This window comes from Diabrotica undecimpunctata, chromosome 3, assembly GCF_040954645.1.
Source record: "Diabrotica undecimpunctata isolate CICGRU chromosome 3, icDiaUnde3, whole genome shotgun sequence".
Classification (NCBI taxonomy): Eukaryota; Metazoa; Arthropoda; class Insecta; order Coleoptera; family Chrysomelidae; genus Diabrotica; species Diabrotica undecimpunctata.
The window spans coordinates 121602006-121890363 of NC_092805.1; the positions used below are offsets into that span (position 1 = coordinate 121602006).

The 288358-nt window shown below is 32.6% G+C and overlaps 6 protein-coding genes across 8 annotated transcripts; 4 read left to right on the forward strand and 2 right to left on the reverse strand.

The window, feature by feature from the left end:
• Positions 1-4292: 4292 nt before the first annotated feature.
• Positions 4293-91555, reverse strand: LOC140437334 (glutamate receptor ionotropic, kainate 2-like). The gene is made up of 17 exons (XM_072526808.1): positions 91362-91555; positions 87595-87741; positions 79828-80037; positions 78073-78241; positions 71110-71251; positions 66289-66456; positions 62163-62315; positions 54130-54344; positions 43681-43894; positions 38464-38548; positions 31646-31784; positions 31434-31571; positions 28009-28233; positions 24039-24247; positions 14986-15104; positions 7964-8110; positions 4293-4538 (listed from the first exon to the last, which is right to left on the reverse strand). The coding sequence occupies exons 1-17, from the start codon at positions 91450-91452 to the stop codon at positions 4338-4340; spliced, it is 2772 nt and encodes a 923-aa protein (XP_072382909.1). The 5' UTR covers positions 91453-91555; the 3' UTR covers positions 4293-4337.
• An 11618-nt stretch (positions 91556-103173) lies between these two features.
• LOC140437336 (chitin synthase chs-2-like) lies at positions 103174-184796 on the forward strand. 2 transcript variants are annotated; one of them, XM_072526810.1, is made up of 20 exons: positions 103249-103319; positions 109246-109279; positions 109977-110073; positions 120312-120547; positions 127387-127680; positions 131844-132244; positions 139946-140171; positions 142150-142470; positions 145030-145215; positions 146113-146407; positions 152436-152818; positions 157896-158122; positions 158422-158589; positions 162254-162562; positions 164140-164456; positions 170460-170706; positions 173364-173540; positions 174358-174599; positions 178276-178445; positions 184543-184796. In XM_072526810.1, the coding sequence occupies exons 3-20, from the start codon at positions 110021-110023 to the stop codon at positions 184707-184709; spliced, it is 4419 nt and encodes a 1472-aa protein (XP_072382911.1). In that variant the 5' UTR covers positions 103249-103319; positions 109246-109279; positions 109977-110020; the 3' UTR covers positions 184710-184796. The 2 variants fall into 2 exon arrangements, with proteins under 2 accessions (XP_072382910.1, XP_072382911.1); XM_072526809.1 differs by lacking the exon at positions 109246-109279 and having other exon boundaries at positions 103174-103319.
• Positions 184797-198150: 13354 nt separating this feature from the next.
• On the reverse strand, positions 198151-212659 carry LOC140437337 (BTB/POZ domain-containing adapter for CUL3-mediated RhoA degradation protein 3). The gene is made up of 4 exons (XM_072526811.1): positions 212233-212659; positions 211129-211586; positions 207020-207236; positions 198151-198322 (listed from the first exon to the last, which is right to left on the reverse strand). The coding sequence occupies exons 1-4, from the start codon at positions 212414-212416 to the stop codon at positions 198312-198314; spliced, it is 870 nt and encodes a 289-aa protein (XP_072382912.1). The 5' UTR covers positions 212417-212659; the 3' UTR covers positions 198151-198311.
• A 212-nt stretch (positions 212660-212871) lies between these two features.
• On the forward strand, positions 212872-214450 carry LOC140436154 (uncharacterized). Its single transcript, XM_072524862.1, has 2 exons — positions 212872-213114; positions 213171-214450. The coding sequence occupies exons 1-2, from the start codon at positions 212947-212949 to the stop codon at positions 214380-214382; spliced, it is 1380 nt and encodes a 459-aa protein (XP_072380963.1). The 5' UTR covers positions 212872-212946; the 3' UTR covers positions 214383-214450.
• A 9348-nt stretch (positions 214451-223798) lies between these two features.
• LOC140437338 (uncharacterized) lies at positions 223799-272146 on the forward strand. 2 transcript variants are annotated; one of them, XM_072526813.1, is made up of 5 exons: positions 223799-223974; positions 224090-224279; positions 232369-232468; positions 268529-268755; positions 271058-272146. In XM_072526813.1, exons 1-5 carry the CDS (start codon positions 223895-223897, stop codon positions 271871-271873), a joined length of 1413 nt encoding a protein of 470 aa, XP_072382914.1. In that variant the 5' UTR covers positions 223799-223894; the 3' UTR covers positions 271874-272146. The 2 variants fall into 2 exon arrangements, with proteins under 2 accessions (XP_072382914.1, XP_072382915.1); XM_072526814.1 differs by lacking the exons at positions 223799-223974; positions 224090-224279 and adding an exon at positions 229922-230104.
• Positions 272147-286668: 14522 nt separating this feature from the next.
• On the forward strand, positions 286669-287082 carry LOC140436036 (uncharacterized). Its single transcript, XM_072524748.1, has one exon. It carries the CDS (start codon positions 286669-286671, stop codon positions 287080-287082), a length of 414 nt encoding a protein of 137 aa, XP_072380849.1.
• The last annotated feature ends 1276 nt before the right edge of the window (positions 287083-288358 follow it).

A 288358-nucleotide genomic window follows, 5' to 3' on the forward strand; every position in this document is an offset into this window, starting at 1 on the left:
CATGTCCGAGATACTGTAGCTTTCTTTCTTTAATTGTAAGTTCAACTTCCTTCTCTTTAACTATTCTTCTCAGAACTTCATTGTTCATAACTCTATCTATCCAGGCAACCCTCACAATTCTTCTATAGGTCCACATTTCAAAGGCGTTAAGTCGTTTCATTGTGTCTAGATTTAACGTCCATGATTCCACTCCATAGTACACGTACACTATATACGTAACATTTTGTTAGGCGGCGTACTTTAAGAGCTAATGTTAAATCTTTGCCACATAGGACCTTTTTCATTTTCATAAAATTAGAACGTGCTTTTTCGATTCTGACTGATTTCTGCAGTGCAGTCATTATTTTCTGTTATAAGTGTTCCTAGGTAAGTGTACTTTTTTACTCTTTCGATCTGCTGGCCTTCTACTGTCAAGATTTCGTTAGTATTATGGTTGTTTTTACAAATTTTTCATAAACTTCGTCTTTTTGATATTCAGCGAGAGTCGGTACTCCCTACTACACATTACTATTTTACTTATGAGTCTTTCCAGGTCTTATAAACTATCGGCTATTATTACTGTATCATCTGCATATCTGATGTTGTTAACTAAGACTCCATTTACTCTTATGCCGACTGTTTCATCTTCCAGAGTTTCTCGAATTATCTCTTCAGAATAAGCGTTAAATAATAGAGGTGATAGTATGCAGCCTTACCTGACTCCTCTCTTTATTTCTATTTCTTCAGATGTCTCTTTTTCAATTCGTACTATTGCTCGCTGATTGTAATAAAGGTTTGGTATTAGCCTTAAATCTCTTTCATCTAGGTTTTTATTTTTTAGAATTTCCATGAGTCGGTCATGTTTTACTTTATCAAACGCTTTATTGTAGTCTATAAAAATGACGTAAAAGGGCGGTTAACATCCAAACATCTCTGCGTCAGCACGTTGAAGGAGAATAGTGCCTCTCTGGTACCCATACCATTGCGGAACCCATATTGTGTGTCACTAATATCCAGCTCCAGTTTAGTGTGAATTCTGGCGTGGATAATTTTCAAAAGAATTTTCAAGGTATGTGACATTAAGCTTATGGTTCGATAGTCACTGCACTCTTTGACATTCACTTTCTTTGGCAAACACACAAATGCTAATGTCAACATTTTTCTAGGGATGATTCCCGTAGTATAGATAGCGTTGAACAGTTCTAATATTATGTCTAGGTTTTTCTCGTTCACCAACTTTAATAGCTCGCTTGGTAATTTATCTGGACCAGCAGATTTATTGGTTTTCATTGACATTAATGCCTGACTAACCTCTAATTTGGTTATCTCTGGGCCTACATCTCCCGTTTGGCTCTCTACAGATGTACTAGCTTCTCTCTGGTCATGAAATAATTCCTCGATGTACTCTTTCCATCGTCGTAGTTTTTTTTCTGTCTCCAATATAATATTTCCATTTTTGTAGATTAAAGTTATCATATCTGTTTTGTAGTTCTTCTATTTCTTTACATTTTTCAGAGAAGTAGGTTTCTTTAGCCTCCCTAATTTTTCTTCTTATTTGGTTTTGAAGCTGTTTATAGAGGATCGTATTGATGGTTTTGTTTTTTCTTAGCAGTTGGCGCATAAATCTGAATTAAGTTCATTTTTCCATGGGTTGTTACTATCTGCAGCATTATAATTCTTTCGGACATCGGAACGAAGTCTGTTACTGATCTCGCTACTTTTTCATTGAGGATCATAGCAACTCCATATCTGTGTTGAGTGTCGCTGCTTCCAGAATAATTCGTCCATTGTCTGTATTGAGTTCGCCAGAGCTGATCCATCTTGTATCGCTTATTCAGAATATATCAATCTCCAGTCGCAACATCTCTTGCTGTATATTCCTCAGTTTCTCAGGTTCATACATACTTCTAACGTTCCATGTAGCGATTTTGCAAATGGATTTGTATATATTTAGTGAACAGGGATTTCGCTGGCTAACGGCCTGGGAAGCCCTGTCGTTACTGTTGTTTCTTCCCCTGCCGAATCTTGGCATCCGAGAACCATGATTAGTAGGTTGTTGATTGTCATTTTTATAAGCCATGACGATTCTAGGGATACTCCATGAGTCTTTAATGCAGTGGTTTCTCGTTGCCTTCTGCATTCTTCTGCCGTTGACCAATTTATTGGTTCTTCCGCCTTTGGAGTCGATTTCTCAGCTCCAGGATAAAAGAGTGTCCTACTATTTACCGACTCATCCGCCCGAAGCCGTTGGTCGGTAAGCAGGGGATTGCTTATACCGGCAATCATTCGGTGAATTACCTGTTGGTCCATGGCAGGTATTTTATTTCCCTCCTACCCACTGGTAAACCGGGTCGGGCATTTCCCTATCTGCCACCTGGGGATGCACTTTCTAGGACTTACAGGTTCTACTGAGAGATTCCTACCAGATAAGTACTCCGTATTTTCCCAAGAAACTAACTCTGGATACCTGTATTGATAGGTTAACTTTCATTATTGGCTCACTAATTGGTTACCAAGTTGTTATATAACCATATATTTTCTAAACCTTCGGTGTATGAAGATTGATACTAACTGCTGTGCTCTCTTTCCTTTAGTGAACCCCACTATAGAAGTGATAATATTTTCCCGAAACTTTCTGATTTTCTACCTTTTTCTTGGTTTCTATTATCACTGCAATATCAATATTTATCCTGTATTCCTCACTTAACACTTCATTTATTTTATTGAAGAGACTTTGTACATTCCATGTTTTACAATTCGTAATACTTTTCATAGCTTAGTTCGTCTTAAAGTGTCCTGTGTCGTCCGAGACTTTTTAATAGGTGTCTTAGCAAGATTTTTTTTACATAGGACACTGGGCTGGCCTGTCGCTATAACCTTCCTTTTTTATCCGGACTTGGAATCGATTTAAAATTTTACTTTTTTTAAAAATGGGATATTATTGAGATATGTAGATTGTTGCACATAATAAGAGTAGGAGGTGGTCAGTAGTTGGGTCATTTATATATGAGGTTGTTATGGCTGCTCAATGATGATCGAATACCAAGAGACGTAATACGTCACTGGTTGGGACATTGGGAACGGATTGCTTATTGGATCTTGGTTTGACTATAATGAATGTAACATCGCCGACGTACTTAAATTGTTATAAATAAGTAGGTTCTTATGGAAAACTTTCGGTAAACTGTTAAATATAGCATATTGGCAATATAATCTGCCAATTAAAACAAGTGTCAGCTTGCGAGTATGAAATCGGCCTTTTCCGACAAAAGCCACCCGCCTAATTTCTTTTTACAAACATTTCACTATTTAAAGTTATCATTTTATTTGTAGTGGTAACTCCATCTTCAAATAAACATTCCAAGGATTAAATCCCTTTCAGTAATTCCTACTAACACTAAATCATCAGCATACATTAAGCACCATAGAATGTCGTTTCCCTGTTCTTCATCATCATCATCATCATCATTAACTTGTATGGGTCCACTACTGGACATAGGTCTCCCTCAGCTCTTTCCATTTGTCCCTATTTTGTGCGGCTTGCTAACACGCTTCAGGTCGTCAGTCCATCTAGTTGGTGGGAGTCCTCTGCTTCGTAGTGCTTCTTGTCTTGGTCTCCACTCGACGATACGTTTTCTCCATCGGTTGTCTGATAATCTGGCGGCATGTCCTGTCCATTTCCATTTTAGTGGCGTGAGTTTTTTGATGACGTCTGTTGTTTTTGTTCTACGACGTATTTCTTCGTTTGGGATTCGGTCTCTCACAGAGATACCCAACATCTGGCGCGCCATAGACCTCTGAGTCACGCTAATCTTATTCACTAGGTACCTTTTGTGTGAGTGTTAATGTTTCCGCTCCATAAGTGAGTACAAGTAAAAGTTTCCCTGTCGGGAGTGAATAAATAAGGACTAAGCACTGAGCCCTGATGCAATCCTACTTTCACATGCATTTATCAGTATCTCCCAGTCCTGTTCTAAAACTATTTATTTTTCCCTCATACATGTCACAATCTTTACATACTCACCGGGAACTCCTTTCATATTGAGCGCTCACTTATTTATCTCTGGAATAGTTTAGACTGCTTTCAAAAAATTCTTTTTGGATTTCAAGTGGGGTAGATGACTTATCATAATTTTAGTTTGATTATCTATTTCCCTAACCCATTTTAACCTTTTAATTTTTAGTTATCAGTGTTAATATAAAATATATTATTTCTGTACACTTCTATTTTCATATAATAGTAATTATTTTGATCTGTCAATATCTGTTTTTTTTTATTAAAAATGTAGGAAATAAAAAATAAAACGAGAAAATACCTTTACAATAAAATTCATTTATTATGATAAAATTTAGCCATTTTAGGAACTATTTATATTTAGATTAGAACCAATACTTCGCAACATACTCTGGAACATGTTTTTGTTATCATTTTTTTCGTCACCTTTATCACTATTCTCAGAAGAATTATTTTCAGATAGTAGTGGTTTGACTCGTTTTCTTGTAATAAAGATATTACAAGCAAATTTTAATTCCACTTTTAACGCTTCCATATAAGGTATCTGCAAAATAAATAAAATTATTGCTGGTTAATAATAATATATTATACAAGTTGTATGCAAAGTAATCTGGAATGTTGAAGTGAGCGATTCGTCATTAAATTTTAAGAATAAAACTTTCTATAAATATATACGATAAGTATGTATAGAATTTTTAGCTCACACAATTTATTAGTCATGGTTGACAAAATTAATAAAAATAAATATGCTTCAAGCAATAAAACACTGAACACAAATTTTAATTATAAATAATTCACTACAGCTGTTTCAGCAGAGTGCATTTCTCAAGTGAGCTATTTTTGTTATGCGTCCAATACTTTATAGTCTGTAACTAAATAAGTTGAGGAGGGAAGAACTGTTTGTCTCAAGTTGGTCATTCAGAATTTTATCTGTATTTTTTAATTTATTAATTTCCATAGATGGGGGATAAAGGGGCAGAATGTAAAAACATGGAGTTGATTAAAGTATACTCCAATTAGCCTCTTCTATTCAAATCCGACTCTCATCTTCACGCTGGTGTCCCCTGTAAACCGAGCAACCCAACTGGATATCCGGTATCCAACCAAGGTGGAAAGTTGGGTCGGGAACTGACGAGAGCGGGTGAAATGGCCCTCCGAAAAGGAGGTTTGGCGTTGGGTTAACTACCCAACCCTGTAAAAAACCTTTTGTTATGAGAGCTACAAAGAAAGAAACCGGACTGTCGAACCTACGACGAACTTGCAAACGAAATAAGGATAATGATTTAAAAATTTGCATGTAGAGCGTAAGAAGCCTTTATCAGCCTGGAGCCAGGGCTCTGCTCATACAAGAAATGAATAAAGCCAAAGCAGATATCATTGCTTTACAGGAAATAAGGTGGACTAGCTTAGGTATCCTGGAAAAAAATAACTGCAATATTTACTACAGTGGACATCCTACCTCACACAAATTTGGTACCGGATTTATTGTAAGCAACAAGGTCAAACATAGTGTAATCGATTTCAAAGTTATTGATCATACGATCAATACGATCATACGATCAACACGAAAAAAAAAAAAAAAGAAAAATCTATCTCAAATAAAATCGGAGAAGATCAGGCGGGGTTCACGGCAGGAAGATCTTGCATAGACCACATATATACACTCCAACAATTAATTGAAAAAAAAAAATGGCAAAAAATAGATCAGTATACATGGCATTCATAGATTAAAAAAAGGCATATGACACGGTCCCCAGAAAACAACTATGGAACACGATGAAGGAAATCTCGGAATAACTCAGAGGTTACTAGAAGCCGTAAAAAACCTTTACAACAACAAGGTAAAAGTTAAAACCGGCAATAAATACTCCAACGAATTTAAGACCACAAAAGGCTTATTGCAGGGATGCTCTACATCTCCGACACTGTTCAAGATATTCCTCGAACAAATATTAAAACCACGGAAAAGGAAATGTGAAGGGATAGAAATACCAATCCGGGACAACTTCTGTACACATTAAGCTTTGCAGATGACCAAGTGGTAACGGCTCAAGATGAAGAAGCTCTGTGCTATATGCTCCGAAAATTAGAAAAGGAATACACAAAAAATGGACTGGAAATAAATCTAGAAAAGACCGAATATTTAACAACAGAGCAAGAACCAGTGAGAAACTTGGAAATGGACGATAATAGGGAAATTAACGGCACTGACAAATTCAAATAATTAGGATTCATACTCTCAAAAAATGGAACCACCGAGCAAGAGATAACCAGCAGATTAGCATAGACAAACACATGTATTAAACAAATGAATGGGGTACTGTGGGATAGACAGATTACCAGAAATACAAAGAAGAGAATTTATAACACCTTGGTACGCAGTATAATGACCTATGGAGCAGGCAGAGAATTGGGTAATAAATAAACGAAACAGGTCCAAAATCACAGCAACTGAAATGGACTTCATGAGAAGAAGCTGCAGAGTGACAAAAATGGATCGCATCAGAAATGAGGAGATAAAATGAAGAATAGCAGTAGAACAAAACATACTCAGCTACATCGAAGAAAAACGTTTAATTTGGTATGGACATGTGAAAAGAACAGATCATACAAGGTGGATAGCAAAGATTTCGGATTGGAGCCCAAAAGAAAGGAGGAAAAGAGGTAGACCTCGAAGGTCATGGAGGGATGAAGTGAACGAGGCCATGTAAAGACGAGACCTTAGAGATTAAGAATGGCAGAACAGAAAGGACTGGAGACGTTGGCTGAAAGAAGGAAGGCGGAGACAGCTGTAAAAATCCTTATATAGATAGATAGATGATCATACGATATGTTGAATAAGACTTAAAGGGAAGTTCGCTAATGTTAGCATTTTTAGCATCCATGCTACAACGAAAGAAAAAGAGGATGATGAAAAAGACATGTTCTATGAGGCACTAGACCGGGAGTATGATGAGTGCCTAAAAAATGACATCAAAATAATAGCAGGAGACTTTAATGCCAAATTCGGAAGAGAGAATATATTTTCGCCCACCATCGGAAAAGAGAGCTTATAAGTAGACTCTAATGATAACGGTCTATGAATTGTAAACTTTGCGATGTCTAAGAACATGGTAATAGCTGGGACACGATTTCCTCATAAAGGTATACATAAGGGAACTTGGAAATCTCCTGATAATGAAACGATTAACAAAATAGATCATATATTCATCGATGCAAGACACTGCTCTAACTTATTAGATGTGAGGTCTTTTTGAGGAACAAACATAGATAGTGATCAATCACTATTTAGTTAGAGCATGATATAAAGAAAAAATATCAAATTTAAAAGAGGAGATCGGGAGAAAGAGAGAAAAAATCAATATTAATAAACTAACAGATCCTAACATTGAAAACGTATACAGACAGCAAATAGAAGATCAAATAAAGAGAAAAAACTTAGAAGAAGAAGGAAGACATTAACCAACTATGGGCAAATATACCAGATAATTTTTAACAGAAATCGGTTGAAATATTGGGCAAAAACAAGTCAGAAAAAAGAAATCATTGGTTTGATCATGAGTGCGAAATGGCCACAAATAGAAAGAACGCAGCATATCAAAAAACCATCGATGCAGGTTGTACACGGAGAAAAAAGAAGAGTATGGACGTCTTAGAAGAGAGGAAAAACGTATCCATCGACGTAAGAAGAGGGAATACGAACAGAACACTCTCAATGAGATACAAAGTTCGACAAACCACCCCTAAGGTAAAAGCACACTTCGGCATAGTATAGATTTTGAAGTTAAGGGTAAATAGAGGTTAATTCCAAAATTTTATCAAAATCCATATTTTTACTGTGATACACTGGACTATTAGGAAATTGTGTGTTTTTTCTACAAGTATATTCTATATCTTGACTGTAAATTTATTTAATACGAAAATTTTAAAATTAAATAAAACATTTTAAGTTATTGTTCATATACTTACATGTTCTTCAACAGAAACATTTCTGCAGTTCCAAAGAAATTCTAGTACAGCAAATGTACACGACAGACCTATGCCAATTCCTAATACTAAGAACACACCGCCGACATTGGCTAGGCCCAACTTAAGACTGTCTCCCTCATCAGCTTGCTAAAAAAAATATAAATTTTCATCCACGATTTATTTTAAGGATAAACTTAAACAAAAATGAAGTTTGGTGCAAACATAAAAAGGAAACAACTATAACTGACTTTCAGAATACGTCCAGTTTTTTTACTATGTTTTAGTTACACTGCGTCTAACGACGTTTATAATTTTACAGTAATATTTTTTGTTTTTGGTTATTCTTTTTCTTGTAGTTTCTTCTCCAATTGGAGGTTGGCTATCATGACAGTTATCCGTAACTTATTGGCGGCTTCTCTGAAAAGATCTACTGAGCTGCAACTATACCACTCTCTTAGGTTTCTCAGCCAGGAAATTCTTCGTCTTCCTATGGATCTTTTACCCTTAATTTTACCTTGCAATATGAGCCTTAATATCTCATATTTCGCACCTCTGGTAATGTGGCCTAAATATTCCAGCTTTCTTGTTTTGATGTGCTTTATGACCTACTTCTATGACCTTTTCGCTTCTACAACGTTCATTTGTAGTCCATATTTTATACTGACTTGATGTAATCTATTTACTAAGCGTTGCAGTACTTCTAGACTGTCTGCAAAAACAACGGTGTCGTCTGCGAATCTTATATTGTTCGATTTTTCCGTTTATTGATACAACCTCTTGTTCCTCTAATATTACTTTCTTAAAAATAGCTCCGCTTTACAGATTGAATAACAATGGGGACATCACGCAACCCTGTCTAACACCTCTTTTGATTTCTATAGTTTCTGTATCGACATTTTCGATTCTAACCTTTGCTTTTTGATTGCAGTACAGATTGACAATAGCCCGTATATCTCGACTATCCACATTCTTTTCTTTTACCAGTCTTACGAGTTTCTGATGTCGTACTCTATCAAAAGCCTTTTGATAATCTATAAAGCAGAGATAGGGATCCTGGTTTATATCTAGTCGTCTTTGTGCGAGAATGTTAAAAGCGAACAGAGCCTCTCTCGTTCCTCTTCTTCCTCTGAATCCAAACTGGGTATCACGTATATATATTCTTCTATTTTTTTGTATAGTCTTCCATGTATTATTTTGAGAAATATCTTAAGTGTGTGGCTTATTAAGGAAATTGTTTTGTACTTGGAGCATTCTGTCGCATGTACTGACTTTGGTAGTGTTACAAACGTGGACAGCAACCAATCTTCGAGTATTACTCCTGTTGTATATACTTTGTTGAATAGATCTAAAAGTATATGCAGTGTTTCTTCGTCAATGCTTTTGATTAGCTCTGTGGGTATCTGATCTGGGCTTACTAATTTTGCGCTCTTTGCATTTCTAATTGCCTATTCTAATTCGCACATTATTATTTTCGGTCCTGTTTGTTACTGTGGGTCTTCTTGTATCATTCTATCATTGTCGAATAGTTTCATTATGTATTCTTGCGAAAATCTCAGTTTATCTTTGATGTCTGCAATGAGATTACCATTATCATCTTTGAGTATCCCATAGTGTGTTCGCTTTTTGGTATTTGTTAGTACTTTTATTTTTTTATATATATTAAAGCTGTGGTATTTTCTGTTATACTCTTCTATTTCTATGCATTGATCTGTTAACCACTTTTCCTTGGCCTTTTTTATCTCTATTTTAATTATACTTTGTAGTTCTTGATATTTTGGCTCATTTCTCCCTTTGGCTTTTCTCCTCTCTTCCATTAATGCTAGAATATCTGAAGTCATCCACTTCTGTTTTTTAATTGTCTTTTCAGGCTTTAAATTTTCTTCTGCAGCCTTTAGTAGTGCCTTCTGAATATTGCTCCACTTTTCATTGACATCTTCTGATATTAAGATTTCTTCTCCTACTTCTGTTAGATTTGAGTTAACTTGTTGGAATACTTTTTGATTATTACATTTTTGCAATTCTTGTTTTTAGCAACTTTGATCTAATAATTAAGCTTGCTTGAATCTTAGTATTTATTTCCTGATATATAGATCCGCATCCGGTCTAGCTTACATATGGAGGGGCTCTGAATCGAGTAGAGGCCTTTCAGTACTTTTTATAAGACATACTAGGCGGGGAACTCCGATACGGTATGTCCTAATGACTGATACGAAACATTCCTCTAGATACCCAGGACAAGTACGAATAAAGGTCTAGCCAAATAAGTATCTGTGGTTTAACTGAGGATGTGACATTAGGCAACAGGAATGTCAGTACTGAATTAAGGCTGTTGGGATGATCTTTAGTAGGCTTGGAATCAGACACTCACGGGCGACAATCACATATTGATTCACCTGGTCGTAACACTATGACGCGGAAAGCAATAAGACACTACCGCATTCATTCTTATTAAGACAAACACTGGTAGTGAAAACCAAAAACAAGGGATGTAAAGAATTTACCTGATACAAGTTAGTACCTACCCGAAAGTGAACACGTCCAAAACTATTAAGATCGAAACACGGAATGTTCAAAACTACTTAAAAAACGAAGCGAGAGTAGCAATAGCATCAAGCTCAACTTGATGCCAGGAAAGGTGAAGCCAATATATATAAAATAGCCAAATATAGATCAAAGAAAGCAAAAGATTTTAAACAGACTAGAGATGAAAATACTAAAATACTTTGACAGTTTATTAAATAAAGAATTTGACAGAAAGCTGTTATAAAAATAGCTATGATGTACAAAACAGAATTTTAGGCAGTTAAAATGAAAGAAGAAAAACCGAATGCATGTAGCGGAAATAAGAAAACTTAAATGGTTGAGGGGAGTAACAAAAAAGGATACAATCAAGAATAACGGCCTGTAATCTTAATGGGTTATAAATAAAGTTTATAGATTTGTTTAGTATTCGATGTCTTTTCATTGATCACTTTTTATTATAGATTTTTTAATTTTTATTCAAGATATTTGTACTGGAGTGAAATTACTTTTTGGTTATTATTCATTTTCAAATTTCAAGCATAACTAAGGATATAGATAAAGTAAAGGCCATGCATCAAGACCGGTTTCCCATTTAATTCTAATAACTTTATTACAAGTAGACTAAGTAAGCGAAGATAGATATTACATCTTTATGTATAACATTTTACTACTCGATTATGTCAATCGGCGCTGCTTAACAAGTTTTTGCTATGATACGGAATATAATATTATCGTAGTTACTTATACAGTGAATTTATTAACAAACACGTTTTAATGATTTTTTATTTAATTTCTTGTGGTGTATAGTGTAGGTTTACCAAATAATCAAAGTTATGCCATTACAAGAACATATTATTATTAAAAAAATAAGGTTACATCCGCATAAATACCATTAAAAAATGATTCATGATATCTAAAAACTATTATCTACAAAGAAATATGTAGTGCGTCGGCGATATCTGTGAAGATCATATTACCATCAAATTCATACTTGTCATCATATATTACATTTTTGTTGATGGTTAAAAATTAAATGATCTGGTATTATTTAATATCTTAGTGGGAATTACATACAGTGCAACGCGATTATCCAAGCTAATTGGGACCGCGCATATTTCGGATACCGAAAAACTCGGATAATCCGGGTATTTGCTTAAAATAACAAATATTCAACAGTTATGAAGTATGTAATTAGTTTATTATGTACATTTGAAGTATGTAAACCTGTATACAGAGTAGATAGTTAAAATATATAGATCGGAAAACATTTACGTACTGGATCATCTTCATGTTTTAAAAAAGTCTTAGATAGATTTCTGCGTTAAATTCTGCCCTCGTTTTGACGCTGAGATGTTGCGCGATCACTGAAGATGAAGGACGTCGGTAGGGGTTGACTCTTCCTGTTGCTCAATGTGGGCGGGGGCAGCTCAAATCTTCTTCAATCCTTCGGAGTGAGATATTTTCTCGATTATATCATCTGTATCATCCTCAGTCACATTGTGTGGGTTGATAACCATGTTGCATCATTAGTCAGTTCCATTTGCTAATCTTACACATAATCTACTCGTTGACGTCTTCGTAATTTATCAGCAGTTCCGTTGGTAACTGATTAGTGAGGTCTACTATTTCAGCAATACAGTTATTGTTATCTTTTCTATCACTTTTCGCTTCAATTTGAAAAAGCTTTCGCCACGACTGTTGCAAAGTTAATACTCTCACATTATCCCTTGCTGAAGTTATCCAGTAAGACACATTCTTAACGGTGATCTTTCTAAGGGCTGCTGTCACAGTCATTCGCTTATCCAACCAGGTCAACAACACATAAAGAAGTTTTCGACGATAGTTCCGTTGCATAGCCTCTAAAACTTCTTGGTCCAGAGGTTGAATAAGAGGTGTGACATTTGGTGACAAGACAATAGCTTTAATTTCACCACTAGCCAACGAGCTTGCATCTGGATGAGATGGCACGTTGTCCAAAAAAAGAATAACTTTTCTTGGTAGGTTTTTATTTTTTAAGCACGCCTCAACAATGCAAATGAACTCGTCAAAAACCAATCTTTAAAAATTTGGCAATCCACCGACGTACTATGTTCAATCCTGTACATGGTAGGTAGGCAGTGTACTTAAATATTTTTAAAAGCCCTTGGATTCTTTGATTTTACAATAAATAGAGGTCTTAATTTTAAGGATCCAGAAGAATTGCTATACATCAAAAGAGTTATTTCTTGTTCTTTGCTTTTTTGTATCCAGGCGCAGTTTTTTCACTTTGAGCTGCCAGTGTTTTGGCTGAAAGCATTTTGAAATTGAGACCGGTTTCGTCAAAATTTAAGATTTGGTCTGAACGTTGAGGCAATGCTCTAAAATGAGATCTCTCAATTTTAAATTAAACGGCTCAATTTCAGATGAATCGGCCTAAAGTTTTTTACCTGAAATATTCAGTTGTCAGATAAAATACCTCTTCTTCCATCTGTTGAGCCAACCATCATGTGCAGTAAAATTTTCTTTGCCTTCCTTAAACCGTTTGTGAAAATCCACAGCCTTAGCTTGAAGTATGTGGCTACTAATTGGACTTCCCAACCCTCGGAGATTGTAAAACCATAAAAATAAGGCTTCAAAAGTCTGTTCGTATTCTCCTTTCTTCCTAGTTTTCCGCAAAAAATCATTTCCACCCCTCACACTTTTATTAACCTATTGTTCAATATCGTTTCGTTTACGTCTCCAATGTCCCACAGTCAGTTCTCCATCACCTAGGTCACCAGCAATCTTCTTTACTGACTCACCCTGATCCAAGCGTCTTATAGCACTTAAGCTTGTTTCTAACGGTACGTTCATAACGGAGACCATCGCATCGTATCCTCGCCTAGATCATAGCACTGACAGCAAACGCTCGCATTTAAAATAATGCATTTATATTACTCGGCGATCGATACGATGGTCGGAGCGAGGGTCGGTGGTCGGCGCCTCGTAGTGTCGATCGTACAGTACTAGGGTCGAGGGTCGAAAAAATACTAAGCTCGAATACTATGGTCCGATACCTAGCGCTGGGCCTGGGCGATGCGCTTTGACAGTGAACGCTGGCATTTTTAAAATAATGCATTTATTTTACCTGGCAATGATAACATTATACCATCCTATAGTCCGAGCGAGGGTAGGCGCCACGTTATGAGCGCACACTAAAGAAACCACAACTCGTTTACGTTTTAAACTCATAGAAGACATTAATGAACTTGTAAGAGCTTACAGTGGGACTAGCCGAACAGCTAGCTGCGATGGCTCAAACTGACGGTTGGGGGAGCGGGTGGGGAGGCGGCCAGTAAAAGCTTAGTGGCTAGAACACTCGCTAGTGACTTATCTCTTCAGCGTACCAACAGCCAGCGCACACACTTTCACTTGATCTTGCTCTCCAAGCTAATTTATTACATAATTTGTTATTTTCTCCAAACTAAATTATTACATAATTGCTTGCGTCGTACGAAAAAGCACCAACGGACAGAGATAATCAGAGCACCGTACCGATATTATTTTAAGATAAATTTCTTGGTAATGAAAAGTACAAAACAAACTTAATAGACCTTCTCAAAACTGCAAAATCAGAAATAAGATTTAGTGTCGACCAGGCTGAATCTGATGCAGATACAGTTACCATCGGTTCTGCTCTTGCTGCATTCCAAGCCTATGACTTGTCCTTCTGTGACTGTCGTATTGTATTGTATTGTATTGTTCTGATGTCATTTTATTGTGAAATGACCAGAAAAAAAGTTAGAAGGCCCAAAAGAAAATTTATTCAAACATTTGTAGTTATTTTTGTCTATTACATTTTTATTTTCAATTTTACGAATAAAGTAATACATATAAAGTTGTAGAAAATTTTATTTCCTACAAATTATGTTTTATAAAATTTTCTGAATGGTTGCTAATTTACGAGATGCAGCGCTAAAACCCTTTGCCCCCTTTTCCCAAGATGGAAAAAATTATTGGATTATGAGAAAAAATACAGTTTTCGCCGCTTTACTGCTATATGCGTAATTTTTCTAAAAATAATAGCAGATTCGTATGCCTGGCGTCAAATGCTTTCATTAGAGTGGTTGGAAGGTAGGTTTATAAGAAAAAAACAGTTTTTGCCGCTTTATGCGTGATTTTTTTTCTAAAAAATAATCGCAGATTCGTATTCCTGGCGTCAAGACCTTTCATTAGAGTGGTTGGAAGGTAAGTTTATAAGAAAAAACAGCTTTTATACTAACCACCACCACACATCAAAAAATAAAATTGCGTCCTATCAAAAATGTAACTTGTCAATAAACTATTAGCGTAGTATAGTATAGTACACAGAATGATTACTATATTTAAAATGTCATTTTATAGGTCTTCATACACGACTTTTACTTTATGTACTTGTAGTAAAACTTGCTTTTAAAAAATTTTTAATATAGTATAAGAGTTTACATATTAAGTAACCAAATGCTTTCAGCAAGTTTAATATTTTTTATATTAATACTTACACCTTCGCAAGATGCTTCGTCTCTTTTTCTTTTCCACCATTTAGTTTTTAGTTCTCCAAGTTCCCCAGATTCCTGCATTTTTAAAACAGCTCTGTTTATAGCGCTTCTGTATGGAGAATCTATAATGAAAATAGGATAGAATAAATTGCAAATAAATAAAAATTTTATTTTTTATTTTAAATCAAAATAACCTAATACAGAGCACTAAAACAAGTGTTACCTCTCTTATTGCTTTAACTTTTTTTCAAACAGAAGCAAAGAGGGGTATATCAATTCTTAAAAACAGCTTTGTATGAATATGACATAAGAATTTCGAACCTTATGTGAGTGTCTCCGTGGACCAATTCATGTTCCTAGAAAAATTATTTAGGTAGGCCTTTACTATCCCTGGTGACATAGTGAGAGGAAACTCTGTCTTGCCGAAATATTACGATTTCATAAAATTCATGGGTCTTGCCTGTTTAAGCCAAATAGGCTGTCTGCCAAATACAAAATAAACATAGACAGACGCGCATTTACAACATGTTCAATTGGCAAATAAGCATCACAATTCACTCAACACGCGTTGAGATTTGTGATGTGACTACTGCTCTGTCCAAACCTGAAATATAACATTATTGTGCCCAGGGGATGCATAAAATAAGGACGAAGTTTTGGTTTAGATATAGCCATGCCACGGTATCGGCACACCATGTTTAGCATCTTAACTTATATATTAAATAGGCACGAGACAAAGAGATAACCAGGAAGAGGATGACTCAGAAATGAGACTCTTTTGAATGTACAAATAAAAATTTGAAGGGAAAGAGCAAAAGTCGTAAACCCTGTCCCAAAGAGATCTCAAAAACTAGAGAAAATTGTTAGAATAGAAAAGTTCAATGTCGTCTTGACACAAAATCTCTAATAGAATCTTATATATTCTCTATATAAAATATATAATATCTAAGGTATAATGAAAGATTTACGGAATTGGTAAATTAGGAATCGATACGAATAATTTACTATGGAATCACTAACAACACAAAAACGGGAGACTATTATTATCACTAACAACAGGAGAATTTTACTGTCATCATGGCATGTGGTTGTCTTTTTAAAGATGAATTACAAGATGATTTAATGTAATCGAATCTTAAAATAAAGTCGTCTCAGGTATAATATAGTAAAACGAATTGAATTATACCTTATGACGTTTACAAAGTAAAACAGTTCCCTTAAGTAAGCTTACAGAATTTTTACTGCTGTTAAAGTTTAGTGTTGTAAAGGTATTGTAAATTATTTAAACGATATTATGATTATGGGTAAAGATTTATAAAGATGTAATCTAGTTAGTGTATAATATCTCTGCTAATGGAATGTCAAAAATATAAAACAGAAGTGAGAGCATTCGTAGGAATATTAAAACACTATTCTAAATCTATGAAGACGACGACTTTGGCAACGGAATATGGAATTTATGCTGGGAACATGGAGTGTCAGAACGCTAAATAGACCAGGAACACAGAGGATCCTTCTACACGAACTGAAAAGATATAAAATAGGAATCACTGCAGTACAAGAAACTAAATGGTTGGGAAAAGGTATCCGGGACACTAAAACACACACTATACTGTATAGCGGTAAAGATGAAGGTAATAAAGAATTTGGAGTCGCCTTTATCATACATAATAAAATGAAGCACCTGATAACAGACTTTCAAGCTTTCAATGAAAGAATCTGCAAACTTAGGATAAAAACGCATTTCTTTAACATAACTCTTATAAATGTACACTGTCCCACAAAGAACAGGAGGAAGACACTAAGGTAGCTTTTTATCAAGATCTGGAACGAATCTATGACTCAATACCAAGAAATGACATGAAAATGGTGATAGGCGACACAAACGCCAATATCGGAAAAGAAGAAGAGTACATAGGGGTAATAGGGAAACATAGTTTGCATAGAGACACAAATGAGAATGGTCAGTTTCTAATAGATTTCGCAGCTGGAAAGAATATGATTATCAGTTCGACATGCTTCCCACATCGGGACATACATAAGGGCACATGGATATCACCTGACAGAAATACAATCAATCAAATAGACCATATAGTGGCTGAAAAAAGAATGGCGACAAGTATATTAGATGTAAAAAGCAGTCGTGGCGCAAGCTGTGACTCAGACCATCTGCTAGTACAGACACGGTTTAGATGCAAAATCAGTCGACAGGTAAAGGAAAAATATCCAAAACAAGAAAAACTAAACTTAGATAACCTAAAAGTGTCTGATTTACAAGAAAGATTTAAGAGAACAGTGGATGAAAAATTACTAGAAGAAAACAGAGCAGACTCCACAATAGAAAACCAATGGAACACCATAAGCAGTATCATACTCAACACAGCGAAAGAATTCCTAGGAACAAAGACATAACGGAGAGAAGAAACATGGTTCGATGAAGAATGCAAACAAGCTATACAGGAAAGAAATAAAGCACATAAGAATTACATACTCATACGTACTAGAGAGAGAAAAACAGAACTTGAGAACAAAATACGAAGAGCAGATAAACTGTGCAGGCAGAAAAAGAGAAAGTGCGAAAACCAACGGATACTAAACATAGAGAGGGAGTTTAGAGAAAACGAAACACGTAGTGCATACCAATTTATCAAACATCTAAGACAGAGATACAAACCGAAGACTAGCCTCTGCAAAAATAAGAAGGGTGAAATCATTAGCGATATGGACGAAATTAAGAGAACCTGGATGACATATTTTAAGGAATTACTAAACAAAGGGACACAACCACCATTACAACAACAGAGGCAGCAGCAGGCACGGCAGGAGGTAAAACAACAAGAACTGGGGGAAGATGGAGAAGAAAATGAATTAACTAGACCCCCAACGCTAAAGGAGGTCCAAACGGCAATCCACATACAAAAAAGCCATAAAGCGCCGGGAATAGGTAAAATACCGGCAGAACTACTCAAGCAAGGAATTTGACACAACAGATGTACAAGCTAATACGAGAGATATGGATAGAAGAAGAAATCCTCCAACAATCGAAGAAAAGTATAATCTGCCCTATTCATAAAAAAGGAGACAAACTGTTGTGTAAGAATTATAGAGAAATCTCTTTACTTTGTTCGGGATACAAAATACTCACAAACATCATTAATCGAAGACTCCAACCTCTCACGGAAAAAATCATCGGGGAATATCAAGCAGGGTTTAGGCAAAATAGATCTACCATTGACCAACTATTTACAGTTAAACAAATACTGGCCAAAGCATGGGAATATGACATGAACGTTTACAATCTCTTTGTAGATTTTAAACAAGCCTATGATTCAATAGATAGAACAATTCTACCTAATATATTGGAAGAATTTGGCATACCATCAAAATTAATACTACTAGTGCAAATGAAAATGACACAAACAGAAGCACAGGTATGTATTCAGGGACAGATCACTGATGCGTTTACGATAACGCAAGGACTGAAACAAGGCGACGGGCTGGCCCCAACGCTCTTTAATCTTGTTCTTGAATATGTAATTAGACGGTTGACGGTGAGCGGAAATAACATACTTACAAACAAATCTACCCAATTAGCAGCATACGCAGATGATATAAACATAATGAGCAGAACAGTGAATGCAGCGGAAGAAACCTACGTTGAGTTGAAACAAAGTGCAGAAGCAGTAGGGCTAGCAATAAATACAAGTAAAACATAACTACTCATACAAACCAGATCAAATAGACCGGCGCAACAACACTTTATTGACGATATAGAATATGTGAATAGATTCACATACCTAGGAATGGATCTGGTCGCAAGCAATGAAGAAGAACCGGAAATAAATAGAAGGCTTATGCTGGCAAATAAAGCGTATTTCGCGATGGGCCACATATTCAAATCGCGAGACGTACACCGGAAAACAAAACTCCGGGTCTATAAAACAATAATCAGGCCCATAGTAAGTTATGGTTGTGAAACATGGGTGGTGACACAGAAATCTGCCAATGCATTAGATGTGTTTGAAAGAAAAATATTACGTAGGATACTGGGCCCAATAAGTGAAAACAACAACTGGCGAATTAGGTATAATAGAGAAATATACGAGCAATATAGCGAACCAACTCTAGCACAATACACTAAACTGCAGAGATTACGGTGGGCAGGATACGTGGGCCGCATGCATGAGAATAGAATTCCCAGAAAATTACTAAATGCCAGAATGTAGGGAAAAGACCTGTTGGAAGACCTAACAAGTGATGTTAAGACGAAGTCGATGAGGATGCCATGAACTGCCTGGGAACGCGTTCATGGAAAAGAACAGCAGTAAATCGAAATGATTGGAGAAGCCTGTTGAAGGAGGCCAAGGCCCGATTTGGGCTGTAGTGCCATTGAATGGATGGATTCTAAATCTATCTCAAATTTGTCAATTCAACGAAACCGTTATACCTACACGTTACTAGAAAATGATAGATCTATCAAATATGCTACCGGCTAAATAGCTATGTGCTAAAGCCACACAAAAAAATCAAATGTGCCAAAGAGTGTGAAAAATTATTTGAATTTGCAAAGAAATGTTTTATCAGATTCTCTTCTTCTAAAGATGCCTATTTTCTAATGATGTTGGTGACCACATTGGCCCATCTCATTATATTCACAGCAGCTCGAAATAGATTAGTTGACGTTAGACCAGTCTATTTTCCAAGACTGACCAACCAGAATATACGTCTGCGTCCAGTCAACAAAGTCAGAATAGCCATGTTAGTGTCCAACATCCGTAACGGATAGGCATCATAAGAAGAAGTCCAGGGCCTCTCTTGCCCTCAATATTGCCATCTTGAGTTAACTGTAGAAGCCGTTATTTATTATTACGTATTATGTGCCCGAAGTAAGCCAATTTTCTGTTCTTTACGGTGTTAATAATTTCTTTGTCTTTTCATAGCCTCTGGAGAATAGCTATGTTAGTTGTATGGTGTATATATGAAAACCTTAACATACGTCACCCCATTTCAAATGGCTCTAACCGTTTTATGGCATCTTCTGTAAGACTCCAGCTTTCTACTCCGTAGATGAGGACACTAAAGACATAACATCTAAGGGTTCTTATGTGTATATTAATATTTAAAGACAAATTGCAGAGGATCTTCCTTAGACCAGTAAAAGAGCTTCTGGCTTTTTCAATACAAGTTTTTATTTTGTAGCTATGATCCCAGGTATGCTTAGTATTACAGCTCAGACAGCATATTTTCTCCACTCTTCACCACGTGTTATACTGTGCATAATACTTGTAATACCTGATGGTTTTGAAAGCCTACAAGCTTTGTTTCTCATTTTTTTTTTCTAAGCAATAAATAATTATAGCATGGTACAAAATAGTATTTTGTGACTAAGTTTTGCATACATTATTTGCTAATAATATAATAAAACTTTATTAAAAATGACAGCAGGTCGTTTAAAGATGTTCATTACTTTAAAGCAATTTTGACTATTAAATTCCATATTATCGTTGATTGAATATTATCCAAGCTAAGGAGAATTTTAAAATTATGCTTTATGCTTTAGATAAGTTTCAAAAAGTTTTGTTTAACAATAAAAAAATAATAAGGAAATATAAAAGTAAAAATAGTTAAAGCTATTGATACCTATAAAATTATATTAGAAACGAGAAGAAATCCAATTTTATATAAAATGATTGATTTTATTCAACATGGCTGTGATGATGATTTAAACCATATTTTGTTAAGAAATCAGATTATAATCTGGTGGTATAATAATTCCTTTTATGCTGTTAAGTCAAGTGTTATCTGGAGTACATAATACTCACGAAGTCATATATAAAAGAAAGTCTATCGTAGATCCTATTTCTGGCAGCCTTCTTTATGAGCTGAGGTACACGCAAATTATTTATATTTATTAACATTCCATGCTCATTTGGGTCCAATAAAAGACCAATAAAATTTGAGATATTTAGGACATGTTTTTCTTGTTTTGAAAAGTACCTAATTGATAGTTAGTAACAATGATAACAATGTGCCACAATTTTGCTCAGAAGAGTTTTCTTTGCTTTTAAGTCTTCGTGGAATTAGTCAGACCTCATTTAAGGATAATCGAGACAAAAATAATTTGGCTGACCTAAAATGCAGTTAAAATTTTAAGAACAGATTTTAAAGTCTTTTAAGGATATGGTTAAGAGATATCTTTCTTTTGAAACACTTATAATTAGAATTTTCTAGCATCATAGAAATTATGTACACAGCACGACTGGTGTTACAGCTAACAGTCGTCTAGTATAGTCTAAACGTCTAGTTTGAACGATGACATGAGAAATAGGTTTGGCTTACTTACTGAGCAAGACAAACTAATCATAATGATATCACGGTTATCGTAGTAATAGAGTCGAACTTCTCTTACTCTCGAAGGAGGGGGATATTGTGTTTAGATTCGAGAAATTCTAATCAAAAAGCCCTAGGAAAAAGACAATATGAATGGGGTTTTAGGAGGTAGAATTTATTTGTGTAAAATAACATTTGATATGGAAAAAGGGCATTAATTCAAGATAGCAATCTCTATCCAGTTGATATTCAGACTGACTCGATTTTGGATTACGTGTCTATTGATTGTGTCAAAAGTAGGCGGCATAGTTTACAGTATTTTTGGTTATATTTTTTTTACAAAAGCTATTTCGGTCTTTAATTATTTCGGTCTATAAGTTTCACCATTGAAGTTACAGTCAATAATTATTGCGCCTAAAATAGAGTAACATAGTACAGATTAGAGTTTACAAACTCCTCTAGCCCTATCCTCTTAATAAACTTTCAAAGCCTTGAGAGGGGCCCTTTCATATAGACTGATCCTTTTTCCTCTAGGAGTTCTAGATACTGCAGCCTTGTCACACTGACATAGTCGTACACAGCGGTTTCCTCTTTTTCTAGACAGAACCAACAAGTATCGTCTTCCGTCAAGCACATAATTACTATTTAAATGGGAATAAGCCACAATTAAAGGTTAAAATACGTTTATTGACGTTTCAATTTCTACTTCGGAAATCGTTCTCAAAATACAAACATTAGTAAATTAAACAAATTTTGTTCTTTTGTTACTTAGTGAAAAATTCTTCTAATAATTTAATTTTATCTGACTCATCTATATTGACAATTCAGACATACATTATACATTTTAAAGTAGACGACTTTAAAATGATATTGCCAATATTGTTGAGTTGCGTTCCTGGGACGACTTTACTTATAAGATAGTTCATTCGATTACATGAAATCAACTTTAACTTGAGAATATCCGTCAGAAAAGATCATAACATGTAATTCGTCTTTAAAAGACAAATACATGCCATGATGACAGTAAAATTCTCCTGTTAGTGATTCCATAGTAAATTATGAGGGAAAACCAGGAAAAAACCTCATAATACTATCATAATACATGGTAAGTATTTGATCGTGCATTTAGTTTACCTTCAATAAACACCAAATTCCGATTTTATATGTTTGTTATTTAAAAAACATAAATGATGTATTCTCTATACGAGGAATAATACGAGGAAAATAACAATACCATACATAAAAGGATTATCGGAAAAGCTTAAAAGGATAGGAAATAAATTCAACATTTCAACAAGATTCAAAACAACAAACACGTTGAGATCTATTTTGTCCAAAACCAAACCTAACAATGAACAAGAAAGGACAAAGAATTGCATTTATAAAATACCTTGTGAATGCGATCAGTTTTATTTAGGTGAAACATCAAGACCATTAAATGTTAGAATAAGTGAACATCAATCCTATATTAAAAATAGAGAATTTGATAGATCTCAAATATGTAAACACGCATGGGATAATGAACATCGGGTTCAATGGAATGATTCAAATATAGTCCTAAAAGAAACGGATGGTAAAAAGAGAAAAATCAAAGAAGCGGCTCTAATTATGCTAAATGAGACCAATTGTGTGGCGAATTCCTCGGCAGAATGTAGTAGGATCTGGTTACCCATATTGAAAGAGGAAGTTATTAAAAGGAAAATACCAGTATTGGTAAGCCAGTAACATATAGAGAATACATCATTTATGTTTTTTAAATAACAAACATATAAAATCGGAATTTGGTGTTTATTGAAGGTAAACTAAATGCACGATCAAATACTTACCATGTCGGGATAGTATTATGAGGTTTTTTCCTGGTTTTTTCCTCATAATTTACTATGGAATCACTAACAGGAGAATTTTACTGTCATCATGGCAAGTATTTGTCTTTTTAAAGACGAATTACATGTTATGATCTTTTCTGACGGATATTCTCAAGTTAAAGTTGATTTCATGTAATCGAATGAACTATGTTATAAGATAAGTAAAGTCGTCCCAGGAACGCAACTCAACAATATTGGCAATATCATTTTAAAGTCGTCTACTTTAAAATGTAAAATGTATGTCTGAATTGTCAATATAGATGAGTCAGATAAAATTAAATTATTAGAAGAATTTTTCACTAAGTAACAAAAAAACAAAATTTGTTTAATTTACTAATGTTTGTATTTTGAGAACGATTTCCGAAGTGGAAATTGAAACGTCAATAAACGTATTTTAACCTTTAATTGTGGCTTATTCCCATTTAAATAGTAATTAATTTAAAATGTCACAAGAAAATAGCTTCAGAACAATGTCAAGCACATACAACTCAAATGCTTATTGAGACTACAGTGTTCAGTCAGAAGTTCCACTATCACCATGACAGTGTTTCGATTGTGGGCCAGTAAGTCAATTGTGAATTTGGTTAAATGTTTCTTAGTGAATCCTTTACCATGTCTTTGTCCTGGTGCTTTTTTTTATCATTGCAATAACTTGAACCCATTTATCAATATCTGCTGTTTTATGTGTGTTTGAAACACCAAAGCAGGAATCCGGGACAATTAGCGCCGCACAAGCTCCTTCCCAAAACCAAAACTAAATATTGTGAATTTTATGTAAACTGAGTGTTTTGCATATAACAAATAAAATAAATACAAGTAAATATATATTTATAAATATGACGAAAGATACGGTTTACATACTCATAGGCATAGCAATTCCAAAACTTTTTGAATCCAGCGTTCCTCCAATTTGTTTTAAATCGCATTTAGTTTCAACCTCATACTCTATTTGAGTCGACTCCATTAGAAAAGCGTATAAATTATTCTTGGTAGTTCTTACTCGTTGTACTCCATCAGGATTTGTATCTTCAAATACGCTAGGCTTTGCTTGAATCATATTCAACCACATCCTGAAAATTAAGGTGTACAAAACTATGAAAACACATAAGCTTTATAAAAAGTACGAAATAGTAAGGTAAAAGAAAATAATTTATTAAAGGCTTAAAAAGTAAAAAATATTAAAACAGGACACAACTCTTAAATAACCAATTTAAGACACATAATTATCTTAAATCTCTTTGCCATCAATCCATAAATAGCTGTACCTACACATTAATGACACAGTTACTGATAAACAAAGCCAAAATAGTTAACTGTTTTTTTTTTTATTTAAAATTAATATGCTCGGCTACTAAGGCCACTTACACAAGGACGATTATAAAATAAATACGCTACAAACTACAAAATGTTATCGTACAATGAAATTATATTTTATAATACAGTTGAATGTCTTTTAAATATTTTCGTTCGGATTTTATTTGGTCAGTATTACTTATTAGGATAACTTAGGTTTGAGGCGGACGACCTCGCTATGCTGGCAGTGGCGCGGGACCTTATCTTTGGTGCACAGCCAGCGTACATGCAACCAAGTCGAGGAATGGATGAAAATGTATGAGCTAGAACTGGCTGCGGGTAAGACCGAGGCTATAATTCTCAAGCAACCAAGGAAAAGGGACGGGATATTTGAATGTACAGGAAAGAGGGTGGTTCCAAAGAAATACGTGAGGTATTTAGGGGTAACTCTGAGTCAAAACGAAAAGTGTAGGGAACACGTAAAAGCGGTGACTCAAAGAGCTGCGGTGGGATCCGCCGCATTGGGAGGGATCACGCCCAACATCAGAGGGCCCAAAACTGAGAGGAGGAGGGCCCTTTATTCTGTTGTGCAATCGATCGTCCTCTATGCTGTGCCTGTCTGGAGTTCTGCAGTTTTAACAAAGGCGTACAGAAAGCAGCTCACCCGGGCAAGTAGGAAGAGTCTATTGAGGGTGACGTGTGCATACAGAACAGTCTCTGTCGAGGCGTTAGGAGTTATCACCGGGTTTATTCCGATGTACGTGCTAGTGAAGGGAAGAGAAAGAATATACGAGAGAAGAAATGAAGACATAGCAACAGAACGTTTAAAAAAAGAAGAAAGGGAAAGGTCCATAATGGTGTGGCAAGAGGAAAGGAATGAGATGAGAAGGGTGGCGCAGTGGACGAAGTCGTTGATTCCTAATCTGAGAAGATGGATGGATTGTGGGCACCGGCGTTTGCATTATTTCCTGACGCAGATGCTCACAAGACATGGTTACTGTAGGCATAACTTTACAGATTTGGAAAGGCAGAAAATGACAAATGCCTGTATTGTGAAACATCGGACACTGTCTCACACACTCTAATGGTATGCGATAGATGGATAGATGAGAGGAGCCTGCTTGAGAGAGAGCTAGGAAGTAGGGTGCAATCAGTCACGGAACTGGTGGAGGAGATGCTTAGGTCGTCAGATCGGTGGAGAGCAGTTCAGAGATATGTGAGGAGAAAATTGCAAAGACATGAACAAGAAGAAAGGCGACCCGAAGGTAGGCAGGGTGCCCAGGACCAAGCAAAAAGATAAGAAGATATAAGAATGAGAAGGGGTGAGATTGAACATGAACAGGGAGGAATAGAGGAAGAGAATAATTCCGTCGTAGTGAGAAAATGCTATAAAGCGTGAGAATTGTGCGTGAATGAAAGATCGGGTGAATGCCGTGCCGATGTTGCGTCCCAATCAGAGCAAGTGTAGAGATTTTTGAATAATTTATTTTGCTTTTAAATTTTGTATCGAAGTGTTTTGCCAGGTTGTCGCCAATTTCTTTATTATCACCAATAATAATATTTTTTGAGATAAGAGTAGAGATTTTGGTGTTAGTATTGATTCCTTGGATTGGCCGTATTTTTTTTTTCTAGAGTTCAGTAGGATTTTCATTAATAGAAGATATATAGTTTCTCCAAGAAGATTTTTTACTTTGTTTTATACTGAACCGTGACTTCGCTCTAGCTTTTTTTTATTTTGTGAGATTTTGTGAGAAGTTATTTTTTCTACAATTTTTAAGTGCCACCTTATGTTGTTCTACAAAAGTTTGGCATGGGATATTCCTCCAAGGAACTTTTTTTTGTTTATGTGTCATAATACTTTTGCCAATGTGCAAATTGGCAGCTGAAAGTATGATGCCTGTGAATAATGTTATATTATTGTCAATATTGTCGGATAGTAAGATAGAAGGAAGGGCGATATCTGTTTCGGATGTGTAAGTATTTTCTGGACAGAGTTTGTTCAGTATTGGGAATATTAGATGATACTGTAAAGATAGGATAATGATTGCTGTCATAAAGGTCATCAGCGGCTTTCCAAGTTAATAAAGGTGAGTTAACTGTTTAAAGGAAGCCAAAGGAATAGTAAATATGAAATGAATCTAACCAGAACACATGGATGTATTAAACGACAAAATATGAATAAAAGAAATATATAAATGGAATGTTAAAGCTAAAGCCGATGACATCAATAAAATTTACATTTCGTGCGTGCGAATTTTGACACTATACTTTTTCTACGAGTGTACAGAGTGTTTTCACATTCTATATTGTCGTTGATTGAAATATTATAGGAGATTGAATATTTCAATATTTCCAATCCAATCCAATATTTCAATCAACGATATTATTCATTACAGATATACTTATACAACACAAAATTCGAAACAGTTATTTATTTTGAATAATATTAAAAGTACTGTTACAATTCACAAATAGGTATTGCCATTGACATTGTCATGTTTTTGTCGACTATTTTTCAGTGGTTAGAGTCTTTTAAGTGTTTTCAAAACGTATGTTTGAAGTAAACGGGGCATTTGCCCAATTATTATCTAAATTATTTTTCTCTTCTTTCTTATGCTGGAATGAGGTTTTACCAATATAACCACAAGAGCTCACAATCATAAAAAGAGCTCAGAAGAAGGCTACACAAAATGAGTTAAACAGTAACTAGTACTATTAAAAAAGAAAAAAAGATACTTTTTATCTTTCCACATGTTTCTCTTCTTGCTGTCTTCATTTATCGTACATCTTTTATTTTCTTTAATATTTAAAGAATATAATATTCTTTATCAAAATAATCACTTCTAGAATAAATAATAAATAACTACCACCAACCATAGAGTTACGAGACTTTCGGCCATGTTTCTGTAACAACTATCACTTTCCAACTTTAAAAACTTTAATAGAAAAGGCATTAGGAGACAACCGATTACTAGTGCTCGGTTTCGAGGTTTCCATTACAGAGCGGGTTCAGAAAAGGGGGTACAATATCACCCAAGCTCTTCACGAGGGTCTTAGATTATGCCTTTGAAAAAGTCAACTGGTTTTAAATAATAATTGACGAAAAATGATATTTTCTTCTTCTTCAGTGCCTTATCCGGTCCGGATGTTGGCGATCATCAAGGCTATCATGGTTTTGTTGACTGCTCTGCGAAACAGCTCCGCGGAGGTCATCCCAAACCGTTGTCGGAGGTTTTTCAACCACGAGATACGACGGCGTTCCGGTCCTCTCCTGTCAAATACTTTACCCAGCATAATGAGTTGAAGAATTCGATATTTTTCTTCGTTCCGCATCACGTGCCCGAGATACTCAAGCTTACGTTGTTTCGCTAAATTAAATGAAATGAAAGAGACTATTGAAAATGATGTGAGAAAAATTGATTAAAGTAGGTAGACTTTAACAATATTGTTTATCTAGTTTCACTCGAATAAAGTTATCTCTCATTTATAGAGCAATTCATAAATGTATTACGATTTATACTTTTTTGTAGCTACACACCTTTGGTATGTCGTAAAATTAGAATTTTTGAAGAAAGACTCTGTGGCTCCGCCAGCTAGACAACCATATTTGATTTTTGTTTGTTTGGCTAAAGCTTCTGCTCCGTCTATAGGTGGTTCCAGGTTGGCTTTTGTCAAAAAGGCGGCTAAATTGGCAGTATAAGAACTGGTCATAATAAGCGAGAAGAACCACCACATACCTACGGCCATTCTAGATGAAATTCCCCTGAAATATAGATGGTATTAAATTAATTATCATTTTAATGTAAATAAGCCATAATTAAAATTTAAAATAAGTTTATTGACGTTTCAATTTCTACTTCAGAAATCGTTCTCAAAATAGAAACATTAATAAATTAAACAAATTTTGTTTTTTGTCACTTGGTGAAAAATTTTTCTAATAATTTAATTTTATTTGACTCATTTGTATTAATAATTCAGACATACAGTGTGTCCATAAAGTATGGAATAAATTCGATATTTCCTAAACGAAAAGCCTTTTTAAAAAAATCTAAAACACGTTGATTTTTAAATTTAATGTTCTACATTTTACAAAAAACTTTCATTATACAAGGTGATACACATCAGTGATGGCGTCATCGGCTATTTTTTTAAATGTAATACCCTGTATTTTAGGACATTTTTCGATCGATCAAAAAGAGCTGATTTCAAAAAAGTATAATACTCGGGTCTAATGGATATAATTTAAAAGATACGCGCTTAGAAAATAAATTATTTATTATCAATTGCAAAAAGGTAGCCTACTTCTAGTTTTTGATAAACTGTAATTATTTTTAGTAAAGTTCAATAACAATTAAGTAGTACAATAATTGTATTAATTCGTGAATGTTGTGTATTATTGCTTAGAATTAATTATAAGTGGAAATAAATTTGAGTGTAAAGCAAAGAATTGAAATACTCATGATGATTGGGTATGGAGACAAATCGCGAACTCAGATGGAACTGTGTAATTTATTTAATGATAAATATCCAGAAAAACCCATCACGCAGTCAACAGTAAGTAAGATTGAAAAGAAATTTCGAGAAACTGGTACGGTTGAAAATGCACGCAAATCAGGTGGTCCGTCTGCAAATTATGTTACAACATTAGATGTTCTACTTGCTTTTGAAGAAGATGCGTACACTTCTGTTCGTAAGATTAGTAGTGATCTTGATGTTTGCAAAACAATGGTACACAAAGTACGTAAAAGTAAGTAAAGTAAGTAAAATGCACAGTTGTACAGGCATTAAACGAGGTTGATTCAGATAAAAGAATACAATTTTGCGAAATAATGATGGATAACAGCCACCGAAACCCTCTCTTGGTTCAAATTTATTTTTTCCAATGAGACTACATTCAAATTAAATGGCGAGGTCAACCGTCAGAATTGCAGATACTGGGAAAAAGAAAACTCCAACTGGATGCGAGAACATCATACACAATACCCGCAAAAGATAAACGTATGGATTGGCATTGTTAGAAATAAAATCATTGAACCCTCCTATTTCGAAGGTAATTTAAACGGGCCAGCATATCTTCAGTTTTTAAGTGGGTATCTCGTACCTACTTTAGTTAATTTATTCTCCAGTACAATTAATCTTGGAGGTTTTGATAAAAGTTTATGGTTTCAACAGGATGATGCGCCTCCGCATTATGCTTTAGATGTTCGAAGGTACCTAAACGACATTTTTCCGAACAGGTAGATTGAAAGACGTGGACATATTAAATGGCCAGCGAGGTCGACCTCAATCCTTTGGATTATTTTATGTGGGGTCATTTAAAGAATGATGTTTATAAAACAAAACCTGTAAATATTAGAGACTTAAAAACAAGAATTCGTAAAGAAATAAACAATATTTCTCAAGAAAGCATAAACAAGGTTCTACAAGAATTTGTACAACGTTTGGGTTCCTGTCAAATACAATAAGGGCTACAATTCAAACATTTAAGATTAAGTCATGTATTAATTACTGGATTACTCTCAAGTTATTTAATATAATTTATTTCTAATTTATTAATATTATAAATCAATAAAAATTAATTTTCTAAGCGCATATCTTTCAAATTATATTCGTTAGATCCCCCAGTATTATACTTTTTTGGAATCAGCTCATTTTTATCGATCTAAAAATGTCCTAAAATACAGGGTATTACATTTAAAAAAGAGCCGATGACGTCATCACTGTAATGTGTATCACCTTGTATAATGAAATTTTATTGTAAAATGTAGAACATTAAATTTAAAAATCGACGTGTTTTAGATTTTTTTTTAAAAGGCTTTTTATTTAGGAAATATCGAATTTATTCCATACTTTACGGACACACTGTATATTATACATTTTAAAGTATGACGACTTTAAAATGATATTGCCAATATTGTTGAGTTGCGTTCCTGGGACGACTTTATTGTAAGATAGTTTATTCGATTATATGAAATCAACTGTAACTTGAGAATATCCATCAGAAAAAAATAATAGTTCTCCTATTAGTGATTCCATAGTAAATCATGAGGAAAAAAACCAGGAAAAAAACCTCATAATACCATCCCGCCATGTTAAGCATTTGGTCTTACATTTTTACATTTTTTTTCCTGGTTTTTTCCTTATGATTAAGGAGTCCTTCTCGTTAATCGGAAAAGTTTTTCTGATATACCAAACTCACGCATTGATTGATATAGTACTGTTTTCTTGACACTGTCATATCTGGTCTTGAAATCTACGAATAGGTGATGGGTTTTCTCGAGGATTATTGAATAAATCTGGTAATTGTTGATTTTTCTGGAGTAAATTCGGCCTGTTATTTTCCAACTAGGCTCATTGTGTAAACTCGTAGCCTCACGTAGAGAATATTTGGTAGTGTTTTGTAAAAAGTTTTTAGTTGTTTTGTAGGGTTATACCTTTCTAGTTGTTACTATGAGTATTCGTTAAAGATAATTTTATGAATTATCATCCAATAAAGTCGGCCCAGAAACCTACCTCAAAATCATTGATAGTATTATTTTAAAGTCATCTACTTTAATATGTAAAATATATGTCTAAATTGTCAATATCAATTAGGCAGATAAAATTAAATTATTAGAAGATTTTTTACCAGATTAAAAGGTTACCAAGTAACAAAACAAAAAAAATTGTGTAATTTGTAATTTGACATCGAATTGGAAATCGAAACGTTAAAACATTCGTATTTTAAACTAAAATGTTTGTTAATTCCGAATAAAAACAGTAAATAATATAAAAATGCCACAAGAAAATAAGTTTAGAACAATATTAAAAATGGCTATAATAAAAACTCTTTAAATGAACGACTAACTCTCAGATTTTATCTACAGATGCAGTCAAATTAATTCTAATCTTCTAATACCTTCTGAAAATTATTTCAAATGTGTATCTGCACTATATTAAAAATTTTGGAATTATTATACTTACTTTGGTAGAATATCACATCCCTGAGTCATTATCGATCCGAGTGTAAGCCAAAGACAGTTTCGAATATCCCAAATATTTTCCAATTCTTCTGGATTGTCTTCACATGGATGGGGATTTTCCCAGTCACCGGGAGTCATTCTAAAATGAGTTGGATGTTAATGTCGTATATTAACAGCATTAATTCAGTTTTTCATTTAAATTAGGACGCTTACCTCGATATGAAAAATAGTACGATAGAAATAACCAAATATAGCGTAGCAGTGTATATCCATACGATGGGAGAGAAAGGGTCAAGAAATCCAAATATGCTGACGTCTTCTTTAGTAGGAGCTTTATGCATTATACTTATACCTAAAACATACATTTTTATGAAAGTTTAATTATATAAATTTTATGAGAAAACTTGTTTATTTCACCTATTTTTATCATCGATATTATAATTTGCTTATTCTGTCTGTCTCTAAGTAATGAAAACCCCACCGCCACCTATGCACAAAAACTACTACTATCTCCGTAGCAGGTTTTATAATGTTCATTATTCAGCCACGTCTTTTGCAATATAATTGTTAGTGTTTCTATATAAAATTAAATAAATATTAAATATTTGAAATAATGAAAAAATTGAGGATCGTTTGGAGATAGGGTTTTAAATATATTGACAATATATAATTTTCAGATAAATGGCGTATAATGTCTATTATACGTCATATGTGACTGGTTTATCATAAAGAAATATTTATTAAATCAATATTTTTTATCTAATAAAGAAATAACGTTGTTTAGAAAGAAATAAAGGCTTTGGAGATTTCGATTGTAAACTCGAACGTGATAATGTGTTATCGACCTATAAACAAAACTTCTCAGAATTTTTAAAGTAATTTAGTGAGGAACTCACTTTTGCTAGTCTGTAAGTACAGTTTTACTGTAAATTTCATCGGAAATATATAATTAGTACGTATTTAACATCATTGAAAATTTTCATATCCATATTTGCTTGACGATAAACAAAAACATTTAATTACCATTGACCTGTATTTCCGGCCGGTTTTTTTCTGGTGGCGGACAGGTCCGTCTTTAGAAATGTTTAAACATCAACGAATATGTCGCAAATCAATGAAATAAATTTACCAGGCAATTTTCAAATGGATAATTCTACACAAAGAAGTTACTATACCGCACTAACACAACAAAAATTTCCGTCAAAACGGCAAGCTATCATTTTTAGTTTCATTGAAGATGCGAAAATACAAGATTACCTCCTCCCCCTGGGAGAAATCATCCATCCAAAAAATATGCTATTCTGCTCTAGATTAATAAACAGTAAAATATGTTTATATTTATCATCTGAAAATATCGTAGAAAAATTCATGAATGAAAATTACGGCAAGATTGAAGTTAATAACCAGATTATACAAGCTCGACGGTATATAACTCCCTCCGAAAGAATCATTCTCTCTAATGTTTGTCCATCCATTCCTCATGATGTATTAATGAAAGAACTTGAATCCATGGGGCTTGTTATTCTATCTACAATGTCCCTTTTAAAAATTGGTGCACCATTACCCGAATTTAATCATATAATGAGCTTTAGGAGACAAATCTTTATCAGCCCAACAGATCTCACAATTCCAGAATCATTTTTAATTAATTACGATAATACTTCATATAGAATCTTTTTATCAAGCGGCAACCTAACGTGTTACAACTGTAAACAAAATGGGCAACTAACTGCAAAAACCCTATCAATCCAAACCCAAATCCTACTTCTCCAACCACAGTAAAAGAAATCTCAACATGTAGCCCTCCAGAAATATCAACCATCACACCGACATCTACTTCAAGTCAAACAGACACCCCAACTACAGAAAATCAACTAAATATAAAACAAACTGCGAACGAAACAACTACCTTACATATGAAAATTGAATCTCCACAGAACATATCAAAAAGAACTATTGACGATATTTTAAGTCCTTCTCCGCCTTCCAATGATACCACTAATAAACCGAAGTTTATCAGTCCAGCAGAAATACCATTTAATCCTAAGAAAAAACAAAATAAAGGTAAATCTCTAGAAGCATTCATAAACCAGCAGTCACCACTATTTATTTTTAGCTATGTTCAGATAAAAGACCTATTCGACAACATAAAGAATTCACCCGATCCACTTACTACCGTTGAAAATTATACAAACAACTTTACAGCTCTCATCGATATGTTAAGCAAAATATATCCCTATACTCACGACAGATCTACAAAGACACGAAATACCAAATTAAGAAAAATTCTTCTAAAACACTTACAGATGCAAATTCCACACGACCTAGTATCCGATACAGACTGTGACTGCTCACAAACCAATCATTAAATAAATTTATTTAATAAAATAGACTTCAATAAATTAATACAGTGGAATATCAACGGCTATTACAATAGGAGGTAATCTTTATTTGGATTCCATCACATAATGGTATTAGAGGTAATAAAGAAGCAGATAAGTGTACGCGTGAAGCCGTCAATTCAGTTGACTCTAGTACTGTGAAATACGTGATAGCTAGTGATGTTTCAAGTGTTATCAAATCGCGGATCCTAAGTGAGTGGCAAAACCGGTGGGAATTTTCAGTGTCCAATCTTCGGAATATTAAACCGGACATTAAACCATGGAGATGTTTCCCTACTAAAAGAAGGGATCAAGTGACAATAAGTCGTCTTAGATTAGGTCATAACAGTGCCACGCACAAGTTCTTAATTACTAAAGAATCCGAACCAAAATGTGAGCAGTGTAACGCTAAACTCTCGGTGAAACATGTTGTTGTAGACTGTCCAGTTTTCTCCACAGCAAGAATCAATTATGGTATCTCAATAAACTTAGAGAAAGCACTTGGTGCAAATTGTTCATTCACAAATATTTTAAACTACTTAAAAGCTATTAATTTTGTTAATATATAATATATTTAATATTGTAAATCCGATTCTCGCTAATAACTTTCGGGTTATAAAAAGGCTTTGGAAAATTTATAAAATAATGTGTATTGTCTTTAAATGATTTAGAGCGTGTATCACTCTTACATAATACATAACGACACCGCTTCGTTGTTTGTTTTCGGATAGGTATAATAATGATAACCGATTAAAAATATTAATTTTGTAATAATTAAGGCACGTTTTTGTTTATTTTCGTATTTATTATTTTTTTCTTTTTTAATAACTTTTTTTGGTATTTTTTATCCTAATTATGCGGTCACGTGCACTTTACTGTTATTTACATTACTAACCTACAATCGGTTCACAATTTGTCGATAGCTCACTACAAGTTTAACCCTAATTAGAGAACTGAAATACAGAGAGAATATGTAATACGATATAATAGTACAAACCAACCTGAAACTGACGGTTTAAGATGTTTTCGACTAACCCACCTTGTATCTGAAGGAATACAATACCTTACAATCCTATTACGAGGGTATTTTGAATGGTTACCGATGACCGACCAGTGTCGTAGAGTATATGAATGAAACATTTATTTGAACTAAATAAATATATTTTTTAAATTGTACTTATGTAAATTGTATTTTTTAATTAAACTTATTTATTTTATTCAAAAATAAAAAGTTTCTTGCTATTTGTAAAAGATACATTTTATTAATTAAGGGGGAAAGGCGCCAAATGTCGCCTGGCAAAATTTCCAATGTGTTTTAATGTATCCATTATTTTCGAATCCGGAGAAAACTAATAAATATTTTTGAAAAATTTAAACGCAGAATGAAAGATTACATTATTACTGAGGGAAGAAAGTCCCTGAAAACTTCTACAATGTTTATTTTAATGTGTTATGTAACAGGGGTGAAAACAAAAGAGAAAATATAGTATAATTTTTAATTGAAAATATTGCATGCAAAAGAAACTTTTTATTTATTCTAATAAATATTTCATTCTGCCTTTAAATTTTTTAAAAATGTTTTTTAGTTTTCTCAGGATTTGAAAAAAAAATGGATACATTTAAAACACATTGAACATTTTGGCAGGCGACATTTTGTGCCTTTTCCCTTTAATACCTTACGATTACAACTACTATTACTTACCTTATATAATTACGATTAGAAAACTATTCAAATTCAAAATAAATAGGATCAACTTCGGAATCCGAGTCGTCTTGAGGGTTAATAATTAGCGGTTGTGTCTCTACGGTCGCACCAATTATGTTATCAAGATCCCACATTTTTTGTTCTTCTTCTATTACATGTCTTTCTGGCCACATAACTTTTCATTTGTGCCCAAATGAGTTCAATTGGATTTATTTCGCAGTGGTAGGGTGGAAGTCTAAGGACTGTGATATTTCGCCTTTCCGCAATTTTGTCAACTACGTATTTCTTGAATTTAGATTTGTGTTGCCGGGCAATTTTTAAAAGTTCTGCTTTTACCATTCCATCTTCGTAAGGCAGATACTTAATCCGCAGCCAGTCAAGAATCAGTCAGTTTCTTCCACGCAGTCGTTGGAAGTCTACTAGTCGTGAATGATAAGGTGCATTATCTAATACTATAATTGAATTTGGTGGTATGTGTTCAATCATCTGCTCAAAATACTCTTCGAAAACATCAGCTGTCATCTCCCCGTGATAGTCTTTTGTGATTTTGGACTGAAATTCCAACAAAAAATGCTTAACAAATCCTTTTTCACTGCCAATGTGAGAAATTATTAATCTACTGCCTTTACCAGAAGGTGGGGAGATACCAGTAGACCAACCGTCCATAAAGGCTTGCCTGGAGCTTAATATATTTTTATCTGACCAAATTTTTGAGTATGACCTGAGTTTACCCACGTTTCATCCTGGTAGAAGATGGGCCTTCTTTCAGCCCGGAATTTTCGTATGGATCTTAGATCATTTATTCTCCAACATATTATCTCCTCCCGGTCAATCAAAAGTGATTTTCGGTCTGATTTCTCCCACCAGAAATTTAATTCTTTTAAAACTAGTCAGAACTAGCCACAATTTAGTCCGGGTCGTCTCTATCTTCTTGTAAAATTTTGTTTAGGTTTGGTATTTCTTTTTTGAAAAAAAATCGATGAATTTTCCTGCGAATATCATTTTTGGCAAATTCATCAATTTCAATAGGCTTTTTCCCTCTCTTTAACTGTTCGTTTGTGTTTGAGTTAGCTATACCGTGTTTTTTCTTTCTGATAGGAATCTATATATAGTTGACTCTCCTACGCCAGTCATGTTGGCACAACTTTCGACTATGTTGAGAACAGTGTTTGTGGGATTTTGAGAAACCAGAGCATCGTGAACATTCAGGACAATAGTCTTCTCTCTTGGTGAATAGATAGACTTACTTACTGTACGCAACAGTACCGGTGTAACACTTGATGATGTTGAAGCCATCACAAACAATCCAACAAAACGAGCACGAGCGAAAGGTACGTTTCAAAAAACGTACTAATCAAAAAAATTGTTTTCGTTCGTAATAACTTCACCCTTTCAAGTTAAGTTTCGAATATTAGCTGAACAAACGAGGCACGTGGCCAAAGCCGGCATATTTATACCCATTATATTATTAAAAATCTGGGAAATTCCATCCTAATTATCTTGCAACGAATGGTACCTTCGGATATGAATTCCAGGTTTTCTAATAAAGTGATTAAACGCGAAGATTAGTATTGAAATATCCAAAGAGATAAGGTATTCTTATTTACAAAATGGTTAATGGTTAAATTCTTATTTTTATTAATATAATATAATAACCAACATTAGCCGTGAAAGTTTTAATTGTTTTTTTTTGCTAAATATATTAGTTATTAAAATTTCGTGCCCTCAACGATTTGCACAACAATTTTTCGTGCACTACTGTGTAGTGCCCTTTTGGTAGTCGCCTTGTTTGTTTGTTATATCTTAATATATTCGCTATATCCGCCTCTTTTATTTGCTATGTCGCATGCTAGGATTCGATTAGTTGTTTATTTTGTACTCAACCAGAGACCTTCTCACACAAAGCCACACAGAACCTAAAAATATAAACTTTTTTATCTCATTATTCAGGGAATGATAAAAGGTAAACGTGATTCTCGTAGAAGAAGAGCATCATGGCTAAAAAACCTAAGACAATGGTACGGAAAATCGACTACATCATAATTTAGAGCAGCTGCCAGCAATAAAGTCACGGCAGCAAATATCGTAGTCAATATCATATCCAACGATTGATAACAGTCATGGAACTAGAAGAAGAAGAAGAAGAAGAGGAGGAGGCATATCTTAGCATTTATCATTCTTTACAATATTTGTTTGTTTGAAAAATCTAGCGGTCTCTATTTACAATTTTACCTAGCGACAGATTACGCAACTAATTCAAAGAACTCTTGACTGTTGAATATATACAAGATTTTTAGTTTATTTTACTTAATATTTAATTAGTGAAATTATTTTTCCCATTACTGTGTTAGTAATTAAATTTTATCGATCTCGAGGTGGTTAAGTATTTCTTTTATTCTGTTCAATATTATCATTATTAATCTATTTATAAGTTTGTCCGCTGATGAATGTAAGCCTCCCTTGAACGCTCCCATTCATCTCTATCGCGTGTACTTTGTGTCCAGTTTGTGTATACGCTGCAAATTATCGGTTGTTTAATATACTTTTTAAATTATTTAGTTTAATTTTTAATTTATACATTTATAAATTTTAATTTATAAATGTATTTTTGGTAAAGATCGATATATTTCAGATCTAAGCTGACTAGAAACAACGAAATAATTGGTTGTACAGAAAGTTTTTGTAGTAGTCACTATCTCAATCTGCTAGTATTTATATCTATTTTAAGGATAGCATAATAATCAGCAACGACAACAATTATATTACAATCGAATTGGAATAAAAAATTATACTGACAAATTTTTAATTCTTATCTCCACTTTTACATTTAAGTATATAGAACTATAACTTGATTTATAAAACAATAAATAATTTTACCTACTTATATTGACGTGTCAGAAATGCATTAAAAGACAACTTATTAGATCTTGAAAAAAAAAACTTACCTAAAGTCATAAAAGGCATGCTAAAATCTACTACTTCTCTTCTTTCTGGGGTAATAGTCAAATCGCATATTGCCAGATGCGCTCTCTATAAAAAACGCAATAGTTATCAATAGTATACAGTTAATTAAGTTGTTGTTTAAGTTTAATATTTCTTATTCAAAGTCAACTTTTTCCATTAAAATCGATTCATCAAACCTAAACGAACAGAATGTCGATTTTCACGGTCGGTATTTTGTAAATGTATATTGTTTTCCAGGCTTTAATTTCTGAAGTTATGGTCTGAAACATGGGCGTATAAACACAGATGGACTCAGTTATTTACATAAAAATGTGAAGCTAAAATTATTTGACTAGGTCACATTCTCAGCACCTTCAAATGTTGTCACATTTTTTTATTAAAATATCTTATTCACGTATCGCTGAAAATATTACTATATTTATTTTATACTCTACAGGTGCTATCAAACCAAAATAATAATTTATTACTTATATTAATATATTTAATTGTAATTAAAACATCAAGTGTGCACATAGTGTGCATATGATTTAATAATAGCGTATAACAGATATCAACCAATTATTTTATATGTAGAAGCACTGAAACCTATTTATTAATGGCAACGGTGTTTACATTTCTCTGTCTTATGGCTCTACGTCAAACTTCAAATGCTGTTCCATGCCATGTCCATGTTTGTTTACTTTTTACCCAAGATGAGGAAAAGTTGTTTTTCGATATTTTGGCTGTATTTTAAGTGATATTTGTAAATAGTGAAATAAACAAATTATAATAATGGTGCTACAGTTTTGCATTTGCAAAAAAAAAAAACGAAATATTTACATCCCAATGTCTCATTTAATTTGTAAGTACTGTTTGTTTACATTATTTAAGATGAGGAACTGAGGAAGCCTGTGTGTTTACATTTTAAAATATGTCTTTCATAGGCGTACCATTGGGTTTATTCATATTCATTAATGTATTGAACAAGATATTAGTTCATGAAATTAGTATAGACATTTTTAAATTGTAAGTAGACATCATCTGATTAAAAAGATCTGTTTAGTAGCTTTTTAATTTAATATTTCTCATGAATTCAAATAAATTAGTGAAATGAATAAAACTCATTTATTTTTCTATGTAGGTTTCCAAATAATATTGATTAATGATGAAACTTACTCCAAACTTCAACAGAGAAAACAGTATAAAAACCTTTCAAAAGCATCCTTTTTGGTTATTTAAACTTGTAAGGAAGCTGAAAAATATTTCAGATTTTTTAATAAAACTATAAATATCTACAACAGACTAGTTAAAAACCTTATTAATAAAAAAATACAAAATGTCCCAAAATCAATCTATGAGCATTTTGGTGACCATATGTATGATGAAGATGCAATCGATGGTCACTCTATGCAAGTTTTAAAATTGGTTCTTGAGAAATATTTTAAAATTGGAATTCATCATGAAACGAGGACTACTTTAGATGCTAACACCGTGCGCATAAGAAGCGTTCTTACTAAGACTGTTTTATTTCGCAATCAATAAAAATTTATTTCTATACCAACGTCTTCTATTATGTCTATTTACCATTTTTACTTTAATATTTCTGTTCGGTAAATAGCTTCCCAATAATTTATACATTTTCACGCCTACTTTTTAATAAGTAGGTATATTTGCAAATAATTTTATGTCAAATGCCAGCAAGAGCTTTGGAATGATCAATAAATAATTTTGTAGCAGAAACCCTTACTAAGAGGAATCTATTCATATTGTATTAAAACAAATTTGTCACAATTTGAAAAAATATGTTTTAACACATTATCAATAAATATAGGTATGTACTTAAATTTGACAAATGTATATTTTTTAATTGTTTTTTTATCGTAGGATTATTTGATACCTATTAAAAAATTAACTTGAGCTCAACTATATTTTATTGTATTAATTTTAAAGAAAATAAAATTGTATTTTATTTTTTCTATAAAAACGTGTTACTACTTCCAATTATTAACGTCTGAATAATTATCCCCGCGAGTAAAAATTCAAGCATGCCTATGCTCATTGAGGAAGTATCACAGTCTATCGATACCCGTTTTACTCCCCTTTACCCTCTCGTCCAGGAATATCGAAGCTTCAAAACAGTGTGTGTTTAAAGTATCTTATTGCTGGGTCCATCTATGTTTATACGTCCATGGTCTGAAATTTTTTACTGCTGGTATTCGTCGGCAACTGCGGCCAAAATGACCAAAAACAGTGCGGTAACGTAATTGTCGAAACTTTCTCTCTAGCTAACTAAGGAAGGTTTTCAAAAATATGTGCTGTATTTAAAGCCTTCATGTTCTCTCCATGTTATTCAAGTTGATATGAATCGGTATTAAAATTTGAGGTGCGTCTGGGAAGAAGCTTCGTATTTCGCAGATCTGATATCCACATCATGTTTAAATCCAGATCCTATTTTTTTCGGTTAAAGTTGATCGAATGTTTTTGGATTTAGTTAAATGAATATTTGCAGTATTTTTTTTTGTTCCAATATACACTGAACCACAACTACAGGGAGTAAGATAAATTCCATTGCGAGTCCTAGAATCGATAGAATCGAAATCAATAATTTAGAAATGTTGCATTTAATCCCCATCGAGCAGCATTTAATTACAATGTGGCAGTTGAATATATTTTACAGCAAATCGTTGCTATTGGACAAATAAACCTTGTGTGTCCACATTACATGGTATTTAATAGTAAAGGTGAAATTCCTGGATGGTGTTGCTACAGTTGCCATGTCAAATTGACGCCTTATGTAGATTTCCAGAAACGGACCTGATTCTGTTCATTTTTGTACTCATATATATCGTATGACTCGTATTGTAATACAATTATATCACATTATATAGTATAAATGGAATTGAATTAGAACGTGTACACGTTATTTAAGCTTTTACGAACGTAATTGTTTGTATAGAAATGAAATAAAAGATAGAAATAAGAAGAATGAATAATGTTTAGTCTGCTAATCACTTTACCCAAATTGGAAAGTTTATGAGTCATTGATATACCACGTTTTTATATTATCACTTATCACTGCATACAGTTGTGACCAAAAATAATGTGTGCTTCCTGTAGTGAACATTCTTTAATTAAAGACATTACGTAGGTAAATGGAGGATGAGGGGCGACTATGTGGAACGCAAGCGAAATATTAAATCTCTCTAACGATGTCAAAGATATAGTATGTCAAAAGTATGAAAAATGTGTATGAAGGACTGTGTTCTGAACTTACTGTACTCTGAACCATATAAGCCATTATAGGAGGAACATCTACATCAAGGAAAAAGAGAATAGATAGTGGCAAGTTCCGAAAAATAGAAAGTTACTTGATTCAACAAGTACAATAATATACAAAATGTATTCAGCCAACATTTCTTCCACGATTGAAACTCTTCGACAAGTAAGTTTTCACCTAACTCGAAAAGATATCGTTTCTTGTTAAGCAAACACACTTCACGTTTTTTTTAAAGCTAATAATTTTAAGTTTAAAACTATAGATAAACGTCACACACTCGTGGAAAGCAGCATAATTTCTTTGCGATACTAGAGTATTTGAAATATAATGGAGGATATAAACATAAAACGAAACAATATAGATTTTGATGAAACATGATACGATATGCATGACACCGTAGAAAAAGACTGAAAGACTTTTCACCGTAGGAAAAAACAATAAAAAATGTTTAGTTGCATTACCATCCAATAAAGGTAAAATAATTATTATTTTACACTGCGGTGTAGAAAAGGGATGGATCAACTACACACCATTACATTAATAATTATACGCCAAATACATTAAAGATGCGTCATTAGACTACCATGATAATATGGATAGTGGCCTTTTTGAGTAAACAAAACAGAGAAATTGTCATGGACAACACTTCATACCATTTCAGATTAATTAAAAAAATACCGAATTCTATCTGGAACAAATCCCAAATCAAAAAATTTCTATATGAGAAAGATTTGTATTTAGAAGAGACATATACGAAAAAGCAATTATTAGAGGTTACTCAAAGTGAGCAATTTCAAAAGAAATATGGAAATATGGGGATGGTGGGGTGTAAAAATAATTATGTCATAATGATTTTTTTGACCTGAAAAAGTTAAATACAAAAACAGCGACAATTTTCAATGAATATGCCCAAGGAAATACTTTTCATTTCAACGATATTTGTGAAATTCATGTAAAAAAAAAGCTCTGGTACTCACTACTATTTTTAAACTTCATTTGCACAAGAGGAGTATTAATAGATCAGTGATGGTGATACCACCAAGAAAAAAAAACAAGGAAAGGTTTAGAAAGCATGGATATTATAGAACTAGAAAAGGCTTACACTGACAGCCTGTCAATAAATGAAAAGAACAAAACATACCTTACTAGCCTTTGTGAAGACAAGAGTGTTCCACCAATTCAGCTGATTTCTACCGACATTTAAAGCACTGTTAATCATTACTTTTCCTTTTCCTATTATTATTAATATATACTTTTTTTTATTTCATTCTTATAGTTGTTAATACATTTTCTCGTTCAAGTAACTTGTAATATTCTTTATTAAACCTTTGTTCCAGTTGATAGGAATAACAAAAAAAATGCCAGTTTTGTCTTTGCCTTAATTAGTCTTGAAAGACAAAATATAGAAAAGATATGCAATATTGGCAAAACTCAAAAAGGGTTGTTTTTAAAAGTCTGTGTTACAAGTCATTAAAGGCTACCTAACGCTCTCCCAAATAAAACAAAATTAATTTTTTTCCAAAAACCCCAATCCATGTAGTAAAACAAATAAGACAAAATTATTGGGATACAAACTTTAAACCTGTTTTGAAAAATTACCAGTTTTTGTGTTGTGCCACTATTGCATACAGCCGACAACTTCACACTTCTTTACACATGTTACCAAACTAAATTTTGTTATTTTCGGTTTAAACACATTATCTAGCCGGATTCCGAGTCTACTATACAATTGTACCACGCCACTCTCTTACGTAAAATAGTCCATGTACTCAAACGGGAGTTAACCGGAATGCCGCGAATAAACTAAATATATACACTAAAGGTTAGGAGATTGTCCTTGTCCTATAAAAATAATTATACTACAGGAAATTAGTGTAAAAATTTATTTTTATAGAACTGTCTAAATACTATTATTTTACAAATATCTGGTATATACACTTACTTTCTCTATTATCTCCCCAACTAAACCATTCCATCTTTTTTCAGCCGCATCCCAATTTCCATATTTTTCAGTCAATTCAAACTGAAAGTTAAATCCAATGATCTTTGCAATTCCTGCTATTAAATCCATGGAATAACCTTCATATCTATTATTTCCTGTCAATACTTCTCCTTCGTAAGATACGTTTCTGTATCTTAAGTAGGGTTCTCCAATTCTACAACATTTCATAAATTAAAAATATTGTTAATCGGACGTCGATAAACGGACTTATTTCAGGTAAAAATAATCTTTCAGGTTTTATTTATTTGTTTCGAAAGATTTAGTGTGAATAACTTTCATACACAATATTTCAAATTTTAGTAAAATAAATCCAATAAGTGAAAACCTAAAAGTTCAATACAAGCTGATAGAACAACAAAAAAGGTTTTTCACGTTAAATTCTTCTTCTTAAACTACCCTGTTCATTTAGAGTCGGCTACCATCATGGCAATGCGAACCTTGAATGGTTGCTCCAAACCATTTTTCTTCTTCTTGGACCTCTCTTGCCATCATTCTTTTTCTGGAGTATAACCTGGAGTACCCCATAGTGTGTGCAAAACATTTTAGTTTTCGACATTTACTGTTATTAACAGGTTATATTAACAATTCGTTCTTCTGAGCACTTCTTTGGTGGTAATTCTTACGGCCCATAGAATTTTGTGAATTCGTATATCCACTTAACTGATTTAAATCTGCATTATTCATCGATGTGTTTTATTTTAGAAGATTTTCTAATGAACGACGTAAACATATTTGGTCAATCCGTTAGTGCAGGGTTTCTTAATCTTTTTGATAAATGGAACCCTTTTTAGTAGTCACTTTTATTATGGAACTCCTGGCACAGAAGAAATAACAATCAGAATGCCCACTCTCAGATGCCTCCTCATAACGGAAACACAGAATCAGATTGAGAAATTTGTGACAAGCTACGACAGAACTGTAATTTAAATCTTTAGAGATTAATAATTTGGTAAATTTGAAATAATTTAATCTATTCTTCAAGTAAAAGTACTAATAAAATATTGCATATTATGTCTATGGTTGCCGTAAATAAATTAAACCGGGTTAATTTTTCACTATGCACACCAGATAAAATTTCACTGAACAGCACTGATTCCGTTTAAACCATGGTTGATTCAGTCTGCGCGAACGAGAAGCGCTTAATTATCTTGACAAGCAGAGTGGGCATTCTGATTGTTTTATTATTCTGTACCCCTGGTTTGTCTCAATCTCTTTTCAATCCAATCCTGACCCCCCGGAGGGAGTGTAGTGGTTGACGTGATGTCGTGTATTGTCTATCTCCAAAGATCTCTGTCTCTGGTCATTTCTTTTAACTCATGTATAGTGTCTTTTGCATATTCCTGTAATTTGATCGATCCATCTTGTTGGGGATCTTCCTCGCTATTTGGGCCTTCCACCTTTCCTTGTATAATGAGTCTTTTCATGTTTTTTGTGTTTGCGCTCAAAAATGTCCAAAGTACTTTAATTGTTGGAGATGTACTTTACTGGAAAGTCTTTAGCTAAATTTTAGCTCTCTTAAAATTGAATTATTGACCTCAGCTACATGATGAAGAAACTACAAGAAGAATATACCAAGACTGGCCTAGATATTAACCTCGCAAAAACAGAGTACCTATCTACAAGTGAAGAAGACATAGAAGATCTACAGATTGATGACAACGTAACAATCAAAGGAAAGGATAAATTCAAATACCTGGGGTTTATAATCACGAAAAAGGTAACAACAGAGGAAGAAATTACACAAAGATTAGGACAAACGAGAACAGCAATCCGACAACTTAACTCAGTATGGTGGGATAGACACCTAAATATGAAGACAAAAACGCAGATTTATAAAACATTAGTGCGAAGTATTATGACATGTGGGACTGAAAATTGGATCATAAACAAGAAAAACAGCAATAAGATAGTAGCAACAGAGATGGAATGCCTGCAAAGATGCTGCAGAGTAACAAGAATGGATAGAAGTTATGACGAAATAAAGCAAAGAACATCAATAGAAACAGACATACTAACATACATAGAACAAAAAAGACTAAAGTGGTATGGACAGGTAAGAAGAACTAGTGACAGCAGATGGATAAAGAGAATAACCAAATGGAGCCCCATAGGAAGGAGGAAAAGAGGACGACCCCAAAAATCCTGGAGGAACGAAGTAGATGACGCCATGAGTAAGAGAGGCCTAAACGATGGAGAATGGGACAACAGAGAGAGATGGATACGGCTGAGCGAGGGAAGGTAGTGATATATATATATATATATATATATATATATATATATATATATATATATATATATATATATATATTTTCATTTTATAATAATCATAATTATTCATAATCATAATTCATTATTATATCATAATTATTCAATTTTATATATATATATATATATATATATATATATATATATATATATATATGAAAAATTGAATAATTTGTTTTACAGTCGGTCCAATCCAAGGAACCCGTAATATTTTTGCATTGCATCTTTCTATTAATTATATGCAACAAAAATGACAATTATTTAAAAAAATATTTATTTTCTTTAAAAAGTAATTAATTAACATCAAATTTCTTAAAAGAACTTAAATAAACATTTACAGGACTTTTAAATTTTAATTTTAATGGGATGAGTGATATTGCTTTTTATTACCACAAATATACTTAATGTTAGGCTTAATTGATGAAATTGAATTCTGGTATCAAGTTCGGCATCAAGTCTATTCCGGTATTTAGTTTTTGTCGACAAATAAGTTGAGAACCCCGTTTTGCACATATATGTGGTTACAAATGGTAAAAGCACCATCACTGCCTTTTGCGACAATTGAAGATATTCATCTTTTATACTGCACCAGAATTCCGTTAATGGCATTAATTTAAATTTATTTTGCAATCATGAATCAGATGTCGTTTCAATAAAGTTTCGTATTATCTCGTTGACGTGGTGGAAGGTCGTGCAATAAAAATAAATGGGTTTTTCATCCACAATTAAGTTTGATATTTAATCTGCTGTTCTTTTGGAAAATACTTATCGAAATCTTCACTCAATCCTTTCAGATGTTGAATAATTTCTTCAATAAATGCCTCTGACACTTCAACCCCTTCAAAACGATTTAAAGTGCCTTCTTTAAGCCACCTCTTCAAGTCTTCATCCTGCAACAAGAGATCAAAAATAGTTTTAAGACAAAAATAACAGCACCAGTTACTTTTTAAGAGGGAGTTCTCATTTTTTAAAGAAAAAGTTTTTTTTATTTTATTACCTTAATGTTATATGTTTCTAGAATCTAAAATAAATACTGAGTTACGTATACAAAATCTAAAAGCTCTAAAACCAAGTAACAGTTCTAAAAAAGTTTCAGCTTTATGTATCACTTGTATACAAACTGTATACATCACTTGTATAAAATTTTAGCAAATTTTCAAAAATTATGTTTTTGAAATCGGTAACAAGAATTTCTCAGGCGCTAATTGAACAATATAGATCTAAATCTTTTTGTAGTATACGGGTATACCTATCAAGAATTTTCAGAAAAGTGGATCAAGACATCACTGAAACCCAATTTGGATTTAGGAATGCCATGGGTACACGAGAGGCATTATTTGGATTTAACGTCCTCATGCAAAGATGTATGGATGTAAACCAACCACTCTATGTTTGTTTTATTGAATACAATAAGGCGTTCGATAAGGTCCGACACAACCGTCTTATACAGTTAGTTGAAGATAAACATATGGACAAAAAAGACTTAAAAATAATAACTCATCTCTACTTTAACCAAACAGCAAAAGTCAAAGTAGGCAAAGAACTTTCGAAGGAAGTAGAGATAAAAGGAAGCATAAGGCAAGTTTGCATACTCTCCCCCTTATTTTTTAATCTATATTCGGAAGAAATAATTAAAAAATCACTCGAAAATGTAACAATTGAAATAAAAGTCAACGGCAGACCTATCAACAATATCAGATATGCCGATGATACTATACTAATTGCAGAGAATATACAAGATCTACAGACACTTTTAGATAATTTAGTAAATGCTAGTGAGGAAAGAGGTCTAACGCTTAATGCTAATAAAACAAAATTTATGACAATTTCCAAAACACAACAACAAGACATTTTACACATAAGAGGGATTCCAATAGAAAAAGTAAAAAAATACAGATATCTTGGTACAATTATTAATGAAAATAACGAGTAAACAGAAGAAATAAAAATGAGAATTGGACAAGCTAGAGCAACATTTAATAAGATGAGAAAAGTATTATGCAGTAGAGACCTTAGTTTGCAATCAAAATAAGAATATTACGTTCATATGTTTTTTCGGTGCTGCTGTATAGGGTGGAGGCCTGGACCTTAAAGAAAGAGGTGAGCGATCGACTTGAAGCATTCGAGATGTGGACCTACCGAAGAATATTAAAAATAAGTTGAGTAGACCGAATAACAAATGTTGAGGTCCTCAGAAAGATGACAAAGGAAATGGAAATCATGAATACGATTAAGATAAAAATGTTACAATATCTCGGCCACGTTATGAGAGGGGATAAATATGTGTTGCTACAAACCATAATGCAGGGAAAAATACAGGGAAAACGAAGTATTGGGAGAAGACGCGTCTCCTGGCTCAACAATCTGAGAAAGTGGTATAATTGCAGTTCCGTCGACTTGTTCAGAGCTGTAATCTCAAAAGTGAAAATAGCTGTGATGATTACCAACCTCCTTAGAGGAGACGGTACTTAAAGAAGAAGAAGAAGACACCAATGGGCAACCTAGGACCTTTGATTAAAATGCTATATTTTAGTTTTAATTCCGCTTTTTCTAATCTAAAAAGGTCCTTTGTTCAAATTTTAAGTAAAATGCGCGCCATTCTTATAATTTTTAATTTTCTGAAAAGATCCTATTTTACTCAACAGAAGTAATATTTAACTCTCGTTTTTCGGGCATCAACTTTAACGCCCTCTGCTACAGAGGCAAATTAAAACACAGTTTGTTTTTGGAAAGATATTAGTAACGCTTTTAAAAAAAGTTTCAATATATAAAAAAACAATCCTCTTAAAAAAATATTTCTTCGTATTTCTATTTAAAAAATGAGAACTCCCCATTAAGACCGAATAAAGTTTAAAGGTTACTTACTTTGATATTATCTTTAACAGTGAACCATTAAACAGAAATAATTACAATTTCTAGGTTTTAACACTTTTTTTAGACAGTTTGGTTTTAAGCAATTGGTTTTAGACTGAACCAATAAAGTTCACTATCACTATCAATAAAATCACTATCAGTAACTTTAAATCAGTTTATTTATAAGGCATATACCGGCAAGTGACTAATAATATGTAAAATACTCCAATACTCACAGAATAATGATAAATATGTATTGTATATCAATAAAGAATTCATCCGGGGAATCCGATACCGAGATTTCCCGTAATTATATCACCAGGACGGCTGCTTTAAAAATACCAAAAATGATTGTGCTGATGGCGCCGTATAATTCGCGACGTCAGACTATCGCATTTGAACCGAATGAGAATATCCAGAATAGTAAGTGGAATTTAGTCGTGTTGTTAAATTTTAATTACTTTTTTTGTTATAGGGGAAGGTGAGGTAAAATGGGATACTTGGGTAAAACGGGATAGTGCCTCTAGCGGTCTACCAATGACGTCAGCCGCGGTGAAAAATACTTAAAACATTCGTCTAATGCGCCTTGGCTTGTAGTTCGAACGTGCCGTAGTTCAAACATCCGACCTCGTGGTCAGACCAAAATATGTGTTTTGACAGGTGCCTGACGTTTTAAGCTGTAACTTTTGTTTTAAACAAGTTTTTGAAATAATTTTTCAACTCAGATGATGTGTAGTGCCCTGCGCATAATGTGAATAAATTTTTTGAGTGAACCAACTCATATTGAGCATACAAGGTAAGTTTTTTTTTTTAAACAGCATCTGGGGTAAAACGGGAAATAACCGGGTGGGGTAAAATGGGATATCCCGTTTTACCCCTTATGTGAAAATTCTATAGTTAAAACACTTTTAAAAGCAAAATATATTCAAGTTTGTTTAGGGTAATATAAGAGTAAACTTAGAAGAATTGTTTTTGTTTCAGATGCCTAGAAATTACCAACGAAAGACTGAGCGTCAAAAATGGTCTGAAAAATCTATGGCCAGCGCTCTGGAAGCATTAGAAAAAGGAATTTGTGGATTTCTAAAAGCATCCAAAAATATGGAGTTCCAAAATCAACATTGAAAAGAAGGTTCAAAGGAAGAAATAAATCCGCAACCGGTCATTCTAAATTAATTAGGAGCCGACTGCCTACATTTCCTCTAGAGTTGGAGCAGCAATTGGTAACATATGCAAAGAATATGGAACCTATGATGTTCGGTCTTACAACTCGTTCCAACCGCTAGCTTGGCATATCAGATGGCAGAGAAAAACAACATTAAACATCATTTCAACAAAAACACCAAGTTGGCTGGGTGAGAATGGCTTCGCGCTTTTTTGAAACGGAATAAACTTTCGCTCCGTTTGCCTGAAGCAACATCAGCTGCACGTGCTCGAGGCTTTAACAAGGAAGCAGTTTCGTCATTTTTTGACATTTTGGAGCCTCTTCAAGAAAAAATGAACTTTCCACCCTCCCGTATTTTTAACGTTGACGAAACCGGGATTACAACAGTTCAAGGTCGTCCATCAAAAGTGATTGCTGTCAAGGGTAGAAAACAGGCACCCTAACATCTACAGAACGAGGGGAGCTTTCGGCTGTAATCTGCATGAGTGCCAGTGGAATATTTGTTCCTCCTATGATCATAATTCCCAGAGTTCGTATGAAGCCGCAGTTCTCAGAGGGTGCACTGCCAGGAACCTTAGTCGTTACTGATAAATCTGGTTGGATGCAGCTTAACTTGTTTGAACAATGGTTTGACCATTTTCTTTATCACACTCAATCATCAAAAAAAACTCATCTCTCTTAATCTTGGATGGCCATTAACTCAAAAATCAAGATTAAGTCACTAAAGCAGAAAACCGTAAAAAAAGAAAATACTTCTAAGAAGATTAAAAACAGTGACAGTAGTGCAGATGAGGAATGCTTCTATTGCAACAATAGATATTCTTCAGACAAAAAAGAAGAAGGCTGGATACAATGCTGCAATTGTAAAAGATGGGGACATGAGGCTTGTGCAGGAGCTGACAGCGATGATGATGTATTTATTTGCGAATATTGCAGATATGATTAAGTTGAGAAAAATGTTCGGCATTATTTTTCCTATTAATATTTAATCAAAATGATCGGTATTATTATTCCTATTAATATTTAAGCAAAATGTTCGGTATTATTATTCCTATTAATATTTAAGAAAAATGTTCGGTATTATTATTCCTATTAATATTTAAGAAAAATATTCGGTATTATTATTCCTATTACTATTGGATTTTTTGGGTTTAACCCATCGTTATTTCTTATTTAGTTAATTGCTCTTTTTCGTTCCTTTTGAATTTTTGAGTTTAAGTTGTTGTATTTTGCATAAAAATAAAAAAAATTAAACTTAAAAAAAAGAGAAAATTAATTAAAATAACATAAATCCTATCCCATTTTACCCCCACGGTGTATCCCGTTTTACCCACACAGTGGGGGTAAAATGGGAAATTGTATTAGTGTCAAATTTTTGCATATAACTTTTTTATACATTTATAAAAAAATCTTTTTTTGTGCTTTTGATACAAAAATAATGAGTTTTCACTGTGCCAAAATATGAGTAGCCTCCAATACATAGTTTCGGTGTTATACAGCCTCAAACGTTAAGTATCCCATTTTACCTCACCTTCCCCTATACTGCTTTGAATGTTATTTAAAAAGCACGTAGCTTTCGCGGAACCCTGGATTATCCCCACGGAACTCTGGGGTTCCACGGAACACAGTTTAAGAAACGCTGCGTTAGTGTATAGGAATCGGCAACCTATCTAGAAAATTGATCCATTTCGAGGGGGTTATGTTACAGTGTGGGGCGGAATAAGTTTTAATAAAATCGCAGACTAATTGCCAGACTAATTGGTTTTAAGTAGGAGTATATCCAGTATAGCAATAAGCAATGCACCTAAGGATACATGACAAGATCAACAGTTTGCAAGGACAAAAATGGGGCAATTATCAGCGAGACAGAGGAAATAATGAAAAGGTGGAAGGGAGCATTTTCAAGAGCTGTTAAACCCAGAAAAAGAACAAAACGAAGATGAAGAGATAATTCACCACACAGCAGAACAACTAGTTGAGCAACCAACATTGGAAGAAACGATAAACGTCATAAAACATCTAAAAAATAACAAAGAACCTGGCACAGATGGAATAACTGCAGAACTGATAAAGAATGGTGGACATGCGCTATGGAGGCGTATCCATAAACTAATCGACCGCATATGGACACTAGAAGTCATTCCAGAAGATTGGAAAGTAGGAATCATACTTCCTATGTACAAAGGGGGAGACAAACGACTCTGTAAAAATTATAGGGGCATAACAGTTTTAAATGTCGTCTACAAGATATTATCAGGAATTATATACAGCCGCCTGGAATCGTTTTCGGAGGAGATTATTGGTGAATACCAATGTGGCTTCAGACCAAAGAGGTCAACTATAGACCAAATACATATGTTAAGAGGTATACATGAAAAATGTGTTGAATATAACATACCTATTTACAACTTGTATATCGATTTCAAATAGGCGTTTGATGGAGTAGATCGACAAAAGAGGTTAAAGCAACTATCTATGTTAGGGATACCCAATAAGTTGGTTAAACTTATACGAATGACTCTGGAGGCTTCCAAAGCTATGGTGTGAATAGATGAAGATATGACGCAGGCCTTTGATATTGAAAATGGAGTTAGACAAGGTGATGCCTTATCAACAACACTTTTTAATCTAACTTTAGAAGCTGTTGTTAGAAAACTGGATATAAACGGCTGTATTAATACAAGATCAATGCAAATATGCGCATATGAGGATGATGTTGCCATAATAAGCCGCAACAAAAGAGTATTAAGTGAAAAAGTTATAGAACTGAAACAAGAAGCTGCTACGTTTGGTCTATATATAAATGAAAGCAAAACAAAATATATGGAGTGCACAAAATCAAATGAATATGAGAATCTGAAGGTAGACAACCATGCCTACAAATATGCCTCCACTTTTCCCTACCCAGGCTCAATAATAAATGACAACAACAACATCAGTCAAGAAATACAAGCACGGATTCTTAGCGGTAATAAGTGCTTTTATGCATACAAAGACTTAATGAAAAGTAAGTTACTGAATCGTGAGTCTAAGCTGAGAATCTACAAAACAGTAATTAGACCAGTGGTCACATATGGATGTGAAACGTGGACCCTCTCAACCACTGATGAAAATCAACTGAGAATATTTGAGCGCAAAATACTAAGGAAGATATTTGGACCAACCCAATGCAGCGATGGTTTGTGGAGAATTAAAATGAACCACGAGCTGGATGAACTAATGCAGAGCGCAGATATTGTCAGATTTGTAAAGTCACAAAGACTAAACTGGCTTGGTCACCTAGAATGAATGCCAGATAATCGAGCTGTAAAAGTAGTCCAGAGATGGAAGCCCCAAGAAAACAGAACAAGAGGAAGGCCCCGTAAAAGATGGATAGACGTCGTAGAGAGGGATCTTAAAACCATGAACATCAGGCAGTGGCGAAGGAAAATATCTCCGACAGGGCAGAATGGAAGAACAGTGTTAAGCAGGCCAAGACTCACAAAGGGTTGTAGCGCCATTAGAAGAAGAAGAATATCCAGTATACAAATGACGAAAAGGTTGCCAATGTGAGTCCATAATACTAGTATATGGAAAATTAGTCAATTCTCACAATATAAATTAGTTTTATAATAAAATTATAATAAAATCTGTGAAAGTGTTGAAAACAAAAGTTTTCGGTGTTTTATTGCTTGATTATTATTTCTAATTTACCATTACTCCCATACACAACATATAAGAACTATATAATGAAACTGTTTAGCAGTAAGGTATCCATTGTCTTTATTTTAAATACAAATCAGGCAAGGTGTGGTCTATTTAATGGAAAGTATACAAAGGGGTTACCAAGCAGTTATTAAAGTTCGTAAAATACTACGTTTTAAAGAAATTATTGTTTGATTTATAAAATGAATCGAATGTTCATGTCACTTTAAATTTTTGCATTTTTATGAATCTTCTTAGTTGTAGATTTGTAATATAAAGCAAATCATGTTAATTTATTTTAAAGTGAAAATTTTTTTCTCGTTTACAGTAGAAAACTAATTTTATTTGAACTCTTTTTAACACTAACCCTAACTTTTAACGAACAATTTGTTTTAACTAGACTAATATAAACTAGACTTCCTTACCTGGATGAGACGATTACTGTAATTTTTTGCAGATTTAAAATAGCAGCATCTATAGTCTGATTGTAGTCTCTCCCCAAAGACAGTGTTTCATTACTGGCAAACCACGTAGCAATAATGGAGTCATCTATTATATCTATCACTTGAATATTAAAATCGATCCGCTCACCTTCATCATTAAACTTTATTGGCCCGGTTAAAGTAAGTGACGGTTTGTTCTAGAACATAAGTGATTAATTTTGCAAAAATTGTACTCTAATGTTATATTTTCCCTGAATCATAACCATAAAACTACAAGTCAAAAGATAATTTATCTTTAAAAATATTTAAAAAAAATTGTATCTATCTATCTCAAACGTATGTATGTTCTATTGTGACATTGCATGAGGTGTAACTCATTGTTTTTGTTTCTTCATAATTGATTCTAAGACCAATCTAGTCCTTCTCTATCTAGTTCCAGAAGCATATTCTTTAACTCCTCTTCATCACTTTCTCTCGGGAAGATATCATCGGCGTATCGTAGATAGTTAACATATTCTCCATTTATTCTCCTTTCTCTTGCCAATTTAGTTTTTTGAACACATCTTATACGGCTTGGTTAAACAGCTTTGGTGATATTGTGTCACCTTGCCATATTCCTCTGTTAAGTGCTATTACTTCCTTGAGTTCATAGATCTTAACTCGTGTTTTTGCTTTCTGGTATATATTGTCAATAACTTAAGTATATCTGTAGTTTGCCCTACTGCTGCTTAGTAAACATTTTGTTGCCCAATGTTCCACACTGTCAAAAGCTTTGTTAATGTCTACAAAAGCTGCATACATAACATAAGGATATTATATTCATTTGCTTTTTCGATTAGAATTTTTACATTTAAACCTGAACTTGTGAGGTGGTGCCATAGACGACCCCACCTCTACCAAATATTGTTGATATCGCAAGGTTAGGGTTATCTATCGCCAGACTCGTTTAGGAATGCCTCGTTCAAGCAGTTTTATGAGAGCTGTTGCGAGAAGAGCGTCGTGTGAATTATTATTTTACTTTTATTTCATGTTAAATATTTTCTGCGGTACCTGAAGGCACCACATCACCGTAAGTGTAATTTTTTTATTTTGTAGATAATTATGTAATTACTGTTTTTTGTAGAAAAATGGCTAGTGAGTCATCAAAAAAAGTATCCTACAACGATCCCAACTTTGAGGAGACTGTTATGAAGTGGTTTAGCGATTTAGATGGCGATACAGAAGAGGAAACAAATAATGTAGCACAATTATACGATTCTAATTCCGACACAGAGCAAAGCGAAGGTATCAATGATGAGGATATAACGGTAATGGAACAGTCTTCTTCTGGGAGTAGTGAAGAATAACAAGCAACTAATGAAAGAAGAACCTTTTATGGGAGGAACAGATAAAAATGGGCAAGAGAACCTGCTCAGAGAACTCATACAAAAACTCCTGTTGCCAATCTATTCAGGCAACTTGCTAGTCTCAAAGGTAGTGCGAGGGCTTTAGAAAATCCAACACCACTAACTTTTTGGCAGTGTATCTTTACAGACGACGTTCTCTTTGAAATAATGAGAAGGACAAATGAAAAACTGGCACTTGCAAGAATAAAATACAAGGACAAACAAAAAACTGAATTAGTTGATGTTGGCATGGTAGAACTAAAAGCGTTCTTTGGCATTTTGTTTTTTTCATCTATTTTTAAATCAAACCACGAAGATCTTGATAGTCTTTAGGCCACAGACGGAACTGGGAGGGACATTCTTCGGTGTACAATTGCACAAAAGAGAAAGGAGACAACTAAGACAACAGCAATATCATGGATTTTCAGTAGAATTGTTGAAAACTCTAAAGAAAACTATTGCTTGAATGATTTGGCATATATTGACGAAATGCTTATTGGCTTTCGAGGCAGATGTAGATTTAAAGTGTATATGTCCAATAAGCCTAATAAATATGGCACAAAAGTATGGCCTTTTGTGACGCTCGTACATCATATCTATTCAACGCGTATATTTATTCGGGACGAGGTAGTGATATTAAAGAACTAACAATAGATGAAAAGCAATTATCAGTTCCAACTCAAGCTATTTTGCAGTTGTGTAAACCGATCTATGGTTCTAATCGAAATATAACTACAGATAACTGGTTCAGCTCCATTCAAGTTGTTGATAAATTATTAGAGAAAAAGTTAACTTACGTTTTAATGCTAAAAAAGAATAAAAGGGAGATAACTATTTAATTCCTGCCGTCAAAAAATAGAGCTGAAAACTCATCCTTATATGGATTTACATCTTATAAAATACTTTTGTCTTATGTTCCAAAAAAGAATAAGGCAGTTATAATGATTTCTTCTATGCATAGAAACAAGGCTACTGATGCTGACACTGGAAAAGAAGAAATAATTTTCTTTTATAACTCCACTAAAGATGAGGTTGATAGTCTGGACCAAAAATGTACGACTTTTTCGACAAGCAGACGAACTCGAAGGTGGCCGATGGCGATTTTTTTACAGCTCCTGAACATTTCTTCGGTGAATTCATATGTTTTATATACATGCACAAAAAATAGTGAAAACAAATCTAGATTTCAGTTTATCAAAGATCTTACATTTTCACTCGTAAAACCTCAACTTTTTAGAGGAATCGAGAACACACGGGTGTCACGAGAACTCCGAATTTCCATAGGAAAAATCTTTCAAATTCCGTTACCCATTGCTATGGATGAAAACATTTTAAACAAAAGAAAACGCAGTGAAGTGTCCCAGGTCTAAAGACAAGAAAATTATATTCTCTTGTAAATTTTGTAATACACCAATATGTGCGGAATGTACAGAAAAAGTATGCAAGGATTGTTGAGAACAATAAATTTGGTCCAATAAATCAAGTGTCATTTCTTAATAAATATTATTTTTTAGAAATGTTTTTACCTTTTTTTATAAGAATATACATTTATTTTTTAATTTTTGAAGTTCAACTTAAAATTTTCAACAAATTTGTTTTATTTACTAATAAAGTATATGTTTGTCAAAATAAAAGGTTTTATTCAGAATGTGTTAAATAATCATGTAATAAACAAGTTTGCTCTTTAAAATATAATATTTTTGTATTTGCAGTTTAAAGTAATATGTAAATACACAATATGTAATCAATTATTTAATTTAAAAAAAAATAATCCGATATACAATATTTTAAAAATGGGGTCCGCTAAGGCACCACGTCACCAAGTACGTAACATATTATGCACCTCACCAATTAAGGGTTAACAAGTGGTTTCTGGTGCTAAATCTCTTTCTGAATCCTGCATGTTATCGTGCCTGGTATCCGTCTCATTTTATTGTCAACCTGTTAGACAAAGAATTATTGTTTGAATTTTATAAGTTGTATGAGTAATGCTATTGGAAGATAATTTTTTAAATCACTTTTGTCGCCTTTTTTGTACAATAAAAGCGTTATTTTGAACAATAACAGCCGTCTGAGATGTTCTTTTCTCGTAATATTTTATTTACCAGAGGATGGAGTATAATTATAACGGTTTTTCTGTACTGTTAAGAAGTCCTTAATCATATTATTGTGTTTTTTTATTTATTAAAGGAACGATGCGCCTAATCCTATAATTAATCGGCATTTTATATTTAACCTAATCTGCAACTTTACTGTCCTAGGTATTACCAATGGTTCACCTTAGAATCTAAGAATTATTATTGCATACTTCACTGTTTGGTGCATTTTGAGGTCTTGATTATCTAGCACTTATAACATAAAACTATCCTATTTGTATGGTTAGGGAGTCGGTTTTCATGACCCTTGGCAATCTCTTTATTTCTTTTTTAATGACGTGAATACGAATAACGTAATAACTATACGTGAATATACCACGAAGCGTTCGTTGACTATGTTCCTTAGAATTTGGTTTTGGACTCTTTGAAGGTAAGCATAGTTACTCTCACTAGTACAGCCCCATATCTGTAGACCATAGGACCATACTGGTTTGAGCATTTGTTTGTAAACTAATACCTTGTTTCTCATTGTAAGTTGTGATTTTATACTTAATAACCAATATAACTTCTGGTATTTCATTTCCAGCTCTTTAGTTTTCTTCCTACTCCTTGTCATTTCTCTATTATTGTTCTTTATATTATTTATTTCTGATTTGCGTAGTGTAAGTCTCAGGCGTTTTAAGTTTCTATTTCCTTCTATTATGGTTTCGATTTGTTCCTCCTGATTCTTTTTTTTTGCTCTTTTATTAATTTTCTAATGATTTTATTCAGTTCTGTAATGTATTGTTATGTTTCTTCTTTCCCAACCAAAGAAAAATAAATAAAAAAATCCATCGAAATAAAATTTCAAGATATCAATATAAACAAATTGTATGTAGTAATTTAAGATAAGATTTAGTGTAGATAAGAGTAGAAATTTGTTTGGCAAACGACCTTTTCCGTTTCAAACAAAATTATCAAAAATCCTTTGTTTAGAAGGTTGGCGGGGACGTAAAAAAATTACACCCAGTAATTTTCATTAACAATTTAAAAAAGAAATTACGAAATATCGGTAAATTCGAAACAGCAAAGGAAACGATAAGGAACCATCTTAAAGATGAGGCAAGTTTATGGTTTGATAGCAAAGAAGAAGAATTACAAAATTGGCAAACATTTGAACAAAAATTTCTGAATTATTTCTGGGGGAAAATACAACAGATAGAGATAAACAAGGAATTACAAAATGGGAGATACCAGGATAGTATAGGTATATCAGAAAAAGTATATGCCCTACAACTATACAACAATGCAAGACACTTACATTACAACTATTCGTCCGAACAGCTAGTGGAACTAATAGCCAGACATTTTGAAGATACCTTAGAAGATCACATAACTCTACAAAACTACAAAGACATTAACAGTTTATGTCAATTCTTACAAATACGAGAAGCAAAATTAAGAGAAAGAAAAATGAGGAGAACGCAAGAAAATTATAGACAACGAGAAAATCAAGACTATAGAGATAGAGGACAAAACTTTAGGAGAGAGTACACAAGAAGAGAATTTGTCCCGAGGAGGGAAAACGAAAGTAGAGACAACGGAAGAGTAAATTATGAACAAAGAAATCGGCAATGGAACGAAAACAGATATCGAGAGAACCAGAATAGAAACAAAAATCGCACATATCAGGAAAACCGAAATAATAATAGAACGAATGAACCGGAAAATCGCGGAAACCGATACGGGTCCGAGAGACCAAGAGAAAATAAAAGAGCGGTCAACAACACACACATAGAGGAATGTGAGGATGGGAGACAAAGCGACAGAAGTAGAAGCGAACAAGAACAGCAAGCGTCCTTTTCACGAAGGCGCTCACTAAAGACAAAGAAACAAACAGGAATTTTTTGTCACCCGAAGGAATTTATTAAGTTGGCAGAAAATGAGGACAAAATAAGTGGAGCAAATCTGAAATTTATAGATGGTTTTATCAACGAGACACCGATTAAAATTATGATTGATACTGGATCGGAAATGACACTGATCAACAGAAAACTAATAGAGGAAGTTAATTTAACGAATTTGATCTACAAAATACCACGGGTAAATTTGGCGGGTGCAAATAAACGGACATTGGCAACGATAAATGAGGGAATACGAGTAAAAGTACGATTGGATAAGAAAATTTATGCACTACAATGTGTTGTGATGCCAAACATGTCGCATGATATGATCGTAGGAGTGGATGAATTGGCAGAAAAACATGTGGTGATAGATTTCAAAAATAACACGATGAAAATCACAGAGGAAAAAGAAGAAGAACAGGACAGTCAGGAAAATGAACATGGGAAAAAGAAAAATGATTTAGACAAAGAACAAACAGTGGAAATGAATTTGGCAACGAAGCGAGGACAAAGAAGAAAAGGAAGAAAACTTAAGAAAAGGATAAAAGAAGTCACTACCGGAGATTCCTCAAAAGAAGGGATAAGCCCAGAAGAAGAAAAAGAAATAGTGTCAACAAAGGAAAATGAAAAGAATATGATTGAAACAGTGGTATTTAAGGAAGAGATTGATGAAAAAGAGGAGAAAAAATGTGCGATAAATATGTGTCAAGAATGTGAGGAAAAAGAAAGAAAATTGATATGTGGAGAAGAAAAAGAAAATGAGGTGAGTCTGATGTTAAAAGAACACGAAACTTTAATAAATGAGGAAAACAGAGTGGAAAAAAAGCACCAACATTCCTTTGAGGTTAAAAACTTGGGAAACTTTCAATCGAAGACGTACCCGATCCCATATAAATATCGACAACAGGTGAAAGAAGAAATTAAAAAAATGTTGGAAGACTATTTTTTATTGTTTTTGCATAGAGAAAAATCCCTAAATAACTCAGTAATTTTTATCATATGCAAAGGCGGGGATTTGTTATGTTTCTTCTTTCCCAACCAAAGAAAAATAAATAAAAAAATCCATCGAAATAAAATTTCAAGATATCAATATAAACAAATTGTATATAGTAATTTAAGATAAGATTTAGTGTAGATAAGAGTAGAAATTTGTTTGGCAAACGACCTTTTCCGTTTCAAACAAAATTATCAAAAATCCTTTGTTTAGAATTCGAAGACATTTTACCTGAAGGTTAATCTCTTCATTGTTTGTAGAGTCGAGTATTAAATGACCATATTCTAATCTTTTGAAATATGTATAAATGATGTATTGAAAAAAACCAATTTTAAAGTAAGCTATTTAGTTTTCTCTGAAACCGAAATTAGGCTTTTCCAATATCATAGTAAACACAATTTAAGCTTTTTGATTGGATGGTCGTTTTTAAATGGGAATTTGGGAGTCGATGATGAGACAGGAGAAGTCAGTCATATTTTGGTCATCGAACGGAAACAGTCGTGTGTCTCAAGATAAGGTGTGGTTCGTGAGTTTGGATACCGGCGTAACGAAAAGAAGTGAATAGTTTGAAGGAGACATCAAGTAGATTAAAAGAGGTCCTTGTATCTACCGTGGGCATTTTATAAAGTATATGTGAAAGTATTCTTACGGCATCAAGTTGACAAAAGGAGGTCCTGGTGTCATAAATAAGTAGCGGAGTTTGGAGAAGTGAATCAGGTGTTTTTTGTGTAGTCTGAAGGAGGTTTGCAGAGACGTAAAGAAAGAGCCGAGGTGCCAAAGAGGGGAGATCACATCTTTGAGGAGACTGGACTTTTCTGGGTATGTTCCAACATACAACTCAAGAAGAAAATAAACTGTAATTGTTTGTACAATCGAATTTTATATCTGTGAAGGATCGTTTCGACATCATGGTCATTAGCATTCAAATTTAAGAACTGAGGTTTTGTTAGGCTAATCAAAAGTTTAAAGTTTTGTGGTTTCTTTTTTCAAGTAAAGAAAATTTTAAGTAAAATTGGTTTTTCACGTAATATAAATGTATGTAGTTTTATAATCTTATTATCATAATAATTTGATTTATTTTCTTGTATGCTGATTGATAAGATAACGACAGAATTTAATAATTGTTCTATTCGTTCATATAAAATAAAGAAACGTAAATCTTTGTAATATAATATATTGTATTATTATCCTTTCTTCTCTACCCGATAAAAGACAACTAGAAAATCTTTTGAATCCATCGAACACAGGTAATATAAGGATTATTTTACTTTTGATAACAGATAAGTTATAATTTTTTTATTGGCTCAATAAACTAAGTTTGAAATCAAAATAAACAATCATAACAGTATATATTTCCTTTCTCAACATTTTCGTTGTATTAGAAATGTAGTTTTCCCGAGGTTTATCTTTTCGTGATACTTTCTTTTAAAACGAGAATAAGAGATTTTTATAACATTCAGTAAAAATAAAATAATAACTAATCCTAAATGTTTCTGAAAATGGTTGAATACCTCAAAGAGCTGAGAGCATGGCCTCATATTAACGTAAGGTATTGTAAATTTTGTCATATTCTATTTTAAAATTTATTGTTAGGAATTTATGCTCAAAAAATGATTAGTATTCTAAATATAAATAAATATGTTAAGAATTTACTTGCGATTTGGGTATACTTTCTTAAAATAAATCCATGCTCTGAAATATCTGTACCATTACAAAGCAATGGCTTATTACTTATCCCAGGTTTTATAGTCAAAGCATTTATTGTATCCGTTAAAAGAAGTATTGCATCATGGAAGAGGACAGTTTCTGTCTAAATAGAAAAAAAACTTCTGATTACAAAACCTATGAACATTTAATTATAGTAATAGTTTAAGGGAAACAACAACATCTAATGTGATTTAAACCAAATCAGAAATATTAACAATATAATGTCGTCATATATAAATTTTTTTGTTCAAATATTGATATCAACTAAACAAAATTTAAATATTAGCGTCATATGTCATTTACACGAGACGTTAAGATTGGTACAATGGTAAACTGTCAATTATATTCACTTTTGGAAAAAAATAAATGTAGTCTTAATTGTATATTCAACTGGTGCGTTTCATCAAAACACATTCAACAACACACCGTTTGAAATGTGGACAGATAGTAATCCTGATGTTAGTGGCCTTCGAATATTTGGCAGCAAGGTGATGGTATACGTTCCACAAGAAAAAAATGTCAAAGTAGGAGAAAAAGACTATTTGGTACATTTTAGTAGGGTATGCTGAAAATATAAAAAGATACAGGGTGTACAATCCAACCACCAAAGAAATTATGGTAAGCAGAAATGTACAAATTATGGAAGACACAAAAAAGTTTGAAGTGATTCATTTTGATTTAAAAGATGATCATGAGGCAAAAGAAACTCTAGATTCAGTGGGGAACAAAACAGATATATTATTGAATCTGAGACCAAAGATAATCATCATCATCACGTAGCGCTACAACCCTGGGTGGGTCTTGGCTGACTGTACAGCTTTTTTACAATTTGTTCGGTCTTCCATCAACCTAGGGTCAAATGGAATGTTCATTTTCCGGAGATCTGCTTGGATGTTATCTCTCCATCGCATTATGGGACGTCCGAGTGGTCTTTTGCCTGTGGGAATCTCTTCCCATATTAGTTTTACAAGTCTATCGTTATGCAGTCTGTGCACGTGGCCTGCCCATCTTAGTCGCTGTGATTTAATTTCTTGGACAATATCGGCGTCATTGTAGAGTGCTTTTAATTCGATATTGGTTCTGATCTTATACTGGTTTGTGATGATGTCATGGTGAGGTCTGAAAATTTTTCTAAGTATTTTTCGTTCAAAGTGTCTGAGCTTTTCTTCGTTTACTTTGGTCATGGTCCACGTTTCGCATCCGTATGTTATTACAGGTCTGACGATGGATTTATAGATTTTGATCCTAAAGATAATGGTAATATTTTTAGTGACGAAGAATCGAGCTACTATAAAGAAGATAACTTAAGTGATAAATACTTTGAAGTGCCCAATTTACCTGAATCATTACAAGAAGTACACAGAAAGTTAGAACGAGTAAGAAAAGGAAAAGACTTTAGTGAATAAATCACGAAACTCGAAATCCGAAGATTTCTAATTGTCGAAACCAAATTCAGATTTTTGCTTTAATCTGTGCCTTCTAAGAATTGCAAGGCAAAACAATTCGCCAAGGATTTTTGCTTAGTTGTAGAGATATGTTGTGGAATGCAATTTTAGATTCCCCATGTCTCTAATTACATCTTTATCAACGTCTGTTTTGCCTTGCAATTCTTAGAAGGCACAGATTAAAGAAAAAATCTGAATTTGGTTTCGACAATTAAAAATCTTCGGTTTTCGAGTTTCGTCATTTATTATTAGATGTCGCTATTGCGTCCATATCGAAGCCATGTTAGTGTTGATTCTATTACGACAGGAAAGATTGTTTTCACGTTCAGAGCATCTGTAAATAGCCGCTCCGAAGATTCCTTTTAGGATGAAATACGTATAACCGGATATACAGAAACACTATACGTGAAATCAAATATTAACTGTCTTTCCTTTTACTTTAGTGAATATGTAACATATATGTGTGAGAAGAAAAGTGACCTAGATGATGTTCCGGTAACAGTCTCAGAGGCATTACAACGTCCTGATGGAGCAAAGTCGAGAGAAGCCATGATGGATGGAATCCAATCTTTCCGTGACAATGCATGGGATATGTGCCAGAAAATGGTAGTGTAATTGATAATAAGTAGATGTTTAAGTTAAAGTGTAATAGCGAAAATAATATTGCATATCGTGCAAAACTAGTGGCTAGGGGTTTTAATCAAAGATAATATACAGACCATACAGTAATAAGATATTATTCTTTAGGTTGCTTTTTTCACTTTCTATAAAATTAGGTATGGATATTACTCATTTAGATGTTAAAACAGCATTTATAAATAGTTATTTGAAAGAGAAAATATACATGCAATCACCAGAGAGTTTTGATTTAGCAGGTAACAAATGTTTAAAATTAAATAAGGCTATTTAATTTATGGGCTTAAACAGTCTTCTAGTCTGGAATTATGAAGTAAATAATATTTTGGAAAATATTAATTATAAGAAATCAAAACATGAACCTTGTATCTATATAAAAAGAGAAAATAATAAAATTACGGTTATAGCAGTATTCATTTGAAATGTGCAAGAAGAGTATTGAGGTATTATGAGGTATATTGAGGTAAAAGACACTATTAATTCTTCTCTGATTTACTCAATAGGCGATTCAGTGCAAGGTTTTGTAGATGCCTATTGGGCAAGCAATACATTAGATCGTAGATTTATTAAAAAACGGTAGCTTTAGGTATCTAGCTTGGAGACAGAATATATGGCCTTGTGAGAGGCTGCTAAAGAGGCTGTTTTTCTTAGAGGTGTGCTAAGTGATTTAATTGAAAACACTGAATACATTACTTTATTTATTGATAATGAAAGTGCATTAAACTTATGAGAAAATCCAATTTATCATAAAAGAAGTAAGCATATTGATGTAAGATATCATTTTTTTGACAGATTTAATATCTCACACAATCATTAATGTAAAATATATGCCTACTGATGTTATGCCAGCTGATGTGTTGACTAAAGGTCTAGTTGCTAAAAAGCTGCACAGATTATTGAAACTGTTAGGTATATGTAGCCTATAAATTTTGTTTTATTAATAAGTGGAGGTGTTAAAATATTGATATCAACTAAAAAAATTTAAATATTAGCGCCATATGTCATTTATGGGAAGTTAAGAGTGGTACAATGTAAACTGTCAATTGTATTCACTTTTGGAACAAAATAATAAAGTTAGTCTTAACTGTATACTCAACAGGTGCATTACATTTATAAATTTTAACAATAATGTATTTATACAGGGCGATTCGGACAAAGCTTCCAATCATAGCTCCAATTTTCTTTAAGTAATCTTTTTTTGGTAATAAAACGTAGTCAAAATAAATTAAACCTTAAGTAAGAGCTTAACATTAAGTTGTAATGTAATATTCTTCTTTGTGTGTCGACCATCAAACGATATGTTTCTCTGCGATGTAATATACTCACCTGAAATTTATCAGATTCCCTGTACTAGTTTTATTTATAATATTTCATATTTATCTTCAACAATCTTCACATACTCACCAGAAGTTTCTTTACAATTCAGTGACTTCCAGAAAGCCGTTTCTGGTTGTCACTGAATCGGAAATGATCACTGAATCTGGTCATTTATTGCATAAGAAATTCGTTTGATATAGGATTGAGTGGATCAACATATTCATTATTTTTACCGAATGATTTAGACCTCTGTTCATGTACTACCTGTTAATCTGGTTAGGTTAGGGAATTTTTCGACTTTATTTGATGACCTTTTATGGTATGAACAACAATCTCTATTATTCTATATAGTTGATTTCTAATTGTTTTATCGTACGCTTATCTAAAATTGATAACCAAATTTAATAATGGTTATTACATCTAACCAACTTTTCGTTATCGTTTACTTCTCCTCAGTCGTCAATATTATCTAATTAATGTTTTCTTTTCGTTATCAGTTTATAATATATCCCATTAACACTGTCGCTTTTCTAACTCTAGAACTCTTTGTTTTCTTATTTTAATATTTTTCTTTTCCTAGATTTAGTTTTTATTTTGATTTCAATTTGGTTAATCATCGCTATTTGAAACAGCACTGAGGTTTTTTATAAAATGGTATAATCCTTAATTATTACCTACCTTAATTGATAATGGGTCCAGTGGTATCCTTTTATTGTGGTTTTCAAATTCTGTAAGTTCCCAACGATGAATTGTATTTAAGAAGTCATCACTTTTTGGATCATGAAGTCTGATAGTTGTTATATTAGCCGTTGTATTTAAAACAGAAAAATCTATTGTATGGGCGTCCTACAATATACAAAAAACGTATTTTGTAAAATATAGATAACTGAAATAAATTTGAAAGGTAAAATTAAAACGAGGATTTTTAACAGTGTTCAAAAAAGTGATATCTTTAAAACTAATCTTCGAGTTGTGAGAAGAAACCAATTAGTTAATAGTCAGTTCAGATCAGTCACTCTTTAAGTATACAACATTGATCATTCTGAGAAGAAATTGATGAGCGTTAGTGGCTTGACTGCTTTTAGTTCAGACCACTTAGAGAGAAAAATCCCAAAGTATTTTCTGTATGAGTTCTGTAGCACAGAAAAGGCAACAAAAAATGTATAAAGCATTCTGGGACACAAACCAAAGAACAATCTGCAAAACATAAACCAAAAAAAAGGAAATTTGATAAGAATTGTATAGACAATAGTCGAATATGAATGAATACTTATGGAATTAAACATAGAAACATTAGAGCCAAAGTAGATCGTCAACGATATGAACATGCTAAAAAAATAGATAGAAATTTATCACACAAAAGGATGATTAAAGCAGTCAGCCTACGAAATCGTAAACGTTTTCGTTAAACTTAAAAAAAGTCTGAAAATCGGGACGTTGAGTTATCGTTAAGTAGTACGCCTCGTCGGTTCAAGAGTAATGAGGTAAAAAACCGCTAACGGAGCGTATACGTATTATCTCCACATAGTCCGGTTCATATCGACGTGCAGTTCTTAAGCTAAAAGATTACGCTTTCCTTATACCTAATGCCTAGACTACACTATCGGTGATGATGGCTGATCGTGTGATTGTCTATGATCGGCACAGTCATCCTGCAAGCGTTCGTACAATCGTCCGTAATAGTATGTCGAACCACAAGCATCAAGCGATTCCCTTTGATGCGTTTTCAAAAAACCGACCATTCACGGGTTGTAGGCGATCAAAGACAATGATGGGCACGTATAGCCGAGTATGCCCCTTTGCACACTCATGCTCGCACTTACTTGTCTGTAATGGCCGATTATGAAGTGGTTCCATACATTCTAGCATGAATAACGACCCGTGTGCAGACTATCTAATTCTCCAAACTCAGATCCACAAGCAAAAAATAAAAAAAAAAGTAAAGACACCCTCAAGATATTGAAACCCTACGAGATTAAGAGAAATAATACAATGATAATAATTGAGGAGCAGACTAATCGCACTTTGTCCATATTTTCACATTTTGACTTGGAGGTGGCGTTGGATTCGTCAAAATATCATTTTTATTAATTTACGTACTCCTAGATACTCTAAACGTAATATTTTACGTATATTCTTGGCTTTAAAAATCACCTAGACAAACAATACGCATTTTGTCTTGTAACGACTTTATTTTGCTCTCAGACATTGTAGGAATCAACAGTATCTGATAATATTAGTGCTTAATAAGTTGTTTTTGTTAAGGTAATTTAAAAAATAAATAAAAAAATGACAAAAGAACGTAAGAGAGAAATAAGATACATTGCAGGTTATGTTAAGTTTTTGTAGTTTAATTTGTTTTGTTTTAGATATTCAAATCCAGAGTTACTGAATTTTAAAAATAATTGTGTTTATAAATAAAAAAAATTTGAATTTACAGAACTTTTGTTCGAAGAAAGAAAGAAAGAAAGAAAGTCGAAGAAAAATGCGCTTAAATTAGAAATATTCAAGTAAGTACAAGTAAGAATATTTTCAACAAAAAGTATTTGTTTCGATGAGATGAAATTTATTTCGTCTTTGAAGGGCCATGAAAGCCACTACGGTAGAGGCAAGTCTAGAAGAATCTATTTGTCACCTGTGTTAAACATAAAAAAACCCTGGAAGATTATAATGATCAGATTCAAACTACAAGTACTTTAGTCGAATTAGCAGCAATAAGTTTAATAATATAGGTAGATGGTACTCAAAACATTTTTGTCTTTTTTATTTGTTACTAACTCGCTCGTTTGTTTTAGCCTTAAGTCCACCTACTGATGTTTGTGGCTTTTGCATAAGAACAAACATTGAGATAAATACAGTTTTTAAATTAATGAAGGAAGAATCTGCTGATAGAGTGGCATATTGCTTTGATGTACAACAGGTTCAATATCTCCCAAAAGCGTTTATTACGGAAGCATTCTAGGCTCAGCAACTGGCTTTTTATGCATTTTATGTGACAGATATTTTAATAAAAACTCCTGTTTTTTATACATGGCTTGAGCGTGAAACAGGAAGATGTGTGGTAGAAATCAGTTCCGCGTTGACTGACCTTCTAAAAAGACTGATTTTGACCCAGATATTAAACATCTTAGATTGTTTTCAGACGGATGTAGGGGCCAGAATAAAAATTCCCACATGGTACATGCGCTCACTTTGTGGCTTTTAAATATTGTCCCAAAAATGATTGAAACAATTACGATGCCGTTTTTCGTTTGTGGGCATTCGTTTATGCCAACTGATCGAGTTTTTGATCAAGTTGAGCTAGACTAACGAGTCCATGCTTTTATAAAGTCACCAAACAAATATTATGAAATCTATTCTAAGAAAGGACAAGTTCGCAAACTGGACTCTGATGATGACATAAAACATGCAGCACGTTCACTAAAAAAAGTTATAGGCATCAGTGAAGCCAAAACAATAATCATAAAATCTTGTATAAAACAGAGGTTTTGTATAGAAATAATGACTCTTCTAAACATTTTTCAAGTTTATTTTATCTAAATAAAAAACTAAGTAACATAGTACTGATGAAAAAACTTGATAGCTTATCATAATTTTTAGTTAGTTTATCAGGTAAAGAATGGGTATTAGATTTAGAGTTAACTTGGTTAGATCCAATTTTGAAACATCAGTATTGTGAAAATATTATTGAAAAAGACCAGGCCTGCGACCAATGTAAAGATAGAGAAGAATGTTGCCGTCTTCTGGTGGACGACTTACATGTCATATGAGTTTTTTTTTACTGTATTGCTTTTCAAACACACCGAAATGTATTTTCAGTTCATATTTTTATTTATTCAGTTCATTTAGGGACACTCAAACTACATTTTGTCCTTTAAAGACATTCAAAAGGCGTTTTGTCCATCATTAATGTTTTTTTTTTTTTGAAAAAACTAATAAAGATTGTTGTTATTTACAAATATAAGGCAAATTATTAATAAAAAAGTAAATTTTTTCATATTTTATGTTTTTTTAACTATATTAATAAATGAGTGGCAGTTTTTTCATTTCCTGAAAATGTAAAAAATGAACAAAGTGCGATTTTAAAGTCTTCTCCTCAATTATTATTTTGTCGTTCTGATAGATAAGTGGGCCAGACGAGTGAAGCACACGCACTACACTGTGAGTGGTCGACTGGATAGATGGTTTCAGCTACAAATCAAAAAGGTTAACGTAGTATTGTAAAATCCAAATGGATCTGCGATTTAAACTAGAATACGCAGATGTATCGCATCGACCTATGAAGAAAATGGGACTTTAGACTTGGTGTTACTCATTCATGTTAAAAAAAAAACACAATGAATATATATATATATATATATATATATATATATATATATATATATATATATAACGAGAAAAGGAGTAAGAACGTCAATCCAAAATAAACTAAGGTACACTCAAAGAGTGGTGGGTTTTTCGGTCAAAGTGGAGAAATAAAAGACAAAGAAGGTGGCTACTTCATCTATTTATTGAAGACGTTTCGCTTTCTGTTTAGAAAGCATTATCAGTTCATCTAAAAAGAACAGTGTGAAAAAACCAAACATCCAAAGAGAAGTTAAAACATGCGTGTTACCTCAAAAAGACATGTAGCAGTCAATGATGATATTCAATCATCATCATTCATATATTCATCATTGACTGCTACATGTCTTTTTGAGGTAACACACATGGTTTAACTTCTCTTTGGATGTTTGGTTTTTTCACATTGTTCTTTTTAGATGAACTGATGATGCTTTCTAAAGAGAAAGCGAAACGTCTTCAATAAATAGATGAAGTAGCCACCTTCTTTGTCTTTTATTTCTCCACTTTGACCGAAAACCCACCACACTTCGAGTGTACCTTAGTTTATATATATATATATATATATATATATATATATATATATATATATATAAGAAATACTGGATATTATTGACTGTCGATATAAACAAACAAAGCAGTTTATTAGGGATGCAGTCAGTAGGTTTGGCCGGGATGTTACAGAAACACTCTTTTGACTTTTGGTCGAGCTTTCGGAATTCCTTTATTCGTTCTTCAAGACACTGTAATTAGAAGAAAGTGTAAATATTTACAACATATCTCAAATTGTCATTACAACTTACTAGTCGTTGAGATTATCTGTGTAAAGCTACGACACTCAATGTCGAGTTATGTTGACTGTTATGTTGAGTGTCGTAGCTTTACACAGATAATCTCAACGACTAGTAAGTTGTAATGACAATTTGAGATATGTTGTAAATATTTACACTTTCTTCTAATTACAGTGTCTTGAAGAAGGAATAAAGGAATTCCGAAAGCTCGACCAAAAGTCAAAAGAGTGTTTCTGTAACATCCCGGCCAAACCTACTGACTGCATCCCTAATAAACTGCTTTGTTTGTATATATATATATATATATATATATATATATATATATATATATACAATATTTATTATTATGCTTATATTTTATACTTACCAATGACGTTAGAAAATATCTGTTATGCAATGTTAACATTCCCACACTCTTCGCTTGTGTCAACACTGCTAAAATGTTCTCATTTTGACAGTCTAAAATAATGTTGTCTTCAGTTGTATTTCTTATCTTTTTTAAAACGGGCCTGAGAATAAAATAAAGGTTATAAAGCAATTCATATAAAATACTATGATGTATAAAATAAAAACTAGACGTAACAAAAACTAATCCAATCACAAGACTGGAGTTACTTACTTCACTTAAATTATATACTTGAGTAAAACATAAATAGTGCGTACATTTGGATTGGAAACACCTCTTTAAAATTGTTATTAACCATTTTGAACTATTTTTCATTTACAGATCGCGACAACATTTTGGTCCAAGAGAAGGTAAATTTATAGATGGATTTTTCAATAAAAAAATTCTACTCCACCGGATTAAAAATACCTCAGTGAGAAATTTTTTATAAAATGTGTATTTGCTAGTAGCCATTTGCTAGCTATTTTCAGGAAGCATTAAACAACTGGAGGAGAAAATTCACAAGGAAGGGACTAGAACTTAGGAACAAATACATAATCTTCTTTTCGTAGACGATCAAGTGATTATGGCAAACGATAAGGAAAACATGAAAATATGATTTGAAAGTTAACCGAAGGATACGAAAATTGAGGACTCACCATTAACATTAACAAAACAAAATATCTTAGAATAAAGGACGAACAAAGAGACCCGCAACTCTCGATTGGAGATATAAAAAAATGCGAAGAATTTAAATACTTAGCAACATCCAAAGCTCATTTGTACAATTAGAATTTAAATCAGCAAAAATGTGTGCCTTGCCTTAGATCTTGTTTCTTTCTCTTATATACGCCACAGCCCGAGCTGCCGTCCTGTCATAAGCGCTTCATTAAACATTAAAAAACAATATTTTAAAATTAAATAGGCCCGAAATACTTAGCGGGAAATGATACAAGGACTGAACTTGAATTTAGATCCTTGGTGAATTTAAATATAATGTATTTACTTGTTTTTTTAAGCCTCGAAAATCGCAATTTTGCGTTTTTCTCAGTTTTAGATTATTTATAACTCGAAAACGATCAAGTTTAGAGAAAAACTACAAGAGACTTATTTTGTTAAGAATAATCCAAAAATAAAAAAAAAATTGTCCGGGCTGAAAAATTGATTGCTACAATTTGTTTTAAAAATTTAAACAACTTTCTGCCTGTGCGATCTCTTGAACCTTATTTTGGAGTATCTCATAAAAGTGATTATGCAAAAAAATCTCTTGGAAATATTTTTCTGAACGAACCCGAGCTTTTTGCCTTGTCTAGGTATCTTTTAGTAATGCTCGAATATAATTCCGTTGTAAGTATCTTTTTGCATGAAAAAGTAATAATCATGAATAATAAATACTTTTTTAATAAATTCTTTTTAATAAAAACTGTAATACATTTTTTCTATCCAAATATTTAAATTTCAACATTTTGCCTGTTAGGCAAAGGTTGCTTTCGAGCAACATCGAAACGGAATATTCAACAGAAAATGCAACAGCGTAAAAATGTGCTACAAACACTAAACGCATTACTTCGGTCTCCTAAAATTAGTTTACGAACAGAAATGGCAATGACGTACGGATCTGAATGTTGGCAGATGACGATGAAAGGGAAGAAAAAACTGGAAGTGATAGAAATGTAGTATCTAAGAAGAGCGTGTCTGATATACAGACTTGATCACATCCCAAATGAAGAAATAAGAAGAAGAACAGGAAGGATTTACAATACCGTAGGCGTAGATACAATAAAATCCAAACAACTTTTATGGTATGGACATTTACTGCGAATGAAAGACGAACGATTGCCAAAACAGTTCTAATCTATGTTCCATGGAATCGAAGAAGCAGAGAAAGACCAGCATTAGAATGGAAAGGAGGAATCAGAGAAATAATGAGAGCTAAAGCCATAAATGAGGAGGAATTGACCGAGCGAAAAAGATGGAGATCGAGATACGGGATTTGGCAGAGAATTCGTAAACGTGCTAATATAACAGTAAAAAAAAAGAGAACAAAATAATTGTTAGCAACTTAACTATATTAGAATTTTATTTCATTTGAGGTCAATACTTCTTCTCCATCTTCTCATATTCATACGCATTTTTTTAAGGAAAAATCATAAAGTCTTTAAACGTGATATATAGGTATAATCAGTGATCTATAGCCTATAATATATAGTTCTTATATATCGATTCTCAAGCCAAGTGGGCAAATATTTTAATTTATAAAGTTATTTATTTAGATATTACATTAAGTAAATTTTTAATTTGTTGAGTTTAACATGAATAAATGTTAACTTAATCTTCATCGCGCTAAAAGATAAGCTAGCAAAAATCTGCAGAACTAGAAATAAAGGAGTCTGTGTGAGGAACTTCTCCAAACTAATTCGGTATCCTAGAGAACACCAAAAATGCCCTAAAATATCGAAACTTGGAATAAACAACTAGAAAGTTACGGAGAGAAAATTAATATTAAAAAACTAAAAAACAAATGGTAAACGGTAACCATTAGCTAGTCCCACAAATTTTAACTATCTGTCTAGGGAACAGTCTTAGATGTGATTGGAAATATGGAGCCAGAAATCGACAATCGTGCTTTAAGTGTAAACTGATTATCTCCTTCCAACCTCTACATCTTGGCAGATGCGGTGATTATGACTTTTGCGTTATGGTTGTTTTCTTTATAGCAGCTTCAGTTTCTTCAAACGTAATATCATGTTCCTTTTCATAATGATTTTCATCGATATTTATTCCACAGGTAGTACTCATATGATCTTGTCTAAATGTTGCTTTGCACATGGGATGAGCGCTGCTTGTATCGACTTTTCTCTTCCTCTTTTGTGAGAGCTTTGTTGTTTAATGATCTTATCTGTTCTATAAGTCTTTAAATCTAACGTTTCATCGGATACCCAGAGACGTTTGTTTTTTGTTTGTTTTTAGCTATATTGTTTTCATTGTCTGGATAGTGGACATTTTTTATTCTTCATAAGTAAACTTTCTGGACGTATGTTTTCTTCGATATTGTTTTGATATTCTCTTTACTCTTCTAAGTTTGTTTTTATATTCTAAACCTTTGCCTAACAGGTAAAATGTTGAAATTTAACTATTTGGATACAAAAAAATGTATTACAGTTTTTATAAAAAGTGTTTATTATTCATGATTATTACTTTTTCATGCAAAAAGATACTTGAATTATATTCGAGCGTTATTAAAGGATAGACAAGGCGAAAAGCTCAGGTCCATTCGGAAAAATATTCCCATGGGATTTTTTTGAATAATCATTTTGAGGTACTCCAAAATTAAGTTTAAGAAGTCGCATAAATAATTTAAAACTAAGAAAAACCCAAAATTACGATAAGTAAAAAACATTATTTTTGAATTCATCAAGGACCTAAATTTAAGTTCAATCCTTGTTCTATCATTTTCTAATAAGTATTTTGGGCATATTATGATTTTAAAATATTGTTTTTAATCGTTAATGAAGTGCTTATGACAGGACGGGCGCTCAAGCTGCAGCGTGTATAAGAGAAAGAAACAAGATCTGAGGCATAAATTTTTGCTGATTTAAATTCTCATTGTACCGAGTGGTCCAATAAGCCGATCTCTCGGCTATATATCAGAAACTATTCATGTTATAACTTTAGGAGAAAAAATTCCTTAGTAAAAGTAGCCAAGAGAAACCGCTGGAAATAATTTTTAAGTTTCTGGATTAACCGCTAGGGGCGTAACCTGTGAAGAAAAATTTGAAAACAAGTTTTTTGTGAAATATGCCCAATTATACCAAGTGTTAAATAAGTAAACTAGAAAGAGGCCCAAATTCCGCACAAAGCTGTTCAAGTATTTTTTTTTATTTTTTTCAAATAAAGGGTGGGGGAGAGTGGGAAAGTATTTGTGGATAAATACCTATAACTTTGGTTTGGATCAACCGATTTTAACAAAATTAGTGTCATTAGAAAGAGTATAGATGATTTAATTTACATCTAGTATAAAACAATTGCATTTAGTTTTAATTGTCATGGGTAGAGGGTACTTTCAAATAGACAAAATTAAAATTTGTTTTTCTCAAAATGTTTAATGGAAACACCTATTTATTGTAAATTATAATAGAACTGGATTAAATTCACCCTTTATAATAAATTAAAAAAAAAATATAATTAAAATTAAATATGTGAAAGATCATACAAATATCTCGATCATTAAAACTTAATGTCCAATTAAATGTTCAAATTGTTTTCCATCGTTGTCCACACAAAAATGTAATCTTTCGCGCGTAGACATAACAGCTGCTTCAATCTCAGCTGTTGATATACTATTTATTGAGTTTATAATGCGCTGTTTCATGTCGTCTTGAGTGGTTGGTCGAGTTTGGTACACTAAGTCCTTCAATCTTCCCCACAGATAAAAGTCCAGACATGTTAAATCTGGAGATCTAGCTGGCCATGAAAATATACTTCCCCTTCCAATCCATTTATTTGGATAACTAGCATACAAATAATCTCGAACTCATCTGGAAAAGTGCGCAGGACACCCGTCATGTTGTAATATCATATATCTTCTTGTTTATAAGGAAATATCTTCCAATAAAACAGGCAACTAATTTTCCAGAAAATCCAAATATGTTTCTCCATTTAAAGTTCTATCTAAGAAATATGGACCTACGATCTTTCCATCAACTATATCACATCAAACATTAAGACTCCATCTACCTTGAACCGGCACCTCATGTATCCAGTGCGGATTTTCTTCAGCCCAATAATGCATATTATGCAGATTAACACCACCCGCACTATTAAACGTAGCCTCGTCTGTCCACAAAATCTTTGACATGATATGCGGTTGTTCTTCTACGAGACCTAACATCCAATTGCAGTAATCCAGCCTTGCATCAAAATCTCTCTCATGTAAAGCTTGGTGGAGAACTACATGATAAGGATGCAGTTTAAAAAACAGAACAACAAATATTGGTGAAAAAGAAACCACTATATTTACTAAAATTTAAAAAAATCTTGAAAAATCCACAATTGTTTCACAAGAGAAATCGTGCATAAGTATTTTTAAGAAACGGATAAAAGGATAAAAGCGCCGTGTTGCCGTTTTTATCGGAATATTAAAATAACAGTTGAATCTAAAGTTTAAAGGGAATTCAAAGTTTCTGACCTAAACGTTCACTTTATAATTTGAAAAACCAACCTGTGATGTTTTAAAATCCTTAGAACAGTAGTTTTGGGTATGTTTAATTCTATAGAGATGTGCCGACTACTTATATGTGGATTCTGTTGAATTAAAGCAAGAACATTGATTGAATTATCTTCGGTCATACCTCTACTACGTCGTTTAAAACAAGGACGATGAAAACTACCAGTTTCTATTTAATCTTCTTGCCTTTCTTTCATATAATTCTTTGCCATAATGTCTCCTGTCAGGATATCTTACACAATATATATGTGAGGCAATAGCGGCATTTTGGTGACATTCGAAATAAACTCAAATCATATCATACAATTCTGTATTTGATATACTCATCACGAATTATGAGTACTGATAATTAATTACTAATATTACCAGTATTAATATCTATTGAAAAAAATTCAATCTTCAATTCGAATTATAATATAACACTTGTTAACAATGTTTTGACTGCTGTCAATAAATAAAGAATATGAACTCCCCGTCAAATTCATTGTCGTAGCCTACTTAGTTTCGAAAAAACCATTTTTAATCATATGAAATATCAATGGTCAAAATAGGTATCAACATTAAAATTCTTCTGCTATAAAAAAATTTGAAAGTATTTACTGACTTATTTTTTAATTTAATTTATAATACAGGGTAAGTCACTACTATACTTACTTGTGTTTATGTGTTTTTATTCATATCTCGAATTCAACAAAAGCTATTAACATGCGGTTTACGCCATTTTGTTACGAATTTAATCCAGTTCTATTATAATTTACAATAAATAGGTGTTTCCATTAAACATTTTGAAAAAAAAACAAATTTTAATTTTTTCTATTCGAAAGTACCCGCTACCTATGACAATTAAAACTAAATGCAATTATTTTATAGTAGATGTAAATTAATTTATCCACACTTTTTCTAATGATAGTAATTTCGTTAAAATCGGTTGATCCAAACCAAAGTTATAGGTATTTATCCACAAATACTTCCTCACTCTCCCCCACCCTTTAGTTGAAAAAATAAAAAAAAGTACTTAAACAACTTTGTGCAGAATTTACGCCTCTTTCTAGTTTACTTATTTAACACTTGGTATAATTGGGCATATTTCCCAAAAAACTGGTTTTCAAAGTTTTCTTCACAGGTTACGCCCCCTAGCGGTTAATCCAGAAACTTGAAAGTTATTTCCAGCGATTTCTCTTGGCCACTTTTACTAAGGAATTTTTTCTCCTAAAGTTATAACATGCATAGTTTCTGAGATATAACCGAGAGATCGGCTTATTGGACCACCCGGTACAAATGAGCGCCGGCCCTGCTATACGCGCTTTATTATCAATTAAAAAATATTGGTTTAATAGTTATTTATGAACCAATAGTGTTATTAAGATGACTACGCCCGGAGGGCAACATAATTCAGCCAGAGGGCCTCTAGCCCGAGGGATGGATATTGCTCGATGGGCGTAATTATCCGGTAACACCAGTGGTACATACAAGATTTTATTTTTCACTTCACATAATATAAAAACTAAAATTACGCTTTTACTTTTTTATTTTACTGCACCTACAAAATATATATGTTTATTTTGTATGTACCACTGATGTTACTGGATTATTACGTTCATACAATTATGCAAAAAAATTTCATGGGAATATTTTTCAGAACTAACCCCAACTTTTCGCCTTGTCTACCACTAAATAAGAAAAATGTAAAAATAAAACCAACATTCTGTTTGATATACCTATAGTCAGGACCAGGTCCGAGTTGCATTACAAGGATATTATTCTTTCTAGAATCAGGACTTAGTTCTTGAAGCTTCAAAATCTCCTGCATTCTAATTAGACCTTCTTCAGTTTCATAAATAATAATAAAACTTTTCCATTGTAAACTTCTTACTATTTCAGCTAGACCTAAAATTAAAAATATTTATCTACATAATATACAACAATAAATAACGAGCATATATAAGTAGTAGGTAATCGAAGAAAATAAAAGTTCTCAACCAAAAATTAAATAACCATAAGAAAGAAATTATAAAACTAAAAAACAAAAAAAAAACGAAGTAATTTCAATTCGAAATCGAAAACCGTCGTAATAGCTGAAGAATTTGACTAAAAATTATACAAACACCAACAGAGGAACACTGTGCTTGTCTGAGCTTATAGTATTCCACGCAGGATAGACTGGAAAGAATGGAAATAATTTGTGCGCTGCTTTACCTTGAACATTACTTTCTAGTTTCATCTACTACTTCCGAAAAATTGCATGTCATTATTTATTCCCATCTTTAACTTCAATTTTATCCTTTAGCTGCAGTCATATCGTATTATTGACCGAATTCTGATGATTCTCGTGAGATTGTGAGATCAATAAAATTGATCACTTTCACTGACCAGTCGTATTAAAACTTCCATTTTTAGAGATCAATCTTTAGAAACATAAAATTTCAATTTTGAGTTGAGGCAATAAATATGAAGCATTTGAAATTTGAATTGAGGCACGACACGGAAAATGCCTCCCACAAGAAGGGTTTTGGGTGTAGTTTATTGCAGAAGTTTAATTCTTTTGAAAAACTTACCAGTATAATTGAAAATAAAGTTTTAAACGGTTTAGATCGTTTCTTATATGAAAGTTTAAATCTAGCGTTTTTTAATAAGCATATTTCAAATGCCTCACGTTTGTTGCCAAAACTCAAAACTAAAATTTCATGCTATAGGTTTTAAAGGTTATGCTCCAGTAATCGAAACTTAATAGTAGCCAGTCAATGACAGGTATAGATTGTATTGTATTCATGAGAATCATAAAAAATGGTAAAAATCGCGCCATGTGTATTTATTTAACACCTTTATAAAATCTGAGTTCATTTGCGGCAAAATACAAAAGTTGCATACGAAAGCTAAACTCTTTACTTTTAAAACCCATGTCATCTGTTGTCATTAGGACAGTTAAATCAGAAGATATCGAATTCTTACCGTCGAGCTGACACACATTTTATTAAACATTGATTTCGCGCTGGTAACCGACATTCAAAATCGACGGTCGCTTCAAGCGTTGTTTGTGAGAGAACGCTTCGTTCTACACAAAAAGTGCTAATAAACATTGTTGTTTAAAATTATCTCAACTACATTTTTTATCTGAAATATTTTTTTCTACGGCGTACAGATTCTTGGTAAATCGATTTTTTGCGTTTTTATTCCCCTACGACGGGGTTTTAGGGGGACGCCCGGGGGTATAGTAAACTTTTTTGCAATGCTTGGTAAAATTTAGCCTGTTCGTATAATTTATAGAGGTTCAGTGGCATTTTCGTCTCTGACGACTGGAGTATCTATTCAGCTTAACAGAAAATTTGCCCAAAATGCTATTGCTGCCTTTCTTTATTATGAGCCTCATGATATTATCAATGCTACCAGTAGGACTTCGGTGCATCTATTTTATAATATTTTGAGGTCCGCCCTATGAAGGTTAAAAAAATATGTCAAATCTTTATGTTTTTTACCTTTAGAATATAATTCAGCTTCTGGAAAAAAGTTCAAAAGTGCTCTGGCTTCAGTTTCGGTGTCCTTTTTAGATGCAGATGGATTTTTCCAAGAAGTGCTAATAAACGGAATTTCGAAGTTTGTACAAGTAGACTCCAAGATTGGTACAGATTTAACTGCATCTGAATATATCGCTATCACTCCCATATCACTTTCTAACATATTGCATACTGAAAAAAAAAATATACGAACAAATCAGTTACATTTATAAAAAAAAATTTATAATTTTTTTTTTAAATACTAGTAATTATTCAGTATTTTACTAGAAATCATTACTAAATATAGAACTATTAATATTTATTTAGTCTTACTATTTACTATTTTTATCCTAAGTAGAAATCGATAAATAAGTCACAATAAACGTATTTTAAACCAAAATTGTGGTTAATGTCCAATAAAAATAGTAAATTATATAATTAAAACGCCACAAGAAAATAGTTTCAGAACAATATTAGCCTTAGTATATTACAAAAAGTAATACAGCTGTAAAATGTAATACAACTCACAGAAAAAAATCTCTTTCTTCTTTTTAATATGTACTCAGAACAAATGTTCAAAAATACCGTAGAAGCCGTGGACGAAGGTATTCTAGTGAATGGAGAGATAACAACATTAGATATATGGAGGATACAGTCGTGCGTGCAGATACCATGTAAGTTATGAGTGGTGACGGGACGAAGTGTCAAAGGTCTAACTCCATCGGGCATCTCGTCCTGCTACAAGTTCTAAACACGCTGAATTTAAACTTTTACCTTACAAACGATCTCACGTCACGGGAAATGCTTTTATGAAGACGACTTAGGTGGAATTTGTAACTGAAGTAATTTATTTTTTAAAAACCTACTTGTGTATTCAAAAAGAAGCAGTTTTAAAAGTTTTATATAAAGTATAAGGCCAGTTCCATTAACAAACTTGAAGTGTTCGAAATGTGGTGCCTGCGTCGAATGCTCAGAATATCATGGACGGACAGGGTCAGAAATGAGGAAGTACTCAGAAGAGCGGGCTTACAGGATAGGGAACTTTTTAATTATGTAAAAAGTAAGATGACTGCATACTTGGGGCACATTATACGAGGAGAACGATACACTTTTCAGCAACTGATACTCGAAGGGAAAATAGAGGGTAGGAGAGGTCTCGGACGTAAAAAAAATGTCATGGCTGCGCAATATTCGACAATGGACAGGAATCCACAGCTATGAAATGCTTCGCAATGCTGCTAAAAACAGAATTATTTAATCCAGAATATTTAACATCTCACCTGACAAGACGATGTACGGTGGACGCCTACGCAGAAATGCATGGCACCTTAAGAAGAAGAATAAGGCCATATATAGCGGTATTGTCAGCTTTCAGCCTACATTACATGCATACGCTTTGTTACATAGCAACCAAGCTATGTTTGGTTGTCATGCAACCAATTATGTATGTAATGTGTGTGATAATTGTGAATTAGTAAATTCGGACCTGTGAGAAAAAACGGAATCTTCAGAACTGGAAACAACAGCGAGCTTTTTCAACTTTATAAGGAAGCAGCACTGTTAGACTTTATTAGAATAAAAAGATTGGAATGGCCGGACAAGTGATAAGAATGGGAGAGGATAGGTTACCAAGAAGAGCACTGAATGCTAGAATGCAGGGAAAGAGACCGATTGGAAAGCCAAGAAAGCGCTGGGAAGTCACAGTAAACAGCGACGCACAAGCCATTTAGGAGTCCGTGTATGGAGAAGATTAGCCACAGACAAGCAAGGGTGGAAGCAAAAAAATAAAGGAAGCCAAGGCTCAATTTGGGCTGTAGTGGCGTAGAAGAAGAGGAAGAAATTCGGTAAGTATTTATAATATTTATGCAATGTCATTTTATAGGTGGTTTTTATCATTAAAATAATCTGACATTTACTCATAAATGAGAGATCCTAAATATAATGAAAAATAGAAATGCACAAATTACGGTAAAAATTGGTGAATATAGAAAGGACTCTGTACATGACTGTAGTATTAAGCTTTGATCCTAAGAAAAAGTCGCTATGCACCCACCGCCGCTGCGAGAATTTCCACTCTCCGGAAGTACTCGAGCGAAGCGCATTGGTACCTGTTTGGAAGGTTATGCAGTCAATAGTAGAAACATTTAACTTCAATTTCCCGTTTCGAACGTCCCAAAATATGGTCGGAATCAAAATTTATATAGTTTTTTGTGAAAATGAGGAAATCGTTACATTTGGCCTTATACTTCAAATAAAACATTTAAAATTGTTTCTTTTCGATAACACAAATAGGTGATAAAAAACGACACATCTTCAGCTACAAATTCCACTAACGCGGTCTTTGTGGATGTATTTTGCGTGAGATCATTTGTAATGTGAAAGTTTAAATTCAGCGTTTTTTTAGGCATATTTCAATTGTCTCATATGTGTTGCCAAAACTCAAAATCGAAATTTGATGTTATAGTTTTTAAAAATTGGACTTAAGCAATGAAAATTAAACCACAGCAACGGGTCAATGAAAATGATAAATTTTATTGATCTTCTCAGGATAGTAAAAAATGGCAAAAATCGCACAAGTTTTATTCTTTTAACAGCTTTATAGAAACTGACTCCGTTCGTAGCAAAGCACAAAAATTGCATACAAACGCTGAACTCTTCACTTTTAAAAAGCATTTTGATTTTTGTCGATGGGATACTCTGATCAAAAGATATCGAATTTTTACCATCGAGTTGATACAAATGTTATTAAAAAAATTTATTTTGCACGCGTAACTTACATTCAAAAACACCTGTTAGTTCAAGCGTTGTTTGTACATCTTTTTTGGAATCCCAAAATGGACGTGTACGAACTCATCACTATATAGCCCCCCATAAAATTATTAGACCCTCGGAGATATAGTAAACTGATCACCGGCATCCTTTGGAGATTGGTAAACTCATCACCGCAGATAGGTAAACTCATCACAGGGTTTTTTGGTCTGGTTTCTAATGCGAAAGATTGCCTCTTACCTGTTATACTTCTCGTTTATGTGATAATTTAATAAATTCAGAAATTATTTTAAGCAAGTAGCTTAAAATTTAACTGAGATATTAATATGTCTCACGGTGTGGCCTATTAGACGTATCTGCCAATCTAAATGGTTTTGAGATCTAAAAATTTAGTTACATAGGATTTCGATAGTGAACTTTAAAATGAAAATATTTGTCAATATGTGGTATTTTTGTTTATATCGTAAGTAGTCCCACCTTCGTTATTTGATTTTCATCGCATTTTTATATTTCTCATTAAATTTTCGAGATAATTTGTTAAGCATACATTCGGTCTCTGTCTTACCGTTTTGGCGCTATTTCACTATCTTGAAAATAATAGATGATTTTGGACAGTTAGTAAATATAAAATATCTGAAAAATAGGAAAATCTAAAAACTTGAGTGTGCTATTAGTTCATTGAAGTCGAAGGAAACTTAATTTTTTACATGTGCAAAGCTTTACATTTTATGGCATCAATTGGCGGAAATTTTTAGATTTGAAGTAATCAGCAATGCATTTATTGTGACAGAATGCATCAAAATGCTTAAGTACAGTTTCCTGTACTTTATTTTTCAATGACTTGTACAAAGATCCCACAATTAGAGTGCTTTTAAAAGCAATTTTTTTACATTTTTTGGTTAGTTTTCGCCATTATTTGTAGGAGTGAATGAGTTATTCATTTCATTTTATAAACATCATGACAACTAACCTCAATTAGTGTAAGATGCAAAATAATTTTTATTCTGTAATTTGTACAAATTTTGTTTATTGTAGTACCCTGATGATGCAAATAAAGATTTGCGAAAGCTTGGTACACTAAAAAGAGTACTTCTTTGTCCTATCTTCGGCTGCACACCCAAATATGTAGCTGTATTTTGTAGTCTAACTGATCAGCGTTGACTACAGGCGTTTATCGCTTTTTCAGTATATATACTTATATTAGGAGTCCAATTAAGTCGGTACCATATGGAATTTTTTTTTATATTAAGTTTTATGAAAAAAAATTTATTCTCTAGTTCTGAATGATATAGAATTTCAATCATCAGAATCAGATATTAGTATTCTTCAGTCATTTAGGCGGTTCGTTAAACAACATGAATTTTATTAAGACTTGAGAATCTCCACAATTCATTTTTTTGATAAACCGCGTATACAACTAAAAAAAATTTAATATCTGATCATTGTATTCTAGGTTCTAGATCATTCAAAACTTTTTATGTAACATAATTATTATATGTAACAAAATTCATAAAATTAAAAACAAAAAGGTTTCACATATGGTGCCGACTTAATTGGATTATATCTATATATATATATATATATATATATATATATATATATATATATATATATATATATATATATATATATACTATATATATATATATATATATATATATATATATATATATATATATTATATACATATAACAATGTGACTTTAACAATTTAATTAGAAATCTCAAAATGTAATATCAGAAAAGGTAATCTACAGCAACAAAGTAATATTATGCCTTGCCTGCAAGAAACATCTTATGCAGTTAACTTAAAGAACTTAATTACGCTGATTTTTTTCTGTTTAATTAGGATGATTCGCGAAAAACAGTGCGAAATAACTAAACAAAAACGGTATAGAATTTCTACTCACCAGTTGTATGACATTTAGCCTTACACCCTTTCGTCGCAGAAGTCCACAAAAGGCAATTCGATTTTTTTATTTCGAGTTCGATTTCGAGTCTTTCGCAATTGAAATTTGAAATTATTGATAACCATCACCATCATTTTTTGTCCGCGTTGGCTCAGTACGTAATCAATTAGCAGTTCACTATCCATGTTGAAGAAAGAAGGGCAAATGAAGAGAAATTTTTCTTTTCGCATGATTTTAGGTAGCCATTAATAGAATTTTGTGGAATTCCTAAATAAAAACCAATAAATTGCAGTTGCATTTAAGACATCTGGATTTGGATTATTCTGTGAAATTACCAAAAACTAACCGTTTGCTGGGATTTCATGGTCTATACCTGATCCGGGGTGCAGGTAGGCCAGTGATCAGTTTACCAATCTCTTAGGGTCTATTTTGAAAACCCTACTTTTATGGCGGTGATGAGTTTGTACTATGTACGAGGGTATTTATGGTAATTGGTGATGAGTTTACGTGTACCCCCCAAAATTGACATTCACAGCAAAATTTAGCTTATTTGACGGATTTTTTAGAGGTTGAGTGGCATTTTGGTCTCTGACGACTGGAGTATGAGATTACTTGGAGAGGAAACCTTAAAAATAGTAAGGCCAAATATCTGGCCTTTTATATCTGGTGCTTAGTAGCTTGGTTTCTAAGCTCACTTGGAACATACATATAAATAATATATAGCCATCGAAAAAAACATAATTTAAGGGGGCCTTAAATCATTTATTTCTACGTGTCTGTAGTAGCATTTATTTCAAACGTGTCGAATAGCTCAGGCGATAGAGTATCTGTCTTCCCTGCAGAAGGCCGGGATCGAATCCCAGCGCCGGCGAGAACATCTAGATATTTTTAAATATTTTCAGATCCCAGGTCGACTCCTGAATAAAATGAGTACCTAACACCAGTGGTAATAATAGGCGGTAATAAGAAGCGTAGAACTGGATCTGTCAAGAAATAGCAGACTAAGTACACTACCCTGCTATAATCTCAAAGCCGCACTAACGTTATAACGGGAGACTATTATTATTATTTATTTTAAACAAGCAACCTTGTATTCTTAAACAATAAATTAAATAAAACATGATATTATTAAAAGAATTAAAATAGTAAAAACATTATGTTCCTAGATTTGATACGGTATTCGCCAAAATAAACCGAACTGAAATTTTAATCGAAGCAGTGCTCTATTATTAAAACCGTTGTGAAAATGGTTGTGACAACTAAGTAGACAGTGTTTACAGTAGAGGGAGTTTAAAACAAGTGTGAAAAATATAAACAAGTAATACAAAAAATATAGCGTGTTTAACAAGGCTGCCCTCAATAAATGTATAATGTTAGCAGTCATTGAGAAAGTTCATAACACTGTCATACCGTTACACAGAGATTTCATTATATCAATATGCAAACAACTAGATTTCTTTGATTTAAACGTCCAGATGATATTGTAGAGATACCATTGAATACAGTGAACGAGTTGCCATTTGGTGTGTAGAAAATTTTATACGGAAATACCAACCCGGATTCAGAAAAAGTAAATCGAATATAGATCAGATTTTTATTCTCAGCCAGCTGCTTGAAAACGGATAAGAATTCAGTAGAACTATTCATAATCTCTTTATAGATTTCCGGCAAGGATAAGACAGCAATAACAATGATCAGATGTTGAATGCAATGGCACCACTTTTAGTTCAATAAAAACTTATCCATCTCGTTAAAATATATGTAAATGGCTGTAGATTCAGAGTACGGATAGGTATCAAACTCTCATAATCGTTGGAAATAAACAGTGACCTGAAACAAGGAGACGCGCTGGTACCTCTCTTTTTTAATACCATCCTGGAGAAAATAGTAAGAACAGTACAAATTAGAACAGAACTACTGAGAGTAAATGGACCAAAATTAATACTAGCATACGCAGATGACAATGACATTGTGAGAAACATAGTCAGCAATGTACTTAAAGAAAACTTTTAATAAATTAGAGATAGAGATAAAAACCGGTCTAAGGGTCAATAAAGAGAAAACCAAATATATGTTTATTAACATACAAAATGTTACAAAACGTAACAACAGGCTTATATAACTTTGAACGAGTGGAGAGTTTTAAATATCTGGGAGCGACAACCACCTCAAATAACGAATGAGATAAAAGGGAGAATTCAGGCAGTAAACACATGTTTTTATAACCTTCACAACACTATTAATGAAAAAAGCAATGGAAAGAAAACGTCTCAGATATCCACAGACTTCGTAGTAACCGCCTTACCAAGTTAATCTGGGAGGAAGCCTCGACAGGAAAAAGGACCTTAGGATGTCCACGAATGCGATGGAGAGATAACCTGGTCAGATTTAAGAACAATGGGGCTACACATTGACTCGACTATCATGGACGACCGTTCGAGATGGAAGCGGGTTGTGCAGTCAGATAATACCCACCCTGGGTTATAGTACTACGAGAAGAAGAAGAAGGAGTGTTATGTTTGGCCATGATGTTACTAGCTCTTATTTTGTTTAAGATAAGAATGATCATTAAACTGCATTGTTAACGAAGAACGCTACAGGGAAAACAATATTACACCTTTTTTAGAGATTTACAAAAAATTTTCCGCACACGATATCTGCAGATGCACAGGCAATGGTTTCAACAGGTTGGCGCAACGACCAATACAGCTATACACTCTCTAGCCTTACTTCATAAACATTTTGAGAACAGAATATTTTCTCGGGAAATATACTTTGAGTGCCCAGCTCACTCACCTGATCTGACATGTGATTAATACATTTGGGACATGCTGAAGTAATCGGTATTGAAGTTAGAAGGTCCGTCAGCCGATATTAAAGGACTATGACAAAAGATTTGTTTTCAACAACTGAAGCAACCAGTCTTTATAAATAAAATATAATACGCTGCAATGGTGTACATTTTTAACATGTAAACTATGTAAATTAAAAAATAAATACAATGTTCACTTTCGGTACTGTTTATTTTGGCGAAAATTTTAAAATAGGCAGTTAACTTATTTTAAACTTACAGGTTTGACTTGCCTCAAAATCGTCTGTACCAGAAACTTTCATAATTTTTGTAGAAAAGTAAGCCCTTTGATCAAACATATTCTTCTTATAAATTGTACTATTTAACGGTATAGTGATCTGGGAAGTTAAGTCTTGTAGAAGTACACCTTGAACAAAATTTTTTAAATTATATATATAATTTGTTAATTATTGTCAGTTACAACAGATTTTTTTATTTGTAATTAACGTATCTCGACAGCTTATGGTCATTGATACGGGTACAGTTGACAGTATACATATTAGATATACAAACATTTGGTATTAACAATATTGATGGTGAAGCTGAACAATAAAGCTTAACGGCATACACTAGTTAGATTAGCTAAAATGAGCAACTGAAATTAGAAATTTTAAAACAGTGTCAAAACGGTTTGGAACACTATGGATGTCTTTTAGGTTTCCTTTTAAGTTGTGGTTGCTTCTAGAAAAATCAAACTGACGGCAGTTCATTGTCACGTGTTTGATGGAAAGTCGAGTAGTGCAGTAGTAGCATACTAAAGGGTTTTCTGACGCGATAAGATATCCACGTGTGAGACGTATGTGCCCTATTTGTAGTTGGCGAATAACTAATTTTTCTTTCCTTCTAATAGATGACATTGGGGCGAAAGAAGTTAGGTTGATCTGTGTACAGCTTAGTTTTTATTTTATTCCACAGGTCTGCCCATGAGCTGAAAATTTTTGTTTAACCATATCTTAAGATCCGTATGAGTTTGGACCTCTCTGAAGGCTGAGTCAGAAGCAAAGGAAAGGAAAGTAAAGGAAATCAATACATATGGCGATTGTTTTGCTTTCATTTGAAGTAAAGTGGTGTATTCCGTATAATTTTTCGGTGAAAACACTACAGCTTCCAGGTAGTCGCATACATCTTCATTCTTGGACGCATCGATGTATAAAATTTCATCAAATTATGTTGAGTTAATGAGATTTTAAAAGAATTTTCTAAGGATTGAGTTTGCGATTTCTGTTTTACTGAATCTGTAAAAATCAGTATTAAATATTAGATAGAATATTGTGTATCCATGAAACTCTCTTAGGAGTATAAATAGTAGTAGTATTTGAGAGATTGATATAATTTAATAAAAAAGAGAATAATTGTGGTAACGTAAATGTGTGAATAGATGCATTTGCTGGGTGAGGCTATGTGGTATTCATTAGATTTATTGCCGGGATACTTGGATTTGCTGATATTCTTACAAAGTATGAAAGTAGAACTCGTTGCCTTCTTAGATAGAGATGTGGCTCTAAAGATTCAAAACAAACACTTTCAGCGGAGCTTGATTTAAAAACACCAAGACATAGTCGTGGGGATGTATTTTGACTTATGTTTAGAGATTTTAGTGAGGAGTTACTGGATGTCATATAAAGAATACCGAAATAGTCCAGCTTAGAGCGGATTAACGCTCTGTATATTTTAAGGAGTGACTCTTAATCAGCTCCCCAAGAGTAATCAGCAATAGATTTAAGTTGATTGATTCTTTGGGTACAGTTTCCTTTAAGTTCCTGAACAGACTATCTCCAGGTAAGCTTTTTGTCACAGGTGACAAATTCAATGGGCATGGGTAAGTCAAATTCGAGTCCTACGACTTTGTAGAAGTATTACCAGAGACCGTAATAGACTTTGTTAAAAGGACAAAGCTAACAGGACAACTTTAACCTAGAAATGAACGACAATAGATATCTTAGGTCGTGTGTAAGGGTGGTTAAGCGTCCACTCATATTGAACCTAACTTAACCTGTTAACTAATAGAAAAAAAAATAGTTCAGGACGTGTGTTGAATAAGTTTACAGTAGGTAGTGACCGTCGAGCTGTAAGAGGAAAAATAGTAAAAAATTTAAAGAGGTAAAAAACCAAACACGTAACAAGAAAGATGCTAACGAAGTAAGAATCCGTAGATAAACATAGAAAGCGTATACCTATTTGGAGAAAATAAATAACCAAATAGTAAGTGCTCTGAAAGAGGATGTAGATCTTGAAGTAAACACCATACATTATCTAATAAAATACGAATCAAGACAAAATAAGAGAACATACGAAAGTGTCTATTGAAAAAAGAAGATGGGTCAAACAGAAAAACACGGCAGAGTATAGACGAATAAGCAAATAAATATCAAAAGAGATCAAGAAATGCTGTACAAAAATACCATAGAGAAACTATGTCGGAATTATTGTAAGAGAATAAAAGCTTTAAAACATTGAGAAGAAATTCAGCAGAAGGAGTAAAATATACTCATATAGTCCATGACCCAGAAGGTCATGGAGTATATGACTAAGTCATAGTAATGTTAAAAAAAATAATTCCAAATAGTGGAAAATTTTTATAACGTCACTAACAATGACGTAACAAATATTTCAATCGCCCATTAAAAAAAATGAAAAACAATATAGTTCAAGAAGGAGTTTTAAGACATTGTCATTGATAGTAATAGAGCAGGGGGAAAATTAATTTGGTTATATTGGTGCTAGAGTGATTTAGTCATTTTTCCGCAGGTGGGACGAGGGATCTTTAATTCATTCGATGACAAATTTAATATATCGTTGCAATAAAATATGTTTATTAAAAATTTAAACTACAAGCTTGTTATACAATGGTTAGGGTAGAACCTGTCGATACACATAGTAATAATAATATTGACCTTCCTTATCATGTAAATTCCGATTTTATGTCTAATATGTAGGTCATTGTTATACATACATATTTCTGTGAAGTCATAAGATGTGATGGTCGAATAAACAAGAGCCGTACGTGTATAAATAAACAACGGTTTGTGTTTTATAACAAGGGACTTTCAACCCCATGGGACGTTAATAAAAATACTTTACTAAAAAAATTGTGGAAATAATCAGAGTGCGTCCCCTTTGTTGGAATTAACGCTAAGAGATAGAATTCCAAATGCCATAGAAGCCAGAATATAGATTACAGATGTTGTAGAAAAAATAGCGCAGATGAAGTGGAACTGGGCCGGACATGTGGCCAAAACGAATGACACTAGGTGAACTAAACGTAATATGGATTAACGTCCTAGATTTCAAGCATATAGAGGTAGGAGAAAACTTGCTACACGGTGGACGGATAAGATATAAAGGGTTACAACAAACTGGATTTACACAACAAAAGATCGGGAGCTCTCGAGAAAACTGAGAAAAGCGTACGTTTAACTATGGACGCTACAGATTGTGTGATGTGGTGTAAACTAAAATAGGCACAATTTGTTTATGCTAGGTTCTTTACCCAATAGTACATGAATCACACAAATTTTCTTAGTTAGTAGCCATAGTTTCAGTTCTTAAAATTTGTAGTAGATCACTTTTTATAACCATTTAAAATTTGTAAGTTAACATTATTGATGACAGTCTTAAAATAAAAAAAAATATACTTAAACGGAAAACCTCACCTACAATGTTTATTAATACAAGTTTTAGTTTTTATTTTCTGTTGATCAAGAAAATATTTCCAAATAAAAATCTTGGTATTCAGGTGGAATGTAAGCAACTGGAAATAACTGGCAAATCTAAATGTATGAATATAAAAAACCATTTTATATATTAACAATAAGATGATAAAATTAAAGTAATTGCAATCCATGGTAGATTAGGGTAGAGTTAAACATCACCATTCCAAAAATTTACAATTATATTTACTGACATCAATCACTTGACTATTATGATCTTTTACCACACACACAACTGACGTGTTTAATATGTTATTGCCGGAAATTTCAAACTTACCGATAGTTACAACAGTCTTTGCACATGTCACGTAATTGAATAATGAACATGAAGTAATCAAGAAAACACTCCAAACCACAGTTTTAGCCATGTTTAGCTAAAGCAAAAAGTTTATAATAAAAGTGTGTCAACGATTAGCTACATTTCCGAAAACCAAATTCCTCTTTTCCTGGGGTATAACAACTGGAGAGTATTGCTGGCACTTTTAGTTGGATGTGGGCCAAAAATAAAATTTTTAGAGCGTCTAGAAATAGCGTAAACTTTTTGCACGGCCGGACTACTCAATTTTAATTCCAATGAAAAAAAAAATGACGCAAATCTTTATGTAATTATAATGAATTTATAAACACGTCTTAATCAATTTGTGTACCTTATAACTCAAATATAAACAGTATTTTATCAACTAAGATCTATATTTCCTTTGATTTTGTTTTATTTCGAAATGTAGGTCTCTGCTACCAATGGTAATTGAAACATTTTTACATTCGTTTACAATAGCTAATACTTTGAAATGGAAAACCTTTTTTCTTTCCAAAAAGCATACAGATTTGTGTTTTTTAAAAAGTTTAAAACTTTTGATGTTACTATTGTTACTGTTGTTACTAGACAAACAGGCAAAATAAGTTGTAAAATACGGATTATACACTTTATTCCAAGTACTTTCAATACAAGTACCATAAAAAAAAAATTAAACCTAATTTTTTAGCGAGCAAAAAAATATTAAGAAAAATGTACACTGAGCGGCATTTGCCGAAAGTCTGGGGTAATACCGCCATTTGCCTTTTTTATGATATATATATGCATTGTTATTATTTACGAAAGTCACAAATATACATTTTTGCTTTTTCGTAGCAACTTAACTCTTGATGAACCCATCTTAAACCATAGCTCACCATATTTATCAAAGTCCTTGCAGATTATGCAGTATTTATTTGGAGCCGTATCGTCAAGTTCGTCATCATCGCATAGCTTATTTTCCTCTACACTTTCTACACATCAGAAGATAACGACGCTTCCTTACATATTCTGCGTTTAGATGGTATCTTTTTTGTGTTACATTTCATATCTCTTTTCGATTTCTTTATTGGTGCAACCAATTTTACTTGCAAGTCTGTTCTCTATTTGTTCAAATATTTCCTTAAAGGGTGTTGAAGTCAGAATCTCTTAATGTTGTTTCTGTCTTAAAGTTTTTTTCTGGGTATTTGATGGTCCGGATATTGGCATTAATTCTGTAAATGATATGTTTGGTTTTGGATATACATGTGTTTGGATTGCTAAGTATTAGAAGCCAGAAATTCTTCATCAGTGAACACGTTTGGATTAACAGGAGATATAGCAGTCACCTCTAATCCTTTAACTGCCTTATCTACTGTAGCGATACGAGCATAAGCATTGTTAAACAATGATGCTAAGTCATATGGTGTAATTTGCTGGTAGTGCCTTGATTTTATAAAGATGTCCATTTCTCTACTTAATGCTATTTTTAATGGGGCAAAAACTGTGACGTCCAGTGGCTGTATCTTGTGGAACGTATGTGGTAGTTATGACAACATAATGTGTATTCAATTGTTTTTGCAGAATAAATAACTATTAAGGAAAGTATGACTGCTATGGTTGTCTAGATGGCCCTACAGCCCAAGTCAGCCTCTGATCTCCCCCAACATCCGCCACCAAGCCTCCTTTTCCTTCTTCTGCTCTCCTCCAGTTATCCGTCCTCAATAACTCTCTAGCACCAGTTGTAATTTTGTCTATCCATGTCCTTCTTGATCCTACTAGTTGACGTCCCACCATAGTTTCACTTAGCGTTCTACTAGGTGTTCTGGTATTTTCCATTATTATAAGGCCCAGTGCAATCTTTGTATTTTTGTAGAATTTGATATAGAAAGCTTCTTCTTCTACTCCATATACTATTATCGCAAATGGGTCCCAATATTCTTCTCAATACCTTTCCTTCAAGATATTGTTCTGAAGCTATTTTCTTGTGGCATGTTAAAGTAATTACTATTTAAATGGGAATAACACACAATTAAAGGTTAAAGTAAGTTTATTGACGTTTCAATTCCCACTTCGCATTTCCGAAGTTTTTACGCATTTTACGAGAAGTAAAACATTCCATATTACCTTGGAAATCAACCCCAAATAAGCGTATAGATCAAACCATCCTATCTCGTCTGAGAATAGACCACACCGCCATCACCCATAAACATCTGCTGGAGAGTGAATTAAAATCACAGTGCAACGTATGTGATATTATGCTCAGTGTTCGCCATATTTTACTGGAGTGTCCTTTATATTGCATGGAGAGACTTCAATATAAATTACAAGATACCTTACAGACAATATTAAGTGACGGAACTGATATGAAAAATTTGACATCATACTTACATTTCATAAATGTACTAAATAAATTGTAAAACTCTAAATTGTACGCCAATGACTCTATGACCCTATGAGGTTGAGGCATAAATAAATAAAAAAAAATAGATTTAATTTATTTTAAAACTCATTTGAAAACATTCATTTCGGGTATATAAGGCAAAGCAATATATTTTACATCGGTTTTTGAAGTTATTGAAGTTATACTTCTATACGCACGGTCGGCGTTGGAAATTTGCATGAGAGTGAATCTGTGAAACCATTACATATGTAAGATAATGAGTAAAAGAGAGACAGAAGATACATTTTCTCTCTCATATTTAATATTATATATATATTATATATATATATATATATATATATATATATATATATATATAATATTGTATATATATATATATATATAATATATAATATATTATATAATATACTATGTATTAATATTATTATTTATGTGATATGTTTTGTATTATTTAAAATTAAACGTTTATAATTATTTTAGGCTTTTGTATTTCAAAATAATCACTGTTTTACCGAGAACTGTCAATTTTGAAATCCATTAGTGTCATGTCTAATTGGCAAATCCTTTACGTGTTTGGTTCATATGCTGGTGGTTGTGAGTTTGAATCCTAATTATGAATTTCCTTTTTTATTTTTGAAATATTTAAAAACCTCACGTTAATCTTTTTAAATATATGTAATATACGCAAAAAACATAAATTTTAAAATAAAATGAAAATTTACAACATAATCCGAGTTGTTGGTTTTTTATTTTTATCTTCGTAAAGTAAGTTTATGTATATTGGCAGTTTTAAATACTTATGAATATTACATTTTAATTTACATTGTATTGTAATTTTTATATTAATAACAAAATAAACAATGAATTTTACTGCAGAGTATGTGTAAATTTTTTTTTGCATTCAACTCCTTTTATACTTATATAAAAATAAAAAAATATATTTTCATTAAAATATTGATACAATCCTTCATTTACTATACTCATATTACAGGTCAAATGTTTATATACAGCAAACGATGCACCATATACCTATATAACTAATTCTTTTTCTCTTTCTGCTCTCTCTTACCTAGATAGCATTACATATGTAATGATTGTGCAGATTGACTCCTATATAAATTTTTAACGGTGAACGCGTGTATAGAAGTATAACTTCTACCGGCAGTCCCACTGGACTGCCACACCCGTTTTTTTTGTTTTTGTCGTCGTAATTATTGTAAATTTTGTAGATCCTTTGCTTTATTATAGGAGTACCGTCTAGTCAGTGTTAATTGTCAAAAGACCATCTCTGTCTACCTCGTTTGCTTATCGCTGCGGACCGGTCTTAACAATGGGCCAAGTCAACCATTTTCTGCTAAACAATCTTTATCTGCTTATTATATTTTTTAAACCTGCATACTGTTCCCTGCTTAGTTATTCTTCCAATTAATTGTAGCGTAGGTATAGGCTGAACAGAAAAATGATTGTTCAATATGTTGTTATAAGGAATTTACAAGACATAACTCTCTATACACCTCATTAAGGGCAAAATGAATATATGAGTTACCTTTTAAGAATCAAAAAAGAAAAAATCAAAAATCTGAGATTTATTCTGAAATAATATTAGACATTTGATTTAAGACACAAGTACAACTCTGTTCTTTTTTCAGGAAAAAACGTTAAGCCGGCTTCAATTGAATTAGAATAGAAATAAAAACAAAAATGTTAATTAGTCTGGTATCTTTGAACGGTCTACTTTCTCTAATCGTTGTAGCGAAAATTTAATTACTTTTAACAAATGTGTCTTAGAATTTACTACTTTAGTTTTGCACAGATTTTTTAGCTGGGATTAAACCACAATTAATCGTAACTAAAATTACAAATTTTATTTTTTTGTCGTTTCGATTTTCAAAAATTTACGGAAATTGTTTTTATTGTAAAAATAATTTATGAATACGTATTTCATAAACCTACCCATACTGACACAACGATATACAATGCACCATCCCATCCCACACAACATAAACTGGCAGCCTATCATAGAATGTTACATAGAACCCAATACCTTTTGTTTGATAACATATACAGTCATGATATCAACAAAACTAGCTAAACACATCAAAAAGAAAGGAATAACACCAGATTTCAGAACAATTACTTACGAAAATACATATTAAGAACGACCAGAGCCAAAATAAGCACTTACACAGTGCTGTATGCAAATTTTCATGAGGTGACTGTCCACCAAGGACAAGGACATAAGGCTTTCTCATCCAGATTATCTACAAGAAGACCTTCAATTGTTAAAAAATATTTTAATTGAGAACTTTTATCCTCCAGATATGCTACATATGATGCTTTTTTTTTAATACTGTTAATATAAATAACAACACCATTTTTTGCTAAATCTCAGAACATTATATCCAACAATCAGAACATCTATTATCATTTTTTTACCATCTTTTATACCTTTTATACCATCATTAACAGCTAAATTAATACAAATACTAAAGGTTATTGACAATATAAAAATAGCAACAAAGAACATCATAACTATTTCATCTTTATATTCTAAAACTAAATATCCTATAGACAAATTAGATAAAACAAATGTAGTGTACAGCATTGGTTGTACGCAGTGTGAAGCTCTGTATGTTGGTGAGACCGGAAGAAATTTGTCAAATCGTATTATTTCCCACAAAAGTGTTTGTAGAATTAAAAAATCATCTTGTGCTTTAGCAGAGCATGTAATCGACAAAGACCATATTATGGATTTTGGTAATTTGTATAATGAACGTAATAAATTCAAAAGGACTTTTTAGAATTGGTTTGTATTAGCAGAAGTGATAATAATTTAAAAAAAAGATCAGAAATTCAAAATCTAAGCAAAATGTATTATTATATTATTTCTTAATAGTAAAATATCACATTGCAATTTAATTTTCCATATACTTGTTATATTTTTCAGGCATCTATTAATAATAAATAAATATTCTTTTTTATTATTAAATAAAAAGGAATATTTAACAAAATTTTAGTTTTTGGAAATATTAATTTGTCAAAAGTGAAAATTGGAAGTTGGCATTCATGACATTGAGGCTTATTTATAATTGGTCGCTATTCTAACTTATTTATAAATTCAATTGTTTTTTGTTTTAAAAAAGTTTTTCAAAATTATGTTACAAAATTTAAGAGAAACATTTATTAAATAAGCTAATTTTTAAAACAGTATTTTTGAAATATGTTTAGCAGCATATTATTATTTTATTAACCAAACTAATTTTATTTGGTGAGTTAATATATTTTTTTTGCTAGATCCACTTTATAAGACATTTTGTATTTTAGCAGCTCGTGAAAATAAATTGTAAACACAATTTAAAGCTGGAGATAAAAAATAGTTACATAATAGCCCCTTTTATTGACTCCAACTCATCCAAAACACACACATATATATATATATATATATATATATATATATATATATATATATATATATATATATATATATATATATATATATATATATATATATATCAGATCCTCTAAATATATATATATATATATATATATATATATATATATATATATATATATATATATATATATATATATATATATATATATATATATATATATATATATATGTATATATATCATCATCATCATCATCCAGCCTCAAGAGTCCACTACTGAACATAGGCCTCTTCCTCATGTTTCCAACCCCGTCTATCTTGCGCCGCTCTCATCCAGTTTTTATTGAGTCTACTTAAATCGTCAGTCCATCTTGTAGGTGGTCGACCGACGCTTCTCTTGTCTTCCCTTGGCCTCCATTCCAATAATAACCTCTTTGTCCATCGCCCATCTGTCATTCTGGCTATGTGTCCTGCCCATCTCCACTTTAGTCTCATAATATATATATATATATATATATATATATATATATATATATATAGGTATATATATATATATATATATATTATAGGTATATATATATATATATATATATATATATATATATATATATATATATATATATATATATATATATATACTGTTTGTCCAGTACGATAACTTCGGAGTCACCTAGGAAAGAAATCTGAAGTACCAACTGACATTTCAATCTTATTTTGTTATTGAAACGATACGGTCGATTTATTGCTAATTCATTTTACAAATTGATGATTCAAATACGTTTTGAGTGTTTTGTGGTGGGGGTATAACAGTTCGTCGGATTGAAAGTAAAGGATATAAAGAATATGTTAAGATAGAAAAAACAAACAAGGCGTCTACAAAAAGGGCACTACGAAGTATCTTCATTATTATTAAACGTATAGCGACATATGAGATATCATAGGGCACTATGGATAAAAGTAGATTTACTATTATTAGACATATTTTGATTTATTGACTTAAAGAAGGCCTCTAGATGAGTACAAAATAAACAGTTGATCGAATTCTAAAAGCTCACAAAACGGATTTCGTTTACTTAAAAGTCCAGATGCCCAGTTACACTTTAAACCTTATTCTGGCTTACCGTCAGTAGTGAAACTATTTGTCAGTAACGATTTTTAATGCACAGATGTAATTGTTTGTTTCTTATGTCTGTATTTGCAAAGTGACTGGTGATTTGGATAATGTCTGCCATCGTGGAAAATGAAAAGTTAGATCCGTGATATTGGGACAAAGATTTAATGTATTTAAATACTTTGATAAAAAAAAAGAAGGGGTAACTTTATAAAATATTAAACAGCAAACTTTGTAAGCAACAGGTAAAAATATTATGTAGTTTATTTATAACGAAACGTAATTTTCAATATTGTTTCAATATATTATATTGAATATGTTTACATTAAGTTTTTTAAATTTTTTTTTATCTAGCTTACATAAAAACCAGCTTACTAAAAAATGTACAAAAAGATAACAATTTTGTGAAATAAGAATAATAAATTCTTGATTCAAGAAAATTCATGATCAAGATAATTTCTGTTTTGTTTTCGTTAATCATGCGTAAAAATCCTGTTAGAAATGCTAATTACATGTAATTCCTAGCTTAGTTTATGAAATGATATCATTTTTAAACAAATGCAAATATTTTTTTCGATGTTTACAGTATTTGGAAATTGTATGACAAGCTTGACTTGGTGTCAAAGAGACAGAACAAGTCATAATAAATGCAAGTATTATAAATAAATATAAAGTGATTTTGTTTTGGGTATTTCTAATACTACCGTTAAAATAATTGTCAAGAGAGTACAGTAAAGAGTCAATGGAAACAACTGGAAAAGTTACATTTTCCAGTCCAAGAAAAAACTTCGTTAAGAAATCAACAATTACGAATCTACCTGAATACCAAATTAGGGACATTCGCCGAATAATATATAATTTTCATAAAACAGAAACGTTTCGTGTTACTGTTAAACGGTTAAATATTAAAATTACGGAAGAGTTAGATATCCATATGTCACAAACTTCAATAAGAGTCCTTAAAAAATGCAATTTAGATTTAGAAAAACACAAAATAATAATAAAATTTTTGGTAGAAAAAAATGGAAATAAGAACTTTGAGACATTTCAGAAGGCAAAATAGATGAATCGTTTATTTAGATGAAACATACATACACAGCCGACATACTTCCTCGAAAAATTGGACAAACGATTGCACAAAAGGCTTATGTTCTGCTTTTTCTAAAGGCCAAAGGCTCATAATAGTTTACGCTGGAGGAGAAATGGATTTATTAAAAATAGTTTGTTGATATTCAAATCAGGGACCACATCTGGAGATTATCATTCCGAAATGAATTCGGTAAATTACGAGAAATGACTAAGAAAGAAGTTAATACCCAACATACGACCTAATTCAGTAATAGTTAAACTCATTAAATTTCATAAGGAACGATATGTAACATACGCAATTGATGAGTTGTGTCGAGAATACGGCCACACCGCTTTACGGTTGAGGACGTAACTTAAGGACGTAAGAAAATTAGCAGATGAAGAATTTAATAAAATCGGTATTGAAGAATGAAAAAAACGTTGCAATCATGTTATAAAGATAAAAGATGAATATTTTGAAAGAAATATAAACTGATCTTTAATCTTCCTGGAGAGGAAGATTTAAAAAAGCTACAAGCGTCTAAAATGTGGGTCTACCTACGTATGCTAAGAAACATGATGGGCAGCCAACGCATAACACAGGAAAATCAATAAAAATGAGAAAAAACTGTTTACCTCGCTCATATCATGTACCACACTGAATATGATTAGCTACAACTAATCTTGGAGGGAAAGATACATGGAAGAAGAAGTATAGGTCTAAAGGAGAAATCGTGGCTGAGAAATATAAGAGAGTGGACAAACACCAACGATAATAACCAAATACACGCATTTCAGGATAGAAACGAATTTGTCGTAATGGTCGCCAACCTCAACAGAGATGGCACATAGGAGAAAGAGGTTCTGTTAGTGGAAAAGAGACTTAATATTAAAAAAAATTTCGTGAATAACCAAAATCAAAGATATCCTTATAGCCATAAAGAAAAATAAATAGAGATATAATCCGGCCATATAGCAAGGATGGACAATTTTAGAAAAACTTTAGCACAGATACATCATAATAGAAAAACATCACAATGGCAAACGTAAAAAGAATAAAGAAAGTATGCAATGACCAGTAATTACGACGATATCAAAAAATCAATGAGGAAAAATTAATGAACAAGGCACAAAATCGGGACACATGGAAGAGATATAGTCGAAAGATACATTTGGGGAAAACACTAAATCAGAAGAAAGGAAATAAAAAGCTGCACCTCCATCGGTCAACTGTAGGTGTGTTTTCAAGTTGTCTAACGTCTGAACCCTACCAATAGGGAACAATGAAATGAGTAACACCAAACTGTACGCTCTTATCGTAATGCTCATTTATTAACATACCCGATCCAACAACATATTATAATGTAAGACTCATATTCATTTTAGAATCTCTAGACTACTCACATCGAAGTGAGTGCAAAGGCCCGGCAAGCAGTACGATCTACATCATGGATGCACAGACCGCGGCCCGCGGGCCGCATGCGGCCCGCCGGCCGAATACTGGTGGCTCGCAGACAGCAAAAATAATACTCTTGTACATTCGAAAACTATTGAATTCTATTCCAGAATAAAACAAAAAAAAATATGAATCTCGCGCGCGCTATTTGAATCTAGTGCCCAAAAATGCTAAGTCAAGTAACATCGCTTGCTGCCTTTATATAAAGTTTAAAATAGTAGAGAAATCAAGAATTTTCTAGCGCGGTGCGTGCAAGCGAGATAGCATTAGTCCCGAATTCCCGATTGCTCGCGTAGGAATAGAAGCTTCCACAGTCGTATGCACAGAGTACAGTTACACGTCGATTTACTATTGCAGTGTTAACCCGTCAAGTGCCGTGTATAATTGTGTCGTGAAATCGTCAGTAAAACTCTGTTATTAATAAGTGTTTCCCTACCTATTTAATCAAATTTAGCTTTAATGTTGGCCAAATATTAAAATAAAACAAAGAAATTACTATTTTTATCAGAATTTCTCTAATTGTAATAATTACGTCATTATTTCAGATATAAAATCTGTATAAAAATCTTAAAATTTCTTAGGAATAATATTCAATCAATTATTTTTGATAATTAAAAAAGGATGGGTAATTTAAGTAGGTCCTGTAATTGTTTTCAGGTGCTGTGTTAATCCTAGCCAGGATTAGAACGCAACATGGAGAAGCCAGGACCTAGTAAAAAACGTAAGGTTCAAGATGAAAATCGGCAGTTTCAAGAAATTTGGACTGAGAAATACTTTTTTGTATGGTCGCATAACAAAGTCGTTTGTTTAATTTGCAAGAATTCTGTTGCGATTGCAAAGGAATATAATGTAAAAAGGCACTATGAAACGCAGCATCCTTCTTTTACCAAGTTTACAGGCGAATTAAGAAAGCAAAAAATGTTGTCTTTAAAACGGGAGCTTATTGGTCAGCAAGCTATGTTTACAAAACCCATTCAAGATTCAGAAACAGCTACAGAAGTTAGTTATGAAATTTCTCGAATGATAGCAAAGCGAAGTCGCCCCTTCAATGATGGCGATTTTGTAAAAGAATGCATAGAAATTGCCGCTAAGAAAATGTGTCCAGAAGCATCAAAAAAGTTTGAGAAAATTCAACTGAATCGTATGACTATCCAAAGACGAATAATATCTTTGTCAGGTAATATTGCGGAACAATTAATTGAAAAAACTAAGATCATTGAATTTTTTTCATTAGCACTCGACGAATCCACTGATATTAGTTCCACAGCTCAACTTCTCATATTCATACGAGGTGTTACACAAGATTTTGAAGTCTTAGAAGAGTTATTAGGAATGAGACTGACGGTGCTCCTTCGATGATTGGTGTCAATTCCGGGCTAGTTACTTTGCTGAAAAAGCACCTGCAAGAAAAAAACATAAACGCTGAAGATCTTATGCAGTTTCACTGCATTATACACCAAGAAGCCCTCTGTTCTAAAAAAATTGAATTTCAAAATGTCATGAAAGTGGTAGTTTCGATTGTAAATTTCATAAAATCACGAGGACTCAATCACAGACAATTCAAACAATTCCTTGATGACATCGAAAGCGAATACGGAGATTTACTGTATTATACAGAAGTAAGGTGGCTAAGTCGTGGATTGACACTGGAACGATTTCTAAATTTAATAGAAGAAATTGGAATATTTCTGGCGGAAAAGCAAAGGGATGTCCCGGAACTTAAAAATCCTGATTTCAAGGCAAAAATCAACTGATATCCCAGCTCTACGCTCATGTATCATCCTTTCAATGCAAGCTGACACTTTTCAGATCACAGTTGAATTCTGGAAATTACAATCATTTCAAATGAAAGTTTGGAAGCAGTTTTAGGTGTTGCTACAAGTAAATTTGAGCCAAATATAAAAAAGATTGTAAGCACTATGCAGTGCCACGCTTCAAATTAATAAATTATTTTTCAATTTTAATAAATTATTATCAATTCTTTATTGTCTTTAATTACCTATACTTCTGGCGGCCGGCCCGCCATCAGTTCATGATTTGCCCGAGTGGCCCCTAGTCTTAATAAGTCTGTGCATCCCTGATCTACATGAATAATTATTATTTCTTTATTTTTGAAAGTTCTAATGATAGTTATTTGCTTTAACTATAAATTTTTATTTAAAAGAAACATCCACTTACTAGACACTTCCAGGAAGAAATATGTGTTTCCAAAAATAATGTAAACCTCAATAAATGAATTTATCATATCATCACTGCTATCAAATTTTATTGTATTACCTACCTATTGCATATATTTTCCAGGTATTTTCAAATACCTGATAGATAATTTATGATGGAACTTGTACAAGATTCTATTGTCTCATTTCCGTCGAAAAAATCTTAATCAATGATTTTAATATCTTATCAAAACGATTGATAAGATTTACAATAACCATTTCAAGTAAAATTCGTAAAAACACAGTTTTGTTTAAGTGTGCGTAAATACAGTCGTAGAATAAGGAATAATATCTTGAATTGAGGCCTACCGAGCAAGGTAAGAATTAGGTATAATGAATTTACGAAATATTTACAGGTACCTAGTCGAAAACTGTCCAAGAGACAATGTAAAAATATTGGCGTTATCCGTTAAATCATCATTTCCATTTCTGTTAAGTTCAATGTTTATTATATAGTTTATACACGCAGGTGCAGAAAATGCCATCCATCGTATATTTTCCATTTATTGCGAATTTCAAAACGTAGGACTTTTAAAACTTAGGACTATGGAATATTTAAAAGAGGATAAACCTTGTGAAATTACAAATATTAATTTGTCTACAGTATTTTGATATTTTTTTTAAACAATATGAAACTATGTTTTTTCAGAAATTTATGTGTGATAAGCAGTAATAAATTATTTTTTTGTAATTTAGTGTTAAAATTGGTGAAAAATTGAGTTGTATTTTATTACGCAGCTGCAGTATTGTGCAATATTATACGGCTGAGATGCTAAGTGTTGTTTGTTGTGTTGTTTAAAGAGCTAATTAATAAAATGGGTAACTAAATTGGGAGACCAGGAAGGCACCATAGCACGTGATATAACTGGGTAAGTCTTCTTCCTTCTTCCTCTTTATAAGCAATTCTGCTTGTTCATTGGCGGATTAATACCTCTATGGAAGGTTGTCACTTCATCTTTTACGCGGTCGTCTGATACTTCTTCTGCCGAATGGTGACTTATCTCTTGCAATTTTGATGAAACGGGTCTCCTCCATTCTGCTTATGTGGTTGTTCCATTTTTTTTTCTATTTTGTGTCCATTCATGTATACACTGTAAGTTACATTTTCTTCTAATGTCTTCTCTTCTCTTTCGATCTCTCAGCGTATTTCCTGTAATTCTGCTCAGTACTCTCATATCTGCAGTTTCCAGTAGCCTTTGTATTGTGGCTGTGTCGGGTCTTGTTTCTGAGGCATATGTCATTATTTGTCTTACACTGGCTTTATAAATTCTTGACTTCACCTCAGTGTTAATGTGTCTGTTTCGCCATATAGTATTATTAAGGCATCCTGACAGTCTATTTGCTTTGTATACTTGTTCTCTCACTTCTTTGTCCAGGTCTCCATAGCTTCTTCTTCTTCTTTGAGTACCGTGCCCAAGTTTTAGGCGTGAGTAGCTTCCATGAAAGAATGTCATGGTTGCGTAATTTGAGAGAGTGGTTTGTCTGTACCACTAATGAACTCTTTAGATCAGCTGTAAACAAGGTCAGGATAGCCTTGATGATTTCCAATCTCCGATAGAAGTGGCACAAGAAGAAGAAGAAGAAGCTTCCATGACGATTTGCCGATATCGTTCTCAATCTTGCGCGGCATGTAATAATTCATTTGCTGATAAGCCAGTCCGTTGACGAAGGTTTCAACCAAGGAGCCATGAGTATTTCTTTCTACCAATTCCTCTTTTTCCGTTGAGTATCCTGTATCTGCTTCCTCTCATTATATGCCCCAGACATTCGAGTTTTCTCTTTTTTATCATCTTTATTAAGTGGCCTTCACCTTGACCTACTCTGTTCAAGACTTCTCTGTTTAAAATGTGTTGAACCCATGATATTCTGAACATTCTACGATATAACCAGATCTCGAAGGCTTCTAATTTGTTCATCATGTTAACCTTCATAATCCAGGTTTCACATCCATACAGTAATACAGGATACACATAACATTTTAGGAACTTAATTCTCAGCTGTAAGTTCAACTGAGAATTGCTCAGAATAGATCTAAGTTTCATAAATGCTCCTCTTGCAATTTCTATACGAGTTTTAATTTCTTCATCCGGATTTCATGTCTTGGTTATCCAACATCCTAGGTATTTAAAATGGTTAACTTTTGTTATCGGTTCATTATTGACAATTAGTTGTATAGGGTCTTGTTTACTAACCACAAGTAACTTTGTCTTTGTCGTATTTACGCTTAGTCCGTTATTAGAACATTCTCTAGTAACTCCATCTATAAGGAATTAAAGATCTTCGATACTTTCAGCCATTATCGCGGTGTAATCTGCATATCTGATGTTGTTAATAGTTTCTCCCCCGATTCGAACTCCACATTGCCCTTCCAAGGCCTCGTTAAAAATTATTTCTGAGTAAAAGTTAAACAAAGTTGGGGACAACACACAACCTTGTCTAACACCTCTTTGAATACAAATTTTGTCTGTTTCTTTTACAAGCTTCTTGATTCCAATATAGATGTTGTAAAAGTCTCAGATCTTTATCATCTATTCCAATCATTACTAGATACCATACCGAACAGCCTACCATATTGAACCCTATCAAACGCCTTCTCAAAATCTATAAAACAGACGTAAATTGGTTTCTGTACTTCCCATGATCGTTGAAGTAGTGTTAGCATTGAGAACAAAGCTTCCCTTGTTCCCAATCCTTATCTGAAACCGAATTGGTTTCTGTACTTCCCATGATCGTTGAAGTAGTGTTAGCATTGAGAACAAAGCTTCCCTTGTTCCCAATTCTTCTCTGAAACCGAATTGTTTATTTCCCATTGTGTCTTCACATTTCTGCTTGATTCTATTAAGAATAAGTAGCTTGAGAGAGTGGCTCATGAGACGAAGTAGTCTAAAGTCTTTACATGATAATGTATTAGGTTTTTTTGGAAGTAGGATAAATGTAGACTCCAACCATATTCGTGGCAGTGTTCCAGTTTTGTGTATGTGGTTATAAATGTTTGTTAGTTCTGAGACATTGTCGTCTAGAAGTTTGAGCTTGTCTGATGGTATTTGGTCAGGGCCTGGAGATTTCCCATGTTTGCTTTGTTTGATGGCTTTCTCTATTTCTGCTTTTAAAATACTAGGACCAGCATTCGTATACTTTGTGGTGTTAAGTGGTGGGCTCGTATTCAGGAAGAGCTCTTTTATGTAGTTGGTCCATTCTTCCTTTTTTTCGTTTAAGTCGAGAATAATTTTACCTTTGAAGTTTCTCATAAAGTGAGGAGTTCCTTTTCTCTGAGTGTAGGTAATTTCTTTAAGTTTTTTGTGTATATTAAACTCGTCATGTTTTCTTTGTAGTTCTTCTATCTCACGACATCTCTGTTCCATCCAGGCCTCTTTTGCTCGCTTAACCTCGTATCTTATTTGTCGATATATTTCTCTATATCGAGTCCCATCTTTATTTTTGCAATTTTTTCTTTGCTGAATAAGGTTTAGTATGTTATCGGTCATCCAATCCTTTTTCTTTACTGGCTCTTTTTCTGATTTCAAAACTTCGTCTGCTATGGTAACCATGGCGGAATTCATTATATCTATATTTTGTCTGATATTTTCTTGTTCAGATCTTTCTAGCTGTTTTTTAATTCTATGATTTATCTTATTTCCGAACTCATCTGCTATTTCGGCATTTCTTAGGAGTCGATTATTATGTTTTTTTTTGAGCTGTCGGGGTTTTTATTATTTTTAACTTTAGTTTGAATCCAGCACAGAGCAGATTATGATTAGTTGATGCTTCTGCACTTGGGAATGTTTTTGCAGGTGTAGTACTGTTTCTAAACCTTCTGCTAATGATAATGTAGTCGATTTCTGACTACCTTTCCTTCTTGATCAGCTGGAGATTTCCAGGTATAAAGTCGTCTTTTAGGTTGTTGAAACAAAGTATTTGCTATAATGCAATTCGCTTCTAGGCAGAACTGTATTAGTCTCTGCCCTCTTTAGCCCTCCATAGCTAGACAGTGTAATTCCCAGGTATTTCATTTCCATTACTTGTTAAATACTGATGCCATCAATTTCTGTTTTACATCTGGTTGGTTCTTTGTTGACTACTAATGTTTTAGTTTTCTAAAATAAGCTTGTCATATTAAATTCTTTTGCTCTTATTTTAAATCTGTGGACCAGTCTTTGCAGACTATCTTCATCTTGGGCTATCAATATTGCGTAACAGAGTATTTTTCTTTCTTTGTTTCCCATTCTGTATCCTCTTCCTTTGTTAACGATTTTGATGATTTCATCCATGATCAAATTGAAGAGCATGGGGCTCAATGCATCCCCTTGTCCTATTCCGCTGTCTATTTCTATAGATTCTGTAAGTTGTCCATCTATTCTGACTTCCATTTTGTTGTTTTGATAGATGTTTTCGATAGTTTTGATAATATTTAGGGGAACTTCTCTATTATACACAAGATGGATTACATCTTTGAGTCTTACTCTGTCAAACTCTGCATATTCTATAAAGTTCGTGTAAGTAAGTTACATATTCTTCCCCACACTTCATTGTCATTCACCACTCCATAGATTCGCCTTAATACTTTTCTTTCTAAATGTAACTAACATGTTTCTAACTAACTGTTTCTAACATGTTTTCATTACTTTCTGTTATAGTCCAGGTGTCGTCTTTTACTTAAGTAGATGGCTTTGGTGAGTCCAGGTCTCTGAACCTCGTTCAGAGACCTGAACATTTTAGGATCGTGCGTATTATTGTTTTGTTAAGTTTTACCTTTATCTCTACGGTAATATTATTTTCATCATTTGCATTCATGACGAGCGCTCGCAGGTATACAAATTCAATATTTTCTATAACAAGTGGCCGTAGGATTTGTGGTTGCGTGCTTATGTTTACGTACTTCGTTTTATTTATGTTTATTATTAAGCCCATTTTTGTAGTTGCTTCTTTAAATGCTATATATACGCCTCTCCTACAGCGTTCTCGGTTCTTCCAACAATATTGATATTATCAGCATAGGCAAGAATTTATACTGATTTATTATATATTGAACCCTGAACCCGTGGTTGTGATTTGTGGCTTACATATTACTTTTTTCGGAGCCAGTTTGAACAGTATACAGAAGAGGAGAGGGTTCCTTGGTGCAGTCCGTTATTTGTTTTAAGGTTCAGATAATTTACTCGCGATTCGTACTCTTCTTCTTCTTCTCCTTCTTCTTCTTCTTCTTCTTCCTATGCCGTCCCCATTAACGGAGGTTGGCGACCACATTTTTAAAAGCTTCTCTGTCTTTTGCAACGTGGAATAATTCGTCTACAGTCATGTTTGTCCAGTCTCGAAGATTTCGCAGCCATGACTTCCTCTTTCTACCTATTCCCTTTTTGCCATCGACTCTACCCTGCATGATGACCTGCAGAAGACTATATTTATTATTTCTTAGTATGTGTCCAAGGTATGCAGTCTTGAGTGCTTTTATCGTTCTCAACAATTTTTTGTCTCGACCCATCCTTCTCAGCACTTCCTCATTGGTGACCCTGGCAGTCCATGGAATTCTCAACATTCTCCGGTATATCCAAAGTTCAAAGGCTTCAATCTTTTTAACTATTTGCGCTTTTAGTGTCCATGTTTCTACCCCGTACAATAGTTGCGACCAGACGTAAGTTTCAACAAACCTCAGTCTCAGCGCAGTATTCAGATTTTTGTCACAGAACAATTGTTTGAATTTTAAGAACGCTGCCCTTGCCATTTCTATTCGTACCCGGATCTCTTGGTCTGGATCTAATTCTGTGTTGATGTAAGCTCCCAGATATTTATATTTTGTCACTCTCTCTATTTGCTGTCCACCAAGAGTTAGTTGTTCATTATTTATTGGACTCCTTGATACTATCATAAATTTGGTCTTATCTGTGTTGATGTCAAGTCCCATTTGAATGCATTCACTATTTATTGCATCTAGTAAAGTTTGTAGTTCTTCTATACTCTCAGCCATAATTACCGTGTCATCTGCAAATCTCATGGTGTTTATGATTTCTCCACCAATTCTTATTCCCTCTTTTCTTTCCCATAAGGCTTTTCTGAATATGACCTGTGAGTACACGTTGAAAAGCGTCGGAGACAAGACGCATCCTTGCCTAACCCCTCTCGCAATCGAGAGGGGTTAGGCTCGTACTCTACATTCAGCTTTCTCAAAGGTTATTGTTGTTAAACTTACCCAATGATTTTGTATTCCTAGCTCTTTCATAGCTTTAAACCTTTTTCTTCTATTTACAGGGTCGTAGGCTGCCTTGCAGTATATAAATATTTGGTGAGTATTTAGGCCACATTCTAGTGTTTTTTCTAAAATTTGTCTCAGGGTTGCAATCTGATAAATTTTCGATTTACCACCTCTGAAACCAGCCTTGTCTTTTCCTATTATTCGTTCAAAAATAAAATAAACTCTAACCTAAAAATTACTCAAATCTTGAAAACCAAAAATCCACGTTTTATTATATATCTATGTATTATTATTTACAATCTCCTATATGAAAAGAAATATAATTAAAACTCTTGGGTTAGAAATTGTTATTTAAATTGATTAAACTGATTCATCATTTATTAGAAAATTGACATTAACGTTGATAAGATTAGAGTGTTTTTAAGATAAACTTGGATTTACTATAAAAACTTATAGAAACAAATACCGGTTTTTTTTTTGAGATTTTTAGATAATCCTAGTAAGATAATTTAAAATTATATTTTTAGCTATGAACACATAAAATTATTACAGATAATATACTTAAAGAATCTTCTTTATTAACTTATAATTATGTCTCAGGTTAGTAATATAGTAATTTCCTTGGAAATGGTATTCCATATCTAATAACAATACCTGTCCTATCTCCTAAATAGTTATATTTTTATTATTCGACACTTTTTTTATTACCAATACACATGTAACTACTGCTAAAAACAATTAAAAATAATAAACTGCTTTGTTATAAAATAAAAATATTTTGTTGCAGGTCATGTTTACTTGATTCTTAGCTAAGTTAATCTCACATCAATCATGAGAAGGAGGGAATTATATGATGAACTCGAACCCCTTGTGGAAAATACTCAGTAAGTTTGGACACAATAACTTAACAAAGTAAACTTACATGGAGTTGTTAAATATTTTACTTATTACCTTAGACTTGTATGAATATCGTTTGTTACTTTCGTATAGTTGTTTGTTCCCATATCTTTGAAATATGCATATATATGTTCGGAAAAGTTTCTACGTTAGTATAATTACACCTAAAGCTAAGATTAATATTCAAAAATTATCGGGCCACGGAACGAATAACCATCTGCAGTGTTTTAAAACTCTAGTCGAAACGTCTAAAGAGGGCTACGTAGGGGAGATACTTTGTCGCCAAAAATATTAATAATGCACTTTAACAGTTAGACAGGTTCTCAAACAGTCTTCACATTAATTGTTTTGTCCGTATGTACTTTGTAGATATGGTGGTCGATGCCCTTGGACTAGATAAATATACTCGTAATTTGTAATTCACACTTTTATTGATGTCAGCATACTATATTAATTATCTATGGATGTCAGCCATGTAAGTGAAAGGTATGCATAATACAAAAATGACAGAATGTCAGCAAATGACATTCTGTATGTTCCGTATTTGTAAGTCGAAACAGCACTTTGCAATGTTATAGAAGATATAACATTAATGCACAGAAAATAAATCATATCCGATATGTTGACTTGTTCTAATGGAAGATGACTCAGAGGAAGCCAAAGTCCCAAAACAACAACTGCACTAAGTAGGTACGATAAAGAATCAGTTTGAGCATAAACTATAGAAAACCAAACTGATGTCAAATCTCGTCCCCAATGAACTAATAGAAATAGAGAAATCGCCCATAGACATGTGTGCCATGAAATAAGGTTACGTGACACCTCCAGACATCTGAGCTGCTCAGAAGAGTAAGTTTAAGATGAGTAGCATTCGAAAAAATTAAAAAATATATTTAAAATAAATGTTCTAAGGAAGTGTCTTTTACTGAAGAGATCAATGCTTGAAGTAAGTTTATTAAATAAAATAGAAAGCATTATCGCATTATTAAAATATAAAAATGGAGACGGGATTACATTTTACAAGAATTAAGAACGGCATACAAACAAAATAATTGCTTGACGAGACCACGGGCAGACAAGCGAATGGACCACGAGATCCCCGAACACGATCAACCATCGATAGTAAAAGAATTACGACCAACAGAGGCGCAGAATAAAGATAAATGTTAATATCTAGGGGAGACCTATATTCAACAGTGAAGAGCTAATACAATGATGATAATGAATCTCAATACCAAAATAAAATAAAAAAGTTTGTGCTAACTACAGTTTTCCTTCACTATTCGTAGAGCCAGAGGCTATAAAAGGATATCTAGAGGAGTAAAGTAGTTTCTGAGTAGGCAGATTATGTCCGGACAATATAATTGTACGTATAAGCGATTAGTAAAGGCACTATACGTGAAACCAAATCTTAACTGTCTTTTCTGTATCTTTATTTACTCCATTCATCGTCTGCCTTGCTTTGAAAATTCTAGAAGGCACAGATTTAGGCAATAATCAAAATTTTGGTTTTGAGCACATAGAAATTTTCACATTTCTACTTTTTGTTTTTAATCAAAAACATTCAGAATAAACTTCTATGGACTATATCTAAACAAAAAACTTCTATGGAACACAAAAAGAAATATGGAGAATGATCAGATGCCAAAGAAAAGAGATGAACGAACTAATAAAAACAAAACATATTCAGAAGGAAACATGGGTAGACTACTTTCGATCCCTATATGCTAAAGGTGACGATAATGAACCACCAACACCAGAGGTGACGACAAACGAAGAAATAAATATTGAGGAGGAAGAGGTAAAGGAAGCATTAAGGAAATTAAAAAATAGAAAATCACCAGGAGAGGACAGAATACCGAACAAACTCCTAAAATACGGAGGACCAGATCTGACCAAACAACTATTAAGACAAATCGGACCCGTCAAATTACAGAGGAATTAATTTATTAAACACAACAAACACTAAAATTAACAACCAAAGTGATAACAAATAAACTGAATGAAATTATAACACTACCAGAAGAACAACAAGGTTTTAGGTTGGGAAGATCATGCACCGACGCTATATTTATAATGAGGCAAGTGCAAGAGAAATCATTAGAATAAAACAAACCGGCATATCTAGGTTTCGTAGATCTTAAGAAGGCATTTGACCGGGTCAAATTAAAAGACGTTATCCACTTATTGTACGCAAGAGAGATATCTCTAGGAATAATCAAAACGATCGAAAATATCTACCAAAAATCTACCTACAGATAAAGTAAAAGTAGAAGAAGAACTAGCCGACACCATTGAAGCTGGCAATGAGATAAGACAGGGAGATTTCCTGAGTCCTCTATTGTTCAACCTGATTAGGGATGAAAATAATAAAAAAAAGTAAGAACTAAAAAAAGATACCAAATGGGAGAAAAACAACTTAAAATAATCTGCTATGCAGACGACACAATGCTACTCTCTCAAAGTGAAGATGATTTACAACGTATGTTGCACCAATTTAATATAACTGCCAGAAAATTTAACATGTTAATTTCCCCAAAAAAGACAAAATTCATGGTTACAACAGCAAATTTACTAAGATGTAAATTGGAGCAAAGAGGTCAAATAATAGAACAAGTGATGGAGTTTAAATATCTAGGCACCACATTATCTAGCTACGGAAAGCTCGAAACAGAAGTGGAAGATCAAGTGAATAGAGCAAACAGAGCCGCAGGCGCCTAAATGAAACAATATGGAGAAATAAAAATAATGGGAAAGAAACGAAAGGCAGAATTTACAAAACAGTCATCAGACCAATAATGAAATACGCGGCAGAAACAAGACCTGACACAGAGAGGACAAAAAGGATGTTAGAAACAGCAGAGATGAAAACACAGAGAAAAATGGATGGTAAGACACTATAGGACAGAGCTAGAAGTACAGATATACGACGTAGATGCAAGGTGGAGAACATCAAGAACTGGGTAAGAAATAGAAGAGTAGAATGGAACGATCATATAAGCCGAATGACAACAAATAGAGTAGTAAAGACGGCAAGAGACGGTTCCCCAATAGGAAGACGATCAGTAGGAAGACCACGATAACGATGGAACGACAACTTACTGGAGGCACATTGAAAAACAGACAGAGTCATGTCTATATAAAAATAAGAAGAAGAAGAAGAAGACATTCAGAAAGAAATAGGTATGTAAGAAATAATTCTGCAACTATAAGAATATCTGCAATAAAATCGTTTAACGATTTATAAATAGAACTGTTGCGTGTTTTTCAACTGAGAAACTTAAAAAACTTATACTTAACCTGATACATGGACATTGAAAGCTTAGTAATAGTACTACCTGAATCAAAGGAACTAACTTCCTAGTTATAAAACTAAAAATAAAAATATTAGACATTATGGTATACTAACAAGCATGGATGATAGAGTCCTAACAACATTAGAAGAAATAAACGATGAATGGAAAACATATATACAAAAACTATTTTCAGACAACCGGGAACAAGATATCAACAGACGTTTAAACATTGATAATGATTTACCCATTCTAACACCAGAAATTAAATACGCATTGAAAAACATGCAATCTGGAAAAGTGCCTGGTCCATTCATAGTGAAAATGTTAAGCTCTTAGAAGATAAAATCTTAGATCTGCATGCAAAAATCTTCAATAATATATATAAAATTGGCAAAATTTCCCAAGATTGGCTATCTACGTTTGTACCCCTCCCTAAATCCAACAATGCTAAAAAATGTAACGACTATCGGCTGATAAGTCTTATGTCTTATATGTTTAAGGCTTATCCTCGAAAATCCTAACGGTAAAATTCAGTGCGATATCTATTTCAAAAATATCTTTCTTTACAAAAGCAAAATCCAGTTACGAAGAATAGTCTAAACGTCATCTTGCACTAAAGTTGGGCTTTTTACCTACTTACAACCGGACACCCACCCCCTGTAGTGAAAAGTCTTGGGTCTATACAATAAAGCGAGCGGGAGGTCTTCTATTCAATGCGGTTATGGTGTAATTAGAATAATAGGAGTATACCAGAGTAATATTATTTATTAAATAATTAATTCACAACTTAGCAAAGGTACATACAGGTATGTATAATAAGATATTTTGAGGTCACAGTATTGCCGAATTCGTTTTTTTATGTCTTATATTTGTTTTTTTTTTTGTTACTTTTTTACTCTCAAATTGGCTTTTAACGTAGAATTACAGTTTGATGATAAATATTCTGAAATGGAAAATGTTGAGATGTGGCGAATAAAAACATTCATGAAATTAAAATGAAAGGATTTACGTCTATTAATAGTGCGATTTATAAAATTAGTACTTGAAGCCCAAATCGCGGGAGGAATATGTGCATCAGTTTTCAAATATTTATTATTTACTATATAATTTCTAAATTAAACCACTTTCACTTCTTTAGGTAATAATGTATCTGTTTTGACAACTAAATAAGTAATTAGACAAAACAATGAGTATTATTTTGAAATTATTAATTTCAAAACAGGAGTTTAAAGAATTAGAAGGAGGTAGTCCGGGCCCAGTTGAACGGTCAAGCTTATTCCAGTGGAATAAGTAGGAAGTGCCAAAACTAAATCATCTACATATCTTTTAATAAAAGGAATGAAAAAAGTGCAATTGTTGATACAATCACTGATAACATCATCCATGACATAGCTACTTAGAATGGGTGAAAGACTAGATCCCATAATTTAAACAAAGGTCAGAAATTCAAAATCTAAGCAAAATTTATAATTATATTATTTCTATGTAGTTTATATATGAAACCAGTAAAATATCACATTTTGATTTAATTTTCCATGTATTTGTTACATTTTTTCAGGCATCTATCAATGGTGAATAAATCTTCTTCTTTTTTGTTACTAAACAAAAAAGAATTTTTATACAAAATTTTATTTTTGGCAATATAATTGTCAAAAATAAAAATTTAAGTTGGTATTTATGACATTGAGGCTTAATTGTAATTGTCACTATTCAAATTTATTTATAAATTCAATTGTTTTTATGTTAAGAAACTTTTTCAAAGTTATATTAAATTTTCAGAGAAGCATTTATTAGATTATAGCATTTTTGTATTAATATTTTTTGAAATATGTTAGCAGCATTTTTATATACTAAACTAATTTTATTTGGTGAGTTACCAAAAATTTTTTCTTTCTAGTTCAACTTTGTAAGATATTTTGTATTTTTTAGCAGCTCTTGATAATCATTGTAAACACAATTGAAAGCTCGAGTAAAAAATAGTTAACAAATAGCCCCTTTTTTTGACTCCAACCCATCCAAAACAGTTTTATATTTTTTCCAAACGAGTCACAAGTACTTCTTTTTCTTACACTTATACATATATATATATATATATATATATATATATATATATATATATATATATATATATATATATATATAGATATATATATATATTATTGTATTATGTATTACTATATGGATGTGAAACATGGATCATGAAGGATAATATGATGGACAATTTAGGATGTGACTCAGGTATATGATAAAGTATGGCAAAGACGCCATAACTATAAACTAAGACTATATTTACCAAAACGATACTCTCAAATACTGATATTTCAGAATTAAACAGGAAGATACATACACGGAACTGAAAGAAATTACAGCAGGGCTGCCACAAAGAAGTGTCTTTACCTTTTGTATACGTGTTATATTATTGTTCTATAAAATAATACAATTGCAACATTTACCGATGATACTGCTATCATAGCAATATGCAAAACCAGCGAGGAAGCGACAGAAAAATTACACAGATGTTAATCAAATATATACTCCAGGGAAATAAGCAAAAAATAGACCATGTTCGTGACACTCAATAATCCAGGTCGCTGACAACTTTTTTAGTTATTGTAGACCTTATAGGAAGAAAACCTACTTGTTTCCTGCCTTGAATTTGGAGCCGTTTTTTAATTATTAACAATTTAATGCAAAAAACGCGATTTTTTCTATGATTATTAATGATACTAGGTATTAAAAAAATAGATTTTTGGAAGAAAATTATTGTTTTACGAATTGTTTAAACAAACTAGACCATTTATTAATTAATTAATATATAAACAAATTACATATTTGTAATGTACGTAGAAATTACATACAAATTAAAAAAAGAGTGATCAAAATCCATCGAGTAGATCCGGAGATATAGAAAATTTTATTAGTTTAAAATTGTTTGTTCGGTATTTAAACGCCATGGATTTGTGGGTTCTTCCTAGTCACTATTTGAACTACATTTTTGAAAATTCGTAGAGGGTCCTGTAAAGGTACAATGTTTGTGCAAATTTTTTAACAAAAAATACAAATCCCATTCTTTAACATGGCGTCAATAAGGTTCCTTAATTATTATAATCAAATTAGCTGTGAATTAACAAAAAAAACATGGCTAACTTTGGCCCAAATTAACCTAGGCCAAATTTTTTTATTTGAAAATTCGGGTGAAAATACTAGCTTTTCGAATGTAAAAAAAGATTTTTTCTAGGGACAATGTTTTTAAAGTTATTCTAAATGTTTATAAACTACATAATTTCAAAAATTTGACATCAAGATTTTTGATTATAATAAATTATTCTTTTATTTTTTTTAATGCATATTGATAGTATAGGTCTTTTGCTTTCATTTGTCACCCACAGAATTACCCTATCTTTATTATTTTCTATCTCTGTTTTTATTGTAAAAAAAAGGTCTCTGAGATAAACAAATACAATAACTTTTAAACTAATTAATATATCGGTCCCAAATTTTGAGGGTTTGTTAAGTACCCCAATACCCAACTTTGGGTGGAACTCTAAAGTTTAAAGTTTAAGTTTACTAAAAGTTTTTAACAAATATCAATTGTCACTTATTTTGCAGTTTGCGAAGCAACAAATTGACTTTTCAACTTTCAAAAATCGGCATTTTGAAGCTTTGTGAATATTCTAAAAAATAAAATTTTGTAATTTTATGTCAATTATTTAGCTTTCTAATGGAGTGCAAAAAATAGAAAAAATCGCGTTTTTTGCATTAAATTGTTAATCATTAAAAAACGGCTCCGAACTTTAGGCAGGAAACAGATAGGTTTTCTTCTTATAGGTCTACAATAACTAAAAAAGTTGTCAGCTACCTGGATTATTGAGTGTCACGAGAAAATCCTTATTACCCTGGACTAATATGACTGGACAAGCAAGTGACGAAACAAACTTCATATATTATGTAAACTTTACTAACAAAAACGTTTAAAATAAATATTCCAATAACTATAAATAATCAAATTCCATATTCAAATACTGCAAAATATTTGGGTATTGTCCAATAAATATAAATAATCAAATTCCATATTCAAATACTGCAAAATATTTGGGTATTACTCTTTAATAAGCCCTAATAATGTTATTCAACATTATTTATGAGAGAGTGTATATTTCTTACCTACCTGTCGGCGAGAATCCAGAAGCTATCGACAAAGACAGCCTGTACTGACCGAGAGAGAGTAACATTTAGCAGAACTTTGAGATTTTTTAAAAAGTTTATATCAAATAGCTGCTTTGTGCTACACTTTATGTTAAAAATAAAAACAGATTCGGAAAGTGGGTCAAATTCTGTAGTGCCCTATTTCAAAAAAAAAAAAATTACGTTTATTTTAACCAAAAATATTTGAAAAAAAAATATTGTTTAAATAATATATTAATTTACGACCAAATAGTGCACTAAAACTTTTTAAGACCTTTCATATAAAAAAAGAATCATCTCAATATCTGCCATAGTTTTTGCGTTATTTGACATAAACTTTTACATTGGAATTTAGCTATGCCCAGAATCGCGATGAACGGCCTTAAGTTATTTCTGAACATAATTCATAACAGAGGATACATGTCTAGAACAATATCGCTACAGAAACGGGATGGGAATCCGAGAGGCCTTGTTTAGTTTCTCTATTTGTATTTCATAGATTATGAAAAGACCTTTGATGAAGACAAGCACAAAAAACTAATAGAATATTTACAAAAAAAAAAAAATCGATCCCAATAATACAAAAATATGTGAACTATATTGGAACCAAAATGCATTTATTAGAACGGAGATGGGGGACACTGTATTGAATAGATAGGTGAAATACTTTAACCAGGCACTTAATATAAAGAAGGAACAAGAAAACCTAAAAGACAAATGAGAAGAGGTGAGGGTAACAGACGAGAGAGAAGAGAAACCACCAATGATTCTTAAAGATAAAGATGCAGTTAAAAAACTAGCCAGAAACAAATTAGTCGGAATAGATCATCTCCCAGCTGAACTATATAAAGAAGGTGGCCACTATACCATAATGGCATTACAGCAGCTTATAAAAGAAATATGGACACAGAAATCCCTCCCCAATGATTGAAGTACTGGAATACTTTGCACCATACACAAAAAAGAAGATATGTTTGAATGCTCTAACCACAGAGGAATTACGCTTCTAAATGCAGCATATATAAAATATTTTCCACAGTACTATGGCACCATATGCAGAACGGATAGTAGGAAAATACCAGATTGGTTTTAGAGGTGGTAAATCGACAATTCATCAGATTGCAAGCCTGAAACAAATTTTAGAAAAAACTCTGGAATATGACATTGATACTCATCAAATATTTATAGACTACAAAGCAACCTACGACTCTGTGAATAGAAGATAAATGTTCATAGCAATAAAAGAGCTAGGAATACCAAATCAGTTGGTAAATTTAACAAAACTAAATCTTGAAAAAGTTGAATGTAGAGTACGAAGTCAGAGAGAACTGTCTAAATCTTTTAAAACAAATATTGGGCTGCGCCAGGGAGACCTTCTCTCATGTATACTGTTCAATCTGGCTCTGGAAATATATAATAAATCAGTGCAAATCCTTGCGTATGCTGAAGTTATCAATATTGTTGGGAGAACGGAAAACGCTGTACGAGAGGCGTATGTGGCATTAACAGAATCAGCTACAAAATGGGTTTAATAATAAACACCAACAAAACGAAGTATATGAAAATAAGCACGCAACCACAAACCACTTTTTATAGAAAAAGACGTCATCGAAGCAGTGAACGAATTTGTATCCGTGGGAGCGCTCCTTAACACTGAAAATAATACTACCGCAGAGATAAACCGCAGAATTTGCACCGCCAACAGATGCTATAAAATCTAAACAGATGCTATCGTTCCAAAGCCGCTCTAAAATCCGGCTTGCTCTAGTGGTTGGTGAAAATCTAATAACAATGTGATAGGTCTTTAGCTTACAATTTCTGTTACATCTCCGTTTTTATGTACTTAATATTATCATAATGCCAATATTTCATTGTTTTGGTGTAATTCCTTCGAACAGGCAGGCATTAAGAGTTTTTAAAGCTTTTCTTCAATTATTTTCAGGTTTTCTTGTTGTTCATATGGCATGTCCTTAATTGTTTTTCAACTTATAAATGTTCCTCGTTCCTGTCTTCAACTTTTGTTTTAGAACTTTTAAGCTTTTGTTTTGTTCTATGGTATTAGCTGTTTCTTTGATATTAAAATTTCTTATGTCTTTCCTAACGACTCTTGAAATGGATTTGTTATAAATTTATAAGCTCTGCAAATATTTGTTGTGTGCTTATCTTTCATTTGCCTTCTTTTTTGTATTAGGTTTCTTGTGTCTTCTGTGAGTATTTCATTTTTCCTTGTTTGCTTGATTTGGCACTTCTGTGCCTTCTTTAGGGAGTCCACCAACATTTCATTAAGCTGTTCAATATTGATGTCATCTTGTATGTCACTCTGTAGGTTACTCTCTATTTCTTCCTGGTATGCCATTGTGTTAGTAATCGCAGTGAATGTGACATTTTTAGTCCTTGTTACCATATTTCTTCTTACCTTCTTTACGTTCAAGACTATCTTCGCTCTTACCATTATATGGTCACTTCCGGTTGAAAATTGATTTAATACAGTTACGTCTTGAACAGCGTCTTTTTTTTAGGAAATATGTTAGTATATATGAAGTACGTCGTTCTTGTTTAAGCCAGTTGGTGATTGCCAAGTCCACTTTTTTTAGGGACTTTTTTTAAAATGAGTGTTCACATTTTTATCTGTCACTATTTTGCCATTTCTATAAATTACTGTTTGCAACATATCATGTTTGTGAAAAATATTATTTTTTATAATATAATAATAATTTTATATAATAGTAAACTATTTATTTTAGAACACAACCGAAATATCAATGGGATTTATTTAATAATGTACCTAGAGAAACCATATCTGGATCCACAATTGAATCTAAGTATATTGAATTGTCAGTAAAATACTTAAAAATTTTCACAGTTATATTTACAATGTTAATAGTCTTAGGATGCGCAGTAGTGTCAAAAGCAACTTTACTATTTATGACATCTCAAATAAAGCCAAATATTACTAGGTTATATTGTAATGAAAACTTGGGTAAGTAAATTTTTAGTTAGTAAAATTGTATTTGTCTTTATTTATTTAATGAAAATATTATTGCGAAACGTTGTTAGATGAAACAGAAAAATTCAAAGAATTCAACAAATAGAACAAGACAAAATTATCAAGGCGAGAAAATCGTTTAAAATGAAAAATCTGCAGGACTACATACCCGAAGAATTCTTGAAATATAGTATTACAGCTCTACGTAGACATTTAAAAAAAATCCAAAAATCTTCTTCTTCTTCTTTATAAGCAATTCTGCTTGTTCATTGGCGGATTAATACCTCTATGAAAGGTTGTACATTTTCTTCTAATGTCTTCACTTCTCTTTCAATCTCTCAGCGTATTTCCTCTAATTCTTCTCAGTACTCTCATCTGTACCGTTTTCAGTAGCCTTTGCGTTGTGGCTGTGTCGGGTCTCGTTTCTGAGGCGTATGTCATTATTGGTCTTACACTGGCTTTATAAATTTTTGATCATCTCAGTGCCAATGTGTCTGTTTCGCCATATAGTGTTATTAAGGCATCCTGTCAGTCTATTTGCTTTTTGTATGTGATCTCTCACTTCTTTGTCCAGGTCTCCATAGCTCGACAGTGTAATTCCCAGGTATTTTATTTCCATTACTTGTTCAATACTGATGCCATAAATTTCTATTTTACATCTGGTTGGTTCTTTGCTGACTACTATTGTTTTAGTTTTCTGAGATGAGATAGTCATATTAAATTCTTTTGTTCTTATGTTACATCTGTGGACCAGTCTTTGCAGACTACCTTCATCTTGGACTATCAATATTACGTCGTCTGTGTAATTTTGATTTCTTTGTTTTCCATTCTGTATCCTCTTCCTTTGTTAACGGTTTTGATGATTTCATCAATGATCAAATTGAAGAGCATTGGGCTTAATAAATCCACTTGTCTTATTCCGCTGCCTATTTCTAAAGGTTCTGTAAGTTGTCCATCTATTCTGGCTTCCATTTTGTTGTTTTGGTAGATGTTATCGATAGTTTCTATAATATTTAGTGGGACTTCTCTATTATACAGGAGATGGATTACATCTTTGAGTCTTACTCTGTCAAACGTCTTTAGGTCAATCAAACACAGAAATGCTGGTCTATTATACTCTAGTGTTTTCTCAGTAATTTGCTTTATAACGAATATTGCATCTGTACACGATCTTCCACTACGGAAACCCTATTGTTGATCTGATAAACTTATCCTCTTCAGAGACACTGAAAAAGACTGTTTAAATTTGCCGTTTAGTACGTTTCCCAGAAAAATTCCCATAAAATTGATCTAATAGTTGAATTTCGACTACCTAAATAGAGTATAGAAGCATCGTTCTGCGGCAGTATGATTTTTTGTTGGGAGATGGCTTGAAATAAAAATTTAATGGCTTCTTGATTATACCGACATTGAAACATCCAGTGGTTAAGGTCGTCATAATTGCCATTACATTCACATATATCAGTTTCGAAAAGTTTTATTTTATATAGGTGAGCATTTACTGTAGCATGTCCAAAAGGCATCTAACGTACATAGTATAAATTTAACGAGAGATGGGGCTTCTGTCATTTGGGGGAGTAGATGGAAGAGTTGGATATATACTGCAATATGTATTTTGGTACTGTTAGTAAAGGATTGCCACTCAATTTCCCCATGAAGATGTTATTTTAATGAAAGTTGAGAAAAATCCAGAATTAGCCTTCGAAGACTATCTGCCATGTATCCCACAATTTCAAAATCTTCCGTAGGAAATATCTCTCACAACGAAAATATAATATATCCTTTTCATTTTACAAAGGTATAAGCACTGCTACAAAAAGATTTTCCTGCTCGTGAAGAATTTGCTAGATGTTTACAAAACCAGAAAAATCAAAATGAAGATTTTTTTTAGATACATTTTGTTTTGCGACAAAGGATGATAAATAATCGTACTAGTTTTTGTTTTTCTAACTAGAAGCGTTCTGGAGGTATCAATAAAACTAATTACAAGGCGCTATCTTTAAAGAGCTCTTTAAAATTGTTTTAAAATTATCTGAGGAATCTCCGAATCTGACAAAATTCGTTTGTCAGGAGGGTTTCTGGACACACTGTATATTCTGGGCAAAGTTCAGCTTCTTCTTCAACTTGAAAAATACATTTATGGCACATAGGATGTTTTGATGTTTGATTACTTCGTAAGTAATCCCCCAGTGTCCCATGAGATACTTTAAACTCCTTACAGGATATTCTTGGACATTACATTTTTTACAATATTGTACGTTGCTTATTTTTTCTATCCCATTTTCCTCCATCTCTTATTTCTTGTTTTTTGCATGATTTTCTGGAAGAAAAATAAATTTTAAGGTGATGGTTAGGTTGGGATGTGATTCTCGAGAAATAAGGGTTCATTTCACAGGTTGATGTAAATGATAATAAAACACATTGCTTGATGTGGTGTATATAGATGAAAAATAAAACAATAGACATTATTAAAACTACATTATACAGATACACACATGTTGATTGCTATGTAGACAATCTGACAAATGCCAATGAATATGGCAGACAATCGTTGACAGCATCCTACGTCACAATGGTTGACAGGGTTGCCAAGTATAATCTTGTTACAAAATTAGTTAACAGAAAATCAAATAAAATAAATCTTTATCTTAATAACATAAACTGTTTAGAAATATCTCCATGGCGGTATTACCATACATATAGCTTAGCGATATTGTTAACAGTGACATTTTTGAATTGTTTGTTTGGTTAAATTTTTATAAAAAAATGCATATATATAATAAAAATAAACTGTGTTATACAGCGTCGTTCCCCCAGTGCGACAGAGAAAACTGGAGCAAAGCAGTCCCTGCATCTCTTTCTAATAAGCCGGATTTACTTACCACGTGACTTAAATGACCAATGGAAAGGTTACGTGGTCGATAAGCCCGGCCCATTAGAAAAATATGCAGGGACTGCTTTCTCTGTCGCACTAAGAGAACGGTAATATATTGCAGCGATCAGTCTATTTGTATTATATGTCTTGAAAAAAATGCAACTTAGGATAAACCTACTGCACTACAAGCAATATTGATTACAAAAAATAACACTTACCTTAATATGATTGACCTTATCAAAAAAAAAATAATTTGGAATACTCTTACTATGCAGACTATTCCAAATTTGTATAAGTCTATGATTCCAAATGTAAACTTCGAAAAACAAATAAATTTTGAGGTTATAATAAATAGAGTCTGTCTTCTTCTTCTTCTTGTAGTTCCTTCTAGTGTGGGAGGTTGGTAATCATCATAGCTATCCGTACCTTATTTGCGGCTGCTCTGAAAAGATCTACTGAGCTGCAACTATACCACTCTCTTAGGCTTCCTAGCCATAAAATTCTTTGTCTTCCTATGGATCTTTTACCCTTGGTTTTACTTTGCAATATGAGCCTTAATATCTTATATTTCGCACCTCTAGTAATGTGACCTAAATATACCAGCTTTCTTGTTGTGATGTGCTTTATGACCTCGCAATCTTTTTGTAGCCTTCTTAACACTTCTGCATTTGTAACTCGTTAGTTCCATGGTATTTTTAATATCCTTTTATAGCACCACATCTCAAATTATTTCAACTTCTTTATATTATCCACTGTTAGTGTCCAGCTTTCCATTTCATACAACAAAGAGAACACGTAGCATCTTAAGGCTTTTATCCTCAGCTCCAGAGGAAGGTCTAGATTAACAAACATTGTTTTCATTTTTATAAATGCTTGTCTTGCAATTTTAATGCGTGTCCTTATTTCTCTACCTTGGTCATTGTTTTCATTTACCCAGATTCAAGGATATTTGTAGTTATTCACTCTTTCTACTTGTTTTCCCTGGATATCTAGCCTCCCTAGTTTATGTTGCTTATAAATAATCATTCACTTGGTTTTCTTAACGTTCATTTGTAGTTTATTGATATACCCTGTTGTTCCTCTGATATTGCTTCTTTAAAAATAGCTTCGTTGTACAGATTGAATAACAATGGGGACAGCACGCAACCCTGTCTTGATTTCTACACCTCTTTTGATTTCTATAGTTTCTGTATCGACATTTTCGATTCTAACCTTTGCTTTTTGATCCCAGTACAGATTGATAATGACTCGTATATCTCGACTATCCACATTCTTTTTTTTTGTTAACATAACAGTTTTGTTAACATTTTAACATTTTTTACTCTAACAAAAGCCTTTTGATAATCTATAAAGCACACATAGAGATCCTGGTTCATATCTAGTTGTCTTTGCGCGAGAACGTTAAAAGCGAACGGAGGCTCTCTCATTCCTAGTCCTCCTCTGAATCCAAACTGGGTGTTATCTATATCTTTTTCTATTTTTTTGTATAGTCTTCCATGTATTATTTTGAGAAAGTGAGTGGCTTATTAAGGACATTGTTCTATACTGGGAGCATTCTGTCGCATGTACTGGCTTTGATAGTGTTACAAACGTGGACAGCAACCAATCTTCAGGTATTACTCCTGTTGTATATACTTTGTTGAACAGATCCAAAAGTATATGCAGTGTTTCTTCGTCAATACATTTAATTAGCTCTTTGGATATCTGATCTGGGTCTACTGATTTTGCGGTCTTTGCATTTCTAATTGCCTGTTATAATTCGCACATTATTATTTTCGGTCCTGTTTGTTCCTGTGGTTCTTCTTGTATCATTCTATCATCGTCGAATAGTTTCATTATGTATTCTTGCCAAAATCTTAGTTTATCTTTGATGTCTGCAATGAGTTTACCATTATCAACTTTGAGTATCCCATAGTGTGTTCGCTTTTTGGTATTTGTTAGTTCTTTTATTTTTTATTTACATTAAAGCTGTCGTATTTTCTGTGATACTCTTCTATTTCTATGCATTGATCTATTAACCACTTTTCCTTGGCCTGTTTTATCTTTAATTTAATTCTACTTTGTAGTTCTTGATATTTTGGCTCATTTCTCTCTTTGGCTTTTCTCCTCTCTTCCATTAATACTAGAATTTCTGAAGTCATCCACATTTGTTTTTTATTTGTCTTTTCAGTCTTTAGATTTTCTTCTGCAGCCTTTAGTAATGCCTTCTGAATATTGCTTCACTTTTCATTGACATCTTCTAATGTTAAGATTAATTCTCCTACTTCTGTTAGATTTGAGTTGACTTGTTGGATCACTTTTTAATTTATTTCTCTTTTTCCTAATTTTGTATAATCAAACGTTGCTTTATTTTTGGGTATTACAATCTTTTTGAGTTTTAAGTGCATTCTAGCTATCAGCAGGTTATGGTCGCTCCGGGATATGCCTTTACTGCTTTACTTGGGTTTTTGTATCCATTTTTGATTAATACATAGTCTATTTGATTTCTGACTATGCGGTCTTTGTTGTCGGCAGGATATCTTCAAGTGTATAATTCTCTGTCGGGTAGTTGGAACATTGTGTTCATTATTGCAAAATATTCATTTTGCCAAAAATCCACAAGTATATCCCCTCTTTCGTTTCTGTCATCTAGTCCAAGTTTCCCAACATATTTGTCAACTTTTCCTGTCCGACTTTAGCATTAAAATTCCCCCATTACTATTGTAATGTCTTCTTTTTTAATAGATGTTAAAATTGTGTCTAACTCCATGTAAAAATGTTCTATCTCCTCCTTATACGCTGTTGGTGCGTATACTTGAATTAAATTAACTTGTTGTATACTTGTCTTCAGCTGAACCATTATAACTCTCTCTGAGTAAAGAGTGAAGCTTATAACTGATTTATTAGTTTCTGTGTCTAACAAGATTGCGATTCCATGGTGATGAACCGGATCGTTGTTTCCAACATAATACATCATGCCGTTTTTGGTTATAAGTTTGCCGGTGTCTTGCCATTGTACGTCACTTATGCCCAGTATATTTATTTCCATTCTGGTCATTTCTTGTATTAAATTTTCTAATTTTCCTGGCTGGTACAAGTTTCTTACATTCCATGTTGCAAGTCTTATTGGTCTACATTTGTGTATTTTTAGACGTGGAGTTTTATTATCTAAACGAGGACGTTGCTTGCTATCGACCTGGAAGGCCTAGCCTTTTACATGATCCTCCTTCTCTGTCGGATCTTGGTTTTCGGATTCCATGATCAGTAACAGTTTGACTTTTTTGCGTATTTACCATGATGAATGACTAGGGATATTCTGTTGAATCTTTAATGCAGTAGTTTCCCCCTGCCTTCTGCATACTTCTGCCGTTCGCCAATTTATTGGTTCTTCTGCCTTTGAAGTCGATTTCTCAGCTCCAGTACAAAAGATTGTCCTACTAACTACCGACTCATCAGCCCGAAGCCGTTGGTCGGTAAGCAGGGGATTGCTTATACCGGCATTTCTTCTGTGCATTAAGGATATTCTCAAACCAATATAACTGGCGCCGTCTATCTAAAAGTATCCAAGGAGCATAAATGTAAGGCACTGGCGATAATGTCAACATTAGGATATTTTATATACCTACCTTATAAAGTAAATTGACAAACGAATACAACTAATGGAGTTTAAAATTTAATGTAGACAATACGGAATATTTATGCATTGGAGGGCAAGAACTAGAAACCTTCTATTAGAAGTTATTCTCATCTGAAATTATTTTTCATCTTTATCCGTTGCTTTCTCTGTTTCCTCAAGTACTTTTGACCTTTCCTAAATTCACATCTTTTCCAGATTTTTTTGAGCTTATATTTATTTCCTTTTTTCTGCAAAAAGTGTATCGTATATTAATACATACATTCAAACCAGAAATCTTTCGAAATAAATACAGATTATGTTTTAATTTATCGTAAACAAAATTAAATTATTTTTAAATTTCAGACAAACGACAACAATATATTGTGAACCACCCAGAAGAAGAAAGGACGGTATGGATTTGGATAATAATATTTTCGTATATGGTACCAGAAATAGGGACATTTATAAGATCGATCAGAATAATAAGTTTCAAAAGTTGGAATTATCCCACAAAGTTGGACTTTTTGATTTTGGCAACAACAGAAATTTTGCCAGTCATCGGGAGTGCTCTGCTTATATTTATAGTTTTTCCTGAAATGGATGTAATTAAAGCAGCAATGTTAACCAATGGCGTTTGCTTGGTACCAGGAATTGTCGGTAAGTATCTAAATGTGTTTATTAGAAGTCACAGGTTATTTGGTTCGACGGTAATAATTCGATATCTTTTGATTAGAGTGTCCTGTGGTCAAAAATCAAACGGCGTTTTAATGGTGAAGAGTACAGCTTTCGTATGCAATTTTTGTAATTTGCTGCAAATAAAGTTAGTTTTAATAAAGGTGTTAAGTAAATAATCGTTGCACCATTATGATGGTTATGATTCTCATAAGATCAATAAAATGTATTATTTTCAGTAACCGTTTACTATGGAATTTCAATTGGTAGATCATAATCTTCAAAATTTCGAGCATGAAATTTCAAGATTTTCGCATTTGAAAGATGCCTAAAAAACGCTGAATTTAAACTTTCACATTTAAAACTGCTTTTTTTATTGCACAAGTACGTTTTTCGAAGCTACACAACTTTAACTACAAATTCCAGCCAATATCACCTAGTGGAGACCTTTGCCGTGACGTGTGATCGTTTGAAATTAAAACGTTTAAACTCTGCGTTTTTAGGCATATTATAGAATGAAAATTCTACTACGACCTGTCAATAAAAATGATCAATTTTATTGATCTCACGAGAATATCAACAATTAATCTCATTTTTAACACCTTTATACACATTTAACACCTTTATAAAAACTGACTTTATTGCTGCAAAATACAAACATTCCATGAGAAAGCTGTACTCTTCACCTCTAAAATGCATTTTGACTTTTGTCGATAGGACACTCTGATCAAAAGATTTTTAGAGGTTAGTTAATACAAATTTAATTTAAAATTGACTTCGAGCGCGTAACTGACATTCAAAATCACCAGTTGCTTCAAGCGTTGTTTCCGAGAGAACAGTTCAGTCTACACAAAAAGTGCTAATAAACATTTTTGTTTAAAATTAGCTCAGCCACATTTTTTAATTAAACCATTTTTTCCTACGGCATCGATTTTTTCCGCCTCCCTCACCCCCTGCCTATGATGGTGGCGTTTTAGGGGGAAATCGCGGGGTTAAAGTGGTATACTTTTTTGCATCTTTTGGGGGGTGCCAAAATTCACATTCTCGGCAAAATTCAGCTTATTCCTTTAATGTTAAAAGGTCAAATCTCTGACGACTGGACTATACACATTTTTTATATATATATACGTCATTGTCAATAATTTGAAAATGTCCGTCAACAGTAGCAGGATTTCCATCTAAAAAGCTAGCTTCATTATCTTCAATAGTGTCGTCTTTTACAGTTTTACAAATCTTTGTTATACATACACATACTGCGCAGCATTCTAAATTATAGAAAATAAAATTATAATCTTTCGTAAACTTGGTATATGAACAGAAATACTTTTGTAAAATATCTAAACTTGTCCCTAATCTAATGTCCCTTTTAAAATAATTAAAATCGAAACAATTATTTTTCATTGTCCAACTATTCGCAATAATGCTTCCATAACTTTATAAGCTCAATCATTATATATGCAGATATTGATTGGTACCACTATAATATGCGGTCTACCGTCGCGTTTTTGTTATAGCTTGCGGTCTACCGAGGGATGCGGTCTACCTGTACGGCAAAACAACCCTCAAAAGGCATAATCACATAATAATTAATGGCAACAAACCGTTTGAAAAGCCTCAATAAGTTGTGTTTGTTTCTTGCCAAAGCTGCCAGTACCATTACTCCTTCGGGTTTTCACTTCATTCATTGCAATAAACTGTACCCTCTAATCATAACAAACTTCTATCGATCTATCTACTTAGCCTTCTTCGGTCCATCTTTGGACATAGGCCTCCCCAATCCTTTTTCATTCTTCTCTGTCTGTCGCTACAGTCATCCACCTAGAGCCCACGTGCTTCTTGATATCATCTGCTCATCTCATTTGGGGCCTTCCTCTGCTTCTTTTATATTCCCACGGTCTCCAACTTATAAGAATTTTCTTCCATCGGTCTTCTTTTTGTCTTATATTGTGTCCGGCAAATCTTCATTTCAATTTTGCAACTTCTTGTCTAACATCCCTCACTTTTGTTTTCTCTCTTATCCACTCGTTTCTCTTTGTATCCATTAGTCTTATGTGCAACATTTGTCTTTCCATTGCTCTTTGGGTTTTTGTGATTTTGTCCATGTTTGCTTTTGTAAATGTCCAAGTTTGGGAACCATAAGTGAGAACAGGGAGTACGCATTGATTGTATACTTTGGTCTTAAGATGCTGTTGATATCTTTTGTTTTTAAGAATGTAACTTAAGTTGCCAAATGCCGCCCATGCCAGTCTAACTCGTCTTTTTATCTCTGCTGTTTGGTTTTCTTTGTTAAGTTTTATAGTTTGACCCAGATATATATAATCTTGAACTTGTTCTATTTCATCTTGTCCGATCCTCATTGTGATGTCTTCATCTGTATTTGTTATGATTTTGGTCTTGCTGTAATTCATATTAAGGCCTATCTTTCCAGCTTCTACGTCCAGTTCTTTCATCATTTCAAATAATTCTTCTTTTTTATCGGTTATCAATGCGATGTCATCAGCGTACCTTAGATGGTTCTAACGTTGTCCACAAATTTTTATACCTTTTTCTTCCCATTCTAATCTTTTAAAAATATCTTCCAGAGCCTGATTGACAAGTTTCGGTGATATTGTGTCACCCTGTCTCACGCCTCTATTTATTTGTATTGATTTTGTTCCTTCATATACTTTTATTGTTGTTTTGGCTTCCTTATATATATTGGCTATTAGTTCCGTATATCTGTGGTCAATTCTGCTATTAATTAAAGAACTTTTCACTGTCCAATGTTCGACACTGCCGAAAGCCTTTTCGAAATCTATGAACGCTATATATAGAGGAATATGGTATTCATTTGCTCGTTCTATAAGTATTTTCATACTTAGTAAATGGTCACTTGTGCTGAATCCTTTTCTAAATCCAGCTTGTTCTTTCGACTGGTATCCGTAGAATTTTGTCGTCAATCAAATTGGTTAAAATTTTTGTTAGTTTAGTGTTTAGAGTTTATATATTACATTGAGGAGTGTTATAGGACGGTATTTTTTTATATCTGCTGTATCCCCTTTCTTGTGTAGGATAATGGTTACGGATCCCTTCCAGTTGTTTGGGATTCTTTTTTCTTTTAATATCTTGTTAAAAAGGGAATGTAGAGTATTAATTACCACTTTTCCACCATATTTCAGCATCTCTGCAGTTATTCCATCTTTTCCAGGCGATTTGTTGTTTTTCATTTCTTTCAATGCCTTCTTTTTTTTTAATTTCTTCTGGTGGATCCTTTTATGTTTTATATAATTCTGAGTAGAAATGGTGGATTATATTTATGATGTCATCTTTAATATTTGTTTCTACTCCGTTTACATCTTTTATTTTGTTTATTTCACACTTACCTAATTTCGGTCTTAAGCATTTCATATTTTAGTTGTTCTGTATTACTTCTTTTATTTTTATTTCTTGTTCTTTTCTCTTATTTTCTTTTATCATTCTGCTTTTTGTTTTATTGATTTCTACATATTTTATAGATTTCCTTTTGCCTTCTTCGTTCAGCTTCCTTCTTTTATCCCTAAGCTTCTTTGTTTCAGTTGATATATAGTTGTTCTTTTTTAGATGCTTTTTTTGCTATTTCTTTTCCTGATGTAATCATCGTTGCTGTAAGTATGTTGTCTATTTCGTCTATATCTTTATCATCACTGTCTAATTTTTGGGTAAGTTGTTCTTTTAATAGGTCCTTGTATATCTCTTTATATTGCCCTAGTTTGTTTCTATCTACTAGATCCCAGATCCCAGTTTTTAATTATTCTAAGTGAAAAGAAAAAAAATAATTAGAAACACAACACAATTAATAATAATAAATTTGACAGTCTGGCACATAACCGCTTTGTAAAGCAACAGGCAAGGCACACCTCTGGCGCCATCTTACAGCCCCTATACATTAGGAATAGCACCCAACGCCTTCGTTAGGACGTAGAGCGTGGCACTACGACTTTATATGACAATAACTCAAAATCAAATGTTTTGGTACTTAACACCTTTGAAACTTCCACTCTTCAATTTGCGAGCTTCTTTTATGTTGTTATTAATAGATACTTTGTCATCTTGATTTCCCTAAATAAGTACTAATAATTTGATTCTTCCAGAATTGTATATAATAATCGTAATTTATTTTAATTTTCTAGCAATGATATCAAGATCATCATCAAAAGTACGCCAAGGACTTTATTATGGACTGGATTTAACAGCCATCGTTATTCAAGCAAGTGCTCTAGTTGTGTGGCCTATTGTAGAAAACAGGAAAATATTGTATGTCATTCCTATAGCTCTCAGTCTAATATCTGTTGGATGGTGGGAAAATTTTCTCTCGGAGAAAACTGCAATTCCCTGGTTGAAAAAACTGGCCAAATCAAAAAAACAGTTTAAAACAGACGTTTACTTTACATATGCGTTAGTCACCCCCATCAAATGTGTGATCTTTTTGGTATCTGCAGTAACCATCATATGGATCAGAGAGGGAGATGTTGACTTCATGTTTGATAAATTTGGAGATGCCTTTAGTAGTCATTCTTTTAACGTTACACAGGTAAGATAAAATACTATATTATGAACCATCAACTAAATAGAACATTAAAAATTTATTTTCTTCTTCTGTATCTTTTAGGTGTATAAACTGTGTTTACTGGGTAATATTTTTGTCTTGTTGAGGATTTCGAAGAATCAAACTACTTGCAATCTATTTGGTGTCTTCATCGAACCTTCTTTTGTTTGGTTGCTCATCTTTTACAATTTTTGAAATTTTATCTTTTCCGACTGTCCTTTTGTTTTAATTTCAATTTCTTCTTCGGTCTCATACTCCCTCCTGTCCAGTTTTTATTACTATCAATATTAATGTCTTCATCTCAACTGTTCTTAAGGCCTGTTAGTTTCTTTGTATTTGTGTTATTTTCTAATAACATTACTTATTTTTTAATTTTCGAGATTTTTAATTCGAGGGAACACATTTATTTGGTATTTTGGATTATTTTACTTTGACTACCAAGTAAATTTTTAAATTTGGTACAATATTTTATTTTATTCCTACCTAAGGACTTGCTACCCATATATATAGTGGCTTTAAACATGTATACCTAGTAGCAGCACTGAAGATGGAATATTTATTTCGAGAACGTGCTTTGATTTAGTCCGAAAGGATTCTTTTAAATAAATATACCTTTTATTTTTTAATAAATTTTTTTGTGTGTGTGTGAGAGAGAAGACGGCTTGGAAGCAGGTCAGTTAGCCATAGATTTTTATTTGTTATTTTTTTAGCATGATATTTTTTTTATCTATCACTGTTGCGTTTAAATGGCAATATCTATTTCTTTTAAATAGTCGATCAGTGACTTAATTATTCTCATATCATGGAAACTTAATAAATACTCTATTCTAATTAGAAAACATACTTTTTCTTGTTGTAGACTGTAATATAATTGGTCTATACACTTACTTACTTACTTAGTCCTAAGCCTTTCTACCGTTAGGTGTAAGGCTGGTGGGGTTAAGATTTGCACTGCTGTCTCCTTTCAATGTCAATCCTTTCTTCTCAACTTCGTTTCTGATTTCTTCTACCCACCTAACTCTTGGTCTTCCTCGTTTGTTTTTCCCTTGCATTTTCGTTTTAAACACTCGTTTTGTTAATCTATCATTCGACATTCTACACACGTGCCCGAACCATCTTAGTTGCCCCTCTACTATTTTTTCGTTTATTGGTTATAGATTTAGGTTTTGTCTGATTGTTTCGTTTCGTCTTTTGTCTGTCCTCTTTCTGTTTGCTATTTTCCTCAGGAACCTCATTTCCATAGCATTGACTCTAGATTTTTGTCTCCCAGTCAATGTCCATGACTCGCTATTATAGATGATTGTAGGTCTAACTACTGATTTAACGACTGCCGTTTTTACCTTCTCCGGTATTTCTTTTTTCCCCAAAAATGTTGTTTTCATAGTGTTAAATAAACTTCCTGGTTATCCCATTGTCTCGTTTATTTCCATGTCTTGTTTACCGTTTGATTCAATTATTGCTCCTAGGTATTTAAAATGTTCCACTTGTTCTAGTTGTTTTCCGTTTAATTGTATTGCGTGTGTCTTTCTCTTATTTGAAATTATCATTGTTTTTGTTTTCTCTGTATTTATTTTCATATTTATGTTTGACAGTTCTTCTTTTAGGATTTCAAGGTTGTTCTGTAGGTCTTCTCTATTTTCTGCTATCAAAACCATGTCGTCTGCAAATAGAAGCTCTGATAGTTGAGTCTGTTTCATTTGCCAGTATCCTAATGTTAGTTTTCTCATTCTTCTCTTGGCTTTCTTTATTGCTTCATCCAGTACCACTAAGAACAGCAGTGGGCTCAACACGCATCCCTGTTTGACGCCTTGACTTGTAGTAAATTCTTCGGATTCTTCGTTGTTGGTTCTCACCGTATTTGTATTATTATTGTACATATCCTTAATTACATCAATTGTTATCCTGTCAACTCCTCTTTCCTTTAATGTCCTCCATACGTCCTTTCTTTGTATTCTGTCAAACGCCTTTTCCAGATCAATAAAGCATATATGTATTTCTCTATTTTTATTGATTACTTTCTCACTTATTTGTCTTATTGTGAATCTGTGGTCTTGCGTGCTTCTGTCCTTCCTGAATCAACATTGTGTATCTTCCATAGTTGGTTCTATTTGGGTTTTTATTCTTGTTTCTATTATTCTTGCGAATACCTTCCCAGGAATACTTGATATAGTAATACCTCGGTAATTATTACAGTTTCTCTTGTCGCCCTTTTTGTGTATTGGTAGTATAATGTCTTTCTTCCAGTCCTGTGGTATTTCTGCTCTCTTTATGATATCATTTATTAGTTCTTTCATGCTGCCCACTCCCTCTATTCCCATGAATTTTATCATTTCCGGGGTGATATCATCCTTGCCTGGTGCTTTGACTAATTTATCTCTTTCAATTGCCTTTTCTAGTTCCTCTGTTGTTATGGGTTCTACTTTTTGTTCTTCATTAATTTCTTGTATCTCCACTATGTTGTCTACGTCTGTATGAGTTAGCTCTTTGAAATGTTCTCTCCATCTTTCCATTATTTGGTTTTCTTCTGTTATTACCTTTCCATTCATGTCTTTTATATTCGGCATCATGTGTTCTTTCTTTTGTCTGAGCTGTTTTAATGCGCCATAGAAGAGTTTTTGGTTTTCTCTATAATTATTTGTCATTTTGAGTCCAAACTTTTTCCATGACCTTTCTTTTTCTGCTTTCACAGCTATTTTAACCTCTTTTCTTTTTTCTTTATATGCCTCATAATCTTCAGGGCCCTTTGTACTTAGATATCTCTTTCATTTTTCTTTTTTGTTCTTTACTTTCCTTCGTATTTCATCCGTCCACCATTCAGTTCTCCTCATGCTATTATTTGCTATTTTTGTCTTCCGGCAAGTTTCCTCAGCAACTATGATTAAGCTGGTCTTGAGATTTTCCCACTTTTCTTCTATATTTGCAGTTTTTGCCCTACCTTTCAAAATATTATCTAATTTTTCTTGGAATATCTTCTTATATCTTTCTTCTTTTAATTTGTAGCTTTTTACTTTTTCATTTACTACCTTTATCCTCTTTTCTTCATTTTCTTTTGTTGTTCTCATTCTCATTATTACTAGATGATGATCACTGCCAATCTCTGAGCCTCTTTTGACTTTCGTGTCTTGTACTCTTTTCCATTTGTTGCTACTTACCAAAAAGTAATCTATGATTGATTTTTCATTTCTACTTTCTTGTACTCTCGTGTATTTGTGTACTTTTTTATGTTTAAATTTTGTATTTGTTATAACAAGTTTATTCTCCATACATATTTCTATTATTTTTTCACCATTTTTGTTTAGTATTTCTTCTCCTTCTTTTCCCATGCATTCCTCAATTCCATTGTTATTATTTCCGACTCTACCGTTTAGATCTCCCATTACAATTATATTTTTTCTTCCCCATTATCAATTTGCATTTGGAGCTCCTCGAAAAATTTATCCTTCTCTTCCTTTTTTGCATCTTCATTTACTCCGTAGGCTGTTATTATTGTCTATATTTCCTCGTCTATCAGTTTCATTTTCAGCGATAATATTCTCTGGTTAACATATGTTTCTTCTATAACGTATTGTAGTCTATTCGGTGCAATTATTATTCCTACGCCTTCTTTTGCTGTCTCCTTTGCATCAGCTCCTACCCAAAATAACCAATATCCTTTGTGTATCTTCTTAAAACCTCTTCCCCTCCTCCTTTCATTTTCGTTTCCGTTATTCTTAATATTTCTATTTTTTGTCTGATCATTTCTTCTATAAGTTCTACCTCTTTTCCATTGATGCTTCTTACATTCCATGTTCCCATTTTTATCTCTCCCTTTTTCTGCGGTATATCTTTCATCTTCTTTCTATTTTCATCCTTGTTTACCTTTGCATCGTGCTTTTTCCTATCGTTATTCCTATTCGTCGCCCTGGTCGTCATTGTCAGATCCTTTCCGTTGCTTTGGTCGTTATCAATGTTCCTCGTGTGGGTGTAGTTTTCTAGTTTTTTGGGTTCCATGTTTTTCCAGTTCCTTTTTTATTTTGTTCCATCTCCATTCTTCTTGGTTTACTAACACCTTGTTGTAACCAATTTTGACGTCTTTGCCTTTCTCTTTTTCGTTTTTTGCAATAGGTCTATATATCTCTGGTTAATTTTTCATTCCAGGAATATATGATTCAAATCTCTAATAGAAATATTATCACAAAAACAAACTGGCGTATTCACTATTCCTAATTTATACATATGTTCCGCATATTTTTTGTGATTCATGGTATACAGCCAACTACAGAAAATTAAGTTTTTCCTTGTGGATCTTATTTTATTTATTTAAAAAGACTTTTAAACTTTACACTGTATTTACCTGCTTGATTAGTTCAGTTAGTACGCCAATAGTTTAGATTTTATTTTATTTCTTCGCAATGTCGTTTTTTTGTCATTTTTGTCACACCAAGTAAATGATATAAACACATAAAGAAAATAGAATTGAAATATTCTCTTGTGAATATCATTTGTAAGCATTAATTTGTAATCATAAATTATATGAAATTTTTATTGGAAATGGCATGGAAGCGTCATAGTACCGATATATAAGAGAGGCATAAAGAAAAATTTCGCTATACATAGAGGCACACCACTTATTAGCACAGCACATAAAGTTATATAAGTTATCGGATTTAAAAGATCAGACTTATGCAAAAGATATTATAGACGATTACCAATGTGGTTTTCATGCTGGCTCAAAAATAGATTAAATATTTACGAGCCGACAAATATTAGAAAAGAAACTGGAAATTCAATCGGAGCGCGGATAAAATCTTCGTAGATTTCCAGCAAGGATCTGATTCTATAAAAGGAAGCAGGCTATGGCTAGCAATGCTAGAAATGAGAATACCGAGAAAATTAATGGAGCTACACAAATGTACGTGACAAATATTTGTTGACGCTAAAATTTGAATTTATCTATCTTATGTTAATATTGTGCCAAAGTTAATACGAAAAAACTAAACATATCTACCAGGTTCAAAGCCCCCTCAGTCGAGACTTCAAAAGCGCTGGTGTATTTTCAGAATGTCAGAGGGTTACGTACAAAACTTCAGCTACTGTTTCAAAATACTTCTTACTTACAATATGATATTTTAGTTTTTAATGAAACATGGTTAACAGATGACATAAAGAGCGCCGAACTGCAAATGTTTGACTACAACATAGAAGAGATAGATCCTCAGAAGCAAGTACCTTTAAAAGATGTGGAAAAGCTGTCCGGAAAATCATAACCAGTGTTCTATTGTCAGTGACTCAAAATATCAAACATCTGTTTGTCAAGATTGAGATAGGCCACATCGATAAGTTTATCTTTGCAACTGCCTACTTTCCACTACGTAGTATCATTGAGAAGTATGTCGAATTTGCAAAAAATGTAGATAATTTAGCTGAAAAGTATCCAGAATATAAGTTATGTATCCTGGGAGATTTTATTCTTCCAAATTGTCAGTGGTCCATTGATGGAGTCTTCTGTGGCTACTCCATTACCAGGAATCTCACCAAATGAAGTCGATTTTATTCAATTCTTCTCATTTTTATGTTCCTTTCATAATATGTATCAAGTAAACACTGTTAAAAAGGTAAACAACTCCTTATTAGATCTAGTCATGGGCCAAGATGAAGAGGTTGAGGTATCTAAAGCTGAGAGTGCCCTACTCCCAGAGGATAGGCATCATCCTCCACTCTCATTTGAGTTTAAATGTGAATCTCAATATTTCAATGAGCCAGGATTGATTGGAGATGGCTTTTATAGAAACTTTCGTTCAATGAGTGTGTAGGAAGTAACAAACTTTCTTTCACAATTTAACTGGGATGATTCGTTTAAAGATAAAAGTCTTGATGATAAGATCAACATGTTTTATGATATTATTTACCTTGCAATTGATATTTTTGTTCCCCTGAAAAAGTTTTCAGCAAAAAATTTCCTGTGTGGTTTTCTCCAGAGCTTAAAAAAACGATAATCAAAAAAAAAAAGAAAATTCATAAAAAATATCTAAAATCTCAATTACTTACTGACTATAATGAGTTTTCTTTATTACGAGCTAACTGTAAACAACTCAAAGAATAATGCTATCTTGATTATGTCAATCTAACTGAATCTTCTCTGAAAGATAATGTTAAAAATTTCTGGAAATTTGTTAACAGTAAAAAAACAGGAATAATATCCGTTCTGTTATGCACTAGAATAATATTTCTGGCTCTTCTGGCATGGAGATTGTCATTTTATTTGCTGAATACTTTTCCAAAACATAGTGATAAATATTTTAATTTACAGGATGAAACCTTTTTAACAGGAGACATCAACCTATCACAATTTATCATTTTTATTTCGTCTATATATGAAAAACTTTCCATTTTACAAGGGGCCAGGTCCAGATGGTCTTCCACATTCTTTTCTTAAACACTTTAGCTTTTTACTTTCTAGACCTCTTTTTCACATTCTTAGCCTGTCATTAAAGACAGCTGTGCTCGATTCCAGATTGATGCTTCAAACGTTGTGCTAAAGACTTTCTAAATATCCCATCCATAACAATTTTGTATTGTTCACTTGTGAGACCCCACCTAGATTACTGTTCATGTGTTTGGTCGCCTCACTATAACACCCATATTCAAGCTATTGAGAGAGTTCAACACAAATTCTTAAAATTTTTTGCATTTAAACACAACCAGAGGATTGAAGAAATTAACTATTCAAATATGGAAAGGTCCCTCAACAAAACTTCTCTCCAAATCCGACGCATGCACAAAGATCTCACTATGTTTTGTAGTATACTGCACTGTATTATTTTTGTCCTCAACTATTGGAAAAAATTAATCTCCATGTTCCCAGTAGACAAACAAGGTTAAATCAACCCTTTTATGTTAGACCTCATCGCACAAACTACAAACACAATTTCTTCACGTCTAGAACACCAAGGTTTGCTATCAATATTCCCAAAGGTTGGATTGTTATAGTATTCCAAAAGAATTTTAAGCTCAGCTTAAGCATTGTGTGTGATAGCTTGATGTTCTTGTGTTTTGTACATTATTTGTTAATGTTTGTTATTTACTGTTCCTACTTTTATTTTTTGGTTGATTAAAATTTTTAAATTTAATTTAAGTAGGTTACGTTAAGAATCTTCTGTAATTTATCAATAATGTTTACATTGTATTTTAATTGGGCGATCGTCCGTTGATAAATAAATAAATCTTCCAGAAACGCTGTTCTATAATTATCACTATTAATTCTTTTTAACGTTTTACCTTCTTATTTATTCAGTTCTTTTTCTAATACGTTTCTTCAAGCCCATATTTCACTGGCAATCATTACTTGTGGTCTCAAAAAAGTTTGGACTTAACCTTTTTTAAAATTATATTAATTTGAACATGGTGACTTATAATGACATATAATATATTGGTAACTTCATTAATGTACATTGTAATGTAAGTTGTTTAAGCGGTTTAAGTTGTTTAAGCGGCCACATCATTACTTAAATAACTTTTGATCATTTTTTTTGACAAATCTTTTAAAATATTTTTTTTTTGAAAATAACGATTTTCGGAATAGAAGTCGAAACATCAACCAATTATAAAATGTAATTTTCATTACAAACAATTGTGGCTTAAACCCATATAAACATAATATTAAGTCATTACATCCTTTTCATTAATGATGTTTGATATATATTTCAGATCGAACCAGTGGTAGGAACATCTAATATTAACTACACAGATGCAGTAGCAGACATAATTCCTACTGAAATAAAAACATCATATTGGACACCGATAGTTATTTGGCTAATAAACATTCTCACTACATATATTTGCTATGCTTTTGGAAAATTTGCATGTAAAATTATGATCCAGTCCATGAGTTTTGCATTACCTGTAAATCTAACTGTTCCCGTCCTTTTAACAGGTACACTAAGATTAATTTATATTCAAAGACATGATGCGGATAACGGAAATATTAATTTATTACACTAAAAATTTTTACTTCATTGTAAGTTTTTTTTATGTTAAAGAGACACTTGACATGTTACCATAACAAATAAAAAAATTAATGGTGGGAATGTAATGCGATAGATTGCTTATAAGAAAAACGTTAATAGCTTTTTCTGAATCTAGATTTATAAAAACATATGCATTAAACAAATTTTACCTAGTTTAACGGATCAGATACTTGTTCATCTTTTCGAAAATCTTTAAAAGTACGTCCAGACTACTCGTGCTCCTGCTCGTACTCTCACTTTTATTTGAAACTCGTAAAGCTTGTTGTACTTGCTCTTACCTTCACTTGACCGTCCACATAGACTTGTTCAGTTGGAAAAATACTTGTACTCCGCCGGTTTCAATGGAAAAGGACGAGCTTGCGGCAGCCAGTGCGGCTTTTATTGTGATGTATTATCTGTTAAAATAATCGAAAATGAGAAAAAAAAACGGTGTGGATGACATCGCTGTTTAAAAGTCGAAGCCAATACAGTGGAAGTAACTTACTTAGTGACCTTAATGTTGAAAATCTCCACTTCCATACATTCTGTAGAATGTCGCCTAGTAATTTTGAAGAACTGATAACTTTAATTGGTCCAAAAATTATTAAGAAAATCACAACATTTCGAAGAGCAACTTCAGTAAAAGAACGATTAGCTTTAACGCTAAGATATTTAGCATCAGGTGATTCGTACACCAGCTTAAGCTTTTTGTTTAAGTTTTTCAAGCAGTATTAAAGTCATTTTGCGTCTAATCTCTTGCACATATATGTTCAGTTTTTATTTAGGATTTTATAAAATTTATTAGAACTATTACACAAAACTGCGTGTTTTTCGTACATATTTATTAAATCAATCACACTATAATTATTCCACTATATTTTCGACATAAACTTGCACGATATGCACGCTCGATTAATACAGGTCACATAAGTATTCGCTCCGTGCGTGACCATGGTAGTGGTACTTTGAAACGATGCCAGCGTGCGTAGCGGCAAAATATGACACAATTGGACCTACCTTTTTACGCATTAATTTTATCAAAAATGTGTGCAAATACATATTGCGTATTTAATTGTGCTAATAATAGCAAAAATAGTAAGTGTAGTTTTTATAGGTTCCCAAAGATTACATATAAATTAGAGAAAAGAAAAAGATGGATCCGTGCTATTAATATGAAAAAGTTAATATCACATAACTTCATTTTTATGCAATTAAAATAGGAAAAATTTAAATAATTTACCTTAAATGATATTTTATAAGGCTTGAAGCTAACTGCAGAGTGCCTGATGACTTTAGCTTTTATATCATAACTTTTACTATTACTGTTTTTAAATATATGCTCTTTCACGTGAAAAACTTGATTTGCCAGTACTAAATTTTTCCCTTTCTTTTCCGTTTATGGTTGAAAGGATATATTATGATGAATTTTGAGAAACCCAGTTTTTAATACTACATTTATTTTGTACATAAACTGAAAAAATATAATTAAAAAGTTAATTATTAATAATTGTCAATTTCGCATGTATTTAACAATGTCAAACATATGTCATATTTTTAACCTGAAAATTAGTAGGTCCAAAACTGTCAGATGAAGGCAGTAGGTGTCGCGTCAATCAGGCACGGAGCAAATACAAAACTCGAAGATTTTCATCCAAATACGAATAGAAAGCTTTCACGAATTTCCTTTGATGTACCGACACCCGCCGGAACCTTGCGAGTATCTTACTTGTGTGGCTTGTGCTGCTCTGGTTCCGGCTCGTCGTGACGTACACACTTAGGCAAGTCACACGTAAAAGCCTGAGTACGAGCACGGTAGTCTGGATGCGCCTTAATAAAGATATCAAATATTATTCAAGTTGTATTATGGTAGAAGATTTTAACTTTGAATGTTTTATTAATTTACAGCTTTGGTGTCGATGTGCGGTATGTATAACAAGAATGAATGCGCTTACACCAACATTTTTCCTGCATACTTATTCTTCAATACTCCGACCATGTCGCGGCTTGAAGATTTTATTGGTCATCAATATTCCTGGATATGGTTTTTATGGTTGCTCTCTCAAACATGGATAACTATTCACATTTGGTCTAACGACCACGAAAAGCTGATGTCCACAGAACAACTGTTACGTAAACCGATGTACGACGCCTTTTTAATTGACCAATCGCTTGCTATGAATAGACGAAGAGAACATGATAGACTTATTAAAATTGGAGAAAACACTGGCAAGTATTAATAATTTATAAAACGTACTTTTATTACTCGAAAATCGTTTATCGCTGAACTAGATTTTGAATCTTTCTTTTATGATTAACGTACTTTTATTATTAACTCTTATTCATACAACCAGTATTATACATATCGTATACAAAAATAACTAAACTTGTAGTTGTGCAGATGTACACACAACCAAACTTATAATGTGCAAAGGGGAAAGATTATTGGTTTTGTGGAGCAAGGCATGTCTCAGAGGGACATAGCTGCAGTGGTAGGCCCGACAGAGGCCGTTTTGTCTTAAACCTATGTTAGGTATCAGGATTTAGGAACGCTTAAGAATACACCAAAATAAAGTCGCCAAAACGTAACAACGGCTTGCTACGATCATTTTATTGTCCAAGTAACTAGAAAAGACCCAATAATTTCACACCCGCAACTCCAAAAGCCGCTTTGGGAAGGTACAGGTGTAAGTGTTTCAGTTGAAACAATAAAGATTTCATGCTAAAGGACTATACAGTAGAAGACAGTTACGGGTTCCCGAGTTAACCAGGCAGCACAATATTGACCGCTTAAATTGGTGTCTAAATACCAAAACTGGAACATTGGAAATTGGCAAAGTGTGCTATTTTCAGACGAAACCAGGAATTGTGTAAAATCATATGACCAATGAATTCGTGTACTTAAAGAGAGAGAGAGAGACAAGCAAGAACGGAAACAGCCAGATCTGTTCACAAACATAAAGGAGGAAGTGTTATGTTCTGGGGAAGTAATATGGTCGGTGAAAAAACTCATTTAATTGCCATTCAACCAACTTTAATAGCTCGCAGGTATGTTGGTTTGGTTCTAGAACGTGTAGTTAGACTATGAAAAAAGGCAGTGGGAAAAAATTCTATTTTCATACACGATAATGCATCTCTACATACCAGCAGAGTCACTACAGACTTCCTTGAAGCAGAAGTGACGCCACTATTCTGTAGTGGCCTGCTTACTCACCCGACTTAACCCTATAGAGCATTTGTGGGATATGCTTAAAAAAAGAATTTACCACAATAAAATGTTGATAATTTGTTTAGAATCATGCACACGTGAATTGAAGGCCTAGGTTTAGTAACACCGACTACTAAAAAAATCATAAATAAATAAAAACAATTTAAACATCATTCCTTTTAAATTGAACTTTCGTATGCTATTGACTTTAAAACAAATAATTTCAACTTTATTATTTAAGAATTTATGAGTTTCTTTAATTTTTATGTGTTTGCGCTTAAATTGCTTTAAAAAAAATATTCTTTGACCTCGTAGGTTGGTTTTTTTTTAATTTGCTTAAAATAATAAGAAATATCAGATAATTCCATATAAGTTTGGTTGTGTGTACATATATTATGTATTGTAGTGTGTGTTGACACAAATAACACCAAAGAGCTCTTCGATAAAGTCAGACCACTCACACGTAAATTCAAACAGAAGTCTTGGTCTATCAAAGATGATGAAGGCAATGTACAGACGGATTTGGACAAGTTTATATATCTTTGGAGGGAGTATTGTAACTCTTTATACTGAATACTGAATATCAGGCCTCCACTTTCCACTCTCCTTCAACAGGGATACACCACACTGACATACTGTTTTGAATCTGAACCTGACATACTTTTTTCCGAAGTGGAATTCGCTCTGAAAAGACTTAAGTTAAACAAAGCAGCAGACTATGATTTCATTACTGCTGATGCCTTGAAACATCTTCTGGTGAAGTAAAATCTGGCACACAGGAGTCTGGTCTGAGAATTGGAGAAGGGCCATGATCATGCATCTACATAAGAAAGGTCCAACAAATAGACTACTATAACAACTATAAGCTACTAGCTCTAATATCACACGCCAGTGAGGTGATCCTCTAGATCCTGCAACGTCTTCTAGAAAACTCTATAAGTTGGCAAATAACACCTGAGCAGGCAGGATTTTTGAGAACGGCACTACTTAAGAGAGATCCCATTTGGTGGAAAAATCTACAATTTTCCCTTTTTTTATAAAAGTTGAGTTATAAAAACTTCTTTGAAAAAACACATAAGGAACTGAACATTGGACTGCACAAAAAACACAGTAAAAAATTTGTTTATGGTACGAGTGTAAGAATCCGACCATTTGATCAGAGTTAAAGTTGAGTCTGTGTTTTTGTGGAGTCCAATGTTCCGTCTCTCATGTGTTTTTTCAGAAGTTTTTATAACTTAACTTTTATAATGACAAAGGAAAATTATTAATTTTTTCAAAAAATGGGATTTCTCTTAAGTAGTAGTACTTTTAAAAACTTGACCATAGCTCTGAGGATGGCTTTGTAAGCCGAAAGCGCTCAGCTAGGAAATAAATGTTTACACACTTCAAAAATACTTTTCTTTTTAATTCTTTTAAATATATTTGAGCAATTCTGGAGATTTCTATGCAACGCGTTGACTTTCAAGATTGTGAAAGTCAAACTGTTTATAAATATTTTATGTTCTTCTCAATGTAATGTAATTTCGATAAAATCTATAAAAAGTGATATCATGAATAAATATAAATAATTTTTTTTCTAGAAAACGAAAATGTGCCTCATGATAAAATAACGAGGATATATGCATGCGCGACTATGTGGCATGAGACTAAAGAAGAAATGGTTGAATTTTTAAAATCTGTCTTTAGATTGGATGAGGATCAATGTGCTCATAGAATTGTCCGACAATATTTACAGTTCCAATTGCCTGATTACTATGAGTTGGAAAGTAAGTAAACATAGTCAAACGATACATAAATTAACAAAAAAAATCGCGTTTTTACTTTTTTATTTATATTCCTGATATGCGTATAGGTTATTGGAATAGTTCAGATTTTTTACGTACGCTGGTGTGTTACTTAGCTAGAATTTTTTCTAAAAACTCCACTGCTGCTTTTGATCTTTTCGATGAAGAAGTTCTAGTTAGTGTTAACCATCACGTATAATATAAACTCTTAACTGGATGGTTGGAAGCAACTGTTCTCTCTTATCTGTATATCGGCATAAGACTCTTCTGCAATCTAGAAATTTGAAACATTTTACTACTAGATTATTCCGTGCATTCCATGCACGAGTGCATGCATCGTCACTCTTGATTCTGAAAAGTGCGCCAGCAGACTTTTGGATTTCGCAAGTTCTTCAGCCCTACTCCAGTCGGTTTTTTCTTCAAAAAAGTCAGATGTTAAACGACTCCTGCTTAGTACATATTAACCCAAAAGTACGTATAACTCGACATATCAAAGAACTTCACATGAAAGTTTTATTACAAAATTTTCTATTTCTATTCAATTTTCGGATAGAATTTTTTCCGAATATTTCTACAGATTATTGCTGTATAGATTCCTGTTAGAGTAGTTTTTACCCAGGGAGCAGGATGTTGACTAGCTATGTTGTCATATCTTTCCTTTTTTTATCTGTTTATAGTTTTTATAGTTTTTTATTTCTATAATTTCGATAACCGGAGTCCCCGGATAACAGACAGATCATTTTTATTTTTTAAGTGTTTACCATTATACAAACTTTACCAACATTATAAAAAATATCTCAAAATATACTCCTGAAATGATTTCTTCTTTTTATATTAATCTGTTTTAGAATATTATAAACAAGAATATGTTTATTTTAGCTCATATATTCTTCGATGACGCTTTTATTCGACAAACAAAAAATGATCAAGATCCTCATGTTAATGAATATGTTCTATCTTTAATTGATACTGTCAGTGATGCGGCTAGTAAAGTACATGCTGTGAATTGTAAAATTAAACCGCCCACTGTATACTCAACTCCATATGGGGGCAGATTAGAATGGACATTACCGGGTAAAACTAAGATGATAGCGCATTTAAAAGATAAGGACAAAATAAGAGCTAAGAAACGATGGTCACAGGTTATGTACATGTATTATTTATTGGGATATAGGTAAGTTTCTAGTTAAATTTAATTTTGTATTTAAAGTGTTAGGTTAATTTCATGTTCGGAACAATATATTTATATATATATATATATATATATATATATATATATATATATATATATATATATATATATATAAATTGTTATGATGTGTTTTGTGTTTGAATTATGAGCAATGAGTATTTTTAATAATATAGGGTTTTTATCGCGGTTCTCAAAGAATTAGCTTGTAAGTACTTTTTTAAATTATCTTTATTATAACTATTATGAAACACACATATATATCTAACTTAGTCAATGTAAATTTAAAATAAACTATCTTTAAACTGATATTCTTATAAAACTAATTAAATTCTATAGACAATCTAAAATTTAAACAAACTATCTTCAAAATTGAAATTGTTATGACACTAACTAAGTTATATTAACAAAATTTTGTACCTTTCTTTCACTGAATGCCTAAATGAACTGTTTTCCACTATATATATTCTAATCACCACTGAAAGTCTTCGTACTTCGGTTATCCTTGTTTTTGTGAAATTTCTTTTTCCAATTATCAGCTTCTACGTATTTAAGATATATTTTTCTTCACCAGCATTTATATACCACCAATCAAACCAGCAAACAGCATTTATATTTATTCTTCTTTTCAATATACCAATATCCAATTATTATAAGTTGATTTATACTAATCTCCAACCATAATATAATTTAATTTCTTCCAATATACTTTTTTTTTTAATCTTCAATAATTATTTGTGTATAATTATAAATGTGCATTAAATTATATGCATAATTTTTAATCTTCATTTAACTCAATATATTAAACAATTTGACTATTTGTACCTGATTCACTGACTCCAACTAACTTTCATATTTCTTACTAAACTTTTCTGACTGATTTACTAAAACTGTGAACAATTGACTTCACTAATTAATTGTGTCTATCTTCTACTAACTTTCATAATAAACTGCTTGACTTCTAACTAAAAACTGCCAAAAACTGCTTAAAACTCTTCTGACTGCACTATCTAAAACTTTTCTGACTAAAAACTTTCAAAAACTGCCTCTTCTGAATAAAAACTCCCAAAACTTCTGAACAATTGACTTCACTAAGTAAATGTATCTATCTTCTAACTAACTTTCATGATAAAACTGCTAAAAACTGCCATCTTGAATCCAAATCACAGGTATTTATATCTTTTGGACATTCTAGAACCATCTCGTAAGAGATCATGTTCCAATTTGTTCTATTTCATACTTGTATGAATTTTCTGGAACAAACCATTTCGCAAACATGGCCATCTCCGGAGATCCAGAGAATTCCATTCTTTTCTATTAATAATTTTGTTTACATTTAGGCTTTTCAGATCAGAATATATAATTTAATTAGTAACTTAACATTCTAATTTAATAAAATACACATTTCAAACAATATATTATTATAACCCACTTTATATTTGTAAATATTCTTAAACGTCACTTCAGAGTATAAATATCTGTCAATCTCCGAGAGTATTTTTGGTTGCCTAAGCACATGGCTCACTTATATATATTTACAATATTAAAATACAACTTTTTACAATTATTATATGATAATTTCTAAAAAATACCCTCACATAAATAATTTTTATTAAATTCTCTAGTATATAACTTATTTAAAACAACCAAATATCTAATATTATGTAGTATATAACTTATAAATTATTTTCTATAGACCCTAATCGTATCAATATATATATATATATATATATATATATATATATATATATATATATTGTTATTTCCTGACCGTGAATATTTAAATAGGAACTTTTATTTCCTGGTTTGTCGGTCTGATGTAAATATTGGACAAACATACCAATACCTACATAGAAGAATTGTTGAACACAAACATAGTATACAAACCAAGGCATTAAACACAACAGCCCTAGCCAAACATTTTCTAGAAAATAGCCATTCTTTTGATTTTGAAAATATACAGATTTTGGAAAAAGAACAACATTACAACAAAATATGCATATTGGAAATTATTCACATAAAAAAAGATCCAAATTCCGTCAATATTAAGACTGACAGCAAATATCTTTTACCCCTATTTTAAGATATCCGCCAGATGTTATCCGTCAATGTTAGATATCAGTTTTTAATCCATGTTAAACTTTTTTAAAAAGTGTAAACATGAAATTTAATTATAAAATGTAAGTAGACATGGAAGATGAAATGGGTACAAACTACATAGAAGAGAATGAAGGAGAGAATGAAAGAGAGAAATCCCCGGGAGTTGACGAAATACCAGCAGAATTGTATAAGGTAGCAAGTCACATCCACGTGCTCATCAAAGACATATGGCAAGAAGAGAAAATACCCGACGACTGGAAGAAAAGTATAGTATGCCCGATCTATAAAAAAGGAGACAAACTCCAGTACAAAAACTACCGTGAAATTTCTCTACTATGTACAGCATATAAAGTCCTCACGTATATTATAAACCAACGGCTCCAACCACTAGCAGAAAATATTATTGGAGAGTATCAGACGGGCTTCCGACGGGGAAGATCGACACTGGATCAAATATTTACAGTCAAACAGATCTTGAGTAAATCATGGGAACATAACATTGATGTTCACAACATGTTTGTAGATTTCAAACAGGCATACGACCATGGACGTATAAACACAGATGGACTCAGTTATTTACATAAAAATGTGAAGCCAAAATTATTTGACTAGGTCACATTCTCAGCACCTTCAAATGTTGTCACATTTTTTTATTAAAATATCTTATTCACGTATCGCTGAAAATATTACTATATTTATTTTATACTCTACAGGTGCTATCAAACCAAAATAATAATTTATTACTTATATTAATATATTTAATTGTAATTAAAACATCAAATGTGCACATAGTGTGCATATCATTTAATAGCGTATAACAGATATCAACCAATTATTTTATATGTAGAAGCACTGAAACCTATTTATTAATGGCAACGGTGTTTACATTTCTCTGTCTTATGGCTCTACGTCAAACTTCAAATGCTGTTCCATGTCTTGTCCATGTTTGTTTACTTTTTACCCAAGATGAGGAAAAGTTGTTTTTCGATATTTTGGCTGTATTTTAAGTGATATTTGTAAATATTGAAATAAACAAATTATAATAATGGTGCTACAGTTTTGCATTTGCAAAAAAAACGAAATATTTACATCCCGATGTCTCATTTAATTTGTAAGTACTGTTTGTTTACATTATTTAAGATGAGGAACTGAGGAAGCCTGTGTGTTTACATTTTAAAATATGTCTTTCATAGGCGTACCATTGGGTTTATTCATATTAATTAATGTATTGAACAAGATATTAGTTCATGAAATTAGTATAGACATTTTTAAATTGTAAGTAGACATCATCTGATTAAAAAGATCTGTTTATTAGCTTTTTAATTTAATATTTCTCATGAATTAACAATAAATTAGTGAAATGAATAAAACTCATTTATTTTTCTATGTAGGTTTTCAAATAATATTGATTAATGATGAAACTTACTCTCTAAACTTCAACAGAGAAAACAGTATAAAAAAACCTTTCAAAAGCATCCTTTTTGGTTATTTAAACTTGTAAGGAAGCTGAAAAATATTTCAGATTTTTTAATAAAACTATAAATATCTACAACAGACTAGTTAAAAACCTTATGAATATTTTGATTAATAAAACCATACAAAATGTTCCAAAATCAATTTATGAGCATTTTGGTGACCATATGTATGATGAAGATGCAATCGATGGTCACTCTATGCAACTTTTAAAATTGGTTCTTGAGAAATATTTTAAAATTGGAATTCATCATGAAACGAGGACTACTTTAGATGCTAAGACCGTGCGCATAAGAAGCGTTCTTACTAAGACTGTTTTATTTCGCAATGAATAAAAATTTATTTCTATACCAATGTCTTCTATTATGTCTATTTACCATTTTTACTTTAATATTTCTGTTCGGTAAATAGCTTTCCAATAATTTATACATTTTCACGCCTACTTTTTAATAAGTAGGTATATTTGCAAATAATTTTATGTCAAATGCCAGCTTTGGAATGATCAATAAATATTTTTGTAGCAGAAACCCTTACTACGAGGAATCTATTCATAATGTATTAAAACAAATTTGTCACAATTTTAAAAAATATGTTTTAATACAATTATCAATAAATATAGGTATGTACTTAAATTTGACAAATGTATATTTTTTAATTGTTTTTTTTTATCGTAGGATATTTGATACCTATTAAAAAATTAACTTGAGCTCAACTATATTTTATTGTATTAATTTTAAAGCAAATAAAATTGTATTTTATTTTTTCTATAAAAACGTGTTTTTATACATTATTACTACTTCCAATTATTAACGTCTGAATAATTATCCCCGCGAGTAAAAATTCAAGCACGCTTATGCTCATTGAGGAAGTATCACAGTCTATCGATACCCGTTTTACTCCCCTTTACCCCCTTGTCCAGGAATATCGAAGCTTCAAAACAGTGTGTGTTTAAGGTATCTTATTGCTGGGTCCATCTATGTTTATACGTCCATGCATACGACTCAGTCAACAGAAACAAACTACAATATATTGGCTGAATTGGCAATACCACGCAAGCTAATTAGACTCATTAAAGCCACAATGGATGAAACTCAGGCATGTGTACGAATACAAAACCACCGAACAGACTTTTTCAAAATTTCGCAGGGTTTAAAGTAGGAAGATGGGCTGGCCCCAACTTTGTTTACCTGGCACTGGAGTATGAGGTTAGGCAAATGCTTACTGGACGAGGAAACCTACTGACCAACCGAACAGTTCAACTGGCCATTTATGCCAACGATATTAATATTATGAGTAGAACATCAACAGGAGCACAGGAAACATACGCAGAGTTCAAAACGCAAACAAAAAGGCTAGGGCTGGAAATTAACACAGAAAAACAAAAATAATGATACAGACGAGAAGAAATATAGTCCCACAAAACATTATACATGAAGATGACATTGAAACGATTGGAAAGTTTACATACGTGGGAGTAGAAATATATCCCGACGGATCAGAAGATGGGGAAATACGGAAGAGAATAACACAGGCAAACAGAGCTTATTTTGCCCTCTCCCATATATTTCGGTCTACAAATGTCCACCGAGACAAAGATGAGAATCTATAAAACCTTAATTCGACCAATAGCATGCTATGACAGTGAAGAATGGGTCCTGAAAGAAACATCCAAAAGCAAACTCGATGCATTCGAAAGAAAAGTACTGAGGAGAATACTAGGACCTGTGGGGGAAAACGGAATCTTCAGAAGTCAACAACAACGAGTTTTATCGACTTTATAAGGAAGCACCACTGTCAGACTTCATTCGAATACAAAGATTGCAATGAGCGGGACATGTGATAAGAATGGGAGAGGATAGGCTACCAAAAAGAGCACTGAATTCTAGAATGCAGGGAAAGAGAGCGGTTGGAAAGCCAAGCAAGCACTATATACTTTTTTGTAGCATTTCCAATAGATCCTTTAAAAATTCTGGTGGAGCCCAATGCTTCTTTTATATCTAAAAATTACGTTGTGTTGAGAATATATTAATTACATATATATGTTATTTTCTGATCCATACTGAACTTGTGTGTACTTGTCTTCCTCGCCGTTTAGTATTCCCTTGGTGCAATAGGCTTAGTCAATTTTACCTATTATTTAACTGTAAATTGATTTACTGCTCGTTTTAACTAGTTTTTTACCATACTTGGTATGTATGAATTAGAGATAACAAGTTCTTTTATAATCTGCAAAAATATACAGGGTGTCATTTTCAAATTAAATAAGTTAAGGGTATTTCCGGTGAAACCGGAAGTGAAGTAGTAACAAAAAATATAGCGTCAGATGTGTTATGTGTCATTGTACTTGCATGTAGCTTCATAACTAATAGCGTCTTTTTTGTTTCAAAGATATTTAGTTGGTTCCATACTTTTACTCAACCCTGTATATATTGAATTTTAGGATTATGGACAACGATCAGCTTGAAGCAACAGAAATTAAAAACATGGCCCACAATACATATATACTTGCTTTAGATGGAGATATTGATTTTCAGCCCGCTGCCGTACATCTCTTGGTAGATTACATGAAGAAAAACTCCAGTTTGGGAGCTGCATGTGGTAGAATTCATCCAGTCGGTTCAGGAGCAATGGCTTGGTATCAGGTTTTTGAATATGCAGTTGGTCATTGGCTTCAAAAAGCAACCGAACACGTCATTGGTTGTGTACTTTGTAGTCCTGGTTGTTTTTCTTTATTTAGAGCCGGAGCCCTTATGGATGACAATGTAATGGCAAAATATACTACAGAATCTACAGAAGCACGACACTATGTACAATATGATCAAGGTAAAGTTTATAGAATAACAAACATAGAATCTTCTTCTTTTAATTCCATAATCGTCATCGATTGTTAGATGTGATTTTGGCAACCATACCTATTCGCTATTGTGATTTCATTGAGAGCATGTCTAAATAATAATGTAATCATTTTCCCCTACCATTGTCTTTTTTACCATTTTTCAGCAATTATGTTCTTCTTCTACCAAGGCCACGTTTACCTTGGATCTTTCCCTGAATGATCAGATGCAAACATTCATATTCTTCAGAGTAGTCTAATAATGTGACCGAAATATTCCCGCTTGCGACTCTCTATTCTATTGAGCAGTTGTGTTGTTGTTATGCTAAGATCATGGCTGCAAAGTTCGTACACCAGAATTGATGTAATGAGAATATATGATTTATGCTCATTTATCCTAACATTTAGTGGTCTTGAAAATTCTCCCAGATAAAAATTCTTTTCTTACCCTTTTTTGATAAGCGTTTTACATAAGTATTTTGTTTCTCTTCAAATCCCTCCTTGTGAGCATTTCTGGATCGTTTTTATTGTTTTCTTGTTCCCGTTTTTCAGACTTGTGGAATTCTTTTTTTATAAATGGCAATAGATAATCATTTTTTATTAAAATGAGCACGTGTGTTGGGCTGTATCATATAGTGATTTGATGATTTTCTTTTTGATAGTTATGTTATGGTTTTAATGATAATTTAAATATCTGTTGGTGTAGATAGGGTTTCTATTAACTTTAGTTACATATCCAATATCCTCCTCTATGATTAACACATCTAAAAATGGTAGTTATTGTTTGCCTTTTCCATGGTGAATTTAATTGGTTCTTCTTTATAGTTAATGTTCATCAAAAATGTGTTCAGTGCTTCTGGTCCATTAGACCAGAATATATCTGCTAATAATGGGGATGATGAAGAGCCCATGGCTAATCCAAAGACTTGTTTATAAAAAATCGTTTATTTGAAAATAGGTGTTGTTAGTGTTATATTGTTGTTGTTAGTGTTGTTGTGGTAAATCTTCTTCGTCAACCATTTTTCATCTACACCTGATTGTAGGTCTCCCCCAATTGCTTCCATTTTTCTCTATCTTATGCCAATCTAATCCATTGTGTTCCTGTCACTACTCTTATGTATTCTACCCATCTCTTTTGAGGTCTTCCCATGATTCTTGTCGTCCTCATTGGTCTCTATTCTAGGATTTTTCTACTTTTGTAATTTCTTCCACGATATCCCTGATCTTCGTTTTACGTCTTATCGTCGTATCTCGATGTTTCTAATCTTGTTCGTTCCTCAGTGATATTCCAAGAATGTTTCGTTCCATTACTCTTTCTATTTTTTTAGCAGATTTCCTGGTAAGGATTGTCGTCTCCATCTTGTAGGTATAAACTGGTAGTGTGCATGTGTTATACACCTTTTTCCTTTAAGTTTATAGGAATGGAGGTGTTGTTGCAGTTGTTTGGATTTCCCAGTCTGATGATATGGCCCAGGTATACATAATGCTCTATAAGGAAGTTGGTAGCTCACAAATCTCGGGAATGGTGGAGGAATTTCCCAGGACAAAGACAGGCGAAACAGTTCATTACAGAACATTCACCAAAATTTACGGCAGACCTAATAAGCAAAGACAGGAAAACAATCAAAGCTATAGTAGGTCTTCTAACAGGGCACTGTAAGCTGAATAGGCACTTGAAACTGATGGGATTATCAGATGATGGCCTGTGAAGATTCTGTCACCTCGAAGAAGAAACAGCAGAGCACATTTTATGTCAGTGTGACAGTCTGGCAAATGTGCGGTTCTTTGCATTAGGAGAAGAAAATCCACCGGCAAATAGCACATGGAAGGTACAGTCTCGAAGCTATTAGACTTTATAAAAAGGGTCAGGCTAGAGAATATTATCTAGAACTAGAGGACCACAATATATCTGAAAAGGTCGCAGTGGAATAGGCCAAAAGGCTACCTCTCTAAATCTATCTATCTATATTTATGGTAGGGTTTTGTATTGTTATATTTTTCTGGTCCTGGTTTATTATATTTGTTTTACTGTAGTTCATTTTTACGCCTACCGCTCCGGAAACTTCATTTAATTGTTGTAACATTTCATTTAGTTCTTGGATATTATCTGCTATTAAAACTATGTCATCTGCAAATGAATAGTTTGGGAGAAATGGTGTCTCCTTGCTTCACCCCCATGGTAGTTTTTTGAGGTTTGTTTTGACAAATGGTTAATGCAAACCCGTCATTGTTTTCTTTTTGTATCTGATAAGATACAATAAAGTATATAGTTTTTATATTATCCTGTACTCGGACTAGATCTGCTGGCAATAGTGCTACGGATCCAAAACCGATGTTCTCAGTATTTTACCAAATATAAAAAAACTTTTACTTTTACATATATTTTGAGCATTAGTGTCAGTGATTGCAAAAAATAAAGTAGAAAGCAGCCATGAATAGTGTCAGTTAGATATTAAAAAAAATTAACAACGAATTGAATTAAGGTAAACTTAAATATGTAAGTAAATAAAGGCAAAACAATTGTGATCCTTTTTTTCTCAAGACATTTATAAAAAAATAATTGTGTATGTGCATATGAGAAGACAAATTTATTAAACTGATTGCCTTATTTATTGTTCTACAATGCATCGTCAAGAATCAAATATTTGTCTTATATTGCTGAAAAGATGAGAATCGTGATGCTTGCGCCAGGAAAATATTAATTCTAGTACGGCGCTTGAAGTTTTTTTTTTATTTATTTGTACTATTTCTAATAATTCTATTTTATCTATTATTTATTTATTAAAAGGTTCTTATTTTAATTTATTAAAAAGCACGATAATTTATATTAGTTTATTTAACTAAGTGAATATAAGTGAATAAACAAGATGTTTACAGGTTTTTAATATGACTCATATTTTTACGTAACATATTTATTGTTGACTGACAATTTATGACAAATTTAGTCCATAACAAAAACATCTCAGTAGAAGACAAAGATATTGAGCCAGTTGACTCCTATAAATACTTGGGCCATGAGATCAGAATAAGTCGAGACAACCAAACAATCGAGCTGAAAAGAAGAATAAACCTCGCTTGGGCTGCATTTGGGAAGATGAAGGATATTTTTAGGTCTAAGATTCCAATGTGTCAGAAAATAAAAGTATTTAATCAGTGTATTTTGCCAGTGATGACCTACGGCGTAGAAACCCTAACACTCACAAGAACAACAGTGAGTAAACTACATGTTGCAGAAAGTGCAATGGAGAGAATAATGTTAGGGATTTCTCTACGTGATAGAATACCCAATGCTACTATACGCAAAAGATCAGGAGTAGCAGACGTTATTGAATGGATAACAACACTAAAGTGGAACTGGGCAGGTCATGTAGCAAGATCAGTTGATGACCGGTGGACAAAAAGAATTTTGGAATGGAGACCCCAAATACAAGCTAACAGAAATAGAGGTCGACCCCCAACGAGATGGAGAAATGACATAAAAATAGTGACTACAAATTGGATTCAGATGGCGCAAAATCGGACTAAGTGGAAAAGCATGCGAGAGGCCTATGTTCAGCAGTGGACGTTAGAGGCTAGTTGATGATGATGATGATTGTTTACTGCAACCACAGGGGATATTAGCGATATAAAGTGTATTACAATTAATGTCACAATAACTTATATAAACCAGTGTCTTTTAAATAACCTATTTTATTTTCAACATTCATGTTTTCTTCTTAGGCTTCCTTTATATTCATTGAGATGTTATGCTTCTTTCTTGTAGCTTCGTATAGTTGATACTGAGTTAATATTTGTTTCACGGAAAGGGTAGCTTGTCCTAGCAGCAATCGTGTTATTCTTACTTCGTCTGTTCGATGTTGGTTAGGGCCACGATTTCACTAATTGTTTAATTTATTTTAGTTTATTTTGCGATACACTCCACATGTTTTGCGATGAACGAAACATTAGATTTGATTTGAGAATTCAAATCATAAGAAGTAACTTCGTTAATGTGAATGGAATCCTGGCTGAAGCATGATGAGTGGACTAATTGGTGTGCTTCTTAATTTCCTTTTATACCAGAATGCGATATGACAAACGTAAACTCGACGCTGATCTTTTTTCTTTTAGGTTCACTATTTCCAATTTGATCTGTAAAGCGATTGGATTATTGGTATATAAATATTTGATAATATGAAGCGAGCTTATTGAATCCGTAATTATGAGAGACGAGGACTGTTGTGACTCTCGTATATGGATAAGTGCTTATAGTATTGAACACAACTCTGCAGTGTATTTTAACGATTTTACTATCATTATTAAGTCTTTTATTTATTACACTTAAATTATTGGGTCTTTATAAATTAGTACATTCTTACACTTATCACTAAAAACTAGAAAACAGCTACTTTAATTTATATTATTTATTTACAATATTTATTTTCGGACTTATGTCGGCAATGGATTTATAACAAAAACTAAACTAAATCTACATTTTTTTAGACAGCTAACATAACAGGATGATGAAGTAATGGGTTTGAATTTAAATTTTAAGGATGTACTTGGTGTGAGAACGTCTGCACCAACACCATTTGATAATTTGGATACGTCAATGTATATCTTATAGTGATTTTGATAGGTTTTCATTTATTTTGAGAATGACTGTTTGATCAGGTATCATTTTTTTTGTATATATTGAGGTTGGTATTAATGTTGGGAATTGGTATTAACCAAGGTGAAAATGTCAGGAAATTGAAGATGTATGTAAAATGTTTCTTTTAACTCTTTCATAAAATTGTAGATCTAATCTTGTTGCAAAGAAAGTGTCTTGAAATCGATTCGTGAACGTATTGGTATAATTAGAGTACGGCGCTCTTTATTACATTTGAAATTCTTTGGTGCAATGAATTTACTATATTTACTTGTACAAAACAATCTTTGCGAAATATTTATGGAAGCTAGAAAATTCTTAAATTTTGACCAATATTATTCAAAAAGACTGAAATATGTATGCTGTATAGACTATGAAATACTATTCAATATAATCGTTTCTAGATACGTCTTAATATTCGCTGTTTGATGTTTTAGGTGAAGATCGTTGGCTGTGTACGTTATTATTGCAGAGAGGTTACCGTGTAGAATATTCAGCAGCTTCTGATGCCTACACCCATTGTCCAGAAGGTTTTAATGAATTTTATAATCAACGAAGAAGATGGATGCCTTCCACCACAGCAAATATTATGGATCTACTGACAGATTACAAACATATTGTTTCAATCAACGACAACATATCCAAATTATACATTTTATATCAAGTAAGAATTATATTAGATTTAATTAAGTACATATTACCAATTGATTGAATTGACAGAATAGATTTAATCATATAAGTTAATGTGAATTTTGAGTTTTATTTATTGTATGTATTACTTCCATAAACCAAGGTTTATAATAAACTAAGGGAAAAGGACAGAACTAACAATAATTACGACATAGCTGTTTTAGAACAATTTGGGAAGTGAGCCTTAAGAACCAATGAAAGATGAGGCAAAATTTAAAACTGCTGAAACTGAATTTGTTTTTGTTCTAATTTAGATATCTTCTTGTTTTGCAGGTAGTCATTATGATTGGTACAGTAATTGGTCCTGGAACTATTTTTCTTATGTTAGTTGGAGCGTTTGTGGCTGCTTTTAAAATTTCACAATACGAGAGCTTGATTTGGAATGCTGCACCAGTTCTCGTCTTTATAATAGTATGTGCCACGTGTAAATCAGATACACAAGTAAGTTTTAATACTAATTTAGTATTTAAATTTAATATTTAAAATGCATGAGTCATGAGTCTGAATCGCGACTGAGATGTGTGTTTTTATAAAAAAGAATCTCTTTGTAGGATCAGTACTCACCCGAGATCCGCAGTCATTCGAATATAATAAGAGATTCTTTTTTAAAAACAATAAAGACGACTATACTTAGTAACAAGATAATTGCTCAACACACACCCTGTAATATACTTCTTCTTCTTCATATGCCGAGCTCGATTATCGAGCGTTGGCTATCAAATTGGCTATAGTAATTTTGTTGACGGCAGCTCGGAAAAGAGATGCAGACGATCTGTTAAACCAATCTCTCAGGTTTCTAAGCCATGACGTTCTTCTTTGACCTGACCCTCTTCTTCCGTCTACCTTGCCTTGTATTATTAAATGGAGTATATTATATATCTCTGGGTGGCGCATAACATGGCCAAAATATTCAAGTTTGCGATTTTTAACTGTTTTGACGACTTCCGTAACTTCTCCCATCCGATGCAAGACAACTTTGTTACGAACTCTATCCACCCAACTTATTCGTAGGATTCTCCGATACACCCAGATTTCAAATGCTTCCAGTTTCTTGAGAAGTGTATCCGTCAAAGTCCAACCTTCGACACCGTACAAAAGAGTAGAGAACACATAACATCTCACTAATCTAATTTTCAGACTTAAAGTAATATTGTTTCCACATAACAGTTTCTTTATCTTAAAGAATGCAGCTCTGGCCTTCTCTATCCGTATTCTAATTTCTTTGCTCATGTCCCAGTTCTCATTTAGATTACAACCAAGGTAAGTGATACTGTTAGTTCTCTCCAGTTGTTCACCATAAGCTGTTACCACTTCCGGTTGTATTGGCGTTTTACTGACGACTTTCACCTTTGTCTTTGCGGTGTTTAGCTTAAGGCCATATTCATCACACGTTGTGGTAATCCTATTAATTAGATGTTGAAGTTCTTCCTAATTGCTTGCAATTAACACTGTGTGATCCGCATATCTCAAATTATTAATATTGACGCCATTCATTTTTATACCACATTGAACATTATCTACTACTTTATTGAAAACGAACTAAGAATAGATGTTAAATAGTAGCGGGGACAAAATGCAATCCTGCCTTACTCTTCTTCAGATTTGAAGCTCTTCAGAAGTGTTCCGGCCAATCCTGATGTTTGCACGTTGATGCCAGTAGAGATTTTTAATAATGCGTAGGTCTTTATCATCAATACCTACCTGCTGAAGAATGGCTATCATTTCAGTATATTTTACTTGATCAAAGGCCTTCTCAAAGTCAATAAAACACATATAAACTGGATGTCCGACATCTCTGCATCTCTGTACCATAACCTGAATACTAAATAGTGCTTCTCTTGTTCCAAGGTTATTGCGGAATCCAAACTGTGTGTCACCAAGTTGTTGTTCTATTTTTTGGTACATCCTAGAGTGCAAAATTCGTAGAAATATCTTTAAAACATGACTCATCAAGCTGATGGTTCGGTAGTCACTACATCTTTTTGCATTTGCTTTTTTAGATATCGTCACAAAAGTCGACAGCCGCCAATCCGTTGGTATATAGCCAGTTTCATAAATTTTATTAAACAGATGAAGGAGAGATATTTTACCTGAACTTTCGAAGAGCTTTATTATTTCCCTCAGTATTTCATCTGGTCCCGTCGCTTTTCGGGTCTTTGCTAATCGTATTGCTTGTTCAATTTCGTCCATAGTTATGTCAGGTCCTGTAACTACTTCGTTAATTTCAAGCTCGGGCCTTTCATCACTAAACAGTTAATCAATATACTCTTTCCATCTGTCTATTTTATGCAAATTAGTGATAATCAGTTTTCCGTCTCTATCGACGATGTTATTTGCCTGTTTTTTGTTCTGACCTGTCAGTTCTTTTATTTTTTTATACATATTAAATGAATCATGTTTTCCCTGTAATTCTTCAATTTCTAAACATTTGTTTTCGAAGTATGTTTGTTTTGCAGGTCTTATTTTAGTCCTTATCTCTTTATTAATTACTTTATACATTTCGACGTTTTGGTTCTTAAAATTGCGTCTTTTTTCCATCAAGTTCAAAATCTCATCGTTCATCCACTGTTGCTTTTTTTGACTCCTCTCTTTTAAGTTTGGAGTTGAGTTGCTTATAATCGTTTTGATTTGGTTCCAATGATCCTCGATGGATTCTTGTTGTTCATAATTCTCAAAATTGCTCTCTAAATTGTTTGCAATCATCTGGCTATTGTTTCTAATAAAATCCATATCCAGTTTGTTATAGGATCGTTGTTGCTTTATCCGTTTAAGTTTTAATTTTATTTCGGCTAACAACAGATTGTGATCAGATGGAACATCGGAACCAGGAAAAGTTTTTACAGACTTTACTGCATTTCTGTAACGCTCACTGATAGTTATGTAGTCAATTTGGTTTCTGACGATATATATATATATATATATATATATATATATATATATATATATACATATATATAATCTCCGTTTAGGTAGTTTGAAAAAGGTGTTCACATAATATACACAATGTACAATAAATCAATTCTCTCCAGTACAACCGGTTAATACCCGTATTGCATAAAAAGTTTTAATATATTAGAGGTAGACACTTACATCATTTTTAAGTCCGATATACATGTTGTTTCTTCTTATTCCTTTTTAACTATCGCGATTTCGTAAAATCCCTTGTCTGTCAGTTTCCATGTGTCTCGATATTTCTCTATTCTTATTGATTATGAAAGGGTCTTGTCTGTGAGTTTCGTAATAAGATTGTACATATGGTTCGACTTCTTTTTCCGTGGACCATGCCGCCCACTGTAAGGCTTTCCAAACCATTTCTTCTAATGACTTGGTCGAGAAATATGGCAATATTTTCAGAAGCTATGGTATAAGTTAGTTCTTTTCTCAGTCCAAAACACTACTAGCATCTCACGACAGCAATACGTCTCAAAGGCATCTATTTTCTTTTTATTTGTTTTCAGAACTTTTTCGATCCTATCAGATCATCGTCAATGAAAAATCTACTAATAAGTATAACCACTTAAAAAAAATTAAAACAAAAGGGTAAAATTTTGACTGTTAAATTGAAAATGTGGTTAATACTTACGTCTATAAAGTAGTTGGAACTAGCCACATAATGAGGTCAGATGACCTTTAAATTAGATGATTTGAGTAACGAACATTATAATTCTTAAGACACTAGGTCAATTATAAAGGATAACATAAATTTTTAAGGGAACGAATAATTTCCCAGCTCAAAAAGGGGACATTACGGCCTAAGAGGTAACAAGAAACTGTTGACAGAAGGAAGTAAAAATTTTTTGAAATAACACGACCTTTAGGACAAGTGCTAGGTAGTTTTTAAAAAGTAATCAGATAGTATATGCCCATTTAGTTTATATGCCCATAGTAGTGTGATTTAGAATCAAATTTGTATTAAAATTATATTGTTGTTTTAAATGATATATGAATGAATATAATAAAAAAATTGTTGTTGAAGAAAAAAGAATAATTGTATTATGAATAATGAAATGACTAACAAAATCCTACAAAAGATACAATTACTATATGTATACAATATATAAATCATTTTAATTGACATATTTGTTAACTTTTATTTCTTTTTCAGTTATTTTTTGCTGCTCTTATCACTGGAGTGTATGGTCTTATCATGATGACAGTATTCGTCGGTATGATGATCCAGATCGAACAAGATGGTTGGCTGGCTCCTTCATCTCTTTTCTTAGTGGCCACAATGGGAGAGTTTTTGATAGCGGCGTTAATGCATCCGCAAGAATTCTACTGCCTCAAATATTTAATTATTTACTACGTTACTATTCCCAGCATGTATATGTTGCTGGTAATATATTCAATATTTAACATGAATAATGTATCATGGGGTACCCGGGAGGTCACTTTAGTACCGAAACCGCCAGAGGTAAGCCATAAAATATCTGTATAAATAAATTTTTAATATTCCGTAATCTTCCAGATAAGATTTCTGCAGCTTAGTTGTATATAAAAATTCAAAAAATTGGATCACAGAGGAAATTCTAGACATGATGGAAGTAAGAAAAAATAGAAAATAGAAAGTAGAATGAAGAAGAATACAAAATAATTCGTAGAAGGAAAATAAAAGAGACAAAAAATATATAGATAGAACTGCTACTTTTAAAACGACTCCTTCAACTTTCATAGAAAACTTGAAGAGATAAAAAATTCTTTCAGGAAAACAAACTTTTCAAAAATAATGAAAAGCAACAGCATATATAGGATTAAAAGGAAATATATGAATCAATCGTAATACCTATGATACAAAAATAAAATTAATTGGACCACCAATATTAGAGTCAGAAGTAGAATATGCAATCTATAGTTTAAAAAACCATAATGTGGTTGGACCAGATGGTAAAAATGCAAAAATATTAAGCTATTTGGCATTAAACGTTTATACAAACAGTTAAACGTATAAAATACGAAGCAAATACCAACAGATTGGCTAAAATCAACTTTCGCATCAATAACAAAGAAACAGAAGCGAATTTATAACAAATATGAAGAAAGAACAGGATTTGGTTTCAAAAATGGCTTGTAAACAAGAGAGGCATGAAGTTGCTGATGCAAATGTGTCATGACCAAAGAAAATATATTTTTATTTGCTTCATTGATTACCAAAAGGCCTGACTATTGCTACAAACGTTAAACGGAATTGGGGTCGATGACAAAGACATGAGAATGATTTAACAACTATATTGAAATCAAAACTAGGAACTAAGAATCGCCAACGCCCTATACACAGACGAAATGGAGGTAAAGAAAGGCGTAAGTCAGGGTTGTATTCTCTCTCCACTACTGTTCAACATTTATGTAGAACAGATATTTTAACTTGCACAACAGAACGAAAAAGGCATTAAAATTAATGGTCTTTCTATTAATAAGAGATGCTGACGATGCGGCCAGAATAATGAACCTCCGTCATCCTTCGCCGTGAAGTTCATTTAACCCTTAGAATCCGGGTTTTAAGATGCTTAAATGCCCATCCTGATGTACAGAAGTGACCAGTTTACTTAAAATGAGATCTCTGAATCGTGTGGCTTTCGAAATGTGTTTTTCTGAGAAGACTGCTTAGAATTCTGTAGGTTCCAATGGAGACAAATGAAAGAAGCCTATATCCAGGGAAAGACGAACATGGGCTGAACAAAAAGTTTAATATGTTTAGTATTATTATTATTAGTATGTGTTAAACATTTGCTAAGTTAAAAGTATTGTTTTTTTTTTATTTTTCACATTACCTAGAAGTAAACGGTTCTATATATCAAGTTAAATTACGAAAAATTTATCAATAAAACTACAGATTTTAGTATAAAGATAAAATAGTTCACTGATATCAGATATTTTTATAAAAACTGGTTTTTGTATATTTGATCGAATTTTATGATTATAAATTTGCAAGTTAGAAAATAATTTGGCTACTGAAATGCCTTTCTGTTTTTAAGATTTTAAAATATTTTTAAGGGAAATCAGAAAAATGCAGCGACCGCAGCGCCTGCTCCTGCGCCCACAGCAAACCAACCATTATCATTTTTTGGTAACTCAAAACATAATGCGGGATCCTTCGAGTTTTCTTTCGGGGGTCTTTTTAAATTACTGTGTTGTACTTACGATAGTAAAGGCGAGGAAAGAGAAATGCTTAGGAACATACAAACTTCCATTCAAAATATGCAACAAAAATTGGACCAGTTGGAGAAGAATAAACTATCTACAGATTCGATCCTGGAACCAAGAAAAACCGCCAGACAAACTGAAATTTTCGTGGGTTTGAAAGCTGCAAGGTATGTATAGAGATTCAGTCATTTAAGCTATTCAATCATTTTTAAGGTGAAATTCAATTTAATGTTATCAGTATCATCATCTTATAGGAGACCATCACCAGAATCATATTTACAAAATAATTTAAGTTTTATAGAACGGAAAAAATAAAATAAATAGACTCAAAGGAAAATTTCATTTAATAACATTTTGTGTAAATTTTTTACCATCGTAAATTTCTATAGGGTCAAGTGGGGCAATTAGAAAATATTATTTAAATCGTTTGATATTTTTTGTTGCCTAAACGGCAAATTACACCCAAGAAGGCTTTATACCTGGAAAGCACCCTCAAGGAAAATCATAAGAAACCAAATTGATTTTATCAACATAAACAAACGGTTTAGAAATTCGATCACCTCAACAAAAACATATCCAGTCGCAGATGTCTTCTCAGATCATAGTCTATTGGTTGCAAATATCAAAATATGACTCAATATATTTCATAAGAAAATGAGGCATGAGAAGATAGATATAGGACTACTAAAAGAAAATGACATCCAGGGAATAGATAAAACAGATATTAATAAGAATTTTGCGAAAATAGTTGAAGACACTACTAGAAGCATAGAAGAACAGTGGAACGAAATGAAGACATCAATTACAACAATTTCGCATGAATATCTAAAATCAAAAAGAGAAAAGAGGCAAGAATGGATGACAGATAAAATACTGCAGATGATGGAAGAGCGAAGAAAATTAAAAGATAGACTTCACAACGAATACAAAAAGTTGCATAAGACTAGAGCAAAAGAAGCATGGCTAACGGAGAAATGTACGGAAATTGAAACACTACAAAACATGACGATTTCCATATGCACAAAAAAATTAAAGAGGTACACAACACCAGAAAACAATGCAATACAGGCATAGTTGTAGACATTGAAGGCCAGATATTAACTACCATTGAAGATAAGTTATGAAAATGGAAAGAATATATGCAAGAATTATTCGAAGGTGCAGCACGAAGTCCGACTGAAATAAACAATCCCTACGGCCCAGAAATAACAAACGAAGAATTAACTATGGCCATTAAGCGGATTAAAGATGAGAAATCACCAGGACCTGATGATGAGATGCATGGTGAAGTTTTAAAACTATTAGAGGCACACCACATCCCAGTTCTTACGAAGCTATTCAACAACATCTACGAGACGTTATTTACCAAAAGACTGCCTACTATCAATATTCATTCCACTTCCTAAAACAGCCAACGCTAGAAAATGTGAAGAACATAGATTGATTAGTTTGATTAGCTATGTACTTAAAGTACTTCTTACTATCATTCACTCGCGCATATACACCAAATCAGAAAAACACCTGAGTGAAGTTCAATTTGGATTCAGAGCAGGACTCGCAACGAGAGAAGCACTTTTTAGTTTGCAAGTTCTAATACAGAGAGCCAGAGTTGTCAACTGCGATGTGTATGCATGTTTTATTGATTTTGAGAAGGCATTTGATAAAGTCCCACATTAGAAACTAATCGATATTCTAAAAACATCAGGACTCGATGGTAAGGATATAAGACTGATCTCAAACGTATATCTTCAACAAAAAGCAACAGTTCGATTAGAAAATGAACTGTCCGAAATATTCACAGTCGAAAAAGGAGTTAGACAGGGTTGCATATTGTCACCGGCATTATTTAACATAGTACTCCTTACTATTATTCACTCACGCATATACACCAAATTAGAAGAACACCTGAGTGGAATTCAATTTGGATTCAGAGCAGGACTCGGAATGAGGGAAGTACTTTTTAGTTTGCAAGTTTTAATACAGAGTGCCAGGGATGACAACTACGATGTGTATGCATGTTTCATTGATTTCGAGAAGGCATTTGGTAAAATCCCACATGGGAAAATAATCGATATCCTAAAAACATCTGAATCGATGATAAGGATATAAGACTGATCTCAAACTTATATCTCCAACAAAAAGCAACAGTACGATTAGAAAATGAACTGTCCGAGATCTTCACAGTCGAAAAAGGATTTAGAGAGGGTTGCATATTGTCACCCGCATTATTTAACATATACTTTGAAAACATCTTTAGAGAGGCCTTGGACAAATCAGAAGATGGGATTGTTGTAAATGGCCAACTTATAAACAATATTAGATATGCAGGCGATACAGTGTTGCTGGCAGATAGTGCCAGCTGGAGTAGTGTCCTCTATGGAGTAGAAAGCTGGAGCCTTACAGAAGATGCCATAAAACGATTAGAGGCATTTGAAATGTGGTGCTACCGACGTATGTTGAGGGTCTCATATATACACCATACAAGTAATATAACTATTCTCTAGAGGCTAAGAAAAGACAAAGAAATTATTAACACCGTAAAGAACATAAAATTGGCTTACTTCGGCCACATCATGCGTAATAATAAATACCGACTCTTACAGTTGATTCTACAAGGCAAGATTAAGGGTAAGAGAAACCCTGGACGTAGGCGTATATCCTGGATAACTAATCTTAGGAAGTGGGCTAGTCTAAAGTCAACTGATCTATTTCGAGCTGCTGTGAAAGAACAAGATGGGTCAATGCGGTCGCCAACATCTCTAGAAGATAGACACATTTAGAAGAAGAATCTGCAATACAATTAAAAGCGAAAAACAGATTTATGTACAGAAATATATACAAAACCTTCTCAAGTGATCAATTTGCCAATTAAGTATCATTGTCATTTATATGTGTCATTTTTCACCCCTCATAAGGTACAATTATGAGACAACCTTTGGGCAAATTTGAGACATATTTAAAAGCTGTTAAGTCAGTAAAATTCGGTTTGGGAGAAAGTGAAACGGCACGGTACAAAAATGATACACAAGCTATATTAGAATATACTTTTTTTATAAAAGAAAGAAATTAAAAGATAGGTATAGTAAACGAAACATTAGTCTAATGGAAATGTAGATTAACAAAAAATTAGTTTATTGAAGATTGTAATAAGAAAGATCTATTTTAAACATTAGTGACTTCTTTATGCGTTCTATGGCACCATGGGAAGTCGGATTAAGAAGCTTCATTACTACGTCTATAGGATCGACCTCGTACGTTTCTGGATTAGAAGGATATAGAAATGAATTAACCTTACGCCTAAGATAAGATCTTCTGCTTCCTAAAGTGCCTATCCGTTCCGGATGTTGGCGATCATCACGGCTATCTTTACTTTGTTTATTGCAGCGCGGAACAGTTCAGTGGTAGTCGTGTTATACCACTTCCGTAAATTTTGAAGCCAGGAAATGCGTCTTCTTCCCGGTCCTCTCTTACCTTCCCTTGGAGAATCAGCTGGAGAAGGCCATAACGTTCTTGATTTCTCATTACATGTCCTAGATGATCCAACTTTTTAGTTTTGACGGTCATGAGAATTTCACATTCTTTCCCCATTCTACGCAGGACATCCATATTAGTAACTCTGTCAACCCAGGATATACGTAAGATGCGCCTATAACATCACATTTCGAAAGCTTCGAGCCAATTCATAGATGCAACAGTCAGTGTCCACGCTTCCATTCCGTAGAGCAGAACTGTGAATATGTAGCAGTTCAATAGACGGCATTTTGTTTTTAATGATATGTCTCGACTGTTGAAAATGGTTCTCATTCTAACGAATGCTGCTTTTGCTTTTATTATTCGCTGTTTAATTTCTGTTGAGTGGTCCCATTGGCTATTTAAATTGGTTTCTAGATATGTGTATTGCTCGACTCTTTCGATATTCTGTTGGTTGATTGTAAGTTGAGCGTTTAGTATTGGTTTTTTACTAATTGTCATAAATTTGGTTTTCTTTATAATAAGAGCTAGTCCGTATCTGTTGCTGACTTCTGTTATGCGATTTGTTAATATCTGTTAGTCATTCAGAGATACTTCATGAAAACCATTATCTACCGAACATGAGCAACGCAATATACAATTTTTTTTTCGTGGGAAGTTGTACGAGTATGTAGTCGTCCTCCTTAACATTGGATATATCTAGGTCTTGATTGAGTTCCATTTCATTTTCCACAATATCGTTTAGTGAATTTTTCGTGTCACTTTCATCTTCATAGATTTCTTCAATTTGCTCGTCTTCACTCCCGCTTAATACTGCATTCTACTTGTTGTTTGTTTTTTCCTTATATACCTTTCCTATTTCAGTTTTAGAAATAATTTCTTGCATATATTTAAAACTAGTTAATACTTTAGCAGATCCATCTATTTTAAGCCTTTTTGTGAGTTGGGGTCGTTCTTTTAACCTTGTGTTAGGAACGACTGAAGAAACACTGCATGTAGATTCTGACGCAGATAATGAATTGTTTTTAGAGTGTTATTGCTTCGAGATTGAGACAAAGTAGAGTTAGTAATATTTGTACAATTACTGCTGGGAAAAAACTTGTTCCTCAGACATTTCTAATTGGTCGACTGTACTTTCTGCATTATAGTACCTATTCAGTTTTAGATGATCCAAACAGTCTATGGAGTACTTTGTTCTGTCACAGGAAAAGACTCCAGTATTAAAGAAGGAAGAAATGTTTGTTTCCTTATTTATTCCTTCGTTTCATAATTTACATAATAAGTCCAAAAGTTCAGATTTCGATAACTTTCTTTGATTTTCACGTTGCCAGTTAATTATTTTTTCATTCCAACGGAGCTTTAGTGGTCCAAAGCAGCATTTGTGCAAAGATTGTAAAAGATCCATGGTATGTGCCGGAAGTTTCAGTAAAGTTAAATTTTCTGCGATTGCCCGTTCAATTGTACTTTTGTCCAAATGGGTAATGTGACCATCGAAAATTATAATTAATGGTCTTTGGGACACTATTGCATAATCATACAGTCATATGCATACAAATTGTTTGGTATGTGATGTTGTCCCTTACAGCTACACCGTAAGTTGGCTCCTTGTAAAATTATTAGTGGTGGAGTAATCTGCCGGAAGCTGAAATACACGCCGTGACAGAGGTATTTTCTTTTCCTGTGACCTGTATATTCCTATTAACTTTTGTCCCTTTCCAACCACATAATACGAGAAGGATCGGAAGAAAAACTGGTCTGATTTGTGTTCCAAATAAGCTCAGGTGAGTTACTTAAATCCATAAACCAAAAATGGATCGCTAGTTGCCGTTCGTCTATTTATTTCTAATTGTTCATCTAGAATTCTCATCTGGAAATGATTTAATCATTTCTGAGATTTCTTGTTTTGTCATGGCAAAATTTCATTTCGCCAAAAAGGTCATACCCCATTTCTGGTCTAAGATCGGTTTTCCGACCTTATATTTTATTGTATTTTACACGGAACCATCTACTTTACGTGGATTTATCTATTTTAAAACTTTTTGATGCCATTCTTAAACTAATCTTACCTTCTTTGATTTAATACTGCCTGAAGGTCTCCATCGTTATATGATTTTAGCTTTTTCACATACTTTCTAGACATTTTGCTAAAAAATGTATAATTATTAGTCTCATTTTTACCTAACCTTTTCTCATATTTACCCTAAAGAATGTCTTACTTTTGCTCCTGCTAGACAATTCGACGTAACTTAATTATGCTTCAAGACAGACTGCCGCGCAAAAGGGCTAACAACTATGGAAGTATTTTGGGTAGGTATATCGACGGGTTTACCGATTTAAACCGAATCAAACACCGGCTCGAACGATGAAAGTTATGCATTTAAAATTGTTTTCATTTAAAAATGCATAAACTAATTTTGCACTTTTTTAAAACAATAAAGGAATATTACGTTTATATTTTAATTGCGCAATAAGATACTTTGGAGTTTTGGCTATCGTTGACCAAATATTAGTACCAAAATTCTGTTTTTTTTTTCTCTAAAATTATTAACTGTCTCATTTTTGCACTACTTTTTTTAGTGTCTCACATTTCCAACACATGACCCTCAACGATCTTCAAAATCAATAATACTTCATCTTCCATAACGCTATCATCTTTTAATAGTTTCCTACCTACTATCTGTTTCTTTAACTTATTCTAGAGCTTCACAAGTAGGGACTCCTCTAGCACAAACACAGGAGTTCGCTGATAAAGATGGCGATGCTGATGACGACGATGATGATGATTATTCGAATATCACTGGTTCAGAAGAAGTTGAGGCCAATAGCTGGTACTACGACGGTAATCTTATTAAAAGCGGGGTGGAATTCATTGATAAGAAAGAAAAAAAATTTTGGGAGAATCTTATTGAAAAGTATCTGACTCCATTAGATGATACTCACAAAAAGGTAAGCAATGTAAAATGGTTATTTGTGGAGAACATATTTTATTTATTATTATACATGAATAATAGTTGAAAGCGTTGAATAGTTAGAATCTTTATAATGTCTGCAGTCTGCAAAATAAAGTCTGCTTATATTTTTTAAAACACACAAAGTAACAAACTCACCCCGCCAAAACCACTCTGGTTAAAATTATTCATTGTTCATTTACAATTTATTTCATTTATATACAAAAATATTACATTCTGTAAGTTTAACTGGTTTGGAAGGTTAGTTTTGAAAAAATACAAGTTTAAAGTCTTCTTCTTCTTAGAGTGCCTATCCGTTCCGGATCTTGGCGATCATCACGGCTATCTTTACTTTGTTTATTGCAGCGCGGAACAGTTCAGTGGTAGTCGTGTTATACCACTTTCGTAAATTTTGAAGCCAGGAAATGCGTCTTCTTCCCGGTCCTCTCTTACCATTTACCTTCCTTTGGAGAATCAGCTGGAGAAGGCCGTAACATTCTTGATTTCTCATTACATGTCCTAGATGTTCCAACTTTTTAGTTTTGACGGTCATGAGAATTTCAGATTCTTTCCCCATTCTATGCAGGACCTCCACATTAGTAACTCTGTCAACCCAGGATATACGTAAGATGCGCCTATAACACCACATTTCGAACGCTTCCAGCCGATTCATAGATGCAACAGTCAGTGTCCACGCTTCCATTCCGTAGAGCAGAACTGTGAATATGAAGCAGTTCAATAGACGGCATTTTGTTTTTAATAATATGTCTCGACTGTTGAAAATGGTTCTCATTCTAACGAATGCTGCTTTTGCTTTTATTATTCGCTGTTTAATTTCTGTTGAGTGGTCCCATTGGCTATTTAAATTGGTGCCTAGATATGTATATTGCTCGACTCTTTCGATATTCTGTTGGTCGATTGTAAGTTGAGCGTTTAGTATTGGATTTTTACTAATTGTCATAAATTTGGTTTTCTTTATGTTAAGAGCTAGTCCGTATCTGTTGCTGACTTCTGTTATGCGATTTGTTAATATCTGTAAGTCATTCAGATTATCGGCAAAAACTATAGTGTCATCTGCTTATCTAATGTTATTCAACCATTCACCGTTTATTAGTATTCCTTTCGCACAACCGTCTAAAGCTTCCTTAAATACCCATTCAGAATAAATATTGAACAACAATGGAGACAAAATACAGCCCTGTCGTACTCCACGTTTTATTGCAATTTTATCAGTTAACTGATCTTCTACTTTGATTTTAGCCGTTTGATTGTAGTAAATGTTTCTGATAATTCTAAGATCTTTGTTGTCAATTCCAATTTCTTGCATTAGAGTCATTAATTTGTCATGTTTTACTCTGGCAAATGCCTTCTAGTAATCTATAAAGCATACGTATATGTCACAATTTATATCCCTGCATCTCTGAAATAGCACCTGTACAGCAAAAAGGGCCTCCCGTGTTTCCAGAGCATCACGAAATCCGAATTGTGTTCTTGTTAGTTGTTCCTCACATTTTGTATATATTCTTTTGTGAATGACCTTTAGAAATGTTTTAAGTAAATGGCCCATAAGGCTTATAATTCTATAGTCTTCGCACTTTCTCGCATTGGGTTTTTTTGGGAGATTTATAAAAGTTGACACTAACCATTTTTGGGGAATTATGCCTGTATCATATATATTATTAAATATATTTGTCAACCAGTTTAAAGTGAAGACACTATTTTCAGAATTTCTCAAAAATCACCTTTTTTTCAAAATAACTCTAATAACAACTAAAAAAGATACAGAAAAATGCAAGAATACAAAAAAATTTTCACTGAAGATTTTAATTTTCTTTATTTCCATATACTGAAAATTAAATGAGATATGATGGTTTAAAAGTTGTATTAGCGTGTGGTTAGAATCATCTTCAAGTCGTTTCAACGCAACTCTTTTTAAGACGAAAGGCTTGAAAAAAATATAATATACATTACTTTGTAGCTTTTAAAATAAACTACAAAGTGGTATATTTTTTCTTCTTCTGCTATATAACGTACTCCCATAATACGCCATATATATTGCCCAAGAATTACGCTACTTGTCTTCGTGGACCTAGGAGGTAGGATTCGTTGGCAGAGCTGGCTGACTTTTTAGATCAGCAGTTAGGCACTTGTCGGAGAAGGCAGTATAACAAACTTACAACGTATAAAAGAGATCCCCGCATTGAGAGGTACCGAAAGTCTCGATTAACAATTTTTCCCCAAATTTTTTCATTTTGTCCAGTTCTTCGATACCTCGTAGTATTGTTTTATTCTACGTTACTTTGTTAGTTTTAAGATATACTGTCAGCTACTTAGTTTAAATATTTTACCTCTTTCTAACGTTTTTTTTATAATTAAATTTCCTTAATTTTGTTTTTGTTTATACATTTTCAAATTGATAGTTTATTGTCTATCGACGAGGTTACGTCGATAGACAATATTACGTTAGTAACAAAGACTTTGGTAGAAGAAATAGCTAAAAAAATGTCATTGAAATAATCAAATGTGTATACTAAAATAAAAAAAAAATACTGCAACAAGCTGGAACAGTGCACCAACAGTCCTGCTGCTTTTAACTATACTCTGTGTAAATGCGTATTCAATTCTCTACTTATTTATCATTTTTTTTTATTTCAGGACGCTGTCGCTAAAGAGTTAAAGGACTTAAGAGATAGAATGGTCATGACATTTTTTATGTTGAATGCCCTATTTGTATTAATAATATATCTTCTGAACTTACAACAGGATATAATTCACGTTAACTGGCCCGTTAACCCTAAAGTAAATTTCACTTATGTCACCGACGAAAATATGGTAAGTGATCATTTTCGTATCAGCAACTCAGCTGTTATAAAAGTTTCTTTAGGTTTCCGTAGGTGCGAGCAATGTGGTCAAAATTGATCGTTTACTAATTAAAAACAAACGTCCCTTCTTCTATAACTCGGCATCAGAATGTCCTAAATTTAATCAGCATTAAAATTCTCTCTATAAAACTTAATCAAATGCAATAAGTATGCACCATTCAATATGCATCTCTTAATTGTCCCTGTATATTGTGTTAAAGGTAGTATTGTGTATTTGTCTGATTAATAAATCTATTAAGACTAGCGACATAAAGAAAGTATATGCCATAAAAAAAACTCGATATCATTTACAGTCTTCTTACAATGTTTTCCACATATGTTTCAAAGGCTTGGAAAATCGCCTTGTATTTGTATTTGCAGATCAATTTAACCATTGTCACTATTAGAAGTCAGATTCTTTTATCGGGGATTTTAAGTCATAGTTGCATATTGTTTACATGTTAACTCGCTATTACAAGCATATTTAAAAACTATGAAAAGGTATCAACATTGAGTTCGTGATTTTTTTTTAACAAAGAAATTGAATTTCACAGATAAAAATTGTTTTATTATGTGTTATAAAAATTTTTTTTAAAATTATTTGCTTGTTTCTTAAATACCTTTTCGATTTTTTCTAAACTACTCAAAACATAAATCTTAGCGTATTGGATTCACTAGTATTTTATTATTTATTATTAATTGAATAATACTAGATCTCTCGTTGCTAGCCTCTTCCATCGTTGAGTCTAATAATATCTAAAGAACTGATGCTTTTTTTTTATTTTCAGATAATTATTCAGAAGACTTATCTGCAACTACAACCTATTGGATTTGTATTTCTTATTATGTTCTCAGCGTTATTGCTTGTTCAATTTATTGGTATGGGTATTCATCGTTTCGGTACCTACTGTCAAATTATGGCCAATACTCATATAGACTTCAGTCTTTTTGGATCAGACCAAGTCAAAAATATTACAGAAAAATCGCTGCTAGAGAGAGATCCCATAAAAATATTTAAGCAGCTCATCAGGTATTTTTAATTTATTGAAGTTTTCAATATGTAAACCTTATTACTGGATAATATATCATTACAGTCAAAAATTGGCAGCACCAGAAAGCAAAATTTGACAATTCTGGTGTGAAAAAATTTTACGGCAACTAATTTGACAAAATCTGGTGATTTAAGACGGATCTCCACGTTAAAGATAATCTGGTAGTATAAAAAAACGTTCTGAAACTGTTTTAAGATATTATTTTGTATAGTGTTAAACCATAATTATTGTAATGAGAAAATTACATTTTACATTTGCTTTAATGTCAAAGCAAATATAAAATGTAGTTCTGATTACAAACGAATAAAGTTTGCATAACGATAAATGAAAATAATCGTAGAAAATACCGTTGTTTCTGTTTTCTATTTTATATACGAGGCGTGCTTTTTAAGTAAGTACCGTTTTGGAATTAAAAAATGACGTGCAAAGATATGGCAATAATTTTATTTTTACATGAAAGCCTGTACCTTAATCTACTTTTCTACATAATTTCCGTAAATATTGAGGAACTTGTCATAACGTGGCACCAGTTTTTGAATACCCTCCTGAAAAAATTATGCCGCCTGACTTGTTAACCACTGCATCAAAAATGTTTTGACTTCGATATCGTCTTGAAGACGCAGACCGCCCAGGTGTTTCTTCAAGTGCTGGAACAAATGGTAGTCGCTGGGCGCCAGATCAGGGCTGTATGGAGGATGATCTAGAGTTTCCCATTTAAATGATTTGATGAGATCTTTGGTCTGATTAGCCACATGTGGATGGGCATTGTCATGCAGCAAAACGATACCCTTACTCAACTTGCCACGTTTTTTGTTCTGGATTGCACGACGCAGATTTTTCAATGTCTAACAATAAGACGCTGCATTGATTGTCTCATTACGAGGCAGAAACTCCACTAGCAATACTCCTTTTCTGTCCCAAAAAACTGTGCACATGATTTTCCGGGCAGAAATTGTTTGCTTAAACTTCACTCTTTTGGGTGATGATAAATGTCGCCATTCCATGGATTGTTGTTTCGATTCTGGTGTGACGTAGGCCACCCACGTTTCGTCACCAGTAACAATTTGGTCTAAAAAATCTTCACCTTCACTGTGGTACCGCTCAAGGAAAGTCAATGCACTGCCTAAACGTTGGGTTTTGTGCAAATCCGTCAACATTTTTGGAACCTAACGTGAACACAATTTCCGGTAATTCAAGTTCTCGCTAACAATGCGATACAAAACACTACAAGAATACTGAGGAAAGTAGTCGGACAATAATGAAAATGTAAAGCGTCTGTTTTCTCTCACCTTTTCGTCCACTTTCTGCACCAAATTTTCATTAACGACCGAAGGACGCCCACTCCGTTCTTCATCATGCACATTTGTGCGGCCATCTTTAAATGCTCTCACCCATTTCCTTACCATTCCAGCACTCATAATGTTTTGTACATAAACTTCAACGATCTCACGATGAATGTCGATCGGTTTTACGCCTTTAGCACTAAGAAATTGTATAACAGCCCGTACTTCACAATCAGCGTGACTCACGATTGTTGGAGGCATCTTAACCACTGGAGTAAACAAGTATACAATGAAAAATTAGACTATAATGGCGTCAGTGCGTAGACAAGAGATGTAGGTAACCAGCGCTCATGCGCGGAACGCCGACCGTAGCGCTGCGGCGGCGGAATCGCAAAACGGTACTTACTTAAAAAACATGCCTCGTATTATACTTAAAGCTACAAGAGAAATTCAGAGTAATTTAAAAAGAAATTTTAAAAGTCACTAAAGTTTTAATCACAGCCAGAAAAAAATATCGCCAATGTTCTCAAAATGTTTCGTTATCCCAAATTAAAAAAAGTGAAATTAGTCTATATTTTAACCGAAATATTATCAATTTTTCCGAGCGCTGTGGAATCCGAAGTTCTGAATTAGGTTTTTTTTCCGCCTGGTCGACATGATAGAAGAAGAGTTCCCCCACTCCCGAACCAATTCGGCTACTCGAAACTTTAGTCATGTTTTTTTACTATAAATAGCGGTTTTTTTTTTTAATAAAAATCCTATCTTCATAAATTATAGGCCTTTAACTATTGCATGGTGCTGATTTTAATTCTTAATTGTTATAAACAAAACAGTTGTGATTTTTTTAAACAAATTAAGCTAGCTCCACTTCTACTGGTCGTAGAAAACTTTTTTTGTAAATCTTTGTCTTGACTTCAGATATAAAAATCAATAGGTTAAAAATGTGTGTAATGTAGCTTAATTTATTTATAACACAAAGTTTATACTTCAAAACGATAAATAAGGGGTTGAAAAATTTTTTGAGCAAATATTTTTATTCGTACATAAAAATATAATCAACCAGGAAGAGAAATCGTTTAGAATTAGATCTCAATCTTTTTAGAAAAAAAAGTTCAGGCCCAGCAAAATTTATAAAAAGGTTTATAAACAATTAAACGTATCTCGAAAAGGAATTAGCTAATGGATACGAAGTCTCATTCGATTTGAAACTAAAAGAGCTACAATTTAGTGCTTTTTGCATAAAAAAAAATTGCATTCATTCCGGCCACATGGCCCGCCCAGTTCTACTTCAGCCAGCCAGACATCTGTGACGCCTGTCCTTATTTCTTCATTTCTAACTCTGTCTTTGATTGTCAGTCCAAGTAGCGGGTGTTCCATTCGTCTCATCCAGGCTGAGTTTGGTTGCTGTAGCCTGGATTAAGGAAAGTTTTTCGGCGCCGTAAGTCATGACTGGAAACACACATTGGTCGAACGTTTTCTTTTTCAAATAACTTGGCATGTTGCTCTTTACGATGTCTGATAGAGCTCCATATGCGATGCATGCCGATGTGATTTTTTTAGCAGTTCAGCAGTTTGGTTGTTCCTAGCAGTTTTGATGCTTTAGATGCTATAGCTTTATGACCTAAGTATCTATATTTATGAACTAATACTATTTCCTTGTAGTCGAATTTTGGATTTTCACTTTGTACCAGATTTGTCATGTATTGGGTTTATCCAAAATTTATGTTCAAACCAACTTCCTTACAGGTGGCATCTAACTCAGTAAGCATAGTTCCAATCTCTTTTAAGGTATGTTATCAGAACAATGTCGTCCGCCAATAGTAGGTGCGAGAGCATTTGGCCGTCGACATTGATTCCTTTGACTTTCCACTCCAACTTTTTGAAAGAATGTTCCAGAACTGCTGTAAAGAGTCTGGGAGATAACGTGTGTCCTTGCCTGACTGCTCTTTTGATTTTTATACATTTTGTATCTTTGTATAGTCTTACGGTCATGGTTGTATTATTTTATAAATTAGTGATCAGTTTAGAGTACCGATAATCTATGCGACTTTCCTCCAACGCTCTCATTACGCCGTTAATTTCTATCGTATCGAATGCTTTGCGAAAGTCTACGAAAGTTAGGGAAAATGGAAACGGACTCAGTTACCGAGTCGTGACACGTGAAGCCATAAATAAGAAAGACCGAATTACAAAAGTCATTCATGTATACACATTGTTACAATAGAAATCTAGAGCAATTTTAATTTAAATCAAAATTTCACCAAAATAGAAAAAAAATTTCAACTTACAATTAGAAAAGTTATAGAATTTTGTATGTCGTGCATATTTTCCTATATATTTATACATACTTGTATTTCTTTGTTTTTAATAGATTGAAGGGAATAAATGACGAAACCGAGGAAGAGGATACTTCAGTAATAAGAAGGAATACAGCTCATTGGTTAGCTTTAAAGAGAGAAAAGAAGCCTCAGCCAGTAATAGAAGACTTAGAACAGGCCTTCTATAAAAGACTGAGTTTATTTAAGAAAGGAAAATATAAAGGTAAGTTTAAATTAAGCACAAATTTAACTAGTTATAAATTTATTTGGCAAATACACAAAAATTGATACAGGATATCCATAATTAATTGAACATTAGCTAAAAGTTGATAGGTGACACCAAAATAAAATGTTTAAGCTTAAAATGTTTAAGCTTATTCTACATTCGTATTAATATATAGTAGACGTAATAGTAGATGTAATAATAAAATAATATCAATTTTACCATTGATCTTAGGTAGAGTCATCTACAAAAATATTGATTCATTAACGTGACAATATTTTTTTGTCCAATAAAAAATCATGAAATTATATTCTATTTTATACAAATACTCCAGTCGTCAGAGACGCAAATGCCACTGAACCTCCAAAATCATATGAACAAGTTGAATTTTGCAGAGAATATCAATTTTAGGACGCCAAAAAAATGCAAAAAAGTTTACTACCACTTTTTTCCCCGGGCTTCCCCCTAAAAACTCCTCGTAGAGGGGTAAAAACGCAAAAAAAAAACGATTTACCAAGATTCTGTACGCCGTAAAAAAATATTTTAAATGTAGCTGACATAATTTATTACCACTTTTCGTGTAAAATAAACCGTTCTATCGGAAACAAGACTTTAAGCGAATGCCGATTTAGAATGTCAGTTATCTCTTGATCCGAGTGTCCTATCGGCAAAAATCAAAATTCGTTTTAAAGGTACAAAGTGCAGCTTTCGTATGCAATTTTTGTATTTTGCCGCAAATGAACTCAGTTTTTATAAGGGTGTTAAATAAATAAACGTGGCGCGACTTTTTTTGCCATTTTTTGTGATTCTCATGAGATTGATACAATATATTACTTTTATTAAATGGTCACTATGGAGTTTCCATAACTAGAGCTTTATCTTCAAAACCTATATAATGAAATTTTAGTTTTGAGTTTTGGTAACAAATATGAGGCATTTGAAATATGCTTAAACAACGCTAACCTTAAACTTTCACATTACAAACGATCTAAAACATTTAAAACTACTCTTTTCAATTGCACTACTACTTACGTTTTTCAAAATTACCTAACTTTTGCTACAAATTACATCCAAAACCGTCTTCTTGTAGGCATTTCCTGCGAGGTGCGATCGTTGGTAATGTAAAAGTTTAAATTCTGTGGTTTTATTCATATTTCAAATGCCTCATACTTGTTGCCAAAACTCAAAGTCGAAATTTCATGTTATAGATTTTAAAGATTGGTCTCTATTAAGGAAAATTTCACTACGACCAGTAAAAGAAAGTGATAAATATTGTTGATCTCACGAAAATCGTAAATAATGGCAAAAATCGGGCAACTGACTTTATTTTCAGCAAAATACAATAATTTTATACAAAAGCTGCACTATTCACCTTTAAAACGCATTTTAATTTTTGTCGATAGGACATTTCTGATCAAAAGATCAGATATTATTACCATCGAGTTGATACAAATTTTATTTAACATGGATTTCGTGCTCGTAACTAACATTCAAAATCACCGGTCTCTTCAAACGTTGTTTCTGAGAGAACGGTTCATTCTACACAAAAATGATAATAAAATTTTTTTTTCAAAATTATCTCAGCTACATTTTTTATGTGAAACATTTTTTCGTACGGCATAGATTCTTGGTAAATCGATTTTTTTGCGTTTTTACCCCCCTACGAGGAGGGGGAGAAGGCTGGTAGGTTTTAGGGAGAAGTGGTAAACTTTTTTGCATCCTTTTTGGATTTCCAAAATTGATATTTTTGGCAAAATTCAGCTTGTTCGTATGATTTTTAGGGGTCAAATCTCTGACGACTGGACTAAAAGCGTTAAGAAAACCCCATGGAAGTTGAAGATAAATCGTAAAAAGAAAGTAGATGAATTTATTTAACTAGGCTCACTGGTGAACCGTAAATAACGATAATACCTCAATTAAAAAGAACAATATGAGCATCCAACAGATGCTATTATGGTCTTCTCCATTACTGAGATCAAAATTTATCAGCGGAGATACAAAACGCTGATCTGCCCAGTCCTAACATAAGCTACATAAACGTTGATAATGAATAAAATAATGAGAAAATGTTAAGATTCTTTGAAGAACACATATACATTGAGTGGGAAAATTGATGGTGACTCGAGAAGGTTTAACTTCTGAATTGTAACAAATATACGAAGAACTTAACATTTTACAATATATCAAACAGAGCAGCCTAAGATGGCTAGGTCATGTGATGCACATAGAAGAATCAGAACCAATAAGAGTAAGTCTGTTGTGGTAGCCAGAAACAAAGAAAAAAAAGAAAGATCAAAAAACGTGTTACCTGATATCGAAGAAAACTAAGGTTTAAGTCTACGAGCCCCTTCCCATATCATTTGGCCCAACATTAGATTGATAAGAAAATTAAATTTTAGAGAACAAAAATAAAAGCGCAACTTAAATTTTAGAAGTTTTAATGCATCGAACAACATTTTTGAATTTCCTAATTATAGAAAATATTTTATAACGTAATGAAAACTATTGATTAAACATAATAATAATAAATTTTAAAAAACGCATAGAATATGTAATAATAACAAAAAAACTGAAAGTTTGCCACTAAGTTACATCCTCTTTATTTTTAATGACATCCACAATTCTTTGAGATATAGTTTTTAGCAAGTTCTGACAAAATTCTAATGTAAACGAATCCCATATTTCTTGCAATTTTTCCTTCAATTCGTTAACGGACCTGGCAGGATGTTTTCTCAAAGCTTGTTTCATTTCGCGCACAAAATTTCTATCGGGGGCAAGTCGGGACTGTCAGAAACCCATTCCAGAAGTGGTATGGTCTTCAATCCATTTTAAACTCTATTTTGAGGTATGACAACCTGCGCCGTCCTGTTGGAAGACAAAATCTTCTGCTTGATTTTAAACGGTGTTCCATAATCGGTAAAAGAGATTCTTCTAAAATATTTAAATATTTGTCTGTGTTTACAATTCCATCGATAAAATGTAACTTTCTCACACCTTTAGACGACATGCTGCCCCAGATCATGACAGATGCAGGAAATTTGACTTTTCTCTTCAGAAAGTCGGGATGGAAAGCTTCATTTTTCCTGCGAATGACGCGACTCCTACTGTCTCCAACACTTCAAATCTAGACTCATCACTCCATTGTATTGAATCCCATTGCGACTGAGTCCAATCTTTATGCTCTTTTGAGCATCTTAGTCTATTTTTCTTTTGTTGTAATGTTAAAAGTGACTTTCCTTAGCCTAAAATAAAATGAAATTTATTAAAAAAAATTCGTACTAACTTTTTCAACTATAAAACTTACTTTGTAAGTATCAAATCCTAATTTGTGGGTCTCTCGGTGACATGTTGATCTAGAAACGTATCTTCCAATAACGTCACTCCATAAAACGCTTAACTCCATATAATTAGCTCGTCGATTTTTCACTATAAAACGTCTTAATGCACTTCGATTTGCTTCGGTTATTTTACTTTTTCTTACAGTTCTAGGTTTTGTGACGACCGAACCTGTAGTTTTGTATCTTCTGACTATATTTCTTACACTATATCCTGACAATTGCAACATATTCGCGATTTCCGAATTGGATTTTTCAGAATTAAAAAATTTATCAATGATTGAACAAATTTTCTCATCGATAACTTTCCCTCGACTCGTTGTACACTTCCCGTCATATAAAACTGGTACACTTTTTTTTCCCAATGTAAACCTGTGTTCAGACTGGACACAATGGTTCGTGAATCAATTCGTTGTTGCCATCACAGATAACGGAATTTCAGTAAATTTAAATAAAACGTTAAACGTAAAAAATAACGTTCAAAAATGTATAAAGTTTTTAGATAGGTATTATTTTTAATAATTTTATTAACAACAAAAAACCGTATCTAATAAATTTAATAACCAGAGAGAGGATGGTTGTCACTAAAATTAATTTTGTCACTAAATTTAATAAACTCAGTTCCCAGAAGATTACAAGAAGTGATTAATAATAATGGAGCTATGACAAAATATTAACTTTTCGAATTGTAATACATATATTTAAATTCCATACTTGTTCACTGCAAAAATTATTCATTTTTTATTGATTTCAAATTAAATTTTAAATTTTTCCAGTGGGTTTTATTTACTGTAGTATTCCACAACTCAATATAGTTTTGTGATACACTTTACGAGAAACCAATCACACCTCTGGATTTGAAATTAAACATAATAATTTAAAGTCATGTCTAGATTTATTATCTATCATTATTTTTGAATTGAAATATTTTTATAAATTATAATAAAACACGAATCAATGTATGGGTACTGAGATAATGGAAAATTTCAAAATTAATACAATTTGTTAAGATGTATGTTTAAATAAATGTTTAAATATAAATGTGACTCACTGATCGAGAATGCTCGATATTGTTTTAGTTTTTAATATACTAAAAACTTGCGACCTGTCGCACAGCCCTGCTTTTAGCTGGTTTGATATAATATTTTCGTTGCACTGGCAACGTTGCGTTCGAAATTAGAATGACACATGTGAAAAGCTCAACTTACACAACTTGAAAAACACGATTTTTGGTTATAAGAGTTGTACCAGTTTTTTATGACGCGAACGGTACAATCCAGAAACGGCAAAAAGCTTTACAATACTACAAAATATATTTGAAATTAACTGACAATATTATTGTTTTCATGTCATTTTTCCATAGCTACTTTCACTGAACAGCACTGGTTCCGTTTAAAACATGGCTGATTCCGTCTGCGCGAACGAGATGCGCGTACTTATCTTGACAAGCAGAGTGGGCATTCTGATTGCTTATTATTCTGTGGTCATGTTTTAAACGGAACCAGTGCTGTTCAGTGAAATTTTAACTGTTGTGCATAGAAAAATTTACCCAGTTGAAGTTATTTACGGCAACCATAGACATAATATGAACTATTTTATTCGTACTTTTAGTTGAAGAATAGATTCAATTATTTCAAATTTACTAAATTATTAATCTCTAAAAATTTAAATTACAAATCTGTCGTAGCTTTTTTGTTACTTAGTGAAAAATTCTTCTAATAATTTAATTTTATCTGACTCATCTATATTGACAATTCAGACATACCTTATACATTTTAAAGTAGACGACTTTAAAATGATATTGCCAATATTGTCGTAGCTTGTCACAAATTTCTCAATTCGAATCTATGTTTCCGTTTAAAATATGGCGATCGTCCAGTGAATTAATTTTTTTTTTTATTGTTGAAAATAAATAAAATATCGTAAGGGTAATGGTTTTAATAAATATTAATAAAAATGCCATATTAATTAATATGGGAATTTACAAAAACATGCAGAGTATAATTTGTTTATGGTAATCGACTTAAACTGCAAATTCCATAGGTTGACCAACTGATATGGGAAGGGGCTCGTAATACAATGTAAACTTTTTGAGAATAGTTTAATTTGTTATATTTTGTCAGAATTAACGTTTTGAAGTAAGTGGTTTAAAATATTTATTTCACCCCGTACAATAGCGATAGATTTTTTTTAAGTTTAACTTGATGTTGTCATCTATAATACAGCTCAAGTTACCCAACAGGCAGAGTGACTTGAGAAACGAGGTTTTTATTTTTTTGTACTTTTTTTTAGTTTTTCAAAAAAAATTATACAGGTTCTTCTCTTTGTCAAAAGTGGCATAACACCAAATTTTTTGTTTTGTCATATATTTATCAATATGGCAGGTTTCACTGAATTAATGTCCAAATTGTAGTCAAGTCACCCAACTTTACGGTATGTAGTAAGTATGAAAAAATATACAGTGTGTTTCATAATTAATGAATAAATAAATAAGCAAATAAATAACCTTGTATCTTGGTTATGGCCAAAGGTCCATTTAATACACATGATTTAAAACCTTTTTGGTGTACCCTATCTTCCTATAATGTATGCTCAGTTCCAATTAATTGTCATATGTTTCCGATTTTGAAATAGCTATTTTCAATTTTAAACCAAAATCTTATATTAAGATTTTATTTTACAATATATTATTATTGCAAAATGTATGTTATTTATATATTGTTTTTAAGTATATGTACTTATATTACATTATTTATTTGCAGAGGAAAATTTGCCTAGAGACACAATTCCTCAAATAGCTAGAATAAGAAACACAATAATGAGGCGATCTCAAATCACAGAATTCACAGGTGGATTATCGAGAAACCACGAAAGACCAACTAGTGCAATATTTCTTGAAAATCCCGCTGAAAATGAAGCTGAGGGTTAAATATTTAGTAAAACGTTTAAAATGTAATTATTATATTGTCTAAGTGTTATATTATTATTTTATATTTAATAAAAAAATTAAAATCTCTTCTGAAGACCAACTTATAGATTAACAGTGCTCTGTTATCATCACAAGCAATATCCGTGAGTACTTATTTTATTAATTGAGATTAAGGGGATCGCTTGTAAAATCTGGTATATGACAAAAACAGACAAAGACTTAAACAGACAAAATTTAAGTTTTGCAAAATTATTTTACATAAATCTATCCGTTTAACTTCAAATTAATAGAACAGTACAAATTTACTTCAATTATTACAAACATTAATGCACACAAATTTCTAATATTTTTTTAACATAATAGTTTTGATGATTCTTTATAGATATACTTACCACATTTTACACTAAGCTGGTAGCACATATCGCAGTAAAAGTAGACCTTAAAAAATTAGTAGGCACATGTCTACAAACGTTTATTAAAAATAATATTTTCCTTCACAAGGAACTGTAATAAATCGAAAAACTTGCAATTATTCTTATGTCGCTTTTGGCGTCAAATCTTTTTAAAACAAGTAATATACTTGAGGGATCCATTGTAAACAAGACATTAATTGTCAATTCATTTTAAATTTCGAGAGATGAATCATATTTATTTATTAAATGTGTTGGAAGCATGTAAAATTAATAAATTTTCTGCAGAAAAGTCCATTTTTACTGTATTTCTGATACTGAATGTTCTTGCAGCTGGTTGTTGAAAATATTCGCGCAATCTATTTGCTTGAAACTGACAATGGGCCCTTACCTACTTCTCTACCATGTCAAAATCTCTACAGACGGTAACATAGTGTGTCCCATGACAGAAAAAAGGTGCTGAAGTTGTTTAAAGTGCCCTAAGAAGAACAATCTGAGCCAAATAGCAGTTAGAGTAAAATTTTTGTTTTATCCCCGCAATTGTCAGAGATTAACGATTAGTTTTTCAGCTCTGATATTGTTGCGTTCAAAATGCTTCAGTAAGCAACTTTCTATTTCGTCAGCATCTCTACCTGCACTAGATTCGTCCCACATGTAAAAATATCCTATCCTCCAAAAAGGTAATCTTGTTTGGTATTTTCAATTGCTACGAGTTGTTGCTTGTTTTCTTGATGGAAATATTTTTGTGTGTATTGATTGATTGGTTACGGAAGAATATGTAGGTGAACCATTTAATTGATTTGAACAGGAGCTATTTGGTGTATTATTAGTAGTAGAAATTTTAGATTGAATAAAGCTATTCTTTTTTAGTTATTATTTGATTAATTGGAGTACGGTCCTGGTAAACAACCTCCGTAGTTCGTAGTAGAACGAGTTTACCTGTGCTAGTTTTTGTGGGTAATCTGCTTATATTCCGATCCATTCTATTATATTCAATAATAATAGAAACTGTCATGCATGATTAACGTAACTGTAACAATAAAACACTGAAAACTTTGTTTTCAAACTTCCACAAAATTTATTTTAAATTCTTATCACTACAGCTGTTTCGGCTGATTGCCTTTCTCAAGTGATCTGTTTTTGGTATGGGTTTACACTTTATAGTCTCTAATGAAATAGGTTGAGGAGGGGAAAACTGTTTGTCTCAAGCTGGTCATTCAGAATTATATCTGTGTTTTTTAATTTGTTGATTTCCATAGATTCTAACAAAGATAGCTTAAGGCCTTTATTTTGAATGTGAAGAATTTTAAATTCGTCATTAAAAGAATGATTATGATCTAGAAGGTGAAGTGCGTATGTAGAATCTGTTTTTCTATTATTGAAAGCCCTTTTATGTTCTGCTATTCGTTTATTAAAATTTCTACCTGTTTGACCAATGTAAGTTTTTGGGCAGTCGCCACATTTAAGTTTGTACACACCACTGTGTAAGTGTTTTTCATGTTGGCTCTTGTTGTTTTTAATATATTTGCCTAGGTTGTTATTTGTTCTGAAAGCTGGTGTTATTCCTTTCTTTTTTATGTGTTTGGCTATATTTGTTGATATTTTGCCTGTATATGTAATCGAGCAGAAGGTACTGGGTTTTTTCTCTGGTGGTGGAAATACTAAGTTCAGAGCTTTCTTGTGTAGTTCTTGATTTAACATTTTATTAACTGTTTGTTCGTTGTATCCATTGTTTACTGCTATTTGTTTAATGATATTTAATTCTGTCTCAAAATTGTATTTTGACATAGGAATTGCTGTTAATCTATGTAACATACTATGATATGCTGCCAGTTTATGTTGTGGGATGGGATGATGAATTGTGAATAGTCGTGTCAGTATGGGTAGGTTTATGAAATATGGAGAAGTCATGTTTGTTTTTAAGTCTGGTAATTTTTAAATCTAAAAAATTTATGGATTGATTTTGTTCTGTTTCTATTGTAAATTCAATATGACTATGAAGAGAATTAATATACGATAAAAATTGGTCGAGTTGTCTGTTAGTTCCTGTGAAACATACCAATACATCGTCTACGTATCTCCATCAATATAAAAACTGTTTGAATATGGGATGTTTTAAAATCGTTGTCTCTAGATGATCCATAAAAATATCTGATAGCAATGGGCTTAGTTGCCCATTATAAGTCCTGCACTGTTATTTGTATATAATTCATTATTAAATTCAAAGTAGTCCTGGTTTATGCAAACTTCAAGAAGATGTAAAATTTCAGATGTAATGATTGGATTTGTACTATTTTGGTCTAAAAGGTTTTTTACTAGAATAAAAGTTTCTGTGGGAGGGATACTAGGAAAAAGATTTTTTACGTCAAGTAAGTTTTCAGTGTTTTATTGTTACATAAAATGAATTTCCATCAAGTAACGGTCGAATCCATCAATTATTAACGCAACTTATAGTTTCTGTGGTGTTTATTGTTTGATATTACACTACTGGATCATTAATAAATGAAATATTTTTTAGTACTACACTAGTTTTTTAAATTAATTTGCGGAGGTCGACTTTACACACCAATCCAGCACACAATGTTAAGTAAAATAAATGAATATTTCAGGGTTTTTTTAACATTTCATGGTGGGTATTGGTGAATAAAGAAATCAAAAATTAAATTACACTAACACTTTTCCTTTTTATTTAATATCATTCTTTTTATTGGCTACAGAACAACAACAAAGTTATAATAAATCACAGTAACATTAAAAAGTGTACTTCACTCAATCCATAAAACATATGTTGTAAATTAATATATATATATATATATATATATATATATATATGTACATTTGAAATTTTAAACTTAAACGATCTTAGAGTAACTTTAATTTCTAATTAACAATTTACGATATTTTAAGATATTGAAGGGATTTCATTTGTAATAAGTAAAATAATTAAGAAATTATACAATATCCACAAATTTTTAAATCTGTTTTGTGTAATATTCCGAAATCAAGCTATAAACGACTAGTTTGATCAAAAATGCAAAAAAACCGACAAAAGGGACAAAGTATTTAGGACAATGTAATAACGTAGAGTAACACAGAAAAAGGGAACGAAAAATCACAAAAAGATTTCTTAGAATAACTGTGTCATAAGAGACCAAGAGAAACACGAAATTTCTATTGTCAATTAAAAATCAAAAGGAAGGAAACAATCACAAATCACAAGAAATATGGTCGATCAAAGAAATGCCAGAGGTACGGTGTCTACTACGCCTAATATGTTCATTCCACAAAAAAGGAAAAAAGCTAGAATGCGGCACCTACCAAGGAATAACCTTCGTAAACATCGCCTACATGATATCAAGCATCTTGCACGAAAATGATTTATTGCCCCTACAATAAACCTGCTTAGAAGAATATCAGGCAGATGTCAAAATCTTCATAAAACGATCGATTTACACCACCTATTTGTTGAGTTTAAAGTAGTAAATAACAGCAATGACGGCAAATCATACACAATGCTATGAATCTCAAAGAAACCCATATGCATGATTGAAATGTCGAAAGTCAATATTGATTCACAGTAATAATTCAGAATAGCACGTCAATTTCCGTTAAAACACATGACAACGCTCTTATATGTCAGCTCTTCGGCATAGGCTTAGAAAAGGTAATTTGAGAGGCCAATTTAGACAGTTTAGTAAAGAAAATATATTTAATCAGCCTACGCTTTGGCATTAGCTGACGACGTCGATATTGAAAGAAATGAGCTACGCAAAATCTTTAGAGCAATTAATGAAAATAGAACGTAAACATACAGGCATAACTTTGAACAACAGAACATATACTAGTATAAATTTGATGGACAAAAGTCACAATAAACAAACAAAATCGTCTACAATGGGTAAAACATTCAGGTGGGTAAACGGAATGACGCAAGATGCAGACAAGATCGACGCTCCCAAAAACCAAAATAAAACTGTTTGGTCCAGGAAGGTCGATCCCCTTTAACACCTCTAGCATCAGCATAATGCTGCTGATAATGATGATGGTCATGGTGATGAAACTTTGAAAATTGGAACTAAAAGAATTGAAGAAACTAATAAATTAGGGGAACTCAATAAACACCTATCGATTCCAAACTGAAATATTATATTCAGATGTTTAGATCATGTCATAAAAACTACACATAGAAATGACTGCATTACTGCATTAAGATACACTAAAAACTTTCGAGTCTACAACTTATGAATTCACGCACTGAATTGGAACTGCAAACAGTCCCATGAGCAATAACAAAGTAACTTTGTTATAATTGCTAAGGCATTTCTGATTGTCTAGCTAAAGAAGACCTTTCTTCTTCTAAAAGTGCCATCTTCGTTCCGAAGGTTGGCGATCATCAGGGCTATACGTATTTTCGAAACTGCTGACCGAAACAATTCGTTGCTGCTACAGCTATACCATTCCCGTAGATTCTTTAGCCAGGAGTTTCGTCCTCTTCCTATGGACCTTTTCCTGCTATTTTCCCTTGCATAATTATTCGAAGCAGTTCATATCTTTCGCCTCTTGTAATGTGTCCCAAGTATTGTAAGTTATTAAGAAGACCTTAGAGTCCTTTAATTGGACCAGAAACATTCTGAATTATCCCAAACAACAGCATCGTGGAAGATGTTCAAAAGTGGGAAAAGGCACTAAATGTAGCCTACTGGAAAAATATTGCAGCCCAAAGCCAAGCAACAAGATTATTACAACCTACCCGCTAGGCAAAAATACTCTTAGAGCTTCAAAAAAAACAAATTAACGCAGTGTAACTACAGGTGTTCTCTTTTAAGGTAATATGGAAAATATTAAATATTACTGGTAGAATGCAAACGACAGTGTAGTTATTGAATCTCGTGTTTTGTGAATAAGTAAAACAACGCTGCTTTCGTTTAGAAGAATAAAAATGTCCATGAAATTGACAAATAATCATCTACAAACTTACTACTTATCTTTACTACAGACAAAATTTACAGCGTCTCAATATTGCGAACTATTAGGTACATAACGGGTCATACAAGGTATACATAATTTAAGTCTTATTTTTATATTGTCATTTTTATTTATTTTTTGACTTTCTCTTTTTACACCTTCTATTAACCGTGCAATTCTTTATCTTTACATTTTTAAGTATAAAAAGTTCTTACTATTAATGAATGAGTGAAGCACTACAAAATTAAACATACAAATACACTACAAACTCAGTTATTCAGATCTCAATTTCGATATTTAGAAGTTTTTTTTATCAATTCTCTTAGCTATTAAAATATGTTTTGTTGGTTATACAACAAAGAACTGTTTCAAACGATTTTTTTTATATATAAAAAAGTTATTTTACACAAATAATAAACAACATTTATTATAGTAATGATAAGAGGTATTTTTAGCTGTATAATAAATTATTCTACGAAACTTAGAATTGTTAAATTGTACAGAAGGGGAAAACTCTGTACCTTGGGACAGCAAGTGTCTCAACATTCACGTGGTGCCATCTTGTAAGCTATTTTGGAACATAAGTTTGATTCTACAAACCTACTCTATGGTTGGTATTAGTATTAGTTTACTTTAAGTAGCGTATTTGACATGATTTTGCCATAAAGTTGATTTAACAAATTTTGTGAAATTAATTAAATATTTTACGAAAACTGTAAAAACAAGTTTCAAATCTTGGAGATGTTAGAAATCATTAAAAGTATACACAAATATGTAGTATATTCCCATAGCTAAAAAGAATAGTTAAAAAGTTAAAAACACGATACATTGTATCGTTGTGCAGTTAATAATAGAGCATCGATATTCCAAACTCCAAACATAATCATGTTTTTGGACAGGTGTACTATACACCTGATAAAAATTTGGTTATTTCCCAGTCAATTTTTTATTGATTTTGGGAATGTTTGGCAACTTGCACGTATGCGAGCTTACAACCAAGTGCATCCTCAACCTCAATACAAACAAAACCACCCTTCGGTCATATAGCAACTTTCCTGAAAATACAATAGAAACTTATCCAAATGAAACTAAAAAATCTCACGAAACAATTGTATATGGAGATATTTCAACAGAAAATACTCATTCTGAAATATGAGCTCCATGTAGAAAATACATCTCCTGTAGAAAGTCCAGAAATTATTTTTGTACAACCAAAACCAACGGTAACAAAGAAGCCAAGAGCAAACAAAGTTTAGAACAAAAAATCGGGAAGCAGGTTCCAGTGCATCATTTCTTGAACCACCAAAGGAGCTAATTGAATGAACAGGATTTGTGCTACATCGAAGAATTTGTCAGCTTTCTCTTCTCTATTAATGTATATGGTTCTTCGAATCCGATAGAAATCGATCTAGAATATTCTACAGATATACCCCAGACTTATTAAAATGTTGACTAATCTCATCTTAAACTCGAAGGAAGAAGTATCAAAAGCATAATAATTACAAGAATAAGAGGTCAAATACTAAACAATTAACTGCATAATCAATTAGCAAATCTGATTTAAGCGAGATTCAGATTCTTCCCCGAATAGTACATATTAAAAAATATATTAATATTGTGTATTATATAGCGGAATATACAGTGCTTCTTTACCCACGCTGTAGACTGTCGATTTTTAGTTAATAACTGTATATATAAGTCAAAGAGGTTACCAACTGTATAAAGGGTGAGTGTAGCTAGTCAATACAGACCGGTGATAGTGAATATGGAGATAAAGGTGAGGCGGAAAGGAAAGCACGTAGGACATCAGAAAGTAAAATGGTGAGAGCTAAAGGATAAGGATTTGGAAAACTCTTTAAGAGTAGAGTGCTGGAAGCGTCAACAGTTAAGTTGTGGTACTAGTGAGAGAGGAGAAACAACTGGTAAAGGACCTCCTAGGACAACGAAACTTGGTGATGAAACGATGAAGTAAAACAGAAAGTTAGAGAAAAGAAGATAGGTTAGAAGAGAGAGAAAAGTTAGAGAGGTCTAAAAGAGAGGAAGATAAGGATACTTACAAGGTAGCAAAGAGGCAAGCAAAACGCGCTGTAGCTACTGCTAAGGAAAGATCGTCTGCAAAGCTGTATGACGAGTTGGAAACAATCGAGGGGATGAAAAGGTTGTACAGCATTGCTAAAGCAATGGACAAGTCATCAAAGGACTTACGTGCGGCAAATTTCAACATTGATCCGATGTTGAAATAAAGCAAAGATAGTATGAGTACTTAAAAAAGTTGCTAAATAAAGATCACCAGAGGACAGAAAAAAGATGCGGAACCCCAAATGAGAATGTGATACCGGGCATAAGGAGAGATGAAGGTGTCGAGGTTTTAAATAGGATGAGGAATGGTAAGGCAGTAAGTCCTGATGGAAAACATGTGGAGGTTTTGAAGGTTCCAGGAGAGGAAGGGATTGATGTGTTATAGCCAATGATAAGTAGGATATATAAAGAAGAAAGGATGCCCAATGCATAGAGGGATAGTGTATTACTGTATGAAGATAAAGAAAACATTCAGAACTGTAAGAACTCTAGAGAGATCAAGTTAATGTCAGCTCCTCCTCCTCCTCTATCCTTCGTAAGGATGTGGTGACGTTATGGTATTTGACGAATGGTTGCTATCCATTTTTCTCTCTCCTGGGCGCGGTGTGCTGCCTCAGACAGAGATTAACCCGTAGCGCACTTTATTTGGTCTGACCATTGGAGTGGCTATCTTCCTCGAGTTCTTTTACCATCTACCTTGCCTTCAACCACCAAATGTCTTAAACAATGAAAATTTGGGAAAGAATTGTAAAGCGAAGGTTAAGATAGAAAGGTTTAAATGAACAAGACACGATGGACAGAAATGATTGGCGAAGAAGAGTAAGGATCAGCGACCTCTAAAAAAGAGAAAAGACCTCAGTTGATGCGGTATACCTCAAAAAAAATTGAGTATTTAGCCAAAAAGCAAATCAGGTCCAAAGATAAAAAAGTTTAAAGATCTAGAAACAGTAGCAACGTTAGTTTAGAGGCGGGTTGGTTAGGAAAACAGCAACTGAAGGCAACATCTCAAAATCCACTTTTAATGTCATTTTATAAAATACAGAAGATACGGATTTAGATTAATCTGCTAACAATGATGTTGCTAGTATTTTTAGTCTAGAGGAGAAATTTTTTTTTGAAGAAGTATTCGAAGCAAGCATCTATGGTGAATTATAGACTTACAAGAAAACAGTTCAGAAGATTGGTATTTAATTTCGCTCAAGCAAATAATAGAAAATACCATCAAAGTGAGCAAATGGACCAGCAAAGAACCAATGTACAAGATTGACATTAAAATTTATCCTTCGACACAAAGTCATTTCTAAAACCATAAGCAACAAGTCTGACTTGATCTACAAACTTTAACAAGCATAAATTGTCTGTAAAATATTTCTGCAGATAGAATTTACAATGTGAACGAAACATGCGCCTCAACCGTCAAATTGGACAAAATAAGTGATAGATGGCGAAAAAAGTGTCAACGTAATAATGGCCCTACACACTTATTATAATAGAAAATTCTGTTCCTCTTGCCTTTATAGAAATATTACTACTTCATGTCACCATTCAGGTACAATTCCATATGTCCCAAGGTACATAGTAAAAATAAACACCAATTTGACAACAAAAGTCGTACAAATTATACTCCAACCTACGTACTTGGACAGTTAAACATCGTGAATGTATCATAAACATATCAATGAATTATTTTTTCTTAAATTTGGAAGTTATCAGCAAAAAAAAATGTCCCAAGATACGGTCCTATCCCCTAAATTAATACTTGTATTTTTACTGTCGAGAAAGAGAAGAGTTAAAGTCTTCCATTCTATTTAAATATATCTGACCACCCGTCCATTTCCAATGGATAAACGCAGTGTATACTTTTTGTCAAAGTAAAATTCCCACCATTAATTTTGTTTTCGTAATAAAGAGATCCTCAAAAGATTCTCACATTGAGAAGACAAAATTTTAATAAACCTCTTTTTAATCATATTTGAATTGTTTCGAATAGATTAATCAATCAGTTAGGTAATAAACTTTCTAGTATAGCTAAATATTAAAACAGTTCAAAAAATGTAGTAACGTGAGTGTAACTTTTTACATTCTAAAATTTAACAATTTAATAAAAATACTTCTACTGGTGATGATATATTATTGCATATATCTTATACAACTAGGACAGATATGATTAAGATATAGCGTCGTTTCAATAATTCTTTAAATCTGTCTCAGCTTTGGTTCATATATTTTCAAGAGTAACCCTTTGACGTCTATATATATATATATATATATATATATATATATATATATATATATATATATATATATATATATATATATATATATATATATATATACATTTTTACAGTTTGTTGTCCTGTTTAGGAGTTTCTAAGTTATAATTTCAAATTTTTATTTACTCCTAATATTGTTCAGATATAATGTTGCAAATGGATTGTCAGAAACAGTAAGTACCATGCATTGATGGGACAAAATTCTACAAATCGAATTTGTATTACAAAACTAGTTCCTAAAGAACTAAGATCAAAGTATATTTACTTATTAAACAACTACCATTTGAAGAGGACAACTAGAAAACTCTATGATTATTTTTACTGATTATTTTTAAAACTATTTGATTAATTACCCTCATCAGCTAACAAACTTAATTTTTGACAGATTTGTGGTATTGTATTGTTTTGGTATATTGTCTTAAATGAAAATATATAAATAATTATCACAAATAGGCGAGCCTACAACTTTTTTTATAATTAATCGATCGTGATGAATTTTTTAAAAATGTATATGAGAGCAGTAACTATGAAACTACCAACTGCGCTCAAAATTTTTATTTTGATATGTAAATAATGCATATATAGAATCCTGGCATACGTTAATTAACTGATTTGCAGACTGAACAGAAAGAAAAGAACTGTACCGAGACATGGTTTATTATATTGATTACAATCAATCAGGTAAAAATTTAAATCTCTCAATCAGATATCCAGATAAATCTCTTTACGACCAGTATCACTTTTTCTTAGTATCGTTATCGTGAACGAGAACTTGCTCCTTACTTTCAAGAAATACATGCAATGGTTTTCTGTGATAACATTTAATTAGTTATGGAATATTTTGGAATTGACTACAAACCTACTAAATCTAGACTCTAGATTCATCAAAAGCTAGTTTGAAAACTGTTCTTTTAGATAATGGCAACAAATATGCTTTAATTCCAATAGCTCACTCCGTTCATTTAAAAGAAACATAAAATATGATAACTCTCTTGGAAAATATTGAATACGAGAAAAATAACTGGTTAATTTGTGGAAATTTCAAAATCATCGGTACTCTCCTAGGTTTGAGAATATCCAGAGAGGTTCAATCACTATACAGTGAAATCATGGAAAACAAGAACCCAGTTGACACCAGGCTCAAGTAATATCATAGACAGCCCATTATTAAACTTCAAACATGTTCTGCTTCCACTTTTACATATTAAACTGGGTTCAATGAAACACTTCGTGAAAGTGTTGAATCAGGATAAACCATGTTTCAAGTATTTGAGTAAGAAGTTTCCTAAGATAACTTCTGAGAAAATAAAAGCTGGAATTTTTTGAGTACTCAAATTCGCCACCTAATGATCGACACTGACTTTTAATGCATGGATACTAGGGGGAAAAATGAATAGAGGAGCTTCAAATTCCAATTATAAAGAAGAAGTAAATGGCTTGTTAAGAAGTTTCGAAAAACTAGGTTGTCTTGTAAGTGTAAAACTTAATTTTATTCACTCACATCTGGACTATTTCCCCGATAATTTGGGAAATTGCAGCGAAGAACAGGGGAAGAGGTTCGATCAAAATATTAAATTAATTGGGCAACGGTATTAACGCAGGTGGAATACTGCTATGATGGCTGACTACCTTTGGAACCTCAAGAGAGACTGTAATCCAAAAGAATCTACATCTAGAAACTCAAGAAAGAGGAAAATATCTTGAAATTTATGAAACAACGATATATAGGCACGACTTAATGTGCAAAAAAAACTAAAAGAAATAAGCAGCATATTTTAAAATCGAGTTCCACCTGTTGATAACAACAACAAAATCATTGTTAATAAGGAATCTACTGGAATCAAACCTTCGCCGTAAAAATTGAAGATAGCTACACCGACAACATCTCCATATAACGAGGAGTCAGACAAGGTTGCATTTTGTCCCCAACATTATACAATGTTTACTCGGACCATTTATTTAAAAAAGCACTTGAGAGTGAAATAAAATATTGAAATATATGAAATAAAAATTAACGGGGAATTATTAAATGTACTTAAATGTGCGGAAGATACAGTAATTTACTCAGAAAATAATTGAAGGTCTCCAAATTCCGCTTGATTGTATTCACGAAGTAGGAGAGGAAATGGGCATTAAAATAAACTCAAACAAAATCAAATTTTTATTCTTTAGCCCTAAACTGCATCTAGATGCAGAGCTTCATTTAAGTAGACTCCAGTTGAAAAAGTTCAAATAACTTATTATTCAAATACATATTTAGGAATTGTAATAATGGACATATTTAAGAACTATCATAAAAACATAAAAATAAAATGCAGAATGGCAATGACTAAAGCCACCTTTCTGAAAATAAAGACATTTCTTTGCAATAACCATCTCAGTTTAGAGCTAAGACAAAGAATGAATAAGTGCTATATGTATTTGGTATGTGCTCTTATATGGAGCAGAAGTGTGGACCCTTAAAGTATCAAGCATGAACCAAATTGAAGCATTAGACATGTGAATTCATACACAGATCTTAAAGATACCTTGGACGGCAAGAAACACTAACAAGAAAGTACTAAAGAGGGAGAGAAAAAAATAGAGAAGTACTTAAGACTGTTAGAACCCGGAAAATGTCTTATCTAAGAAATATATTGAGGAGTAATCGATATGGAATACTGCAACTGATTGTTAAAGGCAAAATAGAAGGTCGGAAATGTGTAAGAAGAAAAAATATTCGTGAATGGACTCTGATTCTGTGTCGGATTCTGATATAGCACGTGAAGGAGAAGAAGAAGAAGGGCAGGCTTGTATTGTTTTTCGAATGTCCAAGATAAGATAATGAGATGGCTGACATATTATTTTTGGGTAGTGCAAAATCTAGCTGGACGTCGTCTTAAAAATAGTTATTTTCAAGTGAACCCTTTAAAAATCCATAAGCAGTTCCAGATTACTGGTGTGAATTCCAGCTTACTGTTATTCCAGAAAGATTCAACTCTTAAGCAATGATTTTATGAGGATCCTCAAATATTCAGCCCGTTAATCGCTCCGTTTACTTACGAAACCGAAAACTTTCTGGTAAAATTGTGCATCATTTCACACGAAAGCAGTAAACCACTCGTAAAAATACGATCAGGATCTCTCGTTTGCGCATATAGCAACCGTGGACGATACAATGATAACTCAGTTTGTTCAACATACGACCTAAACTGCACTACGACATGTCTAATTGAAGCGATGTAGGAATTCTAGATTGGTTGGATGTCTCGACAACCGTTTATGCAACGACTTACGCGTTTATTTCTGTCACTTCATAGAAGGAATCGTTAACTGACATATGCCGACCTATGCTGAGTATTGATAGAATAAAATAAGACACAATAAATAAGTATGGAAAAATTAATGCTTGATAGATACTAAAAGATGTCATTTTACTATAATAATGAACAATATGTTGCACCAAAAATAGTGTTTCCAAATAAAAATTTCGATGCGAGATATCTACAAATGACTCCGCTTAAGCTTAAAAAAATTATCTTGATATTTAAATAGTTTTTAAAATCGGTCTTAACTAATACACTAATGTGATATCGAAAAATAGTTGTCTTAAAATTTAAAATCAGGTCTGAAAGGGTTAACTTGAATTACTCTGCTTACAAGTGATGAAAATGGAATTTTATACAATATTAACGAAATGTTCAGTTCATTTAGGTTCGGTTCATCCCCAAGTTTTTAACTTGGGGAAATATTGTATGATGTTGCAAATACTTGGTTTGCATTAAGTTAAAATAATAGAATTTTCAGTGTATTGTTGATATTGGTTAACCAAGACGATGCGTTAATATTAAATAAAGCAATAAATTAAATAAACCTCTTCTTGGTCCAACAATAGCTCAAGGACGAACTGAAAAAGAGAAAAAATATTTTAAAATTATTTACGTATTTTAGAGGGTATTTCAAATCCAGTGGCGAGTACTTCCACAAAATACACTCATGTACAAAAATATCGAATATTTTAGAATTTTCTAATTTTTTTTAATAAATTCTGGTCAATCAAGTCATTTATTGTGAAGAAGAGTTTATTTTAACAATATTTATGATTCATTTTAAGTTTTTATGCGGAGAAAATTGCGAAACAAATAATGCTTAATTTTAGATAAATAAGGTTATTTTACTCTAAACTTAAATACTTAAACAAGTAATTTCATGTCAACAAGCATGGTCAGTAACGAGTATTTCCCCCTCTAACTCTTATTACTGGGTGCATCCTTCTCGACATGATTTTAAGTAAATTTTGGACATATCCTTGGGGAACTGCATTCCATTCATCCTGTGCAGCAAGCAGAAGCTGCTCTATCGTATTTGAAACGAGATTTCTTTGTCGTATGCCGCGTTTTAGCTGATCCCACATGTGCTCTATTGGATTTAAATTTGGGCTAAATGATGGCCAATCCAATCTTCGAATTTGGACCTCATCAAGATAATTATTCACTATGGCAGCGGCATATGGTCGAGTATTATCGTGCATTAACAAGAATCTGTCCATATCCAATGTAACCAACATATAGCAAAACATGATCTTGCAGGATGTTTTGAACGTAAGACTCATCAGCCATCCGCCCAATCACTTCCACAAGTGCGATGCGTCCCTCCCAACTAATACCTGCCCAGAGCATGATGTTACCACCTCCAAAACTAACGGTCTGGGCGAGATTCGTTCTCCAACTTCTATTTAGAGGTGATTTCGACCATCTGGCTTCCATAATAGGATGCTGGTCTTATCACTGAAAAGAAAACATTTTTCCAGTTGTCGATATTCCACTGAATATGTGTTCTTGCAAGTTCTAAACGCTTTATGATTTTGGAGAAGACGTGGAACTTTGGCAGGACGTTCTACGCTTTAAGTTTGCTTCTTTTAATCTTCATTTAACTCTTTTTAAACTCACATTAACTTGCCTAACATTTAGTAGCTCATTTCTGAGCTGCATCGATGTCAATGAGCGATTTCGTGTAGAATTAAGAACCAAAAAACGGTCATCAATTGCGGTTGTGCACCTTGGGCGTCCTTGACCAGGCCTTCGTACAGAATTTCCTGTCTCATGATACCTTTCTAAAGTATTCGAAACTGTAGATTGACTTATCCAGAGATGTCGTGCGATATATTTTAATGTATATCCTTCCTCGTACAAAATTACAATCTGTCCTTCTTGGGCTTTATCACAGTCTCGAATTGGTAGCATACTTGTATTAAATTTAGTTAAATCAGAACAATTTTTAATTGAGCTTAATAAATTCAACTAAAAATAACCGAATTACCATGGTTTTTCCTTTACGTGAAGGTTTTTATGATAAAATACACGAATGACACTAAACGCTAAATAAACGTCAAAATATTTTAAACCAATTGAGTACATCAGCCTACTATATGAGTAAGGTGAGTTACCTAAAATTATTTTGAAATAATAGTAACTACAAAATATTCGATATTTTGGTCCATGAGTGTAGTGTACCGCGCAGACAATAGAATATCTATGATAAGAGCCATGCAGTGGCGTTGCAATATTAAACAATTTGAGAAGATTGTTTTATATTTGAAATCGCACTAAACCAAATTCATCTTAAAGATGCAGTAGCAGTAAACAAACCAACACACGTTATCAACATTATGAATATTACGAGGAGCACTCCCAAATCACGATTTACAATGTATAAACGTACATAATATCCACCTCATAAACTATATAAATAGACATCGTATACGAAACTCAGCATACCATATCATTTAGTAGTCCTTGTACGCGGAAGAATTGCTATAACTTAATTGGACCACTGTTGTTCTAGTGATAATATTTTAGCCAGGGCGTGCGTCAGGGAATTACAGTGCTTGAATTTATTCATTTATATTTATAATAAATGTTATCATTTATATTTTATGATCAGAAGAATAACAAAGATAAAATTAAATTAATAAATGTTAGAATGAGGTTTTCCAACAACATAATATGCGAATTCGTTATTGTAATGCATTGAATTAATAAAATTAAATTAAATATGTAAAAATTGTTTTAAAATTAAATGTAATATCTAATGGCGGTTTCCCACCAAACGGACAAAATAAAAACAAAACAAAACACAAACTCGTATCCAATAAAACAAAATAGCAACTTTTCACAAACTTTACTAAAGACTGGCGTGTTTTGAAACAGTTCGTTTTGTTTTTCGAGTCCCGAGTTTTTGAAACTCGAGCACAGTATATTGCTGTGACTCGAGTCTGTTTAGTGGAAACGGTCAGTTGTGTTTATTAATGGACTACCTCACCTCTGACGTTACAATGGGCGGGGCTTCGAAAACCTTTCTAAACATTTCTACACTAAATAGAAGATAGAGCTGCAGTAAGTATAAATAAACCGTCAACAGTATGATTGTTACGAGGGGCACTCCCACATCATGATTTTAACGATGTATAAACCTATATTTTCCTGTATTATGAAATACATATGAAAATATGAAGTAGACATCGTAGCATAAGTCGTTCACGGGAATAACAGAACTGAAAATAACTGAATAAACATGTTAGAATGAGGTTTTCCAACAACATATAACGTGAATATTGTAATGCACGGAATTAAAATACAATTACATTAAATGTGTAAAAATGTTTTAAAATTAAACGTAATATTTAAGGTTGAAACGGAGTTGCCACTCGTGAACTGAGCTCTTAATGGCACTCCATTCGTTGGTTTAAGGAAAACGAAATTTCAAAGCAAAAACCTATGCAAAGGTCAGAAAAATCTTGTCAAAAATAAAAACATTCAACATATCTGAGTAATAAATAAAACAAAAAACTCAAAGTGTAACTTGGGTAATATTTTACTCAGAATCTACCTCGAGTGCCTGTGAATACCTTCTTTTTTCTTTACCCATTTCATCTACAATATGCTTACAATAGTGTATAGGTTATTCCACGAATATACGACTGTTTTGGATTATTGCGACAACGAATATTTTACTGTGCAAGTAGAAGTATGAAAGTAAATTGGTCTAAGATCTAGTTTTAGTATGACATATAAACTAAAATTATTTCAGTTAATAGATGTTCAGATAGACACAAATTTTATTGAAATATAATCGGAAAATAATAAAAATTTTTACGCTAACGCTCCTACAAATAAATACAATGACGTCTATGAAGCCAAATGTGTTCATCAGACATTTGGGTTGGTTTTCGGCGAAATGTAAACACCAAAGAGGCGTGCCGGGTTTGTTTGATATTACACTATTTTATTACTTTATTAGGTACTACAACTGTAATGAAAAGAAATATACTATTTTTTATAAAAATGAAAAGAAATTGGCAGAACGATGGTTCAGAAACCAGAAAAAGAATCTAATATTTCACTTTGTTAGTTTTAAATATTTGTTTGATTTGAGTGGATGTACTCTTAAAAGTTCCGAAAGTAACGGCCCGCTATTGATAGGTAAAGTACCGAATCGTTACAGATATTAAAAAGTAACGAAAATTTACATGCGTTTCATATATCGCCGACTGATTTTTAGTTTTAAAAAATGTCCGTATAGAGGTGTCCGGTGAAGAGAGGTGTCCGTTAAGAAAGAGTTTAATGTAGTGTATTTGTTTTTTGAAGCCAAAAATGTCGAGACGTGTTTTAGATGTAGACAACTTTATATTTAATGTACTTTCTTATTTTGCTGCTGAGAAAACCAACGGGGACCCTCTGCGAGCAGTTCAGTCCGTACATAAACGTGTATGTGATACACTCTGTATTAGTGAAACAAAACTAAAGTCGGTTTTGCAAAAAGCAAAAAAAAGTGGACAAAGTGAACAAAATGTCGCATAATATAAATCTCTTGCATAATATAAAGGTTGCAAATTTGAAACCCGCGAAAGACAATATATAAAATGCGCGAAAAGAAAAAAAATTAGAGAATAAGTAAGTTTTTTGGTGTTTTTAATACTAATTGAATATTCGACTAAATAAATTACACTATTTAATCACTTAAGTATTGTTACACTTACACTTTACACTTTTACATTACATTACATTACACTTAAACCAACTTGTATACAATACTAAACTCAATGATAGTAATTATATACTTCAAAATCTGAATTACAACTTCTGTTCTATAAACTATCAACTCTATGTTTATATCATGACTTCATATTTAAATCTAAGGTTTATATCTGTCATAACAGTATTTTAAAAATGGGGAGAATTTACTATTGTACAATTCAGCACATTCGACCAGTTAAATCGATACCTTAAACCGAATTTAAAACAGTCGTATATTCGTGGAATGGAGTATATTTTTTTTATGTTTATTCACAATAGTCAAAAGCTCGACTTTTAGAACTGAATTGTCAAAACTTTTGATCGCAGCCACTTTTGAATATCCGCTTTCTTCAACTCGGTTGTCGATATTTATTAAACGGGGAGTATATAACGAATATATTAAGATAGAAAAAAACATGGCGACTACCAAAATGGCACTACACAGGATCTTGATTATATAGAACGTATAGTTACGTACGAGATATCATAAGCCACTATGAATGAAAATAAATTTACTATAGACAAATTTTGATTTATTGACTTAAGGAAGGCCTCTGGCTGAGTTCAAAATAAACAACTGATCGAAACCTAACATGCGACATAGCAAATGAAAAGGGACGATATAACGAATCTATTAAGATATGTAATTGATTTTCTATCTTAATATATTCGTTATATCCTTCCCTTTCATTTTCTATATCGCGTGATAGGATTTGATCAGTTGTTTATTTTGTACTTCTCCAAGTGCACCTTATTTTTTTTTAATACAAAATTTTCGTTTATGAAAACATTTTAAGTTAAGGTATATCTGTATTTAAATTTACGAAATTTATGTAAAATGAGATTTCAATTTCTGCTAACATTTGTAATCTGGATCACGTGAGTTTTATTGTTTTTCAAATAAATACTGAAAACATAATAATAAGTTACTTCTTTTGAGGCGAACTAACACACAATTTACTTTAAAAATAAGTGTATTTGATGTTTTGATTTCGATCGTTTAAGTGTCAAAACAAAACAACGTTGCAATTACTGCTTTATTATTTTTGTCAAACCATAAGTTTCTTTTTATTTTACAGTAGTGAAGCTAATTTTGAATTTCCTTGAAAATAATACTAACATTGTATATTTTATCTTCGTTGTTCATAGTAAACAAATCTTTAATTGTACAGTTTTATTAATTTGATAGGAAATATGAAAGCAAAACCGCACGCCTATGGAGTCTTACGTAGCATAGCCTGGTTTTGTTTACTTTTACTGCACGTCGAATTTGAATGAGGTGTAGTTACAAAATTATTACTCACTTAAAGAATAAATGGAGTTTGTGATCGTTTTTTTTTTTATTTTCTACGACACGTGGGTTTAAAATTTTAAAAGAAGGTTATTATACTACCTTTAATTGATACCCTATGAAGTTTGGTAAAAGTTGCCAAATTTTTAATTCAGTATCGGCTTCCTTAAAACTGTAATTATAAAGTCATTATTGAACTGATAAGAAATATTTCCGAGAATTTCTAGTCACTGGATTTAAAACGAGTTAGTAACTTAGTCTCATGTTGCCAATTTAAATATATACAAATACTATTTCATAAAGATAATCTTTCTTTCTTTCTCCCCTTCCTTTTACCCTATCAGGGAGTCGGATTTGGGCTAGCTATTTTAATTTCCATTTACCCACCCCTTCCATTCTTTTCTGTTTCCTGCCATTATTTTCAATTACTCGAGTGATTTTTGTTTAAGTTTTCCCGCCTCTACTACTTGCTGTATCCATTTTTTTCTTGGTTTGCCTCTTTTTCTTTTTCCGATGTTTTTTGCTTCATAAACTTTTCTTGTTAATCTATTGGATTGCATCCTCATCAGATGCCCATACCAGTTCATGTTGTTCATTATCGGTTCCTGGTTGGCCATTCTCCTAATAGTCTCGTTGCTTAATCTATCCCATTTTGTCTTTCCAACTATCCTTCTTAGATGTCTCATCTCTATTGCGTTTATCCTGCTCTTATGTTTTTCCAGAATTGTCCAGTTTTCACTTGCATAGAGCACAGTCGGTATCACTATTGTGTTATATATTTTTATTCTTGTTTCTCGTGCAAGTTCTCTTTTTCCCATTATTGGGGCTAACGCATAATATAACTTGTTTGATTTATTTGCTCTATTTGTTATTTCCCAGTCTATTTTTCCGTCATTAGTTATTATACTTCCCAGGTATTCGTAAGTTGTTACTATTTCCAATTCTGAGTTTTTACATTTTATCTTTATTTGATTATCTTCCTTTGTCGCTGATTATCATTATCTTACCTTTTTCCTCGTTTATCTCCATTTTTAGTTCTTCGATTTGTTCTACCCATATATCCATTAGTTTCTGCATTTTATTCTCGGAATCTGCTATTAGTACTATGTCGTCTGCATACATTAAGGACTATTGTTACCAGATGTAATCTGCGGTAACCTATTATTGTCTGTAGTTGATTGGTTCTGACTCTAGTGTCTGAAGATAATCGAACTAATATTAAACAACGTGCGAGCGAAGCTTCTGGAGTATCTTTACGTACAGTAGAAAAGATCATTCAACAAGCGAATATGTTAACAAACGCAGAGTCAAATAATTCACTAAAATTTCCACTTGCAATACTTGCAAAAAAGAAAATCAACTGTGGCAGACATGAGGGGGTACGACAAACAGTTCATTAGAAAGAAAATTCACCGTTTTCATGAGACTGAAAGTTGTCGTGTACCACTGAAGCTTTTGCAAAAAAGGCTTGAAGAGGTGTACGAGTGGACTGGAAGTGTGAGTTCTCTCAACAGAATTGTGAAATATTTAGAATTTAAATGGAAGCAAACGAAAAATAATAGACGTTTATTAATTGAACGGAATGACATTTGTGCTCTACACATTAAGTATCTGGACAAAATTAAATATTACAGAAACGGAGGTAATTCAATTGTATATTTTGATGAAACCTATGTACATGTCTTTTGATTTTTAAATCAGGAGCCAAGACAGGAGATTATCATGATGGTATGAATTCAGAAAATTACGAAAAATTGATGAAAGAACAGTTAATCCGCAATTTGCCTGTAGGATATGTTGTTGTTGCTGATAATGCGTCATATCATAAGGTACAAATTAATAAAGCAACCACCAGTAATTCTAAAAAGAAACGGATCTGATATCTTGGTTGACAGAAAAAAATTTACCATCTGTAACGTCAATGTTAAAACCTCAATTGTGTGTAAATTTGAAAAAGTACTGCACGAATGTGGACATGTTTCTTTAAAACTTCCGCTATATCATCCAGACTTGGACCCTATAGAAATGGTTTAGGCGCAAATAAACAATGAAGTTGCAAAACAAAATGTTTATTTTAAGTTAGAAGAAGTAAAAGTGTTGGTGGAACAGGAATTTGCTAGAGTAACTGTAGATAACTGGAAAGAAGTGTATGAACATGTTGTCAAGGTCGAAGATAAGTATTTGGAAAATGAATGCCGCATAGATGTAATTACTAAAGAATTAAGGATTGATTTAAATGGTTCTAGCGACGACGACAGTGCATCTGATTATGAAAGTAAATAAAATAATTTAACGTTATGATGTATATGAATATAAGTTTTCAAAACTGTTCTATATGTATATATTATTTTTTTCTTTATAACCGTCATTTCGTATATTCTTCTATTTAATATCGTGAAGTTTCAATGAGTAATAATAAGTAATAATATAAATATAATAAAACAATCTTTGTAATTAATATTTATTAATACTGTAATATGTATCTATGGTTTTACATACATATATGTAAAACAATATTGCCAAATATAATCTAATATTATTGTTTAATACATTAGATTTTCCTATGTTTAACAATTTTATTTAAATCATACGAATTTTTTGGAACGCCACTGCTTTGTTAGCTCAGGCTTTATTGTTCTGACAAATTTCCTCCACTACATTTGAAATATCCTTTACCCAAAGAGAACGAACAATACATTTTAATATTATTATTAGTAAATATTTCGCAATTTAAAAATAAATTGGCTTCTCATCAATGAATCACCTCTGGTAAAAATATAGAAACTGGTTTTGCAATCATTTTATACATATTATATATATATATATATATATATATATATATATATATATATATAATTAAATATAAGGTTGAATGCTCGGATAAATGAACTTTGATCAAATAAAGGGCATATATCGAGCACAGTTTAATTTAATCTTGCCTTTAATCTTTTTGGGCAAGATTAAATTAATTGTATAATTTATATTTAATTATATTGACATATACGTGTGACGCGTCGGCCTTGCGCGTGACGTCAACGGCAATGCTATATAAGGCGCGAGTGGGCGGGGCTTGTGATGAGTGGTAGTGGTGGAGTGTGACCAAAGTGTCCCTATGCCTACGTTGTAGACATAGGAGCACATTGGAAAAGGCTCTGATCTCTAAAACTCCATTTATATATCACATCAACTCTACACGAACAAAATAAATAATGTTATTGTATTGTTTGTAATTAATTACCTGGTCTTTCTTCTTCCTCATCACTTGTGTAAGAAGACATCCCACTAACTGCTCCTCTTGTTGATGTAGCCTGCATCAATTCTTGATCTGGAGCATTTCTACTTTCATACAATAGAATATTCAAAGTTTCTTCATATATTCTTGCTTCTGGGCATTCCACTTTTGTGTGTTTCTTATCTGTAGCATATACTATTGAAGTACAACATACTTCTGATACCTAAAATGTTTAATAAGAGGAAATTAAAAGGTTAATTCAAAATTAACTAAACCAAATAAAACATTCATTACTTAGAAATTGGATCTGTTGAAATAGAAATAAATTCTAATAAACTCATAACATGGACAAAACCCAAAAACTGCGAATAATTTCAAAATGTTTGATTTAATAATCAAACAAAAATGTATCTTAATCAATAAATAATCATAATAGGTTAAGATTAATTTTTTACAATTTTTATTTCAGAATTTTTGAAAACTATTTCTGAGTTGGAAAGTACAAAAGAAGTGTGTCTAGTGTGTCTTCCCCACTACACAGCATAGGGAACAATTTCTTTTCTATGCTGTACTCACTACAAATTTGGTACTAGATTAAATGTCATTATTGTTGCGTGTGACTACGTGGCCATAAAGTATGCCAAGTAACTATGGAAGTAACAATAATTTTTTGGTTATCAGGGCAAATAATTAAGTGAAAGTATAGTATATTATGCTGTAATTATAACTTTTAAATCTAATGTACCATACAATTATAGGGAAAAGCTTACTAGCGATGAGATAGAGGAAATAGACAGAAAAGTGATGGAAGAATCTGATGATGGAGACATGGGTGGTATTGATCCCGATGCTTCCGATGAATGTTTTGAATACAGTAGCCATGATTCCACTTCAAAGTAGGAAGGTGATAACGAAATATTTCAAAGAGTATGTGATCATCAAATGAATGCAGAAATAGAAAAAGTGCTAACGTTTTCAAGTTGTAACGGAAATATAGTGTGGAATAAACATCCTACTGTGTCTAAATTTGCCAAGAGACCCACAAAAAATATTGTGAAAATTCTTCTATGACTTCTAGTTGATGTGGAAATGGTCAAAGATGAGCCAAGTGCATTTTTTCAATTTTTTACTGAACAAATAGAAATTGTACATCATACACAAACATTGTTATTAGAATAATTCAAGAAGAGTACACACTAGACAGAGATGATTAACAACGCCAGAGGAAATCCTTGCTCTTCTTGGAATTCTCTTCAGTACTGGTGTAAAAAAGTTAAGCCATATTGATTTTAGAGAAATGTAGGCAACTGATGGCACACGAATCCAAACTTTTCTTTCCAAATCTCCAAACTTTTGGGATATAAACGTTTTCTGTTTCTCTTTGGAGCACTTAGTTTCAACGACAAAACATGTCGTGAACAACGGAAGGAGACAGATAAATTAGCGGCATTACGAGAAATTACAGACAAATTCACAGACAACAGTCGGACAGTTGTGTAATTTGAAGATGTTTTATGTCTCAAATTTAGAAATTTAATGTGGCAAGCAGCCTGAAGGAAGATACAATGTACCAAACACTGCAACAGATATTGTTCTCAGATTGGTTGAGCCCGTAGGTCTCAGATAAGGCAGTAAGTCACAGAAATATTTTTTTAATTAGCGGTTTCTATAATGACACCCAATTTGAAACAAGAGGGTAAATATTACCAACTTATCTGTGGGAATCACAAGTTACTTATCTCCATACAGGAGTGCCGATACTGAGACTCCAAAACTATTAGAATAAAAAAAATAAAAGGAAGGTGTGTTCAGTGCGGCCGAAAAAAATAGAGCAACCACAATAAAGATGCAACAAACCAGCATGTAAAAATCATACCGAGGTTTGTCTTTTTAGTTTTACATATATCTGCTTAGACGGCACCACCAATAAAAACCGTCCGACACAAATGTAACCTCAATATTTTGTTGACATAAATTGAGAGTTTCATTGCGATACAAGTAGTATAGTTAAAGTGAATTTTTGAATAAGCAAATCGGTAGATAAATGGATCTTGGCCGAGAACATTTTTGAGCAATAATTTTTTACAATTTTCAGAGAGGATTATCCCAACAGCAATGTCTCGCTGAAATGATTTCTGTATTTGAGAATGAAGTATCACACCAGTCAACTATTTCCTGCTTGTATTGTGAATTTCAACGGGGTCGCTCCAGTCTTAGTGAGAAATCCAGGCCAGGTACACCCAAAACAGCAGTCATACAGGAAAAACACTGATGCGGTTCGTCTGCTAATTAAGGATGACCGCTGTGTAACATATCAGAAGATAAAGACATCTTTGGGCATTTCAAAGACCTCGATCCAAAAGATCCTAGATGAAGAACTGGATGTTACAAAGTTGATTCCTCATTAGAAGAGCAAAAAGCGGTTCGCATCAATTTGTGAAAAACGCAGTTCAAAAAACATTATAATGGTTCAAGAAAGGGAGCTCAAAAAACTTTTATAGTATTGTTGGTGACGATGAATCTTGGATTTACTCCTACGAACCGGAAAATAAACGCCAATTTGCTGTGTTGGTGTTTAATGATGAGGAAACCCCACCAAAGTGATCCATTCTCGAAGTGTGTCAAAGAAAATGGTCGCAACTTTTGTGTCAAAATCCGGTCATGTGGCAAAAACTTCTTTAGAAGATCGAAGAATGGTTACTTTTGATTGGTATATAACCATTTGTTTACCAGAAGTTATCGCGAAACTCCGACAAAGCAAGACACAACAGCGAATTATCCTACATCAGGACAATGCAAGTGCTCACACTGCCCAAAAAAAATAGATTTTTTGGAGCTTCAAAACATTGAATTGTTAAACCATCCACCATATAGCTCCGACCTAAGTCCCAACGACTTCTTAACGTTCCCAAAGATCAAGAATTCAATGCAAGGGCAGTGATTCCAGTCACTAGAAGAAGTCATCGATGCCTTTAAAACAGCGATTTTGCAGGTGTCAACTGAAGACTGGAATAACTGTTTTACCAATTGCTTTGAACATATGCAAAAGTGTATTAATCTTGGTGGGACCTATTTTGAAAAGCAATAAAGTACTTTAAGTCTATATATTTTTTGTCTTTATGGCTATATGCAAAACTAAAAAGAAACCCTCTGATAATCACCACACATATTTGCTTAAAATGTAAGCATCATGAAAATCAAACGGAATGTCCTTAAAATTAATTAACCTTTTTGTATCTTTTTATGATCATCTAAGAATTATTTTTTTAAAGAAAGGACAGTTGAGATTTGATTTCACATATAGTGCCTCTGTATATTTGCTTACACATATTTCATCCTAGAAGAAACCATCAGAGCAACTAGTACAGAAGCTCTAAACATGAAAACAAATCTTTTCTGTCAAAAGAAGCAACAATAAAATGGCTTCAATTGGACCATGTAGCGACATCTGATAATAAATCTCGAAAGTAGAAATCCACAGATTTCTACTGACAAAACCAAAATTCAGATTTTTGCTTTAATCTGTGCCTTCTATAATTTTACATGGCCAAACAGACAATGCTAAAGATGTAAGAAAGATATGGAGGATCTAAAAGTTGCATCCCACAACATATCTGCTCATCTCAGCCAAAATCTTTGGCGAATTGGTTTCTGGAAACCCATAAAGAGTATACCGAAATAAGAGAAAGGGCATTTAAGGTTTGATTTCACATATAGTGCCACTGTATATTCGCTTATATGTATTTCATCCTAGCAGGAATCATCAGAGCGACTAGTACAGATGCTCTAAATGAGAAAACAAAACTTTTCTGCCAGAAAATTCTGTTTTATTTTTGTATTTTACACCTTACTATATTTTTGACAAAAAATATGTGTTTATTTATTCATATGGATTTAAAAAATGTAGAATGTTAACTTAAATAACCCTATATTTTGTCAGGCATACTTAATGACATTGACCACTTAATGGTTAAATCAGACTACATTTAATTTCTTCCATTTTATAAAACTGATGATGACAGTGATGTCGAAACATGTCCTGGATTATTAAATAAACATTGTTTTTACAATTCGTGCTTTAACTTAGAAATTAGTAATTGTTATTACATATTTACCTTTTTACCATGACCATAAAATACCCAACAACATATTTCACTAGTACTTATAACATCCTTCAAGAAGAGTACTCTGTTACTGTACCATAAACTCAACTTATCAAAAAGTTCAATATTCTTCAGTAAATTATCATCAGAAGCACTAGTATAAGAATATTTATTATTATGCCTATTTATCAGTAGTTTAATAGCTGGTTTTGTTGTAGAACTTATTAGTGTTTCCTCTTCTTTTTGTGATGTAATTAGTGGTACTCTACAAATTGGTTCCATTTCTCCTCTCTCTTTTTTTGCTAAAGCTTTATTACATGATTCTGCCAATTCTGCTATACAGTAATATTTAGCTTCAGCTAGAAGTTCAGCTATTTCTTTTGTGGACTCAGGAAGTGAGACACTGCCATCTCTTAGGAAATTTAGAATTGTGCCAAAATGCTTGCCACATCTGTCTATAAGAATCCACCCTAAAAATAAAATAAGTTTAGAGGGCATGGCTGTTACACATTAAATTTTAAAATAAAATAAAAATTTTTGGTGGCATTTATGATATCCTTTTAAGACTTAGAAAATTTTAGTTTTATACTTTAAATGGTAAAAAACATTTACTTTGAAAAACTTTTTAGAAATCTATCCTCAATCAGCAGATTTTATGCCTCGAACTAAGAAAGTAAAACATTTAATGAAAATTACAAGGAAGTTCATATATAATTGCATGGAAAAATGTAATGAACAAATACTACTCAATACTCATTAATGTATTTAACGCATTTGGTGACTTTGGTGAAAGGCCCCAATTTAAGAAAACAGTAACAAAATAAGCTTGCAACCTTAAGATGCTGGTACATTTGGAATAAAAATTTCAATCTTAATAAAGAACAGGACATATATTACAACTAATTTAAGAAGATATACTACTAATACTAAACCATTTAAAACTTAAATTTTTCTACAATCAGGCAGTCACTTTTTCTACAATCAACATCTATTATACCTAAATTTCTAATCCAGGAATAAAACAAATAATCTGTCTTAATTGTAACTTGAGATCTGGATTCTTAATTATCGATTTGAATAAAGCAAAGGTAGGTATTAAGCATGAGATATTCTTACCATCAGAGTCTGATAGGACTTCCATCCGTCCGCTAAACATAGCTCTAAGCATTGTGTCTTGTTTTGTAAGTGTTCCAATAGTAGTGTAATGTAAAGAACCCCCTACATTAAGTTTTACATACTGAGATGGATTTCCTTTTATAGTTGTTTTTCCAGACATGGTGTTTATTTCAGAATTAAGCATTCAGATGTATTATTTGTAACTGTTTATATAAGTAATTTCATTGAAATGATCAACGTATAATACGTATCAATTGCCCTACGAATTGAAATAATCAAGGTATATTTGTAAATTATTTAAATTTACAAGGCTATTTTGGCATTTTTTTTTAATTTAACAAGAATAGAAATTATGATTTATCAATCACTTATCACTTGAAACACGGACATTGACAGCTGCAGCTGCAAATTGTCGGGAGACACAAAATTAAATTAATACACATAAATAGAAGTTTGAAGTTATTATATTATCCGATTTTGTCGTTTACTCTGTTATAATAACTTTCTCCGATAATTACACATAGTCCGTACATAGACAAATTAAATATTTAAAATTATATATTTTAAAGATGGTTATGATTGCTGTATAACCTCTATAAAAGAAATCACTGGACTGTCAAAAATTGATGTTCTATAGGTGTGTTTATTTGTTTTTAAAACTTTAACCTAAATGTGGCTAAAATAAAACAAATAATTAAATAATACAATAATATAATGTTTAAATCAAGCATTTGTGAAAAAAATAATGTCTTATTGTTAACTGAACAATTTGAAAATTCTTGTCGATTATGTCTCAACAAAAATGCTTTGGTAGATATATTTCAAACTAAATATCAAGAAATTACTTTTGCTGATATTTTTGCAAAGTTTTCCATATTGGAGGTAAGTTATGTATGTACAAATGCTAAAACATTGAATAAATATGTAATTATTTTCAGATTAATCGCACAGATTATTTGCCGAAGAAGATATGTACTGTCTGTGAAAACTTAGTAATTCAATTTTATAAATTCACTGAAAAAGTGAAAGACACACAAGTAATTTTATGTAATTCTCTCAAACAAATTCAAGAAGAAGAAGAACAAAATAATGAAAATACGGAAACTGTAGAAAATGATAAGTTTGGTTATATTTCCGATGATGCTAGTAATCAAGAATGTAGCAATGTTCTACTTAAGACTCTGGAAAAAATGATAATATGCTCATTTTGCAACAGTCAATTTGAAACATATTCCGCATATATTGCACATAGAAAACGAGAAGCTGACTCAAGAAGAAAAAAACAACATTGCAGTGTGTGTAAAAAACTTATTAACACATATAAACTTAAAGATCATATGAACTCACATACAAAAGAAAAACCTCATCAATGTCAGACTTGTGGTGAAAAATTTAGGTTCTTATCTAGTCTATCTAGACATAAATTCAGACATAGGGATAAAAAGCCCCATGTATGTCACATTTGTGGCAAAGGTTTTATTCAAGCTCCATCTCTAACTGACCATATTAGAACACATAGTGGAGAAAAATCCTGTATGTGTAATATTTGTGGAATAACTTTTATTACAAAGCATGCTCTAGGTAATCATATAAATATGCACAAAGTCAAAGATAGTAATGATTTAAGTGAATTAACTTGTCAAAAATGCAATAGATCTTTTTTATCTAAGTACTTGCTTAAACAACACTTGCAGACACACTATGAAAAAGAGTTTTTATGCAGTCAGTGTGGGAAAAAATTTGCCACAAAGGCTTTGTTAGATTCACATGTGAAGGTACATTCTGAAGTTAAACCATATATTTGTGACATTTGCAATAAAGCTTTTTGTCACAAAAATAGTCTTCTAAAACATAAAAGGACTCATTCTGGAGAAAAACCTGCTATCTGTATTGTATGTGGTAAAAAATTTTCTCAAAAAAGTCATTTGACATATCATATGAGAAAGCATAGTGGTGAAAGGCCTTATAGTTGTAACTTCTGTGAAAAAACATTTGATCACTCTGGATCCCTTAAAATTCATACCCGGATACATACTGGAGAGAAGCCATATAAATGTGATGTTTGCTCGAAATCATTTTATGATTGTAGTAGTATGAAAAAACACAAAAAACAACATAGTAGAGAATATCAACACTTCTTAGTAGTTTAAGATATGTAACCAATATTTTTATTTATTATAGAGAAGTTTACTTATAATAAACTAAAAATTGAATCTGATACCATTTGTTTTCATTCCAATGCATCCTTGTATTCTTATAGATGAGGATGCTGTAATGTTCTTGATCACTCTAGTATCCTTCTAATTCCAAAATTCTAATGTATTAAGTACAACAGTTAGCTAAATGTAACAGATGAAATACCTCAGAAAAATAACAGAAATAGAAAATTTTATAGAAATATGGAAATAATAACTGAATTAGAACAGCAACAATATATAGACAATAATCAGCTAAGTAGTTAGGTACACATTTGCAGAATGGAAGACAGTAGACTGGTCAAAAGGGCAGCAAGAAGAATAAAAAGCAGAAAGGAATGCTGAAGTAAACATGTTCCCAGCAAATAGTCTAAATAGACAAACAAACTCAAGCCCACACCAGTCAATATAATTCTAAATCTTCAATGAGAACTACAACATTGAAGGAACTATTGTTTCACATGGATCACCAAATGTGAAAAAATCGCGGAGTGCTACCATTTAAAGGGGTGAATTTGTCCCTATACACTAGGGTGCATTTGGGAGAATTCTATGCAGTTTTATATATACATCTACAGCATAGTTGTTCAAAATTAAATTTCCTATCGAAATGTTACTTATTAAAGTCAAAAATAATTGTTTTCGACAAATATGCTTTTACTATTCTTCTTCAAAATGACATTTGACATAAGTCTTTGGGGTTCACAGTATCAAAGATACGATTTTTCAAGGTTCGTCACTTACACAATTTTCCTTATTTTTTTCGCAAAAATTGTTCTATAACTCTTCTACGCAGTTTTAGGTATCTGCAATGGTACATTTAATTGAAATAAAAATCAGTTACCTTTAAAATAGTCTACAGTAGAAGATTCTTGGGCTAATTTTAAACAAGGTACGGTTCTTCAAAATTTTCTACATTTAATGATTTCTACGGCAAAATTCAGTATTCCTCGGTACCCCGAGGATAGGAGTGGCAAAGTTTTTGAAGTTATACTTCTATACGCGCCTTCGACGTTGGAAATTTGTAATGGAGTGAATCAGCCAAATCATTACATATGTAAGATAAAGCTAAGAGAGAGACAGAAGATATATTTTCTCTCACGAGAATGTATGACCGAGAACTGCCCATTTTGAAATACATTTCTGTTATGTCTAATTGGCAAATTTTTTGCGTGTTTTGTTCATACGCAAGTATATGTGAGGTCGAATCCCAATACGAATTTCCTTTTTTATTCTTGAAATATTTAAAAACCCCATTATTATCTTATTAAATATATGTAATATACGCAAAAATGCGAAATTTTAAAATAAAATGAAAATTTACAACTTAATCAGAGTTGTTGGTTTTTTATTTTTATCTTCCACAAAAATTTTTTGAAGTTATACTTCTTTACCTGCGTTCGACGTTGGAAATTTGTACGGGAGTGAATCAGCAAAATTATTACATAGGTAAGAGAGAGAGAGAGAGACAGAAGATATATTTTCTCTCTCGAGAATAAAAATGTTCCTTTTGTAAATATATTTAATATTTATTAATATTATTATTTTTTATTAACATTATTATCATGGTAAATTAAACATATGCGTAAGTAAGTTATGTATATTGTCATTTTTAAATACTTATGAATATTGCATTTTAATTTGTATTTTATTATTATATTGAATTATGTTGCAGTGTATTGTATTGTATTTTTAATTAATAACAAAATAAACAATGAATTTTACTGCAGAGTAGGTGTAAAAATTTTTTTTTTGCATTCAACTCTTTCCATACATATATGAAAATAAAAATATACATTTTCATCAAAATATTGATTCAATCCTTCATTTACTATACTCCTATTACAGGTCAAATGTTGTTTATATACAGCAAACGAGGCACCATATACCTATATATCTAATTCTGTTTCTCTTTTTGCTCTCTCTTACCTATAGCATTACACATGTAATGGTTGTGCAGATTGACTCCCATATAAATTTGTAACGGCGAACGCGTGTATAGAAGTATAACTGATACCGGCAGTCTCACTGGACTGCAACACCCTGTTTTTTATTTCTATTGTTTTGTAGAGTTATAGTGGCATTTTTATCTCTGACTTCTGCGACTGGAGTATTCTTTCCCTGTACATTTAGGTAGGTAATATATAAATTGTTGCAAGCATCACAATTGACGAACAATTTATTGCTTACTGTTAGTCCTAGAATATTTTACAATAGACCATTTTAAAGTATAGAAAATAAGGTTTCTTTTTTTATGTGGTAATGCATATATCTAAATGTACCAGAAAAAAGATATAATGAGTAATTTAAGGAAAAATCAGTAAAACTTAAGAAAAACCGTCAAAAGTAGAAAACTTTGAAGAACCGCATCTTATTTAAAATTTATTCTCGAACCCTCTACTATAGACCATTTCAAAGGATATGTATTTTTCTTTCAATTAAATGTACCATTGTATATACCTAAAACTACGTAGAAAAAAGTTATAGCACAATGTTTGCGCGAAAATAGGGAAAATGACTCAAAGGTGGTGTGAGTGGCGAACTTTGAAAAATCGTATCTCCGATCCATCGAGTTTAGATTCTAACCAGAGATATGTAAAGGCGGGTACACATTTGCGAGCAGAACTGTTCGCGAACCGTTTGTGAGCGCTATATTCGTTAATGTGTACGGCAGAAAAAACCGCTTGCGTACTGTTTCATCGTGACTCGTCGCGAACCAAATTGTTGCGGTTTATTTCACGACTTCAAAGGAAGCTCGGCTTTCAGTTTGGACGGCGCTTACTAGACGCAGCGAACATTTTTATTGTCTCTTATCTTATCTAAAGTCTTATCAAATCGACATTGTGTGAATGACGTGTTCCATCCTAGAGAGACGTGAGAAAACAGTAAACTGATTATTGTACATATTTTTATTTTTGTTAAACAAGCAAATGCTGTTTTGATTTAACATTTTCGATTGTGCCTTTCGTGTGTGTGGGGGAGACTGGTGTGGGTTGTTACAAATCTCACAAATTGTTTTTTTGAGTCAGTTGAAGTTTTTGAAATTTTTAATTTATTCTAGCCTATACTAGGGAGTCTATTACACAGTATCTTTGGCTCAAAAGCTGGTGAAGTATTACAGAAATGATTGCTGGTGTTGATTGTTAGAGAAATTAACCCATAGAGTAAATAAATTAAATAGAAAGTAGTAAAAAATATATTTAATACTACAATGACAGAAAAGAATATGTGTAAGCGTTCGAAATAAAACCAATAACAAATTCTGGTAACATATTTTTAAAGAGAAAACACTAATCACAGTCAGATTTACAATTAAAGCAAATGTATAATGGGCTTTTGTTTATACAGTTTAAATGGGTAACATGCTTACATTCTCGACATTGTACTAACCACCAATCTTCGGAGCTTGATGAATATGGACCACCGCATACCAAGCACAAAACTTCCTCATTGGAAGACTCTTTTTCGGTTGCTTTCAGGGCTGCTTTTTCTCTTTTTGATATTTTTCTTTAATTGCAAAGATTTTGTCTTTAGATTATGTTCAACCTGAACTTTACGCTTGAAGGTGTCCCTTTTCTTCGAATTTTCTTCTTCAATCAACATCTTCTCTGGTGTATCAGTCAGAATATAGCTGTCTTTCGTCTCGTTCTTCCTTCTTTTTTGAGTTTGGTTAGATATGCTTTCGGCAGTGGCTTAATATCTTGAGGCGAAATAAATACAGCTGGATTATTAGGCTTGGCTGACGGAATAGTGTGTATTTTAGGTGACAAGGTAGTGGATGGACCCGGTTGACTTTTCAAGTGACTGTTGTCTTGAACTGTAGGTGGTTCAGGTTGATTAATTTCTATGGTTTCTTCATATAGAGGTCTATGAGTTACGGTCTATGAGTTGATGCAGTAAAATCACTATCGTTGGAAAATATCTTGATTGACAGGCCAAATACCAGTGCAGGAGAAACCAGCAAGAATATTGACAGGCATAGTGGTCAAAGGAAATGATGTTCTCATAATTGAAGACCAATCGTATAGTCATTCTTTTTTCAGCATTGTTTTTCATCCACTGATTTATTATCTAAAGGTTTAAGCCTATGTGAAGTGTGCGGCAGAAATGAAAGTGGAGTAATGAAATTAGCTCTCCAAAATTCAATCAGAGAAATTGAAATATGAGACTAGTGGTTGTCTAGCAATACAAGCACTTTATTGGCTTCACTTGATTTTACGTGTTTCGTAATAACAAGAAATTCATTATCTTGCGTCCATCCAGACTTATTTCCAGTTCCTATACACTCAACTGGTCCATCTCTAATAAAGTGGTCTTGAAAACGTAACCGTGTGAAGACGAACATTGGAGGTACGGTATTCCCCACTTGCTTAGTTTTTTTTCTAGCTATAACTTTGGATAGCTTGTAAGGCTCAAAATTATATCTGTCTAATTTAGTTGACAATTTATTAAAAAAGTTTACATTTTCTTTACTAAAATTCATTGCTCGTGAAGGGCTAGTAGCTTGAGGTGTACAAAGACTTAAATTTGAATTTCGTCGCATGAATGCAATAAGCCAATCTTCACTTGCACGTTCAGTCGTGTCCAATTTTTCTGGGCAGGGCAGTCTGTTACACTTTGCAAATTGAAAAGCTAACTTGCGTAAATCTTTTGTGGTAAGTCCGAAATACAAATATACAGCAGTTTCGCAGTATTTAGCAAGCTGTAACTCCATTTCGTCATTAAATACTCTGTTGTGAGGATTGTATCCAACCAGAGATTGTGAGTTTTCAGCTAACGATTTAACATAGCGATATAAAGAATCGTGACACATACCATAATCTTTAGTCACTTTTCTAATAGATTGGTTAGTATCTATTTCCTTCCTAGCTGCTTCGTCATAAATAACTATTGGTGTTAACCCCAATAATTGGTTAAATGTGCACTGGAACCAGTCTCTTAAATTGCGCAGCCAAGATATACGTCGTCTCCCCACGCTTCGTTTGCCCTGAATCTTTCCTTGGATAATTAACTGGAACAATCGGTACTTTTTCCCTCTCATCACATGACCAAAATATTCCATAGAAAATAATTAAACTCTATTAAATAATAGTATAATAGGTGTAAATTGTAACATGTTAGAAACGACACCGCAGTGTGTGTTACAATCGACACCAAGTTAACCTATAAATAAGAAAGATGATTTTTGTATATATTATGCCCCTCATAGAAAAAGTTAGCTACAGTAAACGGAGGTAAAGATGTTAAAAATCAACAATTTGTGGCGCAACTAAAATTTACTTTTATGATGATGATAGAAACAAGTGACTCTAACTTGTGCAGTAGGTTACGGCCAACTCTGAAACTACAGTCGGTGGTGTGAGGCAGATATCCGTCTATGCATATTAGTGCGTTTTGATTTATCTCAAATGATTGCGCCAATATCACTCTTGTTACAAATGACACCAGTCTCCCCTACGTCTCCAAAATGTGTACGCATTTTGACGTTGAGTTCGCGGTTTTTAGTTTAATTGGTTTAAATTTTGTACTACTTTGAAATAGTTTGTGATATAAAATATTTTGTTGACTGAACATGAAGCTAGACACGTGACGTAATAAATACCCTAATTACAAATTAAATGAATATGACGTGTCCCTAGAGACGTGAGAAAACAGTAAACTGATTATTGTTAAACAAGCAAAAACAGAAACATAATCAGAAACATAATCAGTACCCAAATTATAAATAAAATGAATCATTTCGCACATATGTGTGTTCGTTGTTGGTTTGTCGCTTTCCATGGATCGAGATAAGTATGCGATCAGTACGATGTAGAATATTTTTCAACGATCTGTACGCGTACGGTTCGCGAACAGTTCTGCTCGCAAATGTGTACCCGCCTTAAGAGAGGGGATATGACACAAACGATATTTCTGTATCTACTATGGGACCACTTAATTTGACAGTATGTACTCTCCAATATGGCGACGGGCAGGTCCGGATTCAAATTAATTCAAACTGTATTTACGATTTACTGTTTAGTTTGGGAATAAGCATTGCGTTAGATTAATAATAGTTATTTGGAATAAAATTACTTTCATTTTTAGTACTCTTCAAGTACACTTTAATAATAATTATAAAATTTATTACATACATAAAGTTTAAAAAAATGTACAAAACCTGTCAATGATATGGTTTTAAAATTATAACATTTACATACAAGTAAAAAACAATAATTAGCAAGTGCACTTACATAAGTTTATATACATTTAGATATGTTAATTCCATGTACTATTAATATCAATTATATATTTATATATAATTATTTTATATATTTATATAAAAAATATAAAAATTAGTTATTGTGTATAGGTAGGTAGTTAAAGAATTGTATCAAAGACATGTCTTGTTCTTTATCATTTTTTAACTTATTGTCGTTTCTATGGAATTGTTATATCTGCATGTAAAGATCCCTTTTCCAGTAATGCGAGCCTATGATAAGGGATATTATAGCTAGTGTCAAAGTCGCGGGATATTTTAAACGGTTTAAAATACTGCTTTTTAGCTGTTGCAACTGTCAACAATAACTAACTCAACAGGCGATTGTCGATATTCACCGGCTTTTCGTTATTTTCCGTAACATATAAAGTTTGAGACACTCATTCTATGTATAAAGCTGGTACAAAAGCTAGCTCACAATATGATGGTATATCGAGCCCTCGAATAAAAATTAGAAAAATGAAAAGGCTTTATTATATTGATGTTAACAATGTTTACAAGAATTTTTAAACAATATTTTTATTTTATTTTTTTTTTAAACAATTTGAATTCAAGAACTAGTTTTCTACTTCCGTTATCACACATTTTATTATTATTACACATAAGCAAGGACAGAGAGACAGGTCCCTATTATGACCAAACACAAAGAAATTACATAAGTAACCTACCAATAAATACGATATATATATATATATACAATTTGCAACTATAATAGAAAACGGTCCAGTCTATTTTCAAATGTGTTGTTGGTAGAAGGGACCGAGACAATGTTATCAGTTATCAGGTTATTCCAGCTCTTGAAAACTATTTGGTAGAAAGTTCTGTCTTGATCTTGTATATATATATATATATATATATATATATATATATATATATATATATATATATATATATATATATACACAACAGCTCGCCAGTTCATTTCGGCTTACAAAAAATTGCATACCATTAGAATATATATATATATATATATATATATATATATATATATATATATATATATATATATATATATATACCTATATATATATATATATATATATATATATATATATATATATATATATATATATATATATATATATACCTATATATATATATATATATATATATATATATATATATATATATATATATATATATATATATATATATATATAGGTTTAGAAAATATGAGCCCCCTTAATTTAATTAATTAGTAGTTTAAGATATATCTGATATTAATTAATATGCAAGTATGTAAATGGTTTGAAACTTAAGTTGACTGCGTTTGAAAACATATTTAATATTAGTTTTATAAAAATGTTATTCATAAAAAGTTCTGAAACTTCATAAACCTAAAATACCATAACATATATAAAACTTCATTGTGTACACAAATAAAGTAGCTTTATTATAAAAAAAAGAATAAATCATATTTTTAAACGCAAAAAACTGCTGTTGTTACATCAAAAAAAATGTCAAGTTCTGTCTTGATCTTGTATATATATATATATATATATATATATATACACAACAGCTCGCCAGTTCATTTCGGCTTACAAAAAATTGCATACCATTAGAATATATATATATATATATATATATATATATATATATATATATATATATATATATATATATATATATATATATATATATATATATATACCTATATATATATATATATATATATATATATATATATATATATATATATATATATATATATATATACCTATATATATATATATATATATATATATATATATATATATATATATATATATATATATATATATATATATATATATAGGTTTAGAAAATATGAGCCCCCTTAATTTAATTAATTAGTAGTTTAAGATATATCTGATATTAATTAATATGCAAGTATGTAAATGGTTTGAAACTTAAGTTGACTGCGTTTGAAAACATATTTAATATTAGTTTTATAAAAATGTTATTCATAAAAAGTTCTGAAACTTCATAAACCTAAAATACCATAACATATATAAAACTTCATTGTGTACACAAATAAAGTAGCTTTATTATAAAAAAAAGAATAAATCATATTTTTAAACGCAAAAAACTGCTGTTGTTACATCAAAAAAAATGTCAAATAGTACATAATATTTAAAGAATGGCCAAAACAAAAATGGGATTAATTATTAACTAGTACTTTATACAAAATATCAAGAACCTTCTAGTTGAAATCTCTTTGTTCACACCTATATAAACTTATTTATTTGCAAATGAAAGCAAGTGAAATGTACAATTGAAGTTGTATACTGTGTAATGTCCAGGTGTAATTATAATTATAATGTCCAATTTATTAAATTTTGAAGGTTCCAGCTCCCACACTATTTACGAACTGTATCCAGGCATTTCTCCTTTTAACATATTTAAGGCAGCTTTACATCTAGGCTATGCAAGTCTCATGCTATGCAAGTCCGTCTTCACGACATGATTATATCAATATTAAATATATATACATTTTCTAAAATGTATAATTTTTATTGTGTTGCAACTTGCAAATTAAAATTTCTTAAATAGAATTGTTGTGTAGTTTTTATGTACGAATGTTGTAATTTAATATACGAATTAAATTTTGCATAAGTTGCTTTAAAATAATAAAAAAATGTACAATTAATTCTAGAGTCAAACAGAAACGTTAGGAAAATATTGACCTTTTCCTTATAATAACAAATAATAACATCGTAACCATCAATATAAAAATTTTACAAGTGAAGTTTTATTTTAAATAAAGTATGTATTCCTTGCTATTAACGAATCAAATACTCAAAGTATTTATTTCTTTTAAAAAATAACTACAAAAATATTTCATTCTTTTATTAACAGGGAAGACTTCATTCAAAACAATGAAGACTTTATTCAAAACAAATCAATATTTTGAATAAAGTCTTCATAAAAAATTTTCATTTTGATGGTTAAGATGTGTTTCCCGAAAGAGGATATACCCATAATACGCTTCCATTATTTAAAAATCGCGCTAAAATCTAGGTAAAGAAAATCATCTGGCAACTCGTATCTATTTCACCGTATGTCATATCCCCTCTCTCACATATCTCTGGGTTCGCCATATTGGTGAGTATCCGACAGATTGTTGTTGTTGTTTGTGTCGAGTAGTTCTGTGCATAGAAATTTAATTTTAAAAATATTTTGAACTTATTTTTGTACGGTTTTAACGTTTATTTAAAGTGAAACTATTATGACATCGTGTTCTTTTATTTTGTGTCCAAATAACACTCGTAACAATAAGAAAATCTCCACTGGAATATCTTTTCATAGGTTAGTATGAAATTGTAATTGTAAACATTGTACATGGCGGTATTACTTTCGTTTTTAGTGATGCCGCATGTAAAAAGAACAGGTAATCTTTTTAATTTGGTTTATGTGGTTGTAGATTTCCTAAAGATGTTGAAAGGAGAAATGCCTGGATACAGTTCGTAAATAGTGTGGGAACTGGGGACTGGGATCCTTCAAAATTTAGTAAATTGTGTTCTAAACATTTCGCGGAGGACTGTATAGATAGGACCTCATTAGCTGTTATCCGTTTGCGTGAGAATGCAATCCCTACAATTGGTGAATCTCAGGTAACAATAATTAAATGATTATAAATATTAATAAATGAAGTAGGTTATTAAAATAATATAGGTAATATTCTGAATTACACCTGGACATTATACAGTATACAACTTTAATTGTATACTGTATCCAGAAATTTAGTGTCTCATTATAAAAGTTATTTTAATAACAGCTGTAAAACTGAATAATCCCTTGTAAATACTCTATTGTTGTATAATTATCACAGCTACCAAAGCTGCCAGGACCGGCATAATAGCCAAGCATAGCACAACTGTATATATGTAGGTATATATAATCAGATCAAATATTATCATTCAAATATAATGTCAAAAAACTCTTTTTATAAACATACAAATTTCCCATAATTATTGTTATTAATCATTATTTTAAGTCTCAATGAAGAAAATGTTTTGTGTGTGTTTTGTGTTTATTGGCACTAGTTTTCACACTGGCCAGTCAATTTCATAATGATTTTTTTAGACTATAACTTATCACTAACTCAGGGGAGTACTGTGTAGTGTCTGTGTTAAGTAAATGTCTTGTTACTTTAGTAAAGTCGACTTCATTGTCTTTACAAAGAGACGCTAATTGTATCTGAACGTCTGAGGTCCCTTCGGTGAGTACCGATTTACTCGTTTTAAAAGGTTCATATTTATTCATGTTGACTTGTTATGTTTAAGTTTTCCGTTTCATGTCTGAAAAAGTTGGCAAAAAATGGGAAATATTCTTTATTAATAATTTTACGAAAAAAAATTATTCTTCATTAAAGGTTATGCATCACATAGAAATCATTAACAGATAATCTTATAAAATATTAAGTGGTAGATAGGAAAAATCAAAATTATTAATTAATACTGAAGAGGAAAGTGATTTTAAATTTAGATATGCAAGAAAGTCTAATTTTAAAATGTTTTAATCTATTATAAATTATGTCCAAGTTTAGATTCATGGCCTTCTAATAATTAAATAATACATTTAAAGTAAAAAGTAAATAAAAAAATACTTTTGCATTTGTTGATTTTGTATATTGAATATGGTAAATTAGAAATAAATTTAAAAATTAATGCACCTACTGATACATCCTTAAAAGGCCATGAATCTAAATTTAAAAATAATTTTTAAATCCTACAACCAAATTAAAATAACATTTTATGCTGCACCTAAATTTAAAAGCACTTCACTTTTAAGCATAAATCAATATTTTTGATTTTCGGTGTATACCACTTAAACTTGATTATTGATTTCTATGAAATGCAGAAATGTTTATGAAGAATAGTTTTTTTCATGAAATTAATAATAAAGAAATTTCCCATTTGTTGCCAACTTTTTCAGACATACTTTATACCTTACTAACAATTAAAACACTTCTTTCCTTACATGAAGTATAAAATATAATCATATTTAGCTATATGTATATATCTACATTAATTCATTTTAATTTTCACTTCACCATTTTATTATTTCACTTGCAATTTTTTTAACAAAACAAAAATTGTTTATGACTTTCAAAATTTGGATATATTTAATAGAGAATCGAGACAGAAAATATAATAATTAATTAATTCTAATACTCCATCAGTTTATGTATTTTTTCCCTTAATTATCTAGATATTTATTTAAATTAAATATGTAGTGTAAATGACAAATAAAATATAAAATTCGTTAAGCCAGCCCTTTTTACTATTTACCTGAAGAGGCAAATCCCTTTATGGCTTCGACTTTATGACTTTATCAGCGGGATACTTTTAAATTCTGCATAAGTCAGTTCTTATAATTGTGAATGAAGTATACATTTCACTTGCTTTCATTTGCAAATAAATAAGTTTCTATAGGTGTGAACAAAGAGATTTCAACTAGAAGGTTCTTGATATTTTGTATACAGTACTAGTTAATAATTAATCACATTTTTGTTTTGGCTATTCTTTAAATATGTACTATTTGACATTTTTTTTGATGTAACAACAGCAGTTTTTTGCGTTTAAAAATATGATTTATTCTTTTTTTATAATAAAGCTACTTTATTTGTGTACAAAATGAAGTTTTATATATGTTATGGTATTTTAGGTTTATGAAGTTTCAGAACTTTTTATGAATAACATTTTTATAAAACTAATATTAAATATGTTTTCAAATGCAGTCAACTTAAGTTTCAAACCATTTACATACTTGTATATTAATTAATATCAAATATATCTTAAACTACTAATTTATTAAATTAAGGGGGCTCATATTTCCTAAACCTATATATATATATATATATATATATATATATATATATATATATATATATATATATATATATATATATATATATATATTCTAATGGTATGCAATTGTTTCTAAACCTGTCAATCAGTTCAACATGAACCCATAATTTTTTGTAAGCCGAAATGAACTGGCGAGCTGTTGTGATATTATTATAACCCCCTTGTTATCTAATACTTCCAAATAAATAGTTCTATATGATCCTGGGAGAACTTATATAATGGTAAAAAAGTTGATATGCCAGAAGTTAATAATGATTTGTATAAAAGATGTAATTTTTATGCATACTTTAAGACCTCAAAATTATGTGTGGCGAAGAGTGCCTAACAAAAGACTGTTTAACAACATTAGTCTTTAACGTACCAAGTTATTTATCAGTGGACCGTAGAAAATAGACTGGACCTATTTCTATTATAGTTGCAAATTGTTTATATATATATATATATATATATATATATATATATATATATATATTGTAATATATATATATATATATATATATATATATATATATATATATATATATATTGTAATGATGTATTGTTTGTGAATGATGTTTTAATGAGCAATGAGTGTTTTTTAATATATATATATATATATATATATATATATATATATATATATATATATATATATATATATATATATATATATATATATAGGGTTTTTATTGCGGTTCTCAAAGAATTAGTTTGTAAGCACTTTTTGAAATTATCTTTATTATATCTATTATTGTGAAACACACATATATATCTAACATAGCCAATGTAAATTTAAAAGAAACTATCTTTAAATTGAAATTCTTATGAAACTAATTAAATTATATAGACAATGTAAATTTTAAACAAACTATCTTTAAAATTGAAATTCTTGTGACACTAATTAAATTATATTAACAAAATTTTGTACCTTTCTGTCACTGAATGACTAAATGAAACTGTTCTCCAAAATAAAGATTTTAATCACCACTCAATGTCTTCGTTCTCAGCCTCGGTTATCTTTCTTTTGTAAACTTGCCTTGCCAAATACTCCACAATGTTTTAATTATCAGCTACCACCAATTTAGAATATTTTTCTTCTTAATAGCATTTATATTTATTCTTCTTTTTAATACAGCAATATCCAATCACTATATAACTATTATAATTTTAATTTCTTCTAATCTCCATTCACCATATAACCATTATAATTTGATTTCTACTAATCTCCAATCAATATTCTTCTAATATGCTTTCCAATACTATCTAATTTTAATACTAAATCACTGATTATTGCATACTTTATACTTTCTTCCTAATTCTGACTGACTAATGACTTTTTACTGACTTCATACTGACTGCTTACTAACTGTGTCTCTTCTTTATACTGACTTTGAAAATCTCCCCAACTGACTAACTATATACTGACTGCTTACTGACTGACCTACCACTTTGAATCCAAATCACCGAGTATTTATATCTTTTCAATGTTCCAGAATCATCTGGCAAGAAATCATATTCGAATTGTTCTATTTCCTAAATATATGAATATTCTCGAATAGTCTACCTCGCAAAACAGGGTTAACTTCCGTGTTCTAGAGAATTCTTTACTTTTCTATCGAGAATTTTATTGACATTTAGGCTTTTCAGATCAGAATATAAACTTATATGTAAATTAAACACCCCAAATCAATAAATTACACTATTTCAAATCCGTAACTATATGTAAACTAAACATCTTAAATTAACAAATAACCCCACTTTACATTCGCAACCATTATCCAACTGTCACTTTCAGAGTATATTTGGTTGCCTATGCACATGGCTTACTTAAATATATCATGATTATTAAAAAAAAACTTTTTACACTTATTATATGCTAATTTCTTAAGAATGCCCTCATATAAATAATTTTTATAATATTCCCTAGTATATAACTTATAAATTATTTTTTTTTAAACACTATTTTTCTTTCTCCTATGTTTAATATCACTTCAATATATATACTTCAATACGTTCAAATTATCGAGTAAAGTGGTCTGTAATAAAAATCTTTCTTTTTTCTAAATTACTCAATATTTCGCCATTTATTTAAAAGCTTCCTCAGGAGTAAACTAAAAACAATTTGAACATTACAAAAAATGGCGTACAAATACATTTTAAAACACTCACAGAATTTAAAAGATTTCGCAAATAAAAACTGACATTGAAGTATTTGAAATATTGAATGTCAAGATTAAATTGTCTTAAGCACGTTCGTTACAGCTATACGATAAAAAATTAAAATTATTTCAAATGTAAAAATAAAAATAACAATAAAAAAAAAGTTAGAAGAATAATATTTATTTGATGAATTATTAAGGTTAGTTGTTATTAAGATGAATGTTGGCTATTTTTAATATTTATAAATTTTGTTCAATATGTTACAATATATGTTACTTAACTGTCCAGTGTCCGTTTTATAATTTAAAGTGTTTTTATTTTTGTTAATGTAATACCTTTTACTGGGTGTAATACGAGTGGTAATATTTAATAAATTTGTACAAGTGGTTGGATATGCAGACGACATTGACATAATCTTTAGGTCTACAGAGTCTGTAACAAAAGCTTTTCGGTTATTAAGGGCATCTGCGCTGAAAATGAGACTAAAAATAAATGCCCAAAAAGCGAAATATATGTGCGTCTTTAGATCTGGTAATCAGCACGTAGACCAATAATTGACGATATAGAGTTAGGTGTGGATCCCTTCATATACCTAGGTTTGTTACTGACTAAGAGAATAGTCCTTGTTACTAAATGGTACCATGATGCGGCGTGGGAAAACAAAATGCCTCAACACTTCTAAGGAAAATTAAACGTGTATAGAATACTAGTAAGGTCAATTTTGGTCACACACAGAATGACCACAGCGGTTTAAGCGTTTCGAACCTAAGATTCTAAGAAGAATATACGGAGGACTAAAAGAGCAGGGTTTGTAGCATAGACGCTACAACTTTGAGTTATATAGAAGCTTCGAGGAGACTGACGATGGGAAATCCATTAGGGTAGCATGCCTCAGATGGATTGGGCATGTAATCAGAAGGGAGGAAGATGCAACAGTGAGAAAAGAATTTTACTAAAGAAGACCAGTGGGATGACCTACCAGAGATAGAGCGAAACTTAAGTACCTGGACAACTTGGAAGAAGACTTTAAATCCATCGAAATTAAAGATGGAGAAGAGTTGTTAGAGATAAGATATAATGGGGGAGAGTTTGGCTCATAAAGTGCTGTAATGCCAAGGATAATGATGAACATAAAAGACGTTTACTGTAGTCTGTTTTAATTATGTATTAATATTAATAATAATTAATTAATATTATATGCATTATGTCTATTTGGCTTTACTGTACTTTTTAGATCTCCAATTAGTACAAAAACGAAAAATCAGTGGATAAAAAACATGAAAATGTCTGACCGAATCTCTACGCCAAATGATACAATTTGTTCAAAACACTTTGTACCTCATCTCCTTTATCAACCCATCAATAAGACTTCAATGATTGATAAAGCTGCACCTACATTATCTATAGTTCCGGAATACCGAACAAAGGTATTTAAAGCTTTTTAAGACCAACTTAAGAATGTATTCATATTAATTTTTATTTAGTTAACTATGTTAAAATAATTTTATGATATATAATTGAATTCGTATAAATAATCAAAGACAGAAACTTTTGAGCTTTCTTTGTTTTATATATATATATATATATATATATATATATACATATATATATATATATATATATATATATATATATATATATATATATATATATATATATATATATATATATATATATATTGTTATGATGTGTTTTTTGTTTGAATGATGAGCAATGAGTATTTTTAATAATATAATATATAGGGTTTTTATCGCGGTTCTCAAAGAATTAGCTTGTAAGTACTTTTTTAAATTATCTTTATTATAACTATTATGAAACACACATATATATCTAACTTAGCCAATGTAAATTTAAAATAAACTATCTTTAAACTGATATTCTTATAAAACTAATTAAATTCTATAGACAATCTAAAATTTAAACAAACTATCTTCAAAATTGAAATTGTTATGACACTAACTAAATTATATTAACAAAATTTTGTACCTTTCTTTCACTGAATGCCTAAATGAACTGTTTTCCACTATATAGATTCTAATCACCACTGAATGTCTTCGTACTTCGGTTATCCTTGTTTTTGTGAAATTACTTTTTCCAATTATCAGCTTCTACCAATTTAAGATATAGTTTTCTTCACCAGCATTTATACACCACCAGCAAACACCATTTATATTTATTCTTCTTTTCAATATACCAATATCCAATTATTATAAGTTGATTTATATTAATCTCCAATCATAATATAATTTTAATTCCTTCCAATGTCCATCCAATATTCTTCTAATATACTTTTATAATCTTCAATAATTATTTGTGTATAATTATAAATGTGCATTAAATATATGCATAATTTTTAATCTTCATTTAACTCACTATATTAAACAATTGGACTATCTCCAACTAACTTTCATATTTCTTATTAAACTGCTTGACTGACTTACTAAAACTGTGAACAATTGACTTCACTAACTAATCTACTAACTTTCATAATAAACTGCTTGACTTCTGACTAAAAACTCTCATCTTGAATCCAAATCACGGGTATTTATATCCTTTTTGATATTCCAGAACCATCTGGTAAGAGATCATGTTCCAATTTGTTCTATTTCTTCGATATAGATGTTCTCGAAAAAATATCTGTTCCATCCACCGACATAATCATTATTCCAGAATGTTCGACCGTAAACAATGGTCACACTCTGCACTCTGGAGAATTCGTTAATGTTCCATTGATAATTTTGTTGACATTTAGGCTTTTCAGATCAGAATAAACATTCAAATTAGTAACTAACACTCTAATTTAATAAAATACACATTTCAAACAATATATTATTATAACCCCACTTATATTCGTATTATGATTAATTTCTATCTGTCAATTACTTACTGTATAGTTGGTTGCCTAGGCACATGGCTCACTTAAATCTATTTACAACATTAAAATACAACTTTTTACAATTATTATATGCTAATTTCTTAAAATGCCCTCACATAAATATATTTTTATAAAATTCTCTAGTATATAACTTATTTAAAACAACCAAATATCTAATATTATGTAGTATATAACTTATAAATTATTTTCTATAAACCCTAATCGTATCAATATATATATATATATATATATATATATATATATATATATATATATATATATATATATATATATAATGTTCCGAAAGATTTCCGCGCTTAGAGGAATTAGACAATTATTCCTAGAGCTAAGATTAATACTATTACAAAAATTAAGATTAAACTCAACAGTCTTCCGGGTTGAACCGCGTCGATTATCATTGCGCCGAGCTTTCAACATCCTCTATGATGTCTTCTTCAGGGCTTCCGAGATCTGTCTCCCGACCCCCCAGACATTACTACACTGATCGCTAACCATGATCGTGGTTTAGCATGTATTAAGTCAAAGAAACTTTATAATTATATATTTTTTTTATTTTATTAATTAAAAAAGTAAAACACATAGTGAATTTTACATTAACCGAATAATTTATCTTCTTTCATTAATTGATAAAATTATACAATTATATAGGTAATATGGTCCGTCTTCCTTTACCCGAAGGTGCCTTTAAACCGGTTTGAAAGTTCGTTTGAAGACTCACGTGAACTTTTAATATTTAAGTTTTACCATACCTGCAAGTTTATTTACATATATATTTATTGTGAACCTTATTTTTAGCCTTCAAAAAGAAAACTTGAAAAGGATTTGTCTTCCACAAGCCAGCAAGAGAACTCACAGAAAAAACCTTTAATGACCCATCTTCCACAAGTAGTAAAAGGTAAATAAAAAATATAGCAATATTTAAATCTATATAAATGTATTGCAATGTACAGCTGCAGTCATTGAATAGTTTACACCCTTACATATCTAGTAGTAGTTTTTCATATGCGACAGATACACGACCTGGCACAGAGAGGACAAAAAGGATGTTAGAAACAGCAGAGATGAAAACCCTCAGAAAAAATGTTTGTAAGACACTATGGGACAGAGCTAGAAGTACAGATATACGACGTAGAAGCAAGGTGGAGAACATCAAGAACTGGGTAAGAAATAGAAGAGTAGAATGGAACGATCATATAAGCCGAATGACAACAAATAGAGTAGTAAAGACGCTTCCCCAGTAGGAAGACTTAGGCGCGAAGTTACTGGAGGCGCATTGAAAAACAGTCATATCTACATAAAAGAAGAAGACATATCTAGTAGACATTTTACGCTAAAGTGATGTTGTGGCGTAAGTGGCGGACCCGGACAGAATAGGTTGATTAAAATTAAAACACCAAAATAAAATAAATCTACTTTACAAAATGTAACAAAATTGAAATTATAGACAGAAGTTTGTGCTATTCTTTGAGTTTTTGTTGTGCGTGATTCAAATGCATGCTAAGCATTTTGGACGCGTTTAATAGCTTTTTATTTTATTTTTCAATACGCGCGGAATTTTTGACAACAATTTTAAAATTTAATAAATCTGTACGACCGACACTGCGATGTTACAGTATTACAATGTAAAAATTAAGGTGTAAACTATTCAGTGACTGCAACTGTACTTATATACTTATTACTATCTTAAACATTGTACGTCCTTATGTGTTCTATTTATAATTTCAAAAAATTGGTTAAACATGTGAGGAAATATCCATATAAAACTCCATAGTTTTACACCTTTCCTATGTTTCAACAAAGTGGGGCGCCACGCAAGATGTCCTGGTAGCAACATACAAAACCTATGTCCGGCCGATATTAGAATATGGGAGTGAAGCTACAATAACTGCGAGTACAAACACCACCTCCAAGCTTGAAGTCGCCGAGAACACTGCCCTTCGCGTCATCACCGGTGCTCCAAAATCAACACCGATTACATCAATGGAAGCCCAGACCAGTATTGAACCAATACAATGCCGCAGAGAGCAACACGCGAGTTATAGTCGTTGACCCCATAAGCCAGTACCCCAAATCCGATGCGTCAGCACCTGAACTATGATCGACCTGAATATAAAAGTGCAACTTGCGAATTATTGTTTTATTTTCCAATGTGTAATGTATTTCAACTAACCAAACTAACCCTTGAAAAAGTTGAATGCAAAGTACGAATCCAGGGGGAACTCTCTGAACCTTTTAAAACAAATAACGGGCTACGTCAGGGAGACCCACTCTCCTGTATACTATTCAATCTAGCTTTGGAAAAAGTAATACGTACGTCACAAATCACAACTACCGGTTCAATATATAACAAATCTGTGCAAATCTTAGCATATGCTGATGATATCAATATTGTTGGGAGAACGGAAAACGCAGCACGCGAGGCGTACGTAGCATTAAAGGAAGCGGCTACAAAAATGGGTTTAATAATAAACACCAACAAAACAAAATACATGAAAATAGGTACGCAACCACAAACACTACGGCCACTTGTTATAGAAAATGACGTCATCGAAGCAGTTAACGAATTTGTATACCTGGGAACGCTCGTCAATACTGAAAATGACACTACCGCAGAGATAAACCGCAGAATTTGCACGGCTAATAGATGCTATTTTGGGCTTAATCTCCTTTTTAAATCTACAGTTATATCAAGAAATACAAAAGTAAAACTCTACAAAACAATAATACGCCCAGTCCTAACATATGGTTCAGAAACCTGGACTTTAACAAAAAGTAATGAAAACATGTTAGGATGTTTCGAAAGAAAAATACTAAGGCGCATCTATGGAGCGGTAAATGAAAATGGTGTCTGGAGAAGACGATACAACTTCGAACTCTATAGGATATACCAGGAACCAGATATCGTAAAACACATAAAGATAGGACGTCTAAGGTGGGTAGGCCATGTTATGCGGATGGAGCAAACCGACCCAGCTAGAAAAACGCTCCTTGATAGACCTATTGGTCAAAGAAGAAGAGGAAGACCCAGAACAAGATTCCTAGATAACATCGATGAAGACATGAGAAATATGGAAATACACACACAGGGTTGTAAAGCCAAAATGATGATGATGTAATGTATTTCATTTTAATTAATTATTATTCAGTCTGATTTGAATCTTTGTACAGCGAAGTCTAATTTTAATATTGTAACTTTTAAGAACGTAATAAAGTTCTCTCGCATTTGTAAATTAAATAATTATTTTTTAAAAAATCGTCCCTGAAGGACAGAAACTATCAGTGGCGCAGTCTTAGTGGATTTTTCGTAGAATTCCATTGCGGATATTCGTGAGTTTTAACTCTTTGACGAAAAAAGAACCGGTTTCCGTTTTTCATAAACTTTTCGAACTGTCAGTGATTTTGGGCTCCATCAGGACATCCAGAATTTCCAGGGACATCAGAATAAACAAGCAGAAGTACATAAATGTGGTAAGCTAATAATTTTTATTCATATTCAGACTCCTCTTTGCCTATTAAATCCTTTTGTGAAAATAATAGTCAAGAGTACGTATTATTTACTTATTATTTTTGATAGATAAGAATATTATTAAGAAAGAAAAGTATTAAATAAAAATAAAATGACTTCACCAAGTACTTCAAATGCTACTATTATTGTACCTAAGTTAGATATCGCAAATTTAGCCATTATTCCTCGTTTTGATGGTAATATCAATAAACTTTATAGATTTATAAATGCTACCGAATCAATCTTACAATATTATTTTGATACAACTAATCCTAATAGCTTTCAAAATTGTTTATTATTGAACGGTATATTAAATAAATTAGAAGGAAGAGCTGAAGAAATAATTGCGATTAGCGGCAATACTGATTGGGATGGTATAAAAAATACATTAATTTTAAATTTTGCTGATCAAAGAGACGAAAATTGTCTAAATCAGGATCTAGTTAATCTTAAACAAAAGCCAAACGAAACACCTTATCAATTTCATGAAAAGGTGCTAGATTTATTAAATTCTATTTGTAACTATATAGATTTACACCATCTTGGTCAGGAACGTACATACAAACGAGATTTCTTTAACAAACAAGCATTAAAAACATTTTTAGCAGGTGTAAGAGAACCTTTAGGACCCATAATTCGGGCAATGAGACCACAATCTATCGAGCAAGCTATACAATTCATTAAAGAAGAAGATAATATTAAATACTATCAAAAAAGTCAAAATTTTAATACTAATAATAATGATGTTAATAGTAAGAAATGTTCTAGAAACCCAAACTATAATTTTCATTCAAATTCCCAAATAAATTCTCGCAATAATAGACATTTTCAACCTTCACAATCACATCAGTATCAAAGAAACACTCCCCAAAACTATCAGTATAATGTCCAAAATTCTAATAGGCCAACTCAAAATGTTTGGCGACCAAATCCAAATTTTGTTCCCAATAGACCCACTAACATGAGTACATCTACTAGGAATAGTATTCCCCAGTTCAGAAATAGCTTTCAAAACTCTAACAAGCCAGCTCAGAACGCTTGGCGATCAAATCCCAATTTTGCTCCAAACACATCTACTCCTATGAGTACAACTACTAGAAATAGTACTCCCCAATTCAGGAATAATTTCCACAACCCTAGAAATCCAAATCAAAATTTTACATTCGAAGAAGTATATAATACTGAATACGAATCGATTAATAATAGTGATTACCAAAATACTCCTCAGACTTCTCATCAACAAACTTATGATATTGTTAACGAAGAGCATCATCAAAATTTTCAAGACGGCATCTTTCAAAACCAACCGACTTAATAGAATTAAATTTTTCTACAAATAAAAGAGAACTGCCATATATTCAGATTCATAATCCTCCATTAAAGTTACTGGTAGATACAGGTTCCTCTAAATCTTTTTTAAACCCCGAAAAAGCTAACCTTTTCTACAAAAATTATATCTTTTATGAACCCTTTGTTGTTTCCGCAGTATTTCAAAGTACAAAGAAAGACTTTTGTGCAGAAATCCCCATTTTTTCAGAATTTAATCAGGAAGGTAAGATTAAGTTCCATCTTTTTGATTTTCATAGAAGTTTCGATGGTCTTTTAGGACTAGATAATATAAAATATCTTAATGCTAAGTTAGATTTCGTAAATTCTCATTTAACTACTCCATATTCTAGTATACTGTTACGATAATTATCCTGGCCTAAAATAACCGTAAATATTATGACTAATGCTGTTCTGTTTTTAGATTTTACGAGAGTATTCTATTAGCCGGCAGAAATTTACCTGAAGGGACCTTCCAGAAACGGTCGAGCCGATGTAAAAATACCCGTTTGCCTTACCGTTATAATTTCGCCGCTAATCGAGAAGGCTGTTCGATGATTCTAGCGTAAAGGCAATGGCATATATAAAGGACATTTTATTTGGAAGGAACAGTTAATAAAGAAGATTCGCGCTCGCGATATTTTTGTTACGCTCGCCTAAATAAATTATGTGTATTATTTAGTGAGAAATAAACTTATATAAATTATCGTGCCTTTTAATAAATTAAAGTAGGAACAATATAATAAATTAGTAAAGACATTATAAATTAAAGACATAACAATTAATAAATTCACAACAAATGGTGTCAGAGTGAGATCGAACATAAATTAGACTTATAATAATAATATAAGTGAATATAAAATAAATTGTGAAAATGGCTACGATTTATGAGCTGACAGTGACTAATTTAAGAAGACATCTTGAAGACAGAGAATTAGCTTCCACCGGAAAAAAGGCTGAGTTAGTCCAACGACTAAAGAACGCTTTGCTAGAAGAAGGACTAGATCCAGAGACTTATATATTTGAAGACAAACATGATGCTGTCATCTCGTCGATTTCGAAATTGGAGAACAAAGTTTCTGACGATATTTCGAAAGTTTCTTCTGATGTAGCCAAAGTTTCTGGTGATGTAGCCAAAGTTTCCGGCGACATCGCATCATTGGAGAACAAAGTATCCGGCGACATCGCTTCTTTAGAAAGCAAAGTTTCTAACGAGATTTCTTCTCTGGAAAGCAAAGTCTCTGCTAACATCTCTTCGGAAATCTCTAAAGTCACTTCTGAGATGTCTGCCCTGGACGATAGAATATCTTCGTTAAAAAACCAAGTTGCTGCCGATATGTTGGCCTTCGAAGAAAAGATATGGAAAGAGATGGAAAAGAAGATGGAGGAAACCGGGACAGCAGAGAGAGGAAACAATCCAATTACAGTGGAGTCAAAAGAAGACGAGACGAAATGTAAGTTGGAAACACGACCGAAATTTGAAGGAAGTGGAGGTTCTGTCCATGTGAAAGTCCCAACTTTCGACGGAAAATCATCATGGAACAACTACATGAAACAGTTCGAATCAGCCGCAAGAGCAAATGGATGGTCTGAAAAAGAAAAGGCTGTAAACCTGACTATCGCTCTTCGAGGAGATGCCTTAGATGTGCTTCAGACCATAGCCGTAGAGGAGACCGATGATTTCGAACAACTGAAGAAGAGGTTAAATATGCGATATGGCCACGAACATTTGGAGCATGTATATCAGTCACAGCTTAAAAATCGTAGACAGAAGAAAGATGAGGCTCTTCAAGAATATGAGGTAGATATTGCCAGATTAGTACGATATGCTTATCCAACAGCTCCCGAAGACATGATGGAAAAATTGGCCGTTCAAACGTTTATTGATGGTCTTCGTGATCATGAAATGCAGAGAACACTGCGATTAGCTCGTCACAAGACGCTGGTTGATGTCCTATCCGCCGCCCTCGAATACGAGTCAGCTACGCAGGCCTCTGGCGGGTACAGTAAAGTTAGGACTGTAAAAGAGGAAGGAGATGAAGATAAACTTGACCAGCTCGTTAATATGATGAAAAGCATGACATACAAGAAAACGAAGACCATCAGATGCTGGAATTGTGGCGAAATAGGACACGTACGAAGCTCCTGTAAGCACCCTAGGTACGACGCAAATCAAGAAACTCACCATCAGGAAAACTAGAACGGGTCAGCCTTAGGGGGGCAGCTTCGACCCAGAACTTTTCCAAAGACCCTCTCATACTAATAGCTTCTTTGAAATGTCGTGAAGATAGTGTATATGTAGATGGAGACATAAATGGTAAAAAGCATACGTTGTTGGTGGATACCGGAGCGACCAGAACCATTATACGCCCGACAGTTATAAACAGCCGAAAGAAACTGTTACCAACGAGGTTACGACTTCGGACCGCTACAGGTGAAAATGCCAACATTCATGGAGAAATCCAGGTACAATTGGGAATTGGGGCAGAAAAGTTTGTCCATACTGTTATAGTTGCTGACATCAAAGAGGATGTTATATTAGGAATGGACGTAATGAATATGCATGGATTCCAATTGGATTTTAAGAATAAGGTAATCAAAGTTGGCAACGAGGAGGTATTTCTCCATCCACATAATGACAACACTGTGCAAGCAGCCATTACAGAAGATACAGTCGTGCCTGCGAGAAGCGAAACGATCATAGTAGCGCGACTACAGGGAATTGTAGACGAAGGGAGACCTGTTATGATGGAGCCTTGGAACCACGACGATGAGGTTGGCCGTGGAATCATAATTGGAAAGGAATTGGTGACTTCGGCTAAAGAAATTCGTGTGAGACTTATCAATGTCAACGACTACCCAGTGACCATAAAGAAAGAGACAAAAGTAGGAACTTGTGTACCTGTGACATCCATAATTCGTCAGGCGACAACATCTGATAATTCCAACGACAAATTCGACCAAATGGTTGCAGTTGCAGGACAGTCTCTAAATCAGATGGAGAAAAGGAAATTAAGGGAATTTCTTCGGCAGTATCGTGATATTTTCGTAGCGAAAGGAGGAAAGACGGGAAGAACTACCGTTGTTAAGCATAAAATTGATACTGGTAATGCTAAGCCAATTCGTCAAACAGCTCGACGATTACCACAGGCGAAGAGAGAGGAAGCTGAAACGATTGTTCAGGAAATGAAGAAAGACGGGGTGATAGAACCTTCTACGAGTCCATGGGTCTCTCCGGTGGTCCTGGTTAAGAAGAAAGACGGAACGACGAGGTTCTGTGTGGATTACCGTTTGCTGAACAACGTTACCAAGAAAGATAGTTATCCTCTGCCTCGGATCGATGACACATTGGACACATTGGCTGGAAGTAAATTGTTTTCTACTTTAGATTTGAAGTCTGGATACTGGCAGGTAGAAATGGACCCAGTCGATAAAGAAAAGACAGCCTTCACCACAGGATCTGGATTGTGGCAATTCAACGTTATGCCATTTGGACTTTGTAATGCTCCTGCGACATTTGAGAGGCTTATGGAAAATGTGTTGAGAGGGTTATCTTGGAAAACATGCCTGGTTTATTTAGATGACATAATCGTCTTGGGGGAGACATTCGAAGATCATTTGAGGAATTTAGAAAACGTTTTTAATCGACTTAAAGCTGCCCAATTGATGCTAAACCCCAAGAAGTGCCAGCTATTTCAAGGTAAAGTCAATTATCTGGGTCATATAGTCAGTAAAGAAGGAGTGGCCGTGGATAAGGGAAAAATCGATTCCATTAAGGAATGGCCAAAACCAACTGACAAACATCAAGTGAGAAGTTTTCTTGGACTATGTACTTACTACCGGAGGTTTATTAAGAAGTTTGCAGATATCGCTAAGCCATTAACGCGACTTACAGAGGAAGCAAGAGAATACCGCTGGGATATAGACTGCCAAAATGCCTTTGAAACGTTGAAAAAGCATTTAATAACAGCACCAATTTTGGGGTATCCACTGCCAGAAGGAGAGTTCATCTTAGATACGGATGCAAGTAATGTGGGAATTGGAGGAGTGCTGTCTCAGATTCAAGGAGGACAGGAACGAGTCCTCGGATATTTTAGTAAAGTTCTTTCAAAACCTGAGCGGAATTATTGCGTCACGAGAAGAGAACTTCTAGCAGTAGTTAAATCAGTAGAGCACTTCTATCAATACCTCTATGGAAGGAAGTTTTTAATCCGAACCGACCATGCCGCCCTTAAGTGGTTGATGCAGTTTAAGAATCCAGAGGGTCAGATAGCCAGGTGGATCGAACGACTCCAAGAATACGATTTTAAGATTGAGCACCGAGCCGGAGTTAGCCACAGAAATGCTGATTCTCTTTCCAGAAGGCCATGCCCCGCAGAGTGTTCCCACTGCAACAAAACGGAATCCAAGGAAGCAGCAGTGCTAAGAACGACGATTGTCAACGACGACTGGACGCCTACTAAGATAAGGGAAGAACAAGAGAGAGATCCAGTTATACAGAAAATCCGAAAATGGAAAGAGGAAAACCGTCGACCACCTTGGCAGGAAATATCAAACCTATGCTCAGTAGTTAAGACGTATTGGGCCCAGTGGGACTCATTTATCATCGAAGATGGCTTGCTCAAACGAGTCCTGGAAAATGATGACGGTTCAGAGAAAAGAAGACAGTTGGTGATCCCAAAGAGCAGAATAGCCGAAGTACTTCGTCAGTTACACGACAGTCCATCGGGAGGGCATTTTGGTGTAAGGAAAACCCTTCAGCGAATTCGGGAACGGTTTTATTGGATGAACAGTTCCGACGACGTAAAAGACTGGTGTAAGAAATGTACTATTTGTGCTACGAGTAACGGGCCTCACCGGAAAAGGAGAGCTCCTATGAGACAATATAATGTTGGAAGCCCGTTTGAAAGAATAGCTTTGGACATTGCAGGGCCATTTCCAGAAAGTGAAAATGGGGGCAAGTACATGTTGGTAGTAATGGATTACTTCACTAAGTGGGTCGAGATTTATGCACTTCCAGACCAGAAGGCCGCCACCGTTGCAGATAAGTTGATCCAAGAATATATCAGCCGATTTGGAGTCCCTTTGGAGATCCATAGTGACCAAGGCAGGAACTTTGAAAGTGATCTATTCCAAGGAATATGTGATAGACTAGGCATGAAGAAAACAAGAACTACCGCGTATCATCCGCAATCGGATGGTATGGTAGAACGAATGAATAGGACAGTTGGCAAGTATTTGACAAAGATGGTGTCCGATCATCAGCGAGACTGGGACCAATACCTTCCGTTCTTCACAATGGCCTACAGATCTGCTGTTAACGAATCAACGGGCCAGACACCAGCCAGAGTCCTATTCGGACGCGAAATGCGACTACCTTGTGATCTAGAATTTGGGTGTCGACCTGGAGAAGATGTAGCAGGTGAAGATTATGTGATCGAATTACGAAGAAGAATGGACGATGTACATGAGTTGGTCCGTTCCCACCTTCAGATCGCTAGCGACCGAATGAAGAAACGGTACGATACACAAGCCGAAAAGGGTTGCTTTAAGAAGAACGACAAAGTATGGCTGTATAATCCCAAGAAGCGAAAAGGTTGTTCTCCCAAATTGCAGCAGTTTTGGGAAGGTCCATACCTCATCATGGAGAAGATCAACGATGTCATCTACCGAATAAGCAAGATTCCGAGGGGAAAGCCGATGATAGTACACCATAACCGGCTGGCGTCTTTCGAAGGTGACCACGACGTAGATGAAGAAGTGGAAGTAAACCAAGTCCAAGACGTGTCTGACCTCACGTTTGAGGAATTCATGGGTGCCTATGGAGGTACCGGTAAAGCAAGACATGGTGTTACCACTGAAGAAAAGCAAGATCTACTCGCGCTCCCCGATGACTACTCGCTGGCCCTTACCATCCCGGCCAGTATCAAAGACGCACCAGGGTTGGCATCCGTCTTTCGAAGGAAGTTTGGTCGAGTTGCAGAACTTCAATGCCAGGTGCCAGCTCCCGGTAAAACCTTGAAACTCCAAGATGCATCACGTTACCTTTTCTACCTGGTAACAAAAGACACTGCCCGTGACCAACCTACCTACCGAGATGTGTGGGAAGCCTTACTTCAATTGAGAGAGCACGTACTAGAGTCCGACGTGCAAAAGTTAGCCATGCCAAAGTTGGAGTGCCGCCAATTAGATTGGAGGGTTATCCGAAATATGGTGGAGGAGATCTTTAAAGACACCGAAGTCCAGGTGTTAGTCTGTTGCAATCCGCATAGTTACTGGTGCGGAGAGAAAACCGTCCCTTGTCATTTTTATACAACTGGAAGTTGTAAAAGAGGGTCCAGTTGCCGATACCAGCATACAGTTCCGGTTTCAGTCCCGACAAGGTTCCAGGAGGAACCATCTTTTAAGAGGGGGGCAATGTTACGATAATTATCCTGGCCTAAAATAACCGTAAATATTATGACTAATGCTGTTCTGTTTTTAGATTTTACGAGAGTATTCTATTAGCCGGCAGAAATTTACCTGAAGGGACCTTCCAGAAACGGTCGAGCCGATGTAAAAATACCCGTTTGCCTTACCGTTATAATTTCGCCGCTAATCGAGAAGGCTGTTCGATGATTCTAGCGTAAAGGCAATGGCATATATAAAGGACATTTTATTTGGAAGGAACAGTTAATAAAGAAGATTCGCGCTCGCGATATTTTTGTTACGCTCGCCTAAATAAATTATGTGTATTATTTAGTGAGAAATAAACTTATATAAATTATCGTGCCTTTTAATAAATTAAAGTAGGAACAATATAATAAATTAGTAAAGACATTATAAATTAAAGACATAACAATTAATAAATTCACAACAATACCTATAACGTATTATAAATCTGACCTAAAAATAATCTTTAAACAAAAATTGGACCCCTTATCTTGTAGTGTAGCTAAAATTCCAGTTTCTCAAAAATCAGGATGTATATTTATCCCTGACCAAACTATTCAAAAATGTGAAATCCCTGCATGTCTCTCGAACGCAATAGATGGTTTTGCTCTAGTCGAAATCTATAACCGAACCCAAGATGAAATTTTTGTCACCTTAGATGCTCCAATTGATACTGTTCCCTTTGACGAAAATTGTCATGAATTATTCCATGCAGACATAGTGCCTGCTGACGAAATCGAAAAATTTAATATTGAAAATTTAATCCGTACATCTCATATGAACTCTGAAGAAAAACAAAATATTCTAAAAATTTGTAATAAATATTCTAATCTTTTTCATAGCGAGGATAAACCTCTTACATTTACAAATAGAGTTAAGCATTTTATAAAAACTAAGGATGAACTACCTATTTATAGTAAATCGTATAGATACCCCTTTGTTCATAAATCAGAAGTAAATAGTCAAATAAACAAAATGTTAGAACAAGGAATTATTAGACCAAGCAACTCACCTTGGTCCTCGCCTATCTGGGTAGTACCCAAAAAAGCAGATGCATCAGGAAAAAAGAAATGGAGAATTGTCGTAGATTATAGAAAACTGAACGAGAAAACAATTCCAGACAAATACCCATTACCAAATATTATCGATACACTTGATAAATTAGGCAGATGCAACTATTTTAGTACACTTGATCTAGCTAGTGGTTTTTATCAGATTGAGATGCACCCAGACGATATTCCCAAGACAGCTTTCAATGTTGAGAATGGACATTATGAATATGTTCGTATGCCATTTGGACTCAAGAATGCTCCTGCAACTTTTCAGAGAGTTATGGACGATATTCTGCGAGGTCTTCAAGATGACATCTGTCTTGTTTACTTAGACGATATAATTATTTTTTCTACTTCACTACAAGAGCATATTGTAAATTTAGAAAAAGTTTTTAAACGTTGTAACGTTATAAACGTCACATCTCTATTAATTTATATTTAAATAATTATTTCATTTTAATTTGTTTATTAATTTATTAATTTCTTTATCTTCAGTTTAATTTTTACTATTTTTTTTTATTTATAAAAATAGTTGGCGCCCCTGTTTTTCTCTTCTTCCTCTGTCTTTATTTTCTCTCTTTCTGTCCCATAGAATAAATATTTGCCCTCTCACTTTTGTTCGGCAGACTATTCTGTTCTGTGTTGACTGACAAGCTAGTTTCATGATATCTATACCAACATTCTATGACATCTGTGCTAACTTCATTCAGTCTCCCACTTTCTGTCAAAACAACTTTTCTGTAGTGGGATTATTTTTTGCCTCTTTTTGAAATTTATAAAAGAAGGCAAAAATTATTATAAGACTCATTTTTATGGTCTACAACTTCTCTTGGGTTTATTGGAGATATCAAAATTTTATTGGGTTTGTTGGACACATCAAAACTTTATTGGAGATATAAAACTTATTGGTTTACTGGACAATTTATTTGGTCTATTGGTTTTATTGGCATATTTGGAGTTCAATAATTGGTCCGGACATACAGCCACGTGTGACTGCAGCTCTCCAGAAGCCACAACTTCTAAGTGGAGGATCCAACAGCTAGAACACACAAGCCGCCCATCGAAGCAATAAGTAACACTTATAACTGTTAAGCTTTGGCAGGGTTAATTATTGTTTTTTTATTGATTTAAATAAATATGATTGGTTAAAATTTGTCTTATTTGCTATCAAATGAGAACTCAGGTTCAATCCCTAGTTTAAGACAAGACGAACTCACCCTTGAGATACTGAGCTAGGCAAGGTATAGACGATAAGCTCCCATGGTTGATTGAGGTATTATTTTTACAATAGTATTTCAATTCTCTTTGGTAGTCTTATCGTTACACATTGGCGCCCAACCGTACTTGTTTTATTCAGGGAATTGTGCTCTGGGTTTTTGGTTTGGTGGCAAATAACAAACTTTAATAAATACTTTCTTATTTATATTTTTTGTGTGTTCATATTATCATTATTTGCAGTTAATTTTAATATTTCCATATTTTTTGACTGTTTTTATATATTTTCACATGTTGGGTTAAAAAGTATTACCATTTTTTATATATTTCAGCGTATATTTTATACTCAGATATTTTTATATGTTTTTTTTTTGATGGTAGGTACTTTTATACTGTTGTAAGTGGTTTGTTTTTTATTAACTTAACCAGTTTTTGTGGATAGTGTATTTTAATTACTTTCTTAATTTTTTAAATTATTTCTTCAAGATGCTACCTAAACATTTAAAGACAGATGAATTATCATATGAAATTCTTATTAGGAATGTCTCTGTCCCAAATACAGTAGAGGAAAAACGAAAGATCCTTGCTGGACTTCTTTCTCAGGAAGCCAGTAACCGTAGTTTTTCTGATGTTTCTGTTAATCTATCTTTTGATGTTGATTACCAACAAGCTTTAGCTTCCTATTCTGACCTATTAAGTCTTATATCTGATTATTCAGGCACAAAATCTGATAGTAGATTCAAAGCTTTCAGTTCTCGTTTAACTCATTTGTCTGGTAGAATCTCCCGTCTACAGCCAACTTCTGTAGACGAAGAAAAATTAAAAAAAGCTATCCGCTATGATTTGTTGAAATTAGAAGGTACTTTGTCTGACATTGTAGATCAACCTGATATGGTAGACCAACCTGTTGCTTCTACTCCTGATAGAGTAAACCTTAATTATTCTCAATCTTCAGCCTCACCTGTTAAGTCTGTTCCTGTTTATAAATGGGGTATTAAAAAATTTTCTGGTAAAGAACCTCTAATTCCATTTCTCGAACAGATTGAAACTTTAAAGTTTTCTAGGAACTGCACTGATGAAGATTTATTCATCTCTGCAGGAGACCTATTTGAAGGTGCTGCTTTTACTTGGTGGCATAATCACTTTACAAAAAAATCTTTTAATTCTTGGTCTAAATTAGTTGCTTCCTTAAAGGAAACTTATTTACCTTACAATTATGAAAGAAATTTGTGGGAACAAATACGTTCTACAAAACAGTCTTTCAAACAACCTGTCTCTGCATATATTTCTTATATGGAGTCTTTGATGCTCCGGTCTTCAAAATCTATTCCTGAGTGTGAAAAAGTAGATGAAATCATTAATGGTCTTCTTCCTGATTATGTCAAGGCTCTTGCTTTCCAGGATGTGGAATCAGTTGCAGACCTTACAAAGTATTGTAAGAGATTTGAAGCTGCTCTTACTATTTCGTCTCGCAGTAAATTTTCTGTTGAGTCTCTTTCTTCTTCTGCTACATGTTGGAACTGCAACATGACAGGCCATATTTTTCAAGTATGTAATAAACCCAAGAGAAAGTTTTGTCATGGTTGTGGGTTTAAGAATATCACTACAAATGAATGTAGCAGATGTTCAAAAAACGGTTTGAAAGAACATTCCAGGGAAAACTTTTCGAAGACATTCAAACAACCCAAGTCAGTGAATGTGTCTAAGAAAGTTATACCTAAAACTGCTTCTTTTATATCTAATGATAATTTAAGCACTTTTTCTTCCGTACAATCTGAAACTTTACCTTCTTCTAGTACTTCTGTTCTTTCTAGTGGTCCTTTAAATTCTAAGGTACATTTAAATTCTACTTCATTATTAGATGTTCATAATAATGATAATAGACCATATATTTCTATTTCTGTAGGTAGTGAAACAATCTCTGCACTTCTTGATACTGGCAGTAATGTTAGTATTATTGGTTTTCCTTCTTTATTTTTACTTAAAAAACTCAAATTAGCACTTAATTATGATGTTTCAAGTCAACTCACTACTGCTGATGGAAACATTCAGAGTATTTTAGGATATGTTTGGTTACCTGTTACTTTATTGAGTAAAACTCAATCACTTAAAGTGTTAATAGTTCCTTCTATTTCACATAAGATGATATTAGGTATGGATTTTATTCGTTTGTTTCAACTTTGTTTGGATTTCTCAAATTTTTCATTTAAGGCTACAGATTTATCTACTTGTGTAGTAAATACTGTTAGCAGTGCTGAAAATCTTTCTGACATTCAACAGTCACAACTTAACTCTGTTCATCGTAGTGATTCTGTAAATGTAGTAACTGACTCTCTTTCAAGAATTCCTGAAGTATCTCAAGTTTCTCTCTTGAATTTATCTAATTTAAAAACAGATGCTTGGTATAGGAATATGATAGGGAAAGTTACAGTAAACCCTAACTTATATCCTGCTTTTAAGGTTCAGGATAATGTTCTCTATAAACATGTTTTTTCTAGATCAAAGTTTTCTGATTCTTCTCCAGAATGGAAAATTTTTGTTCCTTCTCCACATAGGAAGGAAATTTTGCAAATTTATCATGATGATCCTACAGCTGCTCATTTAGGTGTCTTTAAAACCCTTTCTAGGATTTCAGAATTGTATTACTGGCCTAAAATGAGATCTTTTGTTGTGAACTATGTTCATAAATGTAAAGTTTGTGCTTCTTGCAAGCCTTTAGAGAATATTTCTCCTGTCTTTAATGAAGTTCAGAAGAGAATAGGTCACTCTTACAATACCAACACTAATTGCTACAATTTACGTAGACATGATGTAAAATTTCGTGTAAGTGCTAAAGTCCGGAAGAAAAATAACATCCTTTCAAAAGCTGTGGATGATTTTTCTGCTAAATTAGCTCCCAAATTTATTCCCTGTATTATACATAAAGTTTTATCTCCTTTAGTGTATAATCTTAAGGATCTAGATGGTAAAGACCTTGGTAATTTTCATGTGCAAGATATTAAGTTAGATGTTACTGATTCTAGTGATGATGAGTCTCAATAATGTTGTATAATATGGTAAAGCATTATCTTTTATTATTTTATTTCTTTATATTTTGATATTTCTGTAGTTATGATAAACATATTAATCTTATTTATTTGACATTACCCTAACTGTTTATATATTCCTATTATTTTACTTTGGGTAATTGTTTTTGATTTTGATACAATTAAAAGCCTCATCCAGCACTTTATGTATGACAACATGGTTAGTTGCATACATGGTGTTTTAGTTTTCCTAGGATACATATATCCTAAGGAGATTTTGGGCCAGATTATATGAATCTGTGTTCCTTTTTGGTCTTTTAGAGACAATTAATATACCGTAGTAGGTATATATATTTTTTTTGGATGATGTGTTTTTTCTTATTTCTTTTGGAGTTAAAATAATTATATGCATCTACTTTTAGAAATCTGGTGTAGAATTATGGCGCTTTGAAGTGTGATTGTAGTATACCTACTTTCACTTGTTTTCTTCTATTTTTGTAAACTATATTTATGCAGTACTTTATTCTTTTGTGTAGATCCCTGGTTTATATTTAGTGAGAATAACATTTCTTATGTATCATTATCTTATTTTCATTATTAACTTACTCTTAGTCTTCTAAGACTTGTTTTATGCAGTTACTATATCTCTTTTGTGTAGAACTTTGTCTTATTTGACATATCAAGTAAAGTTTATATGTATTTTTGAGTTGTTTATCAATAATTACATTTGCGTATCAATGTCTACATGCTTTTACTCATTTTATAATTTTGAAATTATTGTTGCCTTACTTTAGGTACTCAGTTATCCTGAGTACTAATTTTTTTTTGAGATTCATTCATTAGCAGTATCCATTAACTATTCATTTTTGTGAGATATGATCTCTATATTATGTATTTACCTGACTTTGCTTATTTGTCTTTATTTTTGTATACTTACCTTTGACTTTGATTATTAACTAGACTTCATACTATGTGTATAGAATGCTATTTTGCAAAAGAAGTTGTTGTACTTCCGAAGAAGAATTTCTGAAGACAGAATTCTTCAACAATGTATATCTGAATATATCAGATGCATTGCCCCTTTGTTATTATTATTTTTGTTATTGTGGGCCTGAGCTTTGATGCAGATGTACATTCGTACCACTGGATCTTCCTTAAATGGTGGGTTGTCTCCAGGGTATGGCGTCGGGGGGTTCATGGCACATAGGGTTGTCGTCTCCGAGGAGCGCTGTCGTGGTTTAACCGTGGGCTATGGGCTACTGAGTTCATACCAACATGGTTTCAATTGATCCTTTGGTAGGGTCCATGTACAGTACCAAAGTCTACAGATACCCGATTACTTTAAATTAATTTTTTCCCTTCATTTTTAGTCTGATGAATACTAAAATTCATTGGGTAATATGCATTTATATTCCCCTGAGCATTCCCCTCAAAAACTGTATATTATAATTATTAAATTTTTATTATAAACTTTATGCTACACCATCTTACTGCTTATAGTCGACACGTAATTTCGTGAGAAAATTTATAGGAACCAGAGGAGTAAAATACTACTAAAATGGCAACACTGTTAGAGTTACCACTACTTTATTGAACAGTAGCGTAGATATCTAATTTTTAATTAAATAAAAGTTTTTATTTTTATTTAAGAAAAAGTTTCATTTTCTATAAAGTTTAAATAAAAAATATTGGTGTTGTTAACTTCTGTGATATATCTAGGAAGTGATAACACTAATCGACTCGGCTAAATAGAACTTATTGTAAAATAACAATACCTATAAAAAATTGTTCATAAAAGTAATTATCACATACAATTAAATAAATTTTTTATGTACAAGTATTTTAGTATACAAACGTTTTAATAACACAACTGCTCATAAGTTTTAAAACTTATGATCACATTTTATCCCTGATAACTTAGTTATTGTAATAAAAAAAATAAAGAATTAATTTTTTAAATTATATACAACGTATTCTATTAACAACTTTGGTTTGACACCGCGTGAGAGAAGACTTAGTATCTCAATAATTTAAAAATGGGTAATAGGTCTAAAACTTTTATGAACATCTTTTTTATATATCTAGCAGGTATTTTATAATAACCTAACCTGTACTTTGATTATTTTAAATTAAATTATGTTGTATGTTTTTGTTCTATCATGAAGTGTATTTGTACTCTATTTTCAAAGATATATAAGCAAAACGAGAATTTGTACAATTACAATAAAAATAAAGGTTTCAACTAACACCTAGTTGGAAATAAGAACTTAATAATCTACTCATAATCACTGTTATCACTAGTATCAGTTGTATCTTCTATATTTATAGTTCATTTGGTTAATGCTGGTAAATATTTAACATAGTCATTTTCCACTGCGATTACATGTTTGATTACACTTTTCCAGTTGGTTGCTGTGATCTTTGTGACTTCTCTTCTAATTAACTGGAGAGCAGTAGACAAAAATTTAGGAGCCACGTTTCTTCTTCTTCTATTACCTTTAAGTTGTGTCCATATTAACTCTATTGGGTTCAATTTACAATAGTAAGGAGGAAGTAATTGTAATACTGGGCATACCAAGCACGGTATGCCCATTACTGCGAGTACAGTTATCAACAACATATTCCTTCTGGTACTGTCTACTGTCAACAACCTCCAACAATTCCTTTTTACTATATGATGCCTCAAAGTACAAATCTTTCTCAAACAAATTCTTGAATTTGTAATTTGTTTCAAGTAATATTTGGAATTTTCTCATTAATCTTGAATAATATGATACGTTGTCCATGATAATCACACTATATTTAGGTAATCTCGGAAGAAAAGGTTCCTTTAATATTTTTTTGTAAGTATTAATAATACATCATCGATCCATCTATTTTCTCCACCGCAGTGTAAAATTATAATTCTCTGTCCTGTCATGTAGGTAAGATGTTTCTCCTATAGTCTTGTAGCAGATTGCTTTGGACAATCTGATAAACATGTTTCTACAATTGCTTCTGATTTAGACCATTTAGAACACAATTCTTCATAAACATGTTTCAGCATATGTTTGGATGGTATCATCAGAGAGGTATTGAAAATGTCGCTTACATTTTACTACACGGCTTTGTAAAGATATTCCAATTGATTAGAGGGTTCCGCTGGCTCTTCAGCTGCAGAAGTTAGTTTTATAAAAACTAACTTCTGTTTTTTCTTCAAAAAAAACATTAAACGTTTACATCTATGGTTCCTGAGTTGAACTTTTTTTATACTCCATTTCCATCATATTGATAGCTGAAAGCATTATAATTGACGCTCGAACTTCTTGTGCGATATATATGTATGTATGTATATATATATATATATATACATATACATATATATATATATGTATATATATACATATATATGTGTATGTATATATGTATATATATATATATATATATATATATATATATATGTGTGTATATATATATATAGATTTTTCAAACCATGATTCACAAATTGAACCCTCCATATCCTCATGATAATCTAGATTCACGTCTTTATTTTTTTTACAGATATTAATAATAAATCGTCGATGCATCCATTTTCTACACCGCACTGTAAAATTATAATTCTGTCCTTTATTGGGCGGTAATGAATTAGAACACTTTTTGTTATTATTCGTCCAACTTTTTTCACGGTGTCATGAATACCATACCAGGTTTCATCCAAATAAACAATATTTCGTTTAAAAATAAAGTTTAAAATAATATAAAATATTATACCTGCCTACCCAATTGTAAACCACTGGACGGTCGAAACGAAATTTATTGGGATAAACTACTTTATGGTTTCGGTTGCTCAGGCAAAAATTGTTATCTTACGCAAAGAATGCATCGATGATAACTTTATCTGAGCGACTGTACATATTTTACCAGGCTCATCTAAATGTAAATATCGATGAGAATATTAAAACTTTGTATTATTATACATCTCAGTCATTGATAATTTTGCAGTTAATAACTACTCCTGGTAGAGTACTTTTATTTTATTTTTTATTGTCTGCTTTTATTACAGATAAATATATTTTTACACAGTCTCACCGAAATACGAGGCGACTATACCTTATAACAGTACCTATTTAATTTCAGTTTAATGAATACTGAAATTCATTGAGTAATTTTTTTTATTTTTCCAGAGATATTCTCTGTAGTAGTAGTTTATTAATATTAGATTAATAATTTTAGTGTGATGAATACTACAATTCATTGGGTAATTTTTTTTATTTTTTTTCCCCAGATTAACATCTGAAAATTATTTTGCTATTTTTTTTTTAAATATAGCAAGTTTGAGTTATACTTTAAATTTTTTATGAATAGTAATGTAAACTTAATTAATTATATTCATTAATTTAATTATTTTGTTATATATATTTTTTAAATAACATATAACAAATTTTAGTTTGACGGATACTACAATTCGTTGGGAAGTATTCAATTTCCCTGAGTAATACTCTAAATTTTTTTTTATGATCATTCTTTTATTATTATATTCATTAACTTGATTGCTTTGTTATAAAGTATTTATTTTTGATTTGTTACTACGGATTACTACTGCATATATTTATTCCTAGGTAGAACATTGTTTTCTTGTTTTCTTTGAGAAAAATTTCTCAGTTGTGTTCGAAATTTTTCTGATGGGTGGTAGGAGTGTGTAACGTTATAAACGTCACATCTCTATTAATTTATATTTAAATAATTATTTCATTTTAATTTGTTTATTAATTTATTAATTTCTTTATCTTCAGTTTAATTTTTACTATTTTTTTTTATTTATAAAAATAGTTGGCGCCCCTGTTTTTCTCTTCTTCCTCTGTCTTTATTTTCTCTCTTTCTGTCCCATAGAATAAATATTTGCCCTCTCACTTTTGTTCGGCAGACTATTCTGTTCTGTGTTGACTGACAAGCTAGTTTCATGATATCTATACCAACATTCTATGACATCTGTGCTAACTTCATTCAGTCTCCCACTTTCTGTCAAAACAACTTTTCTGTAGTGGGATTATTTTTTGCCTCTTTTTGAAATTTATAAAAGAAGGCAAAAATTATTATAAGACTCATTTTTATGGTCTACAACTTCTCTTGGGTTTATTGGAGATATCAAAATTTTATTGGGTTTGTTGGACACATCAAAACTTTATTGGAGATATAAAACTTATTGGTTTACTGGACAATTTATTTGGTCTATTGGTTTTATTGGCATATTTGGAGTTCAATAATTGGTCCGGACATACAGCCACGTGTGACTGCAGCTCTCCAGAAGCCACAACTTCTAAGTGGAGGATCCAACAGCTAGAACACACAAGCCGCCCATCGAAGCAATAAGTAACACTTATAACTGTTAAGCTTTGGCAGGGTTAATTATTGTTTTTTTATTGATTTAAATAAATATGATTGGTTAAAATTTGTCTTATTTGCTATCAAATGAGAACTCAGGTTCAATCCCTAGTTTAAGACAAGACGAACTCACCCTTGAGATACTGAGCTAGGCAAGGTATAGACGATAAGCTCCCATGGTTGATTGAGGTATTATTTTTACAATAGTATTTCAATTCTCTTTGGTAGTCTTATCGTTACAACGTTTACAAGCCAATAATTTTAAAATACAATTAGATAAGTGTGAATTTCTAAGAAAAGAAGTAGCCTATCTTGGTCATATTGTAACTACAGAAGGTGTAAAACCAAACCCAGATAAAATTAATGCAATTGTCAAATATCCAATTCCTAAAACAGCACGCGAAATAAAAGGATTTTTAGGATTGTTAGGATATTACAGGAGATTTATAAAAGATTTTGCCAGACTAACTAAACCATTAACGAAATGTTTAAAAAAGGATGCTAAGATAGAACACACTCCAGAATTTGTAAAATGTTTCGAAGATTGCAAAAATTTATTAATTAATGAACCTATACTTCAGTATCCAGATTTTGATAAAGATTTTATATTAACTACTGATGCAAGTAATGTAGCAGTAGGAGCCGTATTATCTCAACTGATAAATGGTCAAGACAAACCAGTAGCTTATGCCTCGAGAACATTAAACGAGTCCGAACAAAACTACAGTGTTATAGAAAAAGAACTTCTTGCGATAGTATGGGCAACTAAATATTTTAGACCTTATCTATTTGGAAGACAATTTAAAATTATGACAGACCATAAACCTTTACAGTGGCTTATGTCTCTAAAAGAACCAAATTCACGATTAGTGAGATGGCGTTTAAAATTAGAAGAATTTGATTACATAATCGAATACAAGAAAGGAAGTTGCAATGCAAATGCAGACTCCCTATCTAGAATAGAGATTCATTGTAATGAATTTTTAAAATACATGGAAGAACAAAATAAGACTCCGACAAGGAACGATGATGATAGCGTTTCGATGGCTGTAAATATCGACGACGACATTAACGAAGAAAATTTAGAACAAGGAAATGACCGAGATAACGACGAAGATAACGAAGATGATGGAGAAACTGTACATACTAGTATAGAAGATCCAATACTAGGAATGCTCATTTCTGATAAACATCTTAATGTTTTTGATCACCAAATTGTAATTGATTTTGTTTTACACTCAGCTGCCAAACCAAAAATTGAAAAAATATTTCCCAACAGGAAAAGACTTTATATCCAAATTTCAAAAAATAATATTGTACAAGAAACTATTAATATATTTAAAAATTACATTGACCCAAAATACAAATATGCTGTGTACTTCAAAGAAGACACCTTTATACCAGAAATATTAGAAACGTTAAAAAACACATTTAAAAATTCTGCCTACAAGTTAATAAAATGTAACAGCATCTTAAAAGATTTAGTAGACAAAGATGAACAGCATGAAAAAATAAGGTTATTTCATGAAGGAAAAACCAATCACCGAGGTATTCTAGAAACAGAAACTAGAATTAAACGTACCTACTATTGGCCAGGAATAAAACAAGATGTAACAGATTTTATAAATAATTGTAATATTTGCCAAGTAAATAAATATGATCGTAATCCGCCAAATCAAAAATTAATGATAACACCCACAGCTACAAAACCGTTTGAAATAATATTTGCAGACACTTTTCAAAGTCAAGGCCAAAAGTTTCTTACTATAATAGACACATTTTCTAAATACGGTCAAGCATACCCACTTTCAGCTTTGACAAGTACTGAAATTGTAAGAGCTTTTCTAACCTTCATGACACATCATGGAATTCCTGATCTCGTAACTATGGACCGAGGCACAGAATTAAAAAACTCTGTTGTACAAGAATTCTTCGACATACATAAAGTAAAAACTCATTATGTTACTACAAATAGTACCCAATCTAAAGGATCTATAGAGAGATTTCATTCTACTCTAATAGAACACCTACGAATAATTAGAAGTAAATCAGATGGAAAAATTGATATCTTAAATCAAATGCCTTATGCTATTTTAGGATATAACAACTCAATACATTCCGTAACTCAACAAAAGCCTATAGATATTATAAATGGACACATTAACACTAAAGAAATATTTGATATGAACATAGACCAAAAACTGATTAATAATTATATTCAAAAACATAGAGATATGACCAAAGAGATTTATAAAGAACTTAATAAAAAATTGATCGAACAAAAAGAAAAAAGTATTGAATATCACAATAAGGATCGACACGAACCACTCACATACGAAGAAGACAGTGATGTTTACAGGAAAAATACTACACTTGTACGAAATAAACTTAACCCTAAATTTATGAAAGATAAAGTTGTTAAAGATGCAAAAATCAAAGTTGCTACTCAAAAAAGACTTTTACATAAACAAAACTTAAGACGACCAAAAACTAACCCGAAAAAACTCTTGCAGGTTCCTAATGACAACGATGATGATCCTGGGCCTTCAACAAGCCGAGACTAAAGAAATCACCTTTACAAATCTTAAAGTCAATCCCGGAATACTCCCTTATAAATTAGGTACTGCAAAAATTAAATCCAGTACTCATTCATTTATTCATTATGTCAATTTAGAACCAATTCAAAAAGAAATCAATACCCTAAGACTTTCTTACCAAAATGTAACAGCTGCCATTAAATTAGTAGCCTTAGTAGCCTTAGTAGTCCTTATTATTCCGAATTAGAAAATTTTGATCGTGTCCTTTTCTTCCAGCTACAATTAGCTGAACAAAAACTCCAATCACTATTACCTGACCACAGAGCAAAAAGAGGTCTTATAGACGGACTAGGCTCAATTATTAAATGTATTACAGGAAACTTAGATACAGAAGACGCAAAACATTATGATAACGCACTAGAAGAACTAAAAAGTAACCAAAATAAAATTGTAAATAAACTTAATAAACAAATTTCATTATCGACTGAGATTGTAGAGAATTTTAATAATACTATTTCTCTCATAAAGAGTAACCAAGAAGTAATTTTCTCTGGTTTAGAATCTATTCGTTTAAACCTTAATAAATTTATTTTTAATTTCGAAGATTTCCTTATAACTAGAAATATTTTAGACCAATTAAGTATAAGTATAAATATTATATTACAGTTGCTAACAGAAATAGAAAACTCTATAACATTTGCGAGACTAGGTATATTAAATAGTAGTATAGTGAAAATTAATGAACTAAAGTCAATATTAACTCAAATTATGAAATATCATTCAAGAAATGAACTAATTTATCCGAATATCACATCAGACATAAATAAATATTATCTTAGAAACAGAAGCGTACTACTCTAACTTGACAATTGTTTTCATTGTCCATGTTCCAATAGCTTATCCCGACGAATACTCCTACTATCATTTATACTCGATTCCTACTGTAAATCGAACTACCATAGTGCCCCCTAATACCTATCTGATAATGAATGAAAATTTTTACCAATACACATCTGTACCATGCTCCAATCTGAAGCCAAAATTCTTTTGTCCCGAGAATCATCTGAAAAATAAAAATGAAGAAGACTGTCTATTCCAACTCCTTAAACTGAAATCTAATCCTACCGGATGCCAAAGAATAGAAGTTCACATTTCAAAAAATATAATCCAACAAGTAGATGAGTCCCACTACATCGCTATTTTGGTAACCAAAACCAAAATCCAAATGAACTGTACCAACACAGACCTTCAATTAATTTCTGGAAATTATCTCATCACAGTTCCCTTTCAATGCCAGTTTAGCACAGAAGACCAAACATTTAGCAATAATCGCCTCATTTCTGAAAGTCAGCCACTATTACTTCCGAATATAGTTATTCCTCATCCTCATCAAGAAGAGATTCCCGAAGTTCATATCGAAGATGTCCAACTGGACCAGATTCATTTAGTTAAGAAGAAACAAGAAGAAATTAAAACATTGATACTTAAAAACTCAAAAGCTACTAGAGTTTTTAATTTTTGGAACTTATCAATAATAATTTTGATTATAATAATTTTTGCATATTTTGGTATTAAATGTATAAGAAGAACGAATTCGCAAAGAAATGATGATAGTCCCATGGAGAGTGTTCACATCCAAGATGATCCTGAAGAAAACCTACCCCAAGCCCAACCTAGGTCATTTTTCAATTCCATGAAAAATTCCAGAAACTAAGGGTGGAGGAGTTATAGTCGTTGACCCCATAAGCCAGTACCCCAAATCCGATGCGTCAGCACCTGAACTATGATCGACCTGAATATAAAAGTGCAACTTGCGAATTATTGTTTTATTTTCCAATGTGTAATGTATTTCATTTTAATTAATTATTATTCAGTCTGATTTGAATCTTTGTACAGCGAAGTCTAATTTTAATATTGTAACTTTTAAGAACGTAATAAAGTTCTCTCGCATTTGTAAATTAAATAATTATTTTTTAAAAATCGTCCCTGAAGGGCAGAAACTATCAGTCGCGTTAACCTTCTGGGAAAGGCAAAGACGAATACTTCCACAAAAATGGGACGAATATAGACAAGCAGCCTCACGTCTTAAAACACAAACCACTCCGCTTACAGTAGCAAACCAAATCATGGAAAAATACCACATTGTCCTGTCGGAAGCCGCCCCCTTCCCAGCGCAAACCACACTGGTCCGCTGTCTACCAAACACAGAATTACTGCTTGAAAACCATAACGACCCGAAGCACTTATCGTCAGACATTGCCCTAAGGAAAGCCGCCCTAGAGACGATACACACCAAGTACCCAGCACATGAGTGGATCCACATATACTGCGATGGATCCTCGATGCCGGACTCGGGAAGAACAGGAGCAGGATACGTCTCAACGTTCTTCAAAGGCTCTATAGCTGTGGGTGCCCCTCTCACCAACTACGACGGCGAAATTGCTGCTATACACGAAGCTGCAAAAAATCTTGAGAATTTGCAACACCCCCAAAAAGTTGCCTTTTTCATCGACTGCCAAGCCGCAATCCTCGCCCTGTCGACAAATCGATACACCGACTGTGCCAAAACAATATCTTGCCGCGTCCAACTATCGAACTTGATGGAAAAAGGGTGGCTGATTACTCTACAATGGATCCCTAGTCATGTCGGTGTTGAAGGAAATGAAGCGGCGGATGAACTTGCAAAAGAAGGCACTACTCTTCCACAGCCCCCTAGCTTCCAATCGTACACATCAGCAAAGTCCACCATTAGAAGAGGAATCAAAGCGAAGATAAAAGAGCAGCAAATACAAGCCGGTGCTGGAAAATCTTGGGCCCACCTAATAGAGTCACCAATCCCTCGCAACTTGCCGAGACCCATTAGTGTAGCCGTGTTCAGAACAACTACGGGGCATGACTACCTGGCCTCCCATCTACATCGCATCGGCGTCCGCGAAAATGACAACTGTCCACTATGTGATCAGCCTCAGATGGATGCTGCTCACCTTCCAGAGTGCCCAGCCCTGAAAACAGACCCACCCGAGGAGGATGAAGATCGCCTACGAGAAACGGCTCGTCTATACTGGTCAGCGCGCCACCAAATGGCTAACATGCCAAGGGTGGGCGTTGGCTAGTAAGTAAGTAAGTATGTTTCATCTGCTTGAAATCGTTGAGGACTTTTTTGGAAGCTATCCGTTATAAACCTGTCGTATTTCAGCAGCCAATTGGTTCTGTGTACTTTTCTATTCATGTTTGACATCCTTTCCAGAATTCTCGAACCCTGTACCAACTTGTACAGGTCTAATGGATGGATATCATATGTTCTTGAAGTCACTTGGTAGTCTCCTGCGATCTAATGCTTCGGAGACATGCAAATTATGGTTATCTGTTTTAGGTTCTTTCTTACAGAGTGAGCAACTAAATTTTTATATGAAATTGCCCCATTGTGGCCTAGTGTTGCATGACTGGCACATGTCCAATACGTAAGCCTCTTATGACTATTATTATTGATTGTTTTCCTCAGTACTTCAGCTATATTAGCTCGCATACTTACAATACACATTTTGCCATGTGTTTGACCGGGTATATTTTCCCAGTGAGAGCTGTGTTGCCTTTGGATCCAGGTTTGTTTCCGTTCGTGGATGCTGCTTTGTGGCGGTCCTACGGCCGGCTCTGGGCAATAGTATTTTGTAGCTGATCCTGTTCTGGAAGTACATCAACTCTTTTATTGCCGTGTATTTTCCGATAACCTGGAACCCATGACACTGTGATATTGTTATGTTCCGACAGTCTGTCGGAGTCTGTTCTTCTCGGCATTCCCTATTACCCTAGAGTCCACTTTAGGGCCTCTAAGTGCATATATTGATCTGCTTGACTATCTGTGATTATATTTATTCGCTTGCTTATTTTGAGGACGTTACTTTTTTCTGCACCTTCGGCTACCATACCACTGATGCATATGTTACCACCATGTTATAAATTCAATATAACATGTCTCGTTTTAAACCTTACATTTTTCCATGAGTTCATCTGGCTGTCATTAAAGTAATTACCGCACTCTTGGTTATTCCAAGTTATAATGATTTCAAATAAGCCCCGAGTCTAATATTATTCCAAGTAATAATTAAACTACAACTAACACTGGGAGCCAATTGTTTATGGCTTCATCCTGCTCAGTCTCAGGTGTACGATCATCTTATCTTAAATGCAAATCTGAAAAATGAGTTTCATTTATTATACAGAAATGACATGAAATTTTAATAATAATAATAAAAAACAAAGCAAATCCTGCCTAAAACTGTACAAAAATTAAAAATGATACTTATGGCGTTGTCGCATATCGTGTTGGCTTCATACAGGTGATTGTAAATGGATTGTAATTTCAAGCAGAAACAGCGGCCATGCTACTGCGATTTACTCCCTAAGTTGGTTCCACAAGGTTCAGGAAGTTCCACTCATATGATTAGGGTATGTCCCACCAAAAGATAGACAAAAAATTAAATAAGGGCAAAAGAACTAAAATGGGAAACCTTGTGTCAGCGACTGCATATATTTGAAACATTTCCTTGTCATGTTTTACTAAGATTACATATAATTACAGTTTTAAGAAAATTCAAAAACAGGAAATAGGAAATGGCAAAGATTAAATGAATATAACCATTATTAAATGAATTAGTTAAATTACATTAAAGATTCTAGCTACAGATACAATAGGTTCTTCTTCTTCTAATGGCGCTACAACTTTTTATGGGTCTTGGCCTCCTTAACAACGTTCTTCCATTCTGTCCTGACGGATACTTTTCTTCGCCACTGCCTGATGTTCATGATTTTACTCTTCCTCTACATCATCCATTCAACTTTTACGGGGCCTTCATTTGTACTATTTCCTTGGGGTTTCCATCTCTGGATTACTTTTACAGCTCGATTATCTAGCATTCATTCTAAGTTGCCAACCCAGTTTAATCTTTGACTGTACAAATCTAACGATATCTGCGCTGCAATAATTCATCCAGCTCATAGTTCATTTTTATTCTCCAAGAACCATCGGTACTGTTGTGAATTGTCTCCTTTTTATAACACAAGTAGCGAGCCAAACGTTGAAACTGGCTAAGTACGTAGACTTTCATCGTCGAAACAATTTTTTAAGTCGAAGTGGTAATAATAATTCTCGATGAATTTAAAGGTACTTTATTTTACGTTGCACTGTTACAAAAGATATTTATTACAAATGTATTTAACTAAAACTTCTGATTTTTCTGCTATGTGCGAACTAAAATTTACGTAGAGCGCGTGTATTCCGAAGTGAATCTAAATTATGCTTTTAATTAGCGAGAGAAGTGATCAAGCTGGTAGGCAGTTACACAATACTTAGAAGCCGAAATGTACCTACTATCTGGCACGGAAACCGAGAACAGAGTCTTTGAATGCCGCTCCAATCCAACATTTTATAGGAAAGAGCGACCCACCAATTTACAACTGGATTTATCGAACTTTATGGTTCCAAACAGTGGGTTAGAATAAGCCACTTTTTCTATACATTTACTGCATAATAATAAAACAGTAAAGCTAAAAGATGTATTGCTGGTATTTATATTGAGACTAGGAGAATTGGCGGTAACATAATATCGAAGCGTGTTTAGATACTGAAAAGAAACAAAGTGGGTTAAAAATATCTCAAGTTTTTATATGCATAAAAGCACTTATTACCGCTAAGAATCCGTGCTTGTATTTCTTGACTGACGTTGTTGCTGTCATTTATTATTGAGCCTAGATAGGGAAATGTGGAGGCATATTAGTAGGTATGGTTATCTACCTGCAGATGACCAGGTTATTCTCTTAGCCCAGGATGCGATGTCTGTTTCAGACGAATAGATAAAAACGAATTAAAACGTAATATGCCACAACCGATATGCCACATACCGAATTCAGTATCTCGGACCTTCCTGTCACCGACGACTGAATGCGTATGCCAGATGCAGAAGAAACCTTACGTTAAATGAACGCTTTCAGACACGAATACTTTTGATGTTTGAAGAAAGAAAAAAGATGTTTTCTGAACATTGTTGAATAATGGAGCGTAATGAATTTGATAATGACAAATTCATTTGTTTGGTACAACCAAATCCCTGTCTATGGGATACAGCATCGCCAGATTACTGCAATAGAAATAAAAAGCAGAGCAGCAGTGCTGTGTCGAAATTTCTAAGCAAATGTGCGACAATTTTAAAGCCATGACTGCAGTACAACAAAATGAATACGTTAGGAAATAAACATGTTTTTATTATAAATACATATGTATTTTGTTTCATACGTATATGGTTTAGTTTTAAAAGTTTGCTAATTGGAATTTTGATTATTGAACGAATATAAAACTACATTATTGTGCAAGGAATATGGTCATTTTTTATTTAGGGTGAGGCAAACAATTTACAAATTGGAAATAAGTACACAGATTTATTTTAAATTTGTGTACTTATCGAAAATATTAATTTTTCCTCAAAAAATGATGTGGTCAATAACATTTATCCACAAATGTCTCTAGCAAGATATTTTTACATTAAACAATATCTAATAACTGCAAATAGAGTTTAAATACAACTATTTTGCCAGGGCAATTCGTTAGTATGCATGAAGTAATCAGCAAAATAGTCGCGAACTACAGTCGCCGACCTTGCGGACACAAATCCTTGAACCGATAAGGTATCTTCGGCTCTGTATCCATCTTGTACACGCGCAAAATTGTGGAGTATGGTGCAAGCTGTTACTATATCTTCAGCAAAATCTATTGATACGTTTAGTGGTCTGTGAAATATTCTCCACTTGTTAGAAAGTATTCCAAAAGTACTTTCAATAAATCTTCGTGCTCGAGTTAACCTCTAATTATGTATTCTCTTCTTAATTGATAGATTTTTTGCTCCATAGGGTCTCATTTCATTAAAAGATAATCCAACTCGTCTCCAACTATAACATATGGCATTTTGCAATCGTTTTTTTTTTTGTGGCAGAAAATCTGTATTGGAAAGATCAAGCTTATTTGAAATTAAGTTCTTGTATAACAATGAGTTTGTAAAAACGCTTGAATCGCTGTTTTTTCCATAGTCTCCAATATCAATAAATCTAAAACAATAATTCGTGTCGCACATAGCCAGTAGTTGTATTGAGAAGAAGTGTTTATAGTTAAAATAAAGTGAACCACTATGTTGTGGTTTTATAACCATGATATGTTTGCCGTCAACGGCGCCCAAACAGTGAGGATAATTTCGTTTTTTTTTAAAAGCCGTCCGCAATTTCTAACCATTTCTTACGTGTGGGCTTAGGTATACATTGTTCTTTCATAACTATCCAAATTTGTTGGCATGTTTGGTGAATTATTTCACTTACAGTTGATATTCCAACTCTATAACTATAATGCAAGTCGGTAAGGGAGCAACCAGTTGCTAGATATCTAAAATAAAAAAAAGTACTTAGTAAGTCGATCTTTTCAGGACAAGATCTACAAAAACAGTGGAAGAACTTAAGAAAATCTTTTACTCGAGAGTTGGCGAAAAGGAAAAAGAAAAAAAGTGGCGGTGGAGCTTCCTGGAAAACGTATATATATATATATATATATATATATATATATATATATATATATATATATATATATATATATATATATATATTTTGAACGACTGTCCTTTTTACAAAAATGCTGTTCAAATAGGGAGTTAGTAAATTGCACATATTTAAATATGAACGTCTAAATTAACAACTATTATTTTAGGACCACTACAAATTTTCCAGAGGAAAATCGAGAGGTAGGAGAGACCTCAATGGTTGAACAAATTGAGAATGTTCGCCATAAAAAACAGAAGGTTATTCCGACAACAACAACAGATGATACGTCTCAAATCGTTCAGCTACTAAAAAAGAGTATTGTACAAAGAGAAAACAACGATTTGATACTGGATAACGACGAGATCGACATTTTCTGCTATCATTGCTACCGGATTTATAAATAGTACCAATTGAAAAAAAAAATGGATGTGAAATTGGCAATTATACATGCTATCAAATCTTCCCTAGTACCTAATCCATATGGGTATACACAATACCCTTCACAACATTTGCAGTATCATTCGTCTTCTCCTAATATTACTTTTACACAACATTTCCCTGTTTACCAATCACCTTCACCTATACTTTCTAGTCATCCTATACCCATTCGATCAAACTCTGCTCATTATTCAGCTTCCACTTCATTTAATTCACAATTTTCATCCAGTCAAAAAATAGATACAGTTCCTACCCTCTCGCCCCACTCCATTGAATCTTGTGCCACCTCGACTGATGGATCAATAATCGATCTTCTTAGTGATTACCAGAATTAACCAAAAACTAAAAGGGCTAATAAATAACGTATTTTTTTGTAACTAAACTGAATAAACTAAATAAATTCTTAAAAATAGATGATGTACTTATTACTCACCTTAAAATCATAGAAAGCTCATCGAAATCATCGAAAGTTCTTTCGATGAAATACTTTTACGCACAGTTATGTCTTTTTTACTCAACAAAATATCGACATTAAATGAGATGTAAAAAATTAAAAGAATATTTGTCAATAAAAGATTCGATTCGCAATGATTGTCAAAATTTCAACGTCATAAATGTCTTCTTCTTCAAGTGCCATCTCCGCGGCGGAGGTCGGCAATCATCATAGCTATTCGAACTTTTGAGACGGCTGCTCTGAAAAGTTCATTTGATGTACATCCGTACCACTCTCTCAGGTTGCGCAGCCATGACATTCTACGCCTCCCTATGCTTCTCTTTCCTTGGATCTTTCCCTGCATGATCAGTTGGAGCAAGGTGTATTTCTCTCCACGTGTAATATGTCCGAGATATTCCAATTTTTTTGTTTTTATTGAATTTAAAATTTCCATTTCTTTGTTCATCCTTCTCAGAACCTCTTTGTTTGTGACGTGTTCTGTCCATGATATTTTCAGAATTCTTCTGTACACCCACAGCTCAAATGATTCCAGTTTTTTCGTTGATGTAGCATTCAAGGTCCAAGATTCCATTCCATAAAATAAGGTCGAAAAAACATAGCACCTCGCCAACCTAACTCTTAGTTCCAGTTTTAAATCCCTGGTACATAGAACTCTTCTCATTTTGTTGAAATTTGCTCTAGCCTTTTCTATTCTTATTTTTATCTCCTGATTGTAATCATTTGTGGAGTTAATCATTGTTCCCAGGTATGCATATTTGTCCACTTGTTCGACGTTGGTTTCGTTTATTAGAAGACTCTCGTTATTTCTTTGAGTTTTCGATATTCTCATAAATTTCGTCTTCTTGGCATTCATTGTTAGACCATACTCTTTTCCATACTCTGCTATTCTGGTCACCAGTCTCTGAAGATCTTCAATGTTTTCGGCTAAAATCACAGTGTCGTCCGCATATCTAATGTTGTTAATGGGAACTCCATTTACCTTTATTCCAGCTGTTTCACCCTCAAGAGCTTTTTTCAGGACCTCTTCGGAGTAGGCGTTGAAAAGAATTGGCGACAATACGCATCCCTGTCTTACTCCACATCTAATTTCAATTTCTTCTGACAGCTGTTCGTTAACACGTACTTTTGCTCGCTGTTTATAGTATAAATTTGATATGATCCTGAGGTCGTTGTAGTCAATCTTCTTTGATTTCAGGACATTCATTAAATGTTCATGTCGTACTTTATCGAATGCTTTATTATAGTCAATAAAACATGCGTATATATCTTGATTGACGTCCAGGCATCTTTGTATTAGTATATTAAGTGAAAAAAGAGCTTCACGTGTTCCTAGGCCTTTGCGGAAACCAAATTGTGTATTATTAACGTCTATGTCCAGTTTGTGATATATTCGGTTATGGATGACTTTAAGTAGTAACTTTAGCGTATGAGACATTAAGCTAATGGTGCGGTAATCGCTGCATTCTCTTGCGTTTTTCTTTTTAGGGAGACAAATAAAAATAGATGTCAACCACTCTTTGGGTAATACGCCTGAACTATAAATTTGGTTCAAAAGTGTCACTAAAACATCAATGTGCTTCTCATCTAGAATTTTTAGGATTTCTATAGGAAGCATATCAGGTCCAGGGCTTTTCCCGCTCTTCATTGTTTTTAATGCGTGCAATATTTCTTCTTTTGTAATATATGGACCTATTTCTTCTGACGTAAGTTCTATGTGCTCCAGATCTCCTCTTTCATCATCGAACAATTCATCGATATATTCTGCCCATCTTTGTATTTTTTCGTCCGTATGTGTTATAGCAGTACCGTGTCTATCCAGAATTGCACAAGTGGGATTTTGTTTTCTTAGTCCTGCCAGTTCTTTGACTTTCTTGTGTAGGTTAAACAGATCATATTTATTTTGAAGGTCTTCGATCTCTTTGCATTGCTCTTCAAAGTATTTTTCTTTTGCCTGCTTTATCGTCTTTCTAATCTCGTGGTTTATCTCTCTGTATTTATTGTTATCCTTGTTTTTAAATTGTCTCCGTTGTTCCATCATATTGAGTATCTCGTCATTCATCCATTCCTCTTTTCTCCTTGAGGAAGTCTTTAATATTTCTTTACAGGGTTCCAGTAGACAATCTTTTAGTCGATTCCAGTACTCGTCAATATCGTTGGTGTTTGTGTTCAATTTGTTGCAGTTCACATGCAGTTCATGTTGGAGGCATTCTTTTACTTTAGGTTCTTTAAGTTTTCTTGTGTCTATTGTAGGGATTCTTTGATGTCTTTTAATATTTTTAAGGGTGAGTGTAATTTTGGCTATAAGTGGATTGTGATCTGAGGCCACGTCTGATCCAGGATATGCTTTCACGGCTTTAACAGCATTACGGTATCTTTCATTGATCATAATGTAGTCTATCTGATTCCTGACTACTTTCTCCGATGTATCTGCGGGCGATCGCCATGTATACAGTCGTCTGTTTGGTAACATAAAAAATGTGTTTGTAATAATAAAGTTCTGCTCTTGACAGAATTGTAACAGACGGTCTCCTCTCTCGTTTCGATTTCCCAGACCATAGTTTCCTATACACTTTCCGCTTTGTCCCTTTCCAATCTTTGCATTGAGATCACCTAGGACTATCGTAATTTCTCTTGTTTTCGTTATTCTAAGTGCCTCTTCGATATCTCGATAAAATAATTCTACTTCTTCTTCGTCGGCATTCGCCGTAGGAGCATAAACTTGTATCAAATTCAGTTTGGCATGAGAAGTCACTAACTTCAGTACCATTACTCTTTCTGAGATAGGGAAATAGCATTCCACCGCTCTATTAGATTTTTTATTAACTATTACTGCCACGCCGTGTCTGTGTTGGTTATTCTCGCTACCGGAATAATATATTGTGGCTTCGTCTGTTGAAAAACAACCTGAGTTGGGCCACCTAGCTTCACTGATACCCAGTACATCGATATTCAACCTGTTCATTTCTTGAATAACATTGTGCATTTTACCAGGCTGAAACATGCTCTGAACATTCCATGTTCCTATTCTAGTGTTGGACAGTCTTATTTTTTCATCTGCGTTCTTTTGACAAGGAATTCGCTGATTAACGACCTGAGAGTCCTTATCTTCTTCTCCCCTGCCGGATCTTGGCTTCCGAGGGCCATGATCAGTAACGCCGTTATTAGTTTCTAAAACCATGATGATTTTACTAGGGATATCCATGGGGATCTTTAATGTAGTGGTTTCCCCTTGCCTTCTACATCCTTATGCTGTTGACCAGTATATTGGTTCCTCCATCTTCGAGATCGATTTCTCAACCCCAGGACAAAAGGGTGCCCTACCACCTACCAATTCTTCCGCCCAGAGCCGTTGATTAGTAAGTGTGAGATTGCTTATACCGGCAATCGGTCGGTGAAATTTTCACCATATCTGGCTACCCTCACTTAGTTTAGCCTGCAGACCAATGCAGTTGTCCGGGGTGTGGCACTTGGAGCCATAAGTGAGAGTTAGGTGTCTTATGAGGACCCGTTACCAAGAACCATCTCCCATCTATGATGCTCGATGTGGTCGTTCCGATAAAAGGTGCTACCTCTATAACACAACCCTACACCCCAATGTAATGTCATAAATGTAATCCAATTAATAACAATATTTAAGCTGTTAATCTTTAAAATAGTTTCATATAAATAAATTATTAATTTTTAAACATATTATTTAGTTTATGTAATGATTAATACTAACAAACGATATTTATTTATATTTTATTATAATTTAATCTTTCATTTGAATTTGACAGGTTTGTCAATACGTCAGAATTAAACAATGTATGCTTTGTTAATACGTAAACAGGCGGCGTTAGAAACAAGCATAATAATTCCTTGAATTATTTGAATATAATTTGTTTTAACATATAAATAATAAAATTACTTTATTCAATTTTAAAAATATTATTTAAATTTTTAAAACATATAAAACAGTATAAAGCTTCGCGCTCGTCTACTGTATTTTTTTTGTAAGTAGAAGAGTTTCTAAATGTTAGTATTAATAATTTTAGGAAAACATAAAGACACAAGTAGTTTTTTGGTGGAATCTGAGAACACAACCGATATGTCAGAAGATGAAATTTTCGAGGATGAAAAGGATCCGATCAATGGTGTAATAGAACAGCTAAAAGGAAAATGTCGTACTTGTTTGATCAGGGATGGGACAACGGATTTATTTACTTCAAAGCATGATGGGATCTTATTCTGCGATTTATTGGCAAATTTTTCTTTAACTGAGGTAAGTAGATTAAATAGTAGTAGTAGATTATTCATTGGCAGATTGTTGCCTGTATCTAAGATTGTCACTCCATCTCTTGCGGTCGATACTTCTTCTACCACGTGTTGATTTCTCCCTTGCTACATTAACAACTCTTTTGTGACCTTAATTCTACTGATGTTATGGGTCCATTCTTTTTTATCGTGTCTGTTACGTCATATAGTGTTATTAAGGCATCCTGCTAATCTATTTGCTTTTTGTATTTGATCGCTTACTTCTTTTTCGTCTGCATAGCTGGACACTATAATCTTAGGTACATTATTTCCATTACTTGCTCAATGTCAACCGACTTCCTCCATAAGTTTACATCTTATTTTTTCTTTACCGATTACTATTGATCTAGTTTTCTAAATTGAAATCGTCAAATTATATTGTTCTTATGTTACATCTGTGTATCAAATTACCTGTATCTATAGGTTGGCCATCTATTCTGTTTTCCATCTAGTTGTTTCAATTGTTTTTATAATCCAACGGGATCTCTCTATAATATAAAGGATGTATTACATTATTGTTTTCTAATACTGTCTGTATAATCTGCTTTATGACGAACATTCCAATTTGATCAAATACTTAATGACGGTTGTCTAATGACGTGTGTCAATGAAATTAATTGCCACTTTTGCTTATTATATTATATTATTATAATGCTTATTATAATTATATTATGTTTATTAGTTGTTTGTGTTTTATTTGCGATTCAAATTTTTCTTATCCACTATAAAATAAAAAGTCTGAAAGGATTTTTGAGCATCCTACAGAATACTTTCCGATGAAGATAGCCACAAATGACGACCACAGAACAAAATATTGGCGTTTGGCAGTTTTGCCATGTCCTTATAATGTAAATGTATTCTTCAAATGTATTCTGCAATTTATTAATTTATATAAAAACGAACGAATAAATATTTGTTTCTTTCGATATTAATTGCAGTTAGTTATTAGAAATATTTTTTTTTTGGCAATTACCCTTTGATAGATTAGCAAATAAATTTGGAAATTCTCAAACCACTAGTTGCCAGATTACATTAGATCTCTTTTTAACTTTATTATTTATACTGCAATTTTACTTACTTTTTCTTTTTTTGGTAATTCTAAACTAATAATTTTTATATATCTTATTGCTTTTGATAGCACAGATTTCATTTTTAATGTCAATTTCAACACTGCCAAACACCAATATTTCGTTCTGTCATGCATCATTTGTGGCTATCTTCACCGGAACGTATTCTGTACAATGTCCGGATTTTTTATAATAATGTGGGTTATATAAACAGCTTTTTTTCTTTATGTAAATCAACTTTTATTTTTATTTTATAACAAGATAGGAAGACAAACACAAACTACACACTGTCAACCAAAGAAAAAAAGAAAATTAATTTCATCATGTCAACATCATGTCTAACTGCTGATTATCATTTGTCTTTAGATATTTTTCTACCAATTAAAATTAAAGTTTGTTTAAATTGATTTTGAAAAATAAACGACCCTCTATTTTTAGAGGATTTGATCAAATTCCCGATATGACTGCATTTGCTGTGAATTTGCTGGTTTGCTCAAACTAATTTGATCAAATATTTGACTGTGTGCTACGGACTTTATCTACGTGCTAAGTTTGTGAACTTCTTCTTTTGTGGTTCTAACGTCATTTGTTGTTCCTCTGTATATAACTTCTTTAGATAGTCAATCCATGCATTCTTTTCGACGTGTTTCGCTTCTATTAGTTCCATCACTTCCGCTCTTTGACCTCTTATAAAGGGTCTTATTTCTTTTTATAAACCATAGAAATCATGCTTCAGTTCTTTTGAGACGGATTCTTAACACTAATTTTTAATTCTTCTTAAACGTGCATGTGTTTCGTTTCTTATTCTCTTCACCTCTGTATAGAACCACGGAGTTTTTCGCTTTGGGAGAGACTTGCCTTTATTTATCTTTCTTTCAACTACAGCTTCCTTAGCTGAGTCAAGATGTTTGCTTTAATTTGTCTAGCTTCCCTAGGCCCCATCGCTTTGGATGATATTTATATGTGTTTCTGCATCTTTCTGATATTCGTTTTTGGTATAAATACCTTCTTGAGTCGTCATCCTGCAGATTTTTAATCTTTGTGATGTATTCTGCAATTTTATACATAAATATATACAGATATTTGTACAATTCCAGCTTATTCCCTCTAAAATATATATAAAATAAATAGATATAAAAATTATTATTAATTTTAAAAACCTAATTTATTACATGTTACTTATATATTTTGTTTTAATTGCAGGTTCTTCAGTCAGATGGTTTACCAAAAACTGTTTGTTCTCATTGTTCAAATTTTATTATAAATGCATATACATTCAAAAAACAAGTTGAAAAGTCACTAATAACTCTTAAATCTGCAATATGTCAGTTAGGTAGTTTAAAAGAGGACGGATCTAAGAGTCCATCGAGTAATCCTAAGGAGTTTACCAAAAGTAAACGAATTAGTAAGGAATGTAAAACAAACCATAAACGTAAAAACAGCAGTCAAATCTTAAATGATACCATCGAAAGAATAGACAACGATAAATGTGGAAGTGAAAATAATAGTGCGATAACTACTACCAAAAGTACATTTGTTAATGAGTACGATTATACCATTAAATCCGAAAATTCCTATACTCCACCAGAAAAGATTATTATACGAACTTACAACGAAACTGATAATAAAAGTGAAATTGAAACACAAAGTGACGTTGGCGAATTGATTAAAATAGAAGTGTATAATGACACCGATGAAAGTACTGAACGTGAAAATGAACTTCAAAGTAAAATGACAGAAGAAACTATTATAGAAACGTGCCAAGATAAACATTGCGGCAACTATAATAGAAATTACATGAAATGCTCACGATTTAAAGAAGTAAGCAATGACACTATTAATAATACTATCGATAAAAAACACATTTTAAAATACTTCAATAAAGATACTTTCGAAATAGTTGATGAGAGTAGTCAGGCTACATCTGAAGTTGATTTTGGGAAAACTAATACACATTGTGAATCTCCAAACGCCAAAGGCGTTTTAAGTATCATTAATAGCACAAACTTAAAGACGTAAGCCTATTCAAATTTTAGAATTAAAATTCGTAATATAAACAATTCAGAACCCAGGCTGGAGATATATTCTACGAAAAAATGGACAAAGAAAAATATATGATGAAGAGAGAATCCAAAAGGCAGTACTGATAACGATAAAAGATTCAAGAAAAGGATAAATTCGTTATTTTCACAACCATAAATAAACAAAAAGATTTTACTATATGCAACAGGAGCGAAATAGATGAAATAATCGTTCCCATTTTTGTTTTTCTTTATTTTCAGATGAATAAAAGATCAGTCAAATCAAATCAAAGTTCGGTCAGATAGCCGAACGGACTAGGGGGCCGAATCGCATTCACTTCACTGTAAATGATCTAGCTGACAATGGTTCAGGCTCTGGGAAGAAAAGATAAAGGCTAACGCAGTAGTTTCTAAAAGAATCTTCTACTTAAAACTGGAATATGCTGCTGTATCGGATCGACACGATCTATGGATGACCAGTACAACAAGATATGAGAACGTACTCTTCCATAGACCCATACCGGAAGAAAAAATTTATAGTTTTATCACAAAATAAAACGTATATTTTTACCTGCTAAAATTTTATTATTAATAAGCAATTCATTAAACGTATAAACTATATAGTATAGTTATTATATATATATATATATATATATATATATATATATATATATATATATATATATATATATATATATATATATATATATATATATATATATATATATATAAATATATATATATATATATATATATATATATATATATATATATATATATATATATATCTTAATCTTAAGTATATTGAGTTTGTATCTTCCCGACTGTCTGAAGGCAGGGCATACAGAAATAACGTTATAATAGTCTATTGATACCAATTTATACACGGAAAGTTTGACGAATTGTGTTCCTTTCGCAGTTTATTTTTATATATTCGGCGTCTCAATTCATCAAATCCGTAGGTAGCTTTGATGAATCGGGGCAGCAGTTCGACCAATCCGGCCGTGTCGATTGCGGAGGTATGAGTTGATGCATTGTCATGGTGGAAGAGTCCTTTTTCTTCGCCAAAGGGGGCCATTTTTGCTCTTCTCGAGGTAGAGCCGATGTAGATAATACCTTATGAATCCCAGAAAATGGTGACAATCACCCCGGTCTATAGGAGAGTTTTCACCTTCTTCTAAACACATTCGCCGGTTGATTACAATGATGTAGATATTCAGATAATTTCAATACTCTGATTAATTATTCGATTCCGAATTGATTCGGAAGGAACAGAGAAAAAAGTGAGGGATTGGTCGAAGTCAGAGTAGAGCGTGCGTATGCAGTGCATACTATGTACATTGCACTTGGCAGGGGCGAAAAATGAAAAAGTTAAAGGTGGGATAACCGGTTTGGTGTAACAGTTAATCGAATTGGGATATTATGTCATAAGGAATGAATAACAAGCACTAATAGAAAAAAACGCATAATTGTTATTGGTTTAAGGTTTTACAAATTGTTATATTACAATTTTTTATTTGCTGAATATAATTTACGTGAATCCCTTACAATAAATTATCGTCCACCTCTCCTTTCTTTCTAACTAACTTCTTACATTTCCCATAAATCCCAAAATTTGGGTGATTAAACACATACAGTTTATTAAGTAAAACAGTGTTGCTTATTCTTTTCATGGGCTAGTGTTCAGTATATGCTTAGAACATGTATTGAAAAAAGTAGAATGGCACCAGCAAAAAAGTCCATTGTATGGAACTTTTTTAACAGATCTGCTACAAATAAGAGTCTTGTTCCTTGCAAATTGTGCAATCAACAACTCAAGTACTTTGTAATTACAAGTAATTTAAAGCTGCATATTATGCGCAAACATAACTACAACTATACAAGGCTTCTTTTAATCTAGCATTAGAATATGTACTACGAAATATAAATAAAGGAAATCTCAGAACAAGAGGTGGTCAAATAATTGCATATGCAGACGATATTGCTATTATTGCAAAGAACAGAAAAATAATGAAAGAAATGCTAGAAGAAATAAGAGAGAAAGGGGAGGTAATGGGGCTAAGATTAAATCAAGAAAAGACAAAAATATTAAGATTAGGGAAAAAACCAATGAAAGAAAAAATCAAAATAGGAAGTTCTGAGTTTGAAGAAGTAGAATACTTCAAATACCTAGGAGTTACAATAAGTAAATCCGGAGAAAGGAAATCCGAAATAAAAGAAAAAATATTAGCAGCGAATAAAGCTTATTTTGCAAACAAAACATTACTTAAAAGCAAAACACTGACTAAAAAAAGTAAGATGAGCATTTATAACACCATAATTAGGCCAATATTATTATATGCAGGAGAAACAATGACGATGGTTAAAAAAGATGAAGAAGACTTAAGAATAGCAGAGAGAAAGATTATGAGAACCATACTAGGACCAATTAGAACAGAGCAAAATGAATATAGAAGCAGAACAAATGCAGAAATTAAGGAAGAACTTAAGGAAGACATCGTAACTAAAATAAAGCAATGCAGAGTTAGATGGTTAGGTCACATTTGGCGAGCAGGCGATGAGGCAATGACATACGCAATGATGGAATGGAATCCAGGAGGAAAAAAGAGAAGGGGAAGACCTAGATCAAAGTGGCTGCAAGAAGTTGAAGAAGACCTCCAAAGGGCAGGAGTCAGAGAATGGAGAGGAAGAACTAGAGACAGGAAAAAATGGAGAGATATTGTCAAGAAGATAAGATAAACAAAAAAGACTGATCCACTTAAGAAATCGGATCTAGAAAGCATTTGCGGTTTAACCCCACACTGGGGTGTATAGCCATTATATATATATATATATATATATATATATATATATATATATATATATATATATATATATATATATATATATATATATACAAGGCTTCTTTACCATATATGTATATATATATATATATATATATATATATATATATATATATATATATATATACACTCATGGACAAAAATATCGAATATTTTGGAATTTTCCAATTTTTTTTGTAGTCTCTATTATTTGTATCTATAACAGTGAACCTCAGACTGAGATTGCTTCTACATCTAATAGTTCTAATGCTGCTTATGGAAGTTTTAACATCTTAAGAAAGAAGTGCTATTAAAATATATTTTTAACCTGTATCTATTGTGTAAAATCCTGGTTTCATTGAATATACCAAAAAGTTAAACCCACTGTAGGTACTCCTTATCAAGTAGACAAGTTTTAACCAAAAGATTATTATTATTAAGAAAAATATGTGGAAATTCAAACAAAAATCAAAACCCTGTTGAGTACTGTGGAATATGTTTCTCTAAGTACAGCTATTTGGCAGTTAAATAGCAATAAATCCTATATTTCAATGACCTGCCATTTTATAACATGAAATTATGTTCCCAAACATTAAGTGTAAAAGAATTAGAACAGTAGCATCACACTGGTCAAAATATAGCTACTGCATTAGATAATGGAACTTAGGGAGTTCCAACTTTAAGATAGTTACATTTATGTCTGATGATGGCTCGAATATAAAAAATACAATTATAGATTTGCTACAACGAAATTTAAAAAATGCCTGGAACGAATGAACTTACTAGTGTTAAAACAGATACAAGGTGGGATTCTGTTTTGTTAATGTTGGAAAGACTTTTAATAATTAAAAACAGTTTAACCATAACTCACATAAATTTGCCCGCAGCACCCGAAAATATAGATGCTTCAGAATGGGCTATAGTAACAGATGGTGTACCAATTTTAAAACCTATGTAGTTATTAACCAGTGAACTATCTTCAGAAAAATATCTAACCATGTCTCTTGCAGTTCCTTTAGTTAAAATTTTACACTACCATCAAAATATTTAAAAACATATGACAGATGTTGGATTGTGGCTACAAACTCAATTGATGGAAATCATTTCTAGGTGTTTAGGTTGTCTGGAAGTAGGTAAACAAAATAGCAGCAAAAACTGCATTTTTAGATCCCCAATTTAAAAAAAATCGGTTTTGGTCTAAAAGCAAACGCGAAAAATGTTCAAATCATGGATCTAATGATCTCTACCACTTTCAAATGCTTGCTAATATAGCAACCTCCTCAAAAAATTCTCTTTGGTCATATTTTGATGAAAAGTTAGTTTAAGTAAAAACCGAAACAGCAACTCTCTGTCTAAGGTAGTATTTAGAATTACCTCCTTGTCCTAGGTCCGATAATCGCTTACATTTTTAGGAAAATCATAAAAATAGTATGCCCGAATGATATCGCCTCCACTTAAAATATTTATGTGTACCTGCAACATCTATACGTAGTAAACGACTATTCTCGAAAGCTGGACAACTTACCAAGAAGAAACAGATTAGCGCCGAAAATTTTTTGTTTATAAATGTATGTTAATTTTCTATTTAAAACTTTTTTATTGTTAATATTTTATTTTTCCTTAAATATTTCTTTAAAAACTTGGTTAATTTTGGTTTTAATAAATAAACGCACCGAGCAGTTCAGCAGTATTACAACATTAACAATTATTATTAAATTTACATAATAGTGCAAGAAAATATAAACTTTAGTTGTAACACTTTGTTTACTAACTGGCCTTACAGTTAAATAATATGCCAAAGCTCAATAACTAAAAATTAATTAAAAACCAAAGGAAAATGCTCCATAATATTAGGTAAGAAAAAAGTTGAATCAATTTAATACTTTTTTAATTATTTAATAACGCATTGACCACGCAGGGTCATTAGCGTATTTAGATTAACGTGACAGTTGATATAAATAATGTAGATACATCAGGTAAGGGTAATTTTAGTTAATAGATCTATGGCCTCTGCTGCTTCTTCTGTATATATTTTGGCCATACTCAACAGGTCTGGTGAGCAGTTTTAAAAAAAGGTTAATACCTAACTGTTCGTAAGTTATAGAGTAACTTTCTTCCTTAATTTTTTGGTGTTATGAAAGTAGATTCATTTCTAGATGTAGCAGCTGATGGAGAGATTTGGGATATTGTGCGTTTGTTTTGTATTTTGCCTGTTTGTCTCATTTTTTAGGTCGTTTGGTGTTTGTGAATCTGCTTTGGTTGGGTTTATGTGTGGTTTTTGCTCTTGGATAGTTAGTGGTTGGGTCTTTTTTTGTATCTTTCTTGCTTTGATTTTTGTTGATGTGTTTTTTGGGTTTTTTGAATTGATAGATTAGTTGTATATTGAAAATGCTGTGCGAAACAAACAGTCAATTTCTAGACTCACTCGTCAGACTCTTTAACAATATTTATAACAGCGGGGAGTTTCCTGAAGACTGGCTAGAGTCAACTTTTGTTGCCATACCGAAAAAACCAAAAGCAAAGTCTTGTGATCAACATCGGATGATAAGTCTAATTAACCACATTTCGAAGGCATACACCAAGGTTATTTACAACAGAATAAGCAAAAAATGCGAGGATAACATTGGAGATTCGCAGTTTGGGTTTCGGAATTCTCTTGGGACAAGAGAAGCACTTTTTAGTCTACAGGTACTCATCCAGCGCTGCAGAGATATGAACAAAGACGTGTACATATGCTTTATAGACTACGCAAAAGCATTCGATAACGTAAAGCACGAAAAGATAATTGAAGTTCTCCATAAGATCGGAGTCGACTACAGAGACATTCGAACAATAGCGAGTCTCTATTGGGGCCAAACAGCTAAAGTGAAAGTAGGATCTACATTGACCAATAAAATTGAGATCAAGAAAGGGGTACGACAGGGCTGTATCTTGTCTCCTATTGTCTTTAATATATACTCAGAAGTATTTAAGACAGCGCTGGAGGAAAGCACAGAAGGCATAAAAATAAATGGAGAAATAATTAATAACATAAGGTATGCTGATGACACTGTGATTCTAGCAAGTAGCATGGAGGAACTGAGTTGCCTAATGAGTAAGATACAAAAAACAAGTGCACAATACGGACTCAGACTAAATATCACAAAAACCAAATGGATGTTAGTAAGCAAAACCCAACAACCACCACAGCAACTGATATTAGACAATGAAAGAATTGAACACGTGGATTCGTACATCTACTTGGGAACAACAGTTAACTCAAATTGGGATCAAGCGAAGGAAATACGTATAAGAGTAGAAAAGGCAAGAGCATCGTTCCTCCTACCTCTCAAAATTCGACTTCTGAAATGTTATGTATTCCCGGTTTTGTTATATGGAATGGAGGCGTGGACAATGACCGCAACATTGATGAAAAAAGTAGAGGCCTTCGAAATGTGGGCTTACCGACGTATATTACGTATATCCTGGACTGAGCACGTGACCAACGAAGAGGTACTACGCCGGATAGGTGAAGAGAGAGAGGTAGGAATAAGTATAAAGAAAAGAAAGTTGGAATACTTGGGTCACGTTATGAGACATAATAAATATAGAGTGCTACAACTGATCGTTCAAGGGAAAATAGACAGCAGAAGAGGTCCAAGGAGGAGAAGACACTCGTGGCTCCAAAACTTGCGGCAATGGTTCGGATTGTCATCTGCTGAACTATTCAGATCTGCCGTAAACAAAGTCAGAATAGCCATGTTGATTGCCAACGTTCGGAACGGACAAGGCACATGAAGAAGAAGATTAGTTGTGTTTTCAATTGGGTTCATTTAGTTGATTTGAAGAGGAGCTATTTGCTGTATTATTAGTAGTAGAAATTTCATATTGAATAGAACTATTCATTTTTAGTTATCATTTGATTAATTGGAGTACGTTCCTTACAAACAACCTCTGTAGTCCGTAGTAGCAAAGAATATAGATAGGCGCATATAAAACGATCTTTCACTGTCATTTTTTTAGTCTCGGCAGAAGTTATACACATGTTATACAACTTGAATAAGATTTTTAATAACTGAATCTTTTTAGAAAAACTATTGATTAAATTTTTTAATTTAAATATGTACAAATCTACAAATAATATAATTAAAACTCTTATAAATTATAAATAAAATTAATTAAGAGTCAATCACTGGGACAGAAAGCCGAAAAAATTCCATATTCCGAAATATTTAAACCGTTAAAAATTACCTGTGTACGTATGTTTAGTTGGCAGTATTGTATATATTTTCTAACAGTTTGTCAGGCTGGTAGGATACTGATATGCCAAGCGCATTGATTTACATTTTACATTTTAAATTTCACTCTATGTTTGCATGTTGATAATGTCCCATCGAAGAACGCTAACCGAAGATGAGCTTCGCGAACTCGCAAACGTGTCAGAGAGTGATGAGCGCATCAGCAACGTGGAAGGACAGCGTTTTTTGAAACCAACTGGAAAGACTTGGATGAAATTGGTTTTCAAGCATACATTGGTCTTTTATTGTTAGCTGGAGTTTTTAAGTCCCATGGCGAATCAACTAAAAGTTTGTGGAATAAAGAAAGGGGTCGTAGTGTATTTCGAGCCACAATGTCCCTGGAAGTATTTACAAAAATTTCGCAAGTAATACGTTTTGACAACAAGACTACTAGACATGATAGGAGACGTACTGATAAACTTGCTGCATTACGTGAAATTTGGGAATAATGGGTAGAAAATTACCAAAATTTTTTAACCCTAATGAAAATGTTACCGTCGACGAGCAATTAGTTGCCTTTAGAGGCCGCTGTCCCTTCCAACAGTACATTCCAAGCAAACCAGCGAAATATGGCATAAAAATTGGAGCTTTATGTGACAGTAAAAGTTCGTATGCTCTAAAATTGCAGATCTATACAGGAAAGGAAGCCAGAACGGAATCAGGGAATGCGTGTGGTGTGCGACTTGTGTAGTGATTTGAAAGGCCACAATATTACTTGTGATAACTTTTTTACATCATAGAATTTGGGACAACTTCTTCTAAAAAGAAAAAATACAATGCTAGGGACTATAAGAAAAAATAAGCCAGAGCTTCCAGCACAAATTGCGAATAAAAAAGTTCATAGTTCGTCTTTTTACTTCACGCAAGATACCACTGTTAACTATATTCCTAAAAAGAATAAAAATGTTATTCGTATGAGTACTTTGCATTATGATAAGGCTATTACTGACAGAAATGAAAAAAAGCCCCAAATTATTTTAGATTACAATTCCAGTAAGGGAGCAGTGGTTACTCTAGATCAGCTTATTGATTGTTGGAACACCAACAAACTTACAAAACGGCGAATTTTTCTTGAGGAATTGGGAAAAACACTGATGAAACCACTTATCTTTTCCAGAAAAAATTTACCAAGAACTAAAGACTCACAAGAACTGGTAAAAAGAACACGAACAGAAGCGAGTAGATAAGATGGAAATTCTAGTGAATCGTCTATGAACAATCCAACTCCGCCTGCTAAACGAGCACGCTGTAAATTTTGCTCTAAAAACGATAACAAGACTAATATTTTATGTTGTGGATGTCACAAACATATTTGTAAAACCCATTCTTTTTATTACTGTCCCAGTTGTAAATTAAAATTAAATTTTGTGGATATTTGTTCTTAGGCTTTTCTGGGAAAGAAAAAAATGTCTTACATTTTTGTTAATAAGGTTTAATTAACATTAGCAACATAATAATTTTTTGTTAATAAAGTTTTGTTTAGCACCATTAGCTTATTTTATTTTGATTAAGGACCGTAAACCATAGTTGGGTCATATTGACCCCAACAGTACATTTGCATAGTTGATTCGAACGGTACAGCAGGGTTAAAGTAAATGTTAAGAATCCAAAAATGGTAAGTTTTCGAGATACTTCCAATGGATCTTTTGTAAGTGTTCATCTCGTTAATCGAAATAAACGTAATGCTTTATCGCGAAGATCTAAGAAGAAGAAGGATTCCCTGACTGTTGAAATGGAAAAATACCTGGACATTCGACCAAAACCTTTGTACAGTGAAAGAATACCTGTACCCAAACCTAAATACGAGGATTTGCAAGTTTTGAAACAGTTTCTACCTAGGGAATCTCAAGTATTCTACGAGAATTTACCAACAACTTAATTAACATTGAAAGCAATGATGATCCTGATGAAGTTTTTGGGTAAGTTGAGTGACTAATTTTCAAACTTTCAATTTGAGTTTTCTCTGTTTCTACTCAGATTGACACTCATCTAAATCTCCCATTTGAAATGTCCTATATGCGTCTATATTCTTTGGTAGGCGAACGAGTTTACCTCTTCTAGTTTTTGTATGATATGTCGATATATTCAATAATAATAAAAACTGTTATGATGAAAGTAGCTCAGTCTCTGTGGTGATTATTTTTTGATATTACACCACTGGATCACTTATAAATGAAATATTTTTTGTATTATACTAGTTTTTTTAAATTAATTTCCCAAGCTCGATTTTAACACGTATTCGTCAAACTTGACAGCAAGATCTCTAGTTTAATACTTTCTTATAAATATATTTTTGTTTTTTTACGATGCGTTGAAAGGTTGAAATGTCAGTTGGTAATTTAGATTTGTTTCCTAGGTGGCGCTAGAAGTTATCATTCCTGACAAACTGAGTTTCTGTGTGACGTGTAGTCCTAGCCTTTAATGAGATTACATATACCACAGTATAGACACTATACTGTGCATATACCTTCCGACTTTTGTTGTATATATTTATTAAATATGAATTCATAAAAAATTAGAATTTCAATATTTCTAATTAAAAAAAATAGAAACATATACTATGTACTAATACTATTTTTAAATTTCAACAAATACATATGAACCAAAAACCGCTAGTTTCCGGAAATGAAGATAAGGAATTGCCAGTATATTTTTTCCCGTGTGGAGTGAAGGTTTACGATAAAATAATTATGTAATATATGAACTGTTATTGTGCAATGTTTTAATATATATTCGAATACATTTTCCCAATACAAAGTACCTACTGTAAAATTCTTTTCTGTATTAACATATTTTTTTTCGTTAAAAAAATCCTTAGATATAAATATAAATACAGCGAATTTAACTCTACTACTAAAAATGGTATTGAATGATCTTTTCTTTATAACTCGATTACATAAACAAACGAAAAATAACATGTTTTTTAATTTCTAGGTAAAGGTGATCTCTCTATCTGTTTTTAGTAAATAAAACAAAAAAGAGCGATAGAAATTTTTATATTTTTTTCAAATACAATATTACAATTGTACATAAAAGTATTTATATAATCTAGTGAAACCTGAAATTATCTTTTTTTCTTATAATCCTGTTTAGATTTGAATGGCTTCTTCCTCTTTTTTGGTGTTGGCCCTGTTTGAGATTTTTTATTTTTATCTTATTCAATCTGTACCTCTTCGTTGTAATTAAATGTTTCGTCCATGAAGCTATCGGTAATAGATTCAACATAAGATACATCTTGATTAACTTGATTTCCATCAAACATAAATTCATTATAATGGCCAGCTTCCATTTAATTTACGCACCTTCATATGCTTTCTCAACCATAGAATTTATTTTGACGAAACTTACCATTTATTTCTGCTTCTAATATATTGCATTCCATTTATTCATCACTAGGAGTCTCTTTCATTTGGATATCTGGAGTTGCTGATGCTGGTACGCTTCTCATAAATGATTTATATATCCGATAGGTTTCAACGAACTTGAACTGAGATTACTCTCTCCTTCGTTGGTATTGATTAACCTTATTAAATAATCGGAATCGGCAGTTTTCTTGTAATAGCTGATTATTTTTAAATCTTTAGACCAGCCCTCTGTTTGGAAACAACTATGTCACTTATAACAGTTTTAATTATGACTACAAATTACTTTAGAATGACAAGGAAAATAAGTTTTTGTATTTATACACAATGCTATCACTAAACATATTTAACCTTGGAAACAGAAGTTCCCAACTTTTTCAGTTATGTATAATTTTTGTTTATTATACATAACAAGAATAACTGTTTAGAACATCGTCAAAAGTTTTTAAGGTTATAGATTTATTTCAATGATTTCAGAATTTTCTCTTAAACTGAATGAAAGAGATAGTTTATATTTTATCATAGAGCGGTTTACAATTGAATTGAGTCCCAATTTTTGAAAACCTCTGATTTATTATGTAACTATGGTTTTTGTACAGTGATTTTAATTATCTAATACTAGACTACCGGAAAGACTTTTTGATTAACATAAAATTGGTTTAGGAAATCTAAAGCGGATTTGATATTTTACCTCACTATGTCTAATCTTACAGGATGAAAGAAATTAATTACTAATTCCTCTTTAGTCTGCGTTTGTTCCATAGTTATTTTTAATTTTTTAAAAATGATATCAATGGCAATTACAGCATGAATCTTTTCCAAAACCAGATTGGCGAAAAGACTTTTAGTTAACATCTAAACTGCATTTCGTATTTATGCAATAAACCTCATTACCAAATAGAACCAAATAGGAAATAGTACCTACTGAGTTTTTTTGCTTATTATATATACAAACCATTGACCAGAATGATAATTTTTTTCCAATATCATAGACAAATACACACTTTATATATACAGTAAGGTCTCGTAAAAAGACTTTACTTGCCTTGAAAAAGTAGGGATACGTTCCGTAGTTTTCTAAAATCGCATAAAACCAAAACAACGAGTTAAATTTAACTGAAAACCACATAAAAAAGTTTGCACAAATTAAAAGAAATAGACTGCATGATAAATTTGTTCGAATGTCTGAAAGAAATTCATACAAAAGCTTAAAAAAACTTGTATTCGAAACTTAATTCATTTTATTTTATGGAAAGTTAATACTTATAGTTTTACATTTTTAATCATTATCGCTGTCTCATAATAGTTTGCACGTTTTGCGAAGTGGTTCCAAATCACCTTCATCATCGATTTTCACAAACTTCATTTTCGTTCTATGTAGCTCTTCCTTGTCTGACAATGTAATCAGTGATTAAACTGTGCGATGATGATTCTATTCATTTTTTATGTAGCTCACCTTATCCAGACATGCAGTTCTGCAGCTCACGTTGTAATTTAAAGGCTCGTTAAAAAATAAGATCATTAATAAGAAAATGATTTTCTAATTTACAAAGTTGAAGACCTCGAAGTAATTTTGCAGTGAGCGGGTTTCTAGTCTTTTAACGAAGGTTGGAGATCACTTCTTTAAACGCTTCCATATCTTTTGCAACGTGAAATATCTGTTTAACACTGAGGTTAGTCCAATCTCTGGTATTCTTCAGCCAATATTTCTTCTTTCTTCCCTATACTTTTGCATTCGAAGGAATTTTAAGAATACGCCTTTATAGTCACATTTCGAATGCCTATAGAGCGTTTCATGTTAAGAAAATAACATTGCGGAGATAGGGCCATGTATTTCTTATAGACAATAGAAGCGCAGCGATGCCACGATAAACACAAGCACGATTCAGGGTTGTATAATTTGTATTTTTGTTTTCACAGACATGAATTAAATTAATGTTTTTTAACGTAATTGACCAAAAGTGCCCATTCGAAACAAGAGATGAAAAGTAGGGAAAATGATTTTAATTAAATAAATCGTATTTACAAAAGATAATTTTATTTTATCATATTTTAATTATAGTAACGACAGTTTATTTGCTTTTCGGTAAGAATATATATACCATGGTATATAATATACCATGAATCATAGAAATCAGTAGAAAATATTGCTTAGTTAAATCATCTAGTTTGCCGGCTATTAAAGATTTAAAAGCGAATAAACGGACCGCTTGGAATGCATATATCTAATTACTACTTGCAACTTAAAATAATACGGTGTACGTATGTCAGCGATTTTATGTCGTTCTCTGAGACTACATAATGATAATAAGGCTTTGTGGTTCTTCAGTTGTTATTCTGACTTTACAGTTAAATGTTAATTGAAAATGGAAATTCGAAAAATATATCGACAATCTAGTAAACCGCATGCCAGAGGGTTTTGGCAACACTGAATCTCCATAAGCCTAATGTTATTTTCTTAACGTGGAACGCTGTATAGCGTCTACCCTATATATCAATTATATCATTTTCACTTAATACATCATCCACAAGCAATTCATCTATATCATCATGACTGAAGGTATTATAACCATCTCCACCAATTTCATGTGCCAAATTAATTATTTCATCTGATAGTGTCGATGTTTGACAGGCATTTAAAGTTATTGGACTTATTTGAGCGGAAACAGATGCAACATGAATCAAATAATCAAAAATAGAAAATTGCTTTTACACATCTTTTACTGTTAAGGACTTTCTAGTTTACTCAAGATTAATTTGTAAGTTGTCTTAATATAATAGTTTTTAAAAGTTGCAATTATGCCTCGGATTGATAAGGCTTACTGTATTAGGCGGAAGAAATACTACTTGAACATTTGGATGTTCTAACTTTGAATGACCTGCTGTCAATAATTAATAAAACTTGAAAATCGAGAGATTTTTAATTCATAAAGTCCTTCACTTCTGGTACAAAGCAATTATTGAACCATTCTTTAAAAATAGCTGTTGTCATGCAGACTTTCTGGTTAGCCATCCAATGCACTGGTAGTTGTTTTAAATCTTTGCCTTTTAGAGCACGTGGTCTAAGAGATTTATTTATTAAGAGCGGTTTCAACATCCGATCTCCTTATACATTAAGTAATAATGTTACTAGATATTTATTTGCATTATGTCACTTGCAGTTTTTTCATCCTTTGCGATCTAAGTACGGTTAGGCATTTTTTTTCCAATACAGTCTTGTTTCATCAGCGTTAAATACTTGATCGGAATAATTGTCCCCATCTTCAATCATTTTCGCTAGCTCCTGTGGAAATATTTTTGCTGCTCCTTCATCTACTGTAGTAATCTCCCCTGTAATATTGATATCATGGTTGTCTTTCTGTACTTTCTAATAATACATCCCTTGAATAAGATGAAAATGTGGCCCTTAATTTTGTACCACAAATGACAGATTTTCTTATTGCAACATCATTTTTCTTAATTGTTCTTACAGTAGATTCGCCTAAATTAAAATGTTTTCTAATCGCCGTAGATCCTTGTCCTTTTACTAAGCGATCGAAAAATATTTTTTCCTCATTGGACTAAATAAACTTTAAAAAATAAATAGACTTACGATATTGAGATGGCAAAAATCTCTTCTAATGAAAAATAAAACTTAACGACACTCACTTTAAACATTTCAATCCAGAAATCAAAATGTTCTGCTTGCACTGCAACTTGAAATCAGTAAAATTTAAACTCGTCACTTAAAAAAATGAACGAAGCACCGCTAAGAGAAAATTTAATTTTAAAAGAATTACAGGTTATACCTTTCAATGCGAAACTCAGACTGATGATGTAATAGCGACATTATGTAACAATGGGAATCTCCGAATTGCAAACACTCCCTGTAAAAACAAACCACTGACATCTGGATGTGAATAATTAATATTAATTATAATGTTATAAGGGGTGGTAGGTTATAGGGTGTAAGGTACACGACATAGATTATTTCCGTGTTTCTTCGTATCTGGTACTTTAACTACATTGTAAATACAACTAGTAAAATACAAAATTAAATTTTCAGACGAATATACTCCTTATCTACTACGTAAAAACGAAATTGGCATTGCTTGCACCGTACCATCCAAGTAGTAATGGGCAAGCGGAACGCATGGTACAAAATGTAAAAAATGCACTAAAAAAATGACAGATAGTAATGAAGAAACTTAAATAAAGTTAGCATTGCACAGATATCTCCTTAGTCAGCATATTACACCCCATTGTACAACAGGGAGATGCCCATCAGAAATATTAATGGGGCGAAAATTGCGCTCATTATTTGATCGTTTACAGCCCGACTTTAGAAAAGAGATGTTATCTAAGCAAGAGATGAAAGATTCTTACAAAACAGTACCAAGATGTTCTCGAGAAAACGAGACTGTATTTGCAGGGTCATTTGCTCCAGGTGGTCAAAAGTGGCTTCCTTCCAAAATAATTGAAACCACTGGACCGTTAAGCTACAAAGTTCAAACCCCTGATCGTAAAATTTCACGTCGTCATTCTGACCAAATCAGAATCCGTGTGTGTGACCAAGAAACAACAGACGAAGTTACACCGTCAACCTCGATGGAAACAAAATTACTCGTAACTCCGCAACCGTTGTTTCTGCATCCAAACGAATTTGTGGACCTAGAACCAGAAATTGTAGAGCAGGCTGCTGAAGTTAAAAAGTCACCTGCTCGAATAAGAAAACCTCCAAGATATTTGGAGGACTATGATGAGTAGATTCATCCAGGAGGGAGGAGTGCGATGTATTGGCAACCATGCAGTGCGGTTACGCCACAATCAGCTGAGAGAAAAACTCAGGACGACAGACGCGACGATGGTCTATTTAATGTATGTTGTTATTTGCATTACGTTTTGGAGTAGTATTTCCTATACTGTTGTTATTATTTACAACCCGGTCTGATACATATTACCCTGGATTTGAGGTAGGGTAATAAACAGGGATGAGTGATTGCTGAATATCTAGGCAGTATGTAAACTGCTGCATTATTTTACTAACAAATTGGGGTACGTTGTCACTTGTTATTCTACGAAGTGTACCGTGTAAACATATTTCGCTTATTAGTACCTTTGTGCACTCCTTCGCAGTAGCTTGTTTTAACGGAAATAGTTCTATCGATTTCGTGGAAGGATCTTCCGCTGCAAAAATCCATCTGTAGACATCCATGACTGTGTTTATTTCTAGTGGCTTTTTTATCATGGAATAAAGCTACAGAACGATTTAAAATGAATAAAAATAAAAGTTGCCATGAATTTAGTACAGAAGCTTAGAGGTGTTATAACCTGAATTAGTCCATAGATCTTTAAATCCAAAAGAAAAAAGAGGCTCAATTGAAAGCCAGAGACAAACAGCGACAAAAATATTTACGATTATATGAATGAACTAATTGATATAATTATAGTTCTAGTAGAAGGTGTAAAACCTGCTCGTTGTCATGATGAAACATAACAAAAGACTGAAAAAGGATTATTTCCCGGAATTGTACAACTTCTTACAAAATATGACCTTACATTTAAGGCGTACTTGGAATGGGCCTCAAAAAACTGCACTTATATTAGCAACTACATTTAAAATGATGTTTTTCATTTTGTCAAAAATGAACCCGATTCTTCATATCTTACCCCTCTTTCCCCTACATAATTTTTTTTATTTGTCATTTGCCGCTTTTCGTGAAGTTTGTATATTTTTATATAAAAATGCTTTTAATAATTTATTTGGCGTTCTTATAACGTAACAAAATTCTAATTCATTTATTATAGAACAAGATTTTCTTATATACCTATCTACTTCTGGTACTCACAACTTGAAAATCCTGTGATGTCCACTTTAATCGTTGATTATATAATCAATGTATTGTAAAACTCTAGTTTAAGCACATACTATATATATAATATAGGAAACAATTGTATTTTATCCAATTTCCTTTCCATAATTTTGAATTCAAAATTGACATTCAGAGTGGCTACATTCACATTAGTTTATGTATTAGTATTA

Excerpts from the sequence above, each read along its gene's own strand:
- LOC140437334 (XM_072526808.1), bottom strand. The coding sequence starts at position 91,452 with ATGGCTAAAACTGTGGTTTGGAGTGTTTTCTTGATTACTTCATGTTCA. Across the intron at positions 43,895-54,129 it reads ACAGTAATCGTCTCATCCAG|AATTGGAGAACCCTACTTAA; the intron begins GTAAGGAAGTCT and ends GAAATGTTGTAG. Across the intron at positions 4,539-7,963 it reads ATGTTTCTGTTGAAGAACAT|ATACCTTATATGGAAGCGTT; the intron begins GTAAGTATATGA and ends TTTATTTTGCAG.
- LOC140437336 (XM_072526809.1), top strand. The coding sequence starts at position 110,021 with ATGAGAAGGAGGGAATTATATGATGAACTCGAACCCCTTGTGGAAAAT. Across the intron at positions 146,408-152,435 it reads TATTATTTATTGGGATATAG|GATTATGGACAACGATCAGC; the intron begins GTAAGTTTCTAG and ends ATTGAATTTTAG. Across the intron at positions 162,563-164,139 it reads TAGTACCGAAACCGCCAGAG|GGAAATCAGAAAAATGCAGC; the intron begins GTAAGCCATAAA and ends AATATTTTTAAG.
- LOC140437337 (XM_072526811.1), bottom strand. The coding sequence starts at position 212,416 with ATGCTTAATTCTGAAATAAACACCATGTCTGGAAAAACAACTATAAAA. Across the intron at positions 211,587-212,232 it reads AGTCCTATCAGACTCTGATG|GGTGGATTCTTATAGACAGA; the intron begins GTAAGAATATCT and ends TTTTATTTTTAG. Across the intron at positions 207,237-211,128 it reads TTTATGGTCATGGTAAAAAG|GTATCAGAAGTATGTTGTAC; the intron begins GTAAATATGTAA and ends TAAACATTTTAG.
- LOC140436154 (XM_072524862.1), top strand. The coding sequence starts at position 212,947 with ATGTTTAAATCAAGCATTTGTGAAAAAAATAATGTCTTATTGTTAACT. Across the intron at positions 213,115-213,170 it reads CAAAGTTTTCCATATTGGAG|ATTAATCGCACAGATTATTT; the intron begins GTAAGTTATGTA and ends AATTATTTTCAG.
- LOC140437338 (XM_072526813.1), top strand. The coding sequence starts at position 223,895 with ATGACATCGTGTTCTTTTATTTTGTGTCCAAATAACACTCGTAACAAT. Across the intron at positions 224,280-232,368 it reads CTACAATTGGTGAATCTCAG|CCTTCAAAAAGAAAACTTGA; the intron begins GTAACAATAATT and ends CCTTATTTTTAG. Across the intron at positions 268,756-271,057 it reads CAAATTTTTCTTTAACTGAG|GTTCTTCAGTCAGATGGTTT; the intron begins GTAAGTAGATTA and ends TTTTAATTGCAG.
- LOC140436036 (XM_072524748.1), top strand. The coding sequence starts at position 286,669 with ATGTTATCTAAGCAAGAGATGAAAGATTCTTACAAAACAGTACCAAGA.